This window comes from Melospiza georgiana, chromosome 18, assembly GCF_028018845.1.
Source record: "Melospiza georgiana isolate bMelGeo1 chromosome 18, bMelGeo1.pri, whole genome shotgun sequence".
Classification (NCBI taxonomy): Eukaryota; Metazoa; Chordata; class Aves; order Passeriformes; family Passerellidae; genus Melospiza; species Melospiza georgiana.
In genome coordinates, this window is record NC_080447.1 from 942,656 (window position 1) to 1,231,013 (window position 288,358).

Here is a 288,358-nt window from a genome sequence, read left to right on the forward strand (position 1 = left end):
GGGTTTGTTTGCCCTGGGGTTTTGGGTTTGTTGCCCCGGGGGTGTTACTGAAGGGCTGAGCAGCCCCAGCACAAAGCAAGGAGGGAATTGGGGAGAAATCAATACAGAGCACTCAAACTGCTTTCTTGTTTACTGTACCAGAACCTTGCAAAACATCAAAAATAGAGAGGAAAGCTTAAAACACACTGTGAACTTCATTATTACAGAGGAAAGTCTGACACAACAGCCACTGGATCAACAGAAAACATTTCACAGGCTCTCCTTGGGGCAGGCTCGAGACCTACAAAGCAAACAGGTTCCCAAGGACAAGAAATTACAAATATGCCCCTCTTTTTTGTTGTTTTGGGTTTTTTTCTCTAGATGCAAGTCCCTGGATGGCAATTACAGTCTCAGAGGTGTGTCCATGGTCCCTGGGCTGGCAGGGATGAGCAGGGTGGACTTTGGGCAGAGCTCAGGCTCACTTTCAGGCAAGGCTGCTGCATTGTATTGAAATAAACACATCCTGAAAAGCCACAAATAAGAACAAACAGTACCAAAACACACAGCAAATACCTCCAGCCCCATCCCTTTGTACAGGTCTCATAAATCTTTCAATAAATAAGCAAATGACAGAGGTACCAAAGGAACTGGCAAAGCAAGAGGTAGTTCATGTAACCCAGCAGCTCTGGCACGGCTCTGGCACCTGGGCCAAGCTCCTGCCCTGTGCCAGGGGCACAATGCAGGCTCAGGGGAGCGGGGCTGCTCTGGGGGGCTGCAGGAGCCCCCTGTGCCCATTCCTGTGCCCACAGCAGCTGTGCTCAGGCTGGCTGTGATCCCTGGGCTGCTCGAGCCCCCTGTGCCCATTCCTGTGCCCACAGCAGCTGTGCCCAGGCTGGCTGTGATCCTGGGCTGCTCAGGGGTGCCTGCAGGAGCTGTGCTGTCCACAGTTCATCCTCTGCTCGTGCACCTGGGCCTCAGCAGGTGTGTGAGTGCCCCTGGCTGTGGGCAGGGGCTGGCAGTGCTGCAGGGTGGGAGGGAGCCTGGGCAGAGCATTCCCTGTGCCTCTGTGTGCCAGGAGTGCCCTGGGCTCAGAGCGGCAATGCCCTGGCACTGCCCTGGCTCAGAGCAGCAATGCCCTGGCACTGCCCTGGCTCACAGCAGCAATGCCCTGGCACTGCCCAGGGAAGGCTCAGAGCAGCAATGCCCTGGCACTGCCCTGGGCTCAGAGCAGCAATGCCCTGGCAGTGCCCTGGCTCAGAGCGGCAATGCCCTGGCACTGCCCTGGGCTCACAGCAGCAATGCCCTGGCACTGCCCAGGGAGGGCTCAGAGCAGCAATGCCCTGGCACTGCCCAGGGAAGGCTCAGAGCAGCAATGCCCTGGCACTGCCCTGGCTCAGAGCAGCAATGCCCTGGCACTGCCCAGGGATGGTTCAGAGCAGCAATGCCCTGGCACTGCCCTGGCTCAGAGCAGCAATGCCCTGGCACTGCCCAGGGAGGGCTCAGAGCAGCAATGCCCTGGCACTGCCCAGGGATGGTTCAGAGCAGCAATGCCCTGGCACTGCCCTGGCTCAGAGCAGCAATGCCCTGGCACTGCCCAGGGAGGGCTCAGAGCAGCAATGCCCTGGCACTGCCCTGGCTGGGCTCAGAGCAGCAATGCCCTGGCAGTGCCCAGGGAAGGGCTCACAGCAGCAATGCCCTGGCACTGCCCTGGGAGGGTTCACAGCAGCAATGCCCTGGCACTGCCCAGGGAAGGCTCAGAGCAGCAATGCCCTGGCACTGCCCTGGCACTGCCCTGGGCTGCCCTGGCTCAGCCTGCCCTGGCTCAGCCTGGCCCTGCAGCAGCTCTGCTCCGGCTGTTCCTCTATTGAACAATGTCTGGCTGTTTTTCAGGAGGAACCCAAGGAACCCCAACCCAAGCACGCTGCCATCACCAAGGGCTCTGCTGGCCCTGCAGCTCACTGCAGTCTCTGCACCAGGCTCTGGTAGGTTTTCCTCTCCCCTTCCCAGGAGTGATGTTGCTCCACGTACTCTTTGGCCCGGGTCACAATTTCCTTTTCCAGAGTGGGGTCATTCATTAAACTCTTGGACAGCGCAACAAACTCCTAAAAAAGGTGAAAAAAAGGATCAGTTAAAATGTCTTTGACCAGGCCCTGATGCTGCTGCAGTAGCTGGCACTGTCCAGCTGTGAGGCAAGGCATGGAGCTGTCCCGAGTGCTTCCTCAAGGTCAAGTACCAGACTTTATTTATAAAAAATGATCAATAAATAATAATTGTATTGTTTTACACAGCCCACCAACTAAGACATTAAAAATCAAAGACAATTCACATTTAATGACACAGAAGTTGTCTGCCTACCCAATGGCTGGAAAGGCAGGCTGGCAATAAATGAATTGCCTGTTCTGTAACCTGGCATCAGATGTTTGAGCTCAGCCCAGCTCAACTTTCACCTCACTGCTGCTGCACCCTCAGTGAATTTCATGGTAAGACTAAAAAGTCCCAACACAAACCCAGTGTGAGGTGGGAGCAGCACGCAGCACCTGGGCAGGTACAGATACAGCAGGGGCAGCTCAACAAACACCAAAAAACCCCACATATTCCCTTGAACTTCACTGGCCAAAATACCCAGAGAGCTCAGAGCTCACAACCGTCCTCTGCCTGCTCCTCTGCCTCTCACTGACTTTCAGGCAAGAGAAATTGTGAACTTCAAACCTGAAAGGGGATCTGATGTCTGAACTAAACTGTTCTGAGCAGCTGCTCTAATTTTCCATCAAGAGACACCTTCCAGTGCTTCAGCCTGATTGCAGATGTGCTCAGCTGTGTGCAGAGCAGGGCCTGGTTCAGCTCGGGAAGCAGCTCTGGTGGCACTGGGAAATTGGGATAATGTGTTAGCACACAATGGGCAGTGAGGATCAGTGCATGGGGACACAGAGGATCCATGATTTACACATAAATAATGCCAGCTGTGCAGGGAGATAGCCCAGCTAGGAGCAGGGTTCATCAACACCAGGTCAGGGACACAGCTGTCCCTGAGCAGCCCAGCACACAGAGTGCCCATACACCCCCACAGCTATGGAATCTTTGGGTAAACTCTGGATTTTTGGGTGAATTTGCTGCTGCAGTGCACTGAGCAATGCGACTGATGGGGAAATCTCTGAGCAGGGGATGATCCCTGCCTGGGCTCTGCCTGCCAGGACGGAGCAGCAGGAGAATTCAGCACCCAGAGCCACGGAGCCCCGCTGTGCTGGGGCTTGCACCCAGGTAGGAGAATGAGGAGATTTTCCTCACACAGGTGAGCAGTGAGCTCTCACTGTACCCCAGAGCAGGGCTGGCTGAGCTGGGCTCTGGGGAGCTGTGCCCACCTGCCTGGGGCTGCTTTACCTGGGATCTCAGCCCTTCCCTGGGGGATTCTGTGTCTGTCAGAGCTCACCCAGCCCCACAGACACCACAGACAGGTGGGGAAGTCTCACCTGACCTCTGCTGCCTTCATCCACTTGCCCGGAAAGTCACAGTGATAAATACCGGTCCCACTGAACCACATCCCCAACTTTAATTTTATGCTCCTGTGGAGGATTTTATTTAAAGTAATGTTTTAAAGTAATTTATGTAAATTACCTAAGAGCAGAAGCAGCAATGTAACATTTCTTGACAGGTAGTCCTATTAGCATTCTTTTAAATTGTGGATATGGAGGACAAAAACTTGGAAACATGTAAATGATAGAAGAAATGAGATCCTTATTCACAGTTACAATACTCAGGGCTGAGGATAATTTCAGGAAAAAATGCCAAACTGAGTCCAAAGCCTTAAATCTGAGAAAATGCAGGAGAGAGAAGAAGCAAATGGAAAAATCCCAGGAGGTGGCGAGTAAGGACATCTCAGCTTTATCCTCCTCCTGCAGTGGGAGCCCACAGTCACTGCAATCCCTGGAGGGCAGTGGGACACTCACTGGGATTTTTGGGGTTCACCCTGGAGCCGTGGCCTGGCCTGTGTCAGTGAGGGTGCCGAGTTCAGGAGTTCATGCTCAGGTGTCTCCCCTGCCCACGAGTGACTGAGTTCCAGCTGTGGCTCTGTGCTGAGCTCAGGGAGCAGGGAGTCCATGCTCAGGTGTCTCCCCTGCCCACGAGTGACTGAGTTCCAGCTGTGGCTCTGTGCTGAGTTCAGGGAGCAGGCAGTTCATGCTCAGGTGTCTCCCCTGCCCACAAGTGACTGAGTTCCAGCTGTGGCTCTGTGCTGAGTTCAGGGAGCTCATGCTCAGGTGTCTCCCCCACCCAAAAGTGACTGAATTCCAGCTGTGGCTCTGTGCTGAGCTCAGGGAGCAGGGAGTCCATGCTCAGGTGTCTCCCCTGCCCACAAGTGACTGAATTCCAGCTGTGGCTCTGTGCTGAGCTCAGGGAGCAGGGAGCTCATGCTCAGGTGTCTCCCCTGCCCACAAGAGATTGAGTTCCAGCTGTGGCTCTGTGCTGAGTTCAGGAGCTCATGCTCAGGTGTCTCCCCTGCCCACAAGTGACTGAATTCCAGCTGTGGCTCTGTGCCGAGTTCAGGGAGCAGGCAGTTCATGCTCAGGTGTCTCCCCTGCCCACAAGTGATTGAGTTCCAGCTGTGGCTCTGTGCTGAGCTCAGGGAGCAGGCAGTTCATACTCAGGTGTCTCCCCTGCCCACAAGTGACTGAGTTCCAGCTGTGGCTCTGTGCTGAGCTCAGGGAGCAGGGAGCTCATGCTCAGGTGTCTCCCCTGCCCACAAGTGACTGAGTTCCAGCTGTGGCTCTGTGCTGAGCCTGCACTTGCAGCAAGCAGACATGCACAGCTCTGAGCTCCTGCAGGAAATGCAGCACTGCATTCTGCTTTTCCATCAGCCTGTGATACATGAAGTGATTGCAGGGAGGCAGCACACCTCCAGCAGCTGTTCTGCTCTATCTGGGATATTTGCACAAATATTTGTGCACTCCCATATTTTGTTGTAGCTTCAGTTTTGGTGAAAAGGCTCAAATCCACAAATGGCTTTCAGCAATGGAAGCTAAGGGCACGGCTTGAGGAGGCCAAGTGAAGGAGGTGATCTCCACCCCAGCTTGCTACCTGGGGCCACCCATGCTCCAGCAAACCCTCATTGCCCCCCAGGAGTGGGGATAATGAAGGTGCAGGTGGGGCAGAGCACAGTGAAGAGCTGAGGCTCGGCTGTGACCACGACCCAGAGAAATGGGAGCAAATCCTCTCCTGTCCCTGCAGAAACCCTCACACTGCCCTTTCCACGGGCAGCTCCACACAAACACAGCAACATCCACAATGCAGCTTTCTCCTGGCAAATGGACCAATCATCCCTAAAGAAAATGTCAACTCCTCTGTGTCTCCTCAGATAAATCCTGCCTGATATTCTGCAGAGACACAGAAACACAGGTACGCAGGAGATAAAGCTGGAAATGAGTGCCCTGAGTAAAACAGGCTGAAGAATTCCTCAATTACCACCAGAGCTGTGCTGGTGCCACAGCTCACACATAATGAAAATAGGATGCATGGTTAATATATTATTTATATCATGAAAGTAAGTCTGCAATTAAAGCAGTTCAGAGCAGCTTGAGCAGGCAGAAGAAGGAGATTCTCAAAGAGATCTCCAGGGAGGCAGAGGCCAGGTGTGCAGGCAGTGCCACAGGTACCTGGGGCCCTGTGTGCTGCCCCAGGGCTGGAACTGAGAGCTGGCACTGCCACAGCTGGCACAGGGAAGCTCTGGGGGGCACAGGAAAGCTCCATGGCACAGGGAATCTCCATGGCACAGGATTGCTCTGGGTGGCACAGGGAAGCTCTGGGTGGCACAGGAAAGCTCTGGGGGGCACAGGATTGCTCTGGGGGGCACAGGGAAGCTCTGGGTGGCACAGGAAAGCTCTGGATGGCACAGGATTGCTCTGGATGGCACAGGAGAGCTCCATGGCACAGGGAAGCTCCATGGCACAGCAGAGCTGCTGCTCCCAGCCCTCCAAACCCTCACAGGGGCTGCCCAGGTCCCTTCTGTCCCTTGGAGGTTTATTTGCCTCCTTCTCTTTATTTAGGTCCTTCTGTGAGCTCTTACAGACATGGGAGCTGTAATTCTGAAGCCCAGCCTGCTGAATAACTTCCTGTGCCTCCCCTTTTAACACAGTTTTGCATTATTTATTGCCCCGTTCTTATCTCTTACTTTTTTTTTACTTCAGGTCCCGTTAACTCAGTGTCAAATATTCCATAAACTTGCAAATCCAAGCAGCAGCAGGATCAGCCCATGATTTCAGTGATGTGCACAAATGATGGAGTGTCAGGAACAAACTGTTCCACATTAACTGTTTGTTTCCACCTGAGTGCTGGCACTGCCAGGGCTTTGCTATTTCCAGCCAAACCCAAATGGCCAAGGATGAGACACAACATTTCCTGTGTTCCTGGAAGCCACAGAAGCTCACTTCCAGCAAGAAAAGCCAGCAGCACTCACCGTTTACAACAATTCTCACTGCATAAGGGCCAATTAATATCCCTCTAATCTGGCTTTCACAAGACAGCAGGCACAACTGCTCCTACCCCAGGTACTGCAAAGCTTTCCCTCCTCAGATCAGAAACAGCTGAAGATAAGCAGTGCTTATAGAACCACACTTGAATTGGAAGAGTTTTTCTATTAAAATCTTCAAAACCAACCAAGGGGATTCACCTTCCAGAAACACAACTTAAGAGGATGCATTAATCACACAGTCCACAAATTAAATAAATAAGATATGTTCTCTACTATGCATAGTTATCAAATGGTGAATTCTAGTATGTGTTTTTAATCTTGAGTTGGATAAAACTCTGAGGGAATCTTTTTCTGGGAGTCATTTTCCATGGCATACATGAATATGTAACAGCAGAGCCCTAATGCAGGAAAATATGCTGGAATGAAAATTTCCAGCATTTAAAAATGGGTAGTGTTCCCTCTCTTCCCACTCTTACTTAACTTCCCTGAGACTTCATCCTAACACTTGGCTTAATTTTATCATTAATTTCTCTGACTGAGCAATATCTTGCCTCTAAAAATACTTTACATTAACAGTGCCTGCTAGAAATTACAGAAAATGTGTCATCTGCAGCTCCAGCTCATTCTCCCGGTGAGCTCTGGTGTCTGACACCAGTTCTGCTGCAGATATTCCTGAAGGGGAGTCTGGCACAGGCACAGCATCTCCTGCAGGCTTTGGAACTCGAACCCAGGGCACTCAGAAAGCTTCCCAAGGCTGACACCTAGTCCGGGCTCCCTGAACTGCAGAGTGCGAGCAAACTGCAGGGATCACCGGTGACCACAGACATGGGATGGAAAATGAACCCAAACCTCTGCGCTGCTCTCACCTGGGGAGTGGAAAACAGCAGCCCCGTTTCCTTGTGCTTTATTATTGCTGCATTCCCGGGAATGTTCCTGGCCAGCACGGGAACTTCTAAATCCATTGCCTGCAGGAATGTAGAAAAGGAAACAGCTTGTAAGGATTTGTGGATTTTGAGGTGCCAACAATGACGATTTTAATAAGAGAAGCACAAACAACAACCCAAACCTCTTTCCCACCACTCCAGATTTTTAATTGAAAAATACCCTTCCCCAGAGAGCCCTGCCAAGGCACAGAACCCAGCCAGAACCCAGCTCTGAGGTGAGCAAAGCCTGGCCCTCAGCTCTGCTGCTCTGGATTTAATCACTATTGATGGATTGGGCAGCCTGGAGATGCACTGATGTAAAAGCAGAAATATTAATTCTGTGCAATTATCACAGTGTCAGATGGGGAAGAAATTCCCTCCCCCAGACCTTCAATGTGTTTCATACTGATTCCCTGTCACTCAGAGTCAATGCAGTTTTAATTGCTGTCATTACACTCCTGCATGAGGAGCAATTTTGCTCCAGTCCACACAGCAAGGAAACAAAACTCCAAGGAGAAAACCAGGATTTTTTATAGTTTGGACAAAACTGAAGAGACAAACAGCCAGGCTGATAAGGTACAGGAAGGGACTGCTGGGACTTAGCAACATATTTTAATAATTTAAAATCCCCAAGAAATCACTGTTAAAATCACCACTGCAGGTGTACTAGTCTGACCACAGCATTTCCATACCCTGGCACAAACATCTGCTTTGCAGCAGTTGGAGCTAAAAATAACAGCCCTTAATGATCAAACCTCTTCTACACTTGGTATCAGAAACTGCCAGAATTTCTGGGGCCATTCAGACACAGTAATGAAGCTGCAGAGGTGGTGACTGATTGAAGTCAAGCACCAATATTTAATTTTCTGCCATTTCCAAACTCTAAAGGGAAAGACATTTGTTCTGCTCAGACTTGGAGGGCAGGAACTGCTACCCAGGAAAATCTTGAGCTCCCCAAATGCACAGGTACCAGTGAGTTACAGCCACTAAAGGAAGGACAGATGGCCAAAGACTTCAGATGCAGGGCTGCCTTTATGCCACTGGCCTCAACCAAATGGACTGGGCTGTAAATAATTACTGCAAGAAGTGGCTTCAAATTTAATTTAGATACTTAGGCTATTTCCAAGCAGTAAAAAGAACCATTTGCATTGTTGAAAAGATGCATAATTTACTGACCTAGCTCCCAGGAATAATAGCATCAAACAACATTTCAGTCCACTGGCCATCTGTTTTGTTCCATTATTTTGAGTGCAAATGTGTTTAGCTGCTCCTGCAGGAGGATGCAGGGTGTAAACTGAAGCTGGGGATGTTCCCCTGTAACATCTCCAGCCAGCAACAAGGGCTGATAGAGCAAAGGCAGGGTTTATTCAGCACTCTGTCTTTGCACTGTCCCTCATTTCCTTCCTTCTAGCCCATGCATCTTCTTGGTGGCTCTTCAATTTGCTTTACAATATTGCTTCATCTTTGGTGTTTTATGATCTGCTCTGGCTGTTATTGCACACTGCTGCTGCTGCACGTGTTGGCCAAGAGTGGATTGTGCCTCACAGCACAGCAGAACCTGCTCAGCCTCCTTTTCTACCATTTCTAATTGGCTTCTTGTTGGTAAAAGCCAAATTTTGTATGTATGGTTTTGAATCTAACAATTTTCCCGGCAGCTGGAGCATTCCTGAGAGCGCAGGGAAAGGCTCCAGTGCGAAGGGGCAAACCCTGCTGACAGAGGGAACTCAGGAACCTCAGCAGTGGAGCCTCTGCCACCACCCATGGCCAGGAACGTGCACAGCTCCTGGGCTCTCAGAGGAGCAGATGCATTTTTAATGCTGCTCTAATGCTTTGTTTTCTCCCGTCCAACGCCAAACACAAACAGATCAGTTCCAGTCAGAGCTCAGATCTCAGACCCAGCTGACAGAGTCATTAGTGACGGCTCCTGGCTCTCCAAAGCTCCAGGCAGGTGGAACTGGATGGGATTATACATTTATCTCATTTATCTATTATATATTTATCTCACTCTGAAATACTGTTTACACATTCATGACCTTGCTAAATGTTGAACTTTGAGGACAATGAGAGTTGCATTTCCACACTCCAGCCTGTTTTCTGCAGCCTAGGAGCAGAAGGGTTTTATGCAGAGTTTTCTGCCCTATTATCCAACAAGCTGTCAGCAGATGGCCCTTCCTGCTGCTGGCCCTCCCAGGAAAGAACTTCAGTGTCCTGGGCTGCCATTTCTGGGAGAGAGAGGTGTTCCAGCAGGGCTTTATCAGCACGGCTCAGATCCCACTGAACAAACACAGAAATCCCAAACCCTCTGCAATCTGCCCCAATGTCCTGCCAGCCCTGAGCCTGCACAGTTTGTGCCAGACTGAGCTCACAGCCACTGCTCAGAGCTCTTCTGGTGTGCCTGGCTCCTGCCTCCCGCCCCTGGCACTCTGGGGAAATAAATAAATAAAATAAATCAGGTTGGTTTTTGCTCAAGAGTTCTGTGAGCAGCCCTGAGGGAAGCACGGAGCAGGTGAGGAGGAGGTGGTGACAGAGACTGAACTTCACTGGGTTCTGCAGCTCACCCCAGTGTGCCTGGCCTGACACAGCCCAGGCTTGGAGATGTGACAGCCTGGAACTGCTGCACAGAGCTGGGCTGGTGCAGGGCAGCTGCACCTCTGAGCTGGGCATTGGGGATGGAAATGCATCTTTGGGATGGAAATGCACCTCTGAGCTGGGCATTGGGGATGGAAATGCATCTTTGGGATGGAAATGCACCTCTGAGCTGGGCATTGGGGATGGAAATGCATCTTTGGGATGGAAATGCACCTCTGAGCTTGGCATTTGGGGTGGAAATGCACTTGTGCTGTCCCACCAGCACCTGCCCTGCCTCATTCCTGTGATGCTCCCTTGGTTCTTACTCGTGAGGAATCTCAGACGAGTGGAAATGCTGGAAATGCAACTCATTACAAACAGAAATGGGAGGCTCATTTATACTACATAACCACATACAAATGGTGTGATAATTTCTGTGCTCATGATGAACCAACATTCAGCACCCACCCAACAAATGGAATAATGAAAGGCATTTGCCCAAAGAACTTCACTTCAAGTACAGTTATTTTTTCCTGAGAAAGCACTTGATACTAAGCAGTGCCCTACTTTGACAGGTATGAAATAAAACTGGTTATTAATTTTCAATACTAATGGCAAAAGGATTAACTGAGCGTGTCATTCATTCATTAATCATTTCAGAATTAAATAACCAAATACAGCTCTTAGATTGCTTTTTGAAGGGATGTAAAAATAAATGAAAGTCCATTCCAGCAGCATTATGAGGAAGTGGGTGTTGAATCAAACCTAGTGACAACCCCAGGAAATCAGAGTGATTTCTGCATCTCAGGTCTGCATTGTTAATTTAGCAGGATTGATAAAATTACCTTCTATCCTTTAAAAACAAATAGAGAAAGCACAACAAACTGTCAGTTCAGGGGAAGAAAACCTTAATTGCTAACACCTGAAAAAGGAAATGTTTTAGTTTTGCCTGCCTAGCTTTGGCATGTGTCCATGAAGCACTGAGAGCCATTCCCAGCGACAGAGGGTGTGACTGAGGGCACAGCTCTCAGAACAGCCCCGGCAGGTGCCTCACCTCCAGGATGGCAGCAGACATGCCCTCGGAGCTGGAGCTGTTCACCAGGGCCAGGCAGCAGCGCAGGGCAGCGTGCAGCTCGGGCTGGGGCAGCTCCTGCAGCAGGCGCGTCCCGGGGGCCCTGCAGGACAGACAGAGGGACGGCTGCGGGGACCCGGGGCACAGATACAGGCTGCCGGGGACCCCAGCCCTGCCTGAGCTCAGCCCGCACACGGCTGGGGCCGGCCCTGCCCAGGCTGCCAGGCTGGGACTGGGCATCACCCTGCAGCCAAGCCAAACCCTCCCATGGCTCTGTCAGTGTAAATCCAAATCAGACTCAATCAGATGTGATTTAACCCGAAGCATCAGCACACTGCTTATTCTAGAATGTTCAATGTCGGGAATTCCTGCTCTGAGACTGTTCCATGCCAAAGGCTCCTGATAGCCTTGTCAGTCCCACAGAGCTGTGTATGGACACCCATTGGTATTTACCTGTGCAAGGACACCCATTGGTATTTACCTGTGCAGGGACACCCATTGGTATTTACCTGTGCAGGGACACCCATTGGTATTTACCTGTGCAAGGACACCCATTGGTATTTATTTACCTGTGCAGGGACACCCATTGGTATTTACCTGTGCAGGGACACCCATTGGTATTTACCTGTGCAGGGACACCCATTGGTATTTACCTGTGCATGGACACCCATTGGTATTTACCTGTGCAAGGACACCCATTGGTATTTATTTACCTGTGCAGGGACACCCATTGGTATTTACCTGTGCAGGGACACCCATTGGTATTTACCTGTGCATGGACACCCATTGGTATTTACCTGTGCATGGACACCCATTGGTATTTATTTACCTGTGCAGGGACACCCATTGGTATTTATTTACCTGTGCAAGGACACCCATTGGTATTTACCTGTGCAAGGACACCCATTGGTATTTACCTGTGCAAGGACACCCATTGGTATTTACCTGTGCAAGGACACCCATTGGTATTTACCTGTGCAGGGACACCCATTGGTATTTACCTGTGCAGGGACACCCATTGGTATTTACCTGTGCAGGGACACCCATTGGTATTTACCTGTGCATGGACACCCATTGGTATTTACCTGTGCAAGGACACCCATTGGTATTTATTTACCTGTGCAGGGACACCCATTGGTATTTACCTGTGCAGGGACACCCATTGGTATTTACCTGTGCATGGACACCCATTGGTATTTACCTGTGCAAGGACACCCATTGGTATTTACCTGTGCAGGGACACCCATTGGTATTTACCTGTGCAGGGACACCCATTGGTATTTACCTGTGCATGGACACCCATTGGTATTTACCTGTGCAAGGACACCCATTGGTATTTACCTGTGCAGGGACACCCATTGGTATTTATATGTGCAAGGACACCCATTGGTATTTATATGTGCAGGGACACCCATTGGTGTTTACCTGTGCAGGGACACCCGTTGGTGTTTACCTGTGCAGGGACACCCATTGGTATTTATTTACCTGTGCAGGGACACCCATTGGTGTTTACCTGTGCAGGGACACCCATTGGTATTTACCTGTGCAGGGACACCCATTGGTATTTATTTACCTGTGCAGGGACACCCATTGGTATTTATTTACATGTGCATGGACACCCATTGGTATTTACCTGTGCAGGGACACCCATTGGTATTTATTTACATGTGCATGGACACCCATTGGTATTTACCTGTGCAGGGACACCCATTGGTATTTATTTACCTGTGCAGGGACACCCATTGGTATTTACATGTGCATGGACACCCATTGGTATTTACCTGTGCAGGGACACCCATTGGTATTTATTTACATGTGCATGGACACCCATTGGTATTTACCTGTGCAGGGACACCCATTGGTATTTACCTGGGCAGGGACACCCATTGATATTTATTTACATGTGCAAGGACACCCATTGGTATTTATATGTGCAAGGACACCCATTGGTATTTACCTGTGCAGGGACACCCATTGGTGTTTATATGTGCAAGGACACCCATTGGTATTTAAGTTATTTACAAGTGCATGGACACCCATTTGTAGTTATTTACAAGTGCAGGGACACCCATTGGTATTTACAGGATTTAAAAAGGGGCTGCCTTTTCAAACCAGCTGCCTGCCTTCAGCACAGAGCAGCTGGAACATGAGCTCCTTACCTTTTAACTCTCTCCTCAACTTCACTGCTGAACAGTGGATCAACCTGGGCAGGAGCACACACAGAGTCAGTGGCACCGCAGCTCGTGTTTGAAACACCCAGAGAAATAGAGTTTAGCACATTTTAAATCTAAAATACTTTAAATGCTGAGCTTTAAATCATCCCACAGATGTGTTACTCAGTTGTGTCCAAGGCCTGGTGTGACACGTCCTGTGTGAGTGAGGGGCAGGGCACTGATGTGCCCAGGGACTGTCCCTGTACTCACTGAGTAAAAATGGGCTCCGGGGGCTCAGGAGGCAGCCTGGCTGCAGCTGGGACACTCACAGGGATGCTACTCACATGCTCTGGCAGAAAAACTTGATGGAAATCTAACAAACACAAAATTCTAATCCCCAGTAAATAATAAACACAAAGTTCTAATCCCCAGTAAATAATAAACACAAAATTCTAACCCCAGTAAATAACAAACAGTCGTGAGTAAAAAACCCAAAAGGAGGTCTGAGAGGAAGCTGAATGCTTTAAACAAAACTTTAAAGTTTTGTGGCCTTAACTTTTTTTTGAAGTTTCATAAGCTCCTATTCTTGGAATACGGAGCTGCTGAAAATTAGCTGCTGTTCCAGATTTCATTATAGGAATGAACAAAAGGAAAGCTGGAAGTGCAGACAAATGGTGAAAGTTTTACATAACACAGACCCCAATCCTGCAACATTACCTCAACTGCACCACCTGAGACAATCAGGCACAGAAAATCCAGGGAACAGAATACAATCTTATGGCAGCAAATAGATCATCTCATGGAGGTAAAGCAGAAAACAGAGAGGGGGCCTTTGTTCTTTCTCTTCTTAATTAATATACTCTTACTGAATGGGCTTTTATATTCACAATAAAAATTACATGCTTCATAGATGGTGGCACTGATTTTCTTAAGATTTTTGTGGTTTGAGAAGCAACCTGAATAAGAAGAGTACAGCTAAATACCAATAGAGCTGAGATGCATTTTTTCCTTTAGCAATATTTTAGTTCCATGAGAGAAATATGCTCTGAAGTGTTTTAAGGAGGTTCAGCCCTTGATCCAGCCTGTGCACTGCCACTGGGCTATTTCTGGCCTGTAAAGACATTAGCTTGTGAGAAAGTGAAGCAGAATTAGAAAGACGACTGAAATGTTTATAAATCCTCACTGAAGGCAGCAAGTGCATCATTTGATTCTGCAGCACAGGTTCATTACAACTGCTCTAGATTTGCCTTCCACACCAGTTCACTTCCACATCATTTTGTGTATTAGCGTGGAAAAAAGCCCAGATAAAACAAAAATGTAAAAACAGCTTTTAACAATAAAATCCTATGTCCCCAAATCTGCAAAGAATAAAGCTGAATGAGAAAATAGAGAAATTGTTCTTATTTGCCTACTGAGTGTCTATTTGTTTTTTATAAAGCAAATTGCCTGCAAGTTTTCAGGCTCGTGTGGAGATGAATCAGCGATGAGATGATACAGAGGGAACACATCACCCAGATGAGCCAGGGAGGCTTTTAGTCCCCTCCAAGCAGCAGAGAGTTTGTTTCACATGGCACAGCTGCCTCCTCAGAGCTTCTCCCTGCTTGAACCAGGGCTGCAGGCTGCCTTTGCCAGCCCTGTGCTGCAGGATCTATGTGGAGAACACTGATGTCCCTCTCAAAAACCCTGCAATTACTTGTGTAACTCCAGCACTAAGTTCCACAGGCAGCACACAGAGCAGAAGAACCAGGACAGAGGCAGAACTTTAGGATTTTCTGAGATGGGGATGCAGAAGAATCAGGACAGAGGCAGAACTTTGAGATTATTCTGAGATGGGGATGTACAAAACCCTCAGTTTATCCAGGTTTTGGTGCTCTGAGGTTCTGAATGGCCAAGGCGCTGGGCTGGGTTTGTGAGCTCCAGCCCTGTCCTTGCTGCTGGTGCCAGACAGAGGCTGAGCCTCATTTTATTGGTGTTAATTGTGTCTGAGCCCAGCAGTGGCTGCAAAGCCCAGCTGGAATGGAACAAGGACAGTGCTGCATGTGAGCAGAAGTGAGAACAGGGATCACAGCACTAAAATCCTCATTAGCAGTGCCTGTGGGAAAACATCTCCTGGACGGCAGCTGCTGCCTTTCAAAACATTTGATAGGCTCATTCCTAAGTTATTCCTGCTGGAATGGGCATTGCTAGTATTTGACTTACAAAAGCACACATTTTATCAGTTTGTGAGCGTCTAAAACCCCACAGGTGTAGCAGCAGTGGCCAAGAGTGGAATCCAAGCATTCTGCTGGTTTTTTCTGTTCAGAACTGCTCCCTGGGATGGAGTGAGGAGGAACAGGCTGGGCTGCCTCAGTGCCTGCTCTGGAAAAGCCTGGGAGCAGTGCAGGAACCCCTCCATGGGCAGTTCTGAACTGTGGAATTCTGGCCACCGAAACCCTGCCAAGCTCAGACCTGTTGGGAACAGCCTTTCCAAGGTCTGGGCTTGGAGCTTCTCATCTCCAACAGAAATCCTCAGAGCCAGGATCAGTTTGGAGGAGAGCTGAGGCACCTCAGATGAGGTAAATGGAAATATTTAGAAATAAAAATTACAGCTGCAACTTACTGCAGGTCCAATAATGCCCAGATAGACACTGGGATCCTTTCTGTGCCACTCTGAAACAGAAGAGGAACAACTGTTTTATTAATAAAAATTATTACTTTTTAATCAGTATAAATAGCTCCATGGTTAAAGAAGAATTAGACAAATATTGTATTGCTACTTAAAAGACTGAATGTGCACCAAATTCACACTCAGCCCTCACATTACTCCTCAGAATTCAAATATTAGCATATCTGAAAGTTAGTATTTAGCCTTTCTGCTTCATGCAATCTCTTCTGACTCAGGGGTTATTTAACTAAGCTCAGATATTAATTTTGAATCACTCAGGAGAACAATGCTCTGTATAATGCAGCGGTTCTTGCCACGAAGCCACAATCACTTGAATATTTTCCTGTGTCAAGGAACGTGTGGAAGCAACTGCAGCCATTACAATCATTACTCAGTGATATGCACAAGAGACATCTGCTGCTTTCTGAACCCAGAACAGAGCAGTGCAGCTCTCTGCAAGCTGCACTGCTCCTCAGCACCACAAGGCTCCAAGGGCTGTAAAAGTCACTTGAACGTGCAGGCTGAATTTGCAGCTCAGAACGCCTGAACCTCGTACAGACACAAACAGAGCCTGACAAATATTCATTCCCTTTTGTGCTCCCAGGAAACTTCAGCCTAGTCTGAGCACTGAGCCAGAACAATGGGTGGTAAAACTTGTTTGCAGCTTCAATGGCATTAATTAGCACACATGCAAATCAATGTAACAGCCACGGGACAGCAAGATAAAAAAGTGATTTTGAAGTAGACGATCTTTTCTTTTGTCTTCCATCAATATTGCATGTAACAGCAAAACAGTTTTCTCAGCAAGCAAAATCATCAAATATTGCTTTGATTTGAATGCTCTGTTATTCCCAGCAGGATGGAAAAGACGTGGCACAGAAATAATGTGTGGAACAGATCAATGGTTACATAAGAATTTCTTTTTTCAAATGTAAATATATGATGATGTTTCCTGCAATGAACAGAACAGCCCATGCCAAACTTACCAACATGAGAAGAATGCAGTGACAAACAGGAATGTTCAAATGGCCAGAGCTCACCTGAGAAAGCTTCCACCAGGTACAGGGGGTCCTTCACTCTGCGCAGCCCACACACCAGGAGGAACAGATGCACAGGGCCTGAGTCTACAGGGATGCCTGGAAAATGATGGTAAAAATCAGCCAGTGGGGCAGGGAAAAGCTGAACACTCCCAACTGCTCCATCAGTGAGCACAGACGGTGGTAAAGGCAGCAAAGAGTGGATCGTGAACAATTGTCATTATTCCTCCTGTTTCCTGCCCTGCATCAATCCTAGACTGAGGATGTGCATCACTTTATAGGGCACAGGGGTTCATTGCAGAGACAGGCAATGTGCAGGACTTGGAGAAAGCTCTGGTGCTGTTCTTGGAGCCCAGAGCCAGCTCTGGGCCCTGAGATGGACAGCTCCAGGTGGCTCTCAATGGTTTTACCCCTTAGGCTGAAGTTGGTGTTCCTGATCCCCAATCTAATCCTGCCCAGCACAACTGAGCCCATCTCCTGAGGCCACCATCTCCCCCTGATCCCATCATCTCCATCTCCCCCTGAGCCCATCATCTCCATCTCCCCCTGAGCCCATCATCTCCATCTCCTCCCGAGCCCATCATCTCCATCTCCTCCCGAGCCCATCATCTCCATCTCCTCCTGAGCCCCTCATCTCCATCTCCTCCTGAGCCCATCATCTCCATCTCCTCCTGAGCCCATCATCTCCATCTCCTCCCGAGCCCATCATCTCCATCTCCTCCTGAGCCCCTCATCTCCATCTCCTCCTGAGCCCATCTCCTGAGCCCCTCATCTCCATCTCCCCCTGAGTCCATCATCTCCATCTCCTCCCGAGCCCATCATCTCCATCTCCTCCTGAGCCTCTCATCTCCATCTCCTCCTGAGCCCATCATCTCCTCCTGAGCCCATCCTCTCCATCTCCTCCTGATCCCATCTCCATCTCCTGAGCCCATCATCTCCATCTCCTGCTGAGCCCATCATCTCCATCTCCCCCTGAGCCCATCATCTCCTCCCGAGCCCATCATCTCCATCTCCCCCTGATCCCATCATCTCCATCTCCCCCTGATCCCATCATCTCCATCTCCCCCTGATCCCATCATCTCCATCTCCTCCTGAGCCCATCATCTCCATCTCCTCCCGAGCCCATCATCTCCATCTCCCCCTGATCCCATCATCTCCATCTCCTGCTGAGCCCATCATCTCCATCTCCCCCTGAGCCCATCATCTCCTCCTGAGCCCATCATCTCCATCTCCTCCTGAGCCCATCATCTCCATCTCCCCCTGAGCCCATCATCTCCTCCTGAGCCCATCCTCTCCATCTCCTCCTGAGCCCATCATCTCCATCTCCTCCTGAGCCCATCATCTCCATCTCCCCCTGAGCCCATCATCTCCTCCTGAGCCCATCATCTCCATCTCCTCCTGAGCCCATCATCTCCATCTCCTCCTGAGCCCATCATCTCCATCTCCTCCTGAGCCCATCATCTCCATCTCCTCCTGAGCCCATCATCTCCATCTCCTCCTGAGCCCATCATCTCCATCTCCCCCTGAGCCCATCATCTCCATCTCCTCCCGAGCCCATCATCTCCATCTCCCCCTGAGCCCATCCTCTCCATCTCCTCCTGATCCCATCTCCATCTCCCCCTGCCCTGCTGCTGTCCCTGCAGAGGACAGGGCTCTGACACTGACACTCTACATTGGGCCATTACCAAAACCTGAACAGCAAAACACGAGCACAGGCAGCCAACACAAAGCCTGAATTGTCAACACTGAATAATTCCTGCAGCTTCAGCAGGGACATGGTTTTCCTAAGAAAGGCAGGAATAAGTACAAGTGTTATCTAAAGAGATTTTGGAAGTGTAGATTCATTTAACTCCATCCCTCCAGGTACTATCAAGAAAAAAAAATGCAGCAGTCATAGGTGCACAATAAAAATAAATGTATTACTGCAAATCTTTAATCTTACTGAAAGCTGCAGGCCTGGAAGTGAATGAGTAATACCAAGCATTGGCTTGCTCAGAGGTAAAGAAGAAGATTTAGAAATTAATTTTCCAGGGCCTGATTTCAAGTTCACTGTTGTTCTCTACAGACAACAACACCAAGCCCACGTTATTTAGGTTATTGGTCCATTTCTGGTTCTGTTCAGAAACAAAACCTAAGCCATGATGAGATGGTGAGGGAGAATAACCTGATTTTCTTTCCTGGTCACTTTGAACCACAGCAGGTCTTTTGAAAAGATTTCATTTATCCACCTGCTGAGCCCCTGACAGCACTGACTGCTGTCCTCAAAGAGGAAATCCATCAGTTCATGGCACCACCAGGAGCCCAGCCACCCTCCTTTCAGCAATCCCAAACGGATTTTTCAGACCCCAGATGTTCATTCCTGTGCCCTGTCACCCCACACAGCAGTTTGCTCCCCAAGGTGAGGGGCAGTGACTTCACCCCAAGTGCTCACACTGCCCTTCATTCACAGCCAGCAATGCTGGGGCTGCTGGTGTCCTGGTGAAGACAGGGTTAAATGAACCTGGAAACTTCCAGGGACGGGCTGCTAACGCAGGAAAAATTAGACTGCAAAATTCTCAATCAATTCTTCTCTCCCCTGTTTCTCATTATTTCTAACAGATCAGACAACAAAAAGCTCTGCACTTTCAGATCACTTTGGGAACTCAGTTTATTGCTGCTATCATACAGGTTTTACTACACTCAGCTGGATAAGTGCACAAACTTTTACTGTTCAGTTTTTCTTATGTGGGTCTCTCTTTCCAGCACAGCTCCAGGAAAATCTAATGCCTCTGTAAAACCCTGCCTGTGCCATGACAGCTTATGTAAACTTCTCAAGCTCAGACAACAGCCCTGCCACCAAGCAGAAATTACAGGAGAGCTGAAACCTCAAACTACAAAAGCATATAAATAAAACATATTGCGTGTTTTATTTGCTGCTGCAATAGGCATGTGATGACCCTGAGGTTCCACAGCACCATGGGAGCAGCTTTAAGCCCTGTTTGTTGGCTCAACAAAGATTTCTCAGTGTGTTAGTGCAGGCTTTGTTGGTTATCTGCATCCTCTCATCACATGATGTTTACTGGGGTCTGTCTCTCAGCCCCATTGAAAATCAAAGGCAGCTTTTCATCCTGCAGTGATGACTTCAGGCCTGTGATCAGAGCTGCTCTGCCCCAGCCTTGAGCTGCTGATCAGTCTCAGGTTTATCCTTTTCCTAAAGTGCCTTGTTATTTTCTGTCAGTCTGTCTCCAGCACGAGGCTGAACCTCCCCTGACCCTCCCAAGTCTAAAGATAGGGCTTCTAAAATTGCTAAACCCAGCCAGGCTGTGCTGCATAGAGAGCCCTGCAGTGCAAGGTCAGGGAAAACAGCCTGATCATCTGCTCTGGTCTCCAGGCTGACACAGGCAGCAAAACCTCTGCAACGGGCTGAGCTCCCAAAGAGCTGAACGTTCTGGGCTCCCAAAGAGAAGCTGCACTCTCACTGGGTTCAGCCTCCTGCTTTGGCTGCTGCTGCTCACAGACTCTCAGCCACACAAACAAACTGTGAACTGACTGTTAACCAAATTCAAATTTACTCTAAAAGCCTTTTTTGTGGGTTTAGCCAGTGAATGCTGACCAGCCAGCCCCTGGAGATTCTGCAGCCAGGACAGCAATAACCCCACACCATCACCTCTGCAGCTCCCGGGTCTGAGACTATGAAAAAATACCAATTCCAGGATATTTGTACTGAGATTGTACTGCACCCATCATAATAACAATAACAACAGCAAAACCCCTTCACAGCACTGCTTCCATTTGTGTCAGGCAATTGCTATTTACACTGGCACCCAAACTATCAAATGGAGTGCACACAAAGCTGGCATTCCCCAGTTTGGTTTAGCACCATTCGGATCTTGGGGCTGCACTTCTCCCACCACAAAGTGCATTAGGTGCCTCCTGCCACTCGCTTAAAGCCACCACTAAACTCCTTGTGAAGCCATTGCATTGATGAAAAGAGGCTGTTTGGGTATTGATGTCATATTTAAAGTGAGCAAACGTTTCCTCTGACTGACAACAACACCAGTACAGAGAATATTCACAGGAAGCCTGTTCTGTGCAGGGAGGTCTGGATCGTTCTGGAGAGCCTGTTTCAGTAGAGAGAGCAACCCGGCACCCTGAACACCCAGGGTGTTTCACAGAGATGCCTCAGATGAAATAAAACCTGCACTGCAGGCTGTGAGCTGAGCTGGGAATTCTGTCCTGGCAATCCTGAATGTGCCAAATGCTCAGGGGCTCTGCTGAAGACACAGGCAGGGGTTACCTGCAGAAATGTTTCTCCCAAAAATCATCCAGTGCCTTCAGGCATGGAATAGAACTTCATGAAAAAAATATTAAAAAAAAAAACCCTCACAAATGCCATGAGCTGAAGGAGACTGGGCAGCTTCATCTGCATTGAAGCTCAGGGTCTTTTTACATTGTGCACATTGTGCAAGCCCACACTGCCAAAATCACATCCTCCTGAGCAAAACTGCCTCCTGCTGCTGAGGGTTTGCTTCTGACTGCTCCAGGTTTAGTGGAATTTCAAACACTTTGGAACTGCAAATGCCCAGAACAAAGCAATTCACTGGGAGCTCCTAATTAGTCCCTGGAAAGCCAAAGGTACAGCCAGAAAGCCTGAGCCCATGTGCAGTGTTAAAAGAAGTGGAAATTGTGGGCTGCCACCAGAGATGGACACAGGCACCAGGCAGAGGAGATAAATCAGATGAAACAGTCATAAAAACAATACTGAATAATCTGATGCCAGTTTCCAAGTTATTATTTAATAAGGCACAGATGTTAGAGTCACATTTTAGTTTGCTTTTCATGTACATTATGAATTATTTTGCACTTTTGCATTAGCACACATTAGGCAAAAAAACTGTCTCTAATACATTAGAAATTCACTTTAGGGGGAGCTTCCCCCTCCTCAATCTGTTGACTGCTCATTTAATCACAAAATGGTTGGACAAGAGATCAAATCAACACTGAGGCTGTGCTAGCAAGTGACAAATCATTTCACTCCAGACAATCATTAATCCTGGGGGCACTGTGATTCACTGAGAACAAAATAACCTCACAATGCTCAGCTCCAAGCTGCCCCTGGCTCTGGGAGATGGCTCCCATCCCCTGAAGGGACAAAGCCACAGGGGAGGATTCACCTGCAGCACGAGGAGCAGCAGAGATCAGCAGATGGATGTAAAACTGAAACGTTTCCACCAGGCTGAACTGCCTATGAATCACCCTTTGGGGAAAGATGGAGTGATCAAAGATTGCCACCATGGGGTGATTCAGGATTAGGGCCCTGCCTCACCTGGCCCTGGTCAGGTGAGAGCAGAGCAGAGGCAGCTCCAGCCCAAACAAACAAACAAACAAACAAACACCAGCACTCCCTCCTCCTCCAGCCCCACCAAACACCAGCATTCATTTCTGTCTGCACGGCTGCAGGCAGCCCAGGCTGGACAGAACAAAGGCTGGGACAGAACAAAGCTCAGGGATTTGTGCTGTGCTCCCCATGGACCAGCCCAGCCCTGCCCAGAGCACAAATCCAGAGCTCTCTGGCTGCTGGGCGGCCCAGACTCATCTCATGGATGTTCTGCCATTTCCCATAGAATTAAGGCACTTTGTGACATGATCAGTTATTATTATTAGCTCTGATTCTAAGTTTATTTCATCCTTGACACGTATTAGGAAGGTGTCAAGGGATTAGGAATAAACCTATTAGGGATAAACACAGTAAACAAAGGGAAAAGGAGTTTTACCTGCATTTTGTAGAAATTGGTACCAGTCAAATGTTTCACTGGGTGTAGCCTTGATTCCTGTGTAAAAAAAGGAGATCCCATGTCAAATGTCCCCTGCATGGCTGAGCTGTGGCTCCCGAAGGCTTTGGGAAGTCCAATAAAGCAATTATTTCTGCAGGCACCCTGAACCCCCCTCACCAGCAATGCCAGGCTGTGCATTAGGAAATTTCCTTCAGTGGGAAATGCTGCACAATCCCCCAGTGCTGGGACCTTCCAGCAACACAGCCCTGCTGAATCTGCCCTGTAAAACTACACCTGGGACAGCATCACCCGAGGGGGGACATCATTCCAGAACAGATCCAGGGCAGCTGCGACACAGAGCCCTCAACACAGAAGGAAATAAATCACATTTATACACAACTTTAATATTAATCTGTCCTGAATATTAATGAATGTGCTTTTCCTTATGTTAAAGATTAATTATTTTAACAATGAAACTATTTTATTAATTTATTTAATCGCTTATTTAACTATTACCTCCCAAGAGACTTCAATATAAACTAAACATGGGCTAAACAGACTTCACAATGAGCAGTTTCAACAGCACAGCCTGGAAAAGGATGTTACTTTCTTTGAAAGCGAAATACACAAAGTGGAATGAGTTTTGGAATCCACAGAGAGATGTTTTTAATTAAATAAATTAGGAAATGAAGCCATCACACGTAAATACTGAGCTGTGCTCCCTGGACTGCCAGTGGTGCACTCGGCTCTCACTGGGCTGGAACTCACCTGGAGCATTTTAAGGAATTTGGGGCTCCAGGAAAGAATTCCCCACCCTCAAACCTTCTGCAGCCTTGGAGAGGCTCAGAGCTGCCCCAGGGTCAGCTGCCCTTTGGGATTCCTGCTGGAGGGGAGCTGGGAGAGCGCCCACAGAGCACCCAGAGAGGGGAAACTGAGGCACAGAGACCGAAATTGTGCCCAATTGATGGCAGAGGCAGAAAGCTCAAATTAGGGAGGTCAGCAGCTCAGCTCAGCTCAGCCCACGGGTCAGGGCAGGAAGGCAGGTACATCACAAACCACAGACAGGGAATCCTTCATCAGCATCTCAAAGCTCTCACCTTGGCTTTGGACATAAATTTTCTTCCGAGCATCTGGCTTTAAAGAGAAGGAGAAGAAAAAAGCTTTCAGAGTTCAACATTAAAATATCTGTTCAATCCTCAAAAAAACCCCTCGCTTAAGAGCAACAAAACACATGTCAGTGTGATTTTCTTCTGACTACTGAAAATCAAAACTATTAGATACATTTAGTAACTCCAAAAGCCAACAATGTAATTTATATTTACTCTGTCCATTTACAGTATCAATGAATCAATTTTGCAATAAACGCAATTACCAAGTTAGTACAAATATATATTTTTTAGTTTGTCTCTGTATCCTCTCTTATGATCATTACCCTGTTTTTCTGGAATAAAACAAACTTCAACCGTCTAGCTGAAAATCAGCACTAGTTCCCAAAAACCTGTTGGTCTTGGAAGACTGGTTTTGAAAATCCAGTTTATATTTATCTATAATACAATTTATAAACATCTCAGTTTCAGAAACTGCTGTCAAATATAAAGACTTGCCTAGACTGGAAAACTGGTGCCTGGTGGTTATTGCAGAACATTCACAAATAAAAATTACAAAATAAATTACCTTAAAATAGCTGTAGTAAAAGAGGTAATTATTACACTTCCAAAATCACTCCTGAAGCGCTGTTATTTAATTTAGGTGATTAAAGAAGCAATTTCCTATTTCAATATCTTTCTATAACTCCAACTGTGGATTTGTGGAATAATTTTTTTTTTAGTGAAAAGAAAATCAGTTCAGAAAGAAACTTCAATTCTTGAACCAGTCAGCTCAGGAAATAGGAAGCCACAGAAGTAATTTTTTTTTTAATTGCAGAGATTTTGGTTTTCCCTGTTGTTCCTTGGTGGCTGCCCCTCAGTCCCCTGCCCAGGCTCTGCAGTTACTAAAAATGAACTGGGAAAAGAAACTGGAAGAAAAGAGGTCACTAAAAAAGTCATCTCCAAGCAGCTCACAGATGGGGAGGGGGCGGTTTCTGAGAATCAGGGTGAGCAATGTCACCAAAATTACACAAAAAAGCAGCAAATCCACATGGGAATGAAGTGGGGGAGAAAGAAACAGCTCTGTGCTACCTGGGGATATTCCATGGACTTCATCTTCCCTGAGCTTTTGTGTTCAAAGGATTTAAAATAATAAAAATAGTTCAACACATCATCACATCATTTTATTACCTAACAGTGGACCTTCTCTGACTAACATTTTGAATTTCCCAGCATGATAAAAATGACAAAATGATAAAAAACCCCTGCAAGCAATGGGACAGCACTGCCAACCCCAGAACTGAACTCTGCAGGAAAAGGGAGCAAAACAGAGAAAACCAGGAAAAAGGAGGTGGGAAAAGCAGGGGGCAGCACCTGAAAACACCAAGTTAAGAGAGAATTTCAAGTTCAGCATCCTCGTTCCTGCCCTGCAGGACCCCAGAGGGCTCAGGGAGCAGAAACAGCCCTGGAGGTTCTGAGAGCACTGGGACAGGGCTCAGGGATGCATTCACTCTTTATAGATCAATTTTCTCTCGTGCTTTATTTTAAATGGGCCTGAGGAGAATGGGAAATGAAATGGAATGCTAATAAAAGTGGCTTAGGTAATTCTTCTGCACCAGTTTTATGCTCCTGAAGTAAAAATCTGACCACGGGCACGAGATCTTTTATGGCATTTCAAACTCACCTGGAATGCAGATCATTGCAAGGGCTGGACTACACACTTCAGAATTAAGGTAATTTATGCAGTGAAATGAAGAGAGTGTGTTGGAAGGGACAGCCTTTGACAGTGCAAGTGCTGACATGTTTGTGATGCACATTCTTGGGTGATATCCCAGCTAATGAAGCCCCATTGGAGGAGCAGTGTGAGCTCACATGTAAATACCATGAATATCATGAAAATCATCAATAGGAGCTGCGGGTGCAAGGATGTGCTCATGCTCCAGCTGGAATTCAGGTCAGGATCAGAGCATTTCAGGCACAGGCAGCAGCTGGATTTGGATTTCAGTTCAGGATGGGACAGATCTGCCTCCAGTCCCTGCCTGCCCCAGACCCAAACCCTGCATCACTCTCACAGGCCCCCATACAAAAGTGTTTAGGTAAAATCAAAGCCTGGTACCCAAAAGCATTTGAGGTGCTGATTCTGGAACTATTTCAAAGCTCAGTTTGGTTTCCTCTCCTTACACTCTGTTACTTTTGTCCTTTTCTTGCTTAATATCCCTGACAGAAGCTGTGCCCTTTCCCTTTTACCCATCATGAAGTTCATTGTCGTAACTATTAAAACCAAATCACATTTGTAAAATAAAATACCAAATCCCATGTCTGCTCATGTATCCTTTCAATAAAAACAGATTTTAAAAATCAATTAATGCTGGAATAAGGCATTGTATACCCTGCACTCTCAGTGATTATTTTTGAGCCAAGAGTGCATTAATGGTTGTCCTATGATGCAAATTGGAACTGAAGAGGTGCCCAGCACTTTGTTCCAAGTTCTTGCATTAATAGTTCAGCCTCAGCTGGTGTTTCCAACACCTCCTGCAGGAGGGAGCTCCTGCCTTGCTGCTCCCATCCCCAACGGCTCCTGCTCACCCCTCACTGGTCTGCTGATCAGCACACAGAAAAATCACCTCTAATTTACCTCTGCAGCTCCCCTTAAGAGGTTCATTCTGTTCCCAGAGTTGACCAAACAAGTATTTTCAAATTATACCTCCAAATTCTTTGTTGTAACTAATGCTGTCAGGAGGAGTTTTAAAGTTTAGTAAATGATGCCAAAAGAAACAATTTGGCATCAGGAGAGACTGGGTAACAACAGATGATTTGTTTTAAATGTTACAGAAACACTTCCTGAGCTGCTCCACACTCTCTGCTAATCCTGAAGAGCTTTTAATGCCAGACCCCTCTGACTGCACATCAACATGAAATGCTCTCTCTGAAAGGACAGCAGGGCTGGGAACAATGCAGATTATTGCAATTCTCTGCATATTTAGGGCACATTTAGAGCATGCATATCTGCTAATACAGTAAGCACTGCCACCACACCAACATACCCACTCTGCTGCTGCCAGCTCCTTCATTTCCACCGTGAAAGCCACTGCAAACCTGGTTAAGGGGACAAAAATAGTTGGGATCATCTGCTTAAAGTGTTTAAACATTAAAAAAAGTACTTCAGAAAAAAACCTTGATAAGAACTAAGATCAGAGGCTTACAAAGCTGATCCCAGCTGAAAGACAAAAGCAGGCTTTGCACTTGCTCCAGCAGCAAATTTGGTTAAACCAGCAGCAGTTCCTCAGGCTATCCACTTGTTCCAGCAGCAAATTGTGGTTAAAGCAGCAGCAAATCCTGGTTAAACCAGCAGCAAACCCTGGTTAAAGCAGCAGCAAGCCATGGTTAAAGCAGCAGCAAGCCATGGTTAAAGCAGCAGCAGCTCCTCAGGCTTTGCACTTGTTCCAGCACAAAACCCTGGTTAAACCAGCAGCAAACCCTGGCTAAACCAGCACAAAACCCTGGTTAAACCAGCACAAAACCCTGGCTAAAGCAGCAGCAGCTCCTCAGGCTTTCCTGGGAAGGTGAAGTGGGGATTCCTCAAAGAGAACCCCAAACAAGGGCACAGCTGCCAGCTTGCCCAAATGAATGCACACAGCAGCAGCAGGATTCCCATAAATGCTGAACCAGAACTCCTGCTTTTGCTTGGTGAAACAAGAAACAAACCTTATTCCCCTACGTGTGTTCTGTGGGATCTGCTTTGTGGCCCTGCAATGAATTTCACACCACAAGCTGCCAGCTTGGAGGGTATTAAAGCCCCTGCAAACGCTGCCTTTGTCAAGCTGCACATGCTCCCTCCCCAGATCGTGCAATTATCCTTTCAATACATCACATTAACAAGCATAAAAAGATGTCACTTCTAAGTCTACAAAATACTGCTCAATAGGAAAAAAAATACCCCAGAGGGGTACAAGCACCATTTAGAGGGATTTGATTAAAAATGAAACACTCATAAGGCCAGACAGTGTTCAATAGTTTGTTTTATGGAATGTGCTGGGATATTGTACTGGACAAGTAATCTACAATTCATGATGCTTTCTGCTTAGAACCCTGCAATCAATAAAGAAAAAAAATCAATGTTTCTTTTAATAACCATGCAATGAATAACAGCAGTGATGCTACTGGAGACGAGGCACATTCAGAATAACTTCTGGAAAACTGAGATGCTTTTCCTCTAGTAGAGAAAATATTGTAAACTGCACAGGGATGTCATAATACATTTTGAAAGATCATAGATAATTCAAGCTGTTAAGGTATACTTCAGGTTCCCAACTCAATAGCATTAAAAAACATTCAGTAAAGCAGATTTTGTACTAGCTGTATTTGTGACAGATGATATTTTAAACAGAGATGGATCAAATGGACACACTCAGAGATTGTTTTTATGTATTTCTCATTTTGCACAGTGCTGAAATCCATCTGGCACATTAGATATCTTTTTCCTTTCCTCCAGACCGGTTTAAAGAACAACTTCTGATTATTTGATAACAAAAGCAAACAAGTACATAAATTTTTTCCTGAGTGGAACCTTAAGTTGCTCTCAGCTCCAAGCCACGCTGAGGCACAGGAACGTGCCCTAATGATTTTCCAATGAGTGTGATTAAGTGCTGTCTTTAAAATCTGTTTGCTTACCACATTTTATGGGGGATTACAGACAGAGCAGCACATCTCTGCGGGTGCTGAGCGAGGCAATAACAGCTGGGAAATGGAGAGGGAGCAGCAAGGACAGAGCAGGGGAGAGGAGCTGGGGCAGATCCTGCCTGGCCCAAACCCATCCTGCTCTGCTCTGAACCAAAACAGGTCTCCTCCCCCAGCAGGGCCATGAGCAAACACTGCTGAAGTCAACAAACCTTTGGATCAGTCAGGAGAAAACTGCTTTCCTGGGGATGTTGAAACTATGAAACGCGCTCAAAAGTCTCCTCAGTTTTTAGTAATTTCCTCTGGTTTAGGATCAGTTCTTGTGCTCTACATTTGATGACTACACTGGCACAGCACCAGAACTTTCCAGACTTTAAAACATCTGAAAATGCTCCCTTGTCATTTCCCCTAAAACCTGAGAGAATTTGCTTAAAGACTTTTTCAATCTCTGCTTCTTTGCTCATGGGCCCAGGGAAAGGATCAAATTTCAAAGGATCAAAAAGCAGAAAAAAAAAAAAAATTAAAAAAATCTGTTTGTCTCAGAGGGATCCACTTTTCAACCTGCGCACAAGCTGTGTGTGAGGAGCAGGGAAATCCCAAACAAACAGGCTGCACTTTCTGATCAAACTGTCCCCCTCCACCACTGAATCACAGACACAGGTAAAGGTCACCAGGATTTCAGCATTCCAGGGTTTTCTGCTGGCCTCCACACCTTCCAGTGCTTCCAAGTGTGTGGGGAAACTTCCTAAAGATCTGCCCCACAAAATGCAATTTCCTGTCAGAAACCTCCCACCCTGCCCTCACCTGGCTCTCTCCAGCACTGCTCCCATCACCTGGCGTTTCTCTTTGCATTTCATGTCTTCATTGACATCTGTCCCTCCAAAGATGACCCCAAAGGGAATTCTGCTCCCTGCAAAGCAATCAGAAGGCGGCCAATATTTAATGACCAGAGTGAAAAAGGGCATTGATAGCACTGAATCACCCATCTGAGCAAAAATCTCTGAAAAGGAAACTGGAATTTTAATTTTTTTAGCACTGTAACCCCACACACAATAACTGCACTTTCACAGGACATCAAACCAAATGGGAAACAAAGTTTGTTGATAAAGACAGAAAATGTACCATAGATTTCAATTTGTATTTGAAAGTTAAGTGAGCTGTAAGATCAGGATTTATTAGCATTGCTAATTTCCTCATTACTAAATGAGAGAGCAAGCAAAAAGAACGAAAGACTAATTACCATTCTGGCTACTTGGAGAATTTCCTTGGCATTTGTTGATATTACACTCTAACGTTTGCAGGTGGAGGGAATTGATGTGCTCTATCAAAGCACCACTGCCTCTAATCTTCCAGAGACAGACTGTCTGTAACACCATATCAAATATGCACTGCCTCTGTCATGAAGTAAAAAGTGAATAATTATGATGCCATCTATTGGGTGTGCTGATCCTGTAAACAGAATTTGCAGGATGAGGCCAAGCAGATCAATAGTGTGGCAGCAATGGTAGTGCAATCACTAAATTTCTAAATGTCCCAGGAGCCAGGAATGTTCTCTGGATCCCTTTTTTGTCCCAAAGTCTGCAATAACCTTTACACTTTGACTGTCATAATCTCAGAAACCTTACTATTACAGTCCTACTCTGCAGAGATTTTTGGTTTATTTCTCTTTCAGTCACTGCAGATACTTTTAGAACAGTGTAACTGATAATAATCAATTAATCAGTGTAACTGATGTATTGAAACTCCTTTTGTAAAGCATCAGGCTTTTAGGTCACTTGGGACTTCGAAAAGGCAACAGCAACACCATTTGGGCATTGCCATGCAAGTTAAACTCCAGTAAAACTGTACTCCAATAAACACTAAATTTCAGCTTTATCTCCTGTTCCTCAGCAAAAATCCCCAAAAAACCCAAAAAAGATGGTGCTCAGACTTTCAACATGCTTCCTCCAAAACAATTCAAGGTCTTGTCAAAAAACCAATCATCTCTATGTTCCAACAAGCCTTAATTCATAAGTGAGCACAGCTCATTTTACATTATTTTACATTTTACATTTATTTTTTGTGTTTGTATTTCAGTCCCTGCTGAAACCGGAGCCCCTCTGGAGCAGAAGCAGCCCAGCAGAGCAAACTCAGAAATTCAGGCTGTCTGCACACCCCCAGAACAGAGTGGGGGCACTGCTGAAATCCAAACCAAGCCCAGAGATCAGTGGAAGGTGCAGTTCTGTGCCTTCGGACAGATTCCTGTAACTCAGGGTGCTCTCAGCTGAGGATGCACAAACTGCAATTTCAGCAGGTGAAATTACTGTCTGTAATTCTCAGAGCCAGTGCTCCCAGTCTATCATTAGTGGCAGGCTAAAATTTTGTTCTCCGTGGCTAAAGAAAATAGAAAATTTTATTATTTGTCTGATAACATCCTGTCTCCTGTAGCCTGGCTGACAGGAATGTTATTTCACGTTGAAAAACCCTGACTCGTTTTTGAGCAGAAAAATGAAATTATCCTCCCTGCTTCCTTCCATTTGAGCCCAGCTCTCCTTAGCCAAGCCATTGTCCTCTGAAAGAACACATTTACTGAAAGGACCTAATGTTAATGTAATGCTCTCATCCTGATGTAGTTAAAGCACTTAATCACCAAGAGCACCATGACGTTTAAAAGGACATTTATTTAGTTCTCTCTCTATCAGATCTCCCATTGAGAGGGATTTTTAGCATTTCTGAACGTTTGCTGAAATGGATAAACAGAGAGAGGATATTCTGTGTGGGTTTGCACATTTACAGCCATGTGTAGCAGCTAGGATTCATTCTCTTCCCTTGCAGGACTTTTTGGGAGGTGTTTTTATTGCAGAGCAGGAGGAGGATTACCTTGCAGCAGTCTGCCTCCTTTGTAGAGGTGAATGGCCAGGGCTGCATCAAACTTGTCCGAGGAGGTCAGGTTTGCTATTTCAGCTGCACTTCCATACATGAAAGCATCTTTAAGAACACAGGTGTGACCTGCAGCCTCTAGATGATTCCTTCATTATTGGGACAAACAGAAAGAGAATAAAGAAGTCACTGTTAATGTCATAGGCACACCAGTGTAGGAAACAAACTTAATCAAAACGTTTTTCCTCCAACTTTGCTCTTTCAACTTTATGTCTTTTTTGTTCAAGCAGATATCAACCAGGAGCTTCTTCACAAGGCTGGTTTTCTTTGCCTGGAAGATATTTGTTATCTTCACCACTGTGAAGCCACAGGCACCTTCCAGCAAGGTAACGCTGCCTGGGCCAAGCACAATCACCACAAAAATCAGAAAAAATGAAGCACGGTCAGGACCTTCCTGACTCAACTTATTATTCTGAAATAATCCCTCCTTTTGAAGGGAGGTGTCAGAATTCTGGTGTCAGAATTCTTGTGTCAGGCCTTGCTCTCAGAGATTCTCAGCTCCTTGTTCTGCAGAAAGGACACCAGGTGAAGAAAGCACAAACATGTCCAGCTGGTCAATGCTACCAAAAACACAGAACGTCAAAAATGAATGCATCAAGAGAGCCAGAGAGTTGAACTGTGTTTGTTGGTGGGTTTAATTGCTTCTTGTCTCAGCTCACCATTTATAAACCAGGCAAAGGATTATTGAAATATAAGCAGAAAAAACTACACAAAAGTAATGACACAAATATTCAAGTATAAGCAAAAAAAACTACACAAAAGTAATGACACAAACACCTTCACAACCTGCTTTAAAATCTCAATTGACTGCCTGCATCATGTCAGCTTTCATCTCCTGATTACTGCACAGCCTCCCCAGAAATGCGATTTTCTGTGATTCTCTGTCCTGCAGAAGTTAGTCACTCCTGCAGAAATTGGTGCTAAGAGTGCTGTAAAATGTCTGGGGGCCTTGGAGGGAATGTGCCAGCCCTGACTGTGTCAGACAGAGCTGCACTGGCACCACACATGGTGCTGGGTTCCCTCCTCAGCCCCCAAAGAAACGCCTTTCGTTCCGCTGTTCCAAACCAGACCAATAAATCATGACAACTGCTAACAAACAATGAAACACAGCCACATTTTAAGCTCCTTATTGACACTGCTGAGCCACTCTCAGCACCAGCTGCCCCACGAGCTGGTTCCAAGTACCTGCCCTGCCTTGCACAGGCTCTCCATCCACATCCCAATAACGCTGCCCCAATCTCCCAGGCATTCCTCGGGATGCTGCTGCGAGCATTCCATCATTTCACAGGTGCTCGTTAAATGGTCTAAGAGGGGTTTTTCCCATCAGCACTCCAATTAACATAAATCACTATCGTGTACAAGCAATATGTTTGCATATTACCATTAATTTGAAAATAACTCTCTCAGGACAGCGGGAATCGAGAAACTCAGCCAGGAATTCCAATCAGAAGTGGTTTTTTTTTTAAATATACTAGGGATGACTAGTTCTCCTCCACACATTCCACAGCTCCACATCTCCCTGGGGAATGGCAGCTGTTCTGCAGTAAATAGAGAGGGATTCCCCAAGTGTTCCAAGGCTCAGAGATTGTGCATTACCTCTACAGCTTCAAAATTATTTTTTTACACATTTTTACTCTACTCAGGAGCACGTAAAAAATTTGCATACATCTTTAGAAGGAAAAATAAGCAAATATTCCCAGAATAATTCAAATTCCCAGATTTAAACAGGCCCTGATCCCCTGAACATTCCACTGAGTTTGACATCATTAATCACAAGTTTCAAATGATGCATCTATGGAAATACACGAGTGTAGAAGCTGAGTTATTGGGTAGTATTTAAGTGCTGAAATTTACAGCGTTATTTTCATATTTTCTAAATGGCTTTTCATCTTTATAGCCAAAAAAAGCAGGGTGATTTTCACACATATGCTGTTACCAAGGAACATGACTGGGGAGTGCTGCAGTTATTGCAGGGATTTTTTTGGAAGACAGATCTGTGTGTGAAGTCACAGATGTCCCTGAACGAGGCCCAGGCACAGGAGACACGTCATCCATATCTCTTCTCCTCCTGGCAAATTCACATTATTTTGCCATTTCATCAACAAATACTTGGTGAATGAGAAACAAAAATTAACCCAGCTCCTGCTGTCTGGGGATCAAATGCAACACTGGAAATGCCAAATCCCAAGGCTACATTTTCTCTCTATCATGGTTCTTAACAGAGGAGATAAATCCCCAAGAGTCTTAGCAAACCCTGAATGTTGCTTGGAGCTAGAAATTGCCTTGCCCATTCTCCCCTTCTGCTGAAACTGCCATGGAAGCCAGTGCCATGACTTGGGGAAATAATATTTCTAAAGTGGAGCTGAGCTGTCAGATCCCAGATTTGGGGTGTTTTTCTAGGCAGAAAGCATCAGGGAGAACTCCAGCCATTCAGTAAATGTGACAGAGCATTTTCAGAAGTACATTACACTGATATTTATACACACCTGAGTATTGGACAAAGTATTTCCCAGTCCCCCTCATTTTAGCATTCAGGAAATTAATTTCTCTTTGTTTGGTACATTTGTAAAATTCGTTGGAAATCACAAAGCTTATAAGCAAAGCTTTCAGTGTGTTCTCTGGATCTACACTGTGTGCAAAGATCCTGCTAAAAGCTACAAGCCTTTCCTGACACATTTTCACTTTGAGATTTCTATAAAAAAACATTTTTCTCTAACACATCTGTGAAATACCAAGCGATGTTTTACAATGTTTAAATTTTTATTCCCTACATAATTGATTACTGCTTCTCACTCCTCCTGGCTAGCAGTCTCCCTCCTCCAGCATGAATCTGCAGTTCACAGGTTTGCATATCAGAAAACAGTTTTAGAGTTCAAACACAGCCTGGCTGATGAGAAGGCACAGGAGTTAAAAGTGTGCTTATTTCTAAGGTATTATGGTCGTGAAACTTGCTCTGTTTTCTGTGACGTCTTCCTCTCAGAAACATCTACCTTCTAAATTTCAACTGATATTTAATGGAATTACTTGCAGACAAAGAATGTTTGATTTCCAAAAAGTTCCTGGTAGGTGGATACACTGCCACTTCTTGAATGGCACAAAATAGGCTTCATCCAAAAAATATTAATTATCTCTTTCCCTCAGCTGTCTGCTCTGCACAGCAGCTGTGCACCAACTCCTGTTAAATGTACATGGCACAATTCAGAGCTTGTTGAGGGAGCAGAGCCATTCCACTGCCTTCAGAAACTTGGCCAGACCTGAACACTCACAATTCCCACTGAGGCTCATCAAGTTACACGAGCTGAAACCCTGCCCGATCTCCTGTTTTCTTTGTAAACGATCTTATTTTTTCAGAATTGTTAAAACAACATGTCCTTCATTTCCCTCTCAAACCTCTCCTTGAAGCAACACAGACAAATTGCACTGGCATGAGCGAACCATGAATAAAGTTCACTGTGAACCACAGAAACTGAAAACGTGAGTGAGGATGGGGACCAGCTCGTCCTGTCTGTGCGCTCTGAACTCAGTAACTGAGCTTGGCAAGGACCAGAGAGCTCTGCAAGGCTTGAACCCTTGTTACACACAGTTCCTGCAGTGCACACCATGGTGGCACCAAGGGCAGCCCCTGTAAATGATGGATCTCCTGCTAAGGTGCAAAGAACACCTGTCCTGGGTTCCTGCTTTGGGGATGGCCACGCAGGGCCAGCAGGGATGTCCCAGCCTGAGCAGGAAGGTCCCAACCTGAGCAGAGCCATCAGGGATGTCACAACAAGGATGTCCCAGCCTGAGCAGGGATGTCCCAACCTGGGCAGAGCCATCAGGGATGTCCCAGCCTGAGCAGGGATTTCCCAACCTGAGCAGGGATGTCCCAGCCTGAGCAGGGATGTCCCAGCCTGAGCAGGGATGTCCCAGCCTGGGCAGAGCCATCAGGGATGTCCCAGCCTGAGCAGGGATGTCCCAGCCTGAGCAGGGATGTCCCAGCCTGGGCAGGAAGGTCCCAGCCTGAGCAGAGCCATCAGGGATGTCCCAGCCTGAGCAGGGATGTCCCAACTTGGGCAGGGATGTCCCAGCCTGGGCAGAGCCATCAGGGATGTCCCAGCCTGAGCAGGGATGTCCCAACCTGAGCAGAGCCATCAGGGATGTCCCAACCTGGGCAGGGATGTCCCAGCCTGAGCAGGGATGTCCCAACCTGAGCAGAGCCATCAGGGATGTCCCAACTTGGGCAGGGATGTCCCAGCCTGGGCAGAGCCATCAGGGATGTCACAACAAGGATGTCCCAACCTGAGCAGGGATGTCCCAACCCGAGCAGGGATGTCCCAACCTGAGCAGAGCCATCAGGGATGTCCCAGCCTGAGCAGGGATGTCCCAGCCTGGGCAGGGCCATCAGGGAGGTGCAGGAGCTCCCAGAGCTGCCCTGAGGACAGGAGCATCCCCTGCCCTGGAGCGTTCCCCTGTGGGATTCCCACCCTGGCACACAGGGTAAAGTGAAACAGTAGAAATGTCTGGATTACTGAATGCTCCACTAAATGTCTAAGCTCAAAACCAATGGTCCAGAGGAATGATAAGCACCGTTGGATTTGTGGTTTAATTCTCTTGCAGGTGATTACCTGGAGATTTACAGAATGGCTGTCTTAACCGGCCAGTTAATGAGAGCCAAAACAATTTCTCCCTCTCCTGAAAACATTTACATATTGGCAAAACAGTTAATCTAAATCTTTCTAATTAACCTATTAATTCCAGATTTCTATTCCTCCTTACTACCAAGTAATAAAAGATGAACAAAACATTTCAAGGGGCAGGGAAGAATAATTTCTTTTCTTCCTTGACACATCTTTGATCTCATTTCTAAGGTTGAACAATGGCAGCCTAAGCAAAGGCTTTTGCTTAGTGCTGTACTTATTCATTGCTCATATTTTTTAAGGTGATTAAAGATTATGCACACCAATAGGAAGAAAGCCCACAGCACATTCATTATACCACTTGTTTTAGCAAGTTGATTTTTAGCCAAATTAAATTCTGGTACCTTTGTCACCACTTACTTTAAACTCAGGAAATGAATATCTTATTTATGAAAAGATGAAGCAGTTATTGGAAGAGTTGTAATATCATAAACAGAGTACACACTGTTATATTAAGCCATAAAATTAATCTATGCTGGCAAGTGTTCCACTCGGAAACAACACCATTGTTTCATTTATATTTAACCAAAAGTTCAAAATTTAAAAAAAAATCAGGTAAAGGCATCTTGCTAAGCCACTGTAGCTCAGGACAATGTGCTCACATATTCACTATCAATATCTGTAATTAAAAGACTTTGATATAATATGTGAACCCTTGCTTTTCTGGCTCATTCAGACTTATTTTAACTAGAAACAATGCAGAACCTGCTTTCCACTAGATTAGCTCTGAACAGCTCCAGCCTAAATGTACGTCTGACTTCCCTCAAAGTGGAATTGAACAAGAAGGAAAGTAAATATTTGATTTGTAAAGGTACATAACCTCATAGAGGAAAATTGAGCAGTGATGTGCCCAATAGCTAGTCTTGTACTATCCAGTGAGAGCAAAGGGTAAGTAACGAAAGGAAATGCAGAATGCCACAGGAACTCTGCTGCAATGTACAGGCATAAAAAGAAGTATATATATGCATATAAAGAATTTACTTGTCTCAATATTTTAGTAACAATTATGGTTTTAAAATAGCAAAACCTTCAGCTGTCTCTGGAGTCTCTACCCTCAGTGCCAGGGCGACAGGACCAGCAGACATGCCCTACCAGCACCTCATACACAGAGCAGCCCTGCAGAAGTCTCAGGCTGCACTTGGTATGACACAGGCAATGTGAAAACCTAATGTCTGAGGATGCTGCTGTGCATAACCTCACATGAGAGAGACAATGCACAGACCAAGGTCAGGGAAAACCTGTAATAGCAGAATATCCCAAGAGATTCATCCGGAGAGAAACAGCTAAACTGTGGAAAACTCTTAGATAAGATGAACCCAAATAATTATTGTGGGCCTCAAGAGGACAAAACCATTGGGAAATTGTTTATTTTCTATAGTGATTCATTTTTTTATAGCTGACGTGCACAGTGAAGCCCCAGCAGCAATGCTCTCAGCCACATCCCTTTTCCACGTCACAGAAAAAGCCAAACGGGGACATGTGGGATATTTCTGCGGTTCTGTTCAACCGTGCGATTTCCCAGCACTGCAGCGCCGTGTCCGTCATCCATCCCGTCCGTCCGTCCGTCCATCCATCCCCACGAGAGCCGCAGCCCGCAGCGAGGGCAGCCACCGGAGCGGCTCCCGCACGGCTGCAGCCGGGGCTGGCTCTGGCTCTGCCGGGCTGCCCTTCACACCGTGTGTGCCAGCCGGGGCTGGCTCTGGCACTGCCCTGCCGCCCGTCTGTGCCACCCCCGAATGGCTGCAGCCGGGGCCGTGCGGCTCTGCCCTGCCGCCCGTCCCACTGACTGTGCCATCCCCACAGCCTGGGGCAGCCGGCGCTGTGCGGGAGCCGGCCACGCTGCGGGCCGAGAGCGGCCCGGGCTCCGCCGGCCGTGCCCGCTCTGGGCACGCACCGGGCGGGCACCGTGCCCGCAGCGTCCCCGGGCTCGGCCGCCGCCCCCCGCACACCCCCGGGCCGCCGCTCTCCACACGCTGCCGGGGCCGGCGGAGCCACCGCCCCCCGCACACCCCCCGTCCGGCGGAGCCACCGCACACCCCGGTCCCGCTGGGCTCTGCCGGCCAGGGATTGCGGGGGGCGGCGGCAGAGCCACCGCACAGCCGGGGCCGGCAGAGCCACCGCACACCCCGGCCCCGCTGGGCTCTGCCGCTGCCCTCCGCACACCCCGGGCCGCCGGAGCCGCCGCCCCCAGCACACCCCGGCCGGCAGAGCCGCCGCACAGCCGGGGCCGCCGGAGCCAGCGCACACCCCGGGCCGCCGCGCTGTGCCGCCGCCCCCCGCACACCCCGGGCCGCCGGAGCCAGCGCACACCCCGGGCCGCCGCGCTGTGCCGCCGCCCCCCGCACACCCCGGGCCGCCGGAGCCAGCGCACACCCAGGGCCGCCGGAGCCAGCGCACACCCCGGGCCGCCGCGCTGTGCCGCCACCCCCCGCACTCCCGGGGCCGCCGGAGCCGCCACCGTGCGCCGGCGCGGGCCGCGCATGGCGGGCGCGGAGCGCAGCGCATCCTCCCCATCGCGGCACTCGCTCGCTCACTCACCGGATCCTGGCGGCCGTGGTGGCGTTGCCGGTCTGTGCCCGCAGGCACGCCAGCAGCAGCAGCCTCATCGCGGCCGCTCCGCTCCGCTCCGCCCGCCGCCGCCTCACCTGCCCGCGGGCCCGGAAACGGCGCTGCGGAGCGGGGCCGGAGCGGCCGCGGCCCCGAGCGCTGCCCGGCCCACCCGGCGGGGATGGGCCGGCCCCGGCAGGTGCTCCCGGGCAGAGGGCACCTGGATACCTGGCAGAGGTCCGGGTGCCTGCACACGCCTCTGGACAGCGCTGTGTGCCCTCGCTAGTTCGGCACAGAGGGGACACGCTCGGATCGTGGCCGGGGAACGGGAATTCAAAGGCCTCCTGAGGACAGCAGCACAGCCTCTGCCTCCCGCTGCCACCCAGGAGCGGCCTCACGCTCGGGGCAGGAACAGCCATAGGAAAAAGCCTAAAGGTGGGCAAGATGCCACCAGAACAGCCAGAGGAACACGCTAGTCTGAAGAGTAGGGAATGGGATGGACAAAGACCACTCCCAGCATCAGGAAGGCCTCAAAACGCAGCAGAACCAAAGGTGTGTGAGACCAGGGAAAAGGCAAGAAACCACTGCAACAGGCAGAACCCTAAGATACAACAAAACAGGGAAGAAAAAAGAACAAACCTGAACTGCAGATGAAGAAAAAGATATCCCAAACCAGCAAGGCAGTGTTCAGGATAAAAGGGTCCACCCCAGTTAGAGCCAGAAACACAGAGCAGCTGAGTGGGGCAGCAGCAGGAAGGTGAGAGGCCAGCTCAGAGAGTCCTTTGGGAGATCAATAGGAAACAGGTGGCTGATTGTAGATACCCACCTGAACCTGTTTCAACTCTTGTGAAAGTATTGAGACCAGGTGCAGCACATTGGTGGTGATGAGAAGGGGGCTGATTGGCCAGAAAAGTCACTTTTTGCTTATAACCTGGTCTGATTGCCTGGTGTAATCCACCACAGGGTCACACAGATGCCAGCTTCCCCAAAGCTGAAGAGGACAGGGAAAAGTGGTCTTCAAAAACCTGCAGTGCCTTGTTATCCATATTTCACTGTCAGGTAGACAGAGATAAAATAAGCCAAATGCAGAGAAATATTGAATTAATAATTTTTGAAACAGTAATTCTTCCAATAATTTGTGTGGATTTCTGAGGCTAACAGGTGTTCTGCAATTGAGGGTTTAAAAAGTAATAAAAACACACACTGGAGTGGGTTCTGGCAAACTGTAAACATTTTGGTAGGCAGGCTCATGTTTTGCTAACGAAACTGAATGCTGCAGAGCTGTGTTAACTGCATCTCACTGAGTTATCCCTTAGATTCAGCACAACATTCTTTAGACCACTTCAAACTCCACTGGAACTAAAAATTTTGGCTGCAACCTAGAAGAGCAGCAAATCCTGCAGGAATGCTAAAAATGGGGTAAATGCTAATCTAAGGATAGGCAGAACCAAACCATTGGGTCTAGAACAGTCCTATCACCATTCCAGAAAGCGTTTCTGGCGTGAAATCCCGCTCCTGCTGAGATGTGGAGGGCTTTTGTCAGCGTGGCCAGGATTCCAGCCTGGAAGTAGCCCATGGGAAGCACACTTGGGCTTCTCAGCTGTCACACGGGCTGAGTGAAGCTCCACAGGTGCCTTTCAGCCCCTCCTGGTGCCACCATGTCCCCACAGCCCATCCAGGTGTGTCACACCTGGCAGCTCTGGCAGTGTGTGCCCAGAGCAGCCTTGGAACCAAAAGTGGGGATTCTGCAGCTGTACCCTGGCTGTGAAAGCTCAGAAAGCCACATTTTGGGTTAGCAAATGCTGCCCAACACATTTAGTGTGCAACACAAAGAAGAAAAAATGCAAACATTAAAGTAAGACAAAGCCTGCTCCGTGAGAAATGAGGAAACTCAACCAGTCACCTGAGAAATAAAGAAGAAATAAAAGAAACATTCAAAGTCAAAGAGATCTTAACATGTTATCACTATTTATGATAACTCTGGCTTTATGCTATTTGGGCTTTGACTGAAAAGGTAATCTGGAAATGTGCATTGCATCTTGAAAACATGGAAATGCATGCATGTATTCCTGTACAGACACAGCTGCACTTACTGTGTGCACTGAAAGGGTCCTGGATGTATCAGAATGAACTGTTAAACACACTGTGTAGCTCACTATTGTTTGGAGGGAAATAAAAACCTCCTTCCTGCTGTACTTCCAGAGAGAACAGTAACTCCTGAATTTAGTGAGAATACCCGCATCTCTACCCCTGAAGAGTTAGGTCACATTTTAATGTACATTCCAACTGCTGCTCAGCATTGTTAGGTGTTTGTACCAGTTGTGGGACAGGTCAATATAGAAATCTCACCTCACTCACCAAGGTAAATGATGAAGGGTCTAAAACATGAAAATAAGACACAATAATTCAAAGTGTGCTTTATTACTTTTCGTCCCCAGAAAATACTGCCAAACTCCTCAGAAAGTGCAATCACAGTTAATATGACAATAAGCTAGGAAAAGATGAAATATAATTTTGTTACAGAATCAGTCACATTACAGTAGTTCACAAAGAAATGCCTGTACAGCTGATTGCCTTTTCCTCATTGTCCTTTGTCATGAAATTTCTTAACTAGTTAAGAAAGCAAATATATGTAATCAGTCATTTTTATGGCATATGTTATTTACAAAGGCCCATTACTGAATGACTGTATTTACTTTTACAAGCATCACTTGCTCCAAAGTAAGTCATGCCTGAATGTTTGCTATGTAACTTCACGATGTCAATAAACTTAACTTTTTCATTGAAAACACACAACCAGCAGTGTCTTACCCACTTTGTTCTGGCCAAAAATAAGACTTTTAAGATCTGCTGCTGAAGACAATTTAATGCGTTCACAAACTGTACCTCAACACGTATGATGGTCGAACTGCAGCACATCTCAGGGTTGTAATCTTATGTTTTCTCATTTTAATCACATGCTTTGTCCCACTGAAATCAGTGTTCACTCTCCATGTGTACCTGGATAATTCCTGCATGCCTTCACACCCAGCTGCTGCTCCCACTCCTGAGTCACCAGGCACATCCTGGGGGCTGAGCTGGCCTCAAACACATATAAAAACACAGATAAAAACACAGATAAACCCAGCCTTTTACAGTGCACGTTTATCACCTTATCCTTGTTGTGCGACAATCTTTATAGCATCAAGTTACCCTAAAAACCCCAAAGATTATTTGGGGTATGGAGCATCTCTTTTGAGGAACGTGGAAGCCTGTTTAGTCTCAAGAAGACTGAGAAGGGATCTCATTAATGCAAACAAATATCTCAGAGGTGGGTGCCAAGAAACTGGTACCAGGCTCTTTTCAGTGGTGCCCAGCCACAGGATGAGGAACAACACCCATGAACTAAAGCACAAGTTCCTCCTGTCCGTGAAGAACTCTTCACAAAGCATGGCAGAGCAGCTGCCCATGGAGGCGGCGGATCCTGCCTCCTGCAGACATTCCAAACCCCTGGGCGCCTTCCTGTGCCAGGTGACCCTGCCCGGGCAGGGCCAGCCAGAGCTCCTTTGGGACAGTTCGGGGATTCTGTGCATTTCCATTCCCATTTCCCTGTGCAGTCCCCGAGCGGCAGCCGGGTCACGGCGGGGAGAGGCGCCGCACACCCCGGGCTGCCCAGCTCCGGCTGGCGCTGCCGGCCGCTCTGACGGGCACCGTGCCGGCCCTCCCCGGCCGCTCTGACGGGCACCCTGAGGAACCTCCCCGGCCGCTCTGACGGGCCCCGTGCCGACCCTCCCCGGCCGCTCTGACGGGCACCCTGAGGAACCTCCCCACTGCCGGCCGGCCGGCCGCTCTGACGGTCACCCTGAGGAACCTCCCCGGCCGCTCTGACGGGCACCGTGCCGGCCCTCCCCGGCCGCTCTGACGGGCACCCTGAGGAACCTCCCCGGCCGCTCTGACGGGCACCCTGAGGAACCTCCCTGGCCGCTCTGACAGGCACCGTGCCGGCCCTCCCTGGCCGCTCTGACGGGCACCCTGAGGAACCTCCCCGGCCGCTCTGACCGGCACCATGCCGGCCCTCCCCGGCCGCTCTGACGGGCACCCTGAGGAACCTCCCCGGCCGCTCTGACGGGCACCCTTTAGGAACCTCCCCGGCCACCCGCCGGGACTCCCTCACGGCCACACCACTTCCGCCCCGCCGCGCCCCACTCGGCCATATGATGGCGCGGCGGGCGGAGTGACAGCGCCCTCGACCAATGGCATCGCGCCGCTGTTGGGGGCGGGGCCGAGCACAGGCAGAGTGACAGCGCCCTCGGCCAATGGCGCCGCGGCGCTGCCCGGGGGGCGGGGCTGGGGCGGCGGCGGGCGCGGGTCCCGGCGGGCGGGCCGGGAGCGCGGCGGGGCCGCCGGGGGGACGCGGGGCCATGGACGAGGCCGAACCGAACGAGCGCAGCCCTCTGCTGAGCAGCGGCGAGCGCGGGCGGGCGGCCAGCAGCGCCTTCCAGGGCCGGCGGCTGGCCTGCGCCGCCGTGCTGCTGGCCGAGCTGCTGGAGCGAGTGGCCTTCTACGGCATCACCTCCAACCTGGTGCTGTTCCTCAACGGGCCGCCCTACGGCTGGGAGGGCGCGCAGGCCAGCCAGGCGCTGCTGCTCTTCATGGGCATCACGTACCTGGTGTCGCCGTTCGGGGGCTGGCTGGCCGACGCCCTGCTGGGCAAGTTCGGCACCATCCTGCTCAGCATGGCGCTGTACCTGCTGGGCATGCTGGCCTTCCCCGTCATCGCCGCGCCGCACACCCGCCAGGGGCTGTGCGGGGACATCCCCCTGTTCCCCGTGGAGAACTGCTCCTCGCCGGCCGCCAACGCCACCCTGGCGCCCTGCTCGCAGGCCGGAGCCACCCGCTACTGCGCCACCGCCACCTTCGTGGGACTGGTCCTCGTGGGGCTGGGCGTCGGCTCGGTCAAGGCCAACATCACCCCGTTCGGGGCCGACCAGGTCGGGTATGGTGTGGCAGCTGCGGCGCTCGGGGTGCCCAGGGTGGCAGAGGGGCTTGCCGTGCTGGGGTGGGCAGTGCCCGGCCGACTGGCCTCCGTGCGGGTGCCGAGCCTGGCAGGGAATGGCATCACCCAGCCCTGGCCCTGTGCAGTGCCGCTGGCTCAGCTGGGCCACGTTCGGTGTCATTTCGGTGCCTGGGGGGTGTCAGGTCCCTTTGCTTTCCTGGTTACCCTGCCTCACACGTGGCATCTGAGTTGGCTGAGCCATCACCATGTCAGGACTTGGGTTGAATACTTAATGGCCATTAAGTGGACTGTTAATTGTCCTCACTGGTCAGTTTGTACCCAGTTAACGTGGCCTCAGAGCTCATCAGGTGAAGTACAAGATACACATTTGAGCTGTGACAAGGATGACATGCGGCTCCTAAGGCAGTGTCAGAGGCCTTCACCATCCTGAGATAAAGGATCTAACAGTGCAGAACTAACAATTTTTATGCTTTAGGTATTTGTGCACTGCCTTGCCCTGGAGTGCCATTTCTGTGCAGCCTGGTGCTGCATCACATGGTGGGGGAAGCTGCTCTGGCCATGGTAAACATCACCTGGGCTGTTCTAAGGACACATCCTGCCAAATGACCTTGTGGGGACCCGCCACAGTGATCTCATTCATTGGGTCATCACTGCAGAGCCCAGGGGCTGCACAGAAAATGTTTGAGAGGCAGCTGCAGTTCAGTAGCAACTGGAATGCTCTATGTAGGTTTTTTACAGTCCTGTGCTAAGGCAGTGTGGATGTTGAAATGTAATTTCTGCTTTGCAAATGGAGAATTCCAGCATGCTCAGGTACTGCTGAGCAGCTCTTCTAACTAAACTGAAAGTCCAGTGGCATGTCTGCTGGCTCACTGAGTTCTGGTTAGAGCAGGTATCAGAAATGCCATGCATTCTTTGAAAGAGGGAGAATCCACCACAGAACCATTGCCAAACATACCTCCATTCTCTGTTGTGCAGTTTGCATTTGTCATTCTTTGGCATTTTGTGTATTCTGAATTCTGGGTGAAAGGCAGTATATAAATGTAAAACATTATTATAGCCCAGGATTTTGTGTCCCCAGTGCATTAGCTCTGCTTGAGCCAGCCTGAGCCCATCAAGTGAAATAGCTTTAATATGACTTTATCTTGTAAGGTGTTTTTCAAAACTGACTGCTTATCCCCAGAACGCTTTATGAAAGTTAAATATGGGAGATAAATAATGGCAGGAACTGAGCAAAAGAAGAGCCATTGCCAATGGAAGTGTAGCTGTTGTAGCTGGATTTTGTAAAGGCTTTTCCCCCAGGATTTCAAGGGAAGCAGGTTTTGGCTGGGTTTGAAGATAATTCACAGTGATTTATGTAGGGTGAAGCAAAATAAATACTCCTTTCTGGGCCATAATAATCAGTGGAGCTCTGCCGAGGTCTGAATTTTTCCCCTTCTCTCTTTCTATGGCTTATCTCTTGTTAAATATATTACAGCATGCCACTTACCTTGGAGTGCAGTTTGGGGCCCTCTTGGGTGCCTTTTCCCTGCACAGGAATGCAGAAAACGCTGGGGAGATGAGTATATATCTATATAGGTGTATGTATCTATCTGTATCTCAGTCTACCTATCTGTATCTGAGAATAAAGTCTGTCCCGGAGCCACGTTCTTGGGAGGCCAGAGCACATTGCAAATGTGTTTGGGCTGGATGTGTGCTGAGAGGGTTTGTCCTCTTTCCCCAAGGAGGGGATGAATTGTACATCGTGTACATCAGTTGGCACAATCACCTTTCAGAATGTCAATTGCATTTCATTGCAGATCTCTTAGAAATTACCATGTGAATTTTTCAGCTTTAATGTATAGAATTTGGGTGGAGGGCTCTTGTATAATGAGAGGTTTCTTTATTTAGCAGAATCACTTTGTGGAATATGGGAAACTGAATGGCAATACTTACTTTTCTCTGTTTCCTAACTCTCTGTTGAGTGCCTGCTTTTAGAAGTGCTGTTGGACTAGAGTTAGGGTGAGTAACTCCCACCACTCAGCTTAGCAAAGAGAGTTCTGCCAGGCTGGGACAGAGCAGCTTTTCCCAGCTGTGTTTACAGATGTTTTTCTAGAAGTGTCAGCCTGTCGGTGGTGCTGTGTCAGTGTGAGGGGACGGTTCTCAGGATGGGGTTTCTCATCATGTGATCCCATGCCCTGGCACTTTCCAGTTCCCCTTTCAGGCCAGCGTTTGCTGTCACTTCCTGTTCTTGGAGCAGCCCGTGTGTGACTTTCTGCACTTGGGAAACAATGGCACTGCTGGTCGTTATTGTGAAAGCTGCTGCAGCCTCAGCACCGAGGCCAGAGGGGCAGCAGACTCCTACTCTGGTCTCAGCATAATCACTCTAATTATAGCTGGGTCTCTTGCAGGGTTACAGTGCCTGGGGAGGCCAGGTTTCACCAGCTGTGCTGCCCTCTGAGCTGCCTTCACAGCCAGTCAATATCAGGCTACAGCTGCCACAGATCTTCCAGCTCTGCTGAAACTGGTGCTGTACAGTTATTTTTTCCAGCTATTGGAAATTCCTGCTGTAAAGATGGCTTTAGAGTGATATTCAGCCCTTATTTATTTGTAGAGCATAGATTTTCCAGCCTCTGGATGAGGATGGGGAGCCAGGTATAAAGATTTGAAGGTCCCTGACTGCAACTTGGTTTGTTGTTGCTGCTGTCAGACTTCTTATGAGCCTGTGGACCTCGAAGGCTCTGCAGACAGCAAGTTTGAAACAAGTTGTGGCATTCAGGCCAGTAATAACAGATGGGAGAGGAACACACTTTATATGAGGACTTGCCGAATTTCAGTGTAAAAAATTGAAATTACGTAGCAGCTGAGTAATAGTGTGGAGCTCAGCTACCCAGCTCTGTCAGATGATCTCAGAGTCAGTGGTTGTGTGCAGTGATGGATTAGAGGGTCAGGATTCTGTACATTTGCACAGAACTCATCATTGTACCTTCTGTGGTAGGCTAAGGACAAGAACAGGCTTCTCTGTTCCATCCCTGCTCTGCTGTGTGGCTGCTCTCAGAGGTGACTGCAATGAGTTTGGGGCTGTTTGGTACATTTGTCACTTGTGACTCTCAGTTGACTGCAGGAACAAATGAAAACTACCACTGTCAGGGACTTTTGAGTGATCATGTTCCTTTCATGTGGGGTTTTGACAAGACATCTTCATAGTTCTTTGTCTTTGAGAAGATATTCCACCAGGTAGTCAGTGGGACCTTTATTCAGTTATTAATGTTTGCCAGTTAAATGCCATAGTGGCATTTCTGATGTGGCTGTGATGTGATTTTTAGTGCAAACATATGCTTTGATAAAGAAGGAAGAAATGGATTCTTTGCATTGTAAGTCTGTCATGTGTCTGTCCTTTGGTCACTCTGTCACAAAAAGGACACTGGAGATGGTGAAGGAAATTTCCAGAAAGGGCCACAGTGGTCACTATGGTCAGTAGTTTCCAGGTGAGGAATCACAAATCAGTCTAAATTTCCTACCTCTGAAAAGGCAGCAGAAAGGAAGATGTGACAGTGATTTGTGCCAGCAGTGGCAGGGGAGAGAGGCAGCAGTGGAGCAGGAATGGGATGGCAATGGGATGGAGCTGGGCTGTGACTGGAACAGGAATGGGATGGAGCTGGGCTGTGACTGGAGCAGGAATGGGATGGCAATGGGATGGAGCTGGGCTGTGACTGGAACAGGAATGGGATGGAGCTGGGCTGTGACTGGAGCAGGAATGGGATGGAAATGGGATGGAGCTGGGCTGTGACTGGAGCAGGAATGGGATGGCAATTGGATGGAGCTGGGCTGTGACTGGAACAGGAATGGGTTGGCAATGGGATGGAGCTGGGCTGTGACTGGAGCAGGAATGGGATGGGAATGGGATGGAGCTGGGCTGTGACTGGAACAGGAATGGGATGGAAATGGGATGGAGCTGGGCTGTGACTGGAACAGGAATGGATGGAGCTGGGCTGTCTGTGGATCAGGAATGGATGGAGCTGGGCTGTCTGTGGATCAGGAATGGATGGAGCTCAGCTCTCTGCAGCAGGAATGGGATGGCAATGGGATGGAGCTGGGCTGTCTGTGCATCAGGAATGGATGGAGCTCAGCTCTCTGCAGCAGGAATGGATGGAGCTGGGCTGTCTGTGGATCAGGAAGGGATGGAGCTGGGCTGTCTGTGCTGGTTCCTGGAACAAGGTGAAAGGAGGCAGGCTCAGACTGACTGGTTCAAAGCAGGCACTGGAGGCAGCCCTGCCCACTGTGCCATTGCCTGTGGAGCTCTTTGCCACGGGATGCTGTGCATTCTCAAAGCTGACCTGGGTTCAGAGGCAGGTTACACAGGCTCGTGGAGAGGAGAGCTGCTGCATTGTTTAAGCACAGAGAAGCCATCCTTGGCTCAGGAAGTTTCTCGGGAGCTAATGGTTGGAGGCTGGGATAATGCCTGTCAGAAGGCTCATGGTGTGCTTCCCTGTTCTTTCCTGCATCAAAGTTGGCTTTCTTCTCTCTTCTCTCCTTTGTAGAGATGTCAGCCAGGTCATGTGCAGGAGGGAGGATGAGAAGTCATCTGCCTTGCAGAAATAAGAGAACTGAGACTTTGTGATGAAGAAATGGAAACTTCATCAAACACATTGCTAACACTTACACAAGTTGGAGCACTGTGTTTCATTAATTGTTTGCTAATATCCTGCTGCTCATTGGGCTTTGGGAGGGATTCCTGGATTGAGCCACTGCTGCAGTTGATGAAAGTTAGGAATTGAGTACCAAGTTGAAGCTGGAGAGGGAGAATTTCTTGGGTTTAGCCTCCAGGATTGCATTGGACATTCTGACAGACGCACTGAATGCTGGCAGTGCTGTTAACTGTGCACAGGAATAGATTCTTTCATATTTCCTCTGTGGGGCTTGGCTAAATGCTACAGATGGGTTTGTGCACCACTGGGAAACCTGAAGCTGTTAATCAGAACTGGCAGTGTTAAAAACTCATTTTAAGACACAGCTTGCTTTTCATACTGCAAACTAAGTAGGGGTCTGTTGGAGATCTGGCAAATGAGGAGGGGAAATCTGCAGTTACAAATGAAAAATAACTGACTCAGCCAGGCTGGTGCATGGCACTGACTTGCTAGTCACTGTTAATGGCCTTTCAGTCATCAGCCACTGACAAATGCAGTATTATGGATTCTCCTGCAGACTACTTGATCTTTTTAATGTGTTTCAAACTTCAATTTGCATCATTTCTCTTACATCACCTCTTATGAGTGATGCTGGATTCCTGGGAGTGAATTACAAAATGTGGGGTAACTTACAGTAGACAATAATAAAGAGGGATGGTAAAACTGTACAGATAGTTCTATAAACAGGGATGTCTTTACTTTCACTGGAGAGACTGAGAGCTTCAAGCAGAAAAAATAACACTATGAACAGCGCTGACTTACAGGGATAAATATTTACTGGGGCCTCGTGATCCTCAGGCAACCCAAATTTAATTAATTTTTTTTAAAGGTCAGAAGGACAAGTGCTCAATTTGTGTTCTGATGAGAGGCATTAAGACTGTGTTAAAAATTAAATTTTTGTTTAATTACCAAGCATTCATTTGAGGCTTAGAGAATGGAATAGTGTTAACTGTTGTGTAAATACAGTTAGAAGAAGCAACTGTGGCAATGTGTGAATTTCTAGGTAATTTAACTTTTTGTTACTAAAAACCAGTTACTTAAACTCCTGTGATCTATGGGATGTTAATCTGAGGGAGCTTTTTGTAGAGCAATGACCCAGTGAGGGTCAGTGCAGTAGGAATAATAATGGCCTCTCTGGGGCAGCTGTGTCTCAGTAGTGTGGCTGTTTTATCCCTGTGCTGAGCTTCCAGAAGGTTTCTCACATAAAGGTGCAGCTCTCACTGAGGTGGCATCTCATCAAATACCATGTGAAGCCAAAACACTTAAATCATTCCAGTGTGACTCTAAATGAAACCTGAGCTCTTCGGTGTATTGAACTTGTCAGAATTCTAATTCAAAGATTCTAGTTCTGTTTAGCCTTATTTTCTTCAGAATCTGAAGGGCTTGCTTTTAATCTTCTCCAGGTCAAGGACCGGGGTCCAGAAGCCACAAGAAGGTTTTTTAATTGGTTTTACTGGAGCATCAATCTGGGAGCTATCCTGTCTCTGGGAGGCATTGCCTACATCCAGCAGAACGTGAGCTTTGTGATCGGGTACAGCATCCCCACGGTCTGCATCGGCATTTCCTTCATGGTGTTCCTGTGTGGCCAGAGCTTCTTCATCACCAAACCTCCTGATGGCAGTGCCTTCACAGACATGTTCAGGATCCTCACATACTCCTGCTGCTCCAAGAGGGGCCACGGGGAGCACTCAGCAAACAGGTTTGTGATGAGCTCTCCTGTGTGATCTCTCAGTCACCTAGGGCTGAGCTCCTCAGCTCACCCTGCCTGCTGGTCACTGCCACCACAGGCTGCAGGAGAGCAAGCAGGGAGCAGCTTTGCTGTGAGAGCTGCAGAGCTGGAGGCCTGGAGCTGCTTTCTGGGAGCTGAGGGACGGAGGAGGCACAGTGACATCCTTGGGTGTCCCTGCAGCCAGAGCGTGGCATGGAGGAGGCACAGTGAGATCCCTGGGTGTCCCTGCAGCCAGACTGTGGGCTGGAGGAGGCACAGTGACATCCTTGGGTGTCCCTGCAGCCAGACTGTGGGATGGAGGAGGCACAGTGACATCCCTGGGTGTCCCTGCAGCCAGACTGTGGGCTGGAGGAGGCACAGTGACATCCTTGGGTGTCCCTGCAGCCAGAGCGTGGGATGGAGGAGGCACAGTGAGATGGATCCCTGGGTGTCCCTGCAGCCAGAGCGTGGCATGGAGGAGGCACAGTGAGAAGATCCCTGGGTGTCCCTGCAGCCAGACTGTGGCATGGAGGAGGCACAGTGAGATGGATCCCTGGGTGTCCCTGCAGCCAGACTGTGGGATGGAGGAGGCACAGTGACATCCCTGGGTGTCCCTGCAGCCAGACTGTGGGCTGGAGGAGGCACACAGTGACATCCCTGGGTGTCCCTGCAGCCAGACTGTGGGATGGAGGAGGCACACAGTGACATCCCTGGGTGTCCCTGCAGCCAGAGATTGGGATGGAGGAGGCACAGTGACATCCCTGGGTGTCCCTGCAGCCAGACTGTGGCATGGAGGAGGCACAGTGAGATGGATCCCTGGGTGTCCCTGCAGCCAGAGCGTGGCATGGAGGAGGCACAGTGAGAAGATCCCTGGGTGTCCCTGCAGCCAGAGTGTGGGCTGGAGGAGGCACAGTGACATCCCTGGGTGTCCCTGCAGCCAGACTGTGGGATGGAGGAGGCACAGTGAGATGGATCCCTGGGTGTCCCTGCAGCCAGACTGTGGGATGGAGGAGGCACAGTGAGATGGATCCCTGGGTGTCCCTGCAGCCTGACCGTGGTGTCAGCTGAGCTCTGTGTCCTGCCACCTCGGAGCTCCTGAGGGTGTGCTGTACCCTGACTGGGCTGCTCTCAGCATTAGTTAACTTTCTTCTCTGGCACATGTTTGTGGATGCCTTCTGGTTTGAAAAGCACTGTCATCTGCATTTAGTGCTCTATGCAGCTTGATGGGGAGCCAGAATTTTGCCACTCTTAAGAGCTGCCCATGGAATACTGGTGGTTGGGTTGGATCACTGCTAAGAGATGTCAGGTGCCTGCTCTGCAGTGGGGTTTCATGTGCTCAGGTTGCCAAACTTCACAGGCAATATCACAAACTGCAGGTTACTCCAGGTTCTGCCAGTTACTCAGGGCTGGGCTCTGTGGGGAGGGTGGGAAATAAGGAAACTCCATGGCAGAAGGTTTCCTCTTGTGTTTCCACCTGCTGGGGATCCATTCTGGCCTGGCTGCCTTGCTGTAACTTACATGAATGACCCATTTTGGAAATGCACGAGCTTTTTACAAGGAAGAGAGGACTGCCAGTTGTGTTTACTAAACATGTCAAATCCCTTCCTGCAGTGAGGGCCAGGGAGTGCTGCACCCGCCCCGCAGGCAGAGCCTCTTCGAGATGGCCAAGCTGTCCCGGGGGGGCCCCTTCAGAGAAGACAAGGTGGAGGATGTGAAAGCTCTTGTCAAGATAATCCCTGTCTTTCTGGCTTTAATACCTTACTGGACAGTGTATTTTCAAGTGAGTAGTTCCAAATGGTTACAGTTATATTTTATGTAATTTCTAATTTAACATTTTTGGGGTGTTCTCTTCTAAATAGGAAACCTACCTTGAAGTTGAGAGATGAAAAATGACTACTAAGGAATGCTCGCAAATAATATTTTGACCTAATAAAAGAAAAAAATAAAATCATTACAGTTGTAGTTAAGACTCATAGTTGTACAAATTCACATATCCTAAAATACTGTGCTCTGTTTTATCTTGCAGCTGTTTCATATAGGTCAGGCTTAGTGGTCTAGACCTCATTTTAGTTTTCAGGTTCTGCCTTATGATGATTCGGGATATCAGATACATTTTGGGCAAAAGAAACAATGCAGAAATTGTTTTCAAAGACACACAAATGATTCTTGGTGTTTTTAGTAAAAATAGCTGCAAGGTTAAAAAATCTTGTGATGTTCTGAATGTAATCGTTTTCAGTTTGCTGTGTTGGCATTTCACCTCTGGTATAATCTTTGTTAATGATTGCAAAATAAAAATATCTTGCTGTCAGCACTCCTTGTCCAAGTAATCTCAACTCCTCTTTCCTGATGCTAGATGCAGACAACATATGTATTGCAGAGCCTCCATCTGAGGATTCCTGAGATATCCAATGACACCAACTCCATCCACACGGTGAGCAGAGCAAAACAAGAGCAGGGCCTTTCTTTAGTGGAAATGCAGATTGGGTCAGGGTGGTACAACAATTCCAGGAGGTGCAGGCAGTGCCTTTGGGGATCAGGGGCCTCAGCCTTTGGGGGTTTAGGAGCACGATGCACATCCCAGATTTTGTTATGCCAGCACGTGCCTGGAGTTCACACCAGCCTGCTCTGGATGCATTCAGGTAACTCTCACTGCTTTCATCCTGAGTTTCTTTATCCTTCAGTGGCCAAAGTGTGACCTTTGGAGAAAGCTGATCAATCTCCCTGCCCTGAGTTTCCAGAGCAGGACAGAAGCTTTTCTGCAAGCCCAGTAGGAATAAACACCCACCCTTAAGTGATACATTAGCATTTGGAATTTGAGACACATTTGTTACTCTAGACTGCCTAATCAATAATCACTTTACCTTCAGCATATTGAAAGAAGCTGTTCAATCAATACTTTCAAGAAAGGCTGGCATCATGTGATGCAGAAATGGCACAGAGAAGTAAAGCACAGGATTTACAGGGTTTACATGTGTTACACCACCCTCTCTGGCCATTTGACAAGTGTAACTTGATTTTAATTGAACTTTGCATGTACATTAGTAAGACTGTTTCTGCTCTTCTGTGGCATATTTCTGATAGTTCTAAGCTTAAAGGAGAAATACAGAGCATGGCTATTAAATGCTTTTCATGACTGAATTAGGTACAAAGTTCAATTCTGTCAGAGGAGAAACTGAGCTTACAGATGTATGAGCAGCCTGATTCAGTGAAAACCTGAATAGCTGAATATTTTCTTCAGTTTTTAAACACTCTTATTTGACTTTTCACAATGTCTGTCAGTGCATTGTTGTTTATTTCAGATCAAAGTGTTCAATCAGAACATTATTTGTAAAATAATAGTAAAAATTACCTCTTAAGTATGAAATTGCTTTAATCATCTTCCCTTTCAGTTCCCAGCAGCCTGGCTGACCATGTTTGATGCAGTGCTTATCCTGATCCTGATCCCCCTAAAGGACAAGCTGGTGGACCCCATTTTGAAGAGGCATGGCTTGCTGCCATCCTCCCTGAAGAGGATTGCAGTGGGGATGTTCTTTGTGATGTGCTCTGCCTTTGCTGCAGGTAAGAAAGCGACTTGGGCATCTCCTGACACAGTGAATTGTCCAGCTCACTGCTACAGCTTTTTCTAAAGAGCTGTGTGAATATTTAATTCAGCATTATTCAGATCTTTTTTAGCAGGATAGTTGGAATGTGCCTTCATGGATGCATTTTCCTCGATAAAGGGGACTGTATCCAACAATTTACTAAACTGTTTTGAACACTTGCAATAAAATTGGACCAGTTTTCCTGCCTGAGGTAGACTTTGCATACACTCCTTAAAAATGTTTCTTCATGCATTCTGACTCACGAGTATAAAAAAGCTGAAATTGTACCCAATATCCTTTCCCTTGCTCTGAAATAATAAAGTTAGGTCATGGCTGAACAGGAGTTTCCTCCCACTTTGGGTTTGCTCCCCCCTCTTCCTGTCCCTAATGTTTGGGAATTAGTGTAGTGTAAAATAGCTCAGCTGTAGCATGAAAGGGAAAAGATGGCAACTCTGCTGGCCCCATAAATCAGCTGCTTTTGAGAGGATTTCAGGTTGTTAAGTGCTGCTGATGTGGAACTGAACATCTCTGAGCAATGCTTCACAGGATCTATAGCCCTCACCAGCATCACTGTAATGAACATCCTGATAAAGCATTATAGCATTAAATAAATTCATGGCAGCACTTGGGATCCCCTCTATTTTAGGGAGAGGGACACTTTGTATGGCTATTAAGATCTCTGTCAATGAGAGAGGTAATTATTAGGCCAAGGTCACTTTGTGGGCAAGGAAAGTTCTTCAAGCAAAGTAATTTAAAGTTAAATCAGAAGTGTTTCTCTTATTCCATGTTTCTCAGGACACTGCTGCTGCAGAGAGGATGATGTAAAACACTTAAATGTCAGCTCTTTAAATAGAACCTGTGGGCTCACATATGAGGGAATTCAAAACCAGCAATATCTGTCTTTATTCCTGGTGGGGAAGAGCACATCAAGCTGTGAGAGCTGAGCTGGGGAATGGGCTCATACAGCACAATTCCTTCAAGTTTCTGATGCTTTTTCCAATTCACCTGCAAATGTAACACATGCTTTTGTTGGTTTGATCCTCCCCAAGTCTGCCCCAGTGGAAAGTGAAAAGGTGAATTCTTTGGGTGATTATTTGCAATCTGTTTGGAAAGTTTAACCTTTTGGAGTAACTTGACATCTCTTCATCATAACAGGAATTTAAGAGCTTCAGTTGGGACAAATTTGGGGTTTAGGAAAATGTTTATTTCTAGCAAGGTGTTGGTTTCTATGTTTCACTCAATTTTTATTTTCTCATTAAGTGATATTTAGAGTTGCCATATTTTAACATTCTTGAAATACACTATTACTACCAACCACTGCTGCCTTTGAGAGGGACACTAAATGAAATTTAAACACATGAAAATGTCAAGAATTTGCAATCATGGAAATATCTTAAAGATTTGTTTGTGCCATATTTCCATTTTGACTTGCTTATCCGACAGCCATTAATTGTGGACACTGCTCACGCTGCCTATTAGATTGGTTAGATTACTTAAAATATTTTACAGGCTGTGTTAAAATACAACTGATCAGATTTAATGAACATCTGCTGTGCTTCATGCATCTTATGGTGAGTTCTGAGCAGCAATGTTCAGGGTTATTCAGCTGGAAAATCTACTTCATTTATAGAGTTTAAACCATTATAGCAAGAAGTTCAGATTATTTTAACTACTAAGAGTTTAAAATGAAATGTGAAACTTGCCTATCAAAGTCTTAAGGGAAGAATCAATAGATTCCAGATACTGAAGTACTTTGAAGATGAATTTATGGCAAAGTTTGGTATATTGTAGTTGTGCTCCTAGGTGGCTCAGTGGTTATTTTGTAAGAGCATAAACACATTAAAATCACTTGATGTTTTGAGGTGCAACAATTCTGTGTTGAGTGTAAATAAATTAATTTATGTCTGAGCTCTTAGATGACTCTACTGCTTTGTTTACACTTTAATTGAGCTCCACTCTAAAGTGTTGGGCAGCTATATTAAAATTAAAACATCAAGAAGTCCAGTTTTATTTTAATTACAGCAGCTTTTCATGGTTCAGAGGGCACTGAGGTAAGTGAAAAGCTAAAGTAAGATAAGATGGGTCATCTAAAAAGAAGTGATGAATATAGAGAGAATGTGGGGGCTGGCCTGCCATGAAGAAGTAATAAATTCAGAGCAGTCTTTACCTAAACCCAGATGTTAGTGAGAAATTTGGCACTGTCACTTAGCACAGAGGGGCTGATCTGGCTGTTCCCCTTTTATTTTTAAAAAATGTTTTAAATTTTAAAAAGAAGTTTTATGTCATAGACTTGGGAAGACCCAGGAGAAGAGGAATTGTGTTGTACATCAGGAATTGTGTTTGTTTCTGGGAAGTGCTGCCAGTGTGGCTCAGAGGGGTTCAGCAGCTCGTGGAACGTGTCCATGGCAGCTCTGGGTCCTGCAGGAAAGGGAAGGGCACTGAGGAAGCAGAGGGAGGCTCTGCACGTGCTGTGACAGCCATGAGCAGCCTGTCTGAGCCCTGCACGTGCCTCTGGGGACACATTTGGGTCCCAGGTGAGGGCAGGCTGTGGTTTTGGGGACACATTTTGGGTCCCAGGTGAGGGCAGGTTGTGGTTTTGGGGACACATTTTGGGTCCCAGATGATGAGGGCAGGTCGTGGTTTTGGGGACACATTTGGGTCCCAGGTGAGGGCAGGTTGTGGAGGGCAGGTTGTGGTTTTGGGGACACATTTTGGGTCCCAGGTGAGGGCAGGCTGTGGTTTTGGGGACACATTTTGGGTCCCAGGTGAGGGCAGGTTGTGGTTTTGGGGACACATTTTGGGTCCCAGGTGAGGGCAGGTTGTGGTTTTGGGGACACATTTTGGGTCCCAGGTGAGGGCAGGTCGTGGTTTTGGGGACACATTTGGGTCCCAGGTGAGGGCAGGTTGTGGCTCAGGACAGCACTGATGCAGGCTGGGAGTGGCAGTGGCTCAGCCCTGCTCCTCTGGATGGTGCTGAATAAATTCACCTTATTTCCAAGGATAAGGGATGAGAGTTCCTTTATAGAGGTCTCTTTTGGGTGCAGCAGGAGTTTTATTAACTATTAGCTATTCTGTGTACTTTATGTGAGTCAATGGCTTAATCTGGGCAACTTCAACAAAACCCCAGAGCATTATTTGATATTCACTTTCTACCCTAAACTGTTGTGCTGAGCAAGCTAAAAATGCTTATATTTTACACTATCCTGTCTCTTTTTCATTCCATATGAAGTACTTTCTATGCAATGTATTGCTTGTAAATCAAGCTCTAATGAGCTCTTGGATCTCTTTGGATGAAAAGTGTCATATAAATGTCATAATCATATTCATAGAGGGTTTTCATAGCTGTACAGGACTGGTGTAGCCATTTCCATAAGCAAAAGGATTTCTAATTTATGAATACTGTGGTGGCAGTTGAAATGGTACAACAGTGCAAAGTAGTAGTTTGTGAAAATGAGATTGTCTTTAAAGAAAGCCCAGCACAGTGTCCATGAGAGCTCTGAGCTGATCCATCCAGAAATGGGCTAAGTGTTTGTATAATTATTGCCACTGAATGAGAATGTAATCACTAATTCTATGGCAGAACAACCATGGCTTGAAATAACACCAGCAGAAGTAGTCTGAAATGCTTTATGTCAGGAAATAAATACATATTCCTGTTGTATCTCTTCTAATTGCAATGCAGGGCTGAATCCTAATTTAATTCTTAATGTGGAGAAACAATGTTTGCATCTTAGGTCAATCTTTTTTCCCTCCCCTTTCACACAGGAATTCTGGAAAGCAACAGACTGAAAATTGTGAAGGTTAAAACAATTAACCAGACAATTGGGAATGTTACATACCACGCTGCAGATTTGCCAATCTGGTGGCAGATTCCTCAGTATGTGCTGATTGGATTCAGTGAAATATTTGCAAGTATAGCAGGTAAGAGTGTGTGTGTGCTGAAATCTGCTTTTGTATCTGTCATAAATGATGGAATCTTAGAAAATAAATCCTTCTCAAGTCATTACAAGTAAGCTCTGATGTTCCCAAATACATTTTCATACAACATTGCTCAATTTAAGTGGCAAAGCTCACCACTGTCTTACACATTTGAAGCCTGGCTATGTAAGACTGTGCTTTCAAAATTAAATTTCAAGCAGAGTGACACCTGAAATATTTGTGTGACATCTAGTTAGTGCTGGATATTTGCAAGCCTTAATGGAAAAAAATCTACTCTTTCAATATTGTATTTTAATGCAGTTTTGTGTCCTCTGAATATTCCTCTGTGTTGGAAATATAATTTGAGCTTTGTGAATTTTTTTTTGTCTTATAAACTGAGCTCACATTTTAGAAAGTCAATTAGTAAGTGGAAACACCTTTCTGAGGGCAAAGGGAAGAAATAAACCACACTGAGAAAGACTTACCAGTTTAAATTGATGTTACTTGAGCTTTTCCATCTATGAAATAAGAAAAGTTTTTGTGAATATTAATACTGAAGTAGGTATTTTTCTATCATTTTGTCTACTTTATTTCTAGATCAGTTTTTCTGTAGCTATTCCAGTATTTCAACATGACTCTAAGCAAACTGAAACTGCTCACATTTTCTTGAACAAATGCAAGAGATGCTGAGTTCCCCAGCAGTGCCCTGTGTCATGTGGGGCAGCTGTGTGCCCACAGGTTCGTCAGCTGAAAGTGCAGTGGGAGGAGAGCAGTACAAAATCACATTTTCTGCTTTGTTTCCTGTGTGTGCAGGCTCAGGCCATTCTGCCTGTGGTTTTCCAGCCCTGTGTCCTGGGCTGGCTCAGGGGAAATGCCCCTGGATCTCTGGGCACAGATTGCTGCTGGAGCAGGGCTGGGTGACCAGGACAGAAACAGCTCTGAGAGTCCAGGCTTGGCCCTGCTGCAGCAGGAGCTCCCTGCTGCAACCCTCCAAAACTCCTCCAGTGGCTCTGGAAAACTCATTTTAAACTCACTGCATTTCTGCTTGACTCCAGCCCCTTATCATCCAAGTGTTGAATTGTGTTTGCAAATACTGAGCTGTGGGCTCATGCCCTCACACTGGGGCACCCCCAGCTCCTTTCCTTGGCCTGCTGTGGCAGAGCTCCTGTTTCACTTCCCTGGGGAGGCCACTTTCATTGCTGGGCAGTGGCAGCCTGCAGTGAGGTCTCTGCTCTGGGAGAGGAGCTGGCCCTGGCCCCAGCTGCCACACATTTGTTCCCCTCTGGGTGAGCACACAACTTGTGCCCCAGCAGGGCTCTGCTACCCATGGGCTGCTGTCATCACAGCTGCTAGGAAATAAAATAAGGTGCTTGCACTGCTTGGCAAGGAGAATAAAAGTGGGGTTTGTTATTTTTCCTATCTGCTCATTTGCTGTCCATTTCTTAATCTGTGTATGGTACCTGTCACAAGTGCCAGCACACAAAAATCTGAACATAAAATCTTGCCTGATTTAGTTAGTTACTACAACTAAGGCTGTATTTAGCATTTTTATCCAAAGAGTAAAATGAATTACTTGTGGCCAGTTTTGTTACAGTGCCACTTCAATCCCAACTCAGATAAACAGATGACTTATCAGAAACACAAGTGTTCACGGAAAATTAAACCAATTTCTTCCCTCTTACACAACCTTGTTTCTCTATCAGGTACTATTAATAGTTCATAGATGTTTGCAAGGAAAAAACAGCAAAGCTGTCTGCAGGCTGTGGAAAGGCCCTGAAGCACTCTCTGCTTGCTGAGCTCCAGGCTGAGAGGGCTCTGGTGGAGTTCTCTGGGAGAACTCTTTAAGGCTTGCACAATTCTCATGGGAATATTCTGCTCTTCTGCACTGCTGCGTCTGTGCCAACAGCATTAGAACTTCAAAAGCTCTTGGTCAGTGTTGGGAAAGAAATGCACCAGAAATTCTATGCACACCTTAATTGCTTTGTGTAGTGCACTTTCATTGGATTTTTTTTTACAAAGGGTCTTTCCTGCCTTCTGATTTTTATCTGAATAGAACTCTTAATATTTTTAAGTCCTCTCAAGACTCAGAGTGTACTTTACCAGTTCAGTATTTAACTTGATAAAGGCATCTACTGTGCTATGAAATTCAGGCTTAAAACAAGCAAAGTGTTACTGGTAACAAAACTATAATGGTGGGGAAATGTTTGTTGTGAACAAAAATAGCCCAAGAGCTGAAACATACCTCTGTTTTTCTGTTTACTGTAAAACTAAGCATATTCTTATTAAGCCACATTAGTTACACTTGGGGTACCTTTAAAAAGATGACACACATTGCATAAATCTTTTGTATTATTCTGTCAATCCTCCTAAAGCACCCTTGTCTAACTGGGGATTGTAATCTCACATGACAACACCAGCGAGGGGCTTTCATTTCAGAAGTGCTTGTTTGCAGGAGCATGAAATAATTATCAAGGGCTGCCAGCAGCCAAAGGAGCTCTGAAGGCAAAGAAAGCATTTTATATTCTTTATGCCAGATTAAATAGTAGTGTTGCTGCAAAAGTCACTCAAATTTAGAAATGTACCTTATTTTGTTGCAAAAAGGGCAGGGTTACACTCATTTTGGTTTTTGTTCTGAGTCTTAAGGTCTTTTTCCAGCTGGAACAGTCAGATGCAGTGTATCTGTAAAATAAACAAGAAAAGAAGGAGTTCAGATCTTTTCATGTGTTACACCTGACCTTAACTGGTACAAACACTGAGAAGCCTGGTGCCCAGGCTGTGGCTGGGCTCAGGAGCCCTGTGGCAGCTCTGATCACCCAGCCAGAACTCCCAAACAAGCTGCTGTGTGCCCAGAGGAGTCTGCTTGGTTTTTCTGAAAGTGCAGCTGGACAGGTAAATCCTCCTTGGAAAATCAGAATTGTTGTATTGGTAACAGAGCTGGGAAACAAAGGCAGAGTTAATCCTGGCAATAAATGGCACTGTGCCCCCTGCCCTGCCCCTGGCAGCTGTGCCTGTGTCTGTTCCATCTCTGGCTGAGTTTCAGTTCCTGCTGGCCCTCCCAGCTCCCTGCTGGCCCCAGGACATGGAGCAGCAGGGCAGTGGCCACCAGCCACAGCTCAGGTGTCTGTTAAAGAAATTGGCTGGATGAGTAATCACACAGATTTTGGTAAGTGTGTTTTTCAGTGTGCTCATGGGCTGGAAAGTAGAAGTTTCAGTTAAGCATCAAGGACACGGCACTGTTGAGTTTTAACAGTTTTTTAACACAGTTATTATTTTCAAAATATGAATTTGTCTACTGCTCTGTCATAGTTTCATTTTGCATCTAAGCATGAAATAATGCGAGGAGGCTGCTGCTGGAGCACTGAGCACCCAGCTCTGCTCCCCCAGAACAAAGCTCCTCCCTCACAGCACTAGGGTGCCTTGAATTGTTCATTCTTTCCTTCCAAAGAAATGCCCCTGGATTTGTTAAACCAGCCTGGAGCAGTCAGACAGCAGTGGTGCTGTAAATAAAGCATGCCTTCATTATGCCAGACACGAGAGTTATGCAATTTCAGGTCTGTAATGCTCTCCTTGCAAGGAAAAATGTTAGATGAGGTAGCATTAATTCCCAGTATGAGCAGACTGTTTTGAAACAAGCATTTCACCTGTCAGAAAGAGCTCTGCAAGGAATGGATTTGATTGTCTCTTGTGAATAATCCCATTTGATTTTTGACAGGAGTATTATTCTAAAAAGGAGAGTTAATCATGGGCATTAATCTTTGTGTGGCAGAGCCTAACCCAGTGTGTGCTCTTGGTACACAAATGCACTAGCACAGATTTGCAGATGGATGCTCACTGGTACCCTTTTCTTGGGTTTATTGGTTGAAATTTGAGCAAAGACAGCTGAAAGTTCAAGCCCTATATCTACAAATTTTAAAAAGAATTGCTTGCTAGCAAGCAATGAACTCGGAGAATTCTAGATCAAAGTAAATTAAATTAAAATAATTACTGCCTTTCCAGTTCCAGTTAATGTCTCTCTCTGCACACTGAGAGACAGAGACACTGAGGCTGTAAGAAATAAATGTTCATGGCTCATGCAAGAGTGACTTTTTCCTTTTTCCCTTGTCCTGCCTGTACTGCCCAGCAGCCAGGGAAGCAGGGGAGGTGGGAAACGTGGAGCTGCCAGGTTTGAGCTGGTTTAATTCACTTCCTTGAGGGTCATTTTAGACAGAAGAATGAATATGTTGGTTCAGAAGATTCCTTGATTTTAGACATGGAACATAAATAAGATCAAAGTCTGTGTCTCAGCATTGGGTTGGTGCATTGATGACCTTTTAGAGGATTCATAAAGCAATTAAAAGGAGCTGGGAAGTGCTAAGGATTCACTACACACCTGTGGCTTCTAGAACAATCTGCTCTCATTTCTTACGTACTCTAATAGCATTTTTTCATCTTTGAACACAGGTCTGGAGTTTGCATATTCAGCTGCTCCCAAGTCCATGCAGAGTGCCATTATGGGGCTGTTCTTTTTCTTCTCGGGGATTGGCTCCTTTGTTGGCTCTGGGTTGTTGGCACTGGTGTCCATTAAAGAAATTGGCTGGATGAGTAATCACACAGATTTTGGTAAGTGTGTTTTTCAGTGTGCTCATGGGCTGGAAAGTAGAAGTTTCAGTTAAGCATCAAGGACATGGCACTGTTGCGTTTTAATAGTTTTTTAACACAGTTATTATTTTCAAAATATGAATTTGTCTACTGCTCTGTTATAGTTTCATTTTGCACCTAAGCATGAAATAATGTGACTGTGCAGAATAATTCACTGCCCTCATGACAGCATGAGGAACACCTCTGCAGAGCCTCAGTTACTTGCTCAGCTCTTACTGCATTTCATCTCTAGAAATTACAAATATTTTCATTTCAGTAAAAAATATTTAAATTACATGCAGCAGAAGAATATATTTGGTATAAAGTACTGAAATTGCTTTCTGTGGTTATGAGAAGTAAAATGTACCCATTTCTCTCCAAGTGATTATTCAGCTTCCTCATTTCAAGTGACTTCATTGAAATTACCATGAGTTAATTCTGCACTTCTGTCTGCTAGCTATTTATACTCCTAAAGTTCAACAAATCACCTGCTTTGAGTTGCCAGTGGAGGTTAAAAATAATTACTGGCACCAGTAGGTGGCACCTTGGGAATTTCAGAAAACCCTCCCATCCTCAGTGGGCTGATTAGTTCAGCCAGGAGGAGTGTGAACAGTTCTTCAGATGTCTGCTAGACCTGCCATGTGCACATGGCTTAAAACTGCAGCCTGAACTTTCAGTTTGGTCCAGGAGAATTTGCCATTTCATCTGGATTCACATTTACCAAAAAGCAGTGGTGCCTGATTCCTGCATGTGCCACAAGCTGGCATCTGTGACTTGTAAGTTCTTCAAAAGATAACAAGCAGCTTGAACTTAGGGAAGTGTCCTCCCCAAAGGAATATTTCACCCCATTGAGACTCCTTTTCCTCCCAAATCTCCTGAGGAAGTTCCCTCTCTCCAGCACCTCAGGGGTGGTTGCTGCCATTGAATTGACTTGTTTCTCCCACCAAAACTAAGATTTCATGGGTTTAATATCCCATCTCATAAAGGATAATTACTACTCTTTAAACACATCTGCTCTTGAAATGGAGATTCACATCTATATTGTATTTTAAATGTCAGGGAAAGGCTCAGTTTAATTTTATTGCATTTTATGATAAGTTCATTTAATTGAATCTTAAGTTTCAGTAATTAAAGTAATTGAATCTGCACGTTTATAGGCTTGCAGCAGGAACAGCTGCTTGGGGTCCATGCACACGTCACTGTTTTAGTCTCTGCAACACATCTGATAATTGTAATGGTCCAGTTGGCTGTGCTGTGCTGGAAATGAGCCACGATATATTGTTCTTGGAAATCCAGCAGGAGCTGGGCATGCTTCCTAACAGAGGAGTGATGTTTTAGCAATGAGCTTCCTGCATTTAACACTGTTCAGTGTCCAGAGCAGTAATTTGTGACAACTCACAGGGGTCATCACAGGCGGACTGAGCCACAAAGAAATCCCCTATGTTTTCATGAACTCTAAACTTTGTTGCCAAAAAAGGCTGAGAAACAATTGCAATAATGGCTTTTTTCGTATCTGTGGAGTGGCCAACTTCTTCCTTTACAGCATTCATTTTTTGTGTTTTTTTAAATTTTCTTTTGACTTGGTCTAAGGCATTGGAGAACAAAGGAAAACATTGCTTATCCTGGGCACACCTTCCTCAGCAGTGCCAGCCTTTGCTGTGGATAATTAAAATGAACTTTGCTGTGGGATGGAAATGTGGTTTGGTTTGGTTTGGTTCTGCACAAAAGTCTTCACTAACACCTAACAAGATTCACGTTTTCGTTTGTATCATCTTCCTTAATGCTTTTTTCCTCCCCAATTGTTCCCAGGCAACATCAATGGCTGCCAATTGAACTATTACTTCTTTCTGCTGGCTGCTATCCAAGGAGCCACCCTGCTGCTGTTCCTGATTGTGTCTGTCAAGTACGAGCACCACAAGGCCAAGGCGGGCGAGGCGGCTGCCAACGGGAGGCTGTGAGCCTGTGAGGCAGGGCACCCTGTGCCAGGCAGGGCACCCTGTGCCAGGCAGGGCAGTGCCAGCCAGGGCCTGCCCAGGGACCTGCAGCCCTGCCCTGTGCCCGTGGGGAAGTGCCTTAGGGCAGGGGCTGCTTCTTGCACTACGGCCTGCCAGGGACAGCAAAGCTGGGTGTGAGTCACTGCAGGCTCTGGAGCTGCTCTGTGCCCATGGCTCTGGAGCTGAATCCATCCCCTGCAGGCTCTGGAGCTGCTCTGTGCCCATGGCTCTGGAGCTGAATCATCCCCTGCAGGCTCTGGAGCTGCTCTGTGCCCATGGAGAGATAAATCCATCCACTGCAGGCTCTGGAGCTGCTCTGTGCCCATGGCTCTGGAGCTGAATCATCCCCTGCAGGCTCTGGAGCTGCTCTGTGCCCATGGGCAGATAATCCACTGCAGGCTCTGGAGCTGCTCTGTGCCCATGGGGGCAGATAAATCCATCCCCTGCAGGCTCTGGAGTTGCTCTGTGCCCATGGGGAGCTGAATCCATCCCCTGCAGGCTCTGGAGCTCAATCCATCCCCTGCAGGCTCTGGAGCTTCTCTGTGCCCATGGGCAGATAAATCCATCCCCTGCAGGCTCTGGAGCTGAATCCATCCCCTGCAGGCTCTGGAGCTGCTCTGTGCCCATGGGGAGCTGAATCCATCCCCTGCAGGCTCTGGAGCTCAATCCATCCCCTGCAGGGTCTGGAGCTGCTCTGTGCCCATGGGAGATGTTCACTGGGCTCCTGAGGCTGGCACACCTGGAGGGCACTGCAGGGACCCACAGGGGCTGTTCTCCTGACTCTGCAGGCCGAGCCTACCCTGAGGACGCAGGAAGGAAACCCTGACAGGAGCCTCAAGCAGTGCATGGGTTTGCAGTGCTGGGAGTCATTTTGGGGTGAGAAACAGGGATGAATTAAATTACAAATCAGCACAGCTTAAATTTTATAATTGACCTGTTACGGACAGCGTATCACGAGTTCCAGACTTGCAATCAGGAATATTCAGGACTGAGGGGTGAATCCTAAATCCCAATCAGGCAGCTGCTGCAGCCTGGTGCACAGCCAACGCTCGTTGGGATGGCAGCTGTTGGACTGCAGCAATGTTTTTATTTGTCAGCCTGCATTAGATGTGTTAGGGCAGCAGCCACCTCGGGACAAGGCCCTGCTCAGCCTGAGCCTGCTCCTCCCCAAGGACTGTTCCAGGTGTCTGCAGGAAGCAAAGCAAGCTGGAACTCTGAGCAGATCAATGCACAGTAACCTCTTAGCAGCCTTTAGCCAGGTCCTTCAGCCTTGTCTTACTTTAGTTAACGTGCTCCAGGGTTTGGATCTTTCAGCAACACATTCCTCCAGCAGAGCAATGGCTTCATGTTCAGCCTCTTGAATTTTAATGATTCTAACAACTGTACTTCAGAGTGTGTGCACACTGCTATGGAAGGTGCAAGGAATTATGCAGAAAGAAAATAAAACCTTTTTATTAATGCATTGAATTTTTATAGTTTCCTTTGTCTGCAGTTCTGTTGTTGAAAATGTCCTTATTTTGTACATGGACATCTTTTTAATGAGTTTACAAAATAAAATGAACCTCCATGCTGTGACTTTCGACCCTTTGTTTCTAGGTGAATAAAATATACTGTAACTGCTTTGTTCTTTGGCCTTTATTTCCTGAAGACACAGAGGAATGGTGTTGGATTTCTGAGTGTCCACAGGCACCCCATCAATTCTGGCAGGCACTACAGCAGTGTCCTGTCCCTGCCCAGATAAATCAGCAAAAATGCTTCAGCTATTGCATTCCTTAGCATGATTTAAAACTGGAATGACTGAAGAATAATGTCTCTATGAGGAAAAACTAATTTCCTTTCCTAACTCTGTTTCTGAAGCTGCATATGCTGTGTTTCTGGAATATCCCATTTATAACCAGCTAAAAAAGCATATTAGGAGAGTGGGAGCTGCATAAGAGACAGAACAGGTCATTTAATAACTTTTGCCCTTTTTGGGCTGCTGTTCCCCAAAAGAACAGAGCACCCCAGCCTGGGAGAAATTGGCACACTGTGCTGGATTTCTCCAAACCCAAAGCTACCAGCGTTGGGACCCTGCAAGTCCTTAGAGCCCCAAAGCCACCTCTGAGCTGATACCTGACCCTGGGGAAATGACTTCTCTTTCCCATGGAAAATGTTATCCCTTTGGGGGCTCTCAGACTGGCAATATCAGGGTGCCAGGCAGAAAATGATCAAACTTTTCTGTATTTCTCAAAAACTGAGGTTTGGATTTCTGAGGTGTTCCTGCTCTGCAGGACTGGCACCAGGGGCAGAGCTCTGACCCTGCCCCTTTCTGAGCACTGATAAATTGATATATTTCCCATCTGCTGAGGGATGGTTAAAGATGAGTTGAAGGGCAGCAGAATAATGTGCAGGTTCCCAAGGCAGTCAGGGGGCTGGCAGAGGGAGAGGCTGTGCAGGCAAACAGAACATGATGGTTTGGGCCAGCCCATGGTAATGAGAATTTACCAACAGTAAATGATGGTTTGGGGCCAGGACATGGTAATGGTGATTTACCAACAGTGAATGATGGTTTGGGGCCAGGACATGGTAATGAGAATTTACCAACAGTGAATGATGGTTTGGGGCCAGGACATGGTAATGAGAATTTACCAACAGTGAATGATGGTTTGGGGCCAGGACATGGTAATGAGAATTTACCAACAGTGAATGATGGTTTGGGGCCAGGACATGGCAATGAGAATTTACCAACAGTGAATGATGGTTTGGGGCCATAGTAATGAGAATTTACCAACAGTGAATGATGGTTTGGGGCCAGGACATGGCAATGAGAATTTACCAACAGTGAATGATGGTTTGGGGCAGCCCATGGTAATGGTGATTTACCAACAGTGAATGATGGTTTGGGGCCAGGACATGGCAATGAGAATTTACCAACAGTGAATGATGGTTTGGGGCCATAGTAATGAGAATTTACCAACAGTGAATGATGGTTTGGGCCAGCCCATGGTAATGGTGATTTACCAACAGTGAATGATGGCTTGGGGCCAGGACATGGCAATGAGAATTTACCAACAGTGAATGATGGTTTGGGCCAGCCCAGGCCGTGCTGGGCAGAACCTGTCCCTGGCAGCAGCACAGCTCAGGGCCAGCTCTGGGGACCCTGCAGGCTGAACAAGCACTGCCCTGTGTAATTCAGTTTCCATTTGGGATGCCGTGGCTCAGCTCCAGGCACAGGTAATTATGGCCATTTCTGAATGTTAATCTGACACTTCTCATCAGGGGGACGAGGCCTGAGTGACTCCAAGGCTCAGCTGATTCCTCCTCCCCATCTCACCTTGCAGTGGTTCCACCCCGGCACAGAAATGAGAACCGACCAATTAACCTCATGGCTGAGCACTGCTCCTCATTAATGAAGTGCCTTCAAGATTCAGGGTGTGAATTTGACATTCACTCCTGGTTGTCCAGAGCAGGGGGAAGATCTGACAGGAGTTACCCTCATGGATGCTTTTAAGCCTTTGTCTTTCCAGGTGCCTCAAATTCAAAGCACAACACAGAGAAGCCCTTGTTCAACATGAGAGGAGGTCTCTCAGTAAATTGACTTGTAAAGAATTGCGGAACTAATTAGCATTGCAGGCTAATTACAGCCTCCCCAGGCTCCCACCAGGCCTGAAGGAGGGTGCCTGGTTTTATTTGAGATTACAAGGTGGGTGCATCGCTCATATAATTGTGGATATTTCCAGAGCACAGTAAAGCCTGCTTTTTCCTGCCTTTGTATCTATACTGAATATCCCTCCTCAAAAAAAGGGAGCTTTTTTCATTTATTCTGCTTATGTAAACCTCCAGCATGAGTTCAATTACAGCAGTTTGAACATCCATCACCATTTCCCTCTGTAGTCACTCCTGAGTTGGTTTTATTTGTGTATTTTTGGTGTTAACAGAAGTTGCTCAGGGCTGACATGAGACAAGGCTGCTCAGCCTGACAATAAACTGGTGCTGGAAGCTGCACAGAGTTCTTAATTTCCAAAAAGCAATTTCCAGCACCAAATCTGATCCCAGCGATTTTGTTTGTATGCAGAGCAAGCCGTGGCACTGCAGCAAAGCCCTCTGGGGAAGGAGATCAGAGCAGTTCCCATCTGAGCAGGCAGTGTTTGAGCCAGGTTCATTTCTGAGGCTGTGGAACCCAGCAGGGCTGGAGGGAGGGCCCTCACCTGAGAGCCTGGAGCTGCTGGAGCAGGTGACACCCAGGGCCAGGGGCACTGAACACAGGATGCCATTCTCTGCTTCTTTCTCTACTTCCTTAGACTCATTTTTCATTGCAGGGCAGCCCTGCAAGCTGCACATCTGTGAGGAGCACTGGCAGCAAGCCAGAGACCTGAATGTCTCTGGTTCAACCTTTACCTTTCTCCTTCCCTGTCCCTCTCACTGTGCAGGGTTAACAGCAGGCACTGCCACAAACCCACCTGGCAAAGCCTGGCACCGATGCCTTTGCAGGCTGTAAAGGGTTTAATAATTCCAAAAATTATATTACACACAATGCTCATCATTTCTCAATTCCAGCTCATCAAATGGATGGGCTTTAACGTGAGGGAATTGTTCTGTGTGATACAAAACTGCCCAAATTCAAGCCCTTAGAAAAGCACCAAACACTACCATAATTTCAAGTGGGCTTTTCAAAGCCCTCTCATGCTGCTGGAGCACTTCAAATATTTTTACAAGGATGTCAAAGCAAAATATGGTCAAATAGCCTTTTGAAGTAAAAGCAGCAGACATCAAAACATAAATCCCCAGGCTGAGAAAAACACTTGGAGAGTCTTGAAAAGCAACAATCCCAGCTCATCTGCAGCTTCCTGGAGCAGCAGTGTGTTTGCTGATGGGGTTAAAAGCAGCTTTGGGCCCTGTGGGTGCAGGAACGGCTCCTGTAAATATCAATATCAATACCAATATCCACAGTGCAGAGCAGCTCCTGTAAATACCAATATCAATACCAATATCCACAGTGCAGAGCAGCTCCTGTAAATATCAATATCCACACTGCATAGCAGCTCCTGTAAATACCAATATCAATATCCACAGTGCACAGCAGCTCAGGTAAATACCAATATCAGTATCCACAGTGCAGAGCTGCTCCTGTAAATACCAATATCAGTATCCACACTGCACAGCAGCTCCTGTAAATATCAATACCAATATCCACACTGCACAGCAGCTCCTGTAAATACCAATATCAATACCAATATCCACACTGCACAGCAGCTCCTGTAAATATCAATATCCACACTGCAGAGCAGCTCCTGTAAATACCAATATCAATATCCACAGTGCAGAGCAGCTCCTGTAAATACCAATATCAATATCCACAGTGCACAGCAGCTCAGGTAAATATCAATATCAATATCCACAGTGCACAGCAGCTCAGGTAAATATCAATATCAATATCCACAGTGCACAGCAGCTCAGGTAAATATCAATACCAATATCCACAGTGCACAGCAGCTCCTGTAAATACCAATATCAATATCCACAGTGCACAGCAGCTCCTGTAAATACCAATATCAATATCCACACTGCAGAGCAGCTCCTGTAAATACCAATATCAATATCCACAGTGCACATCAGCTCAGGTAAATATCAATATCAATATCCACACTGCACAGCAGCTCCTGTAAATACCAGTATCAATATCCACAGTGCACATCAGCTCAGGTAAATATCAATATCAATATCCACACTGCACAGCAGCTCCTGTAAATACCAATATCAATATCCACAGTGCACATCAGCTCAGGTAAATATCAATACCAATATCCACACTGCAGAGCAGCTCCTGTAAATACCAATATCCACACTGCACAGCAGCTCAGGTAAATATCAATACCAATATCCACACTTCAGAGCAGCTCCTGTAAATACCAATATCAATATTCACACTGCACAGCAGCTCAGGTAAATATCAATATCAATACCAATATCCACAGTGCACAGCAGCTCCTGTAAATACCAATATCAATATCCACAGTGCACAGCAGCTCCTGTAAATACCAATATCAATATCCACACTGCAGAGCAGCTCCTGTAAATACCAATATCAATATCCACAGTGCACATCAGCTCAGGTAAATATCAATATCAATATCCACACTGCACAGCAGCTCCTGTAAATACCAGTATCAATATCCACAGTGCACATCAGCTCAGGTAAATATCAATATCAATATCCACACTGCACAGCAGCTCCTGTAAATACCAATATCAATATCCACAGTGCACATCAGCTCAGGTAAATATCAATACCAATATCCACACTGCAGAGCAGCTCCTGTAAATACCAATATCCACACTGCACAGCAGCTCAGGTAAATATCAATACCAATATCCACACTTCAGAGCAGCTCCTGTAAATACCAATATCAATATTCACACTGCACAGCAGCTCAGGTAAATATCAATATCAATATCAATATCCACACTGCAGAGCAGCTCCTGTAAATATCAATATCCACAGTGCAGAGCAGCTCCTGTAAATATCAATATCAATATCCACACTGCACAGCAGCTCAGGTAAATATCAATATCCACACTGCAGAGCAGCTCCTGTAAATACCAATATCAATATCCACACTGCACAGCAGCTCCTGTAAATACCAATATCAATATCCACACTGCAGAGCTGCTCCCCATGCCCATGCCCTGCCCTGGTGCCTGTGCCCACGTGGCTGTGCCAGCCTGGCAGCAGCACAGAGCTCTGGGACACCCCCAGGATTTCCAGGAGTGGGTAAGTTCTGATCCAGCAGCCTGATGTCCATGGATTTTGGAGAAGATTGTTAATTTGGGTACAAATTCATTTTGTTTGGTTTTGCAGATACCAGTGAGGTTTGACAGGAGCTGCTTCCAGTGCCATTGGTGCTCCAGAATGCAGTAGGGAAACATGGCACGATAACATCCCCCTCCAATTTCCTCTTTAATTTCTGTACAATAGCTGGATTCTCTCCTGCCTTCTGCAGAGGAGACTAATGCATCCCCAAAGTTAATAAAATGATATGGGGTCATTTTTATTGAAAGAAAGTTAAACATCTGCTGTGTCTATGGCAGTATATTAAACAATATTTTATTATTCTCACTTCCCTGACATGATTCACGTCGCTGGCAGGCGCAGAGCCCCATTGTTTGCTTTTCATATACATGTAGCACTTGAAAATGTGGAATAGAAGCAGGAGATAAAGCCCGGCTGCAGAGAGGGAGCAGGCAGGGGCAGGGTGCTGAGGGTCCCTGCCTGTCCTGGGGGTGCTGAGCTCATCCTTTTCCTTTTCCTTTCCTTTCCTTTCCCTCCCGGAGCCCCTGGCACTGCCCTGGGGCTGTCCCAGCCCTGAGCCCTCCCTGCAGCCCCACCGTCAATGTGAAAGCGCTGCATGTGCAGGACTGGATTTGCTCCCCAGCACAGGTTAGCTGTGCTAAACCAGCACAGCAGAGATGGATCTTAGCTGATAAAAACCCTCCTGAATGTGGGTCTCTGTATCTCGGGGGTTTTTTGCCCCCAATCCAGCAATTTTGATAAAGGGAAAAGAATTAATTTACCTCTGAGATAACAAATTTTATGCTAAATTTCAGCCAGATGGTACAGCAAACAGCTGAGAGATTATAGCCCCCAAACCAGGCTTTAAATAGAAATGATAAGTTGCTATAAAGCTGCCACCAGCACCATTCTAACAATGGAAGAGTTATTTCCCTCATTCACTCTCACATTCCTTATTAATCTTCCTGCTCTTCATTATCCATTTTATTGCACTTCTCCCACTGCTCATTATGTCAGAGGGAAGGGCTGGAGCCTCAGAAGCAGCAGGATTTCCTGCTTTGCCTTGAAGTTCTCTTCAAAACTCCTGTTTTACTTCACAGAAACACTCTGGAAGGTGCAGCACGCGGGAGATTGGCTCAGCAGCAGGAAAAGCTCCTTGGAGGGGTTGGTGGCACCAGAGCCCTGCCCAGGAGCTGCTGGAGCTCTGCCCAGGTGGGCCTGCCCCAGCCCAAACGGGACACCACAATGGCACCCTAGGGCTCCTTTCCCCTTTTTCCTTTCCCCTTTCTCTTCTTTCCCTTTCCCCTTTCCTTTCCTGAAATTTCCCCTTACCTTTCATTTTTCTTTTCCTTTCCTTTTTCATTTCATTTCTCCTTTCCTTTCCTTTCCTTTCCTTTCCTTTCCTTTCCTTTCCTTTCCTTTCCTTCCCTTCCCTTCCCTTCCCTTCCCTTCCCTTCCCTTCCCTTCCCTTCCCTTCCCTTCCCTTCCCTTCCCTTCCCTTCCCTTCCCTTCCCTTCCCTTCCCTTCCCTTCCCTTCCCTTCCCTTCCCTTCCCTTCCCTTCCCTTCCCACATTACCCTCATTATTTCAGTGCTCTGCGCTGCCCTGCTCCACTCTCATCTGCCCTGGGTTCAAGGTGTGCTGAAAATGTCTCTCTGTTTTCCACCCTGGACTTCCATAATGCACAAAATAACACAGCTCAGCGGAGGAAGTTTGCTGGAATAATTTGTGTCTTTTTCTACAAACCGATGATAAAAATTTACCTCCTTGATGTATTTTTCTCCCTTAAACTGTAGTTATGTTTCCTTGAATAGACAAATGCAAGATAAATTCAATTACAGCATAATTTCTCCTGGGGTGAATAACCTTTAGATCAGCTCTGATCTCAGAACACACTCTGAGATAACTCACTGTCCATTACATGGCTGAAATTGGGGCCACGGCCGTGCCTGCACTTGTCACTGTGAATATCAAATTATTTCTGTTCTTCTTTGCATCCCTGAATGCCAAACAAGCTGGGGAACGTGAATGCCAAACAAGCAAGGAGCGCAGCAAGAGATGGTTTTCATGGGGGAGGAGGTGGTTTCTGAACAAAATAACCTCTCAGGAGTTCAGGACAGCCTGGGGCCAGGCACTCCAAACAGAAATATAAATAAATAAATAAATAAATAAATGTTTTTGAAATATATATATTATATAATACATATATATATACAATATGACCATCCACATAAATGTGGTTATATCTCACATATATTATATATATATATATATATATATATATATATAATATATATATACAATATGGTCATCACATAAATGAGGTTATATCTCACATATATTGTATATATATATACACAAATATCATATATATATATAAATATCATACATACGTACATATATATCATATATATATATATATACACACACACAATATGGTCACCCACATAAATGAGGTTATATCTCACATATATTGTGTGTGTGTATATGTATATATATATCATACATATACAATATGGTCATCCACATAAAATGTGGTTATATCTCACATATATTATATATATATACAATATGGTCATCACATAAATAAGGTTATATCTCACATTCAGTGGTCTTGGAAGGGGATTTTTATTTTAAGACACAACCTGACCTGAACTAAAATGCAAACACGGCCCTGAGCCAGGGAAGCACAGAGCTGCCACGTCCGGGAGCCCATGGAAATTCTGTTTTCTGCTCTGAAAGCACACCCTGGTAACACCTGCACACAGCGGCACGGGCAGAGCAGGTTCCTACACCGCTCGTGGGAGAATGATGGAATTTGGGAATATTTCCTGAGAGGGACGGGAACGTGTGGCACGCCAGGCTGCGAGTGCCACCTCCTGGCTCCCAGCGGCGACATCCCCGGCGCTGGCCCGGGTTAACCTCTGCACCCCCGCAATATAAAGGGTTAACCCCTGCAGCCCCGGCGCTGTCCCGGGTTAACCCCTGCAGCCCCGGCGCTGGCCCGGGTTAACCCCTCTATCTCCGGAGCTGTCCCGGGTTAACCCCTGCAGCCCCGGCACTGTCCCGGGTTAACCCCTGCATCCCCGGCGCTGGCCCGGGTTAACCCCTCCATCCCCGGAGCTGTCCCGGGTTAACCCCTGCAGCCCCGGCACTATAAAGGGTTAACCCCTGCATCCCCGGCACCGGGAGCTGTGCTGGGTTAAGCCCTGCATCCCCACTCTGGTAATTTCCATTATTCTCTCTGCTGACAGCTCCTTTCTGAGCACGGCAATCCGGCCCAGGAGCGTTTCAAAGCACAGCAATGCTTTGCTGCCATGGCTGCCTGGGCTGGGAGCTCGGCAAGGGAAGGAGGAGGAGGAGTGGGAGCACTGGGGGTCACTGCCCTGTTCCCATCCCATCCCATGGGGCGCAGCACCAGGAATTCCCTGCCTCCCTGCTCTCCTTTTTCAGGTCACCTCTCACATTTCATCAGTCCCAAAGTATTTCTAGAGCTGAGCGCAAGTGAGAGTGCTGGGGAGGGAATAGGGACTGCCCAGGAGCTCAGCCACACCAGCAGGACCTGGGGTGCAGCAGGACCTGGGGTGCAGCAGGACCTGGGGTGCAGCAGGACCTGGGGTGCAGCAGGACCTGGGATGCAGCAGGACCTGGGATGCAGCAGGACCTGGGGTGCAGCAGGACCTGGGGTGCAGCAGGATTTGGGATGCAGCAGGATTTGGGATGCAGCAGGACCTGGGATGCAGCAGGACCTGGGAGCCAGCACTGGCAGGGGCTCCCACGGGTGGGCACCAGGCTGCCTGCACCTCACTCCTTTCCCAAAGCCATGGCTGGATAAACAGTTTCTCCTGCCGATTCTCACACTTAAACCTTAAAACTTCCCCTTCCCTCCAAACAGAACTCAGTAATAAAAAAAGAGTAAGAGCAGAACTCACTTTTTGCCCTGAAGTCCCTCCTGTCCCAGTGGCCTCAGCAGCAGAGGAGCTTCACTGACCTTCACCTGCTCTCCTGTCCCACAGGTGCCTCCCATCACACCCATCACAGCTCCCACCAATCCTGACCTTCAGATGGCTGCCTGGCCAGGTGATTCCACTCAGGGCCCTGCTCCAGGTGATCCCACTCAGGGCCCTGCTCCAGGTGATCCCACTCAGGGCCCTGCTCCAGGTGATTCCACTCAGTGCCCTGCTCCAGGTGATTCCACTCAGTGCCCTGCTCCAGGTGATTCCACTCAGTGCCCTGCTCCAGGTGATTCCACTCAGGGCCCTGCTCCAGGTGATTCCACTCAGTGCCCTGCTCCAGGTGATCCCACTCAGTGCCCTGCTCCTGGCACCAGGGGAACACCCAGCACTGGCTCCTTTCTCCTCCTCCTCCTCCTCCGCCCGCTCACATCTCCATCCATCCTTCACAACTGGGAGTCACTGAGCTGCTCAGATGAAATGCTCTCTCTCCTCTAAGTGCAAATTGTGATTAATGAGTTTCTGGCCTGGCTCCTTGACAGAAGATGCACCTTGCAGCCTGTTATCTTTGCAGGATGTTATCACTGCAGGATGTTATCTCTGTAGCCTGTTATCTCTGCAGCCTTACACCCCTGGCATGGGCAGGTTCCTGGCAGGTGAGCTGAGCTGGCAGCAGGGAGGCTCCAGCAGCTCCCGTGCCCATCCCAGTGCTCTGCAACCAAAACTGCAGAGATGTGAATGCTGCATTGAGCCCGTGTGAGTGTCTCCAATAAATGACATTTCACAGCCCAGTGCTCCTCCCTGCTGAGGTGATCGCTTGTGGTGGCTCACTCTGAACAGGGCTGTGACAGAAATTTTGGTCGGTGCAAGACAAATTGAAAAGTTTCAGTACTGGCCTCTGAAGCTCCGTGTTCTGTAGCTTCAGACAAATTAAATGTGAAGGCAGGGCTCAGCTTTTTCCTTTTTTTTTTTTTTTTTTTTTTTTTTTTACCTCCCTCTGCTGTCTTTTCAATTGCAGCCTGTCCTCTCCTCCTGTGCCCAGAGCCAGCAGGGTTTGGTCACCTTGCTCCTGTGGCCCTGGGGTCCTGGAGGTGCCACCCCTCGTGGGTGCACAGGGACCCTCCTCAAAAACGTCCCTGGAACTGGTACCTCCTGTGCCACCACACCATTGTTTCTGCTCCAGTTCGGAGTTTCTGCCTCCTCTGCTGCAGCTCCACGCTGGAAATGCCTTTTCCATGGCAGGGACACCTGTGTTTTCCCAGGAAGAGCCACGTAATTAATAAATTAATTAATGAATGAATTCCAGGGATTGCCCATGCCAGGAGCAGTGTCCTGGAGGTGCTGGTGCAGGCAGGGGCTGAAGAAGATGGATGGTGGCACTGCCCTGCCCTGGGCCTGGCTGAGCTGCTCCTGCCATCCATCATCATCACCAGGCTGAGGAAGGCTCAGAGCAGGGAAAGCTCCCTCACATCCCTGTCCTCCCTCCAGAAAGGGGCTGAAATCCAGGGCAGGGATGCAGCACTGCACAGAAACCACAGAGGAGCACCCCCCTGAGCAGAGAGAGGTTAATTTGTCAAGCCGTGTAAAGCATTTTAATTACAATTCATATAACAGGTATAAATAAATATTACATTCTTTCAGTCTACAATGCATACTAGGCATACCTTGTTAAAACGTCCATCTATGTTATTGGGTGGCAGGATTGACTTTGTCCAAGTAAAAAAAAAAACAAACTACGGAGTTTAGTAATTAAAAAACCCAAACCAAGGAAATTGATGGCAAAGACAGGACGATGCAAGTGCTTCTGGCTAACATAATACTGCTTCCAAGGGCTGGCTCTGCCACCTCCTTTCATCAGGAGAGCTTTGGAGGACACTGCTTTCCTCTTTGAATGGATTCTGATCTGTGCCCTCCATGAATGTGAACTGGCACTGAGCCAGCACAGTTCTGCCAGTTCACACCACAAATTAAATTTTGTATTTATTTAATCTCTATTTTGTATTTGCTTCTGATTTATTACTGCCTTGGTATTTGCTTGTTCAAAATTCAGATTTACAATCTAGTCTAAACTTTTCAGTCTTTGCTGGTCCAATGGCAAAAAAAAAAAAAAAAAATCTATAAAACAGTTCCAGGTATTTCTTGTTCTTGCTTCAGCAATATTTCCCTCCCTCCCTCCCAACAGTGTGCCCAGAGGCCAGCTCTCCCAGTAAAGGGAATAAACGTTTGGGGCAATCAGGGTCCTTCTGTCCATTCCTCTTCTTGCTTTCAGAGCTTGATGAGAGCTGGAGACACCAGAATAAACAGAAAAATGCAGCACAAAATTATGAATTCATGAACCTGGCAAAAAAAAACCCCCAAAACAATCCAACTGCAGGCTGTGCATATTTGGCCTGCGGTGGTCTCAGTTCCAGGAACATTTACAGTGCACCAGAGGGGCACTCCCATTGCTTGGTACTTGTAAAAGCTAACAGAAATCAACACCTCCTTCCCTTGGTGAAACACAGGAACTTTGGTTGTGGAAATTTCAAACAAGCAACTAAACAAACAACCCAGCCTGAAAGGAAAATGAAAATTCTTCCAAAGAGAACATCTTTCTTGCCAGGGTGAAATGGAGGCTCAGGCTTTCAGAAGAGACACCACGTGGAAATTATCAGTCAATACTTATCCCCTGAATTCTTTAAATGACAGGAGACTGTTTACAGCTACCTTAGAAACAGAATGTTCTTGTCCCACTGTGAACTTATTGAATTTTAAATTTTCCTGTTTTCAGGATATTTAAAAGAAAAATACAAGAGGGAAAATGATTCTGTTTCAATTTACAAGACAAATGGAAAAGTAAAAATGAAAATACCAGGTAATTTCTTCCTCCTTCACATGTAATGCCAAAGACACATCTTCCTTTCAAATGAAGGAAAGAAAAGAAATGGCTTGAGAACCAATATAAAAATTCTCCTTGTGGGTCACATGTCCATAACTGTGATGTTTTATTGGAACCAGAACAAGTTATTGTTTGCCTCTTGCTTATTCTTTTCATGCTCTTATATTCTCTCATTTCTTTTTACAGATATTTTTGGTACTGTGAAATATTACTATCGTTATTATTTGTATGACCCATAAAATGAATTTTCATAACCTAATCTTGCCCAGTTCATCAAACTGGTCATACCATTTCCTTGTTCCTTTCCTTTTGTATTCCACTTCCTAAATCCATGAATAGCAGAATAAGCACCGGGGAAAAAAATAAACAAACAACAAAACCCCAACAAAACAAAGCAGAAAGACAAAAACAAACCACGGACAGTTTGGCAAATTTCTTTCCCTGATTATAAAAACTGCCTCATCGTTTCTCCGGGCGATCCCTTCCCCTCCCCTTCGTCCCAATATATACTGTAGAACTGAAGGCATCAAGGTGTGGTCAAACCCAAAAAAAACACCCCAGCAGGGAGCTACGCTTTGTCTTTGAACTTCCCCACGTAGTTTCTGATCTCTTTGGAGTCGCCCAGCTCCATGTCCTGGCACACCCACTTAATGTCATCGTCGTGGCTGCCGAGGATGGAGTTGACGGTGGGGCAGCCGTCGTCGGGCGGGATGGTGGTGAACGTGGTGAACTTGACCCGCTTCCTCTTGGACGTGGGCGAGTGCAAAGGCTCCACCTTGTGCTCCTTGCCCAGCCTCCCCCCCGGGTCTGCAGCCCTGTGCAGCTGGCTCTGAGCGTTCTTCGGGGCGCTGCCGTTCAGCAGCTGGTTGCTCTCGTCGGCGCCCGAGCCGCGGTCGATGATGGTGGTGTGCTCGTCCTGCTGGGGCGACGCGTCCGCCGCGTTCTCCAGCAGCTCGGCCTCGTTGCCCAGCCACACCCAGTCGTGGGAGTGCGTCATGGTGCTCTGTCCCTCCACCAGCACCTGCTTGTGGCGGTACTTGAGCGCAAACGTTGCGCAGTTGATGAGGAACACCAGGATGGCCAGGCAGAAGACGCCCAGCAGGGCGTACATGCCGATCTCCAGGTCGCTGAGCCCGCGGGGCGTCTGCACCAGGTCGTTGTCCTCCATGCCAGCACCTCCTTTGGGCAGGTCCACCTGGGCGGGGAAGTTGGTGAAGTCGATGGGGATGTTCTGCAGCTGGCTGTCGTCCGAGAGCTTGCCGCCGTCCAGGCGGTTGTTTTTGACGACTTTGTTTTTGAGGACGGACTTGGCCGTGGTGCTGGCCTTCCTGAGGGGCCCCTCGGGGTCCCTGTCGGCCGAGGAGCCGCCGTGGTGGCGCCCGTCGTGCCCCGGCTCCGGGCCCTTGTGGCGCCGGTCGCTGGCGCGGTTCTCGATCTCGTCGGCGTCGTAGTCGCCGCCCGCCTCGGCGTCCGCGTCATTCTGCCCGAACTTCACCCTGATGCTGCCGCTGCCCACGGCCAGCACGCTCTTCCTCTTGGACTTCTGGCACGCCTCGGAGATCATCATGTCCACCTTGACCAGCGCGCCCTGGCCCTCGCCCTCGGCCGCCACCACGGGCCACCGCAGGGCAGGGCTCTGGTGCACGGACACCACGGCCTCGTCCAGGGACACCGCCGACAGCCAGAAGTCCTTGGGGTCATAGATGTCCAGAGGGGTGACAGAGCTGTCACTGAACTGGATCCAGGTGCTTACCACGGCTTCCTGCAAGGACAGGGACGTGGTTAAACACAGGCCTCTATCACAGACATATTTTATGAAAAAATCCTTTCGTTAGGATTTTTTCTCCTGAGAAGCTGAGAGGCCTCAGAAATGAAATGTAAACAATGGTTATCTGCTGCTGTGGAATGCAACAGGTGGATCTTTGATTGGTCTATGTGAGGTGTGTCTACTTGATGACCAATCAGAGGTCCAGCTGTGTTGGGACTCTGGTCAGTCACAAGATTTTATTATCATTCCATTCCTTTCTTTTCTAGCCTTCTGATAAAATCCTTTCTTCTATTCTTTTAGTATACTTTTAACATAATATTTTCTTTTAATATAATATATATAATAAAATAATAAATCAGGCTCCTGGAACATGGAGTCAAGATTCTCATCTCTTCCCTCATCCTAGGACCCCAGTGAGCACCACCACAGGCCTGCAGTGAATCAGCCCAGCCCGCTGCAGCCCATCCATCTCCCAGCTGGAGGAAATGGGACACAGCAACCCTGCACTGCATTTAAAGCAAACCAAGCCTCGACTGATGGGGCACAAAACTGGTCACATTTGTCACTAAGGGTTCCACTGTTACTCTCCCTGCAAATGTTGTGCACAAGGACGTAGAAAATAATTGATATGAGATGTCTTTATTACCCAAGTGCCCATTAGCAAGGTACAATTTTACAAGCTCTGTAAGGAAAGTCATTCCTGTGGTACAAAAGCCAAAAGAGGCAAATCACAGAAATTACCAGAGGCACTTGACAGAACACTTATTTCCCTCATGTAACACATGCACAGGTGTCATGGGGAGCTGTCAAATTAAGGCATAAGGATCTTAGCAGGAGTAAGGAGCTACCACAGCATCTTGGAAATGGCTGGAGCAGAAGATTCATCTGAAAGAAAAATCTCACAGAACAATTGCCATTTTGGTGGAGAAAGGCTTGTTTTAAGCAAAACACACTTTATCCTTGAGATAATTAAAAAGCCCACCAAATTTCTGTGTCAAGAAGAGGAGGATGGGGATTCTGGCATGATGTCTGCAATAAAAATACAAATGGCCTGGATTTAATTGGTCTGTCTTTGTGCTCTGCAGGTAGCACTGGCAGAAGTCATCATTAGAAGCAAACACAAAGCCAGAGGTCAGCTCTCTGCCATGTGAAATCCCACCCAGATGACACAGATATTTACTTCTCCAGATCTCAATAGCTTTCTTTGCAGGGCATTTCTTTAATTTTTCATTTGTTCTGTGCCTTGCCTGCGTAGCCAGCAGACGGCCAGGCAGATTGCCAGAGTGCAACTTCCCACAAACTGAAGTTCTTTCCTTCCCACACTTCAACCACAAATGGCTCTAATAACTTCACACTTGGGTACATCAGAACAACTGGGCTGAAAAACCAGCTCTGGGGAAAAACATTGCCACCCTGTTAATGTCCACTCATAATACAAATTTACAACTTAATATGGTATTCAATTGGCTGCAATTTGTTATGCTATGGTTATAAACAAAGAGAATTGCTGCCCTTCCAGTTGAATTTAAAGCTGTTCAGTGAAAACAGCAAGGGGCATTTAGCTGGGCAGAAGGTTGGGCCATACTGAATATTTGATTTCCAAAGCACTATCAGCAAGTACTCGAGAGACTGAAAGAAGAAAAATAAGTTGTGGCACAACAGGAAAGAAGGCAGAGTTCTTGGTGATTCAAATTTACTTCAAAGAGCTTGAAACGGAGCCAGGGTAGCTCAGAAGCTGGGAAGGGTGAACTGCAGAAGGAAATTAAAACATCTGATCCTTCATTAGAGAAACAACCCTGAAATGAGTGAACAAACACAAAGCTGCAGGGCACAGCTCGAATTTCTATCACAGAAATCTATAGCAGAGCAACCCCGGTCAGAGGAAAGCAAAGGGGTTTTTAATGGGTATGGGCAGAGAGAAAAGGATTCACCTCCTCAGGCAATCCAGCATGCTGCTGCCTCCCTTCTCCCCACAGCAAAGGTCAGCTCATGTGCCACTGGGGATGCACACTGTGCCAGGAAAACACCAGCATCACTTCCAGCCCACCACCACTGCCTGCCACTGTGCCCTCCTCTGGAGAGCAGGAGAGAAAATAAATTCCTGCAGGATTTTGTTCAGGTGGGGCTGGAAAGGATGGCACCTGTGCCCCTGCCCAGCTGGGAACAGGCACCGCTCCACACCCTACCATGGACTCACCTCACTGAACCCTTTCTGCACTGGGACAAAGTTACCACCAACTTCAAGGCAACTTTTATTCTTTATGCCACTGCTCTACAAATCTGCATTTCTGGTTTTATGAAGCAGAGACAGAGAAAAATGGGATGGCAGTCAGCTGAAATTTGCAGGCACACTTTGTGATTTACTGTAGGTAACAGAGGTGTGCACTGGCTTAGCCATTATTTTCTACCAGCACTGACATTTTTTATTTCCAAGAGAACGTTTCTTCATAGGAGGAACCAATTTTTTTCTCAAAACAACATTGTCATGCCTGTACTACGGACAACATTAATTAAAAGGGAAAGAAAACAAATGAGAGAAAGAGGGAGAGAGTTTAAAATCCTGCCCAAATATGTTGGATCAGACCAAATATTCTATTTGGCAAAAGATCATTTCCTCTCATTCACATCATTAAAGGAAAGCCAAAGGCAGGGCAAGGAAGTGAATTTCCCAAATGATTATAAATTCTGAGAAGCTAAAAAGAAAAGAAGAGAGAAAAAGGAAATGATTTAGTGCCGTGTCCTTCAAGGAGCTGTTTCTGCAAATCCTGTGTACCACATCAATAAATCCCCTCCAAATCTCTGACAAGGTCCCTCCAGTTACTCTCAGGAGATGAAGATGGATGGGAGCCTTCCCACCTGCCAAGCTGCTGCCCCTCGTCTCCTGCCCCCAACACTGAGGTGACAAATGCTTGTGCCCTTTAATTACCAAGCACAAACCAAGGGTGTGAGGGATTAGCTTGCTTTCCAGCCTTGATTTCCCTCCCTTTTCCTCTCTCACACACTCAGAGTGACCACAGGGACCCATCAGTGCCAGTGCTGCCCACAGAGCAGGAGGATCTCAGTGCTGAGATGGGGAGTCAGAGATTGCTCATCAGGTCATGCTAATGACAGCAAAATCCAGCCCAGAGATGTAGAAACTGCTTCTCACAACACTGTTGATCACCACCAGGCTTTCCTTAAGCACATAAAAACCTTCATCAAGACATTTTTTGTTTAAACCTTCCCTTGTGCCTTTGCTGCTCTCTTCCCCCACCACAGGTGAATTTTCAGCTCTTGGTCTGTGGCAGTTCCACCACTTTTCCTGGCCTTGAATTACATTGTGGCTTATCAGTCCAAAGATAAATCTTATCCATTTGATAAATCTTCTTGGATAAACTGGTTGCATTTTAGAGAATTCTGCTGCTTAGAAACACACATTGGGATATTTGATTTTATTCCATGCTCAGAATAAAGCAGCCATTTAATGGTCTCCATTCACTGTAGCACAAATAAAAGTATTTGTGAGTAAGCCCTCAATTGCTGGGGTCAGCTGCAAGGGCCCTGGAGTGAGGCAGGACATCAGAGGGAAGAAATGGTTGGCTCTGCAGAAAACAAACACACCCCTCCCTCAATAAAGGCAAAGGAATATTGTTCTCAGCAGCTTCTGCTGGGCCAGCTCTGATTGCTCTGTCTGGGGACTTGGATGCTGGAATGATTTCCCTAGCAATTTTATCACATGAAATATCAAAGTATTACATGTGCATTTATTTTTAAGCCCGTGGCTTGTGTAGTAAAAATTGGGCTTGATCGTTATGATGTGGAAATGAAAGCAGCCAAGACTCAGATCTAAATTCAAGCCATGCATTCCCCCACTGTGGGTTTCTCTCTCTCCTTTTTGTCCAATCTGCTCATGTGACATTCCTTTCCAGTGGGAATTTGCTTGTATTTGCAGGGGAAGAATTCAGATTCTTATCCAACAATGCATCCCTTCTCCCTTTCCCATGCTGCTGAATTCCTTTGTCATTCCTGTGAGCCACTCCATTGCTCTGTCAGCTTAAAGCAGATATAAATACAATTTGGGTGTAACTCACACTGCCAGGATGGGGCAATGAACCCACACCACAACAATGCTGCTAATATCTGTTCTAAGATATAAATACAATTTGGGTGTAACTCACACTGCCAGGATGGGGCAGTGAACCCACACCATGACAATCCTGCTAATGTCTGTTCTAAGATATAAATACAATTTGGGTGTAACTCACACTGCCAGGATGGGGCAATGAACCCACACCACAACAATACTCCTAATATCTGTTCTAAGATATAAATACAATTTGGGTGTAACTCACACTGCCAGGATGGAGCAATGAACCCACACCATGGCAATCCTGCTAATGTCTGTTATAAGATATAAATACAATTTGGGTGTAACTCACACTGCCTGAGAGATACTTTAATGCACAGAACTGTTTATTGAAGGCTTTTTTCTCCTTTCTTCACTGACCCATTTCAGTTGCTCAGCCCCCATGCAACACCCCACAGTGACAAAAAGCTGGATATGACTGTGAGTTCCCCTGCAGAGCCAGCTGAGCTTTGAGAGTCCTTGAAGCTCACTTAGATCAGAAAACATTTAAACACTGTAGGTTTTCTTTTGTTTACATTTTGGAGAAGCCTTTAGGATGACAGTGTTGATTTAACAACCATCAGCAAGCAAAATGGAGCAGCCTTCTACCTGAGCAGATGGCCTCCAGAAATAGATAACTCACAGCTAGAGTTTCCAAATTTTCAGAAGGCACTTCATCTTTGATATTTAAAAGTTGGTCAACCCGTGTCTATTTTTAGGCACCTAAATCACTGATCCACTTTTCAGTGCCAATGAGCTCCCCATTGATTAGAAAATAAAACATGGGCTCAGCATCCCTCAAGGTCACCTTGCCACAGCAGGTAATTAGCTGCTCAGCTATAGATAAAGGTATCTAACTTAAAGCTTCCAAGGTGAAAAAAATATTGGCTTATCCTCTTTAGAGAGCTTTGTACTTATGGAGAAACTGCCAAATTTCAGGGCTTGTGCTTTGGCTGCTTTGTGCTGTGTGTCATTAGAACTGAGGTAATCCACTCATTATGGTCACTGAAAAAAGCCACAGCAAAAATGCTGCATTTTTGTTTTCCAGTTGCATCAGTAAGGTTGCATGAGTTATCTGGGGTTTTTATAAACTTGCCTGAGAGGAAAAGATACACTTAAGTAATGAAGAACTCACAATGTTCAAGTACAGGCTTAGTCCTGGGCTGTCTCCTTGGAAAAAACCCTCCTTCAAAAGGGCTTGATTTTCAGCAAACACTCAGCATTTGCCTTCACAATTCCAGCTCAGTCAGGATCTCAGCTGATGCACTCCAAATCATGAGTCACTTCTTGCAAAATTTAGCCACAAACATTCCCACATTTGCATTAATTTTTCTAAGGGAAAGTGACTTAAATGTTATATCCTTCATTCAAGCTGCAATGAAAGGAAAAGATGTCTGTGACTCTATAGGTCACTCCTACACCATTTCCTTCCACTCGTTTCCCAGTGTGAAATCTATTCCTCTCTGGTTTTGGTGATGGAGATGCCCTGCTCACAACCAGGGCCTGACTTCTGCATCAGAAATGTGTCACCCTCAGCAACCTGAGACTGTCCTGCAGGGAACAGCAGCCCAAACCAAACACTTCACCAAAATAATTTAACAGCTCAGATGATGGGAAAAATAATTTCAGCCCAAATCACATTTACACGTTCTGACTGTTCTGTATGACTTCCTAACGTGCCAGTTTCAGTGACATGCAGTGACATGTCACATCACATTGCCACGCCATAGGCAACAGCAGGGGGCACAGGGGGCACCCCTGGCATCATCTGCCATAACCTGGTGCTGACAAATGTCTCTGCATACTCAGGACAGACCATCCATAAACCACAGAGGCTGACATGGCACTGGGCAGCCTCTCCAGACCCACAGGCTCTTCTGTCTGCAATCAGAGCCACAATTCCTGCAGTGCTGCTGCAGGACTGCTCTGTCCCACAGGACAGCACTGGGTCAGGAGGGCTCCAGGTTTTGTTTCACAGGCTTTGTCTGAAGACAGGATGCCAGATGTGGTTTCTAAGCCCCGAAGAAGGGTACAAATGGGTTAATTACATAAGATTCTTATGTTTACAGGATGCAACAAATGGAACAGATGGGCACCGTGTCCTTCTAGCTTGGACATTTCCCTGTCACTAAGTTATAAAACAAACTAGATTATTTTTATGTTCCAGAAAATTAGGTAGCAATAATCATGAAAACGGGCCATAAAACTTGACTTGAGATCTCCCTATCTATGGGAGAGGAAAAATGCAGTAGCTGTGGACAGATTTAATTGTGTGGTCCCCAGTCCCAACCCTCAAACCAACTGATCACGGAAAGATGTTCCAGTGCTGACCCTTGGGTTTATTCTGGGCCAGAGTGAGTGTTTGCCTTGACCTGCTGGTGTTCTCCAATCTTCTTTTCCACAGAGCTTGTGACCTAGACAAGCTGTTTGAAAGACCCCCTTTAGAGAGATGGGAATTTGCTGGCTTAAATAAGATCAGCACATGAACTAGATGATGAATTCCCCAAAATCCACATGAGAAATAAAAGGAAAGATGAGCCTGGCAGTGTGTCATGGCTCCAGGAGGGAAAAGAAATGGATGTGGCCATCTTCTGCTTTTTACAACTCTTGAAGATATTGAATTGTGACACACAGAGCTCTGTGCTCTCCAGAGCAGAATAAAAGGGCAAGCTCACAGACCAGGATCACTGTCCAAAATCTGTCTGTGCAGTGAAAACAACACAGGCTCATTAGCTAAAGAAAGTATTAAAACTGTGAACAGCATAAACTTCAGTGCAGTTAGGACTTTTACTGCAGACTGAAGTCCCTGTTGGGAAGGGAAGAAATGACAAAGCAATTCCAGAGTATCTGTAGGGAAAAGCAGCTAACATGGAAACAGACTGCCCCTGAAGTTTAAATCCTAAAGTGGCTGTGAATTCTCATCTGTGCTTTACACTGATGAGCCCTGCCCCACCCCAGAAGGCAAACCCAGTAAACCCAGAGGGCACATTACCTGCTTGGGAGTGTGAAGCAGCTCCTGGGCCACGGCTGTGGCCACGATGGCCCTGCTGGTGGCTGCACTGGGCTGCAGGAAGAGAGACAGCCCAGACACCAGCTGCACCCCGAGGTCTGTGATGGTCACTTTGTCATCCAGCACAGTCACTGTCTTCTCTGCCAGGATGGAGTCAGACAGAGGAGACAGAACCTTTGGAGAAACACAGAAGAATCAATTTAGGAAAAGGCTGATCAATTGATAAAACCTTTCCTAAGGTCGTCGTGCCTCCTTGTCTCCAAAGCTTTATGCACAGAAAGGAGGAGCACAGGAAAGGCAGTCTGATTTCATTAGCAGGGTCAGAAAACCTGAGTGGAGAGGCTGTGGCTGAGAACCATCCCAGAGTGGGAGCTGTCCTGTCCCAGTTGTGTTATTTGCATTATTTCACCACGAGAGTGGAATTAAAATTCTCTTCTCCTGTTACTCTGTCTTCCCATGTGGATGAGCTCATTAAAGCTCCCAACTGCTCCAAAGGGGGTTACCAGCCTAGGATTTGTCTTTCCTTTCTTGGCTTGGAAACTCTGTTCCTCCAGCTTTTGCTGTTTCTGATGGAACAGCAAGACAGTGAAATATCCCTCCCTTAGCTGAAACTAAGGGCCATGCTGCTCTCTTCAGGAACCACAGACAGCCAGCTCATACACATGCTGTCCTCCCCACCTCCCTCATACCCACACAGATCAGCTCTATCACCCTTTATGCCCTGGTTTGATCAGGATTCCCATGTGCAACCCCACAAATGACCCGTGGGGCATGGCAGGAGTGGCACACAGCCCACCCCAGCCCTGCCCAGGCTGTACCTGCATGGTGGTCATGCCCAGGCTGTACCTGCCCAGGCTGTACCTGCATGGTGGTCATGCCCACTTCCCGGCCGACCAGGATCCTGCCCTCCTGCAGCCTGGCAATGTGGGGATCCTCCAGCTTCATGAAGTCCCTGACCAGGTCCGTGATGTCAAAGTGCCAGTCGGAGCCCAGCAGGTAGCTCAGCTGTCCCCAGGGCCCCGAGTCCTCGGCCACGAACTGGGTGAGCACCCTGACCATGGCGTGCTGGTACTGCAGGGTGCAGCCCCTGCCCCTGCGCTCGTCCTCGTCCTCATCATCGCTGTCCCGCGTGGGCCTGGGGCAGGAGAGAGCACAGCGTGGAGAAACGCTCCCAAAACATCACTGAACACAGCATTGGGGTGATAACGGAGAGTGCCCCTCAAACACAGCCCTCCCTTCTGCATCTCTGGACCATGGATGCCCACCTCACGTGATGAAGGATCCCACAACAGCACTGTGCCACCCTTTCATCGGTGCATCCCAACAACACCTCTGCCAGGGCACCTTACCAGAGTCCCACACTGTGTTTTGCTGCCCAGGACAGACACACGCACAGAAGCAGAACTCCCACAGCTTTTACAGCTTTATTGGATCTGCAGATGCCCAGTGCAAAGCTGTGCCAGTACTGCTGCTCCTCAGGGGAAGAGGCAGCACTTTGGGAGCGTTCCTTTCACAAATCACACAAGAAATGCAGTGACTCCAGCCCACCTTTTGTTGGAAACCACGGGGACTCTCCAGCCTTTGATCTGGCTGAGCTCAGTGTCAGAAATGTCGATCTGGAGGGGCAGGCGTGGCACCCACACCGTCATCTGCAGGGGGGCACTCAGGTACTGGTAGGTGAAGTTCACCAGGGCGTTCACCTTGCCCTTCATCTCCTTGCCGTTGACAAAAACATAGTCACACCTGTCAGACACCTGAGAGGGGGAGAGAGGGGAGGAGAAAAGGTGATCAGTGTGACAAAATGCGCTCCAAGTGCCACCCTGGCAGCTCAACCCCAAACAAACAGAGGCTCCCCTGTTTATGCACGTTCACGATGGCCTGGTGCAGCGGGAGCAGCTGAACACCCAACACCTCCCTGGCTCGGGACACAAGGTGCTGGAGATGCCCAAGGGCTGCATGCTGTTTATGAAGCTTGCAGCTGATTTTCTGCAATGCAGCGAGCTCCAAACTGATGGCAGAGCTGGGGAATCCTTAATGAGCAAAGCTCTTCCCAGCTTGGTCAAGAGGAACCCAGCAAACCCAGACTGGGCTCCACAGGGGCAAGCAGCCAAAGCTCTGCCCTGGACACGACCTCCACCAGGGGTGATGCTGCTTTCCCCACTGGCTCTGCAGTAGATTTCACCCACTGAAGAGTAACAGAAGTAATTTCCTCTGCAATAAACATTATCTGTTTGTAAATGTTTACATTTTGATTAAAGCTGTAAAGTATTTCTAAACACTACAGTAGATTTATCATTAATATGTAAATGCTGTCCTGGAATATAAGCAAGCATTATCATAGCCATGTAAGAGTTATATCAGTAATCACTTCTTTAATCAGTGTTGTAATTTACAGACCATTGAGTTTTCTCATTTATTATGTTACTGAGTACCAGTGATAAAATCACTCCTGGATATATAAATCATTAAGAGAGATGCAGATAGTATGAAGTGACTCCATGTGATAAAGTCATTGTCATTTCTATTCCTAAAGGTGTCATAAATGTCTGGGGAAATCCAGTGGCACATTAATCATACATTAAGTGGTGAGCAATGGGAGCTGTTACATTACTAAATGAGCTGGTATGTCTGCAGAAATTACCAGCAAAGCCAGCAGATCCCAGCTCCTGCTCTTGCTCCCATCCTGTCAGAATTGTATTTCATCACCCCTAACGAGCATGGATAATGGTGGAAATGCTTCTCCCACCTGAACATGTGTTTATATTATCATCTGCTCCCTTCCACCCATTCCCAGCCCCTTTTTATTCAAATGAGGATTATCAGCTGGCAGTGCTGGTTCCCCAGACTAACCAGTTATTCAGGGCAGGCTTGGTTCTGTTCTCCTGGATGGAAACACACGGCTGCTGGGGACAACCAAAGGCAGTGGCACATGGAGCCATGGAGGAAGGATAGAAAGCAGATTTTTTTAAAAAATGTGTCATGTTAGAACTCAAATATTTTTTTTAATTAAAAAGGTATATTTGTTGAAGAGTTTTTGACAGACAGAAGTGCTTTTCTGCTTTCCTCCAGGCTTTTGCCAACATTCTGGAAGGTCAGCGAGCAGTGCAGGGACAATCCCCCAGCTCTGGGTCCTGCCACTCCAGGCCAAGAAAGTTTCTAACAGTGGCTGGAGACTGTGAGCCCTGATGTGTCTCTCATCTCCTGTAGTATTTATGCTTTACTATGAAAACATCCTCCCTCTGAAAGTGCTTTTTATCTCTGCCATCAGAAGAAGTGAGCAATGATGAAGGGAAAGCCTGCTCAGCCACCACCTTTAAGTGATTGGGTTTTTTCTTTCCTGCTTAGCAGATCAGCAAGAAGTTTTGCATTTTAAAGAGCTCTCTGATGCTATTTCAGCAGTTTCTTTCATTATTAAGCTGCATTCAGCTACTTTTCCCTTTTTTCTATTTTCCTAGCTTCTTTCTCCAGATTAAAAGTAAAATAAAGAAGCAGACAGCAAAGCCAGGGCTAAGCACAGTTCCCTGGAGGCCTCCTCTTTGTCTTTTCCCTGGCATTATATTTTTGTGCCCCCTTGTAACAAAGGCCATTGCCTTTCCAGATGACTTGGACAGATTCTCTCTGCAACAAATCACATTTTATTGAGCTGACAGAGGAAACTGCTGCCTGGAAATGAAGAGAGCCCCTCCTGGATGGTACCTGTGGCACTCTGATCTGGAGAGGCAGTCACAGATGGGCTGCAGTGAATGTAAAGGACATTTCTGGAACTGTCACCAGGCCAGTGCAGAACCCCTGGGTGTCCCCTCACTTCCCCATTTCAGATGAAGCTTTGATCCCACCCTGGCTCTGTCCTGCAGGAGCTGCTGGAGGTCACACAAAGGGTGTGACAAGGACACACAGCCAGGCAGGGGCTGCTGGCACCTCTGGGGAACACTGGGTTTGCCAGGTTAAATCCCACTACAGACTCCTGAGAAATCTCCCCTCAATTACAGGCAGTTTTAGAGAGACAAATTTCACGTCAAACACAGGCTAAGGGATCTTTCCTTTCAAAGGATGGAGAACTCAAGGCACTGGTTTGGGTCTGTGGTACACAGGAGTGGAAAGGATGACAAGTGTAAAACCTAAAATTCAATGAGTGGTTGCTCATGTGAGCCTGCTCTAGTCCAAGCTGCTTTATTCCCCAGTGGTTTTCAGCTCTGGAGATACCAGCCCAGTTCAGAAGGACAGAAAGAGAAGTTTTCAGTGCAGCAATGCTCTCAGGTTTATGGAGACTGACAAACTGGGAAGCACCAGTGCATTTTCTAGGTGGCTGTGTGGTTTTAGGACTGAAATGGGGAGATGTGGTTACAGCAGATGTCCTGCTTGTATTCATTAGGTTCAGATCTTGCATTTTTGTCTGTAAACCCATTTACCCATTTCTGTTATACTAATGTAAATGTTGCTAACATATTCAAAGGTTACATAAATGTTTAAATATTTATGACAGCACTTCTGTGAGCAGAGAGCTTTTTCCAGTGCCTCTTACAGGAATCTCAATTTCAGTGAAAAAAAAAAATAAATTACAGGATAATCAGCAAAGAATAGTGGTGTTCAGCACTTTTCATCCTTGTGTTCAGCTCATGCCATCCCTCTGGCACGCCAGGAAGGCACCTGGAGCCCATCAGGTCAGGCTCTGGGAGCAGCCACTCATTGCACTAAGGAGCACAGAGCACCAGGATCACTCATTCACACAGACTAACACGGCATTTACAGGAATTATTAGGCTGTGATAATTCCATACACTTTGGATATTCATGTCCTTGCTATAGAATTTCTCCCAAGATTTCTTTTTAACAAGGTGCTCTGCAGAAAGGGAATTATCCTCCAATAAATTCTCCAGGTTTTGAAAGAGGGACTCTGTGTGGCTGCCCAGCCTTGATTCCAATTAAACACCACGGTCTCACACAAAGGAAATCCTCTGCTACAGGAACATTAGGCTTCCTAAGAAGGATTTCAATGCCTGGCTGCATAATCCTGAATAATCAGTAACCTAGTGGAAAACTGAAGCTGTCTCAAGGCCCATGTACTCATTTTTTCAAATTAAACTCTTTAAGTCTGCTAAAAGTTAAAGCTTCAGACCTGAGCTCTTCCATGCTATTATTTACAGCTTTGTGGCCACGTCAGAGCAGCCTTGAATGGAAACCTCCATTGCAGGAGCTGCTAATTGCTGCAGTGGCTGCATTTCAGGGCCAGCCCTGGCTGCCAGGGATGCAGCTGAGGCTCAGGAGGGGCAGCCAGAGCTGCCTCCAGCAGCACAGGGCACACACAGCCCTGCAGCATGGCAAACCTGAGCACTGCGAGGGCTTGGTTTGCTCACATCACTGCAAGAGCCCTTTCCACCTGTGACCCCCCAAAGAATGAGTCTGTTGGGTGGGACAGCTGAGAACAATTCCCAGTGTGGCACAGGGAGCAGGGCAGCACTGCCTGCATGGGCTGGTTCCAGCTGCACCCCTGAGAATGAGCAGCCTGCAGCTCTCAGAGGCACCCAGGGCTGGGGGCTGGAGGGGCTGGGTGCTGCTGGGAGCTGCACTCCACAGAGTGGGGCCAGTGCTCAGGACAGGTGACACAGACCCATCAGTAACAGATCAGTAACACAGACCCATCAGTAACAGATCAGTAACACAGATCAGTAACACAGATCCATCCCAGAGTGGATCCAGCCCTCAGGACAGATGACACAGATCCATCAGTAACACAGATCCATCAGTAACAGATCAGTAACACAGATCCATCAGTAATACAGACCCATCAGTAACAATCAGTAACACAGATCCATCCCAGAGTGGATCCAGTGCTCAGGACAGATGACACAGATCCATCAGTAACACAGATCAGTAACACAGATCCATCAGTAACACAGACCCATCAGTAACACAGATCCATCCCAGAGTGGATCCAGCCCTCAGGACAGATGACACAGATCCATCAGTAACACAGATCAGTAACACAGATCCATCAGTAACACAGACCCATCCCAGAGTGGATCCAGTGCTCAGGGCAGATGACACAGATCCATCAGTAACACAGATCAGTAACAGATCAGTAACACAGACCCATCAGTAACACAGACCCATCAGTAACACAGATCCATCAGTAACACAGATCCATCAGTAACACAGATCCATCAGTAACACAGATCAGTAACAGATCAGTAACACAGATCCATCAGTAACACAGATCCATCAGTAACACAGATCCATCAGTAACACAGATCCATCCCAGAGTGGATCCAGTGCTCAGGACAGATAACACAGACCCATCAGTAACAGATCAGTAACACAGATCCATCCCAGAGTGGATCCAGCCCTCAGGACAGATAACACAGATCCATCAGTAACACAGATCAGTAACACAGACCCATCAGTAACACACATCCATCAGTAACACAGATCCATCCCAGAGTGGATCCTGTGCTCAGGACAGATAACACAGATCCATCAGTAACAGATCAGTAACACAGATCCATCCCAGAGTGGATCCAGCCCCCAGGCCAGGCTCCCAGCACCATTTGCCAGCACAAGGACGGAGCCCCAGCCCTGCAGAGCAGAGCCAACACCAGGGCTGTGCTCTGGGTGCACTCTGGGCTCTCTCTGCTGAGCAGGGGCTGCACTTTCAGTATCAGCAGCCAGATTAGCAAAACTGAGCAGAAAGCCCCCAAAGCAAGAGAGCTTTTCTCAGGGCAAAGGCTGTACATTATCTAATCTCATTAGAGAGATTTCAGAGGCAGCCTTGCAGAGCAGCAGCAGTACATTTAACTAACTGAATATCATTCACCACGACAGAACCGAGAGAGTAAAAGGGGCACAGAATGCCAGCTGGGACTGGAGGGCATCTCTCTGCTCCTCAGTGCCCAGCTTCTGAGGCTGAGCTGTGCTGTGCTGAGCCACAGGAGCTCCTGCAGCTCCCATCATCACAGAACCCGAATCTGCCTTGCTCTGTGCACTCTCCAGTCAAGCAATTTCTGGAAATGGGGACAAGCAGAGGCCTTGGCTCCTGCTCACTGGGGATGTGGCAGCCCACATTTGCAGCATGGCCCCAGATATCCTGCTTGGCAAGGCAGGATCCCAGGGTGGAATCACTTTTAATTCCATCTCACAGTTTGGGCAGTGGTTGTGCATTTCCATCACAGTGTTTGTCATTTCTTAAATCAGTGTGTATCCACAATGCACAGATCCACAGTGAGTAAACTACAACCAGGGGCAGAAAAGCAAAGCAGAACCAAACTATCCTCTCCTCTGACTGTGTTGCTCAGGTCTGGAGCAAACTGACCATCCTCCCATCACACCTGGCACTGGACTGGTGTGGTTTCTCCCATTTCCTTTCCCAGACTTTGTGTTGGAGCTTTGGAGGTGACTCTGAAGCACTTTCTGTGGAACTTCAGGAGCTGTTGCTGTGATTTTTCACTTGGCTCTCCATCCCCAGTGCAGGCAGGCAGCTGGGTGATGGCACAAGGAAAGGGAGGGAAGTCTGCAAGGATATGGTTTAGCAGTTTCTGCAAGGATATGGTTTAGCAATTTCTGCAAGGATATAGTTTAGCAGTTTCTTCAGCTGCCCCTGAAATTCCTGCCTGTGATGTGATGGCAAGGCATTTACAGCTTCCATTGTGAATGTACCTCAGTCCATGCCCATTCTGAGTTTCAGTTTGCACAGAGGCTGGCTGCTGGGCTGCTGCTGCCCACTCCTGACAGAACAGCTCCTGTGGCAGCTCCAGGCACTGCTGCCCTGGTGATCTGCTGGCATCTGACAGAAGGGTGTGGTAAAGCTTCATTTCTAGTAACTCCTCTCAAGTTCTGCTGCTCTGCTGAGTACATTGATCCCAGAAATCACAGCACTATGGGAGTATGGAGGAGGGCAAGGAGGTGGAGGTTCCATTTGTTATCCTGTTCAGAATATAACATAGCACATTTGCCAGAAGAGAAACCTTCAAAGTCATGGGGCTTCAGAGCAGCAAAACAATGGCATTTCCATGCTGTGACTTTCTCCCCTGTTCTAAAGGTGTTCAGTTTGACACAAGTGACTCTGTGTTCACACAGCATCAGAAGGGAAGGAGCAGCCAACAGAGAAGCAGGTTGCTGGCCTGGACTCACAGAGATGCTGCAGTGTCACAGACATCTTTTATGGAAAATCTTTTCCTTAGGATTTTTCCTCCTGAGAAGCTGAGAGGCCTCAGGAACAAAATGCAAACAATGGTTATCTGCTGCTGTGGAATGCAACAGGTGCATCTGGGATGGGGCTCATGTGGGTGTTTGTAATTAATGGCCAATCACACTCAGCTGGCTTGGACCTTTGTTATCATTCCTTTCTATTCTTAGCTTGGCTAGCCTTCTGATGAAACCTTTTCTTCTATTCTTTTAGTATAGTTTTAATGTAATATATATAATAAAATAATAAATCAGCCCTCTGAACCATGGAGTCAGATCCTCATCTCTTCCCTCATCCAAGAACCCCTGTGAGCACTGTCACATGCTGGCCTGGCCTCACAGAGATGGAGCTGCTGCTGTGCCAGGGCTTTCAGGTTATTTGGAGTGTGGTCAGTGGGAACTGCACTGGAGCTCCTCAGCTACTGAGCACAAAGCTCAAACCCTCAGGGCAGGGGATGTTGTGTTCCTCACACAGGAACCACACCTGTTCTGCAGGAGCCTGAGCAGGGTTTGCTCCTGAGCAAAGGGCACAAAACACCAGCAAAAGCAGCAAAACCCACCTGAGCTGAGCAGATGGCAAGGAGCCCCTGCATGCAACTGCAATTGCCATTAATGCATCCAGACAGATGGATCCTATTGGTAAATTCCAGCTTGGCGAAATAAAATTTGGCTTTTGCTTCCTTTTTAGTGCCATAATAAATTTTGTGTCCACTTTTAAAAGGTTGGACCACTGTGTGAAGGTCTAGAGCACTCAAAGGCATTTAAAGTTCATGAAATCAGCTGTAAATTTGGAAATAAAGACTGGGAACTATGAGACAATAAAAGAAGTAAAAGGAGTAGCAGTCAGCACATTTAAACTGTGCATTGAGCTGCCCTGGGACCATGAGGATCACTGGGAAACTCTTCCCTGCTATTTGCAGATAGATCCTAAACTCAGATTTCCACTGGGTTCTGTCACTGAGAACAATGTAACTCAGCCCAAGTGAAGTAAAAATTAATATAAATAAGCTTTGAGCTGATGGCCAATTGCTGGGCAGGAGCATTACCTTTAAGCTCTTTACATGAACCACACAAAGGACATTTATTTGCTAACTAAATATTACAGGCCAAGAGCAGACAGGCACTGAGCATCTTCAGCTTCTGGCCTCAAACCTGCCAGGTTTGGCTGAACCCAAACTACCAGAAATTCCACACAACAAAAATATCTGCCTGAACCTCTAGATGATAATATGAGTAAGTATTAAATAGCTCTCAATAGCTCTCATCAAAAACTCATTTTTTCCCCTAAGTTTGTGGTTTAAGGTAATCTACAGGCTTCATATGAGCTGTAAACGCATGCACACAGCCCTTGTACCATGGGCTCTGCCCAAAACACAAAATTCATGAAGACTGGATTTTATTTTTCAGCAGAAAGGTTACTCCCAACAAGGTCTCTACACCAGGATTTCACAGAGCAAGATATTTCTAAAGAATTGAACATAAAAGCTTGATGGAGAATTTCAAAATGAATTAAGGATGAAAGGCCTCTGTGCTCATTTGAAGCTTTCTGAGTGCTTTTAAAATCTGAACCAATTGAAGATGTCAATTTGCCTTGAACCCCAAACCACTTCCCCACATAAAGAAAGAAATTTTGTGGAAACAAGAACATTCTAGATGGAAAAAAAAAATTAAAAAGCCTTTTCTCCTTAATGATGAGATGAGCAAAGCTTTTTGTTCCAAGCACTTCATGGAGCTGTGCTCTCCAGCCAGCTGTATGTTTTACAGCAGCGGGCACTCGTGCCACAGCCACATCCCTCCAGAGGTTCTGCACATATTCCAAACACACAGGAGGCACCTTCTCCCACCATGTGAGCAATTCCCAACCAGCCCTGAAGAGAGAGAAATTACACCTGAAAATGTCCCTGCCTGATCCCAGTAAATGCTGTGTTAACCTCCAGTTATTTGTTCCACTTCAGCCTCAGAGTGCCCCAGGCAGGGGAGGCTCCTGCAGCCACTCAGAATGTTCTGGTGCTGCAAACATCCTTGGAAGGAGCCCTTTTAGTGCAGGTAAATTATTTCTGCAGAAAATAAGAGAGGAGCACAGCAGGGTCCCAAGTGCTAATGAAAGGACAGGGTGCTTCAGGAAAACATTCTTCCCAAACAAATGGCTGGAGAGCTGCAGCAGCCCAGGCTGTTTCCCTTTTCCCTGCGAAATGTGAAAGCCCAGGAGCCACTGGGTGGCAGGAACTTACTTTGATGACGTCCTCCCCAGAGGATTTGCACTCCACAGACTCAGAGATGTCTGTCACAGCACTGTTCTCCTCGATGGACACCACCTTGATGGGCACTGCCACCGTCCTGCCCGTCAGGATGGCCGTGTTCAGGATCTCTGTGTCCTGCGCGAAACAAAGCACAGCACTGCTCACACCAGCCTGGCTGAAAATCCCTGTTCATCCCCCGAGAGCACAGCACTGCTCACACCAGCTCTGGGGGGCTGAAAATCCCTGTTCATCCCCAGAGAGCACAGCACTGCTCACACCAGCCTGGCTGAAAATCTCTGTTCATCCCCAGAGAGCACAGCACTGCGCACACCAGCTCTGGGGGGCTGAAGATCTCAGTTCACTCCCAGAGAGCACAGCACTGCTCACACCAGCCTGGCTGAAGATCTCTGTTCATCCCCAGAGAGCTGCAGCCTGGTGAAAGGCAATGAAACCCCAGCCCTGTCTGATCTGCTAAATAAACACCCAGCACTCTGTTCAACAGCACCATTCTCTAAACTCAGGTCAGGCACACTCCACAGGTATCATCTGCTTTTCAGATATGAAGGGTTATTCCCAATATTCATCTTCCAACATGTGATTTCAGAGTTTTTACTAATGTAGGCTTGACTGGCAATCACTTCTCAACCCTGCTCTTCATTTATCACTTTATAATACGAAGGCTTTTGATATCAGCTGCAGAAGAAAAGGGAAATGCTGTCCAGGAGTGACACCAAAAGGGGACAGCCTGCTGCCTTGGGGTAAGGATAAAAGAGCCTCCAAAGTAAAAATGAATCCAAGCCCACTGCAGAGACGGGGCCTCTCCGTGAACTTTGTGTCTGGAACTGTTTCAAGATTATTTAATTTCCTCTGATATGGCCAATGAAGCAATGTAAGGAATCCAGAAGGAGTCAGTGATGCTGTTAACTGCAGGGGAAATAACAAGGAAATTTGAAGTCTGAGCTGGGGCTGTGGCACATAAAAGCCTTTCCATGCACCATCGACCAGGCTGACACTTGGAACTCCTCAACTATGTCAGCATCACTGTATTCCCAAGATTCCCATGCAGGAAAAACTTCAAAGTTTTCTCCAACTTTTCAGCTTTCAATGCAAAGTGAATAAAATATTCAGCAAATTCCTCAGCACTCAAGTCATGAGGACTGCAGCCACTGATGTCAACAGCAGCAAAATGGGGCACTGACACTGTTGATACTGTTTTCAATTCAAGTTCAGCGAGTCTGAAATTTAGGTCACATTTCCTTTTCATCTGGCACCTTGTTATTTCTCAGGTTCTCCTGCAGCTCTGTTAGGAAATCCCATCAAACTTAAAAGGAGATGCTCAAAAGGAATGTTGACTGTTCTAGAAAGGGAAGAACCCTGAATGATTCCTACTGCAGCACGAGAGATGCCCAGCACTGGGAGGGCACTGGTGCCCACCCAGCCTCAGCCCTGAGCAGAGATGGAAGCCTCTTGCCTTCCCCTGCCCTGGAAGCAGCCACAACTCATGGCTATTACACAGATTAAGAAAGACTGATGTATAAGCAATTCATATATTGCACACTGTACTAAAAGCAATTTTCAGCTCTGCCACTTCCCTTCCCCAAGCTCCAAGTGCCCTGTGATAGTTAAAACAAACCAGAAAAAGAGAGCAAGGAGCAAAGCCTGGATTTTATTGTGTTTTTTGTTTAGAACTAAAATAGAGAAGCGTGTATCCCCCATCCCTGGATGTGGAAAAGCCTTGTGGCACAACTGCTGCTGCTCTGTGTTCCCTTCATATTGCTGAATAAAGCCAAAGGCAACCCAGGGAGAATCACCACAAACCTGACAGAAAACTGAACAGCACAGGAAACAACCACAGCCCAAACTCCCCAGAGGCTGAACTGGAACACATCAAATCAAAGGAGCCCAAGCAGACTCTGTCTGTCTGTCTGTCTGTCCATGAGCACCCAGATTTGCTTCCCTGCATTCTCCCACCCCCTGAACATCCTCTGACAAGCACAAATCCCATCCCCAAGGACGAGGACCAGGACAATTCTTTTCCATCAGCAGCAGAACTGGGGCTCCTGGGTCTCATTTTCCAATGCAATATCCTGCCCTGACTGCAGGCTAATCCAGGAGTACACAGACAGCATTCCTAAGAAACTTTCAGAGAGACTACAAATTCATTTAAAATGAAGGCACTTTTCAAAATCACAATATCTTGGCCATTTCCACATTCTTTAATTTTTAAAATCCCCCAAGAACTAATCTACTTTCTGTGCAGGCAGCAAGTAGACTTTAAAAATGAAATTTATTTTATGTGACAAAAAAATTGGAAGCATCTGATAGCAGTGTTTGGACTTGTTCCCCAAGAAATTCAAAGATGAGGGAAGTAGAGTAAATTGAAAAAGCACACAAGGAAGATGCACTGTAAGTCAGCACCAATATCCAGGTCAGAAAGAAGTTCCTGTGAGTGAATTGCAAACTCTAAAAAAGCCAGGGCTGGCACTTGCACAGCTGAGACAGAGCTACACAGATAATCCTATGGAAACAAGGGAGATCCTGGCTTTGGAACTGTCTTGGCAGCACAACGCCCAAATCCCAACAACATCTGACTTCCACTGCAGAGGCTGAGCTGCCTTTCCTGCCTGAAGAGCATCTGCAAACTGTCAGGAAGGTTCTTTCTGTTACCAGGGCATCCCTTCAATGGATACAACATGTGAAGGAAATAATTACTGTTTAAACACATTTCATTAACAAATAGTATAATTAAAGAACAAATTTCCCTCTAATGATTAGAGGAAAACTCTAGTGGCTAGGCTCAAGGAGGTATCAAAGGAGATATCTGAGAGCAAATAATTGGATTTTGTGTGTAAGAAATTACTTTAGAATGTATTGACAGAATTTGATGCAAACCCACCACTGTGCAGGAGATCTCCAAGCGTTCCTCCTCGAGCTGCTTTTACAGCTCAGAGCACCACAAAGCTCCTCTCATGCTCTGGCCATGCCTGGGTCAGGTTTATTTGGATGAAGCCACCAGCAGCAGCACTCCCTTCCACAGCTGCAGCCACTGTGCTGCTCACAGCAAACTCTGCAGGGCTGCTTTGCACTAAAATCACCTCTTTCTTAGCAAGGGGACAGAACTCCCCAAAGCAAACGTGCTCTAGGCACCCCCAGGGCTGACTCTGCAGCCATCTCACCTTTTATCCCAGCCCTTTTCAGTCAGGGAACCTGCACTGAGGGCAGTGGGAGCTCCGCACACAGAGCAGGAACACAAAGTGCTGCTTGGGCTGAGCTGAAGAGCAAACCTGATGTTCATCCAAGCTCTGGGTTGTAAGAAGGCAAAGCATTCAGCCATGACTGATTCAGGAACTAATTCAACATTAAATTGTGGCAGAATGAGGAAGCAAAGTGACAGCTGTTTAATTAAACTCCAAATCCGATTAGATGGTGTTATCAAGAGAAATCCATGGCAGCCTGAGGTCATGAGAATGGTCCAGCGTGCAGGCTGGAAACTCTGAGAGTGGAGTCTCCCAGGATGATGTTAACTGTGGCTCAGCATTCAGATCTGTCCCTCCCACAGGCACAGCACCTCAGCAGTGACAGACCTGTGGCACAGACCTGGAGGACTGACACACAAACCCAGCCATGCTTTGATAGGGAGAGTGGCCTGGAGGGATGTGGGAAAGGGCACTCGGGCACTGCCAACCTTAAAATGAACCCTGCAGTTGTCTCACAGACAAGCACAGTGCCAGGGAGACAAAGGGCTGCAGTGGGACAGAGCCCACCCAGGGGCTGCAGTGGGGACAAAGCCCACCCAGGGGCTGGGCTGTGCTCCCACCGAGGCTCCCATCCCTGAGGAACACTGACACTTGCCAGAGGAGATGTAGGAGATCTGAAGTGCCCACACCAGCTGCAAACACCCCAGACAGCTGTGGGGCTGGTGTGCGAGCACAGTGGGTGTGGGCTCAGTCATTAATGCTGCTGAGATTACAGCTGATTAAGGAAACAACACTGGCAGGCAGCAGACTGTGCTTATCCCCATAATCCCAGATTAACAGTAAATTATACATTGTGCTTTCTGCCAGCTGGGCCCTCTGACACCCACACACCCTGGGTGCAGGAGGGGAAGGAATTCTGCTCTGGGAATTCTCTTCCACTTGATTCCAATACCATTGGCCCAGCACACCTCAGTCCTGCTCTTCATTTATCACTTTATAATACAAGGGCTTTCATTTCATGAGTAATGTCAGCTGCAGGAGAAATGGAGAGATGCTGTCCAGGAGTGACACCAACAGCCTGCTTCCTTAACAGCATCCTCAGTCTCCAAATGTGGAGAATCCAGCTCTCCATGGCTGGAGCTTGAACCCAGGTTTCTCCCTGACTCTGAGCTGCAGGACTTGCAGCTGGGATCCAGGTTACTCCCCGACTCTGAGGTCCACTCTGCAAAGGAAAATGTCAGCTAAGGAACTAATTACTTGTGGAGAAAAACCAGGCCATTCCAAATCTACATAAGATGGGGCTCTCAGCAGCTTCTCCTGGGCTGGAGCCCTGCCAGAACACAGGGCAGCTTCCTGGGGCCAGGAGCAGAGAAAGCAGAGCTGGGATGGGAACTCTGTGGGCCCAGCTCAATCCTCCCTGTGGCTTTTGTGGACAGTGTAATTTATGATCAAGTTCTGAGTGTCTCTTCAGAATAGGAACTCAGTGTTCTGCAAATGCAATGCCCTTTTCATCAAGGATCCTGTCTCTGCTCAGTCTCCACATTAAGATAAATCTTAATTACTGGCCCCCTACATTAGCAACAAACCATTCAGTTCTCTTCCCTGCTTGCAGAGTTTTCAAATACCCTGCTGGTGGAATTTCTGAGTCCTGATAAATTACACTCTGCAGACAGAAAAGGGGGATGCAGAATATATTAAGAGACAGGGATGCAGAGAAATATCTCTGGATCCTTGGATGACTAATCCCCACTTTCCCTCAGTGAATCCATCCTGTTAGCATCCAGACGTGCAGGAGGGAGCATCACCCATGATTACTTTGATTCAGCAGATGCAGACTGTGTTGCTAAATGGAATTCTATCATCTGTCACAGTGAGCATCCCTTGCAAAGGAAGAAGGGACTGGAGCACCTCATTGCTTGGTTCTGCCTGCAGGTGGTGACAGGCAAGGCTGGCACTGACCCAGGGCCAGGGACAGAGCTCTGGGCTCTACCCACGTTATTGTGACAGCAGGAGTTTTGTAATTGTGAACAAAAATAAAATCCTATCAGCATTCCATGTGAAAACGCCAGAAATGGTTCTGGCCAGCAGGGAAGCAGCAATGGGCACACCCTGGGTTAGGACCTTTCCCAAAGGGACAAATCCTGAGAAATTCTGCTGTAAATTCTGCTGGGAATGCCCCTCGTGCAGAGCTGATGGGAAAGGAATCATCCTGGCAGCCAGGGCAGCGTTCTGTCCCTGCTGAGGGGGACAGCAGCCCTTGTCTCATCTCCAGCTCTGCAGCCAGGGGAACAAAGAACACGAGCAGCCAGCAGGTCCAGAGAGGCAGGAACACAGAACCCAGAACTACAGAAACACAGAACCCAGAACCACAGAGACACAGAACTACAGAAACACAGAACCCAGAAACACAGAACCCAGAACCACAGAGACACAGAACTACAGAACCACAGAACCCAGAAACACAGAGACACAGAACTACAGAACCAGAGAACACAGAACCACAGAGACACAGAACCCAGAACCAGAGAACACAGAACCAGAGAACACAGAACCAGAGAACCCAGAACCACAAAATCCAGAACCACAGAACCCCAGAACCCCAAAATCCAGAACCACAGAACCCAGAACCACAGAGACACAGAGCTACAGAACCAGAGAACACAGAACCAGAGAACCCAGAACCACAGAACCACGATGCCTCTGAAGCTCCTGCCACTTCTTCCACGTCTGAACAACTGAGAATCAAATTCAGATTTCTTTTAACAAATTGGTTTCAGAAGTAAATATTTACTTCACTGTGTTTGTTATACTAACTTTATCATATGCAGTTCATAAAACCAATTCAAAACTTAATTTTGGAGCTGTATGAGTTTGCCACAGGCACTGAGACTAACCAGGAAATCTTATTTCCTCTCCCTTGTGAAATAAGGATCTAAGCACTTGCATTAATATTTCTACCAGTAAAGTTCCCCTGCCTGAATGTGAATCCATTATTTCTCTAAAAGCAGCCCCATCCTGGCTCCATGTGCCAGTGCTGAGCAGAGACTGAGGTGAGATTTTCTGCAGCAAGAGCACCCAGATCAGCTGAACCCCAGCACACCTGGGGGGACTCCTGAGGATTCTCTGCCTTGCTGGAGCTGGGGCACCCAATCCCACCAGGAACAGCTCAAATATTAAATAATGAAATAAAATTAAATATGGAAAACCAACTATTACACCAAAGCTGCTTTCTGTTGAGTGAACAGCCATGCCAGGGTTCAGTGGCCAGTCTGCATTTTGCAAAGAGAGATGGCATTTCCTGCTGGGTGGAGGAAGGGTCTGGAACTGGAAAGGACTTCAAAGGAAACAATTCTGGAACCCATTAAAACTTAACAAAAACCTTTCAGGACAACTGCAGGAGATGGGAAACAGAACCCTGCATTTCATCTTCCTGTAAGCACTTAAAATATAGAATAAGGACATAAAAGTGACTGGAGAAGATGAGAAGCAGAATCCTACATTTTAATTCTCCAAGCATACACCTAAACTAAAAAAAACCCCCAGATTTTTTAGAAGTTGCTTATCTGTAACACAGGAAACTACCTGCTCCTCTTTGTGCCATTTCAGTCCTCACTTTCAATATTTAACTAAATTGACTCAGAAATGAAAGCACTTACATAGGAAACATTATCTAGAGAGAAAAAATTGTAGTTGTGGCTGGAAATGTGAGTGATTACCTGAGATATTCCAACTCCAGCACCACAACTGGCTCTTTTTAGCATAGGAAATGGGGACAGATGAAAATGAGTGAAGTGGCAGGTTAAAAGCCCTTATTTTGAGCCCAACACACTTGAGAACCATTGCTGCTGCTGCTTCAGAGCACTGCTGCTCACGGACCCAAGTACACTTGCAGGTACTTCTGAGCACACTTACACTCGATAAAACAAGCAATAAATTGTCCTAAGTTCTCTTGAAAACTTCTGTTTTCATGCATTTATGCAGGGCATGAATTAAACACATTTAATTTCTGGCAGATGTATGAAAACACCTGCAGCATGTAGCCATACACAGAATTTTCATCAGCTGAGCACCCTCAGACACGTGCTTGGGAAACTGAGTGCAGGAAACACATGAAGAGCATTGACTTGAGGCTGTGAGGGTGATCCGAGCTCTGCCACTGAGCTGAAGGAATTTTAAATGCTTCATGCACTTCAAGGATGAGGTCCCAAGGACAATTTCTTGTTTTAAAGAACTGGGGTGACACAGGGATGGTTTTTATGGCTGCTATGGAGGTTGTGAACTCGTTTTATTTGGGTAGATTAATATGCCATGGATTAATAATGAGCTGCTTTCTCCTTCTCATAGACAGAGCTGATGTCCTGCAAGCCCCTGAACTCCTCAGTTCTTGGCTGTGCACTTGCTGAAGTCTGGGGATGTCAGAGCCTCATTCAAACCACAGTGGAAGTGAAGCAGGCAGCTTCTGCTTCAGTATTTCACTTTCATTTACCCTGGTTTGAAATCAGCAAGAGGAATTTTCTACTTGCTCCTTTCTTATTCTGGCTGTACAGTTTCAATTTTTGATAAGCAAAATCTGTAACAAAACCACCACAAACTCTTTAAAAAGTGGCCATAAAAATGCAGAAAATAGTCATTATTATTTCCTATCCTTGCACCTAGATTATTTTTCCTTTTCAAATAATTTATTGATGTCACTGACTTCACAGCAGCAAAGCACACAGAGGGCATGACCAAGATTATTGCATTAATGGGAGCAGATACTGTACAGACATCAGGAACTCACTGTGGTTAAAAGGATGAGAGAGTGACACAGGAAAATCAAATTATTGATCAGACACACGTCTGATAGACTGGTGAGCCTTATAGAAACCAAACCTGGCATATATCTAGAAGGAGGAAAATTAAATATATACAGTATGTATAACCACAGATGCAATTATTTCCCCCCTCCTCAAGCAGAAACAAGTTTTACCCTCAGGGGCTGCTTGTCCAGACCCTGCTGGAGGCTCCTGGCTAAGAAGCATCCTTGAAAGGGGCTGCTCTGATCGTTGTGTAAGTCAGGAATATGACAGACCAAGGGACCAAAGCCATTTGTTTAAGGCACATTTTCTGTGTTAGTGTAACCTGGAGCAATCCCAGTGACCATTAACTTTATCTGAGCATCTCACAGCAACTTCCAGCTGAAAGAGGCTTGAAAAAAGATCAGTGTGCTTGAGAGCTTGGCCTTTTTTCCAGCTCTATTGGATGGCCTAATAAAAGACATCACCTCTAACCACAAAGCTGGCTCCACTTATGGAATTACTCTGATTTTTACTCCTCAGGGCTAGGACTCCCCTGGCAGTGCTGGAGCAGGGGAGGCAGAGCAGCATCCCCATTTAAGCAGGGAATTTTCCTTCCCACAGAAGCAGCAGTACAGAATGATGCTGTCAGCCAACCCTTGCTCAGGAAATCCATGTCCATGCCCATTGCAGAGATGAGTTAACTGCAGTGGGCCCAAGCCACAGGGCCAGGAGAGGCAGAGCCCGGTGCAGACAGACATGTGGCTCCCACCCCGCCAGACAATTCCTATTTTTGCTGTCAGAGCTCCCAGGGCTCAATGAGCAGCCCGTAATTGGGATGAGGTAAGGGCAGCGAGGAGGAATGACTGAGTCTGGGATTTATTTACTCCCACTCCAGGCTGGCTCCTGCAGCTCGCAGGCAGCCTTGCAGCATATGCCTGAGGGTACCTGTGCCAGCTGGCAGCTCCTCCCAGCCCTGCTTTTCCACACTTCCAATTGACATTTTGTCCCAGCTCCAGAGGGAGGCTCCTCTGCTGGCCCCACCAAGCAGCAAGCTGTGTAAAACTCCCCAAAAAAAGGCACGGAGGAGCCTGGACACAGCGATGCTGAGGAGCCAGGGCTGAGACGGATGGCTCTGCTCTCTGCTGCTGACATCATCTGAGCGGCAGGAGGCTCCTGCCGTCTGTCAGCTCCCCAAAAGCAGAGCTCAAGAGCACAGAGGTTACAGCAAGCCTGGCCCTCGGCCAGCCCGGTGCTGCTCCGGAGCACAAGGGAAGGGAGTTCACCTTTAAACCACACAGAGGTGATTTCTGCCCGCGCGCCGTTCCCCCGAGCTACGTCCTGGTAAAGCCTGGTTCATGCAAATGGAAATAAAAGTGTTGTGCCAGGGTAAAAAATGTCCACATTACAGAAGGAAAGGAGATGAAGTGGCTCTCCCTGGCACGGCACACTGAGAGGGGAGCTCAGTAATGAAGCTCAAGGCTTGAGCTGCAAGCAGCAGTTTGGGGGTAGAAGGTGTAAATAAATGTGCAATTCTGCAGAGCCATGAGTATGTGAGCACATTACGGGGTGCACTAACACTCTGCTGTGCCTCTCAATGCTGAATTTACAGGCTAATGCTTCCCTCTGTCATTTCCTCAAACTTCCCAGTGAACTTGAGTTATTTTTGCACTTATTTAGTTTAAGCAAAACACTCATTGCACAGGCTCCAAAGGACACAGAGCTCTGCTCCTGCAGACCTTGGGGAGCAGAGCACAGCACAGTCACTCCTCTGGCACTGACACTCAGCATTCAACAGTCACCTCCTGCAATTAATAAAACTGCACTGTTGCTATTTTTCACTAATAGAGGATTTCCAAAAGCAAATTACAGCCATAAATTACATCATTACAGCCTCTATTATTGTTCTGTGGAGTAACAAATCTTGCAGAAAGACAATCAGCTCTGCTAGAGGAAAAAAAAATACAGAGGACAAATCAGATGATTGGGACCTGATTAAAATTAATGTCAGTGGTACTTTTTTTCCATTTGCCTGCTGAAATTCCCTCTCTCACGAGCGTGCTGGTGGTCATGCCATGGTGCTGGAGCATTAAATATTAGGCATGATTTGTTTCTGAGGGGAAAGTCCAGTGTTTGTGTGGATCCTCTTTGCAGTTTAACTGGGGACTAAGGACACCCCACAGCAATGGGGCCATAAGGGCTGGGCTGGGATTCCCTCAGCACATGGGATCACATGGAGAGCTGGGGCATGTTTTAAAGGGGTTTTTTGGTGAGGTTTGGTGAGGTTCTGGTAGCCCTCTGGTTCTGGGGTTACGGATGAATCCAATGCCATCCCCACTGCTGCTCCCCTTCGGCAGAGGAGAGCCAGAAGCAGAGTGAGCTCTGTCCTCTGCACTGTGCTCAGCCCTGCCCTGGTTCCTCTGCCTTATCTCCCTCAAGCACAAGCAGCGAGCTTGAAGTGCAGATTGTGAGTGAATTCCATGACAAACATCCCCAGTAATGAGCATCTGTCTGGATAATGAACTGTAAACTGAGAGCAGGGCACGGCAAACATGAGCCAAGCAAATTGGAGCTGAAAAGTTCCTGGGTTTTCAAGGTGTGGGGGCAGTTCATTAAAACACTAAATCTTATAAAAGTCATGGTGATGCTTTAACCCCATGCTCCCTCATTACATCCCATTAGAGTGAGGCATTTTCTGGTGTCTCCATCGTTCCACTGTCCAAGCTGGAACACCTCAGAGATGATAAATTACAGTTCAGCCTGAACAATGCACACTTCTGCTAGGCAAACATTTAAACATTTCACCTGCTGGAGGAGAGGGAGGCCTCCCCCAGAAATACCAGAACTCTCTTTACAGACCAAAATCATCATTGGAAGCTGCCAATGAAGAGAAATCCCTTCTGGTTTTGTGTATGGGTCACAGCTATCCCACCTCAGCTCAGCTGGCTGAGACACTGCTCTGTTTGCAGCTGCCACTTCCTGGGAGTGACAGCATGAGGAGCTGCAGGCCATTTACTCTCCAGGGAAAACCATAAAATAAAATAAAATAAAATAAAATAAAATAAAATAAAATAAAATAAAATAAAATAAAATAAAATTAAATTAAATTAAATTAAATTAAATTAAATAATAAAAAATAAAACAAAATAAAAAATAAAATAAAATAAAATAAAATAAAATATAAAATAAAATAAAATATAAAATAAAATAAAATATAAAATAAAATAAAATAAAGAATAATATTAAATAAAATAAAATATTAAATAAAATAAAATATAAAATAAAATAAAATAAAATAAAATAAAATAAAATAAAATAAAATAAAATAAAATAAAATAAAATAAAATAAAATAAAATAAAATAATAATGTTTGCTGTCTGGAGTTAGTTTGGACAGTGGATGTGCATTTACCAGTTAAGTCCAGACAATCACCTCCTAGCTACAGCTAATGAGAAAGCTGAGTTGAGGGAGAGCTGGTGCATTATTCCAGAGGAGAAGGCAGCACCCAGCCATGGCGGCTGCTGGGTGCCATTCCCTGTCCCACATAAGCCATGCCATGCTCTCCCAGCTGTTTCCTGCTCCCAGCCCTGGCAGCAGCAGCAGCAGCAGCAGCTCTGTGCCCAGCAGTGCTGGCCATGGCTGAGCTCTGCCAAGCCCGAACTGCCCAGCACAGGCTGCAGATTGATCACCAGTGAGGAACCCCCTGCCTTGCACTCCAGCTCTCTGCCAGCTGCAAACCTCTGCCAGCAGCGGCCTCTGGAGCTGCTCTGCCCCTGCTGGCAGTGCCCTCTGCCCTCCTCCATCTGCTCTGGGCTGGCCACAGTCCCGAGCAGCTCCAGCACCGAGGGCAGCCCCTCCTGAGCACAGCTCACTCTGCTGGCACGTGTGGCAGCTGCAATATCGCCTCTGTGGCTGTGTTAAGCAGCCCGAATTTAAACCAGCTGTCACTTCAAATATTCGCTGCTGTCTAAGATGTCTTCTTCTGGTGGGGCAGTACCACACTTAAAGCTGAACCAACACTTCAAACAACCCCCAAAATACACCACAAGACAACACAGCCTCCAGATTTCACACATTACACAGTGCAGTGCCAGGAGCTGACCCAAGTGTCCCCCTGGCAGCTCTGCTGTCCCTCCTTTCCCTTTCAGGAGCTCAGTTCCACTTGACCCAGCCCCTGACGTGGATCAGCTGGGCTCACACAGAATTCTCCAGAGGTTTCTGACACTCCTCTTCCAGGGGAGCATTCTGGTATCCGCACACCCAGCAGCCAATAATTTATTTTGTGTCTCCCTGCACATTCTTGTTGTTCTGCAATGATTTGTTTGCTTAGCAGGCTTTGCCTCCTGTCAAGACTAAGAAGCATCCATTAAGCCTCACATTAACATTTCTCAGAGATCTTTAAAAATCTGGAAGTTAGCTGTCCCCACCTCTCCTCAGCATCTTAAAAATCCCAAAGTAATTCATCCCACAGCACTGTCAGACTGGAGATACTCAAGAGGAAATTGCACATACTCATAGAAAATGGTATTCAGCTTGGACCAATGGAAATACTCATTGCAGCCAGCTGGGACGGCCTCACTGATCCATTCTCATTTCCTGCAAAGGTAGGGCTCAATGTGACTGTACAAAGCAGGAATGCAGTACATGGAGGGAAGCAGAAGCTGGAGGCAAAGTGTAAGGGCTGTAGAAATGATCTCTGGGACTTAAAAAGGCAGACTTAAATTGAGTAATTTTGGGTTCTTTATGCTGTCTGCACCTTCTGACCAATTTGAGATCAATGAACAACAGTTTGTCCATGTTCTGCTTTTGTTTCCTGATGGGCAGGCAGCACAAAAAGCCAATTCTCTCCAGATAAGGTGAATCAATCAGCACTGCAGGTCCCAGTCCCTGTGTGACACAGCGCTTTACACTGGCAGGTGCAGAGCCCTCAGCTGATATCAACAATTTATGCACAATTGGTGCAATTCCATCCCCCCAAACCTGAAGGAAGCAATGCTGTCCTTCAGAGCAGCCTGCACTGGGGGAGGCACAGGAGCATCTCTGGGCATTGGGACTCTGCTCTTGCACACTAACTCTGAAACCTCCCAACTTCAGGTTCCGCTCAGGGCTGCAGAGCTGATCCAAGCTGTCCCAGTCAGCACTATTAATAGAATAGCTCCATTTTGCATAAAATAAATTTCCTAAGCTCCCAGTATTTATTTCATGTGAGTCATAACTGAATTATCTGAGACAATACCTGTCAGCTGAAAAGTCTGACACGTGGATGATCTGTTTGTTCATTTGTTTGTTTGTGATAAGCAAATCAGGAAATGGATTTTTCCTTCTGGAAAGCTCCTCTGTGCCTGTTGTCTCCACTTCACCAAAGAGTGAAAGATGAACCAGAGTGAGAATTCTGCACTTGTGTGCCCTTGAACTAGATAGAGCTTTATGGTGTGAACTCACACACTGTGCAGGGATGAAAACTCTATTTATTCAGGTCCATATTTTAAAATGGTATTGCAGGGACTTCATTACAATGAAATACCTTAAAAAATCCTTCCCTTAGGGAACAGCAGACACAAATGTGTATATAAAACAACAGTGCTTTGGGAGCTAAGGTTTTGATCAGCTCTGTTTTAATGGAAAGCCAGTTAACAAGCACACATAAAACTGTCAAAAAGTGGTTTTGGCTGAGTCACAGCTCTGCAGTGGGTGCTGCAGCAGGAGCACCAACACTGTGAGTTCAGAATGCACAGAAACACACAAACCAAGCACCATGAGCAAAAGGCACAGGAGGAACTGCAGTGCCTGATGAGCAGCTGGGAGTCTCAGCCACACACTGATGCTGGCCCTGCCAGGGTACTGTGTGTGCACACTGGAGACTGGAGCAAGCAGAGCTCACAGGATGTTCTTCCACAGGGGAAGGATTCACTTTGTACCAGGGTGCACCAGCTCCCATCAGCAGATGGATCTGCTGATTTACCCTACCCCTTGCTCCACTGAGCCAAGCCCTACCAGGCTATTTTAAAATTTCAGGTTCAGTTCTTGCTGACAATGTCAATTCTTTAATCTCTTTCAGAACGCCATAGCAACAGTTGCACTAATCTTTTGAAGACCACTTGGTTTTCATCTTACAACTCTTTCTGTAATGTAATCAGGCACAGGGCAATAAAAGATACATGATCTTTCTTGCTTCATAAGTTTGGAATGGCTCACAGGAGACCAGCTCTAGTCCATGGGTCAGAGCAGCCTTTATCCAAGTTCCACCCAAAGCAGAGAGAAGTTTGCTCAGAGACTTTCCAGGTGTCCCTCAGAGCAGGGCAGGACCTGAGCAGCCCCACAGCTGGGACACTGCAGTGTCCTTGAGCAGCTCCTTCTCCTGCTCACTTTTAAAAATGTGCAGTGACAGCTTTGACTCTGCATGTCTGCAGCTCTACCCTGGAACTCTCCATGCTTAAACCAACAAAATCTCCTTTCCCCAGAGGAGCACAAACCCCACTTGCTGCTCAACACTGAGATGTCGTTCCTGGACACGGCCTGTGCTGCTGCTGTGCTGGGCAGGGCAGACACAGACTCTGAGCTGCCTCCAGCAGGGCCAGGGTCACCCCCTGTGCTTGCAGGGACTCCTGGACTGAGCAGGGGCTGCCAGGTAATCAGCTCAGCTGGAGATTAATGCCTGCACGAGGGGAGCACCCTGGCTGGTGTGCAGGGTTAGCTGAGAGAGAAGTGAAATTCCTTTTATCTAAAACATCCTGCCAGTAAAGCCAATTGTGCTCTGCTGCTCCATCCAGCTGCATTCTGTTAACACAGTGTATTTTGGCTCTGGCTAAGTGTTATCACAAGGCACAGCAATGAGATAAACACAAGAAAGCTTTGTGGAGAGAAAGGTTTAATGATTTCATTGTTTGAACCCTCTGTTTGAACCCACAGTGCCCACTGGCAATCTGTAGGGAATAAAGGATCTTGCCTTACATGATTTATTCAACACTAAACTCGTCCTTTTAGACCTCCAGTTCTTACAGGAACCCTCGCAGGCAGATGAATTTTAATGCAGGACAGACACAAGTCTGCAAGAACCCTGTATGCAAGAGCAGAGGCATCACACCCTGACAGGAGATATCAGAATCTCCATTCCCTCAGATATGGAACACAGAGAGAAGCTGATGAATTCTTTCATGAAAAGAGCAAGAAGACACAAAGTCTGCCAGCAGACACATGTCTGTTGTCTGGCAGTGGAAGGCATCTATCTCAAACTAAAATCTGACCACAAAAATTCTGCTTCGTGCACGTTCTCCAGCCCTTAGAGGGCAGATGCTCCAATAAATACTCCCTGTTCAAGCTGACAGGTAATGAGGACAATTATTTCCCCCTCAGATCTGGAATGCAGTGCAGCCTTTCTGCTGACTTAACAGACTGTGGATCAGGAAATTGCTGGCCATGACCTCATTTGATATGAGCAGCAGTTTCACTCTTCAAAGGGGAAGAAAATATTGAAGACTGGGACTTCCAGGAAATAATACTCATCTAATTATCTGCTGAACATTGTTCAAAGAAAAGGCTGCCAGAATTGTGCCACCAAGATGATGCACTGGAGGGACAACATTCACAAGAAGCACAGAGCAATGCCTAACTCTTCTTCCAGATCCTGAGCAACAGAAAATAAAATGCCTGCCCAACAACAGCACAGCTGAAATGCTGGAGAATCCAGTGAAATTCCTTATTTTCCAAAAACACTGAGCAGGGAGAGCAGATTTTAACCCAAACCATTTACCCACAGGAAAGACTGCACTTCATGATTCTTAAATATACTATTGAGGCTATTACTGTTTTCTATTTTTGACCTCAAACCAGAAGTTCCTACACTATTAGGTCATCAAGCAGAAGAATCAGTATCAGCCTCAGCCTACCAAGGACCAAGCAGCCTGGCCTTCAGCAGGAGGTCCTTGAGGCCCTAACGAGTTGCAAGTTCAAGGTAATGAGAAAAAATCTACTGGGTTTTGTGGGAAAAGCCAAGAAACTGAGGGTTTAAACATGAGGGAGATGGTTGAAGAGGCAGCATCCCTTCCTCTGAGAATCCTTTCCTCTTGGCATACTTTCCCTCTCAGTATCTCTTCCTCTGAGCATCCCTTCCCTCTGAGCATCCCTTCCCTCTGAGCATCCCTTCCCTCTGAGCATCCCTTCCCTATCAGTATCCTTTCTCTCTCAGCATCCTCTCCCTTTGAGCATCCCTTCCCTCTGAGCATCCCTTCCCTCTGAGCATCCCTTCCTCTGATCATCCCTTCCCTCTGAGCATCCCTTCCCTCTGAGCATCCCTTCCCTCTGAGCATCCCTTCCTCTGAGCATCCCCTCCCTCTGAGCATTCCTCCTCTCTCAGCATCCCATCCCTCTGAGCATCCCTTCCCTATCAGCATCCCTTCCCTCTCATCATCCCTCTCCTGTGGGGTCAGTGCAGCACCTGGGTGCTGTGCCCAGGCTGAGGATGGCTCCTGTTTCATGGGGTCAGTGTAGGGTGCTGTGCCCAGGGTGAGGATGGTTCTGTTTTGTGGGGTCAGTGTAGGGTGCTGTGCCCAGGGTGAGGATGGCTCCTGTTTTGTGGGGTCAGTGTAGGGTGCTGTGCCCAGGGTGAGGACAGTTCCTGTTTTGTGGGGTCAGTGTAGGGTGCTGTGCCCAGGGTGAGGATGGCTCCTGTTTCATGGGGTCAGTGTAGGGTGCTGTGCCCAGGCTGAGGACAGTTCCTGTTTTGTGGGGTCAGTGTAGGGTGCTGTGCCCAGGGTGAGGATGGCTCCTGTTTTGTGGGGTCAGTGTAGGGTGCTGTGCCCAGGGTGAGGATGGTTCCTGTTTTGTGGGGTCAGTGTAGGGTGCTGTGCCCAGGGTGAGGATGGTTCTGTTTTGTGGGGTCAGTGTAGGGTGCTGTGCCCAGGGTGAGGATGGTTCTGTTTTGTGGGGTCAGTGTAGGGTGCTGTGCCCAGGGTGAGGATGGTTCTGTTTTGTGGGGTCAGTGTAGGGTGCTGTGCCCAGGGTGAGGATGGCTCCTGTTTTGTGGGGTCAATGTAGGGTGCTGTGCCCAGGGTGAGGATGGCTCCTGTTTTGTGGGGTCAGTGTAGGGTGCTGTGCCCAGGGTGAGGACAGTTCCTGTTTTGTGGGGTCAGTGTAGGGTGCTGTGCCCAGGGTGAGGATGTTCCCAGAGGCAGTGGCAGGGCAGGGAGCACTCCCTGCTGAGGCTGGGGCCGGCCCTGCCTGCTCAGCGCGGGTGGGCACGGGCTGGGAGGGGCTCTTACCATGGCCAGGGGCACGATGGCCACCAGGTCCTTCTGGCAGATGAAGATCTCGGCCAGGGCGGGCTCGGAGGAGCCGTGCTGGGGGTACTCCACCTGCCAGCTGATGGGCTGCGTGCCCGACAGGCTGCTGAAGCTGGCGATCTCAAACTCCAGCTGCACGACCTCGTGGAACAGGCTGGTGCTCCTGGGGACAGCAAACAGAGCCATTACTGGGGTGCAGGGCTGCTGAGGGGAGCCAGCTATTCGCTGCAAGCTCAGATGTTTATTCAGAGCTTCTACGAGACTTTATCCAATCTACAACTGCCTCAGAGCACACAAACTGGAATTATCCAAAATTACCAAAGCTTCTGCTATGGGCACCATGGAGGGATGGAATCCAGGTTATTGTAACCCACTTGTTCCATTCCAAGTTCTGTTTGATTTTTCAAATATGTTTCATACTCTGAGTTGGATCTGAACTCTGATAAACCAAAGTTAAGGCCAGTGCAGCTCATGCAGGCTGAGGAGCCCGGAATTGCTGCAGCCAAAAAGAAAACCAAGGTTTCTTGTAGATGTCCACCACCAAAACCACAGAAATCCACAGCAATCAGTGCTGAGGATCACAATCAGAAGCTCAGTGTAACCAGTGTGGCAAAGCCATTAAACAATTAACAGGATTAAATGAAAAAAATGACAATTTTAGTCTAACCTTAGAGGTGCTCTCTGGAAATTAAAATCTCAGGCAGCTGAGATGAAATAAAGAAAAAAGCTGTGGCAGGTGAAATATACCACAAACTCACTAAGCAAATTTGAAAAACAAATATGAAAAGACATGCTGGAAATGTTTCTCCTCATATTAAATTCTGTAACTACACCAGAAATAATAAGAATATATGAAAGACATTTGCTGGACTAGCTGCTGGCTTAATTAAAAATAAAAAAAAAAAAAAGTTGAAATCCTCTTCATTAGAAATTATCCATTAAATTCCCTGGAACTGTCCAAATGCCTTCCCACAGTGTTAATATTCCACTGAAAATTCCTGCAACCCAACCCCAGCTGAAATGATTTGAAAATGAAGGGAATGACAGGTAACTTCCCAGCTCAGTAACCCAATGCCAGCCTCATCACACCTTTGCCTGCATTCATCACGTAACAGCTCCCATTTTTCCTCTCTTTTTTCCATACAATACATGAAGGCCCATTTCTGAGAAAACTCATCAAGAACCGCTCATGTACAAAGCACTTACATTCTCAAGTGCTAGACTTCCTTTCTCCCTCTGAACTGAAATCACCGTTTTCTGCTACTTAAGACATATTCTGTGCTTTACTTTGCATGATTACTTTGAAAGCAAATGGTTCCCCTGATAATTATTATTTTGATTATGGGTTTTCATTTGGATGGCTCCCTCTGAAAAGTCTTAATACTACCTAATGCTTGAGATTTATTTCCTTGCTGTTTTCTTGCTGTGTCAAAAGAGAGACATTGAGCACATTTGTGACAGTGGCACATTTCCTGCCTGCATTCAGAGAGTGATTTTGGGCAGTGATGTGATGGATGGATGGGTTTAGCAATTCATAACTCAAGCCCAGCCTATTGCCACTTGAAGAGCTCCTACTAAATAAATCTCACAGCCTGTAAATAGGAGGCAGCTGCAGTGACTGGGGTTTGCACTCTTCTGGTACAGCTCCAGGTGAACACACACTGCAGGAATTTGGTCATTTATGTGCACACATGAGCACAGGTGAACACACACTGCAGGAATTTGGTCATTTATGTGCACACATGAGCACAGGTGAACACACACTGCAGGTGAACACACACTGCAGGAATTTGGTCATTTATGTGCACACATGAGCACAGGTGAACACACACTGCAGGTGAACACACACTGCAGGGAATTTGGTCATTTATGTGCACACATGAGCACAGGTGAACACACACTCCAGGTGAACACGCACTGCAGGAATTTGGTCATTTATGTGCACACATGAGCACAGGTGAACACACACTCCAGGGAATTTGGTCATTTATGTGCACACATGAGCACAGGTGAACACACACTGCAGGAATTCGGTCATTTATGTGCACACATGAGCACATGCAAGGAGACCTGAATCACCTGAGCTGCAGTGTGCGTTTGGCTGCTACAGGCACCACTGTGCCCCAGATTAATGACACCTGAAATGACATTATTTGCACCATTTCTAGTTCTGATTCTTAGTAACTGGCAGAGAAAAAGTTTTTCCATGTGATTGACCATCCCAGTGCTTTCACTCCCACCAAATGGAGAATAAATCTTTGCACACATCAGAGCTGCTCCAAGAGCTAATGAACTCCAGGAAAGGTCTGCAGATGAAGAAGTTTGCCTGCATTTCCCCAAAGATCCTCTGCAATCTTTCCAACACAAGCCCCACAGCTCTGCTGGCAGCTCCAGAGAGCTGCAGGAGGGACCCTGCAGGTGGGGAGGAGCTCATTCCCAGCCAGGCCTGACTCCCAAACCTCCTCTCCCTTCCCTGAGTGCCCCAGCCCTGCTCCAGGACCCAGCAGGGGCTGGGGACACTCTCAGGCCATTGGAAGGCTGGCACAGGTAAGGACCAGATCTGGGTTTTGCCAAATCTTTTTGGTTCTGGTGTCACTGGCCAGCACAGCACTGGGTTCTGGAATGGCTTTCAGCATCCTAACACCATCCTGCACCTGAGGCCTGCTTTGGTGAGTTATTCTGGGACAGAAATCATTGTTATCACCTTTTACAAAACACCTCCAGGCTGGCATTTCCAGTTCTCCCCAGCACTGGTATCACTGAGCTCTCCTGCCCATGACAAAGACAGGCTGCTTTAGTGGTGGAGGGCCATAAAAATGGTACCAAAATCCATCTACAGTTCTCTGATTAATGCTAAAGTATTTTTTTCTGTAAAACATGAGATACAAAAAATGTCAAAAAATGTGCATGGTGCAAGACAAAGCTTTTCTTGGTGCTGTTCCAGGCTGACCTGCCCCGACATCCCAGCTCCTGCATCTGTGAGAGATGCTCCCCCCACAGCCCAGCAGGCTCGGTGCAATGTCACAGCATCATCACTTTCCTCCTTCCCTCTCCTCACAGAGCAAACAGAGGCGAGCAACAGCTGGGAAAGCATCCACTTGAAAACAAATCTGCCTTCAGAGATGTGTAATGGCTGAGGAAGAAATGCTTCTCCTGAAGCACATTTAATGTTCAGAGCTTGTTCACTGACTGAAACAGCAGTTCCTTAATATCCAGCATTTAGGAGTGCTCAGCAGCCGGAACAGCAAGTAATTATAAAACTTTTTTAAAGTACACAGCACGCAGTGATTGCAAATGAAGCTTCCTCAAGGAAGAGCTTCCAAGGAATCGCTCCAGGGTGGATAGACGAGTCTAATTTGATTGGATTGAGAGCTCCCCCGGGCCAGGTCGCTCCTTGCATGTGTTTGAATTTCCAGAAATGCGAATCACTCACGGCCAGACTGCAGCACGTGCTGGCACGGGGCACTGGGGGCTCCTCTGGGTGTGCTGAGCAGCCCTGGCACGGTGGGTGTGGGCAGCAGGCACCAGCAGCAGCTGAAGGCACAGCTCCTCCCTGCTGGGGCCTGGGCACGCTGAGGAGATGCTGAGGAGATGCTGAGGAGATGCTGAGGAGATGCTGAGGAGATGCTGAGGAGGTGCTGATGCTCACAGCTGATGCTGAGGAGATGCTGATGCTCACAGCTGAGCCTGCAGGTCAGGGATGGGGGAATGCACTCCTGGCAAGGGCTGGCAGCAAATGCTGCCCCAGGAGAATGGGCACAGAGCCCCTGCATGCCTCTGAGCAGCATAGTCTTGGGAAAAGAAGGTGGAATGGAAATGTTCTGTTAATGGAAAGATAATAAAAGATGCATAAAAAGCAAAACAGAAGTGACATCAAGAGAAAATGCCATGAAAGTTGCCAGCTGCTGCCAGCTGTGTGGGCAGCACACACCCTTGGGAGATCAGCAGTGCTAACTGCACCAGCATTTTTGGTTTTAGAAGATTTTTGAGTATGATATTAAGCATTCCTTTGCAAGTACTTATTGATCATTCAAACCTTCAGTGAAAAAAGAAATATTTCTCCCTAAGAAACATTTACCCTTGGAAGAAGATTTTCCTTCTACCCACATGCGGGACCGGCTCTATCCAAAGCTGTACTTAATTTAATGCAGGGGATTTAAAACCTGGTACTGTGGGTGTACAACCCAGCCAAGCTCACACTGAGGGTAATGCCACAGACACTGAACACAAAATAGATTCTGCTTCTTTCTCCCCCTTTCCCAGACTCTCAGGGGTCTGGAAAAGGGGGAGCAATGGGAAACCTGCCCAGGGCTGAGCTGAGGCTAGGATCAGTGACCACTGAGCCCCAAATCAGTGACCACCAAGGGCAGCATCAGTGACCAGGCCTGTTCTGCACAGGTTTCCCAGGGCAGGGGGCAGAGGATGACCAAGGAAAGCACCCAGAGAGCTCAGCTGCTGCCAGGGCCATCAGCAGACAGAAATCTTTGCAGCGTGCCCATCTGCAGGTGTGGCCCAGCAGTCTCTGATGAGAGATTTCACAGTGCTGGGTTATTGCTCCAAGTAATAGAGCAGTTTCCACTCTTAAATGAGTGAATCTGAGCACTGCTACGGGCTAAATCAATAATTTCGATTTATTACAGTGACTCTCAAAAGAGAAATTTCAAAAAGCCTAGATTAAAAACATTTTTTAGCCATCTTTTATTCCAATAGATTTTTACAGAAAGTGCCCAGGGATCCGAGAATACTTCGACCTGCTGGAAATTCAGCAACTCCTTTCGTCTCTAATGCTCTCCAGTTCTGACAGTGACATCTTAATGCAAGATCAGCACTTAGCAAGTGACATAAAAAATGGAGAGGAGCACAAAGCCCAGCATCCCCCAGTTACAGTGCACCGAAGGGATGGATTGAAACGTTCTCACCATGTGCAGGGACAAAGCCACCAGAGACTCAGGGCTTGTGTTCCTGCCATCCTCCATCTCCTGCTCTCCTGCACCTTTTCCCAAGCACATCTGCTCACGGGGATTTCTGTAGGGAACACACCCTGGGCCAGGCTGAGCCACAGCAATTGAAGGGAAATTAATGGTACAGAATTAGAACTGGAGCTGGGAGAGTGTGAGTGAAGGTGGCTTTAAAGATCATGGAATGGTTTGGGGGGGAAAGGATCCTAAAAATCACTGAGTTCCACCCTCCTTACACCAGACCTGGCTGCTGCACCACTGCCCACCTGAAACACTTCTTCACATGGAGCACAAATGCTTAAATTAAGTTTCTTTCAGCAAATCCTTAATAAAAGCTGTTCCAAAGCAAACCCCCTCAACAAACTGGGGGAAGGATGTGGTAATTACAGAGTAATGCTAACTACTGGAGACAAAATGCAGCTAAAATATCTGATTTTGCAGTATTAACCTAGCTTTTACCTTTAAACCATAAAAACCAGCAGAGGATAAAGAAAAGGATGATCTATTTTGACATTAACAGAGAGGAGGACATAATTTCATGGAAATCTAAGACATTAAAAGTGCTATGAAGTTCTCCAAAGGAAAGTATCCAAGGTATAACTGTGCAAACTCTTGATCACCACAACATAATATCGGTGTGTATCCTCAGGAGGATGATATAATGCTGCACTTGATTTCTTTGTACAGCCCAGATCAGAGTTAGATTACTTAATAAGGTTTCTTGGCTTTCTTGTCATAAACTGTGATATAAAACATTGCTTTTTGATTAAGGTGTTTGGACCAGGACAGGAAATCTCATTTCACTTCCCAGCTCTTTCCACAGCATCCTTGAACGACCTCAGGCAAGACATGAAGACACAGATCCTTGCAGCTACAATAAAATCAATAGGCATTAGGCATTTAGAAACCCCTGGTGCCTGTCTGCCTCACCTGAACGTGGCACCTCTGCCATGAGCCCAGGATCCAGCTGCCTCCAGCCTCAGCAGGGCTGGGGAAGGCTGAAGAGCACTCCTGGTTCAGAGCTGACATGTGGGAGGGCAATTCTCAGCTAATAAATGTGCACTGCCTGCATAGAGAGAGCCTAGGGTGGGGTATTCCTGTGCCTTTATTTCCCAGGGGAACAAGGTGAGGAATAATTTATTCTGCCAGTCTCACAAAAACAACAACCCAGTGCCTGAATTCGCTGTCCAAGCCTTGCCTACAGATGCTAATGTCAGTGATGTTCCACTGAGAGCAAGCAGCAAAAGCCATGTTGCTAACTGGAGTACAGAAAGCAGAAATGCTCCTCTCCTGGACAGGCAGGAAGCTGAACAAGACAGGCCCTGAAGGAGGGAGACCTGACTGGGGACCACAATAAATCCCCAATGCCTTCCTCCGATGCAGAGCAGGTTTCAGAGTCACTAATCACCGATAAAGGCTGCACTGAGGACAGCAGGCTCATCAGTCTTCTCTGATGCACAGGGCAGATGAGATTGATTTCTCCCTTTCCCAGAGGAATCAGGTGTGCAAGGCTCTGCCTCAGCCTGGAGCAGGCTGTGAGCAAACACAGCTCCTGAGCTGCCACCATCTCCCACCATCACTGCACTCCCCACTCCCTCTGCTCCAGGTGCAGGCTGCTCACGTCTTCATTACAATGGCACAGAACAAAACCCACAGGCAGATTGGTCAAGGCATCACTTCCACAGTGATTCATCACCTCCCCTGCCTCTGAGGACATTTTCTACTTGGTATTCACTCAGGGCTGGAACCTCTCCAGCAGCACCAGCAGTGAGCAGCATTTCCCTCTTAGGGGACAGCAAATGTGCAAGCACTGAAACGCTTCCAAGGGACAGCACTGGAGAGGAGACCCCGAGCAGGTATTTTCAGAGACTCACTCCAAAGCCAGGGCTTTCAAAGGGAAAAGAGGAGGCAGAATCTTCTCATCATCAGCCCTAGATTTCATGGCTCTTGCAGCTTGATAGATGCAGCAAGATGAGATCAAATACTCCAAAGGGGTTTTATCATTCCCATTTAATTGCTGACTTTAACAGCTTGGGAGCAGCCAGTGAAACATTTTCAGAGGCAGGAGAACACCTTTGACAAAGCAGTCTAGATAAGACATTTTCTGGGACAAATATCTTGCACATGTGTTTTACTCCATTTAGAAGCAGCAGTACCCCTGGAAATGATGTAAACTGCAATTATTAAATCCATTTGTGGACAGGCTCAGTCTCCACCTTCAGCCCAGTGAAGAGCCAAACACCAATACGGTGGCAGAGCTGTGCCCCAGGTGACACAGGGACCAAAGGCAGGGACACAGGGACCAAAGGCAGGGACACAGCCCCACTGCTGCCTGCTGGGCTCCTGTGCAAGTCACAGCACTAGACACTCACCCTGAAACAAACTGAAATGAACCAGATGGCAAGAAAAATCCCATTTGGATGTAGCTGAGTGTGCAGATCACATGTGGGATATGCACATCTCATTTACAAGTCAGGCGAATTCAGATTCCAGCTCCTGTAGTTCTTACTGGGTTGGGTTTTTACTGCTCTGCCACCATATTGGTGTTTGGCTCTGTTTAAAACTCCAAAAATATTTGTGCATAAAGGTCCCCATTCTCTCTCAACAGAGAATCTGCCTGCTGCAAAAACACCTACCAACTATCCACCAGGCATGTTAAGCTGATATAATATCTGCATTTCCCAGAGGCAATGGATTAAAGAGTGCACATATTTAATGCCTTGGTAAGGAGAATAACAGCCTGGAAGTGACGGATATTGTGGTGAAACAACTAAGAAAGTAACACTCAGGTGAACTGAAGTAGTTTTTCACACTTGGACAAAGGGCCTGAGCAAGGAAAATCAATTTTGTGGGTGCCAGCCCCAGGCTCCCCCTTGGACACCAGTGCAGCTTTCCAAGCTCCCCCTGCCAGGGGCTGCTTCTGAGCAGAAGCAATGATCACAGCTGCTGTAGCAGTGACTGAACAGAGCTCCAGCTCAGCTCACAGCTTCTCTGGGTGTTTGTGAAGCTGCCTGGATAGAGAGAAAAAGACCTTGAAATGAGCTGTGTCCTCTGAGAAATAAACCCAACAGCTGCAATTTCACCACACAGCAAACCCAGTTTGTGTGCAGCCCCTCGGACTGGGAGCTGCAGGGAATTGAATAATGCTGTGTTCAGCCCAAAGCTGGAGAATACCAGTCTGGGGAAGCTGCAGAAGTTTTCTTTCTAGGAAGTCAATATAGTTTTGCAAGCTTCACTAAGGAGCCCTCTGCAGCCTGAGTGTATTCCTCTCCCCCAGTCTCAGGTATCTCCTGTCTCAGACCATATTTTTCCCCTTATTTGTATTTGTATGATGTCTTTTAACCCTACTCTTTTGTTATAAATTCTCTTCAGTGATGTGTGCTGCTCACATGGTCTCTCCCATGTTGAAGTCACAAGTAGATGAAGCAGAAACTCAAACCAGTCTGAGGAAAACACTGAGCAGCAGCAGTGGGATAAATCCTGAGCTCATGGAACTCCCTGTAAATGGGAATGGCCCCAGTGAAAACTGGGAGGGCCAGGTCAGCAGAACTAGATGGGTTTTAAGCTCCCTTCCAGCCCAGGCCGTTCCACGATTCTACAATTCCCTGTCTGCTTTCCCAGTCTTTTTTCCTTCTTATGAATGTTTAAAACAAAGGAGAATGAGCTGGTGCTAGTGAATGTCCTGGGGAAATCAGACAAAAACGTGGCCAACTTCAGGCTGCAGTTATAAACCAGCTCTTATTCAAATTTACAAAAACCACAGACCCTGGGGCTTTCAGTAGCTGCAGTTCTGCAAGTCTGATGGACAAACCTTTATTTTACAGTTCATAAAGCAAAGCTTAACAACGCTGCCTTCCTAATGCCATCCAAAGCTCTTGCTCATTGTAAATTTAAAAAGAAGCTTATTGAAAGTGGAACCAGCATAAATACTGGAGGTAGATCCATTACATTTCATGATACAGTTATCTGGTGGTAGCTCACTCCTCCTGCTCAAGGATAATAAAAGGGAAAATGTCCCCATGACATTCAGTGGCAGAAATGTCATTGCTGAAGTGCCAATGATGTGCAATTAACATTTTTAAGGATTCATTTAAAGGGATACTGTCACGGCTGATAGATCTGAGATCACACCAACTATCTGCCTTTGGATTTCTGCCTAATTCAGCTGCTCACTAGCAATCTCACCCTCTCACTTCTGGATATTTATATTTTCCTTTCTCCTTACGTCTACTGCATTGAGGGTGCTATAAAAATTGGATCATTTTATAGATTTATCATTTTATGTTTTATCATTCAAGGCCAGGCTGGATGGGACCTGGAGGAACTGGTCTGAAGGAAGGTGTCCCTGCCCAAGTTAAGGGTTTGGAATTGGATGATCTTTAAGGTCACTTCCAACCCAAACCATTCTAGGATTCTCTCACTTCTCCCCCACTCCATCACTAATGTTGTATCACAATCTGAGTTGCTACCCAAAAAAAAGTTTTCCTTTTTTCAATGTTCTGCTTTCCACAAACAAGTTGTAATTTTCACAATGAAAAATACTTTGTTTTTCAGGGAAAACTAAGTTGTGGGGCAAAAGCTGTTTGGTGTTAGGGTGGACTAACAAAGAAGTCACTGTGCATTGTGAATGAAGGCACTGTCAGGAGCAGGGTGGGGATCCAGGTCTGGACTCTGTTCATGAGGAGAAGTGCTGGATCTTTGTTCCATGGCATTTGTATCCAACCCTGCTGTTTAACAGAATGGAAAGGCAGGGAAATACAGAGGGTATCTGCTATAGCAGAAAATCTGTCTGTCAGCAAAATGTCCATCCAAGTTTGCAGCAGACTGCAGCTACTCCTGGAGATGTCTCTGGCTCCTGCCCTGAGCTGGGGGTGCCAGGGCTCTCCAGGCAGCTGCAGACACTCCTGCCTGCTGCCAGCACACAGAGAGAACGGGTCCCCAACACCCCAACGAGACAGATGGAGGGACATGAGCCCAATGGTGAATGGCCTGGGAGGAAAGCAAGTGCCTCTCACTGCCACAGCACCTGCAGATAAAGAGCAGCTCTGAAGTGATGCCCTGACATCTGTGCCTTGTCCACACCTGCCCTTCCCCTACAGCACCTCAATTAGACAATTGCCATGTCTCATTTGTTGGGAAACTTCAGTTTCAAATGTGCTAAATCAGGCAAAGCAAGGAAACACAACGGCTTGGATGGGGCTTGTGAGAGATGTGCTTTCCAGAGGTGACTTTCCATTGTTAGGAAAACAATTTCATCTTCTCCTGGCCCCTAGGAAGAGGGCAGGAGTGCTAGGGGGAACCACAGGCTCCATGATATCAGAATTCTCTGTAAACAGCAGCAAGATTTCTATTGCAGAAAGTAATAAACAAGAGCCTAGCAGCACAGAATCCCTCCATGCAGCACACAATTACACATTGCCTCACTGCCCAGAGCAAAGATTTCTAACTCTGCTGTGATTTTTTCCAAGCAATCATTGCTGCCTTTTTATGCCCTTCTTTCTATGCCTTTCTGCACTAGATGAGTCAAAACAGGTTTCTATGTAATTATACAAATGACATTTAGGGGACACTGTCAAAAAAAAAAAAAAAGGAAAAAAGATTCTAAAGAACACAAGCTTTCCCTTTGTTATTGAAATCTTCAACAATATTAGTCACCACTCCTGCTCCTTGCTGCTTTTGAACTCTGTTTGATCCCAGGTGGGACTGCACTGATGGGAGCCCAGCTTCCCAAGGCTCTGGGGAAATACAGAGCCAAAATCAGAAGCTCCTCTGGACCTTCCATTGCTTTTCCACCTTTGCCTGCATGGTAAGAAACTTTCTTACCCTTGTTAATGGTTCCTGCAGGAGAGCAGCAGCAGCAGCGAGGGCACAGCTGTGTGAATATCATGTGAGAGACAATTCTCAAAGACAAGCACCCAGTACCTGTGAGCCCAGGCTGTCCCTGCTGCCCCTTGAGCTGCCAGTGCCAAGCACAGCTGAGGGCACAGCAAACCCAGGAATGCTCTCGTGGGTTCTGTTTGACACTGCAGCCTTGCAATGTGGAAACAAGGTTAAACAGGGGGAAGGGTGATGCCAGCCAACCAGATAGGGTGGTCTTGGAAATTCCCAGCACCGATATAGAGGGGTTTGCCCCTCCCAGCCTCCTCCCAGCTCAGATCCTCCAGCTGGTCTGGTTTTCCTGGGGTAGCAGCCTGCCAGAGCCATTGGAAAAGGAGTGAATCAGGGACACTTGTTCCCCTCAGTGCGCAGCAAAGGATCCATCCTTCCTTTAAACACAGAAACCTGAGTGTGCAACAAACAACCCATCCTTCCTTTAAACACAGAAACCTGAGTGTGCAGCAAACAATCCATCCTTCCTTTAAACACAGAAACCTGAGTGTGCAACAAACAATCCATCCTTCCTGTAAACACAGAAACCTGAGTGTGCAGCAAAAACCCATCCTTCCTTAAAACACAGAAACCTGAGTGTGCAACAACCCATCCTTCCTTTAAACACAGAAACCTGAGTGTGCAGAAATGGATCCATCCTTCCTGTAAACACAGAAACCTGAGTGTGCAGGAACAACCCATCCTTCCTGTAAACACAGAAACCTGTGTGTGCAACAAACAATCCATCCTTCCTTCAAACACAGAAACCTGAGTGTGCAGCAAAGGATCCATCCTTCCTTTAAACACAGAAACCTGAGTGTGCAGGAACAACCCATCCTTCCTTTAAACACAGAAACCTGAGTGTGCAACAAACAATCCATCCTTCCTTTAAACACAGAAACCTGAGTGTGCAGCAACAAGCCATGCAGTAAAAGCTGTGTCAAGCCTCTCCAAGGTCCTGGGCTGCTCAGTGAGTGTTGCTGCCCGTTCCCTGTGCCTGAGACAGCAGCATGGTGCCAGCCCTGAGCCACACTCGGGTGACACTTGGGGCCTGCCCTTCCTTTGCTGCAGTCACTGGTGGTTCTGCTCTTGATGTTGATGGCAGTGGGGCACTGCTCCAGTGTCACCTCTCCTGCACCCCCAGGGGCTCTCTCCAGCAGCCCTGTCAGCTTAGAGAAGGCAGGACACTTTGAAAGTATTTCCCGAAGGCCAAGGCAAAGCAGGAGATGACCTTTTCCACCAGCAGAGAGCTGCTCACAGGCTGCTATTGAATATTGCAGCAGCTCCGTGCTCTGCTCCCACAGATGGATCCCTGGCTGCCTGGCAGGAGGGCTGGGCTCCCTTTGTGCTGTCCCTCTCCTCAGTGAGCTGGGCTCCCAGGGTGGCTCTGCTCTGCTCTGGGGCACACCTTTGGTACAGCCCTGGGCTCTGCCATCCCCGGTCACCTGGCAAAGGCCAGCACAGGACACAGGAACTCTCTCTCTGCGTGGGGATTGTTCCACCAGGAACAGGAACTTCCCCTTCCAGATACTTCCACTCTGGTTAATGCAGAGACAGAAGCTCAGCAGGGCAGTGTGACACTGGGAGCTGAACCTGCAGCAGTGCCCAGCTCTGCTGCTCTGGGCAGGGTGAGCGTGGCACACACAGCCCTGGCAAACCCAGGGCACAAATCTCTGCAAACATCCTGCTGTGCCTGCCTGCAGAATGAACATTTGTTCCACAGACAGAGAGGATTCTCCCACTCTGCATGGGAGAATCTTCACAGCCTGTTACACATCCCAAACATGCTCACATCTACATGACATTCAATCAAAAAGCTTTTTGAAAATGGACAAATATTTTCTTAATAATTTTCAGCAGCATTGCAAACTCTTCCAAGAATTACTTTTCACTAGGAAGTTGGCTGGTTTTTTTGCAGATAGGATATCTGTGCCATCCAGTTATTTCTATAAAGAGACTTGGCCTTTAGGACTAATTTAAAGGGTTTCCCAAAGCAGATGGAGCTTTTTGAATATAGAAAAAGGGATTTACAGGATTACTGAGCTCCAAGTATTCAAACATAAAGACAAAATTATGCCTAAGGCAAGTAAGAAATGCTCCAGGCTATCAGAGATTGTCTCTTCATCCTCAGCAGATGACATCTAGTGTAAATTGACATTATTTCCTGACATGAGTAGACTTTTATTCAATTATTCTTGTTGATGATGTGGTTCACAGATCACCAACAAGACACTAAATGTCTTGGTGAAGAGGACAGAGAAAGGGAAGAGAAAAACCAGAGAATGTCTAAACTGGCTGTATTAAATTACCACAGAGTACTCCCATGTTCTACCTGTGCCAGCAGACACAAAAAGGAGCTTCTGGAACCACTGATGTCATTTACTGGCAAGCACAAAACCTTCTGTGACAAGCCAAGGGCTGAGGACATGGACCTTGTGAATGAATGGGTGCTCAGTGAGTGTGCAGGGGAAGTGGCACAGACACAAACAGGCTGGACAGGCTGAATTTATCCAGCTGAGGTTGTACCTGCTCCCCTTCCCCGCTGCAGATCTCAAATCCTCCATCAGATTCACGTCGCCCTCTGCTAGCCAGGCTCCTGCCACACTGAGCACAGAGCCTGGGTCCTTACAGGGGACCCACAGCACATCTTCTATTTAGTGATAAACTGCCACAGGGGATCCACAGAAAATCTATTTACTGCTAAACTCTGTCCCTTGCTCGCTGCCCCCTGCTCTCTCCCCTCCCAAGCTCTGCAAACTGGGAGGAGCAGGCAGCCCCATGAGCTGCAGGCCTCTGGAATATATATATTTATATATCCTGTGGTGTTCACAGCCTGTGTCAAAGCCCTTTGTGGGGCCATGAGGGGCTGCAATGATCTCACTCCAGGCATTTGTCTTCCCTGGCCTCTATTAAGCCTGTCAGGAGAATTGGCTCAATGCGAGAAAAACAGGAGATCCTTAAAAATGTATTGGCACATCTGAGCTGAACTTCCTCGGGTGAAGAAGTTCTAAAAAACGGCTCTGCTGTGAACTTTGAAGTATCAATTTGCCAAAGAGGCAGTGATTTCCCTCTCTGAACAATGCTCTTTGTGGTGTGAAGCCTTGCAAGGCAAGTGCTGTGTGTCAGAAACATTTTTAGAGATACTGGCATGAGGGACTGGGTGATGCACAATGTTCCAATAACAAACGAAGGCTGCCCAAACAGCTGCTCCCAGCAAGCTGAAGTTACAGTTTAGATCCTGCACTCTATTTATCAATATTTTCATTTCCAGCAGCATTTCCTGACATTTATGCCAAAAGAAAACTTCTGCAAAAGGTCAGCACGGGACTCAGGTTTCATTCAGTGTGTGATCTGACACAAGAGCAGGTGACTTTCACTCACACCTGCCCGATCCTTCTGTGAGCTCACAAACAACAGGTCCTGACCCCTTCCCCAGGCCCAAAGGCCATCCTGGGTGGAACCTCCCCCTGCAGGGATCAGCACTTTAAATCTAACCTGCTCCAAAGCAGGCCTGAGCCATGGCTCAGACTTTGTCCAGCTGGTTTGCCCTCTTTATTTTCAATACTGGCACAAGAGAGCCCTAAGTGGTGTTTTACACTGAGATGGTTTCACCCAACAGGACGCTGTGAGCACACTCACACTGAACAAACAAGAACTGTGAAAGGATGTCTGTTAGCTCACTGATTCACTGAAAACTGAGCTGTTCCAGATCCCAACACCCTGAGCCAGCCCCAGTGCTGTGCCTGGGTGGCAAGGGCAGCCCCTTCTCCCACAGCCCCAAAAAGGGAGCACAGAAATCCGGGGCTGAGCTGAACTCCACCTTCCCCATCCCTCTCTGGTGCCTTTGCTGCAACGCTGCACTTGCAATTCCTGTTCCTCGAGTACATTTCATTTTATTTTTCCCACATTGCTTCTCAGACTTTTGGGAAATTCCATAATACCACACCAAAAGCTCCCAACAGCAGCCAGAATTGCTTTTATGGCTGTTTAACACAGTGCTGAATTTAAATGGCTAATGTATATGCCTCTCTCACACATGAGTACAAACTGCTGCGCAGCAAAACTTTATTTTATCAAATTAAAATGCACTGTAACACGAATTTATTGTATCTTTGCTCATAAGTGGTTTTATGCATTTGAATTTTTTAGCCTTTTAGGGTTTTGGCAGTAGATGGAAAGCAATCAAAGTCCCATTTGAAGCAGCCATGTAAGCAATTCTCATTTACAGAAGACAATGAAAAATTAATCTAAAATGAGTGTAACTAAGTTTTCATAGAAACAACAAAACCACTCAGACATTATCATTTTCAACAGCTGTTTACTGTCTTCATCTACAAAATCACCTGTCAAATTTTACTATTGCCTCCAGGGGAAAAGAGCCAAGCCCAAGAGCCTCTGTGAGTTAATAGAACACTCCACATGTAACACAGGTACCGAGGCTCCCTTTCTTGCAATTCTAACACTTAGCAGGCATGATGGAGGGGATGTTAACACCCCTCTCCTGCAGGTTTGAATTCCACACGATTAACTGCACGGGGAATAAATCAGCCATGGCTGCTGGGTGAGGCTGGGTGTTCTCCTCTCAGTCCTGCTCCATGGAACATCTGCCTCCTGTACCCATGGGCAAAGCAACATCTGGCAGCCCTGGAGAGCTCCAGAACACAGCTTCTGCCCAGGAAAGGCAAACACGGGAAGGACAGGAGGGATGTCAGCAGGATGGGGCTGTTCTGGGGGAACGGGGGTTCCTGTCCCAGCAGCAGCTTGTTTCAGTGCTGGGGTGGTGAGGAGTTTGCTCAGCTGCCAGGGCACATGGAGCTGCTCCATTCCATGCGATGGGTGTCATGGAAGGCTGCCAAACAAGAGCAGAAGGAAACCAAAGGGCTCAGGGGCTGTGCTGCTGGCACAGTGATCCCCTGGCATGGGATCACCAGGGCACAGCCCAACCTCCTGCTGCTGGCTGGGGCTGACCCAGGGCAGCAGCAGGACAGACAGACACACAGCACCTGAATTTATTGTCCCTCCCATGCAGATTCTCGGGCTGAACCTCTCAAAGGCTGTCTCAAGTGCTGCTGCTGTCCCTAATTTCAGATTTAGGAGAGGGGAAGGAGTTCATTATTGAAGGGCAGCTACGGGGAGTGGGACGCACAGCTCCTACTGACTTCCTTAATGGTGGTAAAATGTGCAAATCCTGTGGACTGTAGCTGAATTTAAATTACAATGATTACAAAATATAAAGCCTAAAAAAAGAGGATTTATACATGAGCAGATTTAGCTGAGACACAGACTCCCTCAAGACCTACATTTTGTTTACATGCAAAGCAGACTGCGCCTCCTGAATGCCTAAATCCCGATGACAATTATTTATATATCCCAGCACCCTCCTGAGGGGCTCTGAACCATCACTCCTGCTGCTAAATGCCCTGGGGAGTATCTGCTGGTCTTGGGCTCATCCCTGCTTTCTGGCCACTGTCCAGCAAAGCACTTTGAGTGTGCAAACAGCCCTGCTCACATGAGGACACGCTGCTTCAACAGATCCATAACACCAACAACAACTGCAATGCATTCCTCCTGCTGCTTTCAGCCAGGACTGCCACGCACAGCACACAACTATGAACCTATTTGGTGTTGTCACACATGGGGGACAGGGAAATGCAGTGACTTGCCAAGGTCAGGCAGGAGTTCATGGGAGAAATGAGGACACCAACAATGCCCGTGTTTAAATTGAGTCCTGGGGAGTTTGCAGAGCTCTGCCTGCTGTGTGAGGGAGGCTTTGAGTGCTCTGACACTGGAATAAAGGAATCAGTGAGTTATACAGCAGGAACCAAATATTTTAAAAATTATTTGCATCTAGTCTCATGTTAACCAGTCCAGATCCACCTCACCCAGAAAGTCCAATGACTGTTTAATTAATGTCAAAGCTAAGAAATCATGAAACTGAGGCTGTTCTACACTCCTGATCCAGCTGCAGGAATAAACTCAAACACCAGCCATTATTCTGAATTCCTTTAGAGCAATCAACACACACTTACTTATAATGGAATAAAATAAAAAATGCAGTGCTCTCTTTAACCAAAACCTAGCAGCCACAGTTCAGCACAAGCCTGCCTTTCCCTGCAGCCCCATGGAGAGCAGCTCCCTGTGCTTCCTCTCCTCCTCCACCTCAATCTGAACACAGATTTGCACCAGGAGGTCCCCATCATGTATGTTACCATTTTACACCTCACTTTTTGGCTCAATTTTAAGAAATTCATTTGCTTTAACATTTAAGTCTGTTGCAAGATTCTCGTTGGGATGCAGGTGAAATTTCCATAAGTACCTTGCAGCCACATTCCAGAGAGCTGGGGCAGCTCTGGGGTTTTCAAGAACACCAGTTCCTTTCAGGCTCTGATTGCTTTCAAATGCCTCTGCTTTCTCCCAGGCACTGGGAATTCGAGGCCCCAGAAGTTCTGAAAATTCCAATAGGTGTTGGGCTGCTGAAATAACTGCTTTTTTAAATTTAGGTACTACAAACTATAGTCATCCAAGTATTTATGCATTGCTTCACTTGGCACTGCAAAGCCTAAGTGAAACAGATGGCCGGCTCAGGTTTCCAAAAGTGACTCAGATACTCAGGAGCCCAACTCACACAGGAAGTCAATACCAGTTAATCTTCCAAATGTCAAATGGCACTTTTGAAAATAGCACTTTCCATTACCAGCAAGGACCTGAAACTCTGTGCTTTTTAAATGTTTGCTTTGTACCAAGCAATACCCCAGGCTCCAGCTGTCTGTCTCTTTGTGTTCAAAGGACAAGTGAGCACTTGGGTAATGCAGTTTGTGCAGGCAAAGCAGCCAGTCCTGCAGCACTGAGGCTTTCTCCCCTAAAGGACACTTGTAAGCAGCAAGCTAAAGGTGGGGAGGAGGGAACTGAAAACACTCAGAATTAGCAGCACAGCCCTCCCCTGCTGGCACAGCGTTGGCAGGGAAGTGCAGAGGCTGCAAGCACCCCCAGCACAGCTCTGACCTTTGGGCTCTCATCAGAGTCCAGCAGAAATGCAAGGCTGGGCTGCACCAGACAAGGCTATAGCGACACCAGGGCATTAACCCAGGGCTGGACAGAAGCAGCACCCAGGACAGAGTGCACAGGGTCAAAGTGAATGTTCTGAATTCAGATCAACCCTTCTGACCCCACAGACCTGGGCTGGCCCAGGCCAAAGCTCTGCTCATGATGGGACTCCCAGGCAGCAGCAATTCCACCATCAGAGGTCACCTGAGAACCTTCCAGCCCTTTTCTGCTGCAGATGGGTAATTGATGAGATCAATGTCCTTCCCAGAGATTGACTGAACTGGAGGGGGAACTGAGCTGAGTGCTTCTGGCATTTTTAGCCTGCCGTGTCAGGCATCGAGTAAGGGCCATTATCTCCAGTTTATATCTTAGGAGAAGTTAGGGAGGTGATTTCTACCCACATCACTAAGTCTCAGAGCAAAATGACAGATGGATGTGGAAACTGGCTTAGAGAAGAGACTAGAGGGACACCAGTCCCACAAAGACTTTGAAGGTTAACTTTATACACCTTCAGGAAACTCTGGGAAAGCCTGCAAGTTCCAGACTTGCAAATCTAGAGTTTTCAGGTACCTGGGGGGAGGTACCTACATACCTTGGACAAATGTCAAAATGCTGTCACTGGCTGATGGCAACAGGGAAATTGTTTCTATAGCCTCGTGAGCAGGAATGCACAGAAGGAAGCCAACACCAGGAATGGCATACTGCAAACTATAAAATTATAAATGCACAGATCTCCCTCTAATAACTTCAATCTTTAGTCTTTGTTTAGCACTCTGCTGTTTTCAGTACAAAGAAAGAACCTTATGGCATTAGCCCCAGGAGAAATGTGACTTTCCTTAGAAAAGAACAACCATTATCCTTTTGTATTCTCTTTGAAGAGCAGTAATTTCAACACTTTCTTTTAAAATATAAGTTACAAGTACTTAGCAAAGAAAGAATGACTGTTGACATATCTTTCCTGCATCTAATAATCTCTTCCTTTCACTTAAACTATCTTTTTCCCTGTAGAGGATTATTATCATTGAGCTCCTTGGAGTCTGACAATAATTGAGATGTTTTGGCTATGGAGTCAGAAGCATTAAGATTTCAAAAAGAGCAGTACAGAGACATGGAAGAATGAAATTGAAATGCCCAAATCATGTACACTTGATTACAATGAGAGACAGAACACTTTTAAAGGCTCAGGACAGGTTTGGTCTGTTCCCTTCCATCCCACTCAGAGCCCTTCCCCTCGCAGCACTCCCTGCCAGCCTGGTGACCCAGCTGGTTAACCCTGCTCCTTGTTGTTCTGCAGATCCTGGAGCAAGGGACACAGGCTCTGGTGAGCCATGCAGTGCTGACCTGCACGGCCTCTGAGCTCTGAGCCGAGGAACAGCCTCAGCATGTGAAGGCCCAGCTCTGCACTCAGTGCTCAGAGCAGGTTTGGACCACGAGGAACATGGGCAGGCTGCAGCCAGGGCTCCTTGAGCCCCACAACCAGGGCTCCAGAGCTGATCCTTGTCCTTCATCCCACAAACACTCCATACCCAGTGCTCCAGAGCTGATCCATATTCCTGATTCCACTCCATAACCAGTGCTCCAGATCTGATCCTTGTCCTTCATCCCATAACCACTCCATACCAGTGCTCCAGAGCTGCTCCATGTCCCTGATCCCATAACCAATGCTCCAGCGCTGATCCATGTCCCTGATCCCTCAAACACTCCATACCCAGGGCTCCAGCACTGATCCATGTCCCTGATCCCTCAAACACTCCATAACCAGGGCTCCAGAGCTGATCCTTGTCCTTCATCCCATAACCACTCCATACCCAGTACTCCAGAGCTGCTCCATGTCCCTGATCCCTCAAACACTCCATACCAGTGCTCCAGAGCTGCTCCATGCCCCTGATCCCATAACCACTCCCTAAGCACTGCTCCAGAGCTGCTCTTTATCCCATTATCACTTCCTAACCAGTGCTCCAGAGCTGCTCCATGTCCCTGATCCCATAACCACTCCATAACCAGTGCTCCAGAGCTGCTCCATGTCCCTGATCCCATAACCACTCCATAACCAGTGCTCCAGAGCTGCTCCTTGTCCCTGATCCCATAACCACTCCATAACCAGTGCTGCTGCTCCTTGCCCTTCATCCCTCACACCCACCCATGCTCATCCTCTCTCCCCAGGGTGTCTCCACCAGGATTTTGGTAAGAAAAGCAGCAGCACTGACCCAGTGAGAAGGTGGAAACAAAAAGGGGCATCCAGGGGCCACCACAGTGCTCTGTACACATGGAACAAGGGAGTTCTGCTCTTGGGAAGAGCGAGCTGTCCCCAGGGCAGCACAGACCAGGCTGGGGTCCCACAAAAAGGAGTTGGGGGCTGCAATCACCTAAAAGCTCTTGAATGTCAGGAGCAAGAACTTCGGCACTCCAATGCCTTGGAAAATTCCATCTCTCCCTGCTTCAGGTGAAGAACCAGCAGCAGTTATAAAACTGAAGGGTTTGCACACTGTCCTGAGCCTGATTTCAGCAATATCTGGAATAGGTAGAATAAAGAAGCTAAAGAGAGTAGGAGCTGCTAACAATTAGTGACTAATTACATGTGTGGATGCTTAAATAGCAGCATTTCCAAATCTTGGAGCGTACATACTGTAAATCTTTCATGTAAAGGATTTGCAGAGAAAGGAATCCTCAAACCCTCTTTAACATCTTCAGTGGAACAAAAGATCTTTCTGTACACTCTCTGACATTACTCAGGAAACAGCAAATTATCTGATTCAATTGGCTCATGAGTAAAAGAGCACACAGCAATTAACTCCTTAGAAACCAAATCCCCCTTTGAGAGGATTTATTATATAAAAAAATACTAAATACATAATAAAATAAGTAATGCAAGAATTTAGAACTAAGCACAGTCAAATATAAGAAAATATAAGAAAAAATCTAAGATGGAAAAGAAAAATAGTCTTAAATGTAAGAAAAATTCTCATGCAGGGCTGAGCTACTCAGCAGTCATTACCATTACAAAGGGATGAAGTCTCCAACAATCTAAGTAATCCGAACAGATAAGTTACCCACCACAGTCCACAAAAGATGTGGCTTCAAAGTAGGCAGGATTAATGGTCTTGCTTCCTGGCAAAATGAAGTCATGCTTGTGTATTTGTGAATAATTTTCCAGAAGGCAGGAACAGCTACAACAGAGGCTGATAAACACTCCAGCCAGCTGCTCCCTCCACATGGGCTGGGGTTTGTCGTGAGAGTGTCACTGACACTGAAACTCTGCTCTGTGTCTCACATGTACATGGGGAACTGAAAACTGCAAACACACAGAAAAGATGGCAAATGATAAAGAATGGAAATGATTTACTGTGCTTTGGTGGTTAAAGCATCTCAACATCTGACGTGTGGGTGATGCCCAAGGAAGGATTCTCTTGCTCATGCACATCCATGCTGTGCCCTTGCTCCAGGGTCAGTGTGTGACCCAAATTAGAGATTTATGTTCCCACAAACACAGAGATGTTAAAGCTGATGGAAATTCTTCACTGAACACTGAATCAGGCTCCAAATTACAAACCTGGTTACTTCTTTCTGTCCTCATAGCTGGGTCTGAACTCCTGCTGCCAATTACTGACACATCTCTTCCAAATCAGTTGCTGAGGTCAGAGCAAAGCCAGGGAAATCAGGAATCCCCTGGGAGCAGATGGTGCTGAGGAGCTCATATTTCCCAACTTTTGAGAAGTCAGAGCCTATTTATGCCCAACACGTAATGCCACTTGCCCTCCATGTCCTGGCTTTGCTCTGAATGCACTCTGTTCCACAGCTCTGGGGATCTTGTGGATTTTTTGTTTAATAAACCCACCATGAATTAATGTGTGATCCACAGTGAACCACAACAAATCTCTACTGATTTGCATCACTGAGGAACGTGGCAATTATACCATGTTTGAAGACTTTGTGTTTCATCTCACCTCAGCAACTCTACCAGCCCCAGAAATACTGGAGAGAACAGGAGAGGCTGCCTGTCTAAACAATTAACACAGCTTTAATTAACAGAACATGGGAACAATCCCCTTCTTGGGTGGTTCTGGGAGTAATGTCAGCAAAAGCTGAGTTTGTGGCCAGTTCTGAGTGAGCAAGTCCCCTGCCCTTACCATGGCATTTCCAGGTTAACTTTTCCAGGAGTTCTGTTGGGAATTTTCCCTGCATTTAATCAATGTTTATCTGTAATGTACAGGAGTTGTACAGCTGGTGAGGAAATCACAGCAGGCACAACCAAACTGTGGAACTGCACACATGCAGCCAGCCAAACATCCCCAGCAACGAACAGCTCCAGCTTTTCAATATTCCTTACCAGTCTCATTAAATCTCTGGGCATTTCTCAAGATAAAAATTGACAAATAGCATCTCCAAGTGGAGAGCCTCGCCACGCTCCTGCACTTCCTCAGACATGACAAAAAGTGCCACAGGAAATGATAATCACAAGCAATTAAAGCCTCCAAACCCAAGTGAACAATTGCTAAACTAAGCAGAGAGATCCCGCTCCTTTGGGGATTGTCAGTGGTGCTTGCTGAGCTCTGATTTGGCTGAAATCTTGTTCTAGTGGAGAGCAGCCTGCACATCACACACATCACAGATTCCCTTTGCTCAGTACACTCCAGTGAATGAATTCCATGCCACACAGAACTGTGAATTCTGGCTAAGAGAACAGATGTAAGCATTGAAATTCAGTGTTGGCCCATCAGTGGACAGAACACTTTGCTTTCCAAACCATCTGATGGCATTGCTAAATATGCCAGGCTCATTAAAAATAGTTGAAATAGGGATGAATTCAGTGTCTGAGGTCACTTGAGTACTCTGGCAGAGTCATTATTGAATTTCTACCAGTGTGATTACAAAGAGTGCGTGCTCAGTCCATTAATCTGCAGCATGCAAACCAAAAATCAATGGGGTGCTACTTCAAACTCCTTTTTGTAATAATTACCATCATGTATGAGGGTGTACACGTGGGAGGGAGTGTGGAAGCTGCTGTCACAGCCCTGGATGGAAAAGAGATCACCTGGTTTTCTGAGCTGGACACCAGAGAGGAGAAACGACAGAAAAGTCAAAATTTGTTCTAAACTTGGGCTCAAATTCAGTCTGCAAAGGAAATTTTGCCATTTGCTTCAATGAAGACAAGGTTTCTTCCCTGGAAACTTCCCTGGAAGCTGGGAATTGATGTCAATGATGTGAAGCAGCAGGAACGGGGCTGCAGGGACAGCTCTGCTGCCAGGGGGGAGCAGGAGCCCACAGCACCAGCAGCAGCACCCCAAAATCCCCCCAGCCAGCACCACCTGCTTTGCTGACCATCCCTGCTTAACCTGTACGATTTACAACAAGGACTCAGCATTTATGCAATAGTTTTCCATTTATGCAATAATTTTCCACCTGTTCCACAGAGCAGTCCCTGTTATTACATAACAAAATAAATAGAGATTTTTATCAGTACTTTGAATAGGCAGTAACACATCAAACCAAAGTAACTTTGATTGGAAGAGTAAATCTCAGTGAGCCAGTGCAGAAACAAATGGCTCAGCTGTCCAATATATTATATTTTGTGTAAGGAATGGAAAGGTTTCAGATAAATGGTGGTGCTTCAGCACTGTTAGCTGGTCAACTGTGACTGATCTGACAGAGACACAAGATGGAAAAAATATTCTAAATAATCTAATTGTCTTTTGTCATATTGTAGCCAGCTTTCCAGAGGTCTCTCCTCACCAGTTTAAAGTGCCTTGAGCTCAGAGGAGTTTTGTTATTACAAAATTCCTCAAGCACAGAGGGCTTACATGTGTAAGAAACATATTTCAATTCGCTTCGCCGAACACTTACAAAGTTCTTATTCACTTTATTCTTGAAAGGTTTGGCTTTTGGCACTTTTTCCTGAATTTTCTCCATTCTTTAGTGCCTGACTGATTTATTTCCTGCGCTGTGAAAGTTCCAGGGGAAAGCAGAGTTGCTTGGCAGCGTGATGGGGTATTGCTGAACTCAGCTGTTTGTGCCTCTCAGCAGATGTTCCTGCTTCAAAGGCACGGAGAAAAAAATGCACAGCACAAATTCCTCCTCCCCAATCCTGCATCTTTTGTCCCTTATCTTCCACTGCCCCCAAATCTCAAGGAAGGCTCCATCACAATAGCAGCTAAGCCATCCAAAGGGTTTCACCCAGAAATAAGGGCTGACCCTGCCCCAGAGCAGATTGAGAGCGCAGGGAGGGAATGAGCAGAAGGTCACACCAGGGATGGGCTGATCAGAGGACTCTCATGGATAACTTCACTGCAGTTACAGGTCACTGACATGGCATTGCTGGGTGCCAGGGGCCAGCAGGGTGCAAGGAGGGAATGAGCAGAAGGTCACACCAGGGATGGGCTGATCAGAGGACTCTCATGGATAACTTCACTGCAGTTACAGGTCACTGACATGGCACTGCTGGGTGCCAGGGGCCAGCAGGGTGCAAGGAGGGAATGAGCAGAAGGTCACACCAGGGATGGGCTGATCAGAGGACTCTCATGGATAACTTCACTGCAGTTACAGGTCACTGACATGGCACTGCTGGGTGCCAGGGGCCAGCAGGGTGCAAGGAGGGAATGAGCAGAAGGTCACACCAGGGATGAGCTGATCAGAGGACTCTCATGGATAACTTCACTGCAGTTACACGTCACTGACATGGCATTGCTGGGTGCCAGGGGCCAGCAGGCAGCAGGCTGGGGCAGAGGATGCCAGGGGGACTCCCAGCTTTTCCTCCTGTGTATTCCAGGAGTGCTCAGAGCACCTTCTGTAATTGAGCCCAAGTGAAAGCTGAAAAGCAGACTGAGTGTTTGCAGGTCACTCTGGAGAAATGATTACCTTGCCAGAGAGTCAGAAAATCCTCTGACCCTGGACATCAGGAGTTACAGTTATTATTGAACCTGTCCATCAGTCTGCATGGATGGAGAGCTGCTGTCCCATTATTCCATGATTGCACATCCATTCTGTTTGTGTGGGCTCTGCTCTATTTACATTATAATGGAATAAAACAACACATCCAACCTGCCTGGAGAGCAGGGCAGGCACTGGCTGCAGCTCTCAGCAAGGCTGGGTTACTGCAGGCATTGACTGAGCCTCCAGCATTTGGTCTGATAAGCATGTAAAAAGCTTTTCTAAATGATACAAAAATGCTGTGCAAACAGATTTGATGCTTTCATGTGGGCAAGAAATATGTGAAGAATGCCCTTTCTCTTGAAGCTTCAGCCCTGCTGCCTCTCAACAGACCCAGGAACTTTAAAGTAGATTAAAAAAAAAAAAAGAACAATTGTTGCAACCGAAAGTTCTGTAGAGATCATGGATAGATCTCTAATGCATTTTCTTATCTCATCTCTACTAATTAATTTAATCTCTTAGATAAAAAAATCTCATGGGCATGCCTTACTCCTTGGCTACAACTATTTTAAGTTATGTATGAAGATTACTATAGTATTTTTTGAATGGTCAGGACTAAGTCTAACAGTGGTTCTGTTGAAATCCAACAAGAAAATTCCTCCATCTTCCATCTTCCATCCATACTCCATCCTTCATCCTCAATCCTCCATATTCCATCCTCCATCCTCCATCCATCCTCCATCCTCCATCCATCATCCTCAATCCTCCATATTCCATCCTCCATCCTTCATCCTCCATCCTCAATCCTCCATCTTCCATCCTCCATCCATCCTCCATCTTCCATCCTCCATCCTTCATCCTCCATCCTCAATCCTCCATCTTCCATCCTCCATCCTTAATCCATCCTCCACCTTCCATCCTCCATCCTCCATCCTCCATCGTTCTTCCTTCATCCTCCATCCTCCTCCTGGCTCAGGCCTTTGCTGAGCCCTGCTGCCACCCAAAGCACACAGAAGAGGGGCCATGTGAAAGGCTCCTTTGGGAAGGCCCCTCTAACCCCAGCCCCGTGTGCCCTGGGGCAGCCACAGGTGCAGGCACAGCTGGAACAGATGTGTCAGATGTGTCCGTGCCCTGCGTGCCCTGGAGCAGGCATCCTGCCAAGGAGAGCCCTGCCAGTGCAAGGCCAGCAGGCAGCAGGAGGTGATCTGGGACACGAGATAAGATAAGCAGGGAGGGAAGGGGGCTGGAGCAGCAGGTGAGGGCTCAGCTGGAGCAGCCCTGGACAGCCACACGCACATTCCCAGTGGCACTGGGAGCTCACAGATGCTCAGCACAGCAATGACTCACTCTGCAGGCTCCCAGGGCTGCTCCAGTCACTTGCCAGCAGCCTAAAAGGCTGCACTGGAATGTGCGCAGTGCTTCAAACAAGGGGCCAGAATTATTGAGCATGGAAGAATTTAATTAAGGTCGTTGAGTCCAGCCATCCCCCCAGCACTGCCAAGTTCATCACCAGAGCACATCCCCAAGCACCACATCCCCTTGTTTTTCAGCACCACATCCCCTTGTTTTACAGATATTCCAGGGACTCCTTCCCTGGACAGCCTGTCCCAGTGCCTGACAACCCTTGCAGTGGTGAACTTTTCCTCATATCCAATCTAAACCTCCCATGGTGCAATCTGAGGCTTCTCCTCTTGCCCTCCCTGAGCACACACCTGGCTCACGTTCAGCCAGCTGCCAGCCAACACCTGCAGGCTCTTTTCCCAATTTTCCCTTGAATTATGGAGCTTCATTCTGCTCAGCTGAGGTCATTTAGCACCTCAGCCTCTTCCTCATCCTTTGTCATGGTGTTTCCCCCACACCCAGTGAAGAATGGAGATTCTCCTGAGCTCTCCTTTTGTTCATATATCCATATACAATGCCTGCTCATATGTGAATTTCTTGTAAATGAATGGAAATTGTTTCTGTTTCGGGGTTTAATGGTGTAGACATCCATTGCTGGTGCCTTCCTCCCTATAGTGTCGGTGCAGTTTGTACAGCTCAGTCCCTGCAGACACACGTGTGACCTCCTGCAGACATGCACAATTTCCCAAGCACCCACAGCAGTGGCATGTGCCATCCCAGCTCTGCTCCCGCCTCAATTATCAGTCAAAAGGATAAACAACTGGCATGAAAAAATCCTGACCCACAAGCAAAAACCTCTGAATCCTTGTGAGAACTGAATCCATGCTCTCTGCTCGGGCTGCAAGGTTTTGAGGTCAGCAGGCACCACTGCCACTCTGCTGAGCTCTGCACACCCCTCTGACCCAAAACTGCCAGGGCAGGGTGACCCAGATTCTGAAATAATTAACAACATCCTCCCTGCTCATAACGTGTGACTGCTGCTGTCTGTTCCCATCCTGGGCGCGGGCTGGCTGTGCTGTGCTGCAGGCAGACACACTCCACACGGCTCACACTTCCCAGGCCTGACTCATGCTCTACACACACACTTTACTTTTGTTTTTCAATCACAAGGGAGTTGATTTCACCGACATCCCTTGGCAGCATATGGTGCTAGCAGACAGAGCAGGGATCTGCACAGAATTGCAGCGGCTTTGTTGCTTTCCCCCACGTGCTAATGATACCAAACACAGCCTGGGAATGTAATTACTGTTTGCATGGGCATGCAGGGACTCCCAGACAGGGCTCCAAACAGGCACAACAGCCCCAGCCCAACAGAACGTGCACACGTGGCACATGAGAGGGGATAAGTGGCTGTGACACGGCCTGAAACATCAGCACAACATCTGGAAGCTCTGTTCCCCAGCCTGCCTCTCTGTCAGACAGATGGCTGCAGGGCTGTAAGCCACAGGCCTCTCCAAAGGTTCGAGGCCAAGAGGATAAAGTGCTCCATCACAGCAGTTTCCCATTCTGGCAGTGTTTCTAAATCTCTCTGCTCTACCCCACTCTCTTTGTGTGCCTGGCTGAAGTCAACAGCTCTGGGTCACTCCAGTTCCCCCATCCAGGGGCACAAATGCCAACCTGAGGGCAGCTGGTCCCAGGACAGCCCGGGTGTGCAGCAGCAAGAGGAGCCAGGCCTGGACCAGACTCACCACAGGATGCTCTGCTGCTTTGGCTTTGGCACAGAAGCCAGCCTAAGAAATTCCCTGAGCCCTCCTTGCTCCCACATGCTCCTCATCCCCACAGCAAGCCAGAGCTCTGCTGCACTGAAATTTGATATTTTAAAAAACAAACCCCACAAATACCCCTTGCTGTGCCTTGGAACAGCTCTCCTGCCCTGTGGGGCAATCCAGAATAGGTACCCAAAAAGCAGGAGCCCTTCCACAGGGGCTGTTCTCAGCTGAGAGTGGTACCTCACAAACCACACCAGCCTCAGGCTGGACCAAACCAGGCAATGTTGAGAGATGGAGCTGGTTCCAAATCACACCAGCCTTAGCCTGGGACCAAACCAGGCCATACTGAGAGATGGAGCTGGTTCCAAACCACACCAGCCTGAGGCTGGACCAAACCAGGCCATACTGAGAGATGGAACCAGGACTGACCAAAAATATCCTTTTTTGTCTACCCCAAGCACACCCAACAAACCTCCAGAAGAAGAAGCAACAAAGGAAAACAAGCAACCAAGCACTTGTGTAAGCCTTGTTTTCACTAATCAGCACTGTTGTTATCCTCATCAATAGCTACTTGAGTCTCAGCAGAAACTGCATTATGAGGCACACAAACATTGCTGATTTCAAGCTGTTTGCAGTTACTTGCCATAGTTGCAAAGCCTTTCTGAATAATTTTAAAGTAAACTCTGGCTCCTGGCTTGAGCACCACAAAGTATTTCTTAAAAAAGTAAAGAAGCATGACCCACTTAAATTCTCAAAGGTAATGGTAAACAATTACTGATGTGATGTATCTAAAATATCTCTTGTGTTCTATTATTTATATAATGTGAAAGGTGTATTAGCTGCTGCTGCATTCAGACTCAAACTGCTTCTTTCAAGGTGCTTACAGTGTAATTATATCCACAACTAATGACAGAGAAATGAGCAAAAAGGAAAAGCAAAAATCAGTATTTTTACTGAGTCTGGGCACTTGTCTCTAGGGTGTGAAGGGGAGAGAGTGCAATGGTTCTCCCTGGTGCAGCAGGGAGATTTCTAAGCAAACACAGAGGAAAACTCCTTCTACTACACCAATTAAGCAATGTATTTGTGAGCTGGCTGAGCTGGCTGCAGCGAGGATGAGGCAGTGCTGGAGCTCCAGAGCTGCCCTCACACCCAGCCTGACCTCAGTACAGAACTGCACATCCCCTCTGTGACCCAGCCTGGAGGAGCTGGGGGCAGCACAGAAAATTCCCATTAGGGACTCACAGTCCTCCAGCAAATTAAATTAGCCTAATGGAGTACCTGTGCTCTGTGCAGAGGGCTCCAAGTGACACCCAGAGACCCAGCAATGCCCATTTCACCGTGTGCTTCCCTCAGGTTTCCCTGTCCAGCTCCTCCCTGCACACAAACATTTCACTCAAACCAGGGCTCATCATGCTTTCAGAAGACAGCAACTATTTACATGCACAAGTGAGAGAGGCATTAATTAAAACATTGAGTTTTATTTGCATAATTAGTGCCAAAAATATTTTTATGGGTTAATTAGACTTCATGCAAATTGGATTGAGGAGATTTAATTTGGGGTTTGATAACCTGACTATTATAGTTCTGCAGTTGCAAATCTGCTCAGAGCTACATGCTGTTCTACAGCTACATCCTCCCTTTCAAACTGGTGTAGTTTTTACTCCTGGCAGCCTTTTTGCATCTTTCCTTTCCCTTTGCCAGTCCTGAGGCAGGTTGACCCTGGTAGGATGCCAGGTGCCCACTAAAGCAGCTCCACCTCTCCCCTCCTCAGATGGACAGGGAGGAAAAAATAGAATGAAAGCTCAGGGTTGAGATCAGTCACCGAGAGGAAATACCCTGACTCAGACCATCAGCTCATCAGGAGCTGCTCGTGGTAAGAGGAATTTCTGCTTTACACATGTCCAGTATTTGGGCACAGAATACAGAAGTTAAAATCTGCTCAGGTTCTCTGTGCCTGAAGGTTTGGTACAAAGCAAAACCAGCCCAGCTCCCAGCAAGGATTCCATGGTGCTCCTCTGTGAGCCCAGGTTTGTGATAACTTTGTGATAACAATTATCACAGAGCTGGAGCTGTGATCCAAGCATTGTTTGGATGTGTACAGTGGGAAATTCCCCACATGGGCTAATGCACAGCAGCGTTGTGAGAATTCACTGTGATTCCTGAGGAGAGCAATGGAATTTCCACTGAAAATACATAACTTTACTGTGTGCCATGGATGGAGCAAGCCCTGCTCCTGCTGTGGGACAATCAGAGCAAGCCCCTGCAGACACTGCACAGCCAGAGCAAGCCCCTGCAAGCACAGCACACAGGCAGGCACACTGGGTAACACAGCTGAATCACCCTGCCCAGTGGCTCACTGGAAGAACTCACTGCTTGCTCCATGAGCCAGCCCCAGAGGCTGTGCTGCATTCAGAGAAACAAGGTCAAAACTGCCAAGGCAGAAAAAGTAAAGGCTCAGTAAAACCCTTTGAATTCAGAATATTCATATTGCTGCCAAAAGGACACCACCCCCAGCATAGGTCTATTCCGTTAATTTTTCCCTTTGAAGTGATGAGTTTTATTGCCCATTGCAGGTCAGCAGATGGTACCACAGCTACCCTGAGTGCCTCCACATTTCCAGGCTGCAGCTTTAGCAGCTGTGAGCAGCGCTGATAGGAGCCTTAAGCCCTTCAAGCCCTGAATGGTATCATGGACATAAATGCGTTTAATGTGCCGAGAAGAGGAGGTTCCATACCTGTTCCTTGAGCTGGGGGCTATCCTCTGGCACAGGACTGTGGTGGTGGAGTGCTTGCCACCATTGCCCACCTCCTGCTTCACGTCCCACTGCCGCGGGTCGCTCGTCCTCGCGCCCAGGATGTTCACACCCTTCTTCACCTTTGCCCTGTGGGAAACGGCAATGGGAAAGGGTTACAAACTCATGCAGGGCTCTCTGAATGCAGCTCAGGCACGGGCATCTCAGCAGAGCAGTTTAAAGGCAAGTGTCAGGTGTGCTTCTCATGCAGCAGTAAACAGGAGAGTGATATCATGAATGTGGCAACATCACATTGTTTGGACAGGGTCTTTCTATGTTCTGCTGGAGTTAGGGGTCAAACTGAACTGCAGGAAAAACCTGCACTCAAGGTTCTTTTCTCTATTCAGGCAATATTGTTTTCCCAAAGAGAAGCTTGTCCCAGCACAGAGGACTCTGGCATGTTTGTCTGCATCAAGACAAAATTGTGCCTCGCCACTGCACAGAGGAATATTCCACTGCAGGCTTTTTAATAACACATTTTATTCCAGATGAAATCCTTCTAGGTATCACTGGACAGGCTGTTGCTCCTCTGCCTGACAATTTCCTCTTTCCTGCACATTCCCAAGGAAATTTCTGTTTGAAATCTCCAGTCTGGAGAGAATGCAGCTGTTGCTTGAGACAAGACTTTGTAACCCAGAGATGTTCTTAGAGGATGCGGCTTTCTGCCACTCCCAGTTGTCATGCCCTGTGGAAAAGTTAACTGTATTTATCTAGTGATGCTAATAACATCAGCAAGAACTGCATGGAAGGTTAATTACAGAACACTTGCTAATTAAAGAGCATTTGTACAAAGGATTCTCAGCAAAGGTGTTGTTTGGGTGCAGAATGCTGAACTGCTTATGCTCAGCCCTACCACAAAGCACCAGGAATGGGGCAGATGAAGAGTTATGCAGCCCTTCTTTTCTGAAGTCAGCGAGGGACAGAAGGATGATGAGGATGTGGGGAGGAGGAGGCCACTGAGGAGTCCCCGGCCCTGGGAGCAGCGTGGCCTCACCCTCAGAGCAAGAAGGGAAAGGGCAGCCTGACTCCAGCTAACATCACAGGTCGCCACAGCACAGAGGCTGAACTTAAAATTACAATTTTCTAAAATATTTATGCAACACAAAATGTTAGCTACTGGGCAGAAATCATCATCCAGCAAGATGCTGGTATCTTCTTGACATTTATGAGGACTTGGCACCTAAGTTTCTTTAAAAAACTGGTCTTTCTGCATCTTCAGCCAATAAAACACTCAAAAGCTGTCGCTAGGAATGACTGAGAGTACCTGTCTTCTTGCAGCTTTTCAACAAACACAATTAATTTAAGGTATTGAAAAAGAAAAGTTGGTGGTTTTTTCTTCCCAGTATAAAGGCATAAAAGATTAATTGTCTCATTTGTAACATGAAACGCCATGGAGCTTTAGAGAATGCTGTCTTGCTCCTGCAAAAGTAGCCTGATGAATCTCTCGTGCCTTCAGCTGAATTACTCAGAAGCAAAAACAGAAAGGCAAAGGAAGAATCAAATTCATTCCTGAAGGTTCATTAAAGCTTTAAGTCCCATTAGGTTTTGCAGTGCATTACAGTTCAGATAAATGAACAATAAATAAATGTTTCAGTATTTATAAAACACCCCTGCCAATCCTGAAGCTGTGCAAATCCATCAGTATTTCTACGGCAATCTGTATTTTAGGAGATCTTTGGATGCATTTTAGGAGGCTGCAATTTAGCAACTGGAGAGAAGTGAAACCTCATTGTTTATACTTTGTTCTTTGAGACAGGCTCTGAAATGACAGAACACCACTCAAAATGAGGCTCCCATGCTTGGATTTCCAACAGAATTCCAGCTCTGTCAGCAGCTGCAAACTGCTCTCTCCACCACGGAGCGTGACACAGTCAATACCTGGGCCCCTGTTAATTAGGATGGACATGTGGCTGCGTGGCCAAGGTTAGTGGTCACATACACTGCCAGAGGACCAGAGCAGGGCTGCAATGCCATTTTGTTAATTAACTACACGATGGGGCATTAAGTTGAGTGGTTTGCACATATGCCATTATATAAAGCCCATTAAAAAAAAAATTCCATCCCAGGGTAAAGTAGGTTATGTTTAGTGAGAAAAATCAATGTTGTGATTGCACTTAGGACTGGAATGAGGGTATGAACACCCAGAAGATTGAACTTCCGAAATAAATATGCAGAAGCACAATTTGCAACTCTCCCTCTAAAAAGGGCATTGAGTTTTACATAACAAGGTCAATGGATGAATCAGAATTAAGTCAGACAGAACTGAGCCCCACACATTTCCAAATGCAATCTGTACATATGCTACAAATGTTTTCACTCCAATTTTTATTTACTTGGTGTTTGAGTGCTAGCAAGGAAAAGTCTATTTAATTACTTACCAAAGATTTGTTGACCTTGTTGGATGCTTGTGATTAAATATTCATTTTTTTAAATCAATAGTGCCAACTTTGTACATTAAAAATCTGTAAGTTATACTACCTCAATAAACCCCAAGACCGAGGACCTGGAGGCCAAATGACTTGACAGTCTGCTGTATTTACCCAGATAACCTTACAGTATTTATAAATGCACTGTGTTTACTTGAGGGTGACAATAAATGGGGAGGACACACAGCTGATGGGGTTCCCCGCTGCAGCTGGGAGGTTCTTTTCTGCACAGCTCCATGGCCTGCAAGCGTCCACCAGCCATGAATTGTCAGCTTGGAATTCCACCCAAAGCGCAGCCAAAATCTTCCCCTCCAAAGTTATTCTAAACAACCTCCTGGGAATGTCACCAAATCTAAAACTGAAAATGCACAAAGCTAAATATGCATAGAATTAAAAATGCACAGAACTAAAAATGCACGGAACTAAAAATGCACAAAACGAAAAATGCACAGAACTGAAAATGCACAGAACCTATGGGCAGCAGCTCATTCATTTGAGGGTGATGGTCTGGGAGCTGGAAGCTAAGCCCAGCTTTGATCTCGTGACAAAAGCCAAGGCTGAATGGGAGCTGGAGCCCAGCCCAGCAGAGCAGAGCTCAGCCCCAGCCCTCCCTGGGGAAGGGATTCCCTCCCTCTGAACACATGGCACCCACAACAAGGGGGGATTTTCTTGCTTGAACTCCTGAGGTTATGAACTCATAGCACAGGGAATCTCTGCCTCAGCTTTGTCTCAAAATAACTGTCTCTCTTTAAATGTCTCCAATGGAGAATTAGAAGATTCTGCTGGCAAGCAGAGCAAGCAGCATCTCAAAGATATTACAGAGAGCCTCCAGCAGCTTACCTAGGAATCATTACTTAATTTGTGTCGAGACCAAGCAGAAGCATTTATTTACTCACACAATCACACAGCAAATGTGCAATTTCCAAGCAAATATTTCACTTTCAACTTGAAGCTTTCAGTTATAGACAAAGATTTCCGTTTAGCGCCTCACCTTCCTAACGTGTCAAACCCAGAAATGATGCTTCTAATTAATGCATTCTGATCAATTGCAGATGAAAATCTAATTCTTGCATTTCGCTATGCTCAAATTACAAGAAATGTCAGCAGTATTTCGATATAATACTGTACAGCTATTAAAGACAGCAACCAAAAGGCAATTGAATCAGCAAGAGCCAGAGCTGGAGATGTGACTTATGATTTAAGCAGCTCAAATTATTGCTTCCTATTTAAATTTAAAAGTTAATCTTGCAGAAGTGCTGTGCCATGGAAGGGCTGTGCTACCTGCAGCAGTGCTGGAGAGAGGGCACAGAGTGCTGAGGGCTCCCACCAGGCCTTCCCATGCAGGATTCTGCTGAGTGTGCTGACACCAGAGAGCATCATCCCTTTTATTGCAGAGGAAGGATGCTCAGAGCAGCAGGGGAGCTGCTCTGCCTGGCTGGGCTGGGCACAAGGGGAAGGCTCTGGGCAGCACGGGGAGCCGGGCACATCCCTGGCTGCCCTCAGCTGGCAGCATCCAGAGCAGGGCTGAGCTGTGGCTCTGTGCAGGACCAGGGAAACACCAGTGCAAGTGGCTGCAGGCAGCAGTGCCAGTGCCTGGGAGGGCAGCAGTGCCAGTGCATGGAAATGCAGCAGTGCCTGGGAGGGCAGCAGTGCCAGTGCCTGGAAGGGCAGCAGTGCCAGTGCATGGAAATGCAGCAGTACCAGTGCCTGGAAATGCAGCAGTGCCAGTGCCTGGGAGGGCAGCAGTGCCAGTGCATGGAAATGCAGCAGTGCCTGGGAGGGCAGCAGTGCCAGTGCCTGGAAGGGCAGCAGTGCCAGTGCATGGAAATGCAGCAGTACCAGTGCATGGAATGCAGCAGTGCCAGTGCCTGGAAGGGCAGCAGTGCCAGTGCATGGAAGGGCAGCAGTGCCAGTGCATGGAAATGCAGCAGTGCCAGTGCCTGGAAATGCAGCAGTGCCAGTGCATAGAATGCAGCAGTGCCAGTGCATGGAAATGCAGCAGTGCCAGTGCCTGGAAGGGCAGCAGTGCCAGTGCATGGAAATGCAGCAGTGCCAGTGCCTGGAAGGGCAGCAGTGCCAGTGCCTGGGAGGGCAGCAGTGCCAGTGCCTGGAAATGCTGCAGTGCCTGGGAGGGCAGCAGTGCCAGTGCCTGGAAATGCTGCAGTGCCTGGGAGGGCAGCAGTGTCCCCAAGGATCCCAAACCCAAACTCAAGGCAGCAGCAGCAGCTCGTAGGGCTCCTGTCCGGGCTGTCCCCAAGGATCCCAAACCCAAACTCAAGGCAGCAGCAGCAGCTCCGAGGGCTCCTGTCTGGGCTGTCCCTGAGGATGCTCCTGCTCCAGAGCGAATCCTGGCATTCCTCAGCCTGGAGCTTGAGCTGAACAAATGCTGACCCCTTTTGGTCAGCCTCCTCCGAGCCTCGCTGCTTCTCCTGCTCTTTGCTAGCTCTCCTCAGCAGCTCCTGAGTTTTGTGCCTGTAAAGGTCAGGTTGCAAGAATTTCCTTCAGTGCCTCCTGAAGCCAAGGCAGCTCTCCTGCTGGCTCCTTGCTGGGCTGCACGTTACAATTAACACTCAAAACTTCATGAGTTCTGCCAGAAAAATTTCAGCTTCTTCCTGCCATGATTCACTCCTCTCCTCCTTTGCTCCCAGAGTAAAGCAGGAGATTAAAGCCAGCTGCAGGAACCCATAAAAGCCAGGCAAGAGACTGACCACAGCAATTATGCAAGATTTGTTTTGTGAAGTAAATATTTTCCCTTTCATCTTTCTGTATGCAATGAGTTGCTGGATCTCACTGCAGCTCTGAAGGAACAGCACAAACATCTGCGTGCACAGCATCCCTCATGAAGAGCTGGGAAGCCAGAGGTGGGACAGAAGGTGTCCTGATCAGCCTTTCAAACACGAGCCTTTAATTTGCAGAGCACACGGGCAGGGTGAGTGTGATTGAGGAGCCTGGCTCAGCTCAGGGAATTTGGGGATCAGGGATCAGCTCAGCTTCAGGCTGGGCTCCACACAGGGTCCCTGATCATCCCACTCCAGCAACTCCCTGTGGCCACCTCTTTCCTACAGAAATTTCCATTTACAAGCCACAAGTCCACATCAGCAGGAAAAAGAGAGCCCTCTCTCAACTGCAGGATTTAGGTACTAAATGGATGAGGTAATAAATTACTGCTAAAAGCAGCATTTCAGATTTGGTCCCCAGCTCAGGAGCCACTGCAAAGGGCCATCCATGCAGGAATCATCAGTAAAAGCCAAGACCTTGCTGCTCAGAGCATCCTCTCTGCTTCAGGCATTTCTCTCTCATAGTGTACCCAAAAAAGGCCTCCAGGAAACCACTTTTGTAGAAAAACAGAAAACAGCCTTTAAAATGTCAAAACAGCTAAAGTAGGCACACAGCTCCGGCTCTTCAATCCTTACAATTTTCCTTTCACTTCCAATAGACCACAAGGTTGGTCTATTTGAAATGACTTTGGAAAAGAGAACACGTCAAAACAAAACAAATAGAAATATTTCACTTTGAAAGTGCAGTAATAAAACCCTTTAAGAATCTCCAAAGCAGAATGCTTAAGCTTCTTGAATATAGGGAGCAGCTGAGGCACATTTCAGTATTTCTGAAACCTCCTCAGTCTGGCAAATTGCACTCAATTCAGCCCAAAGCTGCATACATATTCTGGTGACTTTCATGTCCATCAAAATGATACAAATTCTCCCATTGCCAGAGAGGAGTCCTGGGATCTGAAATAGCTCAAGGGCTGATCTTCTGCAGTGTTCTTACATAACTGAAATTCCCTGAGACCCTTGGAAAATCAGCTGTCCTCTATTTCAATAGCAAAAGGTGCTTCACATCCCTTAGGAAGCTTTGGAGAGCTCAGCTGCAAGGCACGAGGTGGATGCTGCCAGCTGTACTTTAGATTTATTTTTTCTCCAAAAAAGAAATCCAATGTATTTTGGGATGTTCCAGGGACAGAGCTTTTTGGGTTTTGGGCTGATATCTGTGGTTAACTCTTTGTTAACATCACCAACTCTCTTGAGGAGTCAGCTATCCCATTATTGAGTTTTCAAAGGAAAGCAGAGAGAGGTGATTTCTGTGAAGTTTGGATAACCCTACTCAAGGCACAGACAGTCACTGAACCTGACAGATCCATGGCAAAGCTGCTTTCTCCACCCCTGAATTTCAATAGCACTAGTTAAGGGGTTAGGAAAGGGGTGTGAGGGCATGGGGAAATCCTAAAAACATCTATAAATAAAAGCAGGATGGAAGTACATAACACAGAGAATGTGGATTTGTCATCCAAGCCAATGTGACTTTACAACCTGCTAACATCCTGCCTGCAGCAAAGACAAACTCTGCAAACTCCTGAGCTCCCAGCAGCTGTCACTGAGCTGTGCTGGGCACTGAGCTCCATTGCTGCCTGAGAGAACACCCAGAGAGCCCAGGCTGGGCACTGAGCTGTGCTGGGGCACTGAGCTCCATTCCTGCATGCAGAGAACACTCAGAGAGCCCAGGCTGGGCACTGAGCCCCATTCCTGCATGCAGAGAACACTCAGAGAGCCCAGGCTGGGCACTGAGCCCCATTCCTGCATGCACAGAACACCCAGAGAGCCCAGGCTGGGCACTGAGCTCCATTCCTGCATGCAGAGAACACTCAGAGAGCCCAGGCTGGGCACTGAGCTGTGCTGGGCACTGAGCTCCATTCCTGCCTGAGAGAACACCCAGAGAGCCCAGGCTGGGCACTGAGCTCCATTCCTGCCTGAGAGAACACCCAGAGAGCCCAGGCTGGGCACTGAGCTGTGCTGGGGCACTGAGCTCAGTTTGTATGCAAAGACTCCTCTCTCTCATTCCTTTCATTAGCACAGATCAGCTCTGAACCCTAACTGCATCACTGCCTGGCAGAATAATTAATAATTTCCACCAAGAATCCCTTCTTTTTCCTTTGTGCAACACCTGACCTGGCCTCTCAGGATAGGAAACCCCACTCCTGGGTTGAAGGATGGAGATCCCCTCCTAACAAACACCGTCCCAGGTGGCACAGGAAGGGCTCCTGCCCAGGACTTACAATGTTAACCAGCAGGTTTGCTGATTTAATTATCAGATGTACTTAGGGACAGGGGACAAGGCCAGTGTGTTTAGCTGTCTTTTCTCTGCCCTTCACCTTTTACTCATGGAATCAGCACAAAGTCTGGGTTCACAAGAAATGCAGGGGAATTGCGGAGAACACCAAAGTCCTGCAGGGCCTGAGGGGTTTGCAGATGCTCTGCTGTCACAAAGGCAGCTGGAATAATCCTCCTCACACCAACACATGCCTGCTGAGACAGGCAGAGGAGACAGAGATGGGTGCTGTGTAAATAAAAATCCCACCAGGGTGAATGCAGAGCACAGATTCAGCTGCACATGCTAAACACAAGCTCATGGATCTATTTTATAGGACCAGGGACACTTTTTAGATAAGTAAATGCTTTGAGATTATATTTCCCTACTACACCCAGTTTCTATTATTACCAGAAAAATCTCTAAGCTGCATATTTGTGACATTCCCCCAGCTGGCAGAGCAACAGCAGTGCTGAGGAAAATACTTACTGTTTGCAGTGGTTATTAGGATTATTACTCAGACCCCAAGTGACTTTCTGAAGTAATCTTCCCATGCAGTCCCTTTGTGGTTTAATCCCATCCTCACTGCCCCTCAGCAGCTGCCATGAATGCAGCTCTGCCATCAGGCACGGGGCTGCAGGGGCTGTGCTTCCCTCTTCCCTTGGGGAAAGCATTTTGCTGAGATCAGCTGCTGAGAGAAGGGGCAAACATCCTGAAAGCAGTGAGGAGGGGAGGAGCCTTCCACTCCATATATATAAAATATATGTATATACATCCTCCTGCCACTCCCTCAAGGTGCTCAGGGCTGCTGCACACTCTGCTCTGGGCCCCAGACAAGTTCATTCTGTGCTGCTGTGCCAGGCACCTGCACACACAGCTCCATTGCTGTGCCAGGCACCTGCACACACAGCTCCATTTCTGTGCTGCTGTGCCAAGCACCTGCACACACAGCTCCATTGCTGTGCCAGGCACCTGCAGGTACAGCTCCATTTCTGTGCCAGGCACCTGCACACACAGCTCCATTGCTGTGCCAGGCACCTGCACACACAGCTCCATTGCTGTGCCAGGCACCTGCACACACAGCTCCATTTCTGTGCCAGGCACCTGCACACACAGCTCCATTTCTGTGCTGCTGTGCCAAGCACCTGCACACACAGCTCCATTTCTGTGCCAGGCACCTGCACACACAGCTCCATTTCTGTGCCAGGCACCTGCACACACAGCTCCATTGCTGTGCCAGGCACCTGCACACACAGCTCCATTTCTGTGCTGCTGTGCCAAGCACCTGCACACACAGCTCCATTTCTGTGCCAGGCACCTGCAGGTACAGCTCCATTTCTGTGCCAGGCACCCGCACACACAGCTCCATTGCTGTGCCAGGCACCCGCACACACAGCTCCATTGCTGTGCCAGGCACCTGCACACACAGCTCCATTTCTGTGCTGCTGTGCCAAGCACCTGCACACACAGGTGACAAACACCTGGTTCCTCTCTCCCTCTGCCTGTGAGGGATGCTCTGCACCAGCCCATGGAGCTCATGAGGCTGCTCAGCACCACCAGGGTGGGGGTCCAGCACCTGCACATTCAATGTGCCACCCATTTAATGCCTCAGCAAAGCTCCTCCTGCCTCCTAAGCCATCCACTTCCTCATCTGAAAGGTCTTAGATAAAATGGCCAAGAGTTATGGGGTATACAACAAGTGAGGGTAGAGAGAAATGACAAGTACAAAGAGAGGAATATGAATAATCTACAGAAGAGGCCATTATTCTATGTGCCCAGGGAAAGTGTTTCTGCTCCTTACAAAAGGAAGGATTTATCTTCCCCTGATCAAAGGTGACAAAGCTGGAATGTTAATGCTAGAAAAACACAGGGAGGGCAGGAAGAAGGCTGCCAGCAATTTCACTTTGATTTCATCAGCTGATGGTGCAATTATACATTTATTTTTCCTGTGAGCAGCAGACACTTTCACACTCAGAGCACACCAGGAGGAGAGACAAATTACTGAGTCTCACAGATCTTTCTACAGAATTCCACACATGTTTCCCTCAAGCCAGACACCGATGCTCTCAATCTCCTGTGTCCTTTGGGGCTGACACAGCTCATGGCACTGACATTAAGGGGCCAGGACTGGCCATCAGCTACTGAGTCTTCTCCCGGCGACAGCAGTGCCACACAGACATAATTCAGGGCCAGCTCTGAGCCTGCTCTGCTGTGCTTGAAAACCAGGTCAGGCCTCCAGCACCTGGAGCTGCTGAGAATTCCAGCTGCCTGTCCCTGGGGATCTGCAGGGCTGCATTCCTGGGATGCTGAGGAGGAGCAGGAGCTGCTGTGCCAGGGACATCACCCAGAGGCACTGGGACAGGCACTGGGACATCACACAGGGCACTGGGACATCACCCAGTGGCTCTGGGACAGGCACTGGGACATCACACAGAGGCACTGGGACATCACCCAGAGGCACTGGAACATCACACAGTGACACTGCAACAGGCACTGGAACATCACATAGGGCACCGGAACATCAGACAGGGCACTGGGACATCACCCAGTGACACTGGAACATCACCCAGTGACACTGGAACAGGCACTGGGACATCACCCAGAGGCACTGGGACATCACCCAGTGGCTCTGGAACAGGCACTGGAACATCACACAGAGGCACCAGAACATCACCCAGAGGCACTGGAACATCACACAGTGACACTGGGACATAACACAGTGACACTGGAACATCACACAGTGACACTGGAACATCATCCAGTGGCTCTGGAACATCACACAGAGGCACTGGGACATCACCCAGTGGCTCTGGAACAGGCACTGGAACATCACCCAGGGCACTGGAACATCACCCAGTGCCACTGGAACATCACCCCGTGGCTCTGGGACATGCAGCCCTGCCCTGCTGCACTGCTGGGTGCAATGCCAACACAACTATGTCACTGTGGGCACATTTTCAGCTCACACAGAGGTGACAAGGCACCAAAGGCAACCCACAGCAGGTCAGAGCTTGGACCATGTCATTGTTATCAGCAGGAACAGCATCCTCCAGAGCAAAGCTGGGAGCTCTGCTGTGCTGTCACACCAATGCATTATTACAGAGTTTGTACCCCAGAGGGGTTTGTTGAAGGGAGGAAAAAGGGAAAAATTCACATCAAAAATTGCCAGAAGAGCCCTGATCTTGTTTAGATCAAACTACTCAAGCTCCAGGTATTATCTATTTACACAAGGAGCTGAAAATTCACCCCAGTCCCAGAGACCTGTTGTTTCTGTCACTGACAGGGAGAGTCAGCGCTGATTTCCAACACAAAGCAGCAGTAAATGGAATTAATATCAAGAGCAGAGCTGCCCTGAGTTAACATGCAGAGCGTGTGCCAGCCTTGCAATGAGCCCACACCAGCATGGTGTCATCCTGAGCCATCCACAGCAGTGTCCCAGTGCACAGCATCATCCCTGACTTCATTTTATGTCATGGCCTACAAGGACATTTTACACCTTCTTAGGAAATTTTAAGGCCGCCCTTTCAGCATATAAAAAACAACAAAATGTGTAATTGCTGTTATGGAAAAGTAGCAGTGGAACTTATCTGAAAAACACCTCTCAAAGTGAACACTTGGAATGTTTTCCTTGGAGTTCTCTGGAGTAGGAACTTGAGCTGGGTGTGACAATTTCAGGGGTGTGTGACCAGAGCTCCAGGGCAGGACTGAAGGACTGCCTCCCTCAGCCAGCCCAAATCCAGCTACTGAAGCATGCTTTTAGTTCTCATCTAATTTAGTCTTTCACTACCAACCCGCTCTCTCAATCCAATTTTCCTAATTTTTAAGAACCTTTGCCCTCCTAATCCCATTAGATCAGTGATTCTAAAAAAGAGATTTTACTGCAAGTGATGCAGAAAACAAACATCACCCCTACCACGTGCTTTTACTCCTTCTTCCCTCCTCAAAGTGATACCTTTGCATGCTAGCCCCTAAGAACTCTTTAATGCTTTGGAATGCATTTGAAAACGTGAAATTTGCTTATTTGGGATTTTAGCAGAGCCCTCCTTGCTGGAATCTCCCAGTCTCTGTTGCAAGGGCGGCGTTCAGAGGAGCAATGACCCATTTTCTATTTTTCATTTTAATTTCCACCTCTGCTGCTCACACGGCTGAGGGCCCTGGGATGAATGCATGTCCCCAGTGCATGTCAGATCCTCTCAGGCTTGTCCAGAGCTCCTGGTAGGAATCAGGAGCTGAGCTGAGCCAAGGGAACAGGGGTTCAGAGGCAATAAATCCATCTCAGCACCGGGGAGAGGGAGATTTCCCTGCTAGGGATCAGGCAGAGGGCTGAGAGCTGGGGGCTGTGGAATCATTACTGCATCACGGAGGGTTTGAAGGAACAAAATTGCATTTCTGCGTTCGTATTAACACTTCTGTGAGGGAAGAAAAGCAGAGATTGTGTTTGCACTCCCCTGGCTGAGCACTGGGCGTGTTTCAGTGAGGAGGATTTGCCCTCTGTGTCCATGCAAAAAGAGGCTGCAGTAAATAACACGAACCCTCTGGAACCCTGGAGTCACCTTGCACAGGCACAGTGGGGCTGCTCTGTGCTGCTGTGCTGAGATTTCCACACTGCAGTGACACAGACACTGCCCGGGGGCTCACAGCTGAGAAACAACAGCACCTCTTCATCTGGGACCTCAGCAAATGCAGTGGAGGAGCCACTGATGGAAAACCACCTTAGAACCTCACATTTCTCTTTTTTTTCCAGGGTAGGGCTGCACTTTAAGTCACTGCTTTATTAATGGAATTAGTGCATTTGTCTCTTGCAGGCCTGAAAAATAAAGCACTGAGCAGTAACATATGGAATATGCCTTAGGCAAGAGACTTTCTTCTGGTATTGCTATTTTTCTAATAAAATTGAAATCATGGCACGAGTGCACATGTTCTTGTAAAGTATTTCACAGGGGGTGGTCTGAAATAGATGCACCCAAAAACAACAGACTTTTTTTTATAAAATTGTTAATTTTAACAGTTGAAAACACAGTGATCTGGGATCCCTGATCTCATGGGATGGAAGGAAATAAAAAAGAACTCCACAAGTTCTCCTCTTTTGAGTTTATCCTTCAAATTCTTGGGGCAATTCCCCCTGTAAATATAAAATAAGGGCTCAAAAGATCATTTTATAACGTGAAGTCACAGTCACAGTCCTCCTGCCATCCCTCAGCTGTAGCAGAGCACGCTCCTATTAAAATAATGAATGAGACTGAAATTCCCGAGGAAATGGTGAGTGTTCAGAGCACCACTGATGGCAAAAAGCAAGGCAGGCACTGCCTAAAATCCTACAAATTGTTAAAATCCTACTGAGCTTGTTTGCAGGCAGGATAAAGAACTGAGGGTGCCAGGCTGGGTTTGGCTGCAGCAGTGCCCAGGCAGAGGAGCAGAGCCCAGCCCAGCAGCACACATCTCATGGAGAGGGGATCCATTTAAAGCTGGCACCTCTCCAGCCTCTGAACCTTTCTGCTCAGGTTCTCCTATGCTTCAGGCAGGTTTCTGTCTGCACTTCTGTTCCCCAGGCAGTCCCTCCCTGCCTCGGGGCTGTCTCACCCTCCAGGAGCTCCAGGGCAGAGCAGGGATAAGCACTCCAAGCACAAAAAGCACAGAGCAGCCTCAGGCACTGAGATTACCTTTACACTGGAACCCCTTTGATGCCAGCTCCCAGACAAGAAATGCAGTTGACTTATGCTCAGTAAAAATTGATGTTTCCTGCCACGCTCATCCCAGTTATCAAGCTAAGTCTGAAACTTAGAACAAGCTGGAAAAAAATAACTGCAGTAAAAGGTCGAGACATGCAAGAGGGTTTTCTCCTCTTGAAAGCACTCAGGGAGTGGGTCTGCCTGGGTAAAATCCTGCCCAAACTAACAGCTTCATTTCCATGCAGTCTGTTTTGGTTCCAGGCTCACATGCCAGCAGCTCCAAAGGTAAAAGTCCCCTGGTTTGCTGTTCCACACCTACAGGGTGGCTGATGGAAAACTCAGGCACCAGGGAGAGAACTGGGAGTTTCTGAAATGCTCTGGAACAGGAATGTCTGTAACAAACAGCCTGATACAACACCAAACCACCCAGAACTGCAGAGCACAGCACTGCCTCTTAAATTAGCTCTCCTCTTAACATTTTTTGCCCCTTTTATTTCCCCATTGGCTGCAATAAAATACAGAAAAGTGATATCTTCCCCCTTTTCTACTGGTAGCATCAGATTCCTCAGGAAACATCTAACAAGGAACCTTTCTGCTGGTTCCCACCAGGAGCTTGTGCTTGTGCCATTTGTGTATGTGGGAAATGGGCACCTTCTGCAGGACCACTGGAACCAGCAAACATGAGCTGCAAAGCATGAAAAACTCTACCCTGTGAGTGTTCTGACAGCAGAAGCTGTTTTACATCAGCTCCAAATTCCACAGGTACATGTCAGTGTCAGAAAGGACCATGTAGATCCTCTGAATGGGAAACAGAAATAGAATTAAATAAATGGAGAGGGCAATGAGCAACAAAATTTAACAAGCTAGGGTATGATCAATGTCCTGTTCCCTTCCAGGATCTGGGTAATGAATCAGATTTTACACCTTGAGTTTCCAACAATGTCTGCAGAGATAAGGTAATGGCATGTCCATTACCCTGGCCTAAGATTGGCATATTCTCATCAAATGCTTTGTGATTGTATAAATAGCGTGGAACAAGGGAAAATCAGGAGCACACAACACGTAGGAAACCTCCACAGACACCTCATTTTTTTTCCATTCAGCAGGAAGCAGCAATGCAAGCAGAGCTGGAGGCATTTGTGCATTTCAGCATTCCTGTCTTACCTGAAGGTGCTTGATAAATCCAATGCATATAAATAAAAAGGAGAGGGGTTGGAGCACAGGCAGTTCCTGGTGCTGATGCTGCCTTTTCACTGCTAAGGTTCTAATCCAAATGTGATCCATGTGAATATTATTTCTATCTGATTATCAAAGGGCTCAGAAGGGCTGGCTCACCCAAGGTCACAGTGCCTGAATGTCAAATAATGATTTCCTCCCCTCTGCTGTGGTGGACACCATGAAATCCAGTGTGAGCAGGTGGCTGCTCTGTGCATGTGAGCTGGGAGTGTCTCCAACGACAGCAGGAAGGGTCTCCTGTTATTGAAATGCCCAAGCCAAGATCACAGAACAATCAATGACAGAGCAGAAGCAACACCAGCTCAGCCATGAAATGCCTGTGTGAGATATTACTGATTAAACCTAAAGTTTTCCTTCATCACACTCCACAGCCACGTAAGCAGATAAAGAATTCCAGGGCAGAGGGAACTTCCCAGACCCTCTGTGCAATCCCAAACACAAACAAACAGTGAAAGCTGAGCTTCCTGACAGCTTTATCTGTCCACAATATTCACCTGTTGGTTTTGGTCACAACTGATACTGACACAGTAATTCACACTCTTATTTTGCAGGCTGTCCAATTTACAAAGCTGTCAGTCCTTGATGACACCTGTGGCACCCTTTGTAAGAACACTTTTAGTGTGTCAACATCAAATATTCAGTGAATATGGTTGGATGATGCAGCATTTCCAAAGCAGCTCTAGGAATCAGGCATTTCCCTGTCCATCCCAGGATGGGATAAGCCCAATGAATGGCACAGATCTGCAGTAGAATAATCCAGCCTGTTTTGCTCCTATGTGACTTCAACTCACCTACAGTGAAATTCACTGCCTTGCACACCCCCAGGCTGAGGCCTATTCACCATTTAAGTCCCCAAAATAGGATTAGGGGATTTAAGAAGCACAGAAGCTTTGCATTTTCCATCCACTTTCTTAATGATTTTTCTGCATTAATGGGAGTGAGCACTGCAGCCAAGCAGTCAAATTTCTCAACAGGGCTGAGTCAAGGCTTTGGAGAAGGCAGCTCCAACCACAGAGGATGAACAACCTCCCCAGAGCTGAGCAGCAAAATATTGTTTGCTTTAGTGCTGAGACAGGGTTTGAGCTCAGATGCACGGAAGTGAAAAATAAGCAATGATTTTTCCTACCTTCTCTTTATTATAAAGGATTTCTTAGCGTGATATGTTGATGCTCAAAGCCACCCTTGAATGGCTTAGTACACACTACTCTTTAAACAGTCTGACTTAGAAGCAGTTCTTGACACTCTCAACAACCCAGGGAAAGGTTTTTAAGACAGCAAAATGAACAGCCCGCATTAATTAGCAGCTATTTATTCCCTTTAATAAGCAAACACGTAAGAATGAAAACTGGAAGTCACCCCATCATCCCAAGCCATGTGAATCTCACACACCCTGCGCCACAAAAGTTTCCCAGCTCTTTCTTGGCACCTGCTGCAGGCTGTGGGCAGGCTTTTATCTGAGATCTGAACACCGTGTAGCAGCATTAGCTAATTAGATCTCTTGCAACTCCTATCGTATCAGAAGCACTTAGAAGAGAGATAAAGGCAGGATTAAACCACAGAGGCAGGTCTCATGAGACAGGCAGTGAGCTCGGCACAGGCTGCCTGCACAGCCCCTGAGCTCCCCTGCTCCTGCTGCCAGCTCCAGCTCTCACAGAGGGTTCATGTTCTGTGTATTGCACGCCCAGGGGCTCCAGGCACAGTCAAAACAGCAGGAGGGGAAATTTCTACCTGCCCATCAAGGAGACAAGTCCAAGAGATCGCTGCTGCAGCCTGCCCAGAGATAAACTGCTTTGTCTCAGCTGCCCAGGCGAGCAGGAGACAGGCAGAGGGAAGCCCTGTGTCCTCACCTGTGGGCACCAAAAGGTCCACAAAGCCTTGGACCTGTACACAGATCACCCCTGAAACACCTCCTGACCCAGCTGTCACTGTGTGTGATCCTGCTGCAAGCCCTGCACAGACAGAGGGACTGCTGCTTTGGGTGCAGGAGAGCTCCCAGGGCACGGGCACAGCCCCCAGGCTACTTAAAACCGAAACCCCAAATCCTGATCCTGCACTACAGAGTAATCATCTGTCCCTGTTGGGAGCTGCCTGGGCTGATAGATAACGCTATTCTCCCAGCCACAGCACATTCCACATCCCCTTTGCCTGGATGGGAGAGCTGAAACGGGAACTGGCTGCCATCAGTGGCCATCCAATGGATGGTGGGAGCCTTGGGAGAAACAGAGGTGTTTCACAAAGCTCATGGATGCACCTGAGACAGGCAGCTGTTACTGGATGCATGGGGGGATTGTTGGGGTGTCTGTGTGGGGCCAGGATGATCCCTGGGGGTCCCTGATCCCAGGATGATCCCTGGGGGTCCCTTCCAGCTCAGGACACTCTGGGAGTTCATCTGAGCTCCCACCACTCACACAACTCAATCTCCTCCCCAGGAGGAGGTGAGTGCTGGGATGGGAGCAGCAAAGCAGGCAGAAAGCAGCAGGCACACGGGAACCTGTGAGAACAGCAGCTGACTACCAGAGATGGATCCTACACCCAATCCCTGAGTGCCATCCCAGCTTACTGCCATTATTTCAGGTTTTTAGGAGGTTCAGGACCACTCTTTCAGGAATTAAATGTACGTGCAAGCTGGTGTCATTAATTTGCAGCTCCCTGAACATGAGCAGAGCAGGGCAGGGCAGGCACAGCTCGGGATGGAACCACCCCAGCTCTGCTCTGCCTGCATGGAGAAAACAGAATAAATGCAAAAGGAGCAGAAGGAGGTCTAGGCTGGGAAGCAGACATATGCCTGCCTCTCATTAGAGTTCCTGGGAGATGTAAGCAAGCATCTGTCAGGAGAAGCAGAGCCTATGAAGAAGCAGGGATATAAAATCCCAGATCGCCTCAGAGAGGCAATAAAAACAGTATGGGATATTTATACCAATCCAGAGTAATTGTTCAAAGGTAACTGCTTCAAGGACTCTTAGGATGCTTGTAAAGGTTTCTCAACTGATAAAAAGGAGCAGCATTTTCAGGATGGGATAATTTAAAGCACAATTCAGCACAGCTGTGCAGGAAAACAGGGCAGGGATGAGCGTGTGTTTGCTGACCTCCCAATGGAAACCTGAAGGAAACCATTCTTACTAATGAGATGTTGTGATACTTATTTTTGCACAAAGCATTTTCAATCTGAAAATCCATTCAATGTCTTTAAAACTCAATAGCTAAACACCAAAAAGTAAATTTGCAGGTCCCACACTGCCAGCTTTGAGTGCAGGGAGGCACCAACTGGCCCCAGCAATGACATTTTCAGAGCTTTATGCAAGAAAGGTTCAGCATCTGCACTGATCCAAGAGCTGCAATGGAAGCAGGGTTGGCACCTGCTCAGCTCAAGAATTCTCATCTTTGATCACACAGGCGAGGGAAGGCACACAGAGCTGGAGCCAAGGACTGGGAACAAGGTGTGCTGCTAAAGCTTAAAAGAAGATATTCAATTTTTAATCAGAAGTTACTGTAATGATGCTTAAATAATTTGGAAGTATTAACTTTTTGCAGAGTCCAGCCCACTCTGAGTTCTGCTATATTCTTGGGAAATATATTCTTACCTGAAAAGCAGTTTTATAGGTCTATTTTATAGGTGAGATATAAAATAATTCCTAGCTTCTGGAGATTTAAATTTAAGATGTTATTTTTCCCTTGAAAGCATTAATTTTCTTCTGAATAATTTCTTAGTCTATTCAAGTGTTTCCAAATTTTGCTCTGTTATTAAAAATACATAATTTAGCCTAATTTTTACTTTAATCACAACAGAATCAGGCCAGGTGTCTACGCCTTTATTTGATAAATGTCTTGCTCCCAAATGAGAATATAGGAATATTAGCAGGAACCAACATAACAACTATTTATATTGAAAAAGAAGGAGTAAATACTGTGGGCTAAAACATCCCTCCCTGGGAAGGAACACTAATGCTGAAGGCATAAAACATGCAAGGGGTCTTTTCCAGCATGTTTATTTACAATAACATAATTGTCACATTTATTTGTTTGTGCTGCCTTTGAATTTCCTGAAATCACTGCTGGAGAAGGTTAAAGCCAAAAAGGTCATTCCAATCACCCCAGCTCAGCACCAATGACTCCAAGAAATGGAGCACACCTGCAAATTACAGAGCTCAACCCAAGCTCCAGCCACCAAGAGTGGCCAAAACTCCAATTTTCCTCTTTGGCCAACCACAAACGATGGGGAATCAAGAGAATTCCTGTCTGCAGAACAGCCAGGGCTTTGCAGGGACACAAAAGCCTTTCACTTTCCTGCTGCAAAGGGAGATTTTTATGTGCTGGAAACGTTGGGTTTTAGACAGAACTCCTTAAAGTTAGGAACACAGAATGCCAGGGAGAAGACACTGAGCTCATTAAAGCTTTATGGGCACTTTAAATCCTATTGACAAGAAGTGATAGAGATTAAAAGGAGGGATGGAAATGTGGCACCCAACAGCCATTGTACCAGAGAGGGAAGGCAGGAAAGGGTCAGAATTATCTGTGAAAGTCCCTGGTCACTCCTGGTCTGACCTAACTTGCTGATCCTCTTTCTGCATTAATTGGCAAAGGAAAGATGATGCATTAAAATAGATAGTCCTTAAGTGATCCATATTTTATCCCAGTTAGCTTTATGCTCTCTAATTGATTTTGTACATCCATACTCACATTCCCCTTCAACCTTCTCCAGGTCCCTTTTTTAATTAATTCCCATTCCTTCCCCAGCAGCACAGAACAAGCCAAGGTCAGGGACCCCCCTGCTGTCCTCTCCTCTCAGAGGGTCACCACTGAGCTCAGAGCAGGCTGCTCAGGGCTGCTGGAGTTGAAATCCTTCAATTCTACATCAAAAAACATCGATTCTACAACCTGAGCTCCCTGTTCCACCCTTCCTCTTCTGCAGGCCATACAAGCCAGGGGTGCCCTGCTTTCCTCACAGAGACCATTGCAAAGAAAAGAACTTTCCCCATGGATTTTCCCTCACAGAGACCATTGCACAGGAAAATAATCTTTCCCATGTTTTTTTTTTTTTCCCTCACAGAGGCTACTGCACAAGAAAAGAACTTCCAGAACTCTGCAGCAGCAGCCATATTTTCTTACCTCTGCCAGTGTTTGCTTTAATTCCTAAGTGAGCATGGAGCCACAGCCATGCAGGTGAATCAGGAAAACCCAGAGACTCCAAACTCAGGAAATCCTGATGGGCACTCTCAGCCCCCTGGCACATCCTGAACACTTTGTATTTGAAATATGCTGGTTTCAAAAACCTGAAACCCTCCAAAGCTGCATTGTAGGTAAATAAATTCCTTGCCTGCACACAAGACAGCTGATCATGGATTATGTTTGAAAAGTGAGGGCTGAGGTTGAGATCAGCTTTTTGACTCTCTAGATGAATCATTGTGGTGTCCATTTCTGAAATGAAATCAACCAGCAGCACATCAGTGCTGTCTCCCAGACATGAACTGAAATATTTGAGTATCCCTGGGAAGCAAATTTTTTATTGACTCAACACTTGGCCATCTAACCTTGAAATGCTAGATGCTGTAAATATGATATAGAACTGCTATAAAAGTGGGGGAAAGTGTGTGAAACTCAAAATGAGAAGGCAGTGGGAGGAGGATTTCCCCCCACCTGATTGCTGTATCATTCTACTACTTAAAACCGAAATCCCAAATCCTGAGCCTGCACTACAAAGTAGTCATCTGTCCCTATTGGGAGCTGCCTGGGCTGATAGATAATGCTATTCTCCCAGCCACAGCACATTTCACATCCCCTTTGCCTGGATGGGAGAGCTGAAATGGGAACTGGCTGCCATCAGTGGCCATCCAATGGATGGTGGGAGCCTTTGGAGAAACAGAGGTGTTTCACAAAGCTCATGGATGCACCTGAGACAGGCAGAAATTCCCAGTTTGGAATTCTTCATTCTCACTCAGTACCATCAGGGTATTGCAGCATAATCAATAATCAATCCCCCCGGTGCAGGTACCACCAGGGTATTGCAGCATAATCAATAATCAATCCCCAGAGCTGGTACCACCAGGGTATTGCAGCATAATCAATAATCAATCCCCCAGTGCAGGTACCACCAGGGTATTGCAGCATAATCAATAATCAATCCCCCCAGTGCAGGTACCACCAGGGTATTGCAGCATAATCAATAATCAATCCCCAGAGCTGGTCCTGCACTGAGCCTTCCTTCCCTTGCTGAGGGCTCAGCCTGAAAGGGAATCAGATGCAGGTAATGCAGAAGTGATATAAAAACTACACACTGCCCTGGGAGGAGAACTTGCTCTTTCAAATGTCAACAGAATTGCTAAGGTTCCCTCCTACTGAGGAAACCCAAGGATTCAGAACCACACAGCCCTAATGAGATTCAAATGCTCGTGAATTTTGTAATATAATGTATTTATTCTCCTGCTCAGTCGCCACGGGCTGCCTCTTCCCTCCCTCCCTGCTCTGCCACCACAAACAGCTGAACGCTGCAAGCAAAGGGAGGAAACCAGCCCAGAAACCTGCTCTGAGTTTGTACAAAATGGTTTTATAGCCAGAGAGATCCAAAGCCCAGCTTCAAGAGAGTCCTCGGGGAGCAATGCAGACGATGTGGATTTGCACAACTGCACTTTCAGTTAACCTCATTAATACAGAATTATCTTGGTGGAAACACTAGAGGCTGATACGGAAATCTGTGGAATTTCAGAAAAGAAAATCCATTCTGTTTCCAACTAAAGATTCTCTCCACAGAGGGCAGGGACAAATGTAGATGAAGCAGGACCAAAAAAAAAATTAAAAAAAAAAAAAAAAGAGGAAACTTTCAACTACCCTACCTCAAAGGCAGGAACACGACTCACTTCTAATGTCAAAACTACTTCACTTTCTAAGCTGCTCCCACTTCTCCCAGTCTTCAGTTCTGCTCTTGCCCATCACTCAGCACACCTGGCTCTCTTACAAACTGCACCCATTTCTCTACTCTCTGGCACAGCAGAATCACTGCAGACTCTTTACTGCACAAATCCAGGGTGATTCTCAGCTTCCAAATAAACTGCTATTATATAAATAAATAATAAACTTTGCTACATAAGCTGAATTTTCAAAATATATTGCAATAGAAGAGGTCACATGATTAGTTTATTCCAAAATGCTCTCTTTATTCAACTCTCCTTAATTGTTTCCTACAGGAGGCAGCTGCAGTTCAAATTTCTCAGATTTAACCCAACTACAGCTGTTGGCAGCTTTTGATCGGTTCTAAGTGGACAGAAATCCAAGGTGGAAAGCAACAGCCCTGCTGTACTTTTAGGGCTCTGCTTGCTTATCAGTGGGTTCAGAATTTGAACTTCTGGCTTTCAAAGGAGAGGTCCCAGCTGAGAGGAGCTGAGGTCCCTTCCAAACCCAAATTCTGTGATTTAATCTCTGGAGTTGTGCTGCAGAGCTGAGCTCCATGAACAGGCAGAAGTGACTGTGTGCTGCTCAATCCAGCCCCTGAATAGGAATTTTTAATGCTGCATCCAAAACTAAAGCCAAACTGCTTAACCTCTGATTTTACTACCTGACCTTCAAAGCTGATAAAAGCATTCCCTGAAAAGGAATAAAGCCATTAGGGAGCCAGGAAATAAATGCTCCATCTCCATCTCAGGACTCTCATCCAAAAGCCTGCATTATGTTTTCCTCCTCCTTTGTGCCAGTTTGGTAATGTGATTAAAGAATGGTCTCACTGGCTCAAGTGTGGCCACAGCACAAAACAGCAGAGACTCGTCCTGCCTTCCAAAAGAAGAAAATCCACGTGCAAAATACATAAATAAGATGACATTGACCTGAAGACTCAAAGAGAAACTTTGTGGAGATTTTGCCAGCATAATTGTGTTGAAATAATAACGCTTGGACTTCTTTCCTGCCTAAGGAGCAAGAAAATTCTGTCACATAGTGCTTGCATGGTAGCACCTTTACACAACAATACACAAGGCACACCTCAGGGCCAAACTCCATCTGCACATCCCTCCTGGAGAGGGGTCCTCCCCCTCACTGCAGCCCAGCACTGAACACAAAGTGAGCAGACTTGGTTGGCTCCCATGAAGGTTTTGGAAACCTTTGTCCCTCTCATCACCCAAGGACAGTTGGCTTCCCCCACACCTGGAAGCTCTGTGCAGCAAGAAGTGACCTGGAAAAAGCCTCAGCACAGGAGGCTCGCAGTGTGGGATCAGCAGGAACACAACTGCAGAAATGCTGCTTCCCCAGGAGGATCCTGCCAACCATGAAAAGCACTCCCCGCATTTCTAAAAGATATTAAAAAGGAAAAGCTCAGAAATAGAACTTTGTGAGTAATTGGTTTGGGGGTTGCTGGTCAGACTAAACCACTAACAGAGGTAAAACTATTACTGTCAACATAAAATGGTTTTGGAGGTTGCTATTTACCAGAAGGCAGGAAAAAATGTTACTGGATGAAATGAATTTTTTTTTCATAAATTGAAAGACTCGGTTTCATTTTGAGGTTGTTCAGCTCTTTCTTAAATTAAAATTTGACATATTAATTTCTTTGGCTGCCTCAAAGTTGTACTCGTCACTGAACACATCATTTTGCCAAGAATTTCAGCCAAACTCAGCTCCTAATAATCCAGAGCTATAAACACCACAACAATGGAGTTTTTTCCATTAGTGGAAAGAGGGAGCCACACAGCATTTCATGGAAATAGGATGGGAGGCAAGAGCAGAACTGTGTCTAGAACTGCTGCTACAGAAAGGATTTTGAGAAGATAAAAGAATGACACTAAAACATTACCTCTGAAAAGGAGCAAGAAAGAGTTTTTAATCCACTGTAGATACTGAGGGTTTAGATTGCACTTCACCTAAAAATCAGCCTCTATCACAAGAATGGGACATTTTAAAATGCTCAGAGGAAAAACCTCTCTCTCCTGATGCTCTCTGTACTTCCATCACACATCATTTATCTATTCAAATGGCCCACCCATCTCTCATTATATTCATGAAAATCATAATGCAGAGAGAGTTCAGACTTTTTTTACATTTTCTGTTCTCATTTATAACTCTAGCCTCCTTTTTTTTTCCTTCTGTAGTAGACCATGAACTGTCCAAGCAGTGCTATTGCAAAATGATAAATACTTGAAGCTGGCATTATGTATCAGCCTTTGTTACAAACAGAGGAGTTCTCTGTGACTGTGCAATCCAGGGCAGGCACAGCCATTTGTTCAGTTTGAAGATGTTAATAGAATATTCATACCTCATATCTTTTATGTTGATGGAGTATGAACTAATCAAATTTTCATATTATCTGTGCTCTATGAAACAAAACTAGTCCTTACACGCATTAATTTCCAGCTGAGACTTTGCCACTCTGGAAACATCAGATTCTCAGGCCAAACGCTTTGGTTACCAGGATGGTGCCATGAAATGAAGTTCTGATTGTGTTTCCAGCCAGGTTAGAAATTGTGCATATACATTCTACAGTTTATGGAGCTTTCCTGTGCATTCAGAAGTCACACACGATCCTGTTCTGTCCTTCTAAAGGCAGCATCTCTTTCATCTTAGTGCTTACACCCCTTGCAGATGGGATTTCTGCTTTGAAGATTGAATTATTTTTGTTTATATTTTGATGACTTGACTAATCACAGACTGACTGTTGTAGGCTGAATGTTGGCAAAATTCAGCTCAAAATTTTCTTTTGCTGGCCTATAATTAGCAGCACTGGTGGTAACATGCAGGTTGGTCTGTGCCACATCTGTCATTTCTGCTGGGAATTTCCACTTGCTTCTGTATTGTGGGGTTTTGCAATGACATTTCAGAGCATATTCCTACTTTAAAAATTTTTAAGAGCTTTTCAAATGACTTCTGGGCAAAGTGAGAATTAGTTCTAGGCAGAGGAACAGCACTGACCATTTGGGGCATGGTAAAAAATCCTATTGCTCACAGAAGGAAAGCAATTTATTCAATGAGTGAGAAAAAGGCCTGACTTTTCTATCTGCATCATCCTGGTAAAGATACAGAAGCAGGTTTGGGTTCTGAGCTTACAAAGCTTTTACTGCTTCAGAAGCAATTCTGCAAGATGTACAACTCCTTCCCTTAGAGCACCTTTAGTTGAGCTCACAAACCACAACAAGAACTACCCAAATGTTTAAAGGTATTGCAGCAGTTAAACACACAGTAATGACGTTGAACAAAGATCCAGTTCTAGGAAGACAGGGACACTCATTCTGTTTGGATACCTTATACCCTCTCTTCAGGCACCCCAAAGGGGATCTGCTGAACAGCTGATCCATGGCTAGTTAATTAAAGGAACCTGCACCTATCAGCCCTCCACAGAGAATGACAGATGGAACTAAGGGAACTGTCCAGGGTAAGAACAAGAAAAATGGTTTAAATAATGGGAAAATGAATGTTATACATATATATACACACACATATATAGAGTGAAATAATTTATGACCCTAAAAGATTTCTCAAAAGTATCTACAAACTGCAACATGGGAAGAAGCCAGAGATGAGGGAAAGCTGCTCTGGTTCTGGATTGCCTTTAGCATGTCTGATTTTACAAAGCAGATAATGGGCCTGAAGCATCCCCTGAGACTGCTCTGCTTTGCAGTTTCTCCCCGCTCAGTGCTCAGGGAGGGCCCTGGTTACCTCTGGCCCTGCCAGGCCATGCTAAAACACACAAACGTGCTCCCTTACTGTGCTACTCACACCGTGGATATTTAGGGATGCTTTTAGCCCTCGAAGAGAAGCAGGAAGGGGCCAGCAATGGGATTTGATGTGGCTCCCCTTGTGAGTGACAGAGTCATTTCTCTTTTGTTCCTATGAAAATCACTGCACAGAGGCACCGAGTGTGGGCGGCCAATTAAGATGTCAATAAAAGTAAATACACTCAAAGAGGTCATGGCCATGCATTATGCAATGAGAAAAAAAAACAAAAGGTTTATATTTGTATCATGCTAATTAAATTGACGTGGTTATTGCAAATCATTTTGTTTCACCTGGAGCTGTAATTAAGTGACACCACTTAATGAGAAGGAGCCAGTGCTGATTGAACGTGCCTCTGTGCTGAGGCTGCCCTGACAATGAAGGATGTTTCTGTTTACATCTGCCATCATTTCCCATTCCCAAATGCCAGTGTCTTTCCAGTGAGGTAAACACCGTTTTTAAAAATAAACAATCATTTGTAATTTTGGGCAGCCTTTAACCCAGCTTTTCTGCATGAGAACAAAAATAAATAATGCAGGCACTCTACAGTATTAGTTCCCCCAAAAGACAGATTTTTAAAAGTAAAACATTGAAGTAATCAACACAAAAATTGAAGTTTTAATTGTCTTTCCAGCAGGATTTGTTTAATCTGGATCTACTGGGTTAAATTCTGTTCTCTTTCCTGGTGATTTTAGCAGGATTATTCCCCATTTAGAGCAGATTTGTGCATGGGTTTGGCTGCAGAACTTCTACAAGAAATCGGGATAATGAGACACTCCAAACTATTTGTGTGAGGAGCTTATATAATAGAGAGAGAGGAGACAGGGAGGTACTGACACAGCTCAGTGTCACTTTTTGTTAGAGCTGCAGCTGCTCACCTGAGCTCAGAGCACACCCTGAGCTCACGGGTGTGGGAACCCATGAATGCAGAGGGTTTGGGAAAGCTGCAAAAGGCAGGCCTGAAACAGCAGAACTGGGATTGCAGCTAAGCAGCAGCCATGGGATAGGTCTGCAGAAAAATTATGTAAGATGTAGAAAAGTAAGGACAATGAGAACAATGGTCTGTGCATTAACGCTTGTCTAGAATAACTCCCTAAACTACAGAAAAGTTTATCTAGTGAGATATTAGGAAGGTTGCAGCTTAATAATGGAGCTCTGTGCATTGTGTTTAAGGCTCACAAGCAGGTATTGTATTTGAAATAAGCAAGCATTGTTTAACCAAAGGTGTGTGTGCTTATGGTGACTGGATAGAACTACTGTCAATATAGAATATATACTGTACAGACATAAATACTGCCAATGTGCTTTTGCTTTGTGTGGTTGGTCAAAAAACTCTGAAAGTAAGTTGCAACATTAAGTTCTGTGTCTGCTGCCTGGGACGTGAGCTGGTGGCATCTTCCCATTGTCATACCCATGGAATGAGGCTGATGCTGGAAAATCAAACAGCTCAAGGCAGTTCCCAGCAGTCCTGTCCTGTTTGTGATTTGAGACCTGGCTGGGGATTATGGGGAGGGGCTGCAGCAGCTCCTGCTGCTCCCTCCTGGCACCTGTGGGGGCACCTGGGACACAGGAGTGGCACCTGGGACATGGGAGGGGCACCTGAAACACAGGAGTGGCACCTGGGACACAGGAGTGGCACCTGGGACACAGGAGTGGCACCTGGGAGCAGGAGGGATGGCAGGGACACAAGGCAGAGCCAGCCCTCAAAGCACAGTGCCAGCAGCAGCCACAGCAGCCATATGTCCTTAATCTGCACGGCCCAGCTTGGCAGAGCTCCCTTACTCCGGTTCATTTAGTGGGCTCTGCAGATCCCATAAATATTTTCCTTCCCAAACAGGCTCCCCACATTAATTATGATGGGATTGCTTTGCTAGGCACGCGGGAGCACTGCCAGCATCCCAGAATTTGGCACCTCGGTGCTTGATGCTGAGAACAACTCAAATATGAGATGGAACTTTAATGCCTGCTGGATCTTTCAAGTGCACCATCAAATCTGGATCTCCAATTTATTCTTTTTTTTAAATGCTTTCAAACTTGAAAGTGAATTCAGTGCTTTCAGAAGAGCAGGATAAATAGAAATGCTCTGAGCCAGGAACACTGTTGGCAGGGTCTGTGAAAACTCTTTCACCCATTTCTGTGAGGAAGATACTATTTTTATCCTGAGCTGTCCTTAAAAAAGATCATCCTTCAGGTTTACTGTGTAACACACTCAGAACAAGACTGGGAAGGGAGTCTGACAGATTTTAAATTATTATGGAGATTGTATTTCCCAAGCAAAAGCTAGGTATATCTGGAGACAAGTCAGACTGCTAGAAAAGGCTCATTAGAATGTTTCACTCTCTTTATCATCACTCCTGGAGGTAGCTCAGAATATCTTAATATCCCTGTGTTAGCAGGAATGAATATTTTTAAATCCATCCTCAGCTCTAAGGCCAAACCCAACACTGACAACACAAAATTTTATGATTGTTCTGACATCAAGATGTATCTGAAGTGAATGAAGATGAGACCCAACTGTAAACAACCCAAAGAGTGGATTCACTCCTAGGAGGAAAACTGATTCTATTATTCAGTGTAATGAAAATCTCTAGCACAGGAATACCTGAGCCATTTGTGACTCAGGATACTTCCAGGTTTGTAGAACCAAAGTCCAGCACCCACCAAGTTCCAAACAGAACACCAGGGCTGCACACGAGATTGCCTCTGTGGCAGATGAACCTTTCAGCTTGAGTTTAGCTGTGAAGAAATATTTCAAGAACATATTCCTTCTGGGTAAAGAAGCCCAGCAGTGGAAGAGATTTTTATCTCAATGTGTGTAAAACACAATCTGTGCATATTTACTGCCTTATCAGTCACCCAAAATCACAGATATAGCCCTGTAAAAATAACAAAATTAGACTTCAGGACACACAGCACAGCCCCACACCTGGTTTAAATTGATGAAGAGTCATTTGATAACTGACTCCAGGCACTGTGAGGAATCAGAAGGAAAATTCAGGCAGTTCATCACCTGGGGCAGGGCAGTCAGTGTCCTGAGAGCTGCCCTGGCACCTCCTGCTCAGAATCCTGTAGCCATCCGTCCTCAGGGCAGATGCCTCCTCTCTGCAAACCCCTCAGCAAACTGGCCCACAGCCAAATCCCCTGCTCCTCCTCTCCCTCCCTGGTTTTTGGGCTGCAGACAGAAAGGAAACAAAGCCAAACAAAGCCTGGCAATTGTCCCCGCATTTGTCACTGCTGTCTCTTGTTTCAGCTGTTAGCAGTGTTGGAACGTGCACGAGAAGGCAAGAACGGCATCTGCATGGAGGGGAAGGCAAGAGCTTTGACCCATAAACCCTAATCCCAGCCTAGAGCTGGTCCCAGGTGCTGGGCAGCATGTGAGAGCAGCAGGGACAGGGGAAGGTGAGGTGTCCCTGCCCTAATCCCAGTGCTGGGCAGCATGTGAGAGCAGCAGGGACAGGGGAAGGTGTCCCTGCCCTAATCCCAGTGCTGGGCAGCATGTGAGAGCAGCAGGGACAGGGGAAGGTGTCCCTGCCCTAATCCCAGTGCTGGGCAGCATGTGAGAGCAGCAGGGACAGGGGAAGGTGAGGTGTTCCTGCCCTAATCCCAGTGTTGGACAGCATGTGAGAGCAGCAGGGACAGGGGAAGGTGTCCCTGCCCTAATCCCAGTGCTGGATCTGCATGTGAGAGCAGCAGGGGCAGGGGAAGGTGTCCCTGCCCCAATCCCAGTGCTGGATCTGCATGTGAGAGCAGCAGGGACAGGGGAAGGTGTCCCTGCCCTAATCCCAGTGCTGGATCTGCATGTGAGAGCAGCAGGGACAGGGGAAGGTGTCCCTGCCCTAATCCCAGTGTTGGGCAGCATGTGAGAGCAGCAGGGACAGGGGAAGGTGTCCCTGCCCTAATCCCAGTGCTGGGCAGCATGTGAGAGCAGCAGGACAGGGGAAGGTGTCCCTGCCCCAATCCCAGTGCTGGGCAGCATGTGAGAGCAGCAGGGACAGGGGAAGGTGTCCCTGCCCCAGGGGCTGGAGCTGGGTGAGCTCTCCAGTTCCTTCCAGCCCAGTCTGTGACTCTGTGACTAAAGGGACCTGTCTGAAGAACAGGTACCAGAGCTGGGCACACACACCTGGAGTGCTAACCCCCCGAGAGGTTTCCATCAATCCTGCTGGCTGCAAGCCCTTCTGACAGTCCCCATGGGTGCTTTAAATGCACTTCACTTGATTCGGTCTCGCTGCATTGTTTGCTTTTCAGCCCCCCTGTGTCAGTGGAACACAAGCCTGGCAAGCTCCCAGGAGCTCCCTATTGATCCCCACTCCCATCCTGAGGGTGGTGAAGCTCCCACTGACATCAATGAGAGCTCTTTGCCTGGCTGAGAGATGAGTGTGCCATATGTTTATTTAAAAATAAACAAAGGGAACTGAATCAAAGAGAGTGGTGGTGGACTGGAAGCACCATTTGGGGAAAAAAGGAAAATCAAAAAGTGCTTTATTCCAGCCCAGGGAAGGCTCTGGGACCAGAAGGGTTCAGTGATTAGGGGCTGATTTGACTTCACCCTATTCCTGCTTCAAATTTCAGCTCTGCTAATGGATATCTTTTGGAAAGCATAGCCAGAGAGGATTCCTGAGTTATGGCTACCCACATGTTTTCTGTAAGAGCCAACCAGTTTTAATAACCACTTGCAATAACTACAAACCTTGGGTGGTTTCAGGCACCCCACAGAAAGATTTTACATCACCAGTGTCCCACTCCTGCTCACCTTTGCTCAGACACCAGAACCCCTGACAAAGATTTCTCTTCATCCCCTTGTCCTTCTTTCTCTTTCTAAAAAAGCACTAACAACATTTTTTCATTACCAAGCCCCTTTAAAGCTTCAAATACAGCCAACAGAGGAAAACAAAAAAAAACCCAAAAAACTACAAAAGGCAAGAATTAAAGTCCCACAGCTGAAACTAATAGAGACCATATTTATATAAGTATGAGCATTTAAGTGTTTCAGGTTTAGGATAAGACACCCTTTGCCAAAAATGTGGCAGCTCTATTTGCTAGTCTCTATGGGAAATGTTATAAAGAATCAAAAGCAAACAAATTTTCCTTTCAAATAAACTTGACCCGTATGTTTCAGACATGTGTTTCCCTTTGAATCCCCGTCCCCCTTTGATGGTGTCGCATACTTTCCCCTCTTTAAGAGCAAATAGTTTGTTGTTACAGCAATTCTTTCCCACAGCTCTACCCTGAGAGCCCCCCTGGTTTCCAAACCTTCAGAGTCCTCTTTCCTTGGGCACAGCTTCTCCAGGGATGCCCCATCCTGTGCAATGGTCTGCAGGCAAACTCTGGATACTGCCCTGCCATCACTGCAGCTGGGGAAAATAACCCAGGGGCCAGACACCTCAGGGGAGGGGACAATATACCAGATACCTCGATAATATACCACATATAAAATATACCAGATACCTCAGGGGAGGGGATAATATACCAGATACCTCAGGGGAGGGGATAACATACCAGATACCTCGATAATATACCACATATAAAATATACCAGATACCTCAGGGGAGGGGATAATATACCAGATACCTCATGATATACCTGGATAATATACCACATATAAAATGTACCAGATACCTCAGGGGAGGGGATAATATACCAGATACTTCACGATATACCTGGATAATATACCACATATAAAATATAACAGATACCTCAGGGGAGGGGATAATATACCAGATACCTCAGGGGAGAGGATAACATACCAGATACCTCATAATATACCTGGATAATATACCAGATACCTCAGGGGAGGGGACAATATACCAGATACCTCATGATATACCTGGATAATATACCACATATAAAATATACCAGATACCTCAGGGGAGAGGATAATATATCAAATACCTCATGATATACCTGGATAATATATCAGACACCTCAGGGGAGGGGATAATATACCAGATACCTCATGATATACCTGGATAATATACCACATATAAAATATACCAGACACCTCAGGGTAGGGGACAATATACCAGATACCTCATGATATACCTGGATAATATACCACACATAAAATATACCAGATATCTCAGGGTGGAGGAAATCAGGATTCGCTAGGGAGCTGCTGCTGTGATCTCCTGCCCTTCTATGTTCTCCCTTCTTGCACTCATTGATGCCCTTTTTACCCCAGAGCAATTTGTGTGGAAATAGCTCTTGCCTTCCTCCTCTAGCTCAGAGGAGAATTGTTTAAGATAGCTGCAAAAAAAACCTCTTGTTTCACTGCAGTTTACACAACTTTTACAACATTCCTGTTAGTTTAGAAACGAACACCACCCAACCTAACACACTGGGCAACATGCTGTCAAAGCACCACACTGGACTGGTCAGCAGGATTGAATATAAAGGTAAGAGAATATAAATAACTCCTAGTAATCTCTGGATGCTGTTCTGGATAACATACACAAAAGGAAACAATCCTAGCCAGTCTGCTCTGCAGGGTGAAACACACAGCTCTCACGAGAATTTCACCTTGCAAAATAAAGGAGGGAGGACCTTTCAAATCAGTTCCATGTGTCATCTAAAAGCTAAACCTATTTAACTCCTTGTACAGGCCAGAGGCTGCAAGAGAAACCTCTCTGATTGCTCATCTTCTCACTTCATCCATCCATCCATGGGAAATAGCCATCTCTCTGATTCAGCCCCTGCACAGGGACTCAGAATCAGCTCTGAGCTTGGGGAATGCCTGCCCAAGGAAAGGCTGGAGATGGGAACAGCACCAGCAGCCCTGGAAAAAGGGAGCACTGCCTTTTGTTAGCTCTGCTAGATCTGCCCTCTGCTTGCAGCACCTTCCCTGAGGCTCAGCTCTTGTCAAAGCATTTCCTACTTGATACAACACGTGAAATAATATAATTTAATTTATATATTTCATCTCTATTATATCCATATTGTACACAGAAATACCCTAACAGCAGGCTCGCTGCCCAGTGAGAGACTCTTGGTCTCTAACAAATTTTCACTCAATAAGCAAAAAACCCCAGAAAACACCAGGAAAAGCTCCCTGATAAATGTGCCTGTTCACAGGGCTTTCACTAGCTGAGTTCAGAATGACAAATGAAAGCTTCAGATCCATTTTTTGTTTTCAATAAAAATCTTGTTTAACATTGTCATGAATATTCATGTTTTTGGCACAGCTCCAGGTGAAGCAAGAAGAGCCAACTCAAACAAGAAAACAACAGTCCACTTGGCTTTGCAAAAGGATGCACTGGATTTTGGACACTAAACCACACACTTAGGGAAAGTAGAAATCTCAAGTTCTAGTACAACCAACTTCCTCACTTACATAAATGTACCTGTATCAGAATAAAAAACTTAATTGAAATGAAAATTGGAAAAAAAAAATACTGACTATTAAGCACAATCAGCTTTACACCAGATCAGCACCACTCATTTGGAATCTTACAAGAAACTTTTCTCTAAAGGTGCTTTAGGTCTTACAAACACACTAGGAAGATGGTAAAAAGCTTAAATGGCCAGACTTTTAAGACTTTCCTATGAAAATCAATCCAGATTCCAATTTTCTCCAAAATATCCATCTGAAATGAATTCTCACTCATGGCTCTTTCTGCTCTGAATAACGAAGCTCTAATATAACACAGAGAATAGCTGGTCTTTTTTTTTTTTTTCAGCCTCTAAGAACATGCTCAGATTGAGTCAAACTCATTTTGTGTTTCTTATTTTTCTATCCTTTTTGTGTTTCTGGAGAAGACAAATAGAAGGTAAAACCAGTTATCCACTAAACAAACACTTAAGTACGCTTCAGACTGGCAATTGTGAATTTCAATAGAACCGACTGATTTTCTTACATTTGGAAAGACTCATTTACCACAATCCACGTGTCCTTTTCCCCTTTTCTTTCATGTTGCTGGATCAGTTGAGTATTTGGTGAAAAGGCAAATCACAATCAAATCTAACCAGACTAGGAGGCCCATTAAGCAGCATTTAAATAATTATCAAAGCAAAATTCCTTATCCTTTTAGATGTTTTTTGTGCAGAGGAGGACACGTGGACGTTTCACCTGCTTTTGCTGTTAAATTTCCTCTCTGAACAGGCAGTACTTAGATAAGAACACCAACAGGAATGAGCAGCAGTGGATAATACAGGGAGGCAGATATAATTACACACACAACAGGACAATCACTGCCTCTGAACAAGCACAGCTCCCAGAACAAGGAGTTCTCAGCCCTTTCCCATGGCAGGAATTGCTCTTGCATCCAGCTGAGATCTGGCCATGACTCACCCTCATTTAGGAAGATGAGAACAGAGCTGTTATGGGATGAGAAAAGAGAGAGGCTCTTACCTAACACATCTCCTGCACAGTGCAGGACATCCCAAAATGACATCCCCAAAATGACACCTTCGCTTCTGCTTTACTGGCATGGAACAGGAGTGCCCCCAAAGCAGGATCAGTTCTGTTTAAACCACAGCAAACTGTGGGATCAGAATAACATCCCCAAAATGAACACCTCCTGCCCTGCTTTACTGGCATGGAACAGGAGTGCCCCCAAAGCAGGATCAGTTCTGTTTAAACCACAGCAAACTGTGGGATCAGAATAACCCTGCAGAGGCACAAAAGCATCACCCTCTCAAGCAGGGGAGCGCTCAGACCCTTCCAGCAATTCTCACTGCCCACTCCCCTCTGCAGAGTGAGGCAGTTCACAAAGCACAGCCCTGATTTAGAGTGCTGCACACAGGGCACTGAGCTCTGCAGGTAAACCTCGTGCAGAACTGGGGCTTACAGCCTCCATCCTGGTTTCCATGCACAGCATCTTCAGCGTCAGCACCCCAGCAAAATGCTCTGCCAGAACAAACTCTGCTGGGTTTTAGTGCAAGGTGGCACAGAGTCATTTCCTCCTGGGAAACCCCTGAAGAGTTAACAGAGATGAACCCAAGAGGGTGTAAAGATGTTTAATGAGGTTCCATCTAAAACCACGCACAATGTAACACAGAACATGAAAGCCTCTTCTTGTAGATAATGATTAGATTTTTTTAATTATTTCTTTTTAATTTGTTTTTTACTCTAGGATGAAAAGATAACTGCCACACTTATCAGATAATTGTGATAGGGAGCAGGGAAAACCCGAGAAAACACTTGCAGAAAGACTTTTTCCAGGAGAACTTTTCCCTTCAAGAAGAGCCTGTCCCTAGCAGGGGTATAGGTTCTCAAAGCAAGCTGCCCATGCTGGGAGGAACTGGGAACACCTTCTTCTGCATCACTCCCAGAGGATGTGAGGAACAGCAATCTGGGTAGCAGAACCTCGTGGAGGGGACTTAGGCTACTGCAGTTTTGTAGAGCTTTTCATGAGACATTTGGGGGTTTTGAAGCAACAAAACACAAGAACTGACAGAGGGAAAGAACCTCTACTCCCTTCATTAGTGCTCACAAAAAGGTTGGGAGGGATTTTGAACGGCTGCCAGAAGTTCATGGGATCAATTCCACTTCAAAATGGAGCTGTTTAAGAGCAAAAGCAAAGTTCACATGCCTCATCGGCTGTTAGAGCCCATTCCCCCACAGCACGTCCCAACACCCAGCCAGGGACTGTTCCCACCCTGAAGTGTCTGAAATCTCATTAAACATGGGCAGGAATAAAAGCAGAGCTGACATAAAATTCAGTGTGTGCTGAAAGGTGGCGGCAGTTACACACCAGGGCAGGAGCCCTGCAGGTTACTGCTCTCCATCCAGCACAATCATGGCACATTTGCACAGCCCTGGCATCCATTAGGTGTGCACAGGGAATAAAAAGGACACGTTGTGGTGGGGTTTATGTCAATGTTTTCTTTGAGTAAGAAATAAAGCAGCAGTTACCATAGCAATGGACAGAGGGCCCATCAGCCCTTGCTATGAAAATTAAAGAATGCAGGCTGGAGATGACAGCACAGCCCCACTTCAGCAACACAAAGAGGGATGAGGCATATTAATTTCTGCACAACTATTCAAGGTTTCTTTAAAGATCTTTCAGAAGATATTAACATTAACCAGCTGCCACTATCTACAAGCAGCTGATAAAATCTTCATTCAGCCCTCTCAATATTTCTGCCCAGTACAAATTACAGTAGCATTGTCTCAGAGAGATAAGAGAAAAATTCTCCAGCAGTACCCTTGAGTCTGGAGGAGGGAGGTTACACATCATCCTCACATGCTGTGCCCAGGCTGCATTGTCACCTGCAGTATCCTGGCTGGACAGGGCTCTGAGCAGGGGGGTTTGGGCACTAAAAGGAAAGGCACTGGGGAGGCTCCTTCCCCTCCAGAGGCTCCTTCCACCTGGAATTTACCACTCTCATGGATCCTGAGGACAGCAGGACTCTCCCACAAACCAAAGTCCTGTCCCAAGGACCCAAAGCCACCTCCTTGAACACTTCTGGGATGTCACCTGCAGGGCTGTGACACTCCTGTCCCCACAGCTGGCTTGTGACACGCTGCCTGCTCAGGCCAGCTCTGTTCTCTTCACAAATGAAGCACAGCTTTAAAACCAGCCTTTTATCATCTTCTGTCTCAAACCCCAATAATACAAGGGTACATTGTCCACAGTCATCATCACACAACCAACAGTGACTAAGTAGGTACCAAAAAAATGGTTTTGTCATTCCTTTCTACTGGAAAACTGTAATCAGGCTGCTATAGAAGGGAAAATCAGAGGCTGCTGCTAATGTGGCCTGTCATGGATGTCAGGAATCCAGAGGAATAAAAAGTAGCCCAAAGCCTGTGAATATTCTCATTACTTTCCACAGGACTAAATTTGGGCCCGTTCCTAAGTGACAGGCTCCTGCCGAGGGCTGCTGCTTCCTTTCCACAGGAAGAATTCTCAATGCAATCAGAGCTTTTTCTAAGCTAGACATAACCTCAAGCAGAAAAATATTTTGGTTGCTACTGGTGGTATCCGTAGGACCTGCAGAGAGCAGGCACAGGAGTGACTCAGTGACTCCAGCAATTACCATCACAGCACCTCATTTCTTAAAAGCTGCAGCCAAGCTCACAGCCCTGAGCAAGCAGCCATGCAACCCACAGGAAAATTCAGTTTCCTGAAAATAGGATCCACACATGTCCAGTATGCCAAATAAGGAACCCCTGAGGGTGGTCAGTAACATTTTTGTCTCAGTGATCACCTGTAGGCTGAACTCCTCCCCAGCACGCCTGGGGTGAATGAAAGATGAAGCAGGACTTTATGGTCTGATCTGCCAGACACACTTTTATCTGCAAAACCAAGCTGTGATTCATGACCCACAACTATTTAAGTGTTCTGGTTAACAACTAATCAGGGAGGTTGAGGAAGCAAGCTCTGCGTTTTGGAAAGTGCCACATCTTCCCCTTAATGAGCCTGTCTGTCTTGGACAAAGAGCTCGCTCTGGTGGCACTTTGGAAACGAAGGGTTACATCTGAGAGCCAGAGCTTGGATGAAAAAGAGATTCTTTTAAGCAGCCTGACAGCTGAAAATGCAGAGGGCTATGTCTGAAGTGCTTCCCCCCATTTTTCTTCTCTCCCAAGACCCAGGCTGTTTCTCAAGCCCTCCTCTCTCAGCCTTGCTGATCTCAGCAGCAATATGAAAACCTAACACAGTGTCACTGGAGATGATTAGGCTGTTAGTGCAAATTAACCCCCTGGCAGCTTTGCTAATACACACACTTTGTAACACACCAGGAACCCGGCAAACAAACAAAAAAAATGCTGAATTTCCTTTTAACCCAGTCTCATCTCAGCTATGAATTAATCAGCTCTTCTGTGTATTTAAAGTCTGTAGAAATGCAATTTTCTTTTCCAGAGAATACTAAACACAACAGCACACACCTCCCTCAAGGGACAGCACACCTGGGCAGGGTGGGATTTCAAGGAAACACACCCAACGGGGTCCCAGAGGAAATGGTGGCAAAACTTGGAGTCAAACATTCTATAATTCACAGGAAAGGTCAGCATTCTGTAGAAATTAACTCAAGTGCAGAGCAGCTCTTCCCAAGCTCCTGGTGCCTTTTGTGGGAGTTTTAACTGTGAAGTGCCACAAGAACATATCAACAGTGTGATTTCTTTGTGCCTGCGCTATCGTGAGTGAGGAGCAGCATTCTGCCAGAACAGGAACTTCAATCAATCTGACACTTTCTGTCTTAAATAATAAGCTCCACGAGCACCAATAAAACCACAAACCCATCAGATTTTACAGTTCTGCTGGCACTCTTGGCTTACCCCCCATTCATCCTTGCACCCCAGATCCTCCTCCCTGCAAGCTCTGAGCTGGAGCTGCTGCTGTCCCCCCAGTGTGGCTCCAGCAGTCACTCCTGCTTGGGCAGCCTCAGCAGATGCACGGAGCTTTCAAAGCCTCGCTTTTTCTCAGGGATGCTCATTTCCATTCAGACCCAGAGGCTCACACACTTCCCTGCTTCCAGCGGCCCTGGAACCCAGCAGCTTGTCAGATAATGACACTGAGGATTCCCGGGGGATCCCCTAATGCAGCAGATCACAGAAACACAGCAGCCAGCCACAAAACATCCTCTTGGTTCAATGGAACTCCCAGCAGAGCGGGATTTCCCTCCTCTCTGCTGGCTCGGGAGGATTGGGGTTTAAGCAGTGTGATCTAACGAGCCACCATTGTCACTAATTAGGCAGGGAAGCAAGGATTTAATTAACGCTTGTAACTCGAGTCACACGAGTGCTAACAGTCTGCACAGGAGTTAGCAGCGGTGCCCTGTCCCACTGCAGGCAGCCCTGCGGGGCTCCCAGAGCTGGGCAGGGGGCTGCAGGCTGTGCACAGGAGCATCAGCAGCACTGGGGCAGCCAGCGGTGGCACAGCTGGAGGGATGGCCGGGGCAGCATGGCACACCAGGGGGTTTATCAGCACACCTCAGAGTGAATTCCTGCACCCCAACGCCGTCTGCCAGCAGGGAAGGCAGCCCTGGCTCCAGCAGCAGGAGTGGGGCAGAAACTGGAGCCAGGAACTCTGATTTCTGCTCTCCCAGTCACAGCCAATCCCCGCAACTGCCCCCATCCATTTCCTCCACTTCCCCGAGCAACACATTGGGAAAAGTTTTCAAACACAACAAGTCTGACATGCAAAAGTCCAAATCCATTTTATATTGTGTGCGTGGGTGTATATATGTATATATATGTATATATATGTGTTTATATATACGTATATGTGTGTATCTATATATGTATGTGTGTACATATATACACACAATATATGTATATGCATAAATATATACACACAATATATGTATATGCATACATATATACACACATATAAATACGCTATATATACTATGTTTATATTTGTATTTATTTATAAAGTTATGTATAGTTATATACATTTACTTATGTACAGTTATATATATTTTATATGTGTGTACAGTTATATATACATACCTACATATATACACTACTATATGTATATACTAACTATATATATACACTATAACTATACATAACTATTTATATTTACATCTACATATATATATTTATATATAAATGTCTATATATAGTTCAGGTTTGTTTAAAGTTCCATGGAGATAGGCTGAGACCTAGCTCAGAGAATATATTTATAAATATACATATATATTCACTATATATATTTATATACGGTGTATATATATACACTATGTTTATATATGTATTTATTTATATATAGTTGCATGCATTTATATATAGTAATACATGGTGTATATGTATTTATACATAGCAGTGTATATATACATTTATACATAAATATTGAGATGTAGTTCAGGTTTGTTTACAGTTCCATGGAGATAGCCCTGGAGCAGGCCCAGAGAACCCACAGCTTTGGGAACACCTGCTTCCACAAGACCAAGAACATTCTGCAAGTGCTGCTCACCCAGTTTAGGTAATTCTTGCCCACTCTGTGTGACAGAATTCACCGTACAGGAGCTGACCGAGGTGTTCAGGTGATGCTCTCAGAAGGGAGGCTCTAACCTGGGCTCTCCATGGATTTCAGCAGCACTGAGCTTCCCTGCCCAGCCCCTGATCTCAGCAGGTTCTGGAGTCTCCTCCTGGCTGCAAAGCTGTGCTTCACCAACCCGGTCAATCAGCAAATTTCCAAAGCACGGAATGCAGAATCAGCCTTCCAACAATAAATCCATAGGTTATTCTCAGAGGTAATGAGTACATTTTGTTGGAGAATTGTTCAAAAGGTTTCTCAGGCACCACAGTTTTTTAGAGGCATTTAAAGAGTCAGGCGAGAGTGCCTGTTTCCTCTTTCCTAGGTAGCTTCAATTTCCAGTTAATAATTAGTTCTTTTTAAAACTTTATTAAACCAGACTGCTGCTGCCACAGTGAGCCCTTCCCTGCTGCCCTTGCTCTGGTGAGAAGCACCTTTCTCAGATGTTTAAAGGACATCCTCCTCCCCAGCTTAGCAGTTCTGAGAACGAGTCATTAGTTTGGAGGACCCAGCTGCCTCTGGTGTGACACCAATGTCCCTGAAAAGTGCCTGCTAAGGGCTAATGAAATTAAACTGGAGCGCATGCCACTCTCTCAAAATAGCATTAACACGTTCCCTTCTTTGAAGAAGTATTTTTTACATCACGAATGCTTTTTAAAGCTACACTGGGAAATATTCCCCCTTTAGTGTGTCACTTCTCCAGTAAATGGTAATTAGGAGTGCTCCAGCAGACTGCCCCCATTGCTTACTGGAGCAGAACATCCAAGCTGATGGCACCACTGCTATGAATCTACTGGGGAGAAATCTCAACAAAGCACTGCAAGGTGCTGCTGTACCCCAGCCCTTGCTAAAACCACAATCCCCCAGTGTACTCCTCTTTCAATAACTGCTCCACTGTGGATGTGTAGCTGAATTGTTACTAATCATTCTAGAGAAGGGAAAATAAAACAAACAAAAATAATCAGTAAGACTTAAAGTTCCACAAGGCTGAACACCAGACAGTGAAGTATATAAACCTCTGTCTAGAAAATATGTAAAATCCCTCAAGTCCTAATTCAGATCTCTGGGCATTTTTGCAGAGCAGCTCTGGACTAGCACCTGGCTTTAGGGGCCCTATCAATGCCATAAAGCAACTCAATTTTCCAATTAAAATATACCCTGAAATAATGAGATTCAAGCTTCTCTCCCTTCAGATGCCACCTGTAATGCTTTTGTGCAATGAAATGACTCTTAAATATTTAAGTAATGCAAAGCTGCACAGGACATGTAAAATGCTTTGTTGCAATTCCTGCCATTTGGAGATGGACACGTACACGCAGAAGAGCATCCCACCAAACTCTTCTGTCTCTCTTCATTTCACTCCAAGCTCTGCTGGTTTTAAATATGAATCAGCGTAAAAGAAAACACCCTTCACCTCAGAGCTGAAAAACTGCATTCCATTTACCATGGAAAATAGATCCCTGGGAGAATGCATCCCAAATTCTGGGTTAACACAAAACTCAGAGTGATTCCAGCTCTGGTTTAGGTTTGCGAGTTTAGATATCTTCAGTTCATCATTATGATGTCACTTGTGTTTGCGATGATGCCAGCACACTGCAGTGTCAAGAACTAATGAACCAACAACTAAGTACAATTAAGAACTCAGGGTAGTAAATGTTATTTCATCATATGGTAAGATGAAAATGTCACTGTCTAAAAGCAAACAGTAACTGCTTGAAAACGTTACTATTTTTGGTTATTTTGGTGCAGCTGAGGGCAGTGCCAAGCTCCTGGGAGAGGTTTATTCCCTAGGGAGCCTCTTTCATGCAGAACAGGCAGAGTTAGTGCTGAAGATGTCCCTTTTTCATGACCAGTTCCTCCAAACTGGCTTTGTATATTGAGATTCCAAAGCACTTACACAGATGTTATGACCATAACAACCTTCTCTACCTCTGCTGCTGCTCTTCACTGCATCCTCCTCCAGGTCCTTCAGCCACTGCCAGCACCACCCAACACAGCCCCACTGTCAATACTCATTAGGCAGTACAAGCTGTCCCAGCTCATGGGTTTAATAGCTTTCCTCACTGCATTTATCCTTATCCAATTTGTAGATTTATTATTGCTCCTAATTATCCATTGTGTTGGGTTGATTTGTTTGCTGGACACTGATTACACCCGACATCCCTCCAGGTGCAGGAGCTGCACTGCAAAATCTCTGCTAAGAAGCCTGAAGGGAAGGAAAAGCCACTCCTGTGTCACACCTCTGTTCTCTAATCAGGATGTAACAACTTCATCCCCTTTCTCTTCACTTCTCCCGCTCAACAGCTCCTGTAAATCAGGTTATCTGCTGGTTCAGCACCTGGAAGAGTGACTCAGAGCTGACCTGCTGCCCAGGGACAGACAGCACTCAGCACTGCCACCCTTCTGCTCGGCCCTGTGCTGTGCACAGTACCCAGAGAAGTATTTGGAGCTCCAAAAACGTGGCACAACCTGGCATGAGGAACAGCTGGCAGGATCCTGTCCTGGTGAGCACCTGGAGAAGTATTTCCAGCTCCAGAGCAAACAGCAGTGCACCTCACCCCCTGCCACACCAGCCATCCTCCTGACTTTACTGGTGCTCCTGGGCTGATAAATGCACAGATACAGCACCAGGATGTTGAATGAACACAATTTAAGGACATGGATAAATTCACATATACAGTACCAGGATTCTGATAAAGACACAATTTAAGGACATGGATAAATTCACGGGTACAGTACCACAATGCTGAATGAAGACACAATTTAAGGACTTTGATAAAGTTACATATACAGTACCAGGATGCTGAATTAAGACAATTTAAGGACACTGATAAATTCACAAATACAGTACCAGGATGCTGAATGAAGACAATTTAAGGACACTGATAAATTAACAGATACAGTACCAGGATTCTGAATGAAGACACAATTTAAGACCACGCTTTCACTCGCCATGATTTGTGGCTATGAGGTCACTGAGACCAGTCTGCTTCCCTTTTGCCAGAGAAGATTTGTAGCTATTATTTCCCACCCCCCAAGCGATGATCACATGCTGTTTGCTTCAGCTCTGCATGTTGCAATACCTCAATGAATAATATACAAGGAGCAGAAAATAAACAAGCCCACTGTGCCTGGGGATAATGTGTGGTGTGTTTTTCTTTAGGATGATTAAATGTGAGTGCATGTCACAGGATGTAGGGCTTGCTCTGCTGGGAGCCCAGGAGGAGGAGAGCACACAGCTCTCTCCAGGCAGGCAAATGGCCATGGAGAAGGTTAAGGGGGCCCCCAGGCAGCCCCAGCATATGCACTGCTATTCCCTGGCTGCTCTGCTCTCTCTCTCCAGACACAGACACTCCGTGGGCTCCTGCTCACACTCCACCCCTTCCACACCTCAAAGTTGCACTGAAGACATCAGATTCCCACCACAGAATGGGAAGCTCCATTCTTTGCCAGCCTTTCACCAGCCCTCTGCTGATGCCTTCAGTTTGAGCTTTCATATTTTTACATTCTGTACTGCCTTAGTGTGTAACTCTGAACTCTGTACAAAGTGTCAGCAAGTTCTCCTCACAGTTCAGTCAGACAGAACAATCCTTTTCCAGCCCCAGAACCAACCTGGGTCAGACTGTGCACTCCAGATAAATGTTCCCAAAACTAAAGCAAATCCTCTCTGTCCATAACAGCAAGTCACACAGGCAGCTACCAACATCCCACACTGCCATCCCTGTCTCCTGCACCTCTCAGCCAGACTCATTTCTGAGCAAAGAAACACAGCCCCAGATTTCAACAAGCTTGTTGCTCTTCAACTGGCTTTTCAGGAAAATAGAGTGACAAGGACCTACAGAGAGTGATCCCCACTCCCATTCACCCAACAAACACCCAGCTCACTGCCTCTGCATTTCTTCTTTCACCACAGCTATGTTTGTTATGTGCAAAAGTATTCTGTTTATACTACTTTGTGTAAAGGGATTTTCAATAGAAGGGAAGTAACAACATCAGAAAATACTTCTAGCACAGAGGTTTCACTGAGTAAACAGGTGTCTGGGAGATTATCTCGCCAATTTAACCAAAGCTGCAAACACCACAACGCTTCTGGGATGACTAAAATCCCCCTTTTTCAAATAAAAGCCTTTTATCTGCCAAGCGACACTTCCTGTTCTAAAGGCTATTCTCCTCGGTGGTTGTCAACTATGTATTAATCTAATTCATATAAGCCTTAGAAATAAATTCTTTCATGTGCAGAATCTTTTGGGAAACTGATTCCCTGAGGCTTTAGAGAGTAATTGTTGCTTATCACCGTGGAAATTTCCACTGAATTTAAAGCCTGGTAACAAGTTAAAAAAAGATACATCAAATTTTTCAGTGATTAACAAGTTTCCCAGTCTTTGTCATCCTCAAAGGATTTTCATCTGATCGGTAGGGAAACGGCTAAAAATGAAAATAAAAGGGAAGCGATCTGACCCAGTAAGGCAGCTCCTGTGTTCCCACTCCTGTCCAAAATAATGGCACTGACTTCTAACAGTCCCTTGCAGGCAGCAGCAATATCAAACACCTTGGGCTTTATTTAAAGGAAAAATGTGCTGCCAAAGACAAACACCGCTTAACTGCAAGTGGATAGTTAAACCCTCCCTACAGAGCTCTCCTAACAAAACCACTCTGTGTGTGGGAGAGGCAAGCTCTGCCAGAACACTTACAGAAAAGCAGGTAATTGAAGTTTTTCTGCATTCAAACTCCATGCCTGCGCAATAAAAACCTGATTTTAAAAGCACCATAAAGCAGAGAAGTTTTCTGATGCCTGGCTGTCTGTCACAGCACAGAAACAGCCCTGCTAAAGCAGCACTTTTGTACCTTGCTGCACACCGTGGGCCTGTGATAAACGGCACTGCAGACACGCTGAAAACCTGCCCGTGACAGGGGCTTTCAATCCTCCTCACAGCATACAAAGAGGAAAATAAGGTATTTCAGTGACTAGGAGCAACCTTCATTGGGATCAGCTCCAAATCAGCTGAGATCCATCCCACGTCCCCAACATCTTTGTGTGCCAGAACCACGCCCAGCCAACCTCCTTACCTGAGGATGAACTGATCCACGGTGGAATTGTTGGCAATTGTCACATAAACATTGACAACCTCGCCCTGTTTGACGGGCTTGGAGGGCAGCCACACCACCACGTTGCTGTCCAACCGCAGCTCCGTGAGCTGGGAGGCCTCCTGGCCGCGGTAGAGGCTGACAGAGCCAATCCTCTGCAGGTGGGACATGCTCTCATCCACACCGCCGTCCTTCCCGGGCCGGATGGCGTTGCCCTTGCGGAGATCCTCGGCCGTGCACTCGCCCTTCTCGTCCCCGGGCTGCACCGTGTAGTAGAGCTCCACGGGGCTCCCCTCCAGCTGCTCCGCCGGCTTCTTGCGGCCCGTGAGCACCGTGGGGGGGCTGAACCAGCTGGGCAGCAGCTCCAGCTGCGCCACGCAGAGCCCCAGGTCCCCGCGCAGGCGGCAGCTGCCGCGCACCTCGCGCGTCTCGCGGAAGGCGAACACGCGCAGGCAGGGCAGCCGCTCCGCGGGGCTGTACTCGTCCCAGTCCCTGCCCACGATGTAGAACAGCACCTGCACCCGCGGCTTGCTCAGGTAGATCTTGCTGCTCAGGATGTAGGCCTGCAGCTTCCAGTTGTACGTGAACTTGTTGGCGGATCCAAAAGAGCTGGAAGTCAGCAGGAGGTCCTGGGGCACCGCTTGCTGCACCGAGAAGGGGCCGTAGCTGGCGTTTAACACGGGCGGCCTCTTGGCTTTGTACGGGAAGAAGGACTCCACCCTGGACTGCAAACTGGAGTTCCTCATGAAGTCCTGGTTGGCTTCTTTGAGGAAGAAAGATGTCTCGGCGTTGAAGAGCCGGTAGCTCACAGGTAGGTACGTTGGTAATGAAGAAAATCGCTGATTATTGTCCAAGACCCCTCGGCACTCTGTCACTAATAAAAGAAAAGGTGAGTTAGACCAAGTCTGCTTATGGACTCAAAGGGACAGTTAGCACAGCTTCAGTGCTGAGTTAGGGACAAGCATTATTCCATGCAAAGAACATTTACAGGGTAGCTACATGTTTAGATACAAAATAATTCTTTTCTGCATTACATTTGCAAAAGAAAATATAATGCAGCATGTCAGAAGAGCCCAGTGACCAACAGCCTCAGGGATGCTAGTCACCAGCCCTGCAGGAACAAAGGCAGCTTCTCTTCTAGGTGCAAAGAAACTGCTTTTCTAAGGACACTCAGACAAGCATTTCACGCTCTCTGTCAAGTAACCTTGCTCTTGTATTACTGTGCCAGATCTCTGTGGTAAAATACTGACAATTTCCTACGTTCTTTAAATGCAGATGGGCATCACAACCCAGAAGTATTTCAGCAAGTACTAATATGTAAGATGCACACAGAGAGAACCAGCATGTGCTGGCCAATTTCAAGTTTCAGCTGAACATCAGATCCCTTCTGACCTAAATGTTTTCCTGTTAAGATTAACAACACACTGCTGAAAGGCAAATGTATTGTCTAAATTAGGGTAGATAACAGTGGAGAAGGGTTCAAATACACGTTGATTATGTCATACAGCTTATAACTCCTCTCTTTAACCCCTGCTGAAGGGGTTGCCCATAGGTACAAAAGGTAAATGCATTTAGTGCTGGACTTCTTGAGTATTGATAAAACAGAGCTTGCCCTCAGTTTCTCAGGGAACCCCATCAGAATCAGGAGTTAAGGTTCTGTATATTAAGGTTCTGTGTAGGTTCAGCTCTTTAAAGAATAAAGGTAACCACAAGGACAACACAGAATGCAGAGATTCATCTGGAACCCAGAACACCTGAGGATCCCAAAACACCCCACAGACTCTGCCTCACCACCTTCCTCACCAAGGGCTGCAGCCTGGGGAGCTCTGCAAGTCACATTTGCTGCCCTGGCATGTGTGGCTGCTAACGTGCTAATTATGCAGTCAGATTTAATTAAATGTTTTCAAGTAAGGAATAAACAATCGATACCTGTCATGACACCAAATGGCTGCTGACAGACAACCCCACTGCAGCCCTGTGGAGTGTGCAATGCCAGGGTGCAGGGAATGAAGAGCTTGGGGAGGCAGGTGTGAGGTAATTAAGAAAAGAAGGAGACAAATGTAGAGGAGGGGGAAATCAGAACTCTCAAAGGACAGCAGCCATAAATTTGAAATAAGGAATTAAGATGTGTTCACTCATGTTTAATTCATGAGCCACCATGGAACTGTTCTCCTAACTGAGCAAACTGCCATGACTGGACAGAAATTGAAACAAAACAAAATTAAAAGGTAAAAAAAAAGAAAAGAAACAGAGAATTAGTAGCACAACACCCTCTGTGTCAGGCAGAATCACATTTAAAACATAAAACACTGTTTTAGCTCACTGTTACAGCCCTGCAAGGCTCCAGTCCTTGGCACACAGTTTAATTCTGCTGAAAAAGATGTTACAAATGCCACCTCCTGAGCTGATTGATTTCCCTTACCTGAGTCTGTCAGGATTCCATCCCTAAGTGCTCTAACACTTGTAAAAGGAACGCAAGGAAGATCCACTTTGGACCAGGGACCTTTCAAAGGAAGAGGAAAACCTACAGATTTCTTTGGAGTTTCCTCTCTAAGCCCCTTCACCCACCCTGGGTGAGCCTGCTGGGATCTGCTCACCTCCCTGCAGCCCTCTACAAAAAGCAGCCACTGACATCCTCTGTGACAGATGCCACCACGGTTTTCAATCAGAACACCTGATTTGCTAGAGAAGAATTCCTTGGAGGCCAGTTTGGCAGCTGAGTTTGGCTTGGTGACTGGTGAGAATTTCTTCCCTAGGTGTCCTGCTGCTCAGGTGTGGTACCAGAGGGCAGGGCTGTGCTGAGGGGAAGCACAGGAACACTAGGTGAAGGAAAGCACGAACTGATTTAAGCTCACAAGTTTTCCGAAGGGTTTCCATGACCAGGGATTCTCCAGACACGGCCCCACTGCTCCTGAGGGAATCCCTGCCTTCCACAGAGCCACACAAATCAGAAATGAACTCAGCAGGCTGCACAGACAAGTGAAGCCCTGTGATTCCAAAGGGTTGCTGGTCAGGATCTAAGCTTGAGGCTCAGCAGCTGTTTTTGTGTAATTCCCAGGACTTTTGCTGCAGCACATTATCCTCAGACAGACAGTGGGCTCATTTTTGCAGGCACTTCATTTATCCTGGGCTAATCACATGCATGAGGTATGCAGGACTTGGCCCAATATTAAGAAAAACAGTCATGCAACTTCTGCCTTAAGAAGCTGAACACAAACAGCAAAACCCATGTGGCCAGACTGACAGCAGAAAATAAAAAAACTTCACTTTTTTTTTTATCGTAGTCAAAAGATTTCCACCCACTTTCATACCATACATAATGGATTCCTATATTTCTATACTGAAGGCTGTACTTTAGACAATTTATTTCAGCACTTTAAGCCTTTTACTGATAAAATTGGTAGTTAAAATTGTCCATTTTATTTTTAGAATACCAACACCATGCATCAGCAACTGCAGGCCATCACTTAGGGGATTTGTTCTATTCTCTTCATCTCTACCCAATAACTTTCACATCCTGGTATAATTAATTACCTGCATTTTCAGAGAACACTTTTGTATACTTAATAAGCTCAAAGTTCTTTAATTTATCAGAGAATCTATTTAAAGAAGATGCCATGGGTTTTCCTGAGTTTCTCAGCACAAGTTACTATTTTAAATAACCATTAAGCGGTGTTTACTTTATCTACATGAAAAACTAACTTTTAAAAAGCAGCTCTGCCTATCAGTGCTTTCAGGTGCTCTAGAACAGATTTTGGCATTTTGAAATGCTTTACCCCTTTCCATCACCCAGCAGGAACCACAGCTGCCCAGAGATGAAGTCCTGCATGGAAGAGGTTAACAACCATCAAACAAAGCCAGCATTAGCCAAGAACAAAAGCGAAGGCTTACAAGTAATTATTTCTTCTTTGTAACAGCCTGGTGACTTTTTAATCCTTCTTCTGGCATCATATGCCTCTGCAGCACTTCATCTGAACCCAAGCAGGCATCTGCTAAGCACATCACTGGCTCCAGTGTGACAGAGCAGCTCGAATTCCTGCAACCCAGTGAGCTCATTGGATGGGAAACAGCAACTTCTGATCTGTGGTATTATTATTAGTTCTTGGATTCCAGCATAAGAGGAATTTTCTTTGGGGGTATTTCACATGGAGCTGGATTCACTGGAACAGTCATAAAAGCTTAATATCTTGGAGCTGCTCTTTTATGAGCTTGGTTTGAAGTGACTTTCTTTGGGCAGGGAATGAAGGGCTTAGCTTGTGGGTGGGAGATTACTGGCCAATGGCCACGGATCTTCAGTGCCTGATGCTGGATGAGCCTCTGAGCCTTCGAGACAACCATCTGCCTGTCCCCCCAGCCAGGAGGTTCTGGGCCAGGGAAGTCAGTGAGGAGCAGAAGACATCTGCCCATGCAAAGGAGAGTGATGTGAGAAGCCTTCCTGCGCCTTGTCTGCCCTCAGAGGCACATTTATAATTGTCCTTGCAGGAGGCAAGCCAGAGGAGAGGAGAAGAACAGATTCCAGTGCCTGTGTGTCCTCCTGGAACCCCCGCACAGCTGGAGCTCCCACCAAGAATTCTGTAACTTTTAAGGCAGGATCTTCTCCCTCCTTTTTCCTACAGCTTTACCACTACCTTTCCTCCATTCCTGAACCCAGCTATCATTGAATGATACACCATATTAATTTTAATTTTTGTTCCACTTCCATACCACCAGAGTTTTAAGAAACAAACCCCACCTAGTATTATTCATAGCACCACCATCACCTAAAATCCTGCAAATGCTGTAAATTATCATCCCTGTTCCTTCCATGGACACCCATTCCCACCTGCCCCTGCACCCAGATGAGCAGCTGACACAAACCATGCCCTCAGAAAATCCCCATCCTTGGATTCTCTTCTGACTCCATCTTCCCCTACAAACCTGTCCTGCTCCTGCAGAGCAAATCACATATTCCAGCTCAGGAACTGCAGAGCAGAATGAAAGCAGGGAAGATTCACTTCAATCAGCACAAATGCTTCCTTCACCCAAAATGTCAACAGCTCTGTTTGCTGGTTCATTTTCCCTTAATTTTCTGTGCCAGCACCACACTCAGTCACATTTAGGGACTTCACAGTGTGTGAAATCTTTGTAGCAATGTTTTGCTGAGAACTAGAGCTCAGCAAATACATTCACTTAGACCTCAGGATGACCTTAGCTGTACTCTCATCCCTTCCAAGCTCCCTTTTCTTACCTTCTAGAAATAGGAGATTTTGCTGATGGGAAGGCTGAGTGGAATCTTAAACCAAACAAGCTGAGATTGAGGATATGGAACAGATTTTGGACTGTGAGGTGGATAAAATACAGCAACAAAGGGAGCAGTGGCTCAACAATGTCTTCCCATCCGGATTCCCCCCTGACAGGCACAACTCAGACTCTCACTCCCCTCTGGGTTAAAAGTGCAGCTCTGTGAGCATCCCAGAACATCAGCTGGGGACCTGCAGAAGCCACAGCTCCCCACGTGTGCCCACCAGAGCTGCCTCCCCTCCTCTGAGGGACTAATTGCACACAGGCAATGTCAAGTGTCAAATGCTTGTGATGACCAATTTGTGAAGCTAAAAATAAGCTCTGCAAACCAATCTGGCCAAGAAATCCACAGAGCAAACATTTGAGGGAAATTGCAGCCTATTATCAAATGTTCTGCGAGCACCTGGTGAGGGCAATTTCATCAAACAAAATGAATGCTAACAAAGCTATTTGAGCAGTTCTTTTTTGAATCCAGAGCTCCCCAAACTGAAAGCTGAAGCCCAAGGAGAGGTTTGTACCTGCAGGGTTTTGCAGATTGACCTGGGATGGGGTGTTCCTATTCACATCCATGGGAGTACAGAGGCTGGTGGGTTACCAGACATATTTCAAGCCCAGATATAGACACACAGTCTTATTTAGCCTAGATCAGAGTTCAATTAAACCACAATGCAAAGATTTTTGGGAGACATTATAATCAGTTATTGTGAACAAATTTCCATTTTATTTCAGTGGGAGATATTAACTTCATTCATTCAGTATATTGTTAAATGAAAAACTGCAATAATATTCTACTAAATAGACTTCTCTCACATTTTGAGAGCATATCCCTAATGAATTTATCCTTTGAACATTACCACAGATCAAACCTGCACTGAAGTCCTACAGAAAGCCCTGGATTCAGTACAGAAGTGAGCATTTGCCCCATTCCTCTCCAGCAGAGGCAGCACAGTGGCATTTCAGAGCTGTCAGAGCACGGTAAGCACCTAAAGCAAGGACTGAGCAAAGGTACACCAGCAACCTCTGCGCTCCTAAAAACACAGAAACAATGGCATGGGCACTGAAACTGAATGACGGGAATTCCAAGGGGATGAAAAACATTTCAAACAGAGCATGGCTGGATGCTAGAGCTCATTGCCAGGGAACTCCCCCAGAATTAACAGGGTGATCACTGACGTGCAGCCCATCCAGAGCAGCCCCATTAACCACATGTAAAACTCCTTGTTTCAGTTGCATCGATTAGAAGCCAGGATTAGACCTCTGCATTCTAAAGCCTTATCCAACATCTGTCAGGTTGTTCCATTTTCCTCAGGATTACCAACACAACAGACACGTGTATAAACCACAAATAGCTGCTTGGGAGGCACAGCCTTTTCACCAACAGGAAAGAGAAGCTTTAAAGTCTATTTTGGAAACACAGAACTCTCAGAAAACTGCACATCAGAAAGGCATTTCCAATATTTTAATAACAGCCTCCAATGCTCTTTGCAGTTCTGTATATGCCCCCCTTTGGCTGCCTAAATACCAAGATATCCTTTTATTACAGACCTCTCTTCTCTCTGACCCTCTGCTCACGGAGCTGCGTTAGTCAAAGGCTGCCTGACATTCAGGACTGAAATCTATAAATGGTTTTCTCAGACTGGCTGGTGACCTTAAGAGTCTGTAAAACAACAGTGTACATGCAAAGGTCAGTGAAGATTTCCGGAATAACTCCCCCTCCCAGGGCTGCCATTCCCAATTGTCTCCACTGCCGAGGCCATCTGACCTATTTAAGCCACTTTACTGGGTACAATCAAAGATAGATACCTGGAACCTGCAATTTCCACTGATGAAAGCTTTTGTTAGGAGAAAAGGCTTGGAAAACTTCTATACAGACACTATTCAGGTTCTGTGCTGGCCAGAGGCTGCAAATGTCAGAGAGAGTCCTGTGAGCAGCACAGGATGGGCAAAATGTCACACGCTGGCCCTTGAGGCAAGCAGGGCTGCAGGGATTGGGGCACACCCCATGGATCCTGCAATCATCCCCTGTGGCACACACACCCCATGGATCCTGCAATCATCCACTGTGGCACACACACCCCATGGATCCTGCTGGCCCCACTGTGGCACACACACCCCATGGATCCTGCAATCATCCCCTGTGGCACACACACCCCATGGATCCTGCAATCATCCCCTGTGGCACACACACCCCATGGATCCTGCTGGCCCCACTGTGGCACACACACCCCATGGATCCTGCTGGCCCCACTGTGGCACACACACCCCATGGATCCTGCAATCATCCCCTGTGGCACACACACCCCATGGATCCTGCAATCATCCACTGTGGCACACACACCCCATGGATCCTGCAATCATCCCCTGTGGCACACACACCCCATGGATCCTGCAATCATCCCCTGTGGCACACACACCCCATGGATCCTGCTGGTCCCATTGGGGCACACACACCCCATGGATCCTGCAGCTCTGCTGGCCCCATTGTGTCAGCACAGCAAGGACAAAGCAAAGAGCGCCTCAGCCTGTCCTGTCTGATAGCTGGAGAGAAGAGGAGCATTCAGGACACTGGATTTTATTCCCAGCTCCATCACAGACACATGGCAGGCACAGAAACCTCTGCAGGCCAGGTTCTGGCAGGGAAATGGAAATGAGAGCAGCTATCGTTCAGTTTGATTGACTTGCAAGTCAAAACCACGTGGAGTTCAGCACACAAAAGGCCAAATAAAACCTTGTCTGTCTGGGGGGGTTTCTGGGCTTTAAAGCAGGCAAAAACAACCCAGTGGCAGTCACAGAAAAGGGGGAAAAGCAGACAGTGTGGTCAGTATTTTCTACCTTCAGCAGTGCCTTTTCAGAGACCTGCACTGCTCATCCACTGAAGAAATCTAATTTTCATGGCAGTACAATTCTATGGAACATATTTCTCTGCAGGGGATGTATCAAATTTAGCCTTACAGGATGGCTCACCAAAGCCTCCCCAGCATTTTAAAGTTTGGCCAGAATGCCATAATGATTGAAATACACGAATATCACAGTTAGTTGGGTTTGGGTTTTTTTAAAGTTCTCAAGTGTCATAAAAATGGGAACATGCAAGATGTAAGTTACAAACTTGAACAAGTTCTGGCCTTGGCAATGAATCAATTCCTTGTCCTGTATCTCCTTCTCCAGTTTTTAATAGCTCTGTGCTTTGCTCTGCTGTTTAAGTCTCTGTCAGATGCTGATAGGCACTCGCTCCTCTGTTTAGACACTGAATTGCTTTGCACAGCTCCCTGTTTAAAGAGAGATTAGGGTCCTAGAGCCTGAATGGGGCAATTTGCTCAGCACTCGACTGCCACAAAAACCAACAAGAACCAAGAGCACCAAAGAGCTCAGACCTGCACAGGATGAAGCTTTCAGCTGCAGAAGTGTAAAAGAAGGACACAAAGGACTCAATAAATGAATTACAATGTTTTACCATTCAGAAAAGAAAGAAAATAATATTTTTCTTGTAAATAGGTACTAATGAAAAATAAAGCCAGCCAGCAACATGAACAGCAGGACTTTATCACACATAAAGGACTTTATCTCACATAGCCCACACTGAGACCCAGCCTGCACTGGGCTCTGCATCACACAGGTACAAGGGACATTACTCAAAGAGCCAGGTATAGGCTGGCAGTGAGTAATGCCAAGGCTGCAAAGGAAAAAGGGGTTTGTTTCAATCACACCTGAGCCAGCCTCTCCCTGGGCTCTGTAATACACTTCCAGCACACACCTTGATACGTTCCTCACTGGAACTCACTTCTCAGGGCTGGTATTGCCGGGGTCCTGGGCTCTGCTGGGAATAAACACCTCTGACCTCTCATCCCACCTCAGCAACTCACAACCCAACAGCTGCAGGCATTTTTCCCACTACCCAGACAGGGAACTCGGGCAGTGAAGCTGAGTTTTCCAGGAGGTTCCAGCAGAGCTCAGCACAGAAAGCAGCAGGAACAGAGACAGGGCACCGAGTGGGCAGCAGGTGAAAGCACCAGGGCACAGAAGGTAAGAGGATGCAAGAGCCTTGCTGGTGATGGATGGGACTTGGCAAGGCAAGGCAGCAAGTGCTGCCAAGATTAGACTCCAGTCTGTCAGCTTTTCCGAGTGGGAACCAAGAGCCCCAACCTCCGCTGCCTGGCGGCTCCTGGAATCTGCAAATTCAGTGCAGAACATCTAAATCATGGAGAATAAAAGGCCCTGGAAGTACTGGCTTGGATCAGCATTCACTGTTGCAGAATTCCACTCTCAGGAAAGCTTCACCACTGGTATAAATCAATAAAGTTTCATAAAAGACAGAAAAATCACCATGTGCTATACCAGCAATGGCCCATCCCCAAAAATATCCTTTAATTGCTTCTTGAAAAAAAAAAGTTTATTATTTATATGAAAATTTAATTTAAGAGTAAAGCAGCCACTTATCCTTCTTTCCTTTCTCCTCTCCTTCATGAAGGATTTAGAACACTAACATATGCGATGCATGCACATTTTTAATACTTGCATGTACTAAACAGTTGCTTGTATGCAAACTGTGATTTAAACCATGCCAGAATATCCCAATATCCTGGCTACAACCCTGCTAATCATCTCCATTTCAAAGATGCAATGAGGATTTATGAGAAGATTAATTGAGAAAGGAGGCTGAGGGGGTGGGGGACAGCCCTGCCTGTTGGGGAAATGAACTCAGCATCACCTTTAACCTCCAAGCAATTCTTTGTCACAGAGCACAAAGCAACTCATCATTCCAGAAGAGCAGCAGGACAGAAACCAAGCGGAAATTTATCTGGTTAAACACCTTCTTTCCCAGGGATTAATCAAAAGGGATGGCTGGAGCGCTGGTGTCTTTGTGCTCGCAGCACCTCCAAGGGCTGTGTTTAAAGAGCCCTGGTTGCTGCCAAGAGAGCAAAGGCACTGTGGCTCCTCCCCAGACCCCCAATTCTGGCTCTCAATATCCTGTCCTGGCTCAAAAGCTTTGTGGGAGCAGCCCAGCTCTGCCCTGGGTTTGGTGAGCCCTGGTACTGAGGGGCAGAGGCAGGAGGGAAGGGGATCCTCAAACCCCAGCCCTTCTCTTCTTCCCACTTCACCCACACCAGAAACAGCAGGGAGAACAAAGTGCTTGTGGTGTTGGCAGTGAGGAAGGGGAAAGGCAAAACTACAAAAGGAAAAATGAGATCCAGAAGAGGGAATCTTCCAGAGGAACACAAGCAGACCTGACAGAATGCTAAATCACAGTGAGAAAATGCAGCAGAAGAATGATGAACACGTGGTTTTAATTCTGTTTTTAAGGCAGAGAAATGATTGAGAAGTCTCACTCTAAAGTCTCTTTTATTTGCTCTAATGCCTTGCTATAACCTGCCCAGGAAGGGCCAAACCAAAACACTCCATCAGTGCCATACCTGAGCAAAGTGTCTGCGAGAACATTCCTGGCAATTCCAGCTCTGGAATTAGGATGCAGAAGCCAATGGGACCAAGTTCTGCTTTCCAAGATAAAGTTTTTACAAAAGGAGTACATTCAGAAGCCAGAGATAAAGGCCTGCCTAGGATGAAGACAAGAACCTGGATCCATTTATGTTCAAAGCAGAGCAACAGTCTGCTGCAGCTCCAGGGAGGGCATTAATGCCAGAGGCAAAGCTGTGCAGCTCTGAAGGTACATCAGAGTAATTCTGTGTTTTCTGGGTGGGTGGAAAGCAGAATCCTACCTTCCTGCTTCTTCTCAAGCGTCCCTAAAGTCATTGGCAAAGACAAATGACAATGATGGATGCCAGTTTGTTATGCTGAGCACCACAGAACTGCACAGAGCAAATGACTTGCACCATCTTTTTAAGAGGTTGAATGTGTCGTGCTCCTAAAGTGCTGTTGTGCTCAAGAATCACTGAGAGCTGCCTGCAAATCAATGCAATAGAGCCCTGCTATACATTTTGTAAGCCCTATTTTTACCCCTTCCTAATATAACTTCCAAACCTTCCTCCTCCCCCACGTCCCTGCCACAGATCCCTAATTCACACAGCTAAAAACACACAGTGCCTCCTACAATTTTTCCAACATGTGCAGTCCTTAACAACAAATTTAATTTCTTCCTTTCTTTGAAGCTCATCTTCATTCAGCCTGGCTCCAAAGGGAAATTAATGAGGGCTCACTGAATATGTTTACATAAGATCTCCTCCAAATTTCTGTTATTAGGCATTAGGAGTGGTTTTATCTGCCCTCTGAGGGGCTGATGTGTCTGGCCAGAGATGTCTCAATGCAATGTCTGCTGTCCACTCACACTCTGCTGGGCTTTGCTGCCTGCAGCCACAGCAGCTCTGGAGCAGGGGCTGGGGTGAAGCTGGATAAAAGCTGATTTCACCAGGAACTCAGTGCCAGCAAGGGGCTGGCACAGCAAGGCACACCCAGGGCTGAGCAGGCTGTAGGGCCTGGCTGTCCCCACTGTCACCTGGCTGTGACCCTGTGCCCAGGGCCTGGCAGAGCTCTGACACTGCTGTGGTGACACAAACACCCTGCCCACACACCCACTGTGATCCACACTGAGCCAAGCTGGGCCCCAGCTGCTCATCCCCAGCAGCCTCTCTACTGCAGGAACTCCATCACTGATGTGACCTTCAGTTCCTGGTGCACTCCACAACCACTTCTTGGTCTGTGATGTTCAATAGAGGCTTTGGAGTTAGACAAAATCCTTCTGTTCATTTTTGTTGACACAAAAGAAATAATACAGCTCTTTGTGTAACAGCAAGAGTGTGTACCATCACAAGGAAATTGCTGCATGCACAAGCACAGGTAAAACATGTATTTGTGCATACACTCCCAACCACAGCTCATTCCTGCAGGATAAACTGTAAATAAGCTCCTGAACTGACTCTCAGGGTGACACATGCTGCTGAGCAGGGCACAGGCTGGTTCCTTCTCCCTGTCTAAGTGCGCTGTGCTGCTGTCACACATCTGGCTGCAGTGAACCTGTGCTCTATGGCTGCTGGAGCTGGACAATGGGATTGCAGCAATTATTAAAGATGCCTGTGGCTTCTGGGCAGGCAGGAACAAAGGAAACCCTTCTGCTGGAAGAGGGGTTCAATAAAATCCAGGCTGTCTCCACTCCTGCAGTTTATCTCCTTCATTAGCCAACAAAGCAATGACTCCAACTCATGACAAGAAAAGGAAACTGATCATCCTGACCAGCTTCCAGTGCCTCTCCTGCAGCTCCTTTTGGCTCCATGTCTCCCCAGGTAACCCTTGCCAGCTAAGGCAGAGTGCTACAAGAGCCATTACATCATCCACATTCAAGAACCAAAACTTCCATAGGGATCATTTTTCCCTCGATAAAGAAATGAAAAGCTAACGCCACCCTGAATTCCCAAAGTGCTGTATTAGCACTCTTGTCAGCTGTAGGGCTTTTGGACTGCTATACATGTATTTTTTTCCCTTTATAAGTCTGTTTGAACCTGTCTGCATTTCAGTTTGCTAAAGCTGTTTAGCCAAGTATGAAGTCCATTCATGGCCAGCTGTAAGGAACGTCACAGGCTGTAACCCAAGCAGGCAGTGGTGCCTGTTTGCTGGAGACTCATTCAAAAAGCAAAGAGAACAAGAGCAGTTTTAGAGATGCTGTACATGCTGAGCTGCTTGCTCTGCAAACTAATGCAGAGCCTTGTTCTCTGTGCAGACCAGGCCTCTGAGTGAGGGGGGTGTGGGAGGGAAGCCTTGTTTACACCAGCTCCTCTGAGCTAACCACTTTTACTTTAAAGGGAGTATCATTTAGAAGACAGATATCAGCATCTTCTGCCCTTGCTGGAGACAGAGCAGGCTATGGAAAGCTCCTGCCCTCTGGGCTGTGAGGTAAAGAGCAGAGCACGTCTCTTCTCGGTATAAATTTAAAGGGAGGACCTACAATATGGAGAAATCTTCAAAGGCCAGTCGGGTTTCCAGTCCAACAACCCTGCCAAGTGTTCCTTTAATCCTTTATTTACCAGTAAATCTGCCTCTCTGTTCAGCAGGCTTTTACTGGGATTGGGTTTCAGCCTGCAACCCAAAAGCTGTAAGCATATGCTCTGTAGCCCTAATGAGAAACTCAATCTATTAATGAGCAGACCTTCTCCACAGGACCAGGTCTTGGCAACATGAGTCAGTTCCTGAACTTTCACCTCCTGCTTGGCAGCACACCAGACTAACTCCACATCTCTCAGCTGGCTTACATTATCAGCTCATTATTAACATACATCGGGGCCAGATCTCTTTTACATGCACCCAGCAAACAGGAAACTACACAAGGGGAGGGCTCCTCATTTTTGTCTGACTCTGGAGCTCATAAAAGTGACTAATTAGAACCAGCTCTAGCAGAGGCACTCTGCAGATCACACATTGCCTCTGAACTCAGTCCTGACTGGGACAAACACCCTGGGATGCCCTGGCTGGCTGCAGGAACCAGCCCAGAGCCTTGCAGCCCTTACCGGGGCTGAGGTGTGCTGCTCCCCTCACTCTGGAGTGGAGACCAGAATTCAGATGGAAAAAACAGCATGTCCAGCACCCCACAGTGTCACAGAGCTGAGGTCCTGCCCTCAGTTCCCTGCAGCAGGAGAGCTGTGGGAGCCTTTGCAGCCCCTTTCAAAGGACACTGCTGTGTACTTTAGCTCTGCACGCCTGCCTGGCTCAGAGCGCTGCTTTGAAGTGGCCTGGGAGCCCCCAGCAGTGTACACAGCACTTTGGGAAAGCTTCCCAGGCCACCTCTCATGGCCAGAGCCCTCATGGAGCACAGCAGAGGGCTCCTGGCACAGTGAGCACTGTTCTCAATGTCCCACAGCTATTTGTCATGATGGTGTCACTGTATTTTCTCCTTACGCGACCGATATTTACTTGTGCCCTCTCCTCAGCTGTCATCCTGCAGCTCAGAAAAGTGAGCAAACAGAAAAAGCCCCAAACAATCTCTCCTCCAGATGCCAGGTTCAGATGCAGTCCAGCCAGGCAGCCTGGTAACTGCTCCCATCTCATGTGAGCACAGATGCCAGCACAGCCAGTGCCCACAGCAGAAAATGCAGATGGAGACACACTCAAGGAGCAAGGAAGGTCAGCAGAGCCTGCTCTGCTCAGACAGGTGCCTGTTGGTGATGTGGATCACACTGAAGCTGGTACACAGCATTCTGTACCTGCCCTCACCCCAGCTGAAGGTACATTCACCCTTGGATGCAGAAAATCCACACCCGCTCTGAAACACCCTTTCAGGCAAACCAGGCTTAACACCAATCAATACAAAATCTGGCAGCATCTCAGAGCCTACACCAGCCCCTCATTTTCTTTGGCTGCTCAAAAGGTAGCAATTTATATTCCTTTTTCTAAAAAAAAAATTAGCTGTGGCTAGAATTACTTTTCAGAGCTGATCTCATTTCATAACTCGCCTCCTATTCAGACGGAATTTATGCGCAGATGCTCGGAGCCAGAAATCTGTTCTCATTTACTCCAGAGCAGAACAGGTAAAGAGCAAAGCTATTGGAACAGCCAGGTTGGTGCCTCGCTGCTCCAGCCTGCCCTGTCCCAGCAGCAGGCACAGAACCCCCAGTGCCCAAATCCTGCTGCTCCAGGGGCTCCTGCCAGCTCATGCTGATAACTAGGGGGGAGCTAAAGACAAAATATTACTACAGGACCAAGAGCTTTCAAATGCAAAAGAGCTGGAAATAGATTTTTAGCTATTTTAAATGCACTGTCTTTCTCAAACTGCAGGTCAGAAACCTGCAGAGTAAAGAGTTAAGGGATCCTTTGTGGAAGCAGTGGTGATAAGAAAAAACAGAGTATTTCAGATCAACTGGTCAAGAATAAACCATACAACTCCTCACTGTAGTTATGCCAAGATGATAAAACTCTGAATTCAGATGAGTGCTTGTTACCCAAAATAAGCCAATCCCACACTAGAGGCACCATATCTGTCCTTCTCCTAGGGATGCTGAGTTACCTTAGGCCATTCATTTCTAAATGGGTAAAGCTAAAGTAAAATACCTAAAAGTTCTTTTGCAGAAAGAAACACCTGGGGTTTTAACTGGTGCTCAAAAATGCCTTGGGGTCTTTGAAAGGGTGATTATGTAATGGAGAATGATATTATTCAAGTTATAAAACCAAAATATATTAAGGTATATCAGTATATTAGTGGTTGACTCAAGCAATGGGAAAATGTATATTTAAATGTTTTTTCATTATTTGTTCACATAGCTCCATATAAGAGATGCCAGCAATAGTACAGGTGCTGGAAGAAGAGACAAATTTGTTAGATATTTGGTACCAGTCTAACTGCAAATAGGTGACAAATTTCATTCTCAATAATATTTGCAGAAGGCAAAGAAAGTCCAACTCGTCTTAAAAAATAAGGGTGTGATAGCATCTCAGTCACAGCAATGGACTCCTTCTGGCTTTCTTGGGACTGACTGAAAATCCGGGCAGGAGAAATTAAATTTTCCAACATATAAAGCTACATGTTCTTATCACAGAAAATTATCTGGATTCCAGCAGCAATTCAAATGTTTTCCTCAAGTATGCAGATGTAACTCCTGCCCCCTTGGTAGGCCCCCACAGCTGAGAATTGAACCAGCCTCTTAAACTGAAATACCTGCACAGCCAACCTGATATGTGATGCTCAGGTCCCTCAGGTCTCAGCAAAATTAGCCCCATTAAGAAACAAAGCACAGTCTGGTGCCCACATATGGATTTAGCAATTTCCCTTTATGTTAGCCAATTAGAAAACACTGGCTCTTTTCCTTTCCCAAATGCTTTCAAATTAATGAGGAGAAAAAAAAAAAACAAACCCAAAACACATAGCAAAGGCCGAACAAAGATTGGTACTTGATAGAATTTGCATGTAAATCCTCCAAGATTCAATTTTAAGTAGAAGCAAACAAGGAAAATATTTACTGCTCAGCATTTCACAAGCACACCAACCTTATCTTGCACTTAAAGGCTTTGGAGGACTGTCAGTGGTGATTTCAGCCTGGAGGCTGTGAGCAGTGCTGTTTGCTGAATGAAGCACCAGACACAATTATTACAATTATCTGCCCCAAGAGCAGAGCAGGGCCAGGGAGGGGCTGAGTCCCAGCTGTGCTGTTCTGTCCCCAGCCCATCCCACCTTCCCTCAGCCCACAAACCCACCCAGCCTGCTCCTCAGACACCGATGGCAATGCCAGAGCTCCCTGCACACTTCCAGCACCATTCCATTTTCTGGGAGTCTCTCCCAGCTCAGGCATGGCCAGCAGAGCTGATTCACCCTCCCTGGCCATCCCATCCATCTGGAGCACAGGAAACCCTGGCTGCTGCCACTGCTGCCTCACACCATGTCCGTGCTCAGAGCAGACCCACTGAACACCACTGCCAAATCTCTCTGCTGGAGATGTTTGAATTTGATGTGGGCTGGAAATATTTCCTAGGAGTGTTAGCTTCATTTCCTCTCAGAGAAACTCCTCTCCCTGTTTCCCTTCAAGCTCATATACTTGAATTACCATATCTCCTTAAGCAGCAAAAAGCAATAACTTCACCAGATCCAGGAAATATCAGTGGCATTATTAATGTAAATAAAGGATTTTTCATAGCATTTTTAAAGTTATTACAACAAGAGCATAAATAAACCTCACTGATGGAATATTAGTATTTTCTGTTAGTGGGAATCAGTTGTAAGATACAGTCAAGTAGGGAACTTCTGGGCATATTTAATTCCCATAACCACATGAACAACTCTGTCCTGTTAAATCTCCTTCTCTTTTGCATTTTCCATTCATTTCCTTCCAGCCTCAACACTGTCCCCAACTCAAAAAGCTTCAACTGAACCAGAACAAGCCTCACAATAAGGCACCTCCAGAACTAAAGGAGACAAATGTTGTTCTGCCTTTTAAAGCTGCATTTCTCATTAGAAATGCTGCCAATTGAAGCAAATCTTGAAAGGTGAGCACGGGCTAAAGGCCAGAGAAGTAAGATAGAAGTTGGCACACCTAGATTTGACTCCTAGTCTCTGGATTATTCACTAAAATACTAAATACTAGCTGGTTTCAGTCTCATTTAAGAACTAACTACTTGCACTCAGGATCACATTGCTCACACAAAGCAGGATGAAACTGTTAGTGGATGACATGGAGCAAATAAGAATTTTCTGCTGTCATGAGATAACCATCGTGCTCATCCCAGCTCCAGTCCCACTTCCAGCACATGCAGGGAAGGATCTGAGACCATTCCCTCAGTCCCACCTGAAAACCAGGCACTGTCTGCAGGAAATGGTGGGATCTGAGCATTTCACCCAGTTCATCTTTCCTCCTAAACCCCCTGAAATCCCACATGTTACAGAAATCCTCATTTCCATCTCCCAGATTTCCCTGCACCTCTATGAAAGCACCCTGAAACACCTGGGGGAGCAAAGCAAAACAGTTGATCAAAATCCTGATTAAAGCAGCACATTCCCATGGTAGGTTTGGATTTCTGCAGGGTTTTGTAACTGCAAATATGAGGGGATTACTGGGGGTGTCAGACCTTACCAGACCTGGCAGTCAAGAGCAAAGGAAAAGGATTCAAGAAGCAAAAAGCTGCCTCAGGAAAAATGAAACACAACCCCCTGAGTGAAGAGAAGCAACTTGCAGCACATCTCTCCTTTTTCAGTGTGAGGCTGGAAAACGCACTCTGCTAATGGCTAATATTTATTTCTCTCTTCTACAGTATTTCTGCCAAAAGTGCTGACAAATAGGTGTTATTTCCTTACAATAATTCCTGTAATAATGAGAAATCCCAGGCAGCCTCAACTCTAGATGGCGTTGGCAGCTCCTCTTAGAATCCATGAACTTGCTCCAAGGTATCCAACTCCTGGAGACTGAGCCTGATCTGGTCTTACTGCAGACAGACAGAACTACTGCTGCTGAGCTGATCAGAGAACTGGAGAACTCTGTCCAGCAGCTCCAAAAGTGATGGGAGAGTTAAAAATATGTGTTTGTGGATATAATTGTAATTCTCAACAAAACAAAGAACCGAACATCCATTAACGATCAGAAACTATTTCTGTTTCTGCAGAGAATAATGATGCCAGGAGGCATGAACTGTGGCAGTAGTTCATACCACACAGGCTCAGGTTAAATGCCACCATTTCCCTGCCCTGATTTCACAATTTGAGTGAGCTGCAAACTTTCAAACAGTGCATTTGCACATTTCATTCTGTGACTGAGCTGATTCACTCAAACATTTCTGGATTCCCCAGAAATACCAAGGTTCCCCAAACACTAAACCACAGAGCTGCCAAGGAGAAACAAGATCTAAGCTGCCAGGAGCCTGAGTTAGTTCTCATCTGCACTTCTAGCAAGGTGGTGTTGTTTAGGAGGTGCAGCCATGGATCTTATCTTTGGCAGGGCCATAACTTCCACAGCTCTGCACTGAGCAGGAATCATTTATTTCCTCAAGGCACCTTGAATTTCCCACCATTCCAGAGTCTTAAAAGGAGCACCAGCACCTGCACAGGGTCCCCATGTGCTGCCTGAGCCCTGGCTTGCAGCAGGAACTCAGGACAGAAGGGGAAAAGCTGGCTGCTGTTTCAGCCTCTGAAATCAGTCAGGGAGCACTCAGACCCCCCTGGCACATCACATACATGGAACCCATAAATCAAACATTTCAGAAAGCAGATATGAGAAACAAAATCTAAGTATCCTCCCACTCTGGCCATGACAGTGGCTGTTCTGAATTTATTACTGCCCTGCTGCCACAGTTCTTCCTCGTGGGGTCAGTTCAGTGGCAAGCAGCTCCCAGCACAGCCAGGACTGGCACACACACCATGGGTAACCCAGGGCAGATGCCAAGGGAGGGCTGGTGGCCTCTGGATCTCCCAAAACACATCTGTAACTTCCAGAAGGAAGAGCTAAACCACCCCCAGGTAACACCTGGCCACTCAGGTGGGCATGGCCAACACCTGGTGACCTTTGCTGTCTGACTGGAGGGGAGTTCTGTAATTCTCAGCTCAGCAGTGCCACTGGTGCAGCATTAAAATGCTGCTTAAGTCTGCTCCTGTGACAACTCTTTATTTCAAATGATTGTTTATGAAATTTAATAGCAGCAGCTCATTCCTGGGTGATGGTGTCTGACACAGAACACTTAAAGTGAAATGTGAGTGGCATTTTTGTATGGCTCCTGTACTGAATATCATCACAGCCCCAGTTAATTAAAGTGCAGATGAGCTGTCATTAGGTCTGTATGAGTTAATTGGCCTTCTCAGGGGCCAAAATTAAAGCTACAACACATCCAGGGTGCAGACTTTCAGGCTGAACTTGCATTACCACATTTGGAGTCTGGAGGCAGGCAGCACCCAGAGGCAGCAATTCTGAGACCCAATCTACAGGGCTCAAGAAATTTGGTAATTTCTTTCCTTTTTAGCTTGTAGGCTGAGCTCTTGTGCAAATCCAGCCCTGGGGTTTAAGCAAAATTTGGTCTGTAGTGTAAACTCCTCATTTTGCAGCTGGAAGTCGATGTCAGTAGTTTTCCCAACAAGCCAGGAGCCTCCTTGCCATAAATAAAGAACCTGATAGGTTTTTTTAACCTTTTTATTACTAGCCTTACTTAAGTTTGCTGTATCACTGTTCATTTACTGGTTTACACAAAGTGAGCTCAAAAATACCATAAATTCTTTGCCCAGAACCTAACCAAGCCTGAAGCTTTTTTTCCTTGGAAACATCTTGGTAATTCAAGTCTGGTAAAAAATTTGCATTTCTTGTTCCTAACCTAGATGAGAAGCATAAAACCATCTACATGAGAAAACGCTGAGGGGAAAAAAAGCCCTCCAGTAGCAATAAACAGATCCCAACCTACTGCAAAGTATGAAAAACTGGCTGCAACAGAATGTGACTGTAAAATGGTCATGTTGTTATGCAGACTCAATAGCTCATTTAAAGAGTGCCCAACCCTTCCCTGCCTTCCCTCCTCTGGACTTTTTGGCTTTCTGCAAATACGAATCTCTCAAATTATATTCACGAGAAAAATCACTAAATCACTACTGCAACAGTTCAGGGCCTGGGCAAATATTGGTATCTCAGAGCAATTACAGACATGAAGACAGCTAACTGCTGAACACAGTGTTTATGGTAGTTAATTGATTACTAGCTACTTTAAAAAACAAAGCTCAGATCAAACTTCTTGTCCTTTCTGAAGCACATTTTCCCTTCAGAGAGATGCCTGAGAGAGCCCCACTGCAGCCTGAATAGAAGACAGAATGTCACCTACTTGCTGCTGTTTTCCCTGCAAGTTTAATACACCCACCCACCCCTAAATCCACTCGGCTCAATTCATTCATTTACTTTTAGTTTTGCCTTTAAGCGTCTCTCTAGATGTCTGAAAAGAAAGAGATAAAGCAATTACTTGATTTCATCCTTGGGATTTCGGCTCTCAGCCTCGGCATGGTGCCTCTTTAGTGCTTGATGAGTGTCTAAATTCTCCCCAGATTAAAGAGGGTTGTCTTCTCTCTCCATGCATTATACACACGGAAGAGAAAAGGAAAATCAAAGGGGTCCAAACTTCTGTGGGTGGAAATTTGGTTTCTTTCGGCTCTGGAGAGGCTGTGCCAGCTTACACACGACTAAGATCTATCCCAAACTATTTTTCAAGCAGATACATCCATTTAAACATGCTATATAAACCCCGAGCTACGATTTTAGAATGAATTCCATAACAAACAGCCTCTTTCAAAGCTGTAAATATGGTCACACTGAGTCAGCTCCTAGAATGAGCTCCCCAGGAGGGTCTGAGTCCGTGCCCCAGAGATCACTGCCCACAAACTGCAAGAAGAGGAATAGTTTGCTCAATACACAAAGTAGGGCTGAGCACAGAAAAATAATTAGAGAAAGCTACTGTGGTAGTTCTTGGGTTTATTTCTGTCTGGAAGTCCTTGAATAATGATCCCAAACACAGCACCAGTGATTACTGTTTCCCAGTGATTAATCAGCTGCAAACTCGTCGTCTTTTCTCTTCTTCATCATCTCCCTGAGAACAGTGGGGAGCTGAGCACTGGCTTTTGGAAATGAAGCATTTTGTTCAGCTGCTCCCTATGAAGCCCACATGGGGGCCATACATTTCAGACTTGAGCCTCTCTTTCCCAGCCAAAACCCTTAATCTGCGAATTATTTGTACAAATGGGAATGAAAAAGAATTTGCCCTCTTTTCCCCCGATCCCTTCAGAGCCTGTGCTTTTAAGGCAGCTTTCAGCAGCCCTCCTTTTCTGCTCGGTAAAATGTGTGCAACAAATGCACAGAACTGAGGTGTGGGAGGGACCCTCACAGCCAAGAGCCCCCTGGACAAATTCCAGCCTCACCAGAGATCAGAGCTGACCCTCCAGCTATTGTCAGATCTCTGTCCATCAGAGGATTGTGGCTTCTAGGAAATATTGAGGTCCCCAGACTGCCAGGCCTGATGGGACTGGTCCAAAGGACTCTGTAATTTATCCTGAATTTTTATTTAGCAGTAAATTCAGAAGTTCTTCCTTTTATGTGATTTATAAATACTCAGTTATCCTGCAATAGTTATTAAAATTTTAACCCGGTAACAAGGAATCAAATATATCTACATAAGTAAGAGTAAACAATAATCCACTTTGTGGTAATATTCTGTCACATTCCTTTTCCCATATTTTCAGTTTTTTCTGCGAATAATTTCACCTCTCTTCCAGAAAGCCCACAAATGAAACAAATGAGATTGTGCACAAAGACTGATCTAAGTGATAGAAATGCAGCAACTAAATATGAATATATAACAAAATGCAGAAATGCTAAGTCTCCCATTTTATGTAATGAGGACTTTAAATGAACTGACACTGCTTTTTTTTCAATGGATAATCTTTTATCAACTAGGAAGAATCTTACTGTACACTAAGATGCACTGGGCAAACTTTCATTACAGAAGCTGGGGACACAGTTGTAACATCATTTCTACTCAGAAACAGCTTCAGCTGGTACTTCCAAGGCCTTTGCTCTCACTAGCAAGAAATCTCAGTGCTGGGAGCCCTGGAGTGTTTTCTGAATGGCTCTTAAACTCAAACTCTAAAATCCTTATCTGCAAAACAGTCTCAGACAGACAGAGCCAGACCTGTCAGAGCTCAGCCCTGCTTTGATTCTCCAGGTACAGACACATCACCAAAATAACAGAGAAGCAAGCGTTATCCTAACCCCCCATCTCTGACAAGAACATTCCAAAAGGCTGACATTTAGTACTCTGCTCAGTGCTAAATCACACCTTGAACAGCACAGGCACAAAGTTAACACCAAACAGCAGAAACGCAGGCCTGGACCTTATGAAGGAACAGACAGGATATGGATTTCAAGAATGAGAGCTGTAAGAGAAGTCTGAGAATCATTTCCAGCTCCACAGTGCAATGTTACCTGATGTTTGCCATTTCTGACAATAATGCCTGCAGTTAACACATTCCAGCTGGGAAGCAGTACTAGCCTGATGTTAAAAAAACTCAGCCTTTGATGCCCTGATGAAACAAACCTTGGATTTCTTCCTAGATTTGCAAACCCCTTTTGTGGAGCACAGCTAGGGACTGCAATCAGTCAGCCCTTTTGGCCATGCCCAGCTGGGACAGAGAGATGTGGCCACAGAACAACTCCCCTTTTATGTCTGGAAATACAAAACCAATAAAGGTGCAATCTATGGCTTAAAAAAACATGGAAAAGCAATGGGTTTAAACTGTTTTCCTATAATAATAGCTGGTGCTCTAGTTCAGCAGCTCTGGCATTGAACTATTTCATGGGGGGGAAAATAAATTTCCTTCATAACACCCATCTGAACTGCCTCAAAAATATTCAGAGGTCTTTTATATTGTAACTTGAAATGCACATCTCAACTTGCACCTCATGTCCCTGAAACTGTGACCAAAAGTGCCGAACTCCCATCAGCTGTTGACACGGTTTTGTTTCCTGTAAAGACCCACATAAAAACTGATAGCAAACCTCAGAGCTTCTCTCCCTTCCTGACATAACTTGACCAGAGAATTCCAAGGGGTCAGACCACACAGATGCATGAATCACGTTTGATCCTGGTTTATGGAAGTCAATGGAGTCGTGGCACAGATGGCCTTTAAATCTCCTGTGACCTGGAGGGCTGATCAAATGCACTGCTTGGAGCACACTGGGGCTTTTTCACCACTGTCACCAGAAGAGTTTAATCTTGGACATGCTTGTTTCAAAGCACCCTTCTGAGGCTGCATTATCCCTCCTTGGATCAGGTGAACACAGACGTGGCTGGCCCAAGGTTGCACAGCCTGTGCTGGCAGAGCAGGGACATTATCTGCATCTCCTAATTTTACATTTACAAATGGAACAGCAGCAGAGCAAGATACAGTGGTTTTCTTACTCATAATAGTCAATCCTTCATCATAAAATTTGCTCCTGAGCATCACACCGAACTATCTAAAGATTGTGATCATGAGTCTACAAGCACTCCACAGCACAGAATTCTTTGTTTTTAACGGAAGAGCCCATAGGAACTCATCACAGCTTTTACTTAATACAGTCTTAGCAAGGACTGCTCCCAACCCTCTAGTTTAAAATCTCAGATTCTGGTTTTTTGATGCTCATTTTAGGACTAAGTGAATGAAAAGTCATATTAATGAGGTAAAAATGTTACTCTACATCATGAAATTCAGCCAGAATGAGAATTAACCTAAGAAAGATGAGAAACTGAAATGTCACAAACTCAAAGCCACAAACTCAGATCAGATGCTTTTATACCTTAGGGGCACTCCAAGCCAGAAATCTGTGATAAACTCAAAACTGGGAAAGCCCTCTGTGCTCTTGCCAACACAGCCAAGAGAAGAAAAAGCCACAGAAACTATTGTGCATTTTAAATAGAAAGAATATCATGGCTCTGGAATTGTATCAGCATCCAAACTTTCAGAAAGGACAGTGGATGTGAAAGCTGCTAAACAGAAGACAAAATAAAATAAAGAGGGGATGGGAGAAACTGTAAACCACATAAAGGAGATAAACTCAAATACAAATCAGAATTATTTTGTCTTCCCCTCCCAGTTTTAGGCATAAAGGCAGGTCCAGCAGCTTTCAGTGGAACTAGGTGATTATCTCTGCTAGTTCCTTTGGAAAATTCCACCCCCATAAATTCCACCCCCATCTTCTCTACATGCTCATCTACACCAAAGACTTTTCCTCCTTTCGTGTGTGCACTGAAGGCAGAACATATTCCTGAACTGCCCTCACCCCATCTTCTACTTCACTGAAAGCAGACACAAAAAAAATACTGGGTTTAGTTTTCCCTTTTTTAAATCCACATCTTTGCTCCCTGCTCTCAGCAATGGGAAACAGATTCAGCCAGCCTTAAAACACTATCTCAGCAACAAAGCATGCAATGTGCTCCATCTCATCTCTCCACTCCAACTGAGTTTACAGCAGTGGGTGGTTTTCAAACCTAACATTTGATCAAAATGAAAAAGCAGGCATTCCTTTCACCCCATGACAGGCAGGCTGATATAAATCACAGCCTTCCCAGCAAGGGCTCTTCCACAGACAATGAGTTGTGGCAGTGCCTCAAAGCTCAGCCCCGGCCATTGTAAGAGAAAGTTTCAGGTTTTTAAAGCAGGCCTGGGCTTTTTACAACGGTACTAAAACCAAAAGAGGGGGAGAATTTATGGAGTGGTTGTTGGAGGGGCAAGGAAGGTGGCTCCCCTTCAGGAGTTGTATTTGCAGTGCATTGCTCTGGGTAGGTTTGTGCCAGTGCCTGCTTTTAATTTTTACTATTTCAATGGCATTGAGATCTCCAAACTGGGGCAGCCTCACATTTTACACTCACACACATTTACATATCTCACACTGAAGTTCATTCATTGTCCCCTCTCTGATTTATCAGGGAAAAGAACCTCTTCCCTAGCCCTGGAGAAAAGCTCCGGGATGTACCTGCTCAAGGAAAGGATGTGCCAGACACCCTCTGGCTCTGATTTAGGAACACAAACAGTGCAGGTAAGCACCAAGCAGCAGCTATTAAATTCATGTGTGTGTGCACAACTCTTCAGAGTGTGATCAAAGCAGAGCTGATCCCATCCCCAGCCTGCTGCTGCTCCTTGCTAACCCAGTAACCTATTACACATGCCCTCCAGCCCCAACCATTTTAAGCCTGGACTTCAAAAGATCAGCTTATCCTTCAGGGCTGAGTGGAGTGGCAGGTGGGGGGCAGGAGGGAGCCCCTGCCCTCCCTGCAGCCGGGGTGTAGGGTTGCACAGCTGGCTGGGCACGCTGCGGGGCTTGCCTGCATTCCTGGGACACCTCAGGAGCTCCCTGCTGCTGCTGCTGCCCTCGCAGGAAGCTGTGCCACGCAGAGGTGAGAAATCTCCATTCATCTGCCTTTAGGGGCCTGCTCAGCTGCCAGGGAGGGCTGGGTACACCAGCTGGCCCTGCTGATGGAGAGATGCCCTCTCAAACCCTCCTCAGGGAGCACAGCAAGTGTTTACAGGGTGCCCATCCCAAAAATCTGCTGTGCTGCAGAACACTGAGCCCTGCTAACAGCCAGGAGTGCCAGGAACACAGCACAGGGAAAGGGGGAAGAAGCAAAGGCTGAAAGCTTAATGTGCACTGAGGGAAGAGGAGCTCCATGTGAAGAGGTTTGAAAGGCATCCACACCAGGGTTTGCCTCGTGGGGTTTGGATATCTGCTATCAAAAAGTCAGAAACCACTGCAAGGGGCACCATGGCACAAAGGCAGACTCCAGAGCACATCCTGAGCGTGACACGAGTCACATCTGGTCAGGTATCTTTCAGCACACAGGAGACTCAAACTGTACTTCTCATCTATACTCTCTTCCTATTCAAAAAAAAGGGAATATTAGGGCAGGGCAACTGTTGGAAACCTCCACACACCAAGTTGTTCATCCACAATGAATGTTTTATATTCTTTTCTATTAATGAAGCTTTTTTCTCCCCAAAAAATTGTATAACTGAGCTTGAACTTTGCAAACTAAGCAGTGGCAGGTTATATCCCAGCAACACAGCAGTTGTTTCCCTCAGCTGTGAACACACTCCCTCTGCCTCACCAGTCTGCTGATGGCATTGCTGTTCAAGGAACACATTCTCATGCAGTGGAAGAACATGAGATGCAACAGCCAGGCAAATAAGGCTATTAATTACCTAATGAATGTAAAGTGTTGTTTCTCTGAGACACTAGGCTGCTGCACAATCACATTTTCTGCCTCAGAAATATAAAAATCGAGAGAAAAACAAGCAAAATTATTTACTCGAAATTCAGATTATGGGATGGGAGAAGCAAGTCAAAATTATAGGGAAACCAATTAGTCTGTCATTAGAAAGAGGTGCACACAAAGCTGACTCTGAAAGCCTTTTCCTGTTTTCAGACATGAATTTGGGTTGGTGTGGCACACTATTACCCAAAGCAGGCCACTGCTTTAAATTCAGCAGTCCATTCAGCAGTACCAGAACTTTCCAGTCACTGAACTTCAGCTGTGTGTCAGAGCTGTGAATGGTAACTAAGGCAGGAACATGAGCACAAGTCTTGGAGCAGCGAGCTCCGAGTCCTGCAGCTGTGCTGGAGTTACTGTGGGACCCCAGAACATCACTCATGTGTCACTGCACATCACCAGACGTGTCTGGGAGCCATTGCTCTGAGATGGGAAATCAGCACAACAGAGGAGGAGAGCAGGAACATCATAACTCAGGCATGTGACAAAATCAGCTGGTAATTTAAATTCTGTGACTGTCAGCACGTTAAAACTTACACAACAAACACACCAGGCTCCCTGAAAAGTGATCACAGTGAGGTAAGAGAAAAAACAATAATCTTCTGTACTCAGCTTTAACTACATTTCAAAGTAATATCTCCTTTCTCCTATCATGTCAATACAATGTGGAATGGGAACTGATGCTCTCACACAGCACCAGGCCTTCAGCTTATTTCGAGTGCTAACTTTAAATAACAATGCATGAATGGCCAAAGTGCCTGGTTTATAGCATCCTCCCTTTCAGCCTCTCCCTTGTCTCAGCTCATTTCCCCGTGGCACGCTTTGTTCTTAAAGCGGTCTTAACCACTCATACATCAAAATATTTAATCAACATTTCTCAGCCAGGAAATAATCCTGCTTTAGACCAATTCAGTGGGAGACTCTGCAGTGGATTCAACCTAAAAAAAAGGGTCAGAATGCATTTCCGAGGGTGCTTTAGAAAAATCAATGCTGACATGTTTTTAATGAAAATCAATAAGTGACATTAGATAATGAAACAAACATCCAGCAGCACCACAGCCAGGCCATTTAGACAATCAGCTTGGGAAGGTTTCAGCGAGGTGAGCGCCTGAGCGTGCCGCCAACGCGGGCTTCAATAAAGTACTGCTTTTTGTTTGTTTTAATGAGAATCTCCAAATGTGCTTCCTGTGAACAATGCCTCAAGGACTCCCCATTCCCCCCGTGGCCGTTCCCCAGTGCGGGCAGCTCCAGGGAGATCAGCCCGAGGAGCAGGGCCGTGCTCCTGGGGACACTGTCCCGCTTTGGGAGCCGCTGACCCGTGCAGCCGCCGCCAATGCTTTGACAAGCTGCGCTGCAGCCCCAGCGGGAACGCTGAGCCATTAAAAGCTGGAGTTGTGAAACTCTTCTAAAGAGGCCTGTCCCTTCTCAGAGTAATTAATTCTTTGACTGCCACACTGAGATGCAATGAATGAACACATACTCTGGGGAGGAACAGCTATGCTAATGCGGAGGAGCTGCAGACAAAGAGTCCAAGGGCTGGAGCTGGTGAGACTGTGCAAACTGCCCGTGCCATGCACATGCCTGAAAGCCAACATAGCTCGGAGGAACCCACCTCACAGCCCAACCTTTGCCACAGACATGGCTGTTTACACTGCATGTTCCTTATCTGCACCCTGCAGGAGCCATCTGGAACCTCCTGCACAACCGGAACAGCCTTTGCTCGGTCTGTGACATTCCCAAAGCCCGGGGTGCTGGCAGGTGCCACCAGGATGTGCACCTTATCATCTGCACCCTGCAGGAGCCATCTAGAACCTCCTGCACAACTGGAACAGCCTTTGCTCGGTCTGTGACATTCCCAAAGCCCGGGGTGCTGGCAGGTGCCACCAGGATGTGCACCTTATCATCTGCACCCTGCAGGAGCCATCTAGAACCTCCTGCACAACTGGAACAGCCTTTGCTCGGTCTGTGACATTCCCAAAGCCCGGGGTGCTGGCAGGTGCCACCAGGATGTGCACCTTATCATCTGCACCCTGCAGGAGCCATCTAGAACCTCCTGCACAACTGGAACAGCCTTTGCTCGGTCTGTGACATTCCCAAAGCCTGGGATGCTGGCAGGTGCCACCAGGATGTGATCCCAGTGGGACCCAGCACAGCCCCAGCCCTACTTGGGGAACATTGATCTGGCTGCTGTGGGATTCTGCAGAGCACAGCTGTTCTCACAGGCTTTTCCTGCAAGGAAGGAGAAGTCCCACTCTCCTGGGCTCTGCACATTTAGTTAGGATTTGGTAAGTCGCCCTCATTACCAAGAACCCCTCAAGTCAGTCACTGTCTTCCTGGCTCTGACTGTACCTGTGCCAAACCCTGTGTTCTGTTTGCAAGATTTCAAATGAAATCAAATGAAAAAAACCAAATGTCATAGCAGAAAATCATTTGAGGAAAAGAATAAAACAACTAACAACCCACATGATAAGAACAGAGGAACAAGGGCTCATTATTAAATGACACTAAGAAATGATGGCTGCAAGAATAGAACTTTCCACCTTGAGATGCACAGCAAACCCTTATCTCTCTTCTATGTGACTCACAGCTTTAAAAAAAAAGAAAGAAAACAACATGGAAACAAACAGCTGAAACGTAACTGAAACAGAACCAGTTCTAGTCAGTTCCACTGTTTTAAATCCCACTGCTCTATAACAAGGAAGCAAGCAAACAAACAAACAATTCCCCCAGTGGTTTGAAACATTCACGCTTTCCAGGAAAGCCGGCAAATTGAGCACAGCCCAGCACAGCGCAGGAAGCCTTGCAGGTTCCCAGGCAAACCTGCAATATCTGGAGGCAGGTTTAACAAAAGCCTACCCAGGGAGTCAACAAGAGCCCTGCAAGATTCGTGACAAAGTCAGACATGGTGTTGTGGCTCCCGGCTGGCCAGAAGGCTGTGACATTAACACATGCTTCATTACAGCAGAACCACAGCCTGCTCATTCGGGGCTGCAGGAATTAGGGATGGTAACATTAAACGTGTTCTCCCAGCAAAACACGGGGCCTCCAGCCCGGCCCTAGAAAATCACTAATTACGGTGCAGAACCTATTTACATTCACAGAATACAACTTCTTTGGCAGCTCTTGGTCTTGATTTTTTCCACTGCAAAGGATTTCAAAGTCATCTTACTGACAAGAAGCAATTGAATATTTTTTCATATTCCAGCAGAAATTCAAACAGAACCAAGATATAAAAATACAAAGTAACAGAAATGAATTTAATATTTTCTCTTCGCAAGCATACAATGATGTTTTATTAGCAGGATAAATTACTTTACACCTCATAAGCAAGGGTGCTACATTGAATTACTGTTGCAATTCAGACAGTTACATGCAATCAATCAAAGAAGATTTTAAGTCGGTGCTATTTAATGGCTAATTCCTCAAAACACAAAATAGCTGAGCTCCTGCAATTAGTCTCCTACAGAAGGAAAGTAAAGAAGATGTCACAAAGCAAGTAAATGAAAGTAAAACAACCCAAAGATCTTGGGGGAAAAGGGGAACTTTAGCATTAATAGAACACTGTTAGAATAGTTCTAACAAGTACAATATTCTATATTGATTTCTAGTGAAACCCTTGTGGTAAAATATGCTTTTCAGTATGATGAAGCACGAAGCAATCTCATTTTGCAGGTTAGCATGCATTTGAAGAATTTTTACAGAAAATAGGTTCAAGTCACCAGAACTGGAGATCATAACTGTATGAATGTCTCCTTCTCTTAACCACTATTTATAGCAAATTACAATATTTAAATAACCAGCACCAAAAAAAAGCTTCTTCCACTTAGAAATACATTTAAAATACCCAGCTTTGAAGCATCTTCCTTATTAACAGTCTTTCTACAACATCACATTCTCAACTTGTGTAAGTCAAAGGGCTTCTTCAATATTAACAGAGATTCCATATTCCTCTGCTCCAGCTAAACTTTTGTGGCATTTTAATAATATCCAGATTTTAGAGAAGATACAGACAAATGAGGCAGTGTCTCAGTAACACACATCTCTCACTCTCCCCTTCCTTCTGGAAAGAACTAAGTCAGGATTTTGATGCTGCTGGGATGCCAGTGTTTGCAGTTCCCTGTGCAGTGAGCTCATTTCTGAGCTCCCAAATTCCCCCAGCTCCTGCTGCCTGCAACGTGAGCTGGGCTGGCTCCTCATGGACAAAGGCAGGATAAAAAGTGTTAGGGGTACAAACCCAGGTGTTTCCAGGATTTCTCACATGTGAAAGCAGCACTTTCCTCTCAGCTGGGAAAAGGTGAGGTGAGAAGGGGGCAGTGATGAGGGATGGTGGAACTGTAGGAAATGGTACCAAAGAAAGCAACACAGGTGGAGCTGAAGGAGGGCTCAAAGCCAACACATTGTCTGAAGTCTTCCAGAGTGAGCCACAGAGAGGTATTAACATGCACAGGGGATGAAGAAATTCACTAAGTTTGTGTGAAACAACATTCTCATGAAAAATACAGATATGACACCACTTTCTCTTCTACCCACGCTGCTGCAGCCACCCCGTGGGCAGTTCTGTCCCTGAAACCTGCTCTCCCAAGATGATTAACCTGAGAAATCCCCAGAAGCAGGCAGCACATTGTCTCAGTGGCTGCCTCAGCTGGATGGATGGATGATGGATGGATGGATGGATGGATGGATGGATGGATGGATGGATGGATGGATGGAGGGATGGAGGGATGGAGGGATGGATGGATGGAGGGATGGATGGATGGATGGATGGATCTCCCCCGAGGACAGCAAATGAACAGCTTTGGAGCCCTCCTGCCTTCCCTGGCAATGTGTCACCAGGCTGAACAGCAACCTGCCCATTCCTCACCCCACAGGTGACAGACCAGGGCACCAGTGAGCACAAAAACTCAAGAGAGCATCCCCCCATGGGCACACTGAGTGGAAGGCAGGCAGAGAGCAGCCCATCAAAACATTTTTATAAATATATTTACACTTTTTTTTATGGAGGGGATAGTCAGGAACACAGTTTGATACTTCTTTAGAAGTACCAAAGCAAACAGCTAAAGGAATGCACCAGTTTCTGTGACATGTTGCATCTTGATTAGTGCAGAGGTAAAATGAAACCTCATCCTCTTACAAAAGAAAAGAATAATGACTTTCCTACCAAAAGTACCCACTCTGGCAGAATGCTCCATTTTCAGTTTAGGTTTTACTTTATTTTCAAGTACCAAGTTGGGAACAGCCAAATTAGAATAAATCTTAATGCAAAGCATCAGCTGAATCTTGCTCCTCACCTGTGGGCCCAAGTGTCATTCTCTCTCTGGGATCCAGGATTCCTGCAGTCAGACCCTCTCAGAGCTCACAGCCTTCCACCACCAACTCCAAAGCTCTACAGACTCCTCCAGCTTTACCATTTGCCACCTTGGTGATAAATTCCAAGCGATTTTACTAAGCAGTAGCAATTATTTCATTGCACAAGAATGATTTACAGAGAGAACTTGAGCAGGGGAGAGGGAGAAGCGAAAAGATTTTCCCTCTTCCCTCCTTCTCCTGAATCACAATTCCACTTCATGAAAGATCAAGAGGGACCTTCTATGCCAATCTGTACTATCGAAAGCATAATGAAAAAGTCAGTCACTTCCTCAGTTACTGTGAGGGAACGTAAGTGAATTCCACAAAGGAACAACTGAAGGCAATCAGATTCACTTTCTGCACAGCTGGGAGAAAAGCAATGCTCTTACTTAAGAAAAAAAAGGATTAAAAACCAAGTTAAATTTGCTTTCTTCAGAACCATCAATCCCTTTGAATGAAGAGAGCCCACCTTTCAACTACAAATTGGCAGAGGTAGTGAATCACCACAGCAAATGCTGTGCCCTTCAAAGCTATAATAAAAAGTCCTCTAGGCTTTTCTCCAGGGGCGGAACTCCCTCCACAACCTGAACAATCCGTGTGCTCCTTTACCCAGCTTCAGCAGTGCCCTTGTTTGCTGGCTGTGGCTGGCAGAGGTCAGCACAGCACACGTGGCGAACCAGAGGCTCACTTCATAACCCGTCTCAGGGCCACAGTCACTAGATGAATTTTCTTGCAAGTGACATTTGAGAGACTCCTCCCACACATCAGCTGAATGGGTGTGAGCAGCCCATTCCTGGGGAAAGCATCTCACACCGGGTCTGCCCAACAGAGTCCTTCTGAACAACTCCAGGAGCAATCCTGGGGGGGCTGACACCTCCAGACCTGGCAGGATACACAGCCAGGGCAGGAGACACCCATCAGGAAGGGCTGTCTGTGACAGAAGGCAAACATCTGCCCTGTTGGGCTACTCCTGATGCCATTACACATCACCCAGAGCAAGAGTCCATAAAGGAAATACATCTATAGATCAATTCAGCAGCCCGCACCAGCAATGACTGATGCCTCATCTGGGCTGGCAGCATTTGCCAGCTGTGCCCCCCAGCCGCAGCAAGCCTGGGTACCCAGCACACAGCAATGGTGCTGCAAACCAAGAATGCACACTTCCCCTAGAGCTGCATCACTGCACAGCCCTCCAGGCATCAATTCTGAAAGCGGAGCTGACGAGCAGTGCCATGACCAGAACTCACCTAGCACAGACAAAATTCTCAGCTCAGCTACTGTAAAAAGCCCTGATGAGACACTCCAAGGGAACAGAGTGGATCAAGTCAGTCCTTCCCACCCAAATTCTGCCTTCCCTAACACACCATGCCTGACAGAACTGTAAAAAGTTCATTCCAGGCTGAGTGAGCTTCTCACCTTGACTGAATGAACAGTTCCTAGTTACAGACTGCCACAGATGGCAAATGGGATCAGGAGAGGAGCAGCACTCAGCAGTCACTGCTGAAGACAGGGATGATGTCCTATGTGCCACCAGGATGCACTGCCTGCCCCCATTCCCATGCAGCTGGCAGTGTTCCACAGCTGCTCACCAACTGCTGCACGGGAGAACACAACTCTGCAGTGAGGGGGAGAGGTGAAAAGGGAACGGGTGAAAGGGAGATGCAGAATTACTTTTCCATTCAAATGTGAAAATCCAGAGATATGCATGGGTACAAGTAAGGGCAGAATAAAGCCTTAAATATTTAGTCTTCTTTGAAGCTTTCACACTAATCACTTAAGCCAACACAACATCTTAAAAATCTACGGCATTATCCAAAGCCTTTCTGTTAAGCCAGTTCTAAGGATACAATCAGTTCCTCTCCCGCCCTGCCATCACACAAAGCGACTCAGGCAGCAGTTAATAAATCTAAGCCCCTGTGACAGATTTCATCTTCCACGGGGAAAAAAAGCTGCAGAGGAAACCGAAAAATAAAAGAGGATCTGAGGGAAAAATCTATTCATTGATCAGGGGAAGGAGAATGCTAAATTCAGCTGGCAAACAGCAGTCTGGCAAAGGAGCCATCGAGACGCGTCCGAGCGCGCTGGCACAGCTTGTCCTGGGTCCCTCAGCAGCCCCAGCAGAGGAGCTGCAGGTTCTGAATGCACCCATCCAGCACTGCAGAATCAGTTTTCTGATGCACTGAAAACAGAACTCTCCTCTGCAAATCCAGACTTGCATCCTGAAATTCCTCCGTGCCAAATGACCAGCTCCTCTGTAATTGGCATTTTGTACGGGAGAAATGCTCACCTCCTGCAGCACAGCCAGTCTCACAGTGGGAGAGGTGGTCACTTTCTTTTCACTGGTCTCTCTGAAACAATTTACATTAATCCCACATCTTAAAAAAAATACTTCAAAGTCATCATATTAAAGCAGCCTTTCTCCTATTCTACAGAGGAGTGTATACAAACTCAAGCACAGACTTGCTGAAGAGTGGAAGGAGTTAAAATCTGTGGAGAATGAGAGAAAAAGGCTAAAAAGCACTACTGCAGTTAATGTTAAAAACACTAATTTCAGTCTGTTTGTGCATTCAGAGGCATTCTGGTTTGAATTTCTTCAGTGAAACCAGATGTCTGCAGTGATCACCAGAATGCACAGACTAATCAGCTCGTCCTGGGCACAAGTTCCAGCACATCCAAAGAAATTGGGGACTCTCAGAGAGGAAGCAGCTAAATGCAATAACCTGGTGATTGCTCAGAAACACGGCTCTCAGGGCTGGGACTGGGAGGGGGAGGAAAAGGACGACAGCAGTGATGAATCCTGAGCAGAGCCTGACTCCAAACACACTGTGAAAAAAGCACATAATCAAGAGACAAAAAGCCTCCCAGGGAATGAATGTATCTGGTTGCTCTGTCATTGCATATAATCAAATAGATGTTATAATAGTGAGGCAGCACGTTACAGAGACAGCTGTAATAATCAGAGCTTTAACAGGCTCCAACACAAAACCCTACAACATGGCAGTGTCACGATCATCTTCACACTCAAGCTGTCCAACTGAGAAGAGAGGTTGTGCTTTTATTAGCTTATATTAGCACACCACTTATCTAGTTTCTAAAAGCAGAATTAAAACCTTCTGCCATGTGCTGACACCTGGCTGCTGTCCAAGCCCGTACTTCATTTAGCATTATCACTGAAAAACGGGAGGCTTAGGCAATCCTGGGGGGAGATGGGAGGACAGACGGCTGCCCGTTACTGTCAGCTCGCTCCATGGGCTCAATCTCCAGCCTCCAGGAGACAGGGACCTGCCAGAAAGCACAGCAAGAAAAACTGAGCTCCCTAACTTCAGCAGTTCAGGCTATTGGATCCCTCTTCTGCCCCCAAAAGCTTTTCCCAGCATCACTTCAGAGCAAACAGCCCGGATGCAGATGTGGTCTGAGTGAGGGATTTGCTGTGCCTGACACAAGGTTTGTGCACAAACACCGTCCCTACTGATGCTCTCCCTGACTTCAGGGAACAAGAGAAACATTTTCTGGAAATGTGAGTCCAACACACCAGCTCTGCATGAAGCTTCTGACACCTTTTCCCACAGCTGACTCCTCCTGCCCCACTGCTCCAGGGCTATTCCTAGCACAGAGGATTTCCCAGCTCCAAGCAGTGACACAATGGTGACTGCTCTCTCTAGGCAGTGCTGAGAGCATTCCCTCACTGCCAGGCAATCCTTTCCAGCTCCCAGAGCCCTTTTTGTTTGTAACCACACCTTATCTGCTTCATTACTAAATCCCCTTTTCCCTCTATTCCCAAGAACACTGGGATACAGTGGTAGAGCAAAGCTGCAGAAGAATTACCTTTTAACTAATTTGTGAGCCTCCAGCTGCCCTGTTCTCCCATTCCAGAAGCTCCCTGAACCTTGCCAGAACAGCAGTGTTTGACATGCTAAACCCAAGTAGAGGACAAATATGAATATGGTGATTTGCTCATTGAGCTGCATACATAATCATTACAAAAGTAATGAACAAAGAACACAGCAGGCCAGAAAAAAAGAGATTGAGCAGGCAGGGTCATGTATTTCAGCAAAGTTTCCTACCTGTTTATTAATTAATTGAGACAGCTTTTCAGAAACCTTATAGCAACAGGGGCTCCCATTTATTCCAGGTGAGCACAATTTACCTGTGGAAGATCTCTACCTGGGAGGAAGCAGTTTTGAGATCAAGAAAGAAAAAACCAAAAAGTAAATTAAGAGTTTGAGGGAAAGAAAAAGTTAAGAAAAATATCACCACAGCCTCTCAAACACATAATGGTCCTGCAGCAGAGGGGAAAATCTCTCCCCCTCTCAGCTCTAGGTTATCTGAGCTGCTGGATAAAAGTCCATGGAGCCACCACTCTGCAGTGGCCATTCCCATACCCTCAAGACCTACAGAGCACATCCACCCCAACACCTCTTTCCATCAGGAATGCCCTTCCTGGAGAAAAGAGGGATAATAATAGCCAGAACTTACAGTTTATCATTCTTCTGACAGTCAGAAAGTAAGCTTGAAGTGAGCTCCTTTCATCCCTTCCCACCCTTTCTCTCTGCCCTGTCTGGTGCATGGGGGTAATTAAAGTATTTTACTGCCTGACTGACAGCCCAGTGCCCCACGAGCCACAGGCGAGTAAAGGGCACGCATATTCCACAAGGAATGTAAACAGAGCCATGGCAAAGTAGTCAGCAGTCACCTCCAGCAGCATTCCTAAAAATCAAGGAACACTCCGCAGAACTTCCTCTCCCTCCCTCCATTGATGTTTTATATTAAAAATCAAACCCGGTCTCAAGTGAACAAAGATAAGAACACGAACGTTCTTATTTTGCTCCGAGCATTCAATTTGCTAACGCATTTTAGCTGAAATTCCTGCTTAGTCACGCCTGACACAATCCAGTCTTTTAGGCAAACATTCCCTCCATTCTGTGTGCTATGGCTGCCAGCCAGCTTTCAGTTGATGTACCCAGGGCTTTCTGCTGGTGTCCAAGCACAGCGAGATCTCTCAGACCTGCTCCCACACAGCACTGCCACCCCTGCACGCGCTCTCCCTTCAGAGACAAAGCAGATGCAGATTTATGTATAGGCAGGTCTGAATAGTGAATATTAATTTCAGAGATATCAAACAGAAAAACTTCTAAGTCAGGTTGTACACAGGAAATAACTGCATGTCCTGAAACAAATCTTTCTGCAAACAGCCAAAGGACATTGTTCTTCACCCTGGAATTAAAGCTTTGTTGTAGGTGGATTTAAATGAAAAGCTTTGTCTCTGTGGAAAAACAGCAATAGAAAAAAATCATAATTTGTTAAACAAAACAAACCCAAACAATTTCCGAGTCTCCTACAAAAGGAAAGTGAAAACGAAGGACAGAGCCAAAGCTTCTGATTAGAAGTCAGGCTCAGAAATTCTGACTCTGAACACACTGTTCAGCTGCATTTCCTTCTCAGATGACTTCTTTAAAGTCCAGTGAATTTTCTTTAAGATCCCAGACAAGATTTTTATCAAAGAGGAGAAAAAATGCCCAGTGTTTTGGCCAAGTACCTGACCATTGTTCTCACACCAGGGTCTAAGTCAGCTACCCACAGCCTGGAAATCTGCTAAAGCAAAGCGCAGAAAGAAAGAGAAGAGGAAATCAAGTTTTCCCTGTTACCTGAAGCAGTGCTCTTTGGACGCTGGGAGGCAAAGCAGCTTCCAAACAAACTCAAAGGCAGGAAGGGAACCAGCCCAGCTCACAGGCAGCTCTCCCTGATGCCGAGGTGAAAGGTAAGGCAGAAGGTAATTCCACTGCAGTCAATAAAAGCTGGAAAACAACCCCCTGCCTTTCAGGACACCAGGCTGCTCTGCTGCTGCTGGTACAACCAGCCGTGCCCTGTCCTCCTCAGCCCTTGGGAGCATCATTCCATCCCCCTGCTCCTCCTGGGCTGTTCTGAGGTTTCCTGAAGCTGCAAGCAGATCAAGTTTCCTCAAGTTGAAAGAGCACTGAAATGTCTCTGAACATTCAAATCTCTCTTCTCTTCTGATAGCAGCAACTCCTCTCTTCAATAGTGCCTGCTCAGGGTTTCTCCAGAAATGCAGGAGAATAGAGCCTGCTCTGGAAACTGTAAATGGTTCCCCAAAATATCATTGATTTCTGAGTGTGATTTTTTTAAGATAGCTGGTCTATTGCCTCAGCTCTAATTACATTTCTCATGTCAATTAATTAAAACCATGCTAAACGAAATGCCAGTTTTTATTTAAAGTTTAGGGGAAAAAATCATGGGATACAATTAGATGTTACCAGACATGATCTCAGCAGGTTTTCAATTATTCTATGGATAATACAACCCTAATTCAATACAAAGCTGTAATTAAGAATGTAATTAACTTGTGGCATTCTACTGATGTCATACACCACGAGAACACATAACAGTGCAGAATCCTTAATGGATTGCTCTTTTTCATCGAGGATGAATTAGGCACATAAAAATAATTTATTGTGGGAGCCTGGCCAACATAATGGCCACATCCAAAACACAAAGTACAAAACCAGCTCTGTCCTGTCAAGGACGATCTGGCCAGAACCCAAACCTGCAGCTGCTGCCCTGGCATGGAATAGGTGGGTTTGCATCCAGAGCCAGGTGGAGCTGGGTGTGCAGGGCTGGGGAGCAGCACAGCCCCTCAGCCAGGTCCCTGCTGCAGCAGCAGCACACAGGGCTGCATTAAAAACCTGCATTTCAGCCTGGGTTTTATCCCAGAGCTGCATTAAAAACCTGCATTTCAGCCTGGGTTTTATCCCAGAGCTGCATTAAAAACCTGCATTTCAGCCTGGGTTTTATCCCATCTCCCTGCTATCACACCACTTCAACTTCACAGAAACCCTCCAGGCCACTTCTGCTTATTAAAGGAAGGTTTCTGAAACACAGACTGCTCTGCTGGGCTGTCTAAACCAAAGATTGCTGTTCTCAGTTACCATTATTTGAACACCACCATTTCTTTAGATTTTTTTAATATACGGCATTTAAAGGAGGAAAAAGAATAAGGTACATTTCCTGAGGAAACCAAAACAGGTCCCAGAAGAAAGCCCTCAGAACTACAAATAACAGCTCCGCTCACACTGTAAAAAGAAACTACAAAATATTTACTTTTCTTTCAAGTAAACCCTCTTGCAAGAAGGATAGGAGGATAAAAGTTTGATTTATCAGCTAAGGAATATCCTGCACTATAGTTCAGGGTGATGTGTCAGTAAACAGATGAAAATATCATCAGGTAAGGCACTGACAGGCACTCTAGGAAGTATCAAGGAACTCTAGAGCCATTGAACAGACTTCTGAGACTTTAAAAGAGGACACTTCTTTTTTTCTTTGTCTCTAAACATTTAGTATTTCCCTTCCTTTAAAATAAATTAATTAATGGAGTGTCTTAAGCCTATTTCTGCTACTTGCTAAAGGAAATTACCACTTGACATTCAAATAAAGTTTCATTCTGTAAGCTGACTGTAAGGAACTTCATACAATGGACAACATAATTCTCAAAGCATTAACCACGACACTCAAAAAATCTGTAAGTGGATTTTCTCAGCTTCACTGTCAATAGCTTATTAGCGGGAATATTTATAAAGATCTTAAAGAAATTCTGACTTTTGTGGTTGAAGCCTAGAAAAACATTAAATTCAAACCTAAAAAATGCATCAGATTAAAAACTGGGGGAGGTTCTCGTAGTATTTTTCTCAACCATACAGGTCAGTACCATTCCTGACCTTCAACATGCTCAGCCTTTTCTGCAAGGTGTTGAATCCTCACTCCCTGACAGCTGCAAAGAGCTTTTAGGGGATTCTTCAACATCTGAATTCTGGTGGGGGAAAAATATCTCTTCTGCATGGAGTGTGCAGAAAGGGAATGGCAGCTCCTCCAACACTGCTCAGAGCAAGTCAGAGGGGCCACTTGATTAATTTATAGGAAAATCTTGCTTTGACATTGTTTTTTTCATGCCCTCTGCTCAGAGACCCAAAGAAGTCAACAAGCCACAGGTTTTCCTTCCCATGCCCTGGTTGTTGGTGAATTTTCAAAGCATGCCCAGTTCTAAGCTGTCTGCACTTGGGTCCTCCACCTCCTCCTCCAGGTCTGCCAGGGATCCCAACACCCTTCCACGATGGATTCCATCCTCCCCTTCCTGTTCTTTGTTTCCTCACAACTTCCCTGTCTGTGCTGAGCTCTCAGCCAGGGACGGGGACACAGCCCAACCCATCCTGTGCAAACCAGCACAATAATCACTGAACACCACCATATAAAAATGCTCTCGAGCTCCCCCAGCCACAGAGAGTTTTCCCTCCAAGCAGTTATCACATACAGACACACTCAACTACCAGACATAGCTCTTTTCATTTTCTAAAGTATCACTCCAGTAAACTTGAACCAGATGTTGTTTTTATATATTTTGCTAATGCTATCAGTTTTTAATCAAAATGGAACTGACTAAATTCATGGTCTTAGTTAACAGCAAAGCTCCTTTGAATCACAAGATGTCTCTTTCAGATCAAAGTGGCACAGAAAGAGTCTGAGTTCAAATTTATTCTCGTGTATCCAGGGTCTTTCTTTAGGATTCTTACCCTTTTTCCACAGCTCAAGATGTTGGCACTTCATGAATCAATCTCAAAGGATATTAAAAGCAGCAGGAATAGCCTACAATGAGCCAGAAGGTTCCTTCACAAAAAAAGAATGTTGAGTTTGCCAAGGAAAGCACTAAAAAAGTAATAAGGAAATCCAGACTTAAACTTAATTCATCCCCACATACATATGCATTAAGATCCAGCCTTTAATGACAATTTATTTCTTCCAGAGTACTTGTGAGCGAGGCTGACAGAACAGACAGCTGCTCACCATTTCTTTATCATTATGTATAACCCCGTGCAGTCATTCAAGACACAATATTCAAGTGTTGCACTGAATTATGAACATTCTGATAAACTTTTTAGGCAGCTTATCATGGTACTACACAGCACACTTCAGAAATATTATTACATTTACTTACACAGCCTTTTGCTTGAACAGAATTTTCCACGATTTTAAAAGGCTGAAGTGCAGCACAGCAAAATTAGCAGCTACACTCTTAGAAGCATCTGCTAATACAGATGCCTAATTAGAAAACCTGTGGCCTGATTTTCTGAAGGACTCACTATTAGTGCAAGTTCTGATCAAATCTCCTGCATACATTGGGGACAGCTATTAAAAAAAAAAAAATCAAAGCAGAACAGAAATGTGCCTTTTTCCCCCCAGCATAGTGCTGTGCAGCAGGAAAATAATTCCCCAGAGTGTTACTAAACTTCTTTGTCCTCCTACAGTCTCTGCTCCTCATGAGACACAAGTTAACCTGCAAACTTACCCAGCACGTCTGGCTACAGCAAGGGAAGGTAACAGAAGGATTCAGAAAAGGGAGTCCTGAACACCAAGGGGAATTGCAGAGAGGAAATATAAGATGCCTAGAACCAGCTATCCCCCGCCTATCTTCCTTCTGTGGCTTGCATGGGGCTCCTAAGAACGAGGCTGTGCTCTTTGAAGGGCTGTTAGGGACATGTTCTAGGATGCTGCCCCAAGACTGAGTGTGCAGAGCAGGGACAGCCCCACCACCGATTCCCAGAGCTGCTCCAGAGGCTCAGGACAAGGCTGTGCTCTTTGAAGGGCTGTTAGGGATGTGTTCTGGGATTCTTCCCCCAGACTGAGTGTGCAGAGCTCAGCTCAGCCCCACCACTGATTCCCAGAGCTGCTCCAGAGCTCAGCTCAGCCCCACACCTCCAGCTCCTGGAGCAAACAGAGCCCCAGCCTGCAGACAATACGCTCCTTCAGCCCAAAAACTGGGATTTTTTCCCAGGAAGCTATCCATCCTGAGTGCAAAATGAGACAGCAGGCCTGTGGATAAGCACCTGTTCCTTAACCCTTGGTGTGCCCTGAGTGCTTCCTCCTCCCTGGAGAAGGAGGCTCTGGGAGCTCTGCTGCTCTCCCCCTGCACACTGGGCCCACCATGGCTCACAGAGAGGAGCAAACCCAGCAAAACCCACCTGCAGCTCTGCCATCCACAGGCAGCTTCTCCCCAAAGACAGGATTCCAGAATAATGCTGCTGCACCACCTCAATTCTGCACTAAGAGCAGAATAAACCAAATTTTCTGACTCAAGAAGTCTGGCGACTTTGAAGAGGTTTTTTGTGGAATTAGACCAAAAGCTTCAAAATATTTTCATCCCCCTTTTTATGTACCTTTTTGTAATGCAGGGACGTGTTTGCAGGAGTTATCTGCAGTCATGAATCTTACTTAGTAAAAATGAATGCTAGCATTCATACATCATCATCACTTCAGAAAGAGAGATTAAGGAAAACACCATCTATCTTTGCCTCCAAAAGTGAGAATCACAGGATTTAACCCAACTAGTGCTGCTCCTGGAAATGGTTCTGGCTGGCTAGAACTCAGGATTCTCCAGCTGCCTTTGTTCTCAGGAACAACTGAGCCACTTCACAGAGACTCTTCTGAATCAGTCAGAAAACAGCAGGAAAAACCTCAGCTAAAACTGCTTGAGCTCGAGACAGTCCCATTTTAAAAGTATCACAGTGCAAAGTGTTGCACAGTTACTCTGTCACACTCTGATCACTGCTATCTGACACTTTTTAGATAGAAAAATGGGATTAGACTCATTTTTAAACTCAATTCAGACCAAAACCCCCTCAGTTTTACAGCACTTCCCTGGCTTCTTTCTCAACATAACACCTATCCACCAGGAAATATCACATATGCAATGAATTAGACCACAGTCCTTTCATCTCCAACTGCTTTGAAATGTCACTTAGTAAACCCAGTGGAGTTTGTTTTCCCAAAGAAAATAGATTTCTCCACTAAATCTTCACATGGGGAATGTACCATGTGGTTTGCATTTTCTGTTCCTCCAAACAGTTTCCCAAAAGCTCACACTGTGTGATTTCATTTGCAGTCAAGGGAGGTAAAACCTGCAATGTGGTGTGACAAATTAAAAATGATAAAAGGGGGGTTGAGGTGGGGGTCTGTATATTCTGTACTTATGTAAAGTGCTATTTACTTGTGTGCCGTTTTAGTATAGTAAATTTCAATATAAATACAAATCTATTCCCTCAATAACAAACAGAAATTTAACAAAAGCAGAGGCTAGCAACTCCCACCTTGTTTCCTAAGAAGGTTGGATAACTTATTAGAGTAATATTTGGATAACCAAATGCACAAAACAGAGCACAGGTAGCAGAAAAGGGAGATTTTCACCCCCATTTGATGGCCAGAAATACAAACTTACTCTGTAGATGGAAGAAGAAAGGTCCTTTCCATGGGAGTCAAAACATGCCATCAGTGTGAATCATCCTCTGGAAGCACTCCTTACTCCTCTGTGGTCACTGGAGCAGAGAGCAGTTCAGGATCTTAACTTTAGCTACAAGTCTGTAAAAAAAGGGATGGATTCCCAAAACCTGCTGCCCACTCACCAGGAGCTCCAGGCCCTCACGCTCACTGGGAAATAATTGGTTTAATAAAGTTCACCTGTGATTGCAGCTCTGTCGTTACCAACACCTGTGCACAATTAAATTGTTCCCACCAGCCCAGGACACAGAAAACACTTCCAGGTGCAGCCCCGAGAGTAAATCTCCTCCCTCTAAATCAGATATCTGCATTTGGGAACTCAAATCACCCTCCTGAGCAAAGGCCATTCCCTTGAGCACCAGTAACAATAACCTGGGCCAGTACATTGAACCAAAACTGAGTTTTAAGCCCCAGTTCCCAGTAAGAACCAAATTGCCCAAAGTCTCCAGTCCAGCAGTGAAAATGCTGTGCTTCCTTCCACCCTCCCTGGGTATCGCCCCTGTGTCAGCTGGAGACAGCACTGACATTCAGGAGCTCTCAGCATCGGGTGAAGCCAGAAACCAGCACAGGAACTATTATTTGATAAAGTCATGATGACATGGGCAACTGCTGTGCTGATAAACTCCAGAGCAAAATTCCACCAAAACAGCTTCCCTCTGCATCCAGAAACTGTGCCAGGCTACTGCGTGACACAGGGCAGAGCAAGGAAAATTCTGGTTACATTTTATTTCTTTAGAGGTGAAAACCAAATAAATGATCATGGACAAATGCATTTAAAATACCCCTACTTGTAACAGCCAAATAATTTGCATTAAATGCCCTTTAATAAGCTGAACAAATGGGCTCAGATTGTTTCAAACATCCTCTTATGAAGGATAATGAAATAGTTCTATTTGAACTGCACCTACCACTTCTAAAGAGAATAATTATCACTAAAAGAGAGAAATTTCCAAAATCACTTCAACTCTGACACGGTCTGGCTGTGCCAAATGATACCTGACATCCTGAACTTTCCCCTCTTCCAACAAAGGAATACATAAATGCTAGGGGGAGAAGAAATCTTTGTAAACTATTAACTGTCTGTGAGTAACACTATGAATGAATGACACATCAAATCCAGCTTTGTTCACTGGAAGGGAAATTGCATGGAAAACAAGGTGGGCTGAAGGCATTTACCAAGCAACCATGACTTGTTAGATAAATAAACTCTGCCAGCCAACAGCTTGTGCCAGTGCCTTGGCAGGTCTTCATGTACAGGTTCTAACACTAAAATCTCATCTTTAATTTTAGAAAAGTCATAAAATAATGAACTAGCAAAAGTCAAGAGAAACTAACAAGCCCTGGAGGGCCATGGCTGCAATCTGACACACCCTTACTAAAGGGAAAAAGAAGGGAAGAGGTGCAAGAGGCACAAAGCACAAAAAGATCAGAATATTGCTGAAGTCTAAATGGGCTTGGAAGCACTGCTGAATTGATTTGCTCTATAAAGCTGAGAGAGGCAATTCAGGGTCTAGATCAGGATCCAAATCTTAGAGGCATTCAGAACTGTGGATTCAATTCCAATTGACACATCTCAGCAACTGACAAAGGTGGATCCTTTTCCTCTTCTCAAAACAAAAACAAATCAATGTAAGCTCTGTTCAAAGGAACCATTTGCATTTTGTGACTTTCCTGAACAATATTGCCTAAAGGCATGATTTTTTTACCTCAAACCAGCTCTGACATGACTGCACTACAGGATCATGTTTAAATGTCATCTGATGATTCCTATTAAAGTGCCACAGTTTCATCGCTACAGCTAATTTAATTCTAAATGAATTTTCAAAACCAAGACTAAAGTTCAATGGAAGCCTGAAGCTTTGAGGACTTGTGAAGCTTTGAGCCTCAACTAGAGCGATATCCAACTTTAATCCGTGAAATAGCCAAGGCAACAGACGAATCTGTGCCTCTTTGAATGAAGCTATAATGCAATAAAGGCCTTCCAGATGGACCTTGCACCATAGGTGTTTCCACATCTGTCTTTCAAGACCAGTCAGCACCACCCTTTTATCTGCAGACTCCTGGTGACACTCCAAAGGAAAAAGGAGAAGATTCTAATTCCATTATGTCGCATACAATTGGAAAAATTCCTTTTAGCAGCTTGCTGACATTCCAAAGCACAACACATCAGCTTATGGAATCAATATGAAAATGTAACTAATGGGCACCTGCAGTGAATTGTTGAGCACTATCATGTGATCCTGATCTTTTATCAGACTGGGGTTATTCCTCAGTAAAAATGGAACAGCAATAATTCACAGTGCTCTCCAGTCAGCTGCAGGTACTGTTGTAAAAAGAACTTGCAATTTACCCCAAAGTAAAAAATTTTCCTATCCACATTATGATAACAAAAGATAATCAAGTGCTGCAGCCATTTCTATTTTCCAGATGAACAAATGAAATCTGACAGGTGACCTCAGCATTCACATCTGCACATACAGCTGGGGAGAGAATTACAGAAAATAGGGAACACCACTTGGAATTGCTTGCTCTTCCCTCTTCTACTGTGATGGAATGACAGGGGAGCATGTTCAACACATAGACGGGGAAGAGAGTTCCCTATTCCTGAATTCCTTCAGTAGATTTCTTTCCAGAATCATCAAGGATGTAATTATGAAAAAGAGAAGTACAAAGACTTTTGATACAGTAAGAGCTCAGTAACATCTGTCATAAAACACTGGTTTTTGAGCACCTATTAAAGATTGAAAATATAGCAATTAGTCACTCTGCCAAATAAAACACAACTCCTTATTTTTAACTGTAAAAGTAAGGCCATCTGAAAGACAAAGATTTGAAGACACAGCAGGATGGACCTGCTGAGAGACCCAGTCAAGAGGGATCCCAAGCTCACACAGCGTCACATCAGCTTTTCCAGGAGGCAGAGGCTTTTCACTCAGGTGAGGCAGAGGGTTTACACTCCTTGGCTACTGGTGCCAAAGCCTGTCACACACAAAGTCACCCAAGGAGCATCTCACAGCACAGACACTGCCCAAAAAACGAGGGGCCCTTTCTTGTACCACCTTCTGCTGTATGAGTCGAGTCTAAATAAAAATTACAGCTGTGCACAAAGAGGTGCATCTTCTCCATCCAAACAGCTCAATGCTGCACACCTGCAGCCATGAAACGTCCAAGCTCACATCCCACCAAAAGAGCAGAGATAGAGAAAGCCCCATCATTAAAAATGTGGGAATGCAAGGAATAACAAAGTATACTATGAAGCATGACAAAGCTGTAATACAAATCAATGCTCTACAAGATTTTACATAAATCTGTAGCAAAATTGAAACCCTCATGAGTTTTTAGGGCAATATTATTCATAAGTAGGTACCTACCCCTCACTAAGGGGCAGCCAAATTCCATCTCTCTCTTCCCCCAGGTTCTGATCAGTGAAAATTATCAGGTATTCAGAAGTCAATACTATATTAACTTCCCCACAGTAGTTATTTATTCTATTTGCTACTCTTTATTTCATGCCAGCAGAGCGAGAGGTCATTTGATTCCACAGTGCAAAAATCAAACATTCTGGCTGTTTCCAGAGAGATATGAAATTAGAAAGTAAAAAAAGCACCACTTCAAGTCATGAAAAAACGATTTAAAAGAAAAAAGATGGATAAGGCGTAATTGCTGTCTGCACCAGCACACCCACAGCACCAACCCAGCATGGCTGGAAAGGAGTTGCATGAATCAAACATGCCTCAGCAGCCCAGCAAACACAGGCCACCAGTCAGGCTTCAGTCCCCACACGAGTCTGATGGCCTTGCACGATGACTGACTGGGGAATTCAGCTCAGACAGCAGGAACTGAAACTGGTAATCAAGTCCCAAAGCAGCAGGGCCTGACTCCGTGTCCACCAAGGGAGGTTCCCCTGGCTACAAGGGCACTGGAGCAGGAGACACCACAGAAGGTCTGGGCCCACCTGTGCTGCTCTGCTCCTCCAGGACAGCATCCTGAGAGCATGGAGCACACCAGGATGGGCACTGCCCTGGCACAGCCCAGCTCAGACTGTGCACAGAGCACCCAGAGCTGCCGGGAGGGCAGGGCTCACCCTGGCAGGCAATGCCCAGGGCACAGCAATCTCCGTGGGTTGTAGCTCTAAGGACACATCCACTCTTTCCCTGTCGTAAGCAAAATTATCCTTTCCAACACTGCTAACTTGACATCCCATCAAATCACCCACGGACTGTTTCCTCAGCAATCTCCCAAGTGTCCTCCTGGCACGTTTCATCAGGGTATCAATGCTTCCCAAACAAGAGGTCAGCAACTATTTTTAAACAAAGGAAAATCCAGAGTTTCTACCCCCCTGCCCCCCTCCATGAGCTCTGTTCTTGTAAACCACTGAATTCTTGGCTGAAGTTCTGGAAAAGAAAAAAACTGATTCAATCTGAGGCAGATGCTTGGCACAGGATCCTTTAGCTGAAACAGTTAATGGTTGGGGAATTTATAACAAACTAAAACCAAACTCTCCTAATGACAATGCTAATAGAAGTAGTGCTGTTAATCCTGTTTGAAATAATAGTGCAAGAAACTCAGTTTGGGGATTTTCTTGTTTGTTGTGGGGGTGGTGATGGTGTGTGTTTGGTTTGAGCTCAGGAAAACAGTTTTATCTTAAGCATCAAAAAGCACATTCTACCTGCATGAGGAAATGGCAGTATATTAATGTAAGCCTCACTTTTATTTGTTCAACACGATACAGAACCAGCAAAATGAGAAAAAACTCCACCCAACAGAGAAATCAAAGCTGCATCGTTCACAGAGTGCCTCTCATGTTCTCTAACCTCTCAGTGTTTAATATCCTGCACTGGATATATGATGTAAGCAACTCCCAGAACAATCCCTTTTTTGCCTGGAGTGTCCCAGGGATAAATTAAAGCCATACCACTGCAACTGCAGGGCTGCAGGACCCAGCCCAGCCCTGCTCTCCCTCCCCCTTCTTGCTGATTCAAGCAGTAAGTTGATCCCAAGGTGATACAAACTCACCCTTTTTTATTTTTTGTTTTTTTAATAAAAAAGTGTATTTTATGTGCTTTATCTCCCCTGAAGCAGTTTCCAGGGGAATCAGAGGCATGCCAGGGTTGGCACACAAAAAGAGGGTAGCTCAGTTTGGGAGAGGGCAGAAACCTGGCAGCATCAATTTCCATTGGCTCAGGCTGGTAAGGAACAGCACCCTCAGGCAATACAACTGGTTAGAAAATGGAAATTTCACAAGGACAGAAATGAACATTTCAAAAGTTAACTTTCACTCTCAATCAGAGGGAAAAATTAAATGGTTACATGAAGTTACAATGCTTTTCAGAAGTTGTTTGGAATGACAAAGCTTTTCATCACAGCTCGTTTTTGTAACAGCAATACAATATTACAGAAAAACATTAACAAAATATCTGTCATTTATATCTAATGCATCCACTTGAAGGCAAAATGGTCACTTTATGTGTAACAGTTCACCAAAAACAGAGAATCATCAAAGTAAATTGACCTCACCCATGCCACTTGTAGCACCAGTGGACGGCAAAATCAGGTTCAATTCTTGCAGCAATGTACAATAAAAGTGTCCACTTAAGGGGACTTGTCTGGCTGCCCACATCTGTCAAGCTGCTGAAACTGCACAGTTGTTAAGTGCAAGCTTTTGCTAATGACAGTGGCACTACAACTCGCATGGTCTCTGTTATGCAAGCAAAACAGGTGCCAGCAAAGGCTGTCTGCAAGCACAAAGGTACTGACCCAAGATGTCAGGCTGACACAGGAAGACATTAGCACATTTCTTAAGTGTAATGGGAAAGAACCACTTAGTCCCAACGTACTCCCCTAACGAAAAGTTCACTTAATTGACCAGGGCTGCAAAGCTGCCAGTAATTTTAGTGATGGGGATGACACTTTGTTTATGGAATCCAAGCTCTACAGATTAATATGCTTTAGACTAGCAAGGAAAATAGAAGAGTACACTCACTAGGTCATTTCACTAGATACAGCTGAAAAGAAAAATGCTGACCTGAGGCTGTGTATTGACCCAAAAAATGTGAACAAATAGATAAAGAGAGAGTATTTCCATTTGCTAACTAAAACACAGGCACTGCTGGGCTGAAATGATTTCCAGAGCGAGATGCATCCGCAGGCTTTTAGCAGATACCTCTGAGTGAGGAGACTGCAGAAGCTATGAACTTTGAATGCACCATTTGTCCGTCCCTGTTTCAAAGGGGTCACATCTGTCACTAGAGCCTGAGCCAGTCCACAGAACACAAAACAGTACAACTGCTTGAAGAGCTGAACACTGTGAAACTGTTTTGCCAGGGTACTGAGTCTGTAAGGAAGGCTGAATAAAATATAAAGGACTCAGGCCTCTAAGAGCAAGTCAGGACAAGAGTTTGAACTAGACAAAAACAACTTTGCTGGCCAGAAAGTTATTGCTAATGACTATGAAGGACAGGCAAGTGAAATTTCAGCCAAATACCTTAAGCTAGCACCTTACAGCATCCCAAAATATTGCCTGTACTTTTATCTGGACTGTTTAGGTTATAAACAAACCAAAAAGTCCCACTGGACAAGGTGGCCAAACCAGGGTCGAGTCTTTCACAAAGTGGCAATCATGGTGGGTAAGAGACAGAGAGAAAAATGATTGCCAAAACCAGCAAGGCAGTGGTGATCCTGGCAGCAGAGAGCAGGTACAATCCCTGCTCACACCTCCCTTACACCAAGCCCATCTCCTCTGTGCAGTCACTCTCCCTGCTGCACAGGGAATGTCTCCTCCAGCCTGATGGACAGGTGTGACTGGAAGCCACCCAAAACATGCATTTGCTTTCCCCAGCATCCTCAGTTCACCTTTTTAACATCCCTGTTGGATGGTTTTCCATTACTGTCTTTACACCCCAGTTCTCTCAACTTGTTGCCATTTTACATCTTTTATCATAATATGCTTTTTGTCTCTCTGGGAGTAGCTGGGACACATCTAGTGGAGCCTGCCAGATATGAACCACTGCCAAAATCTCGCTGTGGCAGCACAAACTTGCATGCAGCTTATGAGTAAATAAACAAATTTACCAAAGCCCTGGAGAAAACTGGGATTCCGCACAGAAATCCCTGATACCTCTCTAATGGCATGGTCACACCCTGAAGATTGCAAGCTTGAATTTACTTTTTTGTCACTTAATTGTCTTAGATAGACACAACCTTAACCACACCTGGGAACAAAAGCTCTGAAAGATTTACTGCAGAGGGGCTTTCCCTTGGAAACTCTAATCAGGAAAGTTTGTATTCCAACACTTTTGACAAATTTGCCAATATTCAGAATTTCTGGCTATTCCTTTACAAGCCACCTTTTCAGTAGTGCTGAGCTTCTGCTTTGTCATTAGAGTTTAAAAACACGGAACTAAATCCCAATTCACAATAAAACCCCATCCCTTCATCCCGATGAATAGAATTCTCAATGCTTACTAACATTTGGCCATTTAAGAAAACATAACATTGTGCTGTTTAGTACTTAATTTTACACAGATATTTAGTTCTGCAATTGAAGAGGCAGACACACATTTATGCATTAGAAAAGCGATTACAGGGATGATATTTTATATCACAGTCATGCACTTAGAAGCAGCTTTGAACAGCCATTTACAGTACAACTGCTGGGTGTTTTACTAGGTAAGTACAGTGTCTAATAAACTTTGATCTACTACCAAATATGAAAACAAAGTAAAGTGGAATATTAATAGCACCATCTCCATTTTGAAAGGGTTCTATCCAGAAGAGAGATCAGCCACTTATAAAAACTCCACGCAGCTATAATTTAACATAATGCAAGCTCCTGCTGTGCTCTTGGCTAGCACTAACGTGATGAAATTGAGAAAAAGGAAATTTACGAACTTTTCCATAACAGTAGGGTGTGCCACGCTACTGAACTTCCAAAATAAGATACAAAAAACCCTCGCTGCTTGATTAATTTACAATCAGAATGATACAATATTCAAAGTAAAGAGCCTCACACAGTGTCCACTGCAGTGTAACAAAACCAAGGGCGTACTGCAGGGTTGTGGGATGCAGAAGGGCAGAGCAGAACCCGGGCAGGTGCTGTGCCAACCTATGGATGCACAGCTGTGTTTGCATTTGGGCTCAAACACTGCTTCTGTACCTGAAATCCTGCTAACCCCACGCACCTTGAGCAGCTGCTCCTGTTCAACACTTTCCTGCACTTACAGATGCTTGTGCAAACAAATCAGTTCTCTAGCTGGGCACCCTTAAACGCTTCTTTAGGGCTCAGTGTACTTGCAGTTTCTGTTTTTGTTCTAGCTCACTGCTAATAGGAAAATGAAGATCCCCACTTATCTGTCCATTACAAAATGAAGTAAATCTGGACATGTGTGTTCACATTTCGCCCTGCCTCAGAAAAGCTATTAAAATAAATAAATAATCTTCCTTCAAGCTCATGAATACCTCCTATAGGCTATAAAGGGGCTTAAGCACATGCATTAGCACTTTGCTGAAAAGAGGTCATTTCCTGAAAGGAATATATATACACTTGGGATTTACTTATGTAAATACAATTTCACACACATCCTTTCCACCTAAGGAGCAGCCATCCAATAATTGGTATGTAAAACATGTGCTTGCACCTAAATGCAAGAGCACTTTTGCACGCTGACTTTTATACATCCTGGTCTGACTAGAGGCATGGCTTAAATTAAATGCCAAGCTTCTTTCTTGAGATTGAATGAATTAACATTATTGGCCAAATAATAACCCCGGCATAATGGCGCACTGAGGCCTAAGGCAACATTTCGTGAGAATTTTCTTAGAAATTCAAGCCTGATAGGAGATGCTAATGAGTTTAGAGAAGTAAATATGGCTCTTTAAATAGCAAACGACAACTTGTCTATAACAGTAAGTTTCTCAGCACATTTACAAACGTTTTTGCTTGCGAGCTATAAAGTGACTTTCATTTAGTTGGACTTTAGCTCTCAAGAACAATCACTATCCTCACACGCCAACAAAGAGAGTGCAAATACACGAGGGGAGCGCAAATGAAACGCTCATTAAGGCGCCACAGGAAACTATACAAACACTTTATTTAATAAGTTTAATTAAGTGGCTCTTTTCTAAATCATACAGTGCCCAACAATGCCCGGGCCAATTCCCCGCTCAGAACCTCTGCTTCTCTTCCCTGAAGGAAAGCAATATTTTGTATTTTCCTCCGGCACAGCAGAGCCCCGGAGCCCCAGCAGCAGCTGCTGGCAGTGCCTGGCTGGGGCACCACTCCTGCATGGCTGAGCCAGGTCCAGCAGGGCTCTAGGAGTTGGGTTGTTTATGAACTCTCCCTGTAGCACTTTCTGCTGCCTTCATGAAGAATCATAACCTATTTCTCTTGTACAAATACATTCCTAGAGGAGCGCCCATACAGTGGTGCCTAACTCAGCCTACCAACAGCTCATTGCAGAGGATGGATGCGCTGGTGACCATCAAAGCAGCCCCACACCTCGCCAGGCCCCCTTCACAAACCTTCATCCCATGCAGTCTCTGAAGGTGAGCACGAGGCTGATCTAATTGTCCCCTCCAGGCTACAGCAATCAGAACAGAAACCTGCACTTTAGGCTCTTCACATCGCGTGTCAAGTCACTGGGCTGTCCATTAATTTTAACGCATGTTGAAATGACCGGCATTAAGAGGCCATGCAATTTTCTGCCGAGTACTTTGTTTTCCCTGCCGAATGGGGTGGGAAAAGTCCTTTTATGAATTGCTCCTGATTCCGCTCTTGCTTCACCCTTGAGACATTTCCGTATCTCTCACGGCTGCCTCCACAATCAACTGCCCTGGGAGAGAGGTTGGCAGGGCTGGACCGAGCTAAACAATGAAGAGTCTTTTAGCAGTAATCTTCTTACGACAGTCAAAGAGCACCACTAATACCAGCAGGATAAAGGGCAAAATTATGTTTTTATTCCTAGGAATGGCAACAACAGCAGGCATTGCAGATAGCTTAGGAAGTTTCCACACCCTCCCAACCCAGACGGGGAGCAGGGCATGGTTTAATAAAAGCATTCACAACCATCATGTTTCGTCTGAGCAAGAAAACAAGAAGTGTTGAGACACGGCAGTCACCTACGATTCTGCACAGAAATGTCCCTTGGGAGCATGCACCGTCCGCATCCCTGAGCCACTTCAGAAGAGATGTGCCTTTGTCAAAGGAACTCTCTCATCACACAAGTTCAGAGATGAGAAAAACCAGCAGATCATTCAAATGACCTCTCTGCTAAGCCAAACCTGTTCCTCAGCTGTCCCTTTAATCAAGATAACAAGCATCTTGTCCAACCCAGGTGACAGCTCTTCCATCCAGGCTCCGGGCCCAACAGCGCACAATTCCAATAGAATTTAAAGGACGCTATTCCCAAACACTGTCACCGTGCCGCTCCTGGAGCTTTCACCGCTGCCCAAATTCCGCTCCAAGCTGGCGCTGGGACACCCCCTCCCACAGAGGCGCTCCTTTAACACAACGCACTAATTAACAAGCATGTGTAAAATCATCATTGTTAAGGACAGCAAGTAAACTTTGCGTTTGTCTAAGAGGAGAAACAGGCAATCCCGCAAGGTTTTCCCACCATTCACACACCCGGCGAGAGAGAAAGCAGCAGAGAGAAGCAGCGGCAGGACTGAAAGGAAAAGGCAGGGGGAAGAGGAGGAAGGGGCAGCTCAGTTCACACGGCTGACAAGATCAACTGGTGCCCGCTCCGCTCTCTCCGCGCCGCTTACCTCCGCAGAGCAGCGCTCCGAGCAGCAGCCGGGCCGCCCGCGCCATGCCGAGGGGCTGCGGGGCTCCGGGCCGCGTCCCGCCGGGCCCCTCACCGCGTCCCGCCGGGCCCGGGGCTGCGGGGCTCCTCACTGCGTCCCGCCGGGCCCGGGGCTGCGGGGCTCCTCACCGTTAGCTCTGTGCGCGCGCCGCCCGCGCCATCGCTCCGCGCCCTCAGCGCGGCTCCCTCAGCGCCCTCAGCGCCGCTCCGCGCTCACCCCGCCCGAGCCCATGGCGGCCGCCCCGGCCCGCACCGCCGACGCTCCCCGGACAAAACTTTTGAAGCCGGTAAGCAAAGGGAGGGGAAGGTGCGAGAAGCGGCGCGGCTGGAGCGTCTCCACGGCCGCTGTCCGGCTGCGCCGGCCCCGAGCGCCCTCCGCCGCTTTCCCCGCCCGTGTGAGGGGCCGCGGCGCGCTCAGACACTTTTCCCTGCGAGGAGGGAGGGAAGGAGGGAGGGATGGATGAAGGGAGGGGGCACCGCCGAGCCCCACCCTCAGGGGCGTGAGGGGACGGGGACGCGCGGCTGAGCAGCGATGGAGCGGGACCCGCGGCCGATGCCGTGAGACAGCGGCTCAGGGAGAAGGGCTCGCAGGGCTGAGAGGGGCTCCGGGGGCGGCCCTGGTAGCCAGGGGAGCCCGGGAGCGGAGCGATGAACGGAGCGGTCCGGCCCCGGCCTCAGCGCGGCGCTCCCGCTGCCTCCGCTCCTGCTGGGCAGCAGCGCTCGGAAAAACTGCGAACCGCAGGGAAAGGGCCCTGCCAAAAGACGAGAGTGCCCTGTGTGCGTTCCTCTCTGGGCGGAGGGAAACCCACCACGAAACACCTGGGCCCGCCCGTGTTGTGTTTGTCCCACCTGGGCCCGCCCGCGGTTGCCCCGCTTGTGTTTCCCCACCTCGGCCCACCTGTGTTTCACCAGGCCCCACCACCCTCTTGTTTTGCCTTTTATACACCTTCCCACTCCCATCTTCCAAACATAATTCACAGGCAGCCGTTTCATCCCTATTCCTTTAGTTCTGATGCTTTCCCCTGGGCATCTTGGATAGCTGGCGTCTTTCCTCCTTCTTGCGGCAAAATAGAATGTAAATATTTGTGGCCCAACAGTAAACACACTTTCAATGATATTTACTACAGCTGTAGCACGCAGCAAGCAAGGGGCAGGTTGGTATCAAGTAGTGAGTATTTGAAATATACCAAGGGCGGGATTTGAAATATACTAAAGGTGGTATTTGAAATAAATATACTAAGGGTGGTCTTTGAAATATACTAAAGGTGGTATTTGAAATATACTAAAGTTTTTTTCCCTGCTTAGGAAAAAACCCCTTAGTATATTTCAAATACCGCCCTTAGTATATTTCCACAAACCCTTCACAAACACTCTGTGACAAAGCAACACCTTTAAATGGTGGCTTATTCCCAATCTGCTGGTTTTATCCTGAGAAATCAGGCTCTGATCCTTCAGGCAAATGCAGCCATTCCCCTCTAGCTGGCCAAAATCAGTGAGGCTCTATCTGTAGTGAGTTCCTGAAAAAGATGTCAAAGTTTGTTAGTAGATATTACCCTAAAAAAGAAAAAAAGAGCAAAGCATCGTTTGGCAGATTCTAAAAAGCCTATTGTTTGTGCAAGACATTATCCTGGTTTGATAAGCCAAGTCAGGAAAGAGTTCCTTACCACAGAGGTTTCCAGGGAGGAGCTGCAGAGAACTTTGTTGGGAGTATGCTTTGTGCTCTCATGGTTTACATGATTTTATTGTCAGTAGCAGCTAATTCAAATGTGGAAAAAGCAAAAAGAGGATATCATATGGATGCAATTTCACTGTAATTTTTCCCACAAGAGTGTAAAGAAGCATTTCTCATTGAAAAACTCATTCAAAAATGTGTAACTGCTTTAGTGTCTTCTGCTTGATTGTAGATTTCACTAGACACTACAAATACTTGTTGGATGAGTTTAAATATAAGAATCCAGCAGTTGACAGTAAAACACAGCAGCTATCAAACATTTATGTCCTGTATCTTGAATTTGTAGATAATGTAGACAATTCATCTCATTTATAAGAAAAAGCAGCCACGGTGACAAGAAATGCTATTTCTTTCCAAGGCAACTTTCACTAAGGGACCAAAACCCAATCCTATCACAATTCATAAACTACCAACATCTGTCTTCTTTGAATTGTGAAAAAAAAAATCAGTCTGATGTAAATTAGATGGAACATGAGATTGTTCAAAAGTACTGACAGGCAGCAGAGGTCCTATTTATCAAGTCTGAGCTGAAGTCTGTGCGTTACTTGTATGAGAACAAAGTTCTGGAAGTTGCACCTTGAGTCCATGGATAAGAGGCAGAAGTCAAATAAGAAAGGTGATAAAAATGGTAAAGAAGTCTGGACAGAATAGGTTTTGCTACAACTGTTCTTACTTCTGTGAAATTCTATTTCATGTCCTCCTAGGTACAGCAGTTCAGTACCAGAATTTTCAGTACAGGCTCTGCATAAGATGATTTGTTTAGGCTTGCATTTTCAGCTGAAGGAGTTAAGTACACAAATCACACTCCAAGAACCCAGATTAATTTATTTCTTAATGCATTTATAATGAAAATATGGGTTGCTGTGAATAGTTTGTGACAACAGCTCAATTAGCACCAAACATGAAAACAGAGCAGTGTGTCTGAAGGCAGAGGACAGTATATAAGGAGTCCTGAAAAAGGAACCTGTAACACTAAATAGTACAGAAAATGTCATTACCTACCTTTGATACAGTCCAAATTATGTATCTAAACATTAATCAAAGCCATTTAAATTATTTCTAATCCTCAATAGGTTTGGATTTTGTGATGTTTGATTGCTCCAGAGTAAGTTTGTACATTTAAAGTGAAATTTTATTAATGGTGATTATTGTGCTGCTCCTCAGATTATCCAGTGAAGGTTAGTTTGGAGAATCTATAGAACATTAGAATCTCAGGAGTTTGTTTTGAAGTCTTTGGCTCTCATGACTTTAAATAGACAAAACCAAGACTTTCACTCTTACATGTAGCATATTCCCTGCAAAAACTGTAAGGAAATAAGGAACATGCTCAGAGGCAGAGAGTGACTGCACTAAAGTTGTCTTCCTAAGGTCAGTCAGCCTCTAAAAATGTTCAAATGTACCATATAATGTACTTTAGGCTGAAAATGCAGCCTTTGAGGGCTCTCAGCTCCCTCTCTATATTTTGCAAGCCACGATGTTGAAATCACGTGCCAATTCACTGACCCAATGCTAACAAATGAAAGCAGAAAGAAAACCCCATCAAATCAAAGCTTCTATTTCCATGTGCAGGCAGCAATTGCCAGAGGAACTCTCCAGCCCCTGTGCAGGCATTGGGGTGTTTTGTATTTTGTATTTTGTCATGCAGAAATTCTGTTCATCAAATATATCTCACCAACATTTCTCAGGTGAAAACATGATCATATACTTGGAGAAGTAGCATTTTGTGTAGGTGATTGGGCATGATAGCAGGTGCTACAGCTATCCAAATTGCTATTTTTTTGTTTGGGAATACAAAAGCTATATAGTTGTCTTGTTCTGTGCATGGGATGGATAATGCTCATCAGAAAATGGAAAAAATAATTGAAGTATAAGACTGTACACAATCTTCTTAATATGAAAATGGATATAGAAGTGTGGGAGGTTTAAGGCAAAAATTGACTAAAATTTGTGCTAAGTAGACTTTCAATATCAAAATATTAATCAATATTAAAAGAAATTCAGAAACCTGTCAACCAACCTGTGACTTTAAACAAGGTCCCTCAGTGTCCTTAGATGGGAAATGTGCTAATGACACCACGTGGTTTGGGGATGGATGCAGAGAGGGAAAAGCTGCACATACATTCTGCTGTTCTTTAAATTAGTTGGGCTGGGTGAGTATCTGTCTGTCTTATTTAATGTATCTCTCTGCTCTCTCATGGAATTATTCATTATTATAATAACTCATTCTCTTTAAACACAGAATTTTAAAGCCTTAGAATGCGATTGTGGCCTGTTCACTGCATGTGTCCATGCAGAAATCACATCCTGTATTGTCCCATCTATACAGGATTCCAAAAGGATGAACAGGAGAGGGATGCACCCCAAATTCTGCCAGAGATCTGAAGTCACATAAAGGAATAGAGTGCAAAAATACTCAACACTCAGTTTTATGCCATCCCTGTGCCTGGGTGCATTATCATCTCTCTTCTGCCTTCTGTGCTTTGTTTGCAGTTAGGAGTATTGCCATTTAAAGTGATTTTATTATACTCCAGTGTCAGCATCTATCCTTGTAATAGAGCTATAACTTGCATCTCTCACAGTTACTCACTGCTGCTGCATGCAGACAGCATGGCCTGCCTTTGTGCTCAGTACATCTGAAAGGGGTTTTTCACCACAGGGCCTGGCATTGTCATCTCTTTGGCTGACAAATGTTTTTAACAGGGGCTGGGGATCACAAGGTACCAATATTTGCAAGAGGAACCAGCTCACTGATCTTTGCTGGTACACCACAGGTATCTGCTGCATGCATCAAAAATTTGGGGTGCCATGGGTGGATACCCTTCAGCTTGAGGTGTGACGAGATGACTTTATGGAGCAGAAGACCAATCCTCAAAATGCAAATGACCATACAAAAACCCAGTAGTCTTGAAATCAGTGGTATCAGAGGGATTAAATTGTGGCCTTCCAGTCAACACAGCTACCAAAACAGCCACACTTGCAGTAAATACTCAATTACCAGTAACCTATGGGACTATGAGCTTCCAGAACCCAAACACAATTTCATCATTTGAGGACAGCAAATGCAACAGAATTTGGACAGAGCCAAGAATGAGTATTTATTTTCATAAAGCAAATACTTACTGAAGTTCTGCTGGCAGTATTCTTTTCAATCTGTAATTATTCTCCTCTTTGTTTCTTTGTCTTCTCCAAGCATTATAGCCTGGGACTATATACTCTAGGGAAGGACCATGCTGCAATAATTATGAGCTCTAGGTTCTATTGCAATTGAATTCCATAACTCACTAAGCCTGTGCCTTACACAGCACTTTTCATTTGTGTATTCTGCAGTATTTATATATATGAATGACCTTTGGAATGATTCATCCACAAGTGTCTCTGATCCCTCTTACTCCTTCTCTTCTTGTTTACATAAAGTAAAATAAATTAAGATCTGTTGATAAGCTTTAAGTATGAATACCATGAGGCACTCTGGGATTTTCTGCGATGTGAATTAGAATCCTGGTTTCAGCTTTCAGACAATTAGTTGTCTTCACATGTACTTACTCTAGAAACAAAATATCTGTGAAATACAGTATTTGCGAAGGTGTTTGTCACCTCCCTGCTGCATATTTGGATTTGCTGCAAACCTTTGGAATACTCAAGTCCCACGAGTTGCAGGCTGCACTGACAAAGGAGAGCCGCTTCCAAGCGCTGTGCTCAGGATAAATTACTGATCCGGGAGAGCCCCCTGACACCGAGCTGGAGTTCAAGCAGTGCCTCCAACACGTGCTGACAATTACCGGTCCCTGGAGCTGCACCCAGGGATGCACGGAACGGGCCTGGGTGTGGGGATGCTCATGTCAGTGCTGGATCCTCGGACAGGACAGCCGAGGCACAGCCGCCGGCCAGGAGCCAGGAAGAACCTCCTGGAAAGCGGATTTAAACGGAGCCGCTCTGAGGCTGGGCTTGCCGGGAGAGTCCCGGCTTGGATCGCGGCGCTGGATTCCGAGGATGGCTTCCCGGGATGGATGCGGCTCCCGGGAGGGATCCTGGGGACGCGGTCATGGGTTGGATCGCGGAGATGGATGCTGGGGACGCGTTCCCGGGCTGGATCGCGGGGATGGATCCTGGGGACGCGTTCCCGGGCTGGATCCGATCCCCGGGCTGGGTTCGCAGCGCTCGCAGCTCCCCCTGGCGCAGGAGGAGCGCCGTGACCGCGGGAGCGCTCCGGGAGCGCCGCGCCCCGGCCGGGCGGCACCGCCGCACCCCGCTCCGCATCCCCGTTCTCTGCACCGCACCCAGCACCGCTCCGCATCCCCGCACCGCTCCGCATCCCCGCACCGCTCCGCATCCCCGTTCTCTGCACCGCTCCGCATCCCCGTTCTCTGCACCGCACCCCGCACCGCTCCGCACCCCGCACCGCTCCGCATCCCCGTTCTGTGCACCGCACCCCGCACCGCTCCGCACCCCAGCTCCGCTCCCCTCCTCATCCCCGCACCCCGCCCCGCACCCGCGCTCGTCCCGCGCCGTCGCTCGGCCACAACCAGCGCGTTTTCCCTGCCTAATGAACGGAACGCGCCGCTTCTGCCGGGGCACTGTCGGGCTTTGATACGCTGCAATTAGAAGAGGTTCTCATTTAATTACCCAGCATAATAGGACCTGAAATGCTGAAATTCAATCTTTCACGTAACTGCTGCTTTTCAGCAGCCCTCTGGGCTGATGAGGATAATGTTACAAACTAATGCATATTATTTATAAAGAAAACGCTGCAAAACAAATACAGTCTTAGAAGGGTATAATGCTTCAAATTGCTTTAATAGCTGTTTGATTACTGTGGCCAATAACTGTTGTAAATCAGTGAAGATGCAATTAGATAGTCCTAGTTAGAAATTAATAATAGTCTAGTAAGGAGCAGGAACTTTTAGATGTTACTTCTGCCTGGTTTTATTTTTTCCCCAATCAAATGAAGGAAATTTGCAACAAACAGATTTTAAATGGCACTTTAGATACAGCTGTCTTTTAATAATAAGAATGCTGAGTCTTGCCTGTCATAGGGCAGATTGAAAAAACCTGAAACAACAAAAAAACCACACAAACAACCGGAACTAGAGAAGTATGAGGAAAACACTTTAGGCATCTAATGGATTAGGATAGCCATCTAAACAGGTTTTGAAAAACGTGCATGTGCTGCAGGAACTGTTTTGTTGCAGCCTCTTGGCTCTTCTGAAGGTCCCAAAGATTTCCTTTAATATTAGGATTTATGTATTTACTTTCCAAAACTCCCTCCAAGTGCCAAAGTCATATCACAAAATGATGCATTTACTGAACTAAGCCCTACCTTATGACTGTCTCCAGGGGATAACAAATCTGAAATTTCAGTTCACTATGCAGTGTTCAGTGCTCAGGCATTTTGTTATACATTAAATAATTAGTAGGTTTGGAACAGGCTACGAAGTTGTTCTACCAGGGCATTCAGTTCTCAGCAGAAATGCTGAAATCACCCCAGATATGACTCTTGGTGTCTCAGGGCTTGTGTTAGATGGCCTCCAGAGGCCTCTTTCAATCTAAACCACTCTGCAATTCTGTTCTTTAGGGGAACCTGAACATCACTCAGTTACTTTATGAGGAGGAGAAGAAGAAAAGAGTCATAACTGTCCATGTTGAGCTCTTCATAAATATATCTCCAGACTAATTTACATGAAATTGCCAGGACACAAACAGAAGTAACCTGGATGAATTTTGGTTTACAAGTGTCACCAGTGCTACAGAGATCACTGGCAGTGAGGGCAGGACGTTAAAGTGAGGGATGAACTCAAGGCAAGAAGCGTTAGAGAAGGTTGTGGGACCAATGGATAACTGTCAGCCCTGAATGCTTCTTGCAGAAACCACCACCACTGTTACTATAATGAGAGTTTTAATTAGAAATGAAAGACAATATGACTCTACAGATGAGCCAGAGACTATTAGTTAGGTTCCCATGAAATATTTGTGGTCTGAAGAGCGCAGTTTGGCAGGCTGTGGCATGCAGAGTGATGATGTAAACTTCAGAACATCCCCAGGGCCCAACAGGAACTCCTGAGGGGGTGTGTAAGTCTGCCTGCTCTTCCCTCCTCAGTAACATACACCAGGTTTTGTGGTTACAGAAAGCAGCTCAGTCTCCTGAAGTGAGGTGTTTTATTTAGATTGAACAGATCAAGGCACAGAGCTCTCCACAGAGCTGTTCTGTCACTGCTTGCTGCTTTTTTGAACATCTTTGCCGACAGAAGTTGGTAGAAGAGGAACTTCAAGATGCCCAAAAAAGAAATGGACTGAACCTGGAGCTCTGTGGATAATCTCTAATGCTCTGGGCTCCATCGTGTGCTGGCAGCCCAGGGAGCCAGCTTTGTCCCGGGCTGCTCCAAAATCAGTGTGGGAAAAGATCCAGGGAGGGAATGTGCCCCTGTGCTCAGGTGAGACCCCACCTGCAGGGCTGCCCCAGCCCTGGGCCCTGCTCAGGGAGGAGCTGGAGCTGCTGCAGCCAGGCCAGAGGAGGCTCCAGGGTGAGCAGAGGGATGGAGCAGCTCTGCTGGGAGGAAAGGCTGGCACAGCTGCCATTGTTCACCTGCACAGGAGAAGGACTTGGGATGACCTAAGTGCAGCCTGAAGTACCTGAAGGAGCCGCAGGAACATGGTCAGAGAATCTTTACAGGAGCCTGGAGTAACAAGAGGGGATAGATTGGAACTGCAAGAGGGCAGATTTAGATCAGACATTACAAAAATTCCTCCCTGGGAGGGTGGGCAGCCCTGGCACAGGGTGCCCAGAGCAGCTGTGGCTGCCCCTGGATCCCTGCAGTGCCCAAGGCCAGGCTGGACAGGGCTGGGAGCACCTGGGACAGTGGGAGGTGTCCCTGCCATGGCAGGGGTGGCCCTGGGTGGGATTTAAGGTCCTTTCCAACCCAAGGCGTTCTCTGATGCATTCCACAAATTTTAGGGCTCCTAATCAATAGTTTAATAGGGCCATATGTGGAGCAGACAGACTTGTTTAACTCTTGAGTGTCAAAGATAAATCACACTATCAGAGCAGTACCAAGATGGAAACTTGGCATTTTAGGCTGAGAGTTATCTTCCATTGAATGATGGCTCACACATTTAGTGCCAGGAATAGATTGTACATGAAGTCATTTTTGTCTGCTAACACAAAAAACAGCTTTAGAAAGACTCCTGGAGGAACTTTTATAAGTTTTCTTGATTTTACTGTGCTTACAAATTTAGAATTAAGGCTGACATCATGATTTTTATAATATCAGGAGTGCTGTTCCTCCCTGGCCCTGCCAAGTTGAGAGGTAGAAAGGCAGAGATTGTCCAAATTTCCACAACTACATTCAAGCATGTATGAACTTAAAGTAAAACTGTTCCATGAGACAACCTTGCATTTTCCTTAAGTGTAGGGTAAGAACAGTCAACAGTTAAATTATTGCTCTCAGTAGAGATGATTAAATGGCATAAATAATGAACAATAATGGAAAGGTAAATCAAGAACTTCATTAATTTTTATATTAATGTAAGGCCAATGAGATATTCAATATAATTGCAATACAGCAATTTTTAAATTGCCCTTATGAAGAGAGGCAATGTCTGTGGAACTCCTTCTCACAGACACCAGCAGTGGAAGTGATCTGCAGTGTTTTAAAAGTACAGGAAATTTATATTGACAATGTCTGAAATTACAGCAGTAGCATTTTCAGAAAATTTAAAAGCTCTCATTCATCAGAGCATTAACCACCTTTTAACCAAATAAATTAAGGAACTCTATTTCAGGGGAAATCATCTTGTTACAATACACTGCATTAATCTGAATCTCTTACTGCCACTGCTTCTAAGAGGGTTGAACATGAGAGCTTTTGCTACTCAATTCTAATTTTATTATGAGGCTTCATTTAAAGCTACATGTGACAGCATGCAAGAATACTTTGATTTTAATGTCAATACAATAGAAGTATTTTTATTAAGAATGTATTTTGATTGACATTTTTCTTCTCTAGAGTATTTATAATAATATTTATTATATGTTATATTGTTATGCATTATTTTAATAGTATTTTATTATGAAATCAATAAATTGCATTGGCACCTGCCGGTTGCCATGCCATGTCTGTCCAAGGCAGGGTACAAAGTGTCTCTGCTAAGTCTGGATACAAAAGCTTGCAATCAGCAGTGCAGGAATTGGACTTCTCTGTAATTTTCTGCTAAGAAGGCTTGTGCTGTTCTTTCAAAACAATCATTGTTCTCATTTCAAATATCAAGTGCATTTTCTTCTCCAAAACACAATGACTTCCATCCAGAGGAAGGAAATAACTTCATCCTCACAACCTGTCTGTAAATGATGTGTCAATGTCTTCTGTGCAGGACGTGTCAATGTCTTTTGTCTTTCTCTCTGTTCTGTGGGATGGTTTTGCTTGCCAGAACAGCCAGGAGATGGTTTTAATACCTCTTTCTTTCTTTCTTTCTGACTTTCTTTCTTTCTTGCTTTCTTCCTCCTAGGAAGGTAACAGTCCAGTCTTGTTCTCAAAAACATCCATGAAATCCACCTCCTGACCTGCAAGAACAGTCTGAAGTGTCCACCATCTTCCAGAATGTCAGCCTGAAGACATTTGCCATTTATTTCACGAAAGCTTTCCCTGTTCTTTCCTTCTGATGGTGACAATGATTTGAATATCACATTCAGCTGAATTTCCTATGCTCACTTCTTGGATGGGCAAACTAAACCAGACGTTGATCTTCCTGGTTTATTGCTGTGCCCACCATTCTTAGCTACCCAATTTCTGTTCATTTGGAAGGTTTGATGAAAAGAAAGCCTCAAAATCCATTTCAGCACCTCAGTTCCATTTGGGTACCAAATGAAAGAACTTGGGTTGAAGTTTCTCTGTGAAACAGTTCTTACATCCCAGGAAGCAGCTTTGCCTTGTCCTGTCGGGTAATGCAGGGATCCTGTCCTGAAGTCTGTAGGTACTGCAGCACTTAGGGCAAGCTCTGAATTCTGGAGGAAGGAAGAATAGAAGAGACAGACCATGATTGCCTTTGATCTTCCAGTTTCATTTCCCAGCCTTAGCAATTGTCAAGACTAGAGAGAGTCATTTCAAAATTCTGCACGTTTTGTTCCAAGACCACAGTTCGGTCATGGTGTGGAGTAAGAGTTTTCCTTAATGCAGATTGAATCTGAAGTGCCAGGAATATCAGAACTGTATTTCATTGAACAATTTAATGTATTTGGTATTAACAGATAAGAAAAAAACCCCCATGCTTAAGCTATCAGTACGTAGTCTGAGCACTAGATAGCTGCTTAATATAAATAACACCAATCTGGTAAAACAGCTGGATAAGAGACAGCTGGTTCTCTCTCAGTGGTTCTCTTCCACTGAGCTCCCCACCAAAATGATCCAGCTCACACGAGCCACTGGGAAAAAAAATAATAAAAAAATAAAGAAGCTGACAAATTCAATCAGTTCAGTGAAGATTCCAAAAAAGCATCATAGGTCTGTCTCTTTTGGGGACAGCAGGTTGTTGGGCTGTGCAACTGTACCCCGAGGAACCAGGAAAAGTCACCAGAGTCCAGTCTCCAGCTGCTGCAATGGACTAATTCAGCTTTTGGCAGCAGTGCATCAGCAGTTCACACTCGCAGGAGAGCAAATCAGGATATTAACTGGCTTTTTTTTTTTTTTTTTTTTTCCCATGGTTCCTGTTCTTTTTCTAATTTCAGAGTTAAGTGAGAGAAATGTTTTCATGTGTCCTAATTGGACTGAGAACAGTCTCAGGTGAGACAGGAGAAGTTTCCTCTTTGGAGGGATCTCTTTACTGTGCCTACCAGGTACCTGTTCGTTCCTCTTTTGATCATGCCAGTGTTTTACTTCAACTTCCATAAACAAACATTTGCCTTAGCTAATGCAAAGGAGCGCTGGGGTGTTCTGAGGGCACATTCCAGCACTGCAGCCTCAGGAAAGGCCACATTCCCAAGGTCAAGAGGCATCTCCTCTTTAACCCCAGCAGCAAGGCGGAGAGCTGTGGCCATAGAAAAGGCCATTGTCTCCCTTTCAGGGGCTGCGGGCTGAGCTGATGAAACAGCAATCAGAGCTCAGCCAGATGGCTGTGCCACCTGACAGGGTGCGAGCTGCGTCTGACCCCGCCGGAGCTCAACCAAAGCCCGCAGAGGTTTTCAAAGCGCATCAGTCCCGGCGGGTTCGTGCCATCCTAGCGGGACTCGCACGGCAGAGGGCCCTGTCGCACAGCTCCGCACAAACGATGGCACTGCTGAAAACGCATCCATTTCACCAGCCTCACAGAGGTATTCTAAGCAGCTCCAGGCTTGCTTGTATTTGTCAATATGCTGTTGTTTTCTGTCATGTCGGGAGCAGCAGCCATTAGCAAAATGATGAGCAAATGCGGGTTTATTGTACTAAAATTCATTACTTTGTTGAGCAAATAGTGTTTTCTGACTGGGGGTATTCTAACAAGCTTCTGTAATAATTCATGTCATCTTTTACACTCGTGCAGAATATACAGTGCATTACAAAGTCAGAATGGGATATTGCTCCATCTTACCCCACTCAAAAAAAGATACAAAAAGATCAGGATTTTTGGAGCAACACAATGACAAATGAAAATGGGCTGGACCAGCTACCAAAACACTTTTACAGAAAGCTGTGCAAACAGATGCAGAAATCACATGGTATCCAGAGAGTTCTTGCCCTCAGAGCAAGTCAAACAGTCTGAAAATACTGGTGCTGGAAATCTGCTACTATGAGACAAAGTAAAAATGAAGCTTCCTTTGTAACTTTAAATATCTTTTTGACACATTGAGTGTTAGACTTCGTTGAAAATTGAGTGACTCATTAGTGTCTTTGACTACTACAGAAAAGGATAAAAACAATTTCATTATTGCATTGAGAAAATATTTAACATCTTTACACTGATGCTTTTCCACTTCTAAAGATGCTGGTTTGGGATCTAAGAAAATGAAATTACTAATAAGGTAAGATCTATCCTGTATGAATGGGTATGGTGAAAATATTACTGAATTTACCAAAATGTTTTTTTTTGTTGTTATACTGTGATTAATGGTCCTGATCAGACTGAAGTTCCACTTCAGCTGGCAGATTCCAACTTGAGAATACAGCCGAGTTAAAAATGCAAAAAGTAAAGGAGAAGCAGGGAAGTAAAACACCTTCTCCAGACCCCTGGTATGTCAGGTAAATGGTCCTGGTTCCACGTGCAAGGATGCAGCCAAAAGCCTAGCTTGCCTCCTTGGAGCTGAGTGGAGGTCTGAAAAAGCCTTGTGTTGTTCTTGGGGAATGTGAAATTGTGACTGCTCACCAGTTTGGGATTGGAAATGCCTTCTCATCATGCTGGAGAGCAGATGGTTTGCTCAGACCTTTCAGAGAAGAGGTGGTCACTGGAGAAAAGTCTTCAAATAATGACATGGAATTTTGTGTGCTGAGGACTGAAAACCCCTGCAATGTCAGGACAGGGTTCCTTAATGGACGAGAGACTCTGCATTGGCTTTCAAACACAGTGGGTCAGGTCTGGAACTGAGGCATCAAAACTGTCCCTCCAATAAACTGAGTGTGTGTCCAAGCTGATGAGCATCTGGATTCTGACACACTTTTCATTATGCAAATGTGAATAGCAAGACATAGACATTTGCAGATGGAAATAAATAGATTCCAGGCTATTATTTGTTAAACCTTTGCTCACAGCATTGCAACTTAGCTGCTTTTATACAGAACTACAGCTGCAGGGAGGCCAGAAGAATTCAGCAATCAGATAACATAAGAACAGTGATTTCCAAAACACCCCTCTAGATGCCCATTTTACTCATTTTCTTCCCTTGTATCTTCCACTACCAAGAGCAGCAGCAGGCTTGGATTGGATTCCTCTCACAATCTCTAGAGAAAAAGACACCAGTAAAACCAGTATGAGTATCCTTTCTCCATTTTTCTAAAGCTAAAGCTGGTACTGGTTTCTGAGATCAAACATCCATAAAGAGCCCTTTGCTTGCCTGGGCCTCTGCTGTTCCCTTTCTTTCCCCGCTCCAGTCCTGGGTATGGGAAGGATCCAAAGGATCCCTTCCACATGAAGCAAACAAATTCCCTCATCCCTCAGTCCCTGGCACCTTTCTTGCCAGTTCCTCAGTGTGTTTTTTGGGGTGTGGACTCTCTTTCTTGGTCAGCAGCCTTTGCCCAAAGTTCATCACAAACAAAAACCACTTTCTTTTATTGTGCTGCATGGATCTTGAATCAGTTTTCCTGGAAAACTGATATTTCCAGATAATTCCACATAGACAGAAAATGTTGCTGTCCTCTGTATTATCTGTGGAAGTGCTTTTGTACTTAGAAAGGCTTTAGAGATTACATGAAGTTTCTGGACAATCTAGAAAAGACATTTAATTTTCTAATACAGAAATCACCTTTTAAGAAAGCAATTAATTGCCAGAGATGTGGATAGTGTCTGAGATGTCAGAGCACAGAGTTATTTAGTTCCACACTGAGGGCTCACAAGCCAGCAGCTCAGGCAAGCACTGACAGCACCAGGTTAAGGATGTCCCCTGCCTTCTCCAGTCCTACAGCTGTGCACAGATGGGAGCCTGGTAAATCATTGTGCAGAGTGCAGTGACATTGCTGGGATGTGAATGAGAAAAGAAACACTTAAAAATGGTGCACTGCCTTGCAAAATACATCTTAGCCATCAGGAAAGAGGCCCATGATCCTTTGTACTTCAGAGGCACGATGATAAATCTCATTCCTTAAGGATTGCACATAAGTGTCTTATGGATACTAGGGACAATAGGTCAGGGAATTGCAAAAAAAAAAAAAGGAAAAAAAAGCAGCAAAATAAGGAATTACTGTTATGAGTCATTAAACAAAATTCTAGTTATGTTTTATGTATTGTTGAATAAAGAGCTCATTGTTATTTATTAAAGTATCATCATTACCTGATAAACCATGTTAGAAGAGGATGGATTTATTATTGTTCCCACACAACTAAAAGGTTAACACCCTTCTAACTGCAAAATAACACATTTTCAGCTGATGGAAGCATTTAACAGAGCTGGCAAAAATGTCCTTGATATTTATTAATAGACCAGTACTATTTTCTAGGCCCTGCTTTTAAAATCTTCAGACATGTGCATGAGATTTAAAACTTTTCTCAATTAATTTTTCTTGAAATTAGTCTAGCTACTTGTGTGAATTGCTTGAGTATCAACAGTTCCCAACCAGGGTTTATTTCATTTGTTGGGGTTTTTATAATGGAAATCAGCCACAGCCTGTATCTTTTAGTTAATAGACCACATTTTGAGGGACTGCAGACATCTCCTGGTAGGTGTGAAAGAGTTTAAGAGGAAAGTGTGATGAAATATGCATATTCTTTCTCTAGAAGGAAGAAAGAAGGCAAAGAAGCTTTGTCTGGAAGGATTCAGATGTGTGTCCTTCAAGTTCAAGGAAAAGAAAAGTACATTGCTTGAGCCTTTTCTCCCACAGCCCTCTTTAGACACTGAGAAGATAAAAGTAGGATCTCTTTGAACACCAACACCTTCAAGTTAAACACGATTATTTGGTATTTAGTAGGAGAAGTTAATGAACTCTGGCTGGTACATTCCTTGTATATCTTCACTGGAAGCACTTGCAATATCCCCCAGTATTTCCAGAGAAAGTACTACAGGTGTTCAAAGGAAACTGCTTTCCACTTTGTGCTTTTGTATGTAAATTAAATTGCCCGAGCCATTAACACATCGGAGATGGTCGTTGGAAGCTGCAAATATTATTTTACTCCCACTGGCGTTTCACTGAAGCCTTTCAGACATTTAAAACTCTGAGTTTGGATACTGTGTTTAAAATTCTATCCTGAATTATGAAAATCTCTGTTTCCCAGGGACTCTACATTCTTCTATCACTGCAGCAGAGCTATCCATAATTAAAACAAGTAGATATTTGCTGGAGGCAGAGCTAGAGGTAGAACATCTGATAGAGACCCTGCATTAAGCATGACGTGATCTGGTCTCCATTTGGAGGGAGCTAATTAAATGTGGGAGAGCTGTAACTGAAGTGAGGAGGTGAGAAAACCCTACAAACTAAACAGAAGCTGCTATTTAAATGTTTGCACTTTAGAAATGCTTGTATGTCTTGTGTTCTATTTTCTTTCCTGCAGGGCCTTATATAACCACCACCATGACAACAGTTAAGTAAATTCTTCCAGTGTCTCAAGCAAAATAACTGAATGTCACACTTCAGCTCTTCTAGCCCTCTTCCTTTCCAGTCATGGGCCACAGAAATCTGTGAAAAAATGTTGGTTCATATCAGCTGCTGGACCCAGGAATGTATTTACATACCATTAGTGTAAAGCTATCCGTAGATATTGCCTGGAACTGGAAATTAGTCCTAAAAAGGAAGTTCACACGTGTCCCCAAACAGGGGAGAAAACTGCAGAAGTTATTTAGGGGCCTGCTGAAATGAGATATTTTGGCTGCATACTCTAAGATTGTTCTGTGATTTGCTAATCCCCCATGGATTTCTGGTACCTCAGAACAAAGATGTTGCATTAGATGAAGCCCAGCTGAGGAGATATCAGTTGGTATACAGAGAACACCAAGAAGCCTAAGGAAGCTGTTTTGGAGAAGATAGAGCCTTGCAGAGTAGTTTTGGAGGGGCATGAGGCCCAGGACAGGCTAGGAGTGTTTAACACACCTCAGGTAGATCTCTGTTTAAAATCCTGGGGATTTCCTTTTCCTTAGCCCGTGAAATACATTACTTTTATTTTTCTCCTGAAGCCATGTCTGTAGGAGAGATGCTCTGCTGGAGTTACTCCCCGTGGCAGGTCCATGTTCTGTCATCCTTACCTACACCCAGGGTGCTGAGGGCTGAGCTCCCGCTCTGAGGAAGGCTCAGCCAGTTGTTGCATAACTAATGTGCTCAATCCACAGAGGGCAGCAGACCTGTCAGACTTGAGAGGCTTTGTTAGACCAAAACTGGAGTGAAAAGTGAATTAGGGAGATCAGAAAGCCATTTCCCTCCTGGCTACCCTCCATGAGGATGACAGGAGTTTGTCATTCACTCAGCCTGCTGTCCCAGCTGATGGACAGGGAAGGACACATTTATCAAAGAAGGGACATGTTTAATCAGTTGGTGCCATGCTCCACACTTGATGGAGTGCTTTAACATCGTGGTGCTACATAGTCACACCCACTTGAATAATAATTAGTGAATAATTCATTTTCCACTGTGCTAGCCACTAAAAAATCAATGAGCCTTGATGTGCAATAAAATAGAGGTATAAAAGGCTATATAAAAGTTCCAGAAAGGGGGCTGATCCTGAATTTGCTGAAGAAACTGGCAAAAAATTTGCAAATTCTTAACAAAATCCTGAGCCCTATAACCAAAAACCCCACAGTAACTTGTAAAAGGCAAACCTAACCAGAATATCAGAAATACTTAAATGTCTTTAACTGAAATATACTGAGTAGATCTCATAGAAAACCTGAAAATGGGCAATTGGTAAAGACGACTGGATACCTTTTTTCATTTATATTTTATTGTTCGAGTAATAACTTCAGTCTCAGGGCAGGAGAGATTTAGCTCTTTTGTACTTTTCTCCAAACCACAAGTGAATTTCCCCTGTGGGAGAATGAATGATTGACTTTGTGAAATTATTTTTCATGAGCAGCTCATTCCAAAACTCCCAGTCTCCTGTCTCAAACTTCATTAGATAGGAGCAGAGCCTACCTGTGACTTTTGCACTTTTTTACAGCAATAACCTGCACTTTCAAAATATTTACAAACCATCCGGCTCGTTTTTAATTTCAATCAGGCCAAATCTGTGGAACGTTTCTTGTAATGAAATTATCTAGAAAAGCAGCAGTGACAAAATGAGCTTATTTTGTTAGATGCCTTTTTCACACCTAAAGGTAACTGCAAATTGCTGTCCTTGCTTGGATTGTGGTTGGTGTTTTCAGGGTGCTGGGACATTTTCTTTGAACTTTCTTCCATGAATTGTTGAGTGAATATAGTTGATTTTAAGGAGGGCAAGAAGGCAGTTCAGATGTTTTAAAACTCGGCCATGATCTTTGTTCTTTCTGAACCGGGTTCTCTGGCCCCGCCTGAACTTTGGTGTGAGAAGGGAAGGACTGAGCTCAATCCTCATGACTGAATCCAAGGAAAGGATCCGGCAAATCCCTGATCCCGATTTAACAGAACTGTTGGGATACTTGGAGGAAATTCACTCATTGATGACTTGTTTGATTATGGCTTTAGAAGAATTTTTCAACGGCTCAAGTGAAAGAATCTTCCAAGATCCTTATAAGAATATTTCAGGAGGTGCCAGAGTTTGACCAGATGTATTTGTATGCAGAGAAAAGAGAACAGAAGGTTTTATCAGGATCAGACCTAGTGACAATCATTAAGCACTCCCTCTTACCCCTTTGATTTCATAATAATATTTGGAACAGCACGAGGCCCAGGACAGGCTAGGAGTGTTTTATACATCTCCGTTGTTTTATACAACTCTGACTTCATAAGAGGGAAGACGAAACAGGTGTTGGAGAAAAAGAAAACTGGTTTTTCTCATCAGGAACACATTTCTCGTTCCTGTTCTTGGTGTTTCCACGTCCAATTCAGTATTGCTCCCTGCCGGCATGGACGGAGTTAAGTCAAAGCAGCCTATGGAGTTGTTAAAGGAGCAAAGAGGAAATGTAAGACAATGACGCAGATAAGAATAACTTCAGATAGGTGCCTTCAAAGGAGCGGGCAGTGATGGCTGGGTCATCACTCGCAGAACATAAAGAGCTGGCTCCGGCCGGGCTGCGAGGGGAGCCTGCCCAGGGCTCAGTGCGCGATCAAAGCAGCCCGAAACCTCAAAGAGCTGGACAAGGGAGCGGGGCTGAGCCAGGAGAGCCTTCTCAGAACGCGTCACTTACAGAGCTGACAGGCTGGGAAGGCTCACAGACAGACAGAATGCGCTGCGAGCGATGGAGCTGCTCCCCTGGGAGAGCCTAAGCTGGATTTATGTAAATTACAGACTGCGCAAGCTTGGGCTGTGAACACGCTTATAAAAGAAAACCATTATTTTCTGTATTAACACCTGGCCTGCAATCTTTGTTTCCCTGAGTTGGTGAACAGACGGTATTTTGCTGTTGAGTGGGAGCGATTGGAAAGTTTCTAATGCGCTTTTAGCAGAGCTCCTGCGGTGCCCGCAGCCCGGCTGAGCGCTGAAGGGTGCCCGTGGTTCCCCAGGAGCTGTTCCCAGCCATGCCCGGGAGCGCTGCCAAATTCCTGCTCGGGAAATGGAGCACCCTGCGCCTGACACCGCTGTAAGGACACGACCTTGGCCGGGGACAGCGGCCAGCAGCCCCGGGAGGTTCCCAGTGCCAATGCGGCGAGATGGGCTGTGCGGTTTGAGCAGATCTCTGAGCGAGAAAGGGTCCCACAGCAAGGGCTGGTGGAGTCCCGCATTGCTGTAGTGTATGGATTGTTGGGCACACGAGTTTATTTTGTCCAAGGTACTTCACGTTTTTCATAAAAATTTCTCTCTAATGTTCAGCAGGTATTTTAAAGTATCTAAGAGATGGGTGAAAATAAAAGATTACTGTGAGCACCTCTCCAAAAGTTAGATGATGGCATGGAAGGACAGCAAGGATGTGGATGGTCAGTGGGCCATTTTAGCAAAGCATTGTTATTTTAGTTTTATATTTATTTTATCATTATATATTCACACATACCTTCAGCTAGAAAGAGGCAAACAGTGTTACTTGCAGAGAAAGAAATCTCTCTGCAGAATTGTTTATCAGACCACAGAGGTGAACCGTGGCACTCTGAAGCCATCTGTGTGTTAAACCCCTCTCCCTCTGTGCTGCCATCCCACCTCATGGGCATCAGCGGTCCTTCCAGGTTAGCCCTGCCTGCAGCACACACAGGGCTGCAGCTCCTGGTGCTGACACACCATCCTGCCCTGCAGTGGCAGCTGGAAAATGCAGCTGCTCTCTCCACGTTCCGAGTCCAGCCCAGCCTGCTGGTCCCAGGGAGCACTGGGTGCAGATCTGCCAACACAGCACATGGCACAAGGGAAACCAAAGAGCATCAAAGGACATCAAAATGCCAGAAATCACTTTTCCCACTTGTTGTGTTATTATTTCCTTCCTTTTAGACTTTGCTCATTTGTATGCTCATATTTAGAGAATCCCAAGTAGCACTGTTGTAATTACACAGCCAATCTGAGATCAGATAAAACAATCACCAGTGATTCAGTCATTATTGCATGATTTTTTTTAAAAAAAGCTGTTGTCTAGTATACTGAATTGTGCCATTAGAGATGCAGCTGCTTTCCTTGATAGCAGACCTTCATTCTATAGATCTCTTTCTCTCTGGAAGCTTTCTGTGACTCTAAATTAATGCATCGCTTTTCCAAGTGGGTTCTTCTCTATCGTGGAATTGTTTTAGTATTGTTATTATAAGCTTCCATAGAGATAACATTTTTAATAGCCTGTTCTATTTTAGCTCCATAGCCCATGCCTCAGTTCTATCAGAAATGGTCTGCAGAGTCACCAGGGTATAAGAATCTGATTAAAAAACTCGGTGCACTGCCTTTTTAGAAAGGATCTTTGTGTTCTCCACAGCAGAGGAATATGAGCTATGCAGTGAGGTTACAATACACAAGACTAATTCAAAATCTCAATGACTACTCACTTATTCACACAGCCACCCCTAGGGAGAATAATTGAGCAAAGTGGTTATAGGTAGTCTTATGATAACATCTTCGCATTCCTGCAATGCCTCTCTTGCCAAGATATTTTACAAGCAGATACAACCCAAGGGTTGTAGAAATAAAAATTACTTTAGCCCAAATTATGCTGCTTTCAGTGGTACAAGTCAGGATTTAATTTTTCCTTCTGATTTTTTTTCAGGCTTTATCAAAGACTTGACATTGTTTATCCTGATTGACAGATAGCTATGGCTATAAGGAGACACAAATTGGATTAAATTAATTTTTCAGTGTGGGAAATAATGCCCATTGTCTTAGATTCTGACCTTCTACACTAATTTCTGAGAGACGTGAAATAAAAGGTTTAAAATTCTGTATGCTAATCACACCTTATGCATTCTTATGAAGATCTAATTATAGTACAATTACCATTGATTTACTAAAAAAAGCCCCAGTCTATTGCAATATCATACTGTCCAAAAAGTATTAAAAACTTGGGCACTGTATTAGAACACTTTTAAGTGCTGGCATGTTGGCCTTCATCATTACATGCACAAGCTATTGCCTAAGTGAGCCAGTGACTGAATAATAACTTGTTTAATAATCTTTTGTCAACTGTAGTATCTCATCTGGTGGGTTATCATAATAAAGACAGTAATTGTTTCTTCAAAGTAGCCATTAGAGAATTCTGTAACCACTACCATTCTAATTAGAGCATTCAAGATTAATTTCAAGAGCAGCATTCCCTGAGAATTCAGTCACAGGAGACACTCATTTAGAAAGAGATAAAGTTGTTGGCCATATATGTGGGTATATATATATATATATATGTATATACAGGCTGGTACTCATTAGCTGGGGTACTACACACTCTTAATAATGCAGAATACTGTAGCAAGTAGAGAGGAATAAAATACTGAACTCATTTTTCCAAGGTCATTGATCTTCCTGGGAACTGAAGAGTGATCTCCTTAACATTGTCTTATGCCCAGATCACCAAGATCTGCATTTCAGATGTGCATCCTTGGAGGAAAATGCTTCTTTATGTTCTGAGAGCACCTGGGCTGCAGGTGCACCTTTGGGAGTAGCCAAGAGTGGGTGACAGGGAGCTTCTCCAGAAGAACCTGGTACAGACTGATCACAAACCTCCTTAACTTCTTCAGGCTGGTTTGCACAGGTAATGTCACAGTTTCCAGGTTGTCCTCATGCAGCCCACGTTTGATTGCAGACAAAAAGATGTAAATCAGCCTCCTTGTGAAGGCAAAGCAAACCCTAAATTCACTGGACGTGGATAACCCTGGGATCACAGAGAAAAAGACAAATGGCATCCTTTGTTCATGTTGGGAGCTGGGACAGGGCCGTGGCAATGCCAGGCATGAATTCCCCACTGAGCTCATTTCTGTGTGCTAATTTCTTACCTGCAGCACTTACCAGGGTGAGAAAAGCACTGAGAGACAGCAGATGCTGCTGCTGGAGATGCTGGTGCTGCTCCTGGTGCCCTGCTGAGGCATCTTGCTTTTGGAGGAAAGCTCATGGCCAGCTGTGAGGGATTCAGCTTTGGAGGCTGAATTAACCAGTCTGCTCTGAACTGCTCAGGGACAGAACACTACTGAGTGGAGTGGTGGCCTGGGAGCCCAGTTAAATCCCTGATTTAATTCCTTTGGATTCCAGGGAATTTAAGGGAAGCTGGGATCCATGTCTGGACCTGAAGCCAAGTGAAAGAGACATTTCTGCTTAGCCAGAATCAACTGGTGTGATCCAGGACAATGTCAAGGGACCAGAAACCAAAGTGAATTCCAAAAGCTGCAGAACTTGCTGCCTCCTTCCACGTGAGCAGTGCAAAAGCTTTTCTGTAAAGGCACTCATAAACCCTATTCCAGAGAAAGGAGTGGTGTATCAGCAGGTGGATGAGCTAAATACACAGGGATCCCCTTCTGGGAGCTGGCAAATTGTGCTCTCTCATGCATGAAGGTGTTCATATTGCTGCTCACAATCCAGCACATTTAAAACATCCTTATTCTTCTCAACAGCTCTTGATTTTCATTTGAAATGCAGAAGACATGCACACTAGAGCTACATTAAATTTGCTACATGTGCTGTGCTGATATGCTGTCAGGTCCCATTGCCTGAATAATAATCCCTTTTTTGATGTGTGAAATTTTACATTTCAATCAGAGGGTCTTATTTTTCATTGCCAAATTCCTCTATGACCAAAGCTTTCACAGTGTTCTTTTTATGTTTTAGTTAAACCCACACTTACCTTACGCTTTACCTGTTTCTTGCTTACTCCCCCACACCTCTGCAAGCAGCTGCAACTCTAATACATCCAGTGAGACAATTTATCAGCTGAACAGGACACTGACAAAAATAGCGTTGTACCTCTCTAGAATTGTTATCTTGGGGTAGGTGAGCCCCTTCAGCCAAGTCAGTACCAACAGGAAAGGAAGGATGTCCATAACATTTTGATTTCAACTTCTTGCTAGTCTAGAAATGGAAATATCCTCTTTCAGGGAACATGGGGTTTTTGTCTGTGTTTTTTTTCCTGTGTTTTTTTTTTGGGGGGGGGGGGGGTTGGTTCTTTTTTTTTTTTTAACCATTAAATGGGCCATAGATGAGAAAAAGATATAAAATTTCAGAAGTGCTGGAAAACAATACAATCATGGTGTTATGTAACTTCTTTCCACTATCTGATCTCTCAGGATATCAGAAAATAGGAGATATAGTTGAAGATGATTCATCACATGCCCTAACAGATGTTCCTCAATTTGAAACATATCCTCCCAGCCAGGGAAATGGAGCTGTGGTGGATGGCAGGGCTGTTACATTTGCCTGACAGATACTCCAGGCTCTGCAATAACATTACTGCTAATGAGAATCTACTGCTGATGTGCAGTTCTTTGTTTTGCTGTTGATGTAGAGCAGTTAGGTCTGCTTGGTGCATCCATTAGCAATGAAGCCCTGTGTGTGTGTGTGGTAATTCTAAATTGAATTATAATGCAAAACACAGGCGCCATCCTCACTTCATTTTTCAGGCCTTGCCTGTGCAGTCTCAAAACCAACAGTTAATAAAGACAGTTCCTCTGCTCCATGGAGTTAAAGCACCTGATTTATTTCCCTTGAGGAGAACAACTTCCCGTGGCTGCCCTGGGAGCAGAGCTGGTGCCAGCAGCCCCTGGCATCTCCCACAGCTCTGGAGGTTTCTTGCTGAGGATTCCAAATGATAGTGCCCTTTACGTGCTCCTTTACGAAATGCTGGAGTGGCTTCCCATGTTTGCTCAGCAGGTTTCTACTTCTGCTCTAAAATAAAAAGCCTTCCTGCTGAAGGTGAGGTGCCCATTTGCCCAGCAAACAGGATGGGAAAGCCTGGCTGCTGGACAGCTCCAGGGTGCTGAGATTCACTGAGATTCACTGAGAGCACAGCTGGCCAAAACCAGGGCTCTTTGAACCCAAGACTGGAGATTGCGGCTGAAAAATGCTTAATGGGGGTTTTATGAGGATAAGAGACAGGGGCCACAGAGGAGCTTGTCCTTCCTTGCTTGATGGGCAAGGTTTGGTGAACACTTTGTTTTCCTGTTTGCTGTAAATTCTCAGGCTGAGAATTGTGCGAAAGCGCTGATAAAATTCTCTGCTCCTTATTGACAGAGAGTTGGGGACCAAAATTGCCAGTTACCAATCGGTTGTATCTCTTATGTGCAATTCTGTAGTACACTGGCAGACTAGGAAATTTTGACTTTATTTAGGATTATTTACCTTTCAAGGCATTATCAACAGGTTTGGAGGTTTTGTTCTGTTTTTGGTTTTATTTGGTTTTATTTGTTTTTCCTGTAGGTGGTTCTTTATGGGAATACTTGCAAATTTTCCTGGGAGATGCCTTTAAAGAATTTTTCTTTATTTTTGTGTGAGGTAAAAGGGTGGGAAAACAATCATTAAAATTATTCCGTTTGGCCAGACATTTACTGTTGAAAACAGATTTCTACTGGTTAGAAAGATCAACTTTTATTGTGAATATAATATAAAGGGGCCTGACAGCCACAGAAAATTCAAAGGACACCTAAACTGGCAGAGTTCTTCCTTCAGCAGCAGATAAATGCATGGAGAGCAGCCTGGAGGCAGGGCTGCCTTGTTTTACCCAGACAGAGCAGTTTGCTCTCTTAGAGGGGCTCTGATCACTTTTAAGTGCTGATTTACTGAACACACTGATGGCACCCCAGAGTGAGCCCTGAGGGGCTGCAGCTGCCAGACCAGCCTGGAAAGAGGGAAATGTCCCTACTGAGCTGCACCCTCCGTGCTGGGGCACTCACCTGTGCCCTGAAGGGGTTAAAGCAGGACACAGACCTGCACATCCAGAGCATCTGACATGGAAATCACTCCATGCTGCTCCTGGAGACTCAAATGCCTCCTGGAAGACTTCAAATAGGGTTAAAACAGAGCTGAGGGAAAAAAAAAATAAATCCTTCTTTGTTTTTCTTGCCGTAAAAGGAACTTCAACAGATCAAGGAGTAAAATCTGAAAACGGCTGCTTGACAGTTTAACATAAACAATTCCAGTGATGAAAGCACAATATGGGGATAATTATCTGTTCAAATAAATCTGATTGATGCTAATGAGCATTTGAACAATTCATCAAGCAGCCAAGGGTTTTTTCTGTCCAATTTTCTTTGGTAAGCAGAAGTGGCACATCCAAACCTTTTATTAAGTACAGCATCTCCCTCTGGATGTTCCCATCTTCTACAGAGGTCCCTTTTCCAAGAAGGTGCTGCATCTCCAGCAGTAAGGACACTGAATTTATTCCCACAGAACATTCCCAATATTCCCCTTGGCACAGTGAATTTTAGCTGCTGGAGCTGAAATCCAGGTCAGCAATGGCCCAGTGCTTCACCCTAGGGCTCTGCAGTTTGCAGAGCTGGGGAGGGACTGCAGAGCCCCAGGGCTTTGTCCTGTTGGGTGGAGCAGCCCCCTGTGCCCATGCAGTAATTTGGGAGCTGGGAGAAATCTCACAACCAGTGGCCTCTGTCTCTTCCTTCACCCCATCCAGCTCTGCTCTGGTTTTCATTCACTTGCCATATCAGAAGTGGTCACTGAATTCTTCCTCAGAAAATGTCCACAGCCACAACAGGACAAGCTGGATTTGTCCTCAAATCCAGAAAGTATTGACCAGTTCAATCAGTGACTCTGAAACATGAGGGGGAGTGCTGAGAAGAAAGTATGCTTTCATGGGAGGTACTCCTAGTATCTGTTATTTAAATACAGCAACCAGAAGAAAATCCAGAATGCATTGGATGTTGTTCAGATTTAAATTGTGTTTAGCTGCCTATTGCAAATATCAGACTGTTTAATTCTGTTTGCCCATCTCCTAATAAATTATCTTTGAAACTCTCAGTTCCAGGGCTCATGGCAACGGATTGCTCAGGAATTTGTGCCCAATGTTTTGTCCCCTTCTTCTCTTTTAGTCAGACAAAACAGAAATTTTAACTAGGCAGTCCAAGGCAGAGAAACAATAACACATTATTGAGGGACAATTGGCATAGGGACATGACAGAAAGTGTGGCAAAAATTCACAGAATATCCAAACTCCCAATGAAGTGCTGTGAATATCCAGCACACAGTGATGAGGAGTGGAGTGCACATGATTTCTTAGCCAGGAGGGGGCTGAATTCCTGGTTGTGCCTTCCCAGCATCACTGTGTGTCCTCATCCAGCACTGGGACTGCCTTGTGCTGTGCATCCCAGGCAGTGTTACCTTGCCTCTCTGCCACCTCTACCCAGCCTGGGCTCCTGCTTGAAGGGAACTGGTGTTTCTCTGTCCTTCACAGCACATTTGTGTCTTATTTTTTCATTCTAAGATGCCTAATAGTCTCAAAAATTCTTCTGAGAATGCCTCCAGCATGCATTGATCTTCTGAATACTAATGAATTTTCTGACATGTGTTCCTCATGTTAAAGACTGATTTTAGTCGTTGGTAAACACTATTTACTTGAGGAAGTTAAAAAAATTCTTTCTGGAGAATCATTCAATTAACTCAGCTCGTTGGTCTGCAGTGAATTAACAGGGGTGTTGTGTTTGAATGAATGTCTGTGCCTCCTGCCAATGTAAATCCATTTATCTCCCAGGACTTGGACACACACTTGAGCCCCATATATTTAGACTGCATGAAGCTTTGTTGTTTTGGTTTTGGTGATTTTTTTAAGTGCTCTTTCAGGAAGCAACATCATCCAGCACTTCCCTGAACAGTACCTGAGCCTTCCAAGGGAGTTGAGATGAGATTGTGGCAGCAAAGCCCCCTTTGATGCTCAGGGGCTCAGCTCTGGCCTGGAGCTGGGGAGGGAATTCCTCATAACCTGAGAGGGAATTCCTCATAACATAAGGAGGGATTCCCCATAACCTGAGAAGGGAATTCCTCATAACCTGAGAGGGAATTCCTCATAACCTGAGAGGGAATTCCCCATAACCTGAGAGGGAATTCCCATAACCTGAGAGGGAATTCCCCATAACCTGAGAGGGAATTCCCATAACCTGAGAGGGAATTCCCATAACCTGAGAGGGAATTCCCCATAACCTGAGGAGGGAATTCTCCATAACCTGAGGAAGAATCCCTATAACCTGAGGAGGGATTCCCCATAACCTGAGGAGGGAATTCCCCATAACCTGAGGAGGGATTCCCCATAACCTGAGGAGGGAATCCCCATAACCTGAGGAGGGAATCCCCATAACCAGCACAGGGAGTGGGGCCAAACAACCCTGGCTTGGGGGGTTCCTCAGCGGAGGGATGTGCTTTGGCTTCCTGGATCAGTTGCAAGAGCTCCTGAGTGTCTGTAGAGATGCACAGAGATGTTTTCCACTCCATTTTTCACTCTGTTTCTCAGGGCACACAAACCCAGAGTCCTTGCAGAAGGGTGGATTTCCTGTGCACAGCTTTGGGGTTTGCCAGCTGCTGCAGAAGGATGCATTAAGAACCTTCAAAGTATATCTAGCTTCATCCAATTCCCAAAGAGAGAAAGTTAAAAGCTCTCATGGCTCAGCAGATGAGACTTTTCCCTCCCTCTGGTGAAGCCAGGACAAGGCTCCAGTGGTTTAATGTGCTTAGAATTGGATATAGATTTTTAGAAACTGGATATAGATTTTTAAAAGAAGCTCAGAAAATTTAATTCTTGCCATCTCCTTGGTCATAAGGAGCTATTTATTACAAAGGAAAGATGAAAGATATTTAATTGAACTCTGAATTAATTTCAAAATACATTCTTTTCTTTACATGAAAAGCAATTTTTTGTGTATCCATGTTTCACACATACATTCCAGAAAACTGGCTTTCATAGGGGCTCGGGCACTGAAGCTGCCTGTGCTGTAATGATTTTTGGTTACACAGAAACCTCTCTTGCTATAACCAATAATGAAAGCACATAATGGAAAAATGGTTTAAACTCATTTCTTTAAAAAGCCAGCAAAACCTTAATAACAATTTAAAATCTGTTGAGGTAAGTTCTTGAGATTTGGAAGTGCTTGCTGTAAACAATTTTTCTCAGTGTCTTGCCCTGGAGATCCAATTTGTTATTATTAAACATACTGAGGTATTCTTGTTAAGAGTAGGACTAAAAATAACCTCTCGGCTTGTATTGCACTGGTATTTTTAGGCCTAAGGATTTATTCCTCCTATCAATTTGTGCTTTGTACTAATTAATTTTTAGTGGCAACTTCATTTTCTCCTCTGTGGCTTGATTCCAAAGAAATTTTGTTTTGACAGATTTCGTGTGTTCTGTTCTCAATCACTACAGCATGGAAAAAAAAGTTCTGCTGTAAAAAGAGCAATGTATTTGTTAATCAGCTGTTCCTCATTTGTCAGGGAAAAAAATAGCCCAAAGATCTGAGGTGAAGTCAGTTTAGAAACTGGGGGCCCAGTAAATGGCCAAATCTGCATGGTGGTTGGGTAAGAATTGCTCAGATAGAAAAAGAAAGATTTCATGGTAAGGTTGATTTTCAGTATCAGAAATATTGTTAATCCATGCAAACAGAGCCATTACTGAAAAACTGGCGCTATTCCCTGTGATGCTCGCTGGTTTTTTTGTGACATTCTTGGTGCTACTGGGGTGCATGGAGTAAAGACAGGTCCTGCTGGGATTGGCTGGTCCAGATGAGATTGGTTGGTCCAGGTAGAATTGAGTGGAGCAGGTGGGACTGACTGGTCCATGTGGGATTTACTGGTCCATGTGGGGATGACTGGTCCATGTGGATTGACTGGTCCATGTGGGATTGACTGGTCCATGTGGGATTTCCTGCCTCTCCCTTCCCCTGTTTAAGGTGTCCCTCTCGTGGCACAGCACCTTCCTCAGAGTGGATCCATCAGAGTGGATCCCTCGGAGTGGATCCCTCGGAGTGGATCCCTCAGAGTGCCCAGAGCGTTCCAGGAGCCCTGGGGGCAGTGGGGAGTTGCCCTGAGGACACAGGTGACCCCGGCTCCTCTCCTGGTGTCCGTGGGACCGGTGGGAAGCTTTGCAGAAGAGAGGACGGGAACCTCGGGCTGGCATGCTGTGTGCATGGAGCAGAGCAGGATGCCGTCAGAGGCTGGGGGAGCTCCTGCAGGTGTTTGCTCTGAAGTGTTGACAGCTCTGCAGGAGTGGAGGACCAGACTGAAATGTGTCACAGTCTTCCGCCTCCCACGGCCGCCTGTGGGCGGCTGGAGCACGTCAGGCTTTGGTGCCCTATTTTCTGTGCTCCTCAGTGGCTGGGAGGAACAGCCCTGCCTTGCTGCTGCCTTTGGCGAGCTCTCGGTGGATCTGAGGGCAGCTGGCACCAGGGACAGCTCCCCAGAATGTCTCAGGGGCAGGGGTGAGGTCATTTCTCACACTTGGGCTTGTGCAGCCACCCTCGAGTCCCCTTGTGCCAAGCCCCAGAAGCTCTGAGCCTCAGCTTGGAGCAGATGGCTCCTGAGAAGCTGTCAGTACTTCTGTCAGTCAGGGGAGGGCAGGGAGGCCACAGGAGCGACAGAGGAGCACTGGTGGCACTACATATGTGCTCTTACTCTAGGGCTTGCACTGAGTAAATAAGTCTTCTCCATTCTTCTTTTTCTTTTTTGAATATTCCTCCCTGCAGGCAGCTTCATTCCCCAGTCTGGCAGTCTGGGAACAAAAGAAAGACTTTAATAGCTCCTGGCTTCTAATCTCAGGGCAGACAGAAAACTTCATTGTGACCTCAAGCAAATTATTTAAACTCTTGTCATCGAATTCACCTCTATTCATGCTCTCTGCAACCTCAATGTCATTACATTGAGAACTTGATTTGTTCCACATTCCCTCCTATGTAATCCCAAGAGCAGTGTTTGTCTTTCTCATAAGCATTTTGCAAGGAAAGATTCCCTTTTTGGTTTTGCTACAGGTCTGTATTTTGAAGTATTACAGGAGCTGTGGACTGTGTCCATCCTGAGGTTTTGTCTTCAGTATTTTGGGTGGGATCATGGAAGGAAACCCAGACACAATTATAGACTCATAGGCAAAAGGGTTCCCTGTATGCTGTATGTCCCACATGGAGAGGAGAAGGCCTGCTGCCTCAGCATCCTGCTCACCCTGAATTTCCTGCTTCCATGAGTCTCCTCATTTTCCAGGCTCCAGGTGCCCTTGGGACCCTCCCGGTCTGCTGGCCAAGGGCTGTGCTGACAGATCCCATCTCGGGCAGCAGGGGGACAGGCAGCCTCCTCCTGGTGAGCTGCAAAGCTGCTTTCTCTCCTTGCTTTTCAAGCATTCGGATCCAAAGGTGGAGGATCTGCCCCTGGGATGGAGAGGGACGCTTTCCATCTCCTGTGACACGTGCTCAGGAGGGGAGCAGGCAGGTACAGCTGCAGCAGCTCCCTGTGCCCCCCAATGTTTTCAGCAGCTCCTGCCTTATCCAAGTTTCTGGTTCTGATGAGCTGGGAGAAGCTTACAGACCAAGGACAGTGGCTACAGGCCCCTTGCCTCTAACACTTGCCCTACAAGATCCTGTGATGCTTAAAAAAATACAAACTGTGCTTCCAGGCACAAGGATTTGCCTCTAAGATAAAGGATGTTAGTGCATTTGGCCTGAAAAGGTGCAAGAATCACATTTTTGTGTTGGATTTGCCATTAGATATTGAAAGGTAAGCTGATGCTTGTGTCCTGGAAAAGCAAGTTTGCAGTTTGTGCTTGGCTGGCTGGAGTGCTGCAAACAAGGGCTACTGTGCATTTAGATTGCACAATCTTGTGTCTATCCAGGCCTGCTTGTTTAAAAAAGAGTCAAGATCAGCCATGCTGAACCACAGCAAACAGAGATTCTCCTTAGGACTGTGCTTGAAGTGGGGAGATCAAAACCCTGGAGTGGGTAAACAGAAGCTTGTTGTGCTGATGGCTTCTGCTAAGTCGTATTTCTCCTGAATAAATTGACAGCAGCTTGAGACATTCTACTGGGACTGCACTTGCATTTCTGAAGTATCACCTAAGCAGGAGCTCAGGCTTGCTTTATTTTGTGCTTTTCCCAGAAGAAATATGGCAATATCTGAAGCCTGGGTTTCTCTGGTGAAGTATCATTTTCTCTCTCTCTCTCATTCCATGCAGCTATTTAAATCTCCCACTCTATGTTTCTTTTGTAGAGGAATTTAGGACAGACACTTGCTCCTGCTCTTGCACAAATATGAGTTTTCCCAGCTGAAATATTTTCATATTGTCACAAATTTGGGGGGTTTTAAGAGTATATTACAGGACAAGTGGCTTTACAAAATGGATAGCATGAGTGCAGAAGTCCCTCAGCCAAGGTCAGCTCGTGTCTCCCAATGTCCCTTGTGCTGGGACAAGGGTTGGTGGCACTGCTCAAGCTGCTGTGGCTGGAGGCACACCCTGAGGGTCTGGCTGTCCTTGCAGGGTCAGTGCCATCCACGCTCTGCTGGGAGCTGGGCAAAGCCCCAGGCAGGGCTGAGGGGCTGCAGAAACACCAGGCACAGGAGGAGAGACACTGCCATCCCTGCTCATTGCACGGAGAGCTCCTCACAGCCCAGGGCTGCCAGGGGAACAGGGGGCTCCAGGAGGGGGGCAGGCAAAGGGGGGGAATGGATTGGAGCAGTTTTCTCCTTCAGATGTCTTTTAAAAAGGGGGAAAGGGGAAAACAGAGGGGACTCAGTTCAGCAAGGTGGGCCCTGCTCCTGCGAGCCCAGGCTGCTGTTGCAGTGCTGGCACTGCAGATCAGAGAGAATCATTGCCTCCGTGTTGGACATTCTTTGCTCAGCCAAGCAGCAAACAGAGCCCTCAGGGCATTTATCCCCAGGGGAAGAGAGGAATAAAACCCAGCTCTGCTCCCTTCAGCGTTGTGTTTCACTCCTTGCTGCACCAGCAAGTGTCACTATGGGCTTTGCTATGCGGCAGGGGAGGGAATGAGTTTCAGAGCACAGGGAAACCCTCGTCCTGCTCAGGAGTGTGCCTCGGTTCAGTGCCCTGAACTGCCCTCTCCCGTTCCATTGACAAGGTGACCTGAAATTACTTGTTAAATCTTTCACTCTGGAGATGTTTTATTGGTAGAATCACATGACAAAATCTAATGGCTTTTTCCTCGTGGGGATGATTCCTGCTTGTAATAACCAAGGTTTCATTTTAGGACCGTCTGCTTGGTAAGCCACGCTTTTTAGTCCAGCTTGTCAGATTTTCAAATTTGGATTTCGGAGTGGAAGTTCATTGGGGTACATTGCTACTTCTTCAGACAAGAAAATGAAATATTTATTAATTTGGAAAAAGGAGTGAAGTGAAATCTGTGACTGTAATTTTATTTCTCCTTTTTCAATGTTGTTGAATATTTTGGCAGCATTTTCAATGTATTTAATATTGGATGGGGAAGTGTGAAAATGGAAATGCATCGGGGAAATGGAAAAACACCAACATTCCTGTTACTGAAACAAAACTAAATTATTATGACAAATATTATCATGAATATGGAAAGGAAGCAAGATTGTATTTTCTTCTCCAACTGCCTTGCCACAGTTTTGTGTTCCACAAAAAGAAAATTCAGTCACATGCCTGTGACAGTGAAATGTAAAGCTCTTAAATATTATCTGCAGGAGACATAAAGTTCATTAAAGATACTACTAATAAAAATTTCTTCCTTCCCTACACAAATATTTATTTTTAACCCTTTGTACCCAGCTGATTTAGGACATTACAAAATCCCAGAAATGAGACGTAATTTCATCCATCCGTGTGTGGAACTGGTGTTTTGGGTGAAATCCTCACCGTGCTGGAGTGAATCCCTGTGGTTCCTCATCAAGCTGGGATTCCACACTCTATTTCAGAGTCATGTGCTCTGCACCTTTTCCCAAATCTTTGAGAGTATTGCAGGAGGTGTGGGAGGGATGTCAGCAGGGGTGGGCAGTGGCTCTGGAACAGGAACAAACACTCAGTCCCACCTAGGTTTGGGATGTACAGACCACAAAACCGAGCTCCTTCCACAGCTGGAATTTCCTTTGCACAGGGAATTCTTGGTCTGAGGGGCTGGGGGCTGCCTTTGAGACTGGCAGCATCTCAGGGAAGTGAGAGGCAGGAATCCATCCCTCCATCCATCCATCCATCCATCCATCCATCCATCCATCCATCCATCCATCCATCCATCCATCCATCATCCATCCATCCATCCATCCATCCATCCATCCATCATCCATCCATTCATCATCCATCCCTCCATCCATCATCCATCCATCCATCATCCATCCATCCATCCATCCATCCATCCATCCATCCATCCATCCATCCATCCATCCATCCATCCATCATCCATCCATCCATCCATCATCCATCCATCCATCCATCATCCATCCATTTATCATCCATCCCTCCATCCATCCATCATCCATCCATCCATCCATCCCTCCATCCATCCATCCATCCATCCATCCATCCATCCATCCATCCGTCCGTCCGTCCATCCATCCATCCATCCATCCATCATCCATCCATCCATCATCCATCCATCCATCCATCCATCCATCCATCCATCCATCCATCCATCATCCATCCATCCATCCATCATCCATCCATCCATCCATCCATCCATCCATCCATCCATCCATCCATCCATCCATCATCCATCCCCCCGTTTAATTCATTCCTGCAGCCTGAGCTGATGCAATCCTGCCTTGGCTAAGTACACTACAGGGGGACATTGACAACAGGAAGAATGACTAACTTCAGGGAGGAGAATTAGAATTGTTTGACCTTTCATAGTCTCTTTTCATCAGCTCTACAGAAAAGAATATCATAGCTCAAAGCTCTTGTTCCCTCAGGTTTCTTTCACTTTAATAACATTCCTGCATGGATGTAATAAAAGTCTCTTTTTTCATGAGCTCGTTTTTCTCCCTTTATTTCTGCTTGCCATTCTTGACTTCACAGATCATGACCAGGACAATAGTAAAAATCCCAGACAATGCTGGAGGAGGCAGCATTTTTGTCTTAGCCACCAAGTTTCCCATTTCCATTGTGCTCATTACAATGTGCCTCATAAAACATTTGATATTACAGATTCAGAAGGTCAGCTGGTGAGGTGGCTTTGGAGGAACACCTGGAGTAATCCTCAATAATCAAACCCTGCTTGTTACTACACTAAGCTTACAAGCTTTGCTAAACCATGGAGCCCTTTTTATAATCTGGCTGCTCTTCTTCTGGAACAAAATGCTGTTACAAAGAGCTGTTCATTTGTAACAAGCATAATGAAACGTGGATTTGTTGACTTTGTGATCAGCTTATGGAACTCATTTCCACAGGAGGTCATCAAATTTTGTCTGCTTGTACTATCAGAGAAAAAATCTTGGTCAAAGAGAGCTCCTCCAAATACACATTCTTTTAGTCCTTCCCCATCCTCTGTAGGCAGCTGTTTGCTCTCTGCCCCCTGAAGCTTGCCTCAGCACTGGCTGTGCTCATGCTTTGAAAGAGAGGAGATAAAATCATTAGGCTCTGTGTAACCCCTGAGACTGCAGTGATTTTAACCTGGTTTCTTCCAGGGCAGTTCTAACGTGAGGTGATCTCTGCTGAAGGACCTGATCTTTTGGGCTGGTGGAACTGAACGTGTTTAAAAACCAACTTCAGGCACATTTCTCTCAGGAAGGAGCTGCAAGTTTGGTACCAATATGTGTAGCATGATTTCTGGGTCACAGGTTTCTGAGCCCACCCTGCTCCTGATGCTTTTGTGCTCAAGCCTTGCTGTCCATGCTGGGCTGCAGGAGGAGTATCAGGCATTTCTGATTTCTTACCATAACATTTCATTATGCTTGATCTTTGAAGAGCTGCAGAGAGTGAAGCTGTGTCTGTGCCCTGCCCCGTGCCCCTGGAGCCACTGCTGTGCCCTCCCTGCCCCATGGGTGTGAGGGATGTGCTTCCATCACCCACACTGCCATGGGGAGGGCACAGAGAGGAGGGAGATGGGTGATCCTTTCTTGTGGAGGGCACCAAGGTTGCTTCAAACCATCTGGTTATCTGCCAGCCCAGCTGGGCCCTGCTGCCCCATGGCACAGCCAGCTGTATGGTGGCACATGCAGGAGAGCTGCCACAGGGCTGAGCTCTGTAACCTGGGCCAGCCACCCCAAAGCTGGCAAACTCCTCTCTGGTCACAGTTTCCTTTAGTGCAGGGCTTTTTCTGCTTTGATTATGTGATTTTTTTTCTTTCCTGTCAGAAGCCTCACTTTACAGCCCTGAGAGCCAACCACTGGGACTATTGGGAAGTCTTTAGCTGTTTCAGAGCGTAATGGAGTAGATCCCTAAAGCCTTGCTTGGTGTATCTGGAGGAGGGGGACAGTTTTGACACAGGTGCCTTGCACAGGATAACACAGAGGCACCAGCACCTGGAAAAACAAAGATGTGAACTCAGCTGACACTTCTCTCCAGGCACTCAGTGAGCAAATGCTGCTCAGCAGACAGAATATGTGAAAACCAACCCCATGTAACAGGAGCCTGTAGTGCTTAAATCCCTAATATAAAAATAAACTGTGGTCATAAAGAAATATTGTACCAAAATTAAACAAATATTCTTAAAATGCACAGGCATTATGGCATGTCCTCTGGAGTGTAATAGCACATGTGGTTTCATAGCTGGAGCCTTTTTTACTTACAAATTGATACTTCACAAGATGTTTTAATCATCTTTCATATCCAAAGCAACATTCTGCCATTTGGTTCTTAGGAATCTCTGTAATAAACACATGAGCAGCTCATTAAGTCTCACTAAACACTTCTGTGTTAGCTAAGAGTTATTTCATATTTTAAACAGATAAATGGGCCCAGCATGCCTAAACAACTTGTATGTGATAATCCATCATGCCAGCTGCTTGGTGTAAGTACTCAGGGTGGCAAGTGCTCTCCTTGCAGATCCAAGGATGCTGCTGGGTTTGCAGAACAGGAACAAGTTCCTTTTTTAACCCCAAGCCCAAGGAGCACCAAGTAAATCTCGTGTTTAACTGCGCTGGTTTCCTTTGCCCAGTGCTCAAGGGACTGTGGCACATACAGTAAATTACTGCAAGAAGAAATCTCCACCAAGGTAACAGGTGCCAAATAAAATATATTAGTCAATAAAAAAACTATTAGAAAGCAAGTCCTTTTAATGTGATTTACAAGAGGCTGAAGTTACAAAGCAGCAAATGGAAGGAAAGAAAATTACACCATGAGCAGTAAAGAGGATTGCAGTTTTTGTGGTAGACGCTGGAAAATAAAGGAAAAACTCTAAGTAGGCATTGGCCATGGCCTGCTAACATTCATTCCCAAAGGAAACAGTCCTGAATTTGAAAGGGAGATGGCAGAGAGATTTATTTATTGTGGTCAAAGCTCAAGTACAGAGGCCGTGCTCTGATCCCCTTCCCCTGCTTCCCACTGCACTGTGTGATCAGGGAGGCTTGTGTGGAGGAAGTCATTGTTTGATGTGACAAAAACATGGGGACTAAGGAGAGAAAGTGATCAATTAATAACAGCTCCTGACAGGACAAATTAACAGAGCCTTGGAGCTCACTCACTGCTGCTGAGGAGCTGCTGCTGCTGCTGGGGACCTCAGCTCAACACAGAGGGGTCTCTTGGTGGAGCATGAGCCACTGCTGAGGAAAGAGGGGCTCCGCTGAGGAAAGAGGGGTTCTGTTGAAGAAAAAGAGGTTCTGCTGAGGAAACAGAGGCTCTATTCTCCCCGGGCTGAGGGGTGGCTGTGAAAACCCCATTTTGCCACAGGTTCCCCACCTGAGGACTGGGGAATCCCTCTGCTGTAGCGAGAATCAATGACAGGAGTTATGCAATGGGTCGGCATTTTTAAAGAAGGAAAACATGATTATTATTATTTTCAGGATCTGTAATAAATCCAAACATGGAATGCTAATGTTGACAAAAGAGATTTCTGCTGCTATGAAGCAAAGGCTGTTTGCACAGCAGCTCAGAAGCAGGAAATCTCCCTGAGGTGATGCTGAATAAAGCATGTGCATAAGTACTGTGTTAGTTTAGCTCCTGGTCTGTGGTGGATCTGAGTGCCCTCATAAATTCACACCATTAAAAAAAAAAAGAAAAAAAAAGAAAGAAAAAAAAAGAAAAAGAAAGGAAAAAAAGAAATGGGAAAGCTGCTTTGAAGCAATTTGTCTAAACAATGTTATATGATTGTGTGGAGGCTGGGGGGTGGCAGGAGAAAAGGAAGGCAAAAACTCTGTCAGATTATTTAAACAGCCCACTCTGTATTCTGGGAAGGCCAATTCAATTGCTGCATTCTGAATTAGTGCCCTGCTACTTGAAGCAGCAACAGCAGGGCTCGCTGCAAAGGCAGGCAGCAGAAAATCACTAATCTGTGCACTGAACTGCTTCTCCATATTACATGCTGTGTCATTTTGTAGTGTGGCAAAATACTGCCAGAGCTACACTTCATAATTAAGTGATTATTTTACACACATCTGCATTATAGAGTCTGTCTGTCGTTACATGACTGATATTCTGATGGCCTGAATTTATTTTAGAGCCAGGTTGGTGTTAGGGTATTACAGGTTTGAAGGTAAAAATTGCTGTTGTGCATGTTTCCCTCAAAACCTCCTAAAGATAATCAGTTTATCTTTGAGGAGACATACACCTGGCAGTGACGCAAACAAAAAAAAAGGAAAAATAAAAGAGGAAAGATATTTTCTACAGAAGTAGATGGGTAATGGAACCATGCCTCCTCTGTGATCTGATGTGTTCTCTCCTGGCTGTTGCCTCAGCTGAGTTTCAGAGATTTCTTCACGAGCCAGTGGGGCTTAGAAGGGACATGGGAGAGCAGAGAGGAGGCTCTGAAAGCCAAAATCTGCTGCCAGGCTGAAGCCAAGCAGTTCTAGGGTGACAAAGTGCCAGCTCCTGTGGGACTGCCTGCATGGAATGCATCACTCCATAAAAATGAGCTTATCCATTCTGAGAATGCATTACTGGGTCTGAGCTCTCCAAAGGAAAGTCAGTTCTCTGTGGCTGCCTGCAGTGCAATCTGCACTGACCATCCCTCTGTGTTCTGTCCTCCAGGAAATGTGGCCAAGGATGGAAGAACAGGCTGGACCTGCCCTGGAGGAGGCTGTGCCCATTACAATGGTTTGGCTGAGAAAATCAAGGGTGAATTGAAAAGCCTGACAAGAAAAGTGAGTACAATAACTGAAGTATTTTTAGACCAAAGTGTCTTGGGAAACCATTTTTGAAAAGTGGAATAATCTGCCTCCTAGAAAGTGCAATTAAAGCCATAACATTTAGCATCATCAGCTACTTATTCCCTATAGTTCAAATTTCACGTATTGCACCAATTTGCAGAGTTGTGTCTCCTATATAGAGGGAAAACAATATGCAAAATATTTTCTGATTGTGAAGGAGGGTTGAGATGATGTTAAAATAACATGTAAATAGGGTGAAAGATGCCTGCCAGATGATTTTTTTATCTGATCACAATTCCCAGTAGAGAAAGCAGAGCTGAGTACCAAAATACCACTTAATTTCAGGCAAGCATTTGCTTCAACATGCCTCAATTTTCTTGGAAGGGTTTCTTCTTCCATGCAGCGATCCCAAAGGAATGGAGGGTTAGTTTTGTGAATAAATCTGCAAACCCAATTTGAAACATGGGAAACTGATACTAGTTCTTCTTAAATGTCAGTTTTCTTGCCCTGAGTAGACATCAGAATTGAGATCTGCAGTAGTGTAGCTGGGAAAGAACTTGTGGAAAATCCAGAAGATCCACAGGCAGGATTTAACAGAGAGTGGGTCTGTATGTCTGCACTGAATTTGGCTGTGCAGGGTGCAAAGTCTCTGTGAATAACTCTGTCTGAAGAACAGGGTGAAGAACAGGAGTGTGGAAATACTGGGCAAATTTGAGATTCTGAGGAGTAGGTAAGGAATGAAATGAAATAAATCAGCAGAGCAACTGCTTTGATGTTGCCATTGGTGGAGTAAAGTGTGAATCTGGTAAATCAAATACAGTGCACAAAGCATGGACTGGCAAACTCAGTGTCCCAACCAGGAACTGGTGGGGAATTACCCCTGGGCTGGGCACAGTTTGACAGAGGGGCAGTGCTTTCCATGTGTCTTATTGCCTGCTGGTATAAGGAAAACCAGTCAGCCACCTCAGCTCAGCTTTGCTATCCTCCCTTCACCTTCAGGCAGGTGGTACAGCAGGTGTTTGTACATTTGCCATTAGAAATGATAAAAGGAGGATGGAAAGTACTGTGGTGTCTTGTTGGAGCTGCTGTCAGTGTGCAGCCCGATGAGAAATCAGGCAGCAGCTCTGCAAGACAGGGAGGAATCCACCTCCTTTGGACTGTTACTGTCAGAGGGTGCCCGGTGCAGGCATTTCCATTCACTCTGCCCTGTGCTGGCTTAGTTCCTGGGTCTGTGCTCTGTCACCAGTGCCTGGGTTATTCCTGGTTCTCACTCTGGGCAGAGCTGTCTTTATCAGGTCCTGCATTGTATAAATAGGCTGGTTACCTCAGCCTCCTCCTTGCCAGGCCTGGCAGGAGCCTTGTGCATGTCACTGCCAGCACTTCAGCATCAGTTTGCACCTGAAAGTACAGCAGGACCCCAGAAAATATAAAGTGCAGCTGGCACGTGATGCTTTGAGCAATAATCCAAATGATGCATTGACGTACAGGTGTGAGAGAGAGCTGGGAGGGAGAGAAATCCATGGCAAAAATTGGTCTTTATCTGCCCTGTGCTGAGCTGTGAAAAATCCAGCCTTGCAGCCAAATTGGATCCAGTTCAGGGGCTGTTTAAATGAGCCAGCTCTCTGTTGGTGCTGGCTGAGAAAACTACTGAGGTATTATCTGTGTCGGCTGTACAGCAAGAACAAAGACAAATCAAAATTGCATTTGCAAGCTCTGCTGGCCTCAGTGGTGAGGGACAGCAGTGCCTGACAGCAAAAACCCAGCAGCATGGGCCACCTTACAGTGATAACCCATGGAAACACAGCAGCATGGGTCACCTTACAGTGATAACCCATGGGAACACAGCAGCATGGGCCACCTTACAGTGATAACCCATGGGAACACAGCAGCATGGGCCACCTTACAGTGATAACCCATGGGAACACAGCAGCATGGGCCACCTTACAGTGATAACCCATGGGAACACAGCAGCATGGGTCACCTTGCAGTGATAACCCATGGACCTTACAGTGATTACCCATGGGAACACAGCAGCATGGGTCACCTTACAGTGATAACCCATGGAAACACAGCAGCATGGGTCACCTTACAGTGATTACCCAAGGGAACAGAGCAGCATGGGTCACCTTACAGTGATTACCCATGGAAACACAGCAGCATGGGTCACCTTACAGTGATTACCCATGGAAACACAGCAGCATGGGTCACCTTACAGTGATTACCCATGGAAACACAGCAGCATGGGTCACCTTACAGTGATAACCCATGGAAACACAGCAGCATGGGCCACCTTACAGTGATTACCCATGGGAACACAGCAGCATGGGTCACCTTACAGTGATTACCCATGGAAACACAGCCGCATGGGCCACCTTACAGTGATAACCCATGGGAACACAGCAGCATGGGCCACCTTACAGTGATAACCCATGGAAACACAGCCGCATGGGCCACCTTACAGTGATTACCCATGGGAACACAGCAGCATGGGTCACCTTGCAGTGATAACCCATCGACCTTACAGTGATTACCCATGGGAACACAGCAGCATGGGCCACCTTACAGTGATTAACTCCCAAAAGAAGGAGGATCCTCCTGTGAGCCAAAGCACATTTCCCTGGGGGAATTGAGGGGATCAATAATGTCCCTTTGGAAACCTTTTCATTGCACAAGATTACCTGTGTTTGAAAATTCCATTAGAAAAAGAAATCTACATGTGAATTGCTAAGTAATATAAATCCGTTTAACTGAATTTTAAACTAAAGTGATATTTAATATTTACAATGATTTTCAATAGGAAAATACATAAAATATATGTGAGATATATTTACTTTCAGGTTCCACTTGTTTAAGAAATACTTGGCACACTGTATTTTGATTTCTGATTGAGATGTATGATTTTGAAAGGAATTAAAATTTTCAGGCCGGCGTTCCAGACCTCTGGGAATTCCTAATGTAAATTCATGAATTAAGATGACAAGGAATTAAACAGGTTATCCAGATTAGGTTTGTAATACAAAGCCATTTCATTAATATAAAAGCTTCTTTCAAGCCTGCCATGATTGACTAACCTGTTTCAGGGCAGATTGAGCAGTGTCATCACACGTCTGGGAGCCTGGCTGAGCAGCAGGTCAGTGACAGCCAGGCTGGCTCCCAGGCAGGAGCAGCAACAATGCAGTTCCTGCAGCAGCAACAATGCAGTTCCTGACGCAGCAACAATGCAGTTCCTGCTGCAGCAACAATGCAGTTCCTGCAGCAGCAACAATGCAGTTCCTGCTGCAGCAACAATGCGGTTCCTGCAGCAGCAACAATGCCGTTCCTGCAGCAGCAACAATGCAGTTCCTGCCACAGCAATAATGCCGTTCCTGCAGCAGCAACTATGCGGTTCCTGCAGCAGCAATAATGCAGTTCCTGCCACAGCAACAATGCAGTTCCTGCTGCAGCAATAATGCAGTTCCTGCAGCAGCAACACCAAACTGGGACATTCTGTGCTGCTGCCCCTCCCTGCCACTGCTGGAGGGCTCTCAACCACGCTGCTCCAGAGGTGGAAGTGTTCTCCATGGTGTTCATAAAAGCCTTTCAGGAATTACCATGGGCTGCCTCTAGAGCACCTGCAGCCATTTCTGACAGCCACTTAGCAGGGATGTGCAGAGCCGCAGAAATCACTCCCATCCCGTCTGCTCTCTGCACAAAAGGAGCTGAGATTCCTGAAGTGACCCCCACAGCTTGGAACTCAGCGCAGTTTATTGGGACACCTTAGCTGGTATCTGAGAGCTGTCCCAGGAGCTGACCCTGCAGCCAGAGGGAAATGTTGTCACTCTTCACACTGCCCTCGTGGCAGATTGCATCCCAGCATTAATAAAACATGGTGCTCAGAGCAAGGATCCATTCAGTGCAGGAGCTGATTGAAGATGGCAATTAGTCACACTTACCTCCAGCTGAAAAATTCAACTCAACTTCCTATTGGCAGAGTGCTGCCAGCAGTGCCAAATCAATAAATCGGTGATGGAAGGAATGATGGGGTTGTGGCAGAGTGCTGCCAGCAATGCCAAATCAATAAATTGGTGATGGAAGGCAGGATAGGGTTGTGGCAGAGTGCTGCCAGCAATGCCAAATCAATAATGGGAGGAATGATGGGGTTGTGCAGAAAGCACAGTGCTCAATAAACACCAGCAGCACTGTGGGGTTGGTTTTGCTCCCTCTGTGCACTCTCCTGAGATGAAGATGACAAGGTGGCCATGCCAGACAGGGGCAGAATGGCCTGTGCTGCTGCTGGCATCAGGCATGCTTGCTTTCAGATTGCTCAGCTATGTTCTAACAGGGGGTTATGAGGAGAATTATGCTAAAACTGGAAATGCAACCATAGATAACTGGGATTGTCTAAGCACAGCTTTGGTGGCTGGAAGGTTTTGGGTGATCCCCAGATGGTGTGGACAGCATCCCAGCCACAGGTCTGCAGGGACAGCAAGACCTTGGTAAAGGTGGCAAAAGTTCTGAAATGATATCTATAATTTGGACAAAATTTGAGACAGGATCCCTTTTGGCTTTGCAGCTCTGGATTAGAGTTTCTCTGCAGTGTCTGTTTAAAAACCCTGTTTTGCCCCAGATGTCAGAGCACTCAGAGCACCAGTGCAGGCCCTGCCAGCCTCACCTGGAATCCTTCCTACAGGCTGCAATAAAGCAGCTGTTATCTGATGTGACATCAGGAGTGTTCCAGGGTGCTGAGTGATGTCTGTGCATGTGATGTATGTGCATAAATCCATTAGCACTAATGGCAGCTAATGGGCACAGCCTCCTAGAGGAGAAGAGGCTATTCCTCTGTGTCAGACACTAATAAAAATGACATTTCAATTTGGATGTCCAACCTTCAATTTAGGCAGCAAGTGCTTCAGATGAGTTTTTGACAGCTACAGTGCCATAATTAACTTGAGGCTCAGATGGAATTGTTTATGCTGTTTCAGCTGCTTATTCCCATGATGGAGGGCCCCCTTCCCTTCTGGGACTTTAGGGGGAACAGAGTCCCTTGCATTTAGAAGTTTTGTTTTGCAGAGTATTACAGGGGCATTTCTATCAGCTCAAAGGCTCCCTCAATGTGCATAAACACAAACATATCTCCAGCACACAGTGGGTTGGAGGGACCTTAAAACTCATCTTGTTCCTACCCCCTGCCCTGGCAGGGACACCTTTCACTGTCCCAGGCTGCTCCAAGCCTCGTCCAACCCATCCTTGGGCACTGCCAGGACCAGGGGCAGCCCCAGCTGCTCTGGGCACCTGTGCCAGGGCCTGCCCTCCCTCTGAGTAAAGTGTTTCTGTCTAATATCTCATCCAACCTGCCTCCTTTAGCTTAAAGCCACGATGCCACTGGCATGCTGCAGTGTTGGGGTCCCATGAATGCATCATGGCTCAGTGCAAGGCAGGGTGCCCTGGATGTCCCCTGCATCCTGGTGGCACTGGGACCTGCCCAGAATCCTGTCCTGGCTCACCTGTCCTGGCTCACCTGGCAGGGAGCAGGGAGGAAGGAAGGCAGTGCACATCTGGAACTCAGAGTGCTGTGTGAGCCATCTGCCTGACTGATCTAGGGCTCGAGATCTTTACACTGAAATATTTGTCTGGTAATTTATCTTTCCTTTTAATTTCCTGAGAAGTTCTCTTAAAGGATATTGCCTCATAAGAAAAGAAAAATGAAGATTTATTAACAAGCAAAGAGGATTTTACATACCCTGTTTAATTTGCCCGGACGTTTCTCTGACCTTTGCTGGTTTTGTTTGCCCAGGAGAGTTCTGTGGGATGCCAGCTCTTCCAGGTCACACCATCTGGATCAGCCTTTCAGCTTATGGGGTGTGATTGTATTGAACCACAGCTGCACTCAGACAGCAGGAACATCATCTGACAAACCTGACATGTGGCCTGGAGGAGCTGCTCCATTTTGTGCTGCTCTTCATGGATTTGATTGTTTCAGCATTCACGGCAGTAATTTTCAGTCACTTTGATTATGATTATTTGAGCACTCACGACACTAATATTTCACAGCATCCTCAGTAAAACCTGTCAGGGTTTCTAAGGCTCTAAATGTGGCATTTCCATAAGAAAGCCCAGCTCTTGGGATATCAGTTTTGCCACTGCCCTGAGGGCTGGGACTGCCCAGACACAGAGGGTCATTTTAGGGTGTCCTAGGGTTATTTTAGGGCTATGGGTGAGAGGTTTGAGTGTGTCCCTGCTCATGCTGAGCAGTGCTGAGATCCTGGGACAGTTCCAAGGAGCAGGATGAAGCTGTGGTGCAGGGTAAGCAGACCTGTGAACCCAGCAGCATCACCCTGCAGCAGTTTGCCTTCCTTTTGAAATGCAGAATGCTCTGGCTCCAGAAGTCTGTGCTTGGCTCAGGTGCCCTGAGCTGTTCCTCTGCTGGAGACACCAATGTGGGTGAATGTTAGCTGGTCATGAATTTGATAGTTAAATATGGAGATTTGTGCTCAGTTGGCTTTTACATCCTCACTGGGCCTGGCTGGGCGTGTTTCAGGCCGGGGTTATATGTGAAGATTTTAATCTGTGCCATAAATTCACCATCAGGATGAAGCTGCTGGAATAACTGCAGGAGGGAGGCAGGGCTGGAAGGAGAGAGTTCCCTGCATGCTGCTTCCATTCCTGCTGTCGTTCCACCCAGTGTCCATCCCAATGGCTGTGTTAGGGGACAAAGTATTCCTCAGAGTGAATTAAGTGGATATAATCTAATCCTTAGTATTTTTTTTAATGTCTGATGGATTCAAAGAAAGATTTTCAATTATGATACCAGATGTCTGGGGCTAGAGCAGTGGTTGATGTAAATCAGTGTAGCTCTGTTAATTATGGACTGAATGGAATTTCATTTTAAGCCAGCACCACCCTTTGTACCAGGGAGTGAATCCAGCTGTGAGATAAGTCACGTTCAGACAGTAGGGTTGCTGTTTCTCCAGTCTAAGTAAAAAATAAAAATTTAAAAAAAATAAATCCAACTGTTCAGCTGTAGTTGAACACAATGGATGGATTATGAAGACATTGTGCCTTTCATTTTTGTGTTAATATGTATGCAGAAATCAATCAACTTAAACATGATTTACTGTTGTTTTTAGAAAAGGCAGTTAAAGGTCTCCTTTCTTCTGGTAAGTAATGTAAATGAGCAGAATATTAAATCCTGCACTATATCCATTAGGAAATCAAGCAGTTAAACAAGTATGAGTGGATTAATTCTCAGAGCAGTTTAAAAGCTTTTCCATTAAGTTATTAACTACACATTAGCAAAGAATAATGCTTAATGAAAAACGCCTTCAATATCCCAAAACACACAAATCAGCGGAACATAGAAATGTTGGCATGGCTTCCAAATATTCCTGAGCCATAGCTGCACTGCACAATTGATACAGGACCTCATTAATGAAACAGTCAAAAGCCATGAGATCTTTTATGTCTGACATGAGCCCAGGCAGGTAGAAGGAACAGCTAATTATGGTCTATTGGTGCCAGGGAACTCCAGGAGTGCTGTGTGAGGGAGGTTT

The 288,358-nt window shown here is 46.3% G+C and overlaps 3 protein-coding genes across 3 annotated transcripts; 1 reads left to right on the forward strand and 2 right to left on the reverse strand.

Annotated features, from left to right (window-relative positions):
• Nucleotides 1–1,797: 1,797 nt before the first annotated feature.
• Nucleotides 1,798–38,592, reverse strand: GLT1D1 (glycosyltransferase 1 domain containing 1). Its single transcript, XM_058037222.1, has 12 exons — nucleotides 38,485–38,592; nucleotides 31,211–31,359; nucleotides 29,156–29,261; nucleotides 26,719–26,770; nucleotides 23,687–23,723; nucleotides 22,590–22,646; nucleotides 16,840–16,935; nucleotides 15,755–15,804; nucleotides 13,162–13,205; nucleotides 10,985–11,105; nucleotides 7,306–7,404; nucleotides 1,798–2,081 (listed from the first exon to the last, which is right to left on the reverse strand). Exons 1-12 carry the CDS (start codon nucleotides 38,550–38,552, stop codon nucleotides 1,935–1,937), a joined length of 1,026 nt encoding a protein of 341 aa, XP_057893205.1. The 5' UTR covers nucleotides 38,553–38,592; the 3' UTR covers nucleotides 1,798–1,934.
• A 4,301-nt stretch (nucleotides 38,593–42,893) lies between these two features.
• SLC15A4 (solute carrier family 15 member 4) lies at nucleotides 42,894–64,175 on the forward strand. The gene is made up of 8 exons (XM_058037184.1): nucleotides 42,894–43,463; nucleotides 49,557–49,852; nucleotides 51,473–51,641; nucleotides 52,215–52,292; nucleotides 53,251–53,419; nucleotides 57,208–57,363; nucleotides 61,801–61,959; nucleotides 63,787–64,175. Exons 1-8 carry the CDS (start codon nucleotides 42,894–42,896, stop codon nucleotides 63,933–63,935), a joined length of 1,746 nt encoding a protein of 581 aa, XP_057893167.1. The 3' UTR covers nucleotides 63,936–64,175.
• A 12,678-nt stretch (nucleotides 64,176–76,853) lies between these two features.
• Nucleotides 76,854–242,842, reverse strand: TMEM132C (transmembrane protein 132C). Its single transcript, XM_058036794.1, has 9 exons — nucleotides 242,769–242,842; nucleotides 188,847–189,738; nucleotides 144,699–144,845; nucleotides 114,100–114,283; nucleotides 96,862–97,005; nucleotides 88,002–88,207; nucleotides 87,315–87,588; nucleotides 86,436–86,627; nucleotides 76,854–79,332 (listed from the first exon to the last, which is right to left on the reverse strand). Exons 1-9 carry the CDS (start codon nucleotides 242,812–242,814, stop codon nucleotides 78,139–78,141), a joined length of 3,279 nt encoding a protein of 1,092 aa, XP_057892777.1. The 5' UTR covers nucleotides 242,815–242,842; the 3' UTR covers nucleotides 76,854–78,138.
• Between the last annotated feature and the right edge of the window lie 45,516 nt (nucleotides 242,843–288,358).

Excerpts from the sequence above, each read along its gene's own strand:
- SLC15A4 (XM_058037184.1), top strand. The coding sequence starts at position 42,894 with ATGGACGAGGCCGAACCGAACGAGCGCAGCCCTCTGCTGAGCAGCGGC. Across the intron at positions 53,420-57,207 it reads GTGCTCTGCCTTTGCTGCAG|GAATTCTGGAAAGCAACAGA; the intron begins GTAAGAAAGCGA and ends CCTTTCACACAG. Across the intron at positions 57,364-61,800 it reads AATATTTGCAAGTATAGCAG|GTCTGGAGTTTGCATATTCA; the intron begins GTAAGAGTGTGT and ends CTTTGAACACAG.
- GLT1D1 (XM_058037222.1), bottom strand. The coding sequence starts at position 38,552 with ATGAGGCTGCTGCTGCTGGCGTGCCTGCGGGCACAGACCGGCAACGCC. Across the intron at positions 29,262-31,210 it reads AGGAGGCAGACTGCTGCAAG|GGAGCAGAATTCCCTTTGGG; the intron begins GTAATCCTCCTC and ends ATTGCTTTGCAG. Across the intron at positions 23,724-26,718 it reads AGCTGGCAGCAGCAGAGTGG|CCAGATGCTCGGAAGAAAAT; the intron begins GTATGTTGGTGT and ends TTCTCTTTAAAG.
- TMEM132C (XM_058036794.1), bottom strand. The coding sequence starts at position 242,814 with ATGGCGCGGGCGGCCCGGCTGCTGCTCGGAGCGCTGCTCTGCGGAG. Across the intron at positions 87,589-88,001 it reads CCCGTGGTTTCCAACAAAAG|GCCCACGCGGGACAGCGATG; the intron begins GTGGGCTGGAGT and ends CTCCTGCCCCAG. Across the intron at positions 79,333-86,435 it reads TGCTTCACACTCCCAAGCAG|GAAGCCGTGGTAAGCACCTG; the intron begins GTAATGTGCCCT and ends CTGTCCTTGCAG.